The 257,529-nt window shown below is 34.8% G+C and overlaps 30 protein-coding genes, 2 long non-coding RNA genes and 2 other non-coding genes across 47 annotated transcripts; 19 read left to right on the forward strand and 15 right to left on the reverse strand.

Annotated features, from left to right (window-relative positions):
- Positions 1–2,681: 2,681 nt before the first annotated feature.
- LOC104881404 (uncharacterized) lies at positions 2,682–3,120 on the forward strand. The gene is made up of 2 exons (XR_787447.1): positions 2,682–2,767; positions 2,865–3,120. It is a non-coding gene; the product is annotated as an uncharacterized LOC104881404 (long non-coding RNA).
- Positions 3,121–23,963: 20,843 nt separating this feature from the next.
- On the forward strand, positions 23,964–30,387 carry LOC100247886 (transcription factor LHW). Its single transcript, XM_010661556.3, has 10 exons — positions 23,964–24,521; positions 25,636–25,725; positions 25,887–25,995; positions 26,242–26,286; positions 26,419–26,478; positions 26,904–28,589; positions 28,936–29,037; positions 29,148–29,309; positions 29,401–29,526; positions 29,648–30,387. The coding sequence occupies exons 1-10, from the start codon at positions 24,409–24,411 to the stop codon at positions 29,834–29,836; spliced, it is 2,682 nt and encodes an 893-aa protein (XP_010659858.1). The 5' UTR covers positions 23,964–24,408; the 3' UTR covers positions 29,837–30,387.
- A 2,395-nt stretch (positions 30,388–32,782) lies between these two features.
- Positions 32,783–35,240, forward strand: LOC100253009 (aluminum-activated malate transporter 10). Its single transcript, XM_059741762.1, has 6 exons — positions 32,783–33,122; positions 33,372–33,512; positions 33,590–33,862; positions 33,948–34,033; positions 34,115–34,258; positions 34,869–35,240. The coding sequence occupies exons 1-6, from the start codon at positions 32,783–32,785 to the stop codon at positions 35,238–35,240; spliced, it is 1,356 nt and encodes a 451-aa protein (XP_059597745.1).
- Positions 35,241–35,781: 541 nt separating this feature from the next.
- Positions 35,782–39,046, forward strand: LOC100258139 (uncharacterized). Of its 2 annotated transcripts, XM_002273059.4 has the most exons (5): positions 35,782–36,067; positions 36,269–36,341; positions 37,548–37,701; positions 37,857–37,898; positions 38,037–39,046. In XM_002273059.4, the coding sequence occupies exons 1-5, from the start codon at positions 35,988–35,990 to the stop codon at positions 38,915–38,917; spliced, it is 1,230 nt and encodes a 409-aa protein (XP_002273095.1). In that variant the 5' UTR covers positions 35,782–35,987; the 3' UTR covers positions 38,918–39,046. The 2 variants fall into 2 exon arrangements, with proteins under 2 accessions (XP_002273095.1, XP_010659870.1); XM_010661568.3 differs by lacking the exon at positions 35,782–36,067 and having other exon boundaries at positions 37,570–37,701.
- A 166-nt stretch (positions 39,047–39,212) lies between these two features.
- Positions 39,213–50,718, forward strand: LOC100263375 (plant UBX domain-containing protein 10). The gene is made up of 4 exons (XM_002281073.4): positions 39,213–40,307; positions 49,393–49,563; positions 49,676–49,879; positions 50,189–50,718. The coding sequence occupies exons 1-4, from the start codon at positions 39,498–39,500 to the stop codon at positions 50,414–50,416; spliced, it is 1,413 nt and encodes a 470-aa protein (XP_002281109.1). The 5' UTR covers positions 39,213–39,497; the 3' UTR covers positions 50,417–50,718.
- A 574-nt stretch (positions 50,719–51,292) lies between these two features.
- On the reverse strand, positions 51,293–51,366 carry TRNAV-AAC (transfer RNA valine (anticodon AAC)). The gene has a single exon. It is a non-coding gene; the product is annotated as a tRNA-Val (tRNA).
- Positions 51,367–53,041: 1,675 nt separating this feature from the next.
- LOC100263274 (MADS-box transcription factor 31) lies at positions 53,042–54,461 on the forward strand. The gene is made up of 5 exons (XM_010661579.3): positions 53,042–53,288; positions 53,393–53,453; positions 53,556–53,729; positions 53,931–53,975; positions 54,069–54,461. The coding sequence occupies exons 1-5, from the start codon at positions 53,101–53,103 to the stop codon at positions 54,264–54,266; spliced, it is 666 nt and encodes a 221-aa protein (XP_010659881.1). The 5' UTR covers positions 53,042–53,100; the 3' UTR covers positions 54,267–54,461.
- A 1,137-nt stretch (positions 54,462–55,598) lies between these two features.
- On the forward strand, positions 55,599–59,427 carry LOC100246117 (probable serine/threonine-protein kinase WNK10). Of its 2 annotated transcripts, XM_010661586.3 has the most exons (7): positions 55,601–56,323; positions 56,757–56,794; positions 56,938–57,165; positions 57,255–57,475; positions 57,561–57,718; positions 57,810–58,338; positions 58,409–59,427. In XM_010661586.3, exons 1-7 carry the CDS (start codon positions 56,252–56,254, stop codon positions 59,206–59,208), a joined length of 2,046 nt encoding a protein of 681 aa, XP_010659888.1. In that variant the 5' UTR covers positions 55,601–56,251; the 3' UTR covers positions 59,209–59,427. The 2 variants fall into 2 exon arrangements, with proteins under 2 accessions (XP_010659893.1, XP_010659888.1); XM_010661591.3 differs by lacking the exon at positions 56,757–56,794 and having other exon boundaries at positions 55,599–56,323.
- Positions 59,428–60,539: 1,112 nt separating this feature from the next.
- On the reverse strand, positions 60,540–62,638 carry LOC100241103 (protein yippee-like At4g27745). 2 transcript variants are annotated; one of them, XM_002280960.5, is made up of 4 exons: positions 62,445–62,637; positions 62,039–62,096; positions 61,819–61,941; positions 60,540–60,968 (listed from the first exon to the last, which is right to left on the reverse strand). In XM_002280960.5, exons 3-4 carry the CDS (start codon positions 61,909–61,911, stop codon positions 60,741–60,743), a joined length of 321 nt encoding a protein of 106 aa, XP_002280996.1. In that variant the 5' UTR covers positions 61,912–61,941; positions 62,039–62,096; positions 62,445–62,637; the 3' UTR covers positions 60,540–60,740. The 2 variants fall into 2 exon arrangements, with proteins under 2 accessions (XP_002280996.1, XP_002280984.1); XM_002280948.5 differs by lacking the exon at positions 62,039–62,096 and having other exon boundaries at positions 62,445–62,638.
- Positions 62,639–64,549: 1,911 nt separating this feature from the next.
- On the forward strand, positions 64,550–68,992 carry LOC100251260 (oligopeptide transporter 7). Its single transcript, XM_002272936.5, has 7 exons — positions 64,550–64,748; positions 64,830–65,323; positions 65,419–65,516; positions 66,731–67,300; positions 67,389–67,644; positions 67,757–67,939; positions 68,031–68,992. Exons 1-7 carry the CDS (start codon positions 64,712–64,714, stop codon positions 68,640–68,642), a joined length of 2,250 nt encoding a protein of 749 aa, XP_002272972.2. The 5' UTR covers positions 64,550–64,711; the 3' UTR covers positions 68,643–68,992.
- A 2,363-nt stretch (positions 68,993–71,355) lies between these two features.
- Positions 71,356–81,620, forward strand: LOC100256414 (N6-adenosine-methyltransferase MT-A70-like). Its single transcript, XM_002272901.5, has 7 exons — positions 71,356–72,776; positions 73,176–73,274; positions 74,066–74,149; positions 74,258–74,613; positions 76,149–76,365; positions 78,998–79,077; positions 80,931–81,620. The coding sequence occupies exons 1-7, from the start codon at positions 71,598–71,600 to the stop codon at positions 81,208–81,210; spliced, it is 2,295 nt and encodes a 764-aa protein (XP_002272937.2). The 5' UTR covers positions 71,356–71,597; the 3' UTR covers positions 81,211–81,620.
- A 325-nt stretch (positions 81,621–81,945) lies between these two features.
- Positions 81,946–83,753, reverse strand: LOC100246223 (early nodulin-like protein 1). The gene is made up of 2 exons (XM_002280849.4): positions 82,643–83,753; positions 81,946–82,482 (listed from the first exon to the last, which is right to left on the reverse strand). The coding sequence occupies exons 1-2, from the start codon at positions 82,833–82,835 to the stop codon at positions 82,097–82,099; spliced, it is 579 nt and encodes a 192-aa protein (XP_002280885.1). The 5' UTR covers positions 82,836–83,753; the 3' UTR covers positions 81,946–82,096.
- Positions 83,754–83,862: 109 nt separating this feature from the next.
- Positions 83,863–88,715, reverse strand: LOC100251359 (uncharacterized). 2 transcript variants are annotated; one of them, XM_002280824.5, is made up of 8 exons: positions 87,992–88,715; positions 86,993–87,137; positions 86,740–86,908; positions 86,108–86,378; positions 85,108–85,373; positions 84,780–84,995; positions 84,430–84,538; positions 83,863–84,190 (listed from the first exon to the last, which is right to left on the reverse strand). In XM_002280824.5, the coding sequence occupies exons 1-8, from the start codon at positions 88,140–88,142 to the stop codon at positions 84,138–84,140; spliced, it is 1,380 nt and encodes a 459-aa protein (XP_002280860.1). In that variant the 5' UTR covers positions 88,143–88,715; the 3' UTR covers positions 83,863–84,137. The 2 variants fall into 2 exon arrangements, with proteins under 2 accessions (XP_002280860.1, XP_059598709.1); XM_059742726.1 differs by having other exon boundaries at positions 83,863–84,538; positions 87,992–88,480.
- Positions 87,412–87,996, reverse strand: LOC132255081 (uncharacterized). The gene is made up of 2 exons (XR_009467669.1): positions 87,687–87,996; positions 87,412–87,535 (listed from the first exon to the last, which is right to left on the reverse strand). It is a non-coding gene; the product is annotated as an uncharacterized LOC132255081 (long non-coding RNA).
- Positions 88,716–91,608: 2,893 nt separating the features above from the next.
- LOC100256504 (uncharacterized) lies at positions 91,609–93,415 on the reverse strand. Its single transcript, XM_002280800.4, has one exon. It carries the CDS (start codon positions 92,897–92,899, stop codon positions 91,820–91,822), a length of 1,080 nt encoding a protein of 359 aa, XP_002280836.1. The 5' UTR covers positions 92,900–93,415; the 3' UTR covers positions 91,609–91,819.
- A 43-nt stretch (positions 93,416–93,458) lies between these two features.
- On the reverse strand, positions 93,459–97,681 carry LOC100261603 (uncharacterized). Its single transcript, XM_002280791.4, has 7 exons — positions 97,322–97,681; positions 96,936–97,082; positions 96,694–96,792; positions 95,942–96,133; positions 95,606–95,725; positions 94,579–94,650; positions 93,459–93,899 (listed from the first exon to the last, which is right to left on the reverse strand). The coding sequence occupies exons 1-7, from the start codon at positions 97,550–97,552 to the stop codon at positions 93,675–93,677; spliced, it is 1,086 nt and encodes a 361-aa protein (XP_002280827.1). The 5' UTR covers positions 97,553–97,681; the 3' UTR covers positions 93,459–93,674.
- An 836-nt stretch (positions 97,682–98,517) lies between these two features.
- On the forward strand, positions 98,518–104,349 carry LOC100244479 (uncharacterized). Of its 3 annotated transcripts, XM_059742710.1 has the most exons (5): positions 98,518–98,998; positions 99,595–99,967; positions 100,110–100,188; positions 102,246–102,446; positions 102,675–102,773. In XM_059742710.1, exons 1-4 carry the CDS (start codon positions 98,621–98,623, stop codon positions 102,430–102,432), a joined length of 1,017 nt encoding a protein of 338 aa, XP_059598693.1. In that variant the 5' UTR covers positions 98,518–98,620; the 3' UTR covers positions 102,433–102,446; positions 102,675–102,773. The 3 variants fall into 3 exon arrangements, with proteins under 3 accessions (XP_059598693.1, XP_010659962.1, XP_059598689.1); XM_010661660.3 differs by lacking the exon at positions 102,246–102,446 and having other exon boundaries at positions 102,675–104,349; XM_059742706.1 differs by lacking the exon at positions 102,675–102,773 and having other exon boundaries at positions 102,246–102,640.
- Positions 104,350–105,136: 787 nt separating this feature from the next.
- Positions 105,137–109,532, reverse strand: LOC100266795 (uncharacterized). Its single transcript, XM_002280715.4, has 6 exons — positions 108,772–109,532; positions 108,365–108,568; positions 108,203–108,282; positions 106,055–106,130; positions 105,662–105,787; positions 105,137–105,565 (listed from the first exon to the last, which is right to left on the reverse strand). Exons 1-6 carry the CDS (start codon positions 108,895–108,897, stop codon positions 105,419–105,421), a joined length of 759 nt encoding a protein of 252 aa, XP_002280751.1. The 5' UTR covers positions 108,898–109,532; the 3' UTR covers positions 105,137–105,418.
- A 284-nt stretch (positions 109,533–109,816) lies between these two features.
- Positions 109,817–120,050, reverse strand: LOC100249628 (serine/threonine-protein kinase BLUS1). 4 transcript variants are annotated; one of them, XM_010661674.3, is made up of 23 exons: positions 119,673–119,990; positions 118,135–118,389; positions 117,896–118,020; positions 117,746–117,790; positions 117,014–117,095; positions 116,810–116,878; positions 116,425–116,595; positions 116,284–116,349; positions 115,823–115,891; positions 115,627–115,698; positions 115,398–115,459; positions 114,558–114,836; positions 113,633–113,769; positions 113,438–113,532; positions 113,213–113,251; positions 113,063–113,122; positions 112,031–112,126; positions 111,888–111,939; positions 111,725–111,780; positions 111,221–111,285; positions 111,048–111,099; positions 110,593–110,710; positions 109,817–110,502 (listed from the first exon to the last, which is right to left on the reverse strand). In XM_010661674.3, the coding sequence occupies exons 1-22, from the start codon at positions 119,853–119,855 to the stop codon at positions 110,642–110,644; spliced, it is 2,199 nt and encodes a 732-aa protein (XP_010659976.1). In that variant the 5' UTR covers positions 119,856–119,990; the 3' UTR covers positions 109,817–110,502; positions 110,593–110,641. The 4 variants fall into 4 exon arrangements, with proteins under 4 accessions (XP_010659976.1, XP_002280701.2, XP_059598699.1 ...); XM_002280665.5 differs by having other exon boundaries at positions 109,817–110,505; XM_059742716.1 differs by lacking the exon at positions 113,213–113,251 and having other exon boundaries at positions 119,673–120,050.
- A 4,944-nt stretch (positions 120,051–124,994) lies between these two features.
- On the reverse strand, positions 124,995–126,711 carry LOC100266707 (uncharacterized). The gene has a single exon (XM_002280551.4). It carries the CDS (start codon positions 125,843–125,845, stop codon positions 125,093–125,095), a length of 753 nt encoding a protein of 250 aa, XP_002280587.1. The 5' UTR covers positions 125,846–126,711; the 3' UTR covers positions 124,995–125,092.
- Positions 126,712–131,516: 4,805 nt separating this feature from the next.
- VVYS1 (YS1-like protein-like) lies at positions 131,517–135,249 on the forward strand. 3 transcript variants are annotated; one of them, XM_019223959.2, is made up of 8 exons: positions 131,517–132,345; positions 132,446–132,799; positions 132,898–133,070; positions 133,288–133,382; positions 133,501–133,635; positions 133,731–133,920; positions 134,016–134,136; positions 134,215–135,249. In XM_019223959.2, the coding sequence occupies exons 2-8, from the start codon at positions 132,454–132,456 to the stop codon at positions 135,138–135,140; spliced, it is 1,986 nt and encodes a 661-aa protein (XP_019079504.1). In that variant the 5' UTR covers positions 131,517–132,345; positions 132,446–132,453; the 3' UTR covers positions 135,141–135,249.
- Positions 135,250–137,705: 2,456 nt separating this feature from the next.
- Positions 137,706–141,410, forward strand: LOC100259860 (metal-nicotianamine transporter YSL1). The gene is given in 9 exon segments (XM_059742730.1): positions 137,706–138,504; positions 138,584–138,943; positions 139,036–139,208; positions 139,445–139,539; positions 139,618–139,752; positions 139,843–140,032; positions 140,131–140,263; positions 140,341–141,192; positions 141,195–141,410. Coding segments are annotated over 8 exon segments (1,992 nt in total). The 5' UTR covers positions 137,706–138,504; positions 138,584–138,597; the 3' UTR covers positions 141,263–141,410.
- Positions 141,411–142,734: 1,324 nt separating this feature from the next.
- On the reverse strand, positions 142,735–154,690 carry LOC100232876 (protein HLB1). The gene is made up of 14 exons (XM_010661719.3): positions 154,163–154,690; positions 152,883–153,011; positions 151,485–151,554; positions 150,377–150,490; positions 149,428–149,511; positions 148,298–148,348; positions 147,959–147,988; positions 147,715–147,777; positions 147,527–147,592; positions 147,226–147,351; positions 146,957–146,992; positions 145,263–145,382; positions 144,000–144,188; positions 142,735–143,028 (listed from the first exon to the last, which is right to left on the reverse strand). The coding sequence occupies exons 1-14, from the start codon at positions 154,474–154,476 to the stop codon at positions 142,918–142,920; spliced, it is 1,503 nt and encodes a 500-aa protein (XP_010660021.1). The 5' UTR covers positions 154,477–154,690; the 3' UTR covers positions 142,735–142,917.
- Positions 154,691–155,870: 1,180 nt separating this feature from the next.
- On the reverse strand, positions 155,871–160,989 carry LOC100265048 (rab GTPase-activating protein 22). Of its 3 annotated transcripts, XM_059742740.1 has the most exons (6): positions 160,427–160,539; positions 160,177–160,352; positions 158,955–159,090; positions 158,797–158,846; positions 157,604–157,657; positions 155,871–157,440 (listed from the first exon to the last, which is right to left on the reverse strand). In XM_059742740.1, exons 2-6 carry the CDS (start codon positions 160,344–160,346, stop codon positions 156,186–156,188), a joined length of 1,665 nt encoding a protein of 554 aa, XP_059598723.1. In that variant the 5' UTR covers positions 160,347–160,352; positions 160,427–160,539; the 3' UTR covers positions 155,871–156,185. The 3 variants fall into 3 exon arrangements, with proteins under 3 accessions (XP_059598723.1, XP_002280252.2, XP_059598721.1); XM_002280216.5 differs by lacking the exon at positions 160,177–160,352 and having other exon boundaries at positions 160,427–160,989; XM_059742738.1 differs by having other exon boundaries at positions 160,177–160,989.
- Positions 160,990–164,989: 4,000 nt separating this feature from the next.
- LOC100242761 (uncharacterized) lies at positions 164,990–165,974 on the forward strand. The gene has a single exon (XM_002280173.5). It carries the CDS (start codon positions 165,337–165,339, stop codon positions 165,874–165,876), a length of 540 nt encoding a protein of 179 aa, XP_002280209.2. The 5' UTR covers positions 164,990–165,336; the 3' UTR covers positions 165,877–165,974.
- Positions 165,820–172,052, forward strand: LOC100249542 (embryogenesis-associated protein EMB8). Its single transcript, XM_002280146.5, has 8 exons — positions 165,820–166,592; positions 167,163–167,291; positions 167,435–167,566; positions 169,691–169,833; positions 169,940–170,037; positions 170,123–170,217; positions 171,340–171,393; positions 171,643–172,052. The coding sequence occupies exons 1-8, from the start codon at positions 166,188–166,190 to the stop codon at positions 171,859–171,861; spliced, it is 1,275 nt and encodes a 424-aa protein (XP_002280182.1). The 5' UTR covers positions 165,820–166,187; the 3' UTR covers positions 171,862–172,052.
- Positions 172,053–182,828: 10,776 nt separating this feature from the next.
- LOC100253026 (methionine gamma-lyase) lies at positions 182,829–184,935 on the forward strand. The gene is made up of 2 exons (XM_002280126.5): positions 182,829–183,758; positions 184,195–184,935. The coding sequence occupies exons 1-2, from the start codon at positions 182,999–183,001 to the stop codon at positions 184,749–184,751; spliced, it is 1,317 nt and encodes a 438-aa protein (XP_002280162.1). The 5' UTR covers positions 182,829–182,998; the 3' UTR covers positions 184,752–184,935.
- Positions 184,936–191,506: 6,571 nt separating this feature from the next.
- Positions 191,507–193,444, reverse strand: LOC100258159 (cytochrome P450 78A3). Its single transcript, XM_002280093.4, has 2 exons — positions 192,427–193,444; positions 191,507–192,345 (listed from the first exon to the last, which is right to left on the reverse strand). The coding sequence occupies exons 1-2, from the start codon at positions 193,387–193,389 to the stop codon at positions 191,728–191,730; spliced, it is 1,581 nt and encodes a 526-aa protein (XP_002280129.1). The 5' UTR covers positions 193,390–193,444; the 3' UTR covers positions 191,507–191,727.
- Positions 193,445–199,712: 6,268 nt separating this feature from the next.
- On the forward strand, positions 199,713–208,235 carry LOC100263293 (mediator of RNA polymerase II transcription subunit 10b). Its single transcript, XM_002280045.3, has 6 exons — positions 199,713–199,885; positions 199,971–200,249; positions 200,350–200,430; positions 200,525–200,627; positions 206,791–206,880; positions 207,950–208,235. Exons 2-6 carry the CDS (start codon positions 200,011–200,013, stop codon positions 208,019–208,021), a joined length of 585 nt encoding a protein of 194 aa, XP_002280081.1. The 5' UTR covers positions 199,713–199,885; positions 199,971–200,010; the 3' UTR covers positions 208,022–208,235.
- A 646-nt stretch (positions 208,236–208,881) lies between these two features.
- LOC100241028 (homeobox-leucine zipper protein ATHB-12) lies at positions 208,882–209,906 on the reverse strand. Its single transcript, XM_002280012.4, has 2 exons — positions 209,498–209,906; positions 208,882–209,409 (listed from the first exon to the last, which is right to left on the reverse strand). Exons 1-2 carry the CDS (start codon positions 209,804–209,806, stop codon positions 209,140–209,142), a joined length of 579 nt encoding a protein of 192 aa, XP_002280048.1. The 5' UTR covers positions 209,807–209,906; the 3' UTR covers positions 208,882–209,139.
- A 5,615-nt stretch (positions 209,907–215,521) lies between these two features.
- MIR166E (microRNA MIR166e) lies at positions 215,522–215,687 on the forward strand. Its single transcript, NR_127757.1, has one exon. It is a non-coding gene; the product is annotated as a microRNA MIR166e (primary transcript).
- A 9,446-nt stretch (positions 215,688–225,133) lies between these two features.
- LOC100259927 (aldehyde oxidase GLOX) lies at positions 225,134–226,992 on the forward strand. Its single transcript, XM_002272687.5, has one exon. The coding sequence runs from the start codon at positions 225,208–225,210 to the stop codon at positions 226,855–226,857; it is 1,650 nt and encodes a 549-aa protein (XP_002272723.2). The 5' UTR covers positions 225,134–225,207; the 3' UTR covers positions 226,858–226,992.
- Positions 226,993–245,431: 18,439 nt separating this feature from the next.
- Positions 245,432–247,218, forward strand: LOC100246135 (transcription factor MYC1). Its single transcript, XM_002279937.4, has one exon. The coding sequence runs from the start codon at positions 245,636–245,638 to the stop codon at positions 247,040–247,042; it is 1,407 nt and encodes a 468-aa protein (XP_002279973.1). The 5' UTR covers positions 245,432–245,635; the 3' UTR covers positions 247,043–247,218.
- A 6,089-nt stretch (positions 247,219–253,307) lies between these two features.
- LOC100251279 (probable lysophospholipase BODYGUARD 3) lies at positions 253,308–256,606 on the reverse strand. The gene is made up of 4 exons (XM_002279862.5): positions 255,511–256,606; positions 255,090–255,418; positions 254,769–254,968; positions 253,308–253,887 (listed from the first exon to the last, which is right to left on the reverse strand). The coding sequence occupies exons 1-4, from the start codon at positions 256,085–256,087 to the stop codon at positions 253,563–253,565; spliced, it is 1,431 nt and encodes a 476-aa protein (XP_002279898.1). The 5' UTR covers positions 256,088–256,606; the 3' UTR covers positions 253,308–253,562.
- Positions 256,607–257,529: the final 923 nt, after the last annotated feature.

The following is a 257,529-nucleotide window of genomic DNA, read 5'->3' on the forward strand; positions in this document are numbered from 1 at the left end:
TTATAAGATCAACTTGGTTCCCCAGGTAAACGATGATGTATTAATTTTTTGTAAAGTGCAGAAGAGTCAATTCCAAAAGAACGACATGCAATTATTTGGAATGCATTAACTTTGATTAATCTTAATTCTCATACTAATCAATATGAACTAAAAGTTCAAAACATTATTCATTTGTAAGAACTTGCAAATCAACTACCAGATGTTTTCATTGATGCAAAAAAAGTAATAAAATCATTTTTTGTAAAGTCGTATGAACGTACATTATAAAATCAAAAGTTTTTATTTAATGACTAATCTACCTATACACTTGAAAAGTACATAACATGTTGTGTAAATTATCATTTTAATAAGACAATTTTTCCGTTGTTAAGAGAAGAAGAACCAATTCCAGAAGAACGACGTGAAATTATTTGGAATGCATTAACTTTGATTAATCTTGATCCTCATACTAATCAATATGAACTAAAAGTTCAAAACATTATTCATTTGTAAGAACTTGCAAATCAACTACCAGATGTTTTCATTGATGTATTTGATTTCAAGTAATAGAAACCTAATTAAATATTCCAAAAAAACTTATACTATGTCACTAATGGTATTTGATTTCATTTGAATGACACTTTATACTATACTAGATCCAAAATAATCTTATAAGACCAACTTGGTCCCCTGAGGTAAACGATGATGTATTAATTTTTTGTAAAGTGAAGAAGAGTCAATTCCAAAAGAACGACATGCAATTATTTGGAATGCATTAACTTTGATTAATCTTGATTCTCATACTAATCAATATGAACCGGAAGTTCAAATTATTATTCATTTGCAAGAACTTACAAATCAACTACCAGATGTTTTCATTGATGCAAAAAAAGTAATAAAATCATTTTTACCGACAGAGAATATTCCAATACAGATTGATGTCCCTAAAAGACAATTAAATAATGAGTCTAAGGCACGCATGAAGCATAGTAAACCTTGAAAAGGTAAACTCATTCCTTAGAAGAGGAAAACACAAGGAAAGATATATAAAAATGTGGCACTTTCAAAGAAGTTGCATCTAAAATGAGTTATTAAAATGATTAATCAATCTCAAACAACTCCTAAAGAGGTACAATTTAAACAAGTAGCCCTAAAAAAGACATATATTATACAATTAGTTTATGAAAATGTACAAGTACCTGATAATGATGAGATCTCAATTATCTACTTACGTATGAAGAAAAATGGGGTTGAAATACTTTTGTCATTGACAATATATTTTCTTTCCAAATGGCTATTAACGTTATAAGAAATGATAAGAATTCCAAATCAGAAACTATGGATAAATGCCAACATAGAAAATATTTGTCAAAATGAGAAGTATTTGGATAAGTAGTCCAAACGCCTAAAGATGTCAAGCTTGTCCGATATAAATGGGTATTTATAAGAAAGTGTAATAAAAAAAAATGAAATCACGAGATATAAAGGGCGACTCATAATTTAAGGTTTCTCACAAAGACTTGGTATTGAATACGAGAAAACATATTCTCCTATGATGGACGCAACCATATTTAGATATTTCATTTGTTTAGCAGTCTTAGAAGGACTGGATATACATGTCATGGATGTCGTTACTACATATTAATACGAATCTTTAGATAATAACATATATATGAAAATCTCTAAGGGGCTTTAAATACTTGAAGCAACTAATTCAAAACATTGTAATATATACTCAATTATGCTACAAAGATCCTTGTATTAATTAAGGAATCCAAAGACATGTGGTACAATCACCTCAATGAATATTTGAAATGGGAAGCATATGTTTATTATCTCATTTGCTTATATGTATTCATTATGTTAAATATTTTCAATTGTTATAGTATATGTTATAACAATTAAAATGAGAAGTCTATTTATTTATTTTGAGTGAGAGGAGAGGTGAATGAAAATAAGAAATGATAAGGAAAGGATAAGGATAATAATAAGAGAGGTATCGCATGAAATTTCAAATCCATAGAAACTAGATGTGTTTAGGTAAAACCTTAGGGAAGGTGAATGAAATTAATCTTTTATTTTGTTACTTTTTCCTCAAAATCTCCACTTAACAAATTATTTATATTCATTTTTTACCAAAAAAAGTCACATTGCCTTAAAGTTTTAAAAAAATGAATAAAATCTACAAATTTTCCAAAAAAAAAAAAAAAATCAAAGCCAAAAATATTTTGAAAATTATTTAGGGATTTATTTCCTTACACAAAAAAATCTATGTATATATATATATATATATATTGCATAGATTTTTTGTGTAAGATAATAAATGCATAGATTTTTTTGTGTAAGGAAATAAATCCCTAAATAATTTTCAAAATATTTTTGGCTTTGATTTTTTTTGTTTTGGAAAACTTGTAGATTTTTATGATTTAAGACTAGTTAAGATAGATAACGAATATAAGGTACATATTTAGCATAATTGATGTTAAAGACATGAAATATATATATATATATATATATATATATATATAAATGAATAAAAATCTACAAGTTTTCCAAAAAAAAAAATCAAAGCCAAAAATATTTTGAAAATTATTTAGGGATTTATTACCTTACACAAAAAAATCTATGCATTTATTATTTTACACAAAAAAAATCTATGCAAAATATATATATATATATATATGTCTCATCATGGTCATTCAGGCAAAGACAAGAAATATGGGATCATCCAAGCTTCAATTCACTTCTCTCCTCATCTTTTCCCTTATTCTCCTCTCTCATTCTCTTGGTATTTTTTTTTCTTTTTTCCTTTAAATTTGTAATCTTTTTTCTTTTTATCCAATTTTTATTTAATATAAAAATATTATTTATTTATTGGGATGTAGGGGCCATGGCGCAAGATCCAGGGAGTGATTGCGACTTTGTAGGGTCATGCAAGAATAAGGCAGACTGTGCAAAACCTTGCGGAGCAAAAGGCCATTCTCCTACTGCTGTCTTGTGTGTTCCAAATCCTAACGGTGGAAAGCGTTGTTGTTGTATTATTGCTTGATAACTACGATTTCCGAGTTGTTTCTTAATAACTCTACCATCAAATAAGTATTTTTAATAAAATAATATAAATAAAATAAATTTATTTTTCCATCATTGTTTATCGAACTTATATGCAAATCTCGATATTTTTTACATGTTAAAATTTAAGGATAATTATGATTTAAGACTAGTTAAGATAGATAACGAATCTAAGGTACATATTTAGCATAATTGATGTTAAAGACATGAAATATGAAAGACAAAATATCCTTAAGGCTATGTTTGGTTTTTGGAAAATGCGAGAGAAAGAAAATTGTGACGAAAAATGGAAGGAAAGAAAAAACTAAGGAAAGTAATATAAATTTTTTTCACTTGTTTGGTTATCCATGAAAAATCAAGGGAAAAAAATATTCATTTTCTTTTGTTTGGTTAACCACAAAAAAAAAAAAAGTCAATGAAAAATGGAAAGAAAACAAAATCAACAATTTGTCTTAGACGATTATCAATTTGTTGAATAATAAAATAAATTGTGTGCTCTTATTTTCTAAATATCAGTTTTGCAAAATTGTTGCAGAAACACATAACCAACCCACATTCTAACTCAAAACATTGCTCCCTACTCACGGGAATTTATGTGAAAATCAATGCTTAGATCAACCAAATTCAATAATCCTAGAAATCACATGCAATCAACCAAATTTCCTGCAAATTAACACTATATTTATGCTTTTATTCTTTTATTGAAATTGTACCGGAAACGGAGCTGCATTTTTTCTAAATTCTCATAGTCTGAGTTTACATGCTTCACGACTGAGCTTTGTGCTCAACCATGACATATTCACTATGACATTACTAAATTGCATAAACAATTGGACTAAGAAAGAAGAGAATACAAGTCCATACAAGCATCTTGCCAAATAACCCACATGAATTCATTGGAATTGGTCCAAATTTTTTTCACATGAGTGAATCTTGTGAGAATCAAATTGTTGTACGCCCCTCAAATCTTATTACTGTGGCTTGTTAATCATCATCTACAGAAAATCAAGATATTCCATCTCACTTGTTCCCAAACCAGTACATGGTTTTAAACTAAGAAAAACAAAAACCAATGCACTTCATATGGATCTTTTTATAATTTTTATCATACATTGTAGCTACTTCTTTAGAAAATAAGCATTTCTGTGTTGAGGCTTTCTTGCAAGCAATAGCAGTCAAATTATGATTTTTTTTCCCCCCATTTGTTTTGCATCATTTGAACCACATTACAAAGTCAAAGGAACTGGGAGTCAAATAATGGCAATGATTTAGACTAATAAAGCCAAATAGAGAAAGAACAAGAGAAAGTCCAACTTTTCAATGAACCTTGAATCCTCCATGAAAAATAAAGCCAAACAGAGCCCACAAACCCGAACATACCAAAGTTTCGACAATAAAGAGAAAAACTTTGTAATTTGCTATAGTCTTCCCTTAGACTGTCTCTACATTTTCCATAGGACCTCTACAAACCTTGCTAAAGGAATATACATCTACTATGCCCTTACTGCTGCATTAATCCATAATATGCCATTAATCCAATCACAAACTAAACTAATCCAATGGCAAAATGGACTAGAAAAATCAACACCACTCACCCATTCCTCATGCTGAAAAGCTGAAAAGATAATTGAATAACATGCTGAAAAGATAGGTGAATAAAAAGAAGTTTTCATAACAAAGGAATAAAAAGAAGTCTCCATAACAAATAAATAAAAAGTAGCCCTTATAGCAAATGAATAAAAGAAGTCTTCATAAGTCTAAAAATATAATAAATCAATTTCTAATAGTCAACTATCATCCATGAGTTTTGATATCAAAACTTCAAGTATAGCCCCAAAATAAAACTAAAACTAAAAATAAAAATAATCTCTATCTCAAATTAGGCATAAAAAAAAGTAAGTCCAAATTTAACTGACAACCAAAGCTTATGCCTATCAATTGGACAAGCAAGGAAGGCTCGAGCTGCATTCACATCACTGGTAAGAGCTTGATATGCTTTCATATGAGGTACATCACTCATGTCTCCAACCTTAGCAATCTCTTCAAACAATTGCTCTTTTGTATAATTTTGAAGGTTGCTTCTATCAAGAGCCGCAACAACTGCATCTATTCCAACTCTAATTGACCTTAATTATTCACTTACAATGTCAACATATTTTTATTTTCACTTTTTTGTTTCTTTGTTTGACTTTGGTGCAAAAACAAATGCATCTGTAGATGAGAAAGATGTCTCAATTGTTGTTTCATTTTCAACATAAGCAAATGTTTCATCTCTGATCCCATGTTGTGATGATCCTAATGGAATTGTGTCATCCAAATTTTATTCCTGGGCCCAACAAAGTTGTCTTTCTTTTGCACTTGCAGCAAGACTTCCTATTGCTCAATCTTTTCCAAGAAGAATGGACAACTTATCATAATTTCTAATAGGTTTGTATTTGAGTTAAAATGCTCCTTAGTGTGCCTTTTAACATCATAAAAAACAAATATTAACAAAACTCAAATTCAATTGTGATAATGTCTATTAGAAATTTATAACTCTACATTATATGAAAAAAAATTATTTCTAATAACTCAAAAATTATAATTAACTCATCTTAGAGTAAGTAGTCCATACTTCCATGGTAGCTTCAATCATTTGAGTTGATTCATTGAAACCAAATCCGCTACCATTTTGTAAAACTTATTGAGCAACATAAAAGCTTTTTTTTTTTTTTAAAGTTTTCATTCTATTTTTTATGTGCTTAGAGTTACAACTCAATTCAAAATTTTCCTCAATTTCTCGAGCAACTATTGCATAAGCTATCTTGGTGAAGACTCCTCCTATATTTCGCTCTTTTATGCATTTGCTCCATTAATCGATCGACTAAAAAGTTGTCCATTTCATCAATCCAAGTCAAGTTTCTTTTTTCACTTACACTTCTGTGTAATTCAAAGCCTTCACTATTTTTACCTTAAGGTTTATCATTCCTTGCATTTTTCAGCTAAACTCAAGACCATTGATTCAAACTCTAATTCTTTACTAAAAAACTCTTTGTCGACCTCTGTTATTAATCTTTCATCTGGATCAACACCCATGAGATAGTTATGAAGGATACAACATGCTAGTATAATATCAGATTATGTGTCAACAGGGTAATGTAGCTCCATCCCACTAGCTATTATTGGAAACCTTTTCTTCAAAACACCAAATATTCTTTCAATTGCATTTCTCAAGGACGACTGTCGAATGTTGAAAACTACTCGAGCATTTTCTGGTTGATGAACACTATACTCTTTTAAATGGTAACGAGTGCTTCTATATAGGGTAAGAAATCCGGTTTTTAGCTTAAAACTCGCATCAGCCAAATAATATTTATCTAAGAAGCATAGACAAAGGATCTTTGTTATTAGTAATGGTCACTTGAACTAATAAATTATGTTATTATCTAATCACCGTGTGGAACAATCAATCTATCAAAATCTTTCATTAATGCATTATCTAAGATTCTCGAGTCTGACGCAGATCCTTCCCAACCAAGTAAAACATATGTGAACTTCAAGTCAAAGGAACATGCTGCTAAAACATTTTGTGTTGTATCGTACTTTTGCCCTCAATACCTTTGTACAACATCATTTGACACTTTTACAGGGAAATGTGATCCGTCAATCGCCCCAATGCAATCCTATAAAGAAACAAAATTATTAGTTTATTTTGAAATATAAATAATATTCTAATGATGTTTATTAGATAAGTAAGTTTATCTTAAAGTAGGGCCAAAATTTGGTATTGTCCTTGATTTCTTAAGGACACTTTAATCTATTGGGCTATTTTAAGAAGACACCATCTAAAGATATTATAGCTCAAAAAACTTGATGAAAATGACGACTAACAATTTCACTAGAACACTTGAAATAAAATTTCATAGTCCTATTCCTTAAATTATGACCAACAATGTGAAGGAATTTGACAACTTGTTCTTTTACATTACTGTGTGCATTATTTTTAAGATGACTTGTTCCCCGAAGAATGTTTACTAGTCTTACGAATGCATCATTTCCCATACGTAGTTGATTATGACAATCTTCATTATCTATTAGTGTAAGTCTTTCCATCAAAGCATGTCATTCATAATCTCCTTCATCAAAGATTGATATTTCCAAATAGTTTGAGCAATGATAAACTGAAACAATAATTGCCGCATATGCAACATACATAACTACACAAGTTGCAACCCATCTTCTAAGTCTTTGTCACTCTTCATTATAAGTCTACATGATAGCAAAGTAAGAGGAATGATTCAGTAAAGTCATTAGGAAAAGTAAGAGGAACTGAAGTATTATGATTAGGAAGAAAGCTTATGGGAACCAACACATTTTTCTGTGAAAATTTAGGAGAGTAAATTTGTGAAATAGGTACTAAAACTTGAAAAATGTGTGACTGTGACAATGGTTGTGCTAGAACTTCATGTGTATGAAGACTGGAATTCTTATATACAATGCCATGAGACTCTAGTATTATTGCAACCAAAATAATTTGGATTCAGTCTTTTTTACAATAACTTGGTCTTTACCTATTGTTGTTGCCATGTGTATAGGAGCTAATCCAAATTTTCTAATTCCTGAATAGAATCTGGCAATCATGTTTACAATAATATAAATGTTTGCAATGGGTCTTTTGTTGATCATGTGCTCAGCTTGACATACTCACAAATAACCTTATTTTGTTCGATTACATCTCAGATTGCAAATTTCAGGACAAATACAACCCACTCAACCACATTTACTCTAAACTTCAACTTAGAATCAAGGAGAAACAAACATGGAAAATGTGGAATAAAGGACTCCCACCACCACCTTAGAAATGATCTTGCAAATTGCCTCAACCATGAAGCAAATTTAGAAAGGCATTCGATCAACAAAACAAAAAGTGAAAGTGTAGATCTCTCTATTCAATTTATCTGCATTTGGCTCCAAGAAAGTTATTCTTAGCATAGAGTAGATAGATTGTAAAATTTTCAATCTCTAATAGAGTAGATAAACAACAACAAAACAGGAAAAAGTTTCTATTGGGTTAATAACTAGTGAAAGACCTTTAGTCAATTCCTTGTCAGCATTACCCTAATAGTACCCATGTATGGCATACATATGGGGCCTAAACAAAGCAAAATATTGAAACAAAGCTAGTTTAACCTCGAACAACTAGTTTAAGCAACATTTCAAGCAAAATTATAGGTAAACAACTCCTGATCAATTATAGAATCATCAAAAACCACTAATTGCATTGACATTAGAGCACTCCCAAAATACAATTAATTAAAGGCCAAAAATCACCTCAAACTATTGAATGTGCCAAAACAGTGATATCTCTTATAAGGAAAAATTTCAACATCTAATTTGATTAGACAAATCCCATAAGAAATTCTAGCACCAACAACTGGAACATAATGATGTATTTACTGCATAGTCAATAGAATCCTAGTTGAAATAGAATTACAGAAGAATGGTAAACATTTAAGTGATGGAACATACTTTTAATGCATTCTTTTGTGACTGTGACTGTGAATCCTGTGGAACCTGTCTACAACAAGTTATTTCCATGCCTCAAAGGTCCCTTTAAAATTTTCAAAGAATTTTTATGACACAACACTTCATTAGGTGTTTGTCGTTTTTTTTTTTCTTTCTTCATAGTAATACCATTTCACAAATCTCATCCCAAACAAATAAAGAATAGGGAAATGCCCAGCCTAAAAATCATGGACAACAAGCAAAATGACCCCACTTGGAAAGCCACAAGCCCAAATAATATTCCTAAGCTAGCTATGTCTAATTTGGCTTCAAAAAACAAATCACCTACTCCTATGATAAAAAAAAAAAAGAAAAAAAAAGGATTAAAACAAAACAGTGTGTTCTAGAATTAAAATGAAAGTACATTAATATCAGGTTTTAGAATTAAAATTCCTCAAACATGTGCAATAGCAAATGAAAAATTTAAATTATAGTTTTCAAAATCAAATGGAAGCATGGAGAATTAAAAAATGCAAACACAAGAGAAAAATCAAAATCAAATTACAAAGAGTAGCATCAAATTTTCTGTACTTGTAAAATCCGAGTGTCTAGATTTCCAAAAATAAGAAAAAAAAAATAGTGTTCAAATACCTAGATATACAAAACATAAGGAGTGAGGTTAAGAGAAAGGAGTTCAATTCATACCTGATCTAAAGACGTGGATCCGAACACATTCACTAGATTTGAAAAATGCATTTCATCCATGGGAACTTGATTTAAAGAACGCACTTCATCCATGGGAACTCAGGTGCCTGAAAAAGGTAGGTTTTCAGAGGCACTAGAAGGTGGTCGGAACGGTAGTGGTGGTCATTGAAAGGGTCGACAATAGTGAGAAGCCATAGCGATCGGTGAAAATGAAGTTAGGAGTAAACAAGAGACTCGGTGAAGACAATATCACGAGCTCAATAAAATTTCCCCCAACTTTTCCCTTAACTTTTTCTCTTATTTTCCTCATTATTTTTTAAGGAAAATAGTAGGGAAAATATTATGATATTTTCTTTAGTATTTTTCTTTATATATTTTTTTTCCATCATATTTTCCAGGTCACCCAAACTAAAGAAAATAATTTTGCACATGATTTTTTTTCCTTTCCTTAACATTTTTTGGGAATCAAACATAACCTAAAGGAAATCAAGAAAAATGAATGTGCTTGTAGGTCTTATCCTTCTGACTCTTTCATTTTTATATATTATTTCCATTTTTCTTAACTATCACTCTTTTACACTCTCTTAAGTTTATTTCATCCTTTTAATTTATTTTCTAAAAATATTTTAATGTTTTTCCATTTCTATTTTTATTAAAAAAAATTGAAAAGAAAAGCACAATATACATATTAATAGACCTTTAATAATATCTTTTTAATTTTTAATTTTTATATTTTATAATTGAATAAGTTAAATTTCAAATAAAAACAAATATTTTCTATAATTTAAATTTATTTTTAGATTTATGTTCCTATTTTATTTTATTATTAATAATATAACATTTTAGTAAGGTTGTTGAAAGTAATTAATAAAATTTTTATTAAAATTTAATATTAAAAATAAAATTTTTAAAATGTAATTTTCTTATATTTGAAATAGAGCAATAATTGTTTTTTTTTTTATAGATTTTTTGCATTTTTATGTCATATATATTGTTATTATATGAAATAAAAAAATCATATTAAAATCATTTAAAAAATAATTTTAATATTTTTATTTTAAATTGTATTTTGAAAAATAATTTCAAGCTATACATTGAAAAAATATTTTGAAATCAAGATTTTACTTTGCACAGTTTTATTTATTTATTTTTATCATTTTAAAAAATAAATCACTAGAGAATTAAGCTAAAGAAAAAGATTTTTTTTTTAAAAAAAAAAGTAGGGTGTATTGTAAATGCTACAACATAGTCACACAATATACAATTTCCATAGGTCTTGTTTGGTTTGATTGGATTAATTCGAGCATTTTTCCTTCAATGGAAAAAATTAAGGGATAACCGATTAAAAGGGACAAATATCCCTCAATATTGTAGAACTAACCCTCACTTATTTAAGTCTCAAAAATGACCTAATTCAAACAAAAATACTCCCTCAGCTATCTTTTCAGCCCATTTTCCCTCCAACTCCAATTTTCCCTTGTGTTGTGTCTCTTCCTTACCCTACAAACCCATTTGTTCCATCTGTTAATCTGCGAGAAACAAATCACGAAGGATTTTTCCGTTTATTGCAAGAGAACAAAAAGGCAACACAACACAAAGTAAAAACAGAAAGTAAGTTTCACTATTTCATTCTTTGATTTTAGTTTTTCGAACTGTACATATGAATCTTCATCCATGAAATGAGAAAAAACCCTAAGTGTCTTATTTTGGTTCTTTTTTTTTTTCAATCAAACCCTATTTTTCATCTTTCTGATATTGTGTGTTGATTCAGTTCATGAAAATGGAGGAAGAAAAAAATTCGGTGATGAAAAATACGAAACAGAAGAGGTATAAAATTTTGGGAAAAAAAGAGAAGTGAAAGAAAGCCAGGTTTTGAAACCTCGTCATCGTCATAAAAAAATGAGAAGAAATCAACTGATTCAGTAAGCATTAATTTTCTACTTGAAATTTTGATTTTTAATTTTTTTTTAATTTTTTTTTAATTTTATCATTTTTAATCGATTATCATTTTTTTATGAATTTATTTTTCATGAATTGATAATGTAATTGTTGAAAATTTTCTCAGTGAGGTTATAGTCCAAGGTTTAAAGCAATATTTGAATGATTAGAAAAAACTAAACTTAACTACTATCAAGTTTACCATCAAAAGGTTTTGAAATTTTGTGTAATGAAGTTATTTGTTATGAATTTATAACGTATTTGAATATAATTTTTATAAAATTATTTTATCTAAATATTTAGAATTTTGATTTAAATATATATGTTAAGAAAAAATTGAACTTAACTGCTATCAAGTTCATTGTCAACAAGTTGCAATTTCAAAATGGGTATTAGGAGTTGTCCACCTTCATCGAAGGATTATATATGTATATGACTTATTGATGGACATCAATAATAATGCAAGATTGCAAGTTGCCATTAAACCATTAGCCAAATTTTTGCCGTATATATTGAATGCAATAGCATATTATGGGTTTCATGGTGACACAAAAGTTAACTACCAGGAATGGGAAATTGAACGGCTGTAAGATATTCCTCAACAGGAAAATGAGTAAGTGATCTTAAATTTACTTTCATAACTTATACACTTAATCCTTAATAATATCCCTAACATTGATTATCTGTGTACCATGTAGTGGTGATTGTGGCATGTTTGTTATCAAATATGTTGAATACTTAATGCACAACCATCCATTGAAGTCATTAACAAGTGCTCGAATGGACTGGTTTCGGGAAAAGATTGCAGCAGAGTTATTTTATATGAAATACTTGCCTATGTAATGAATTCATGTTGATATTTCACATTTTGATAATGTAGTTGGATGGTTTGTTATATGTAATTGGATAGCTTCATATATGTAGTTAGACATTTTGATAAATGTAGTTGGACAGGTTGATATATCTACTTGGATATTTTGATGAATGTTGTTCGATAGTTATGTATACAATTGGCCTTTTAAACTAAACTTGAATGTTGTCAAGTTGTTATGTGTACAAACTTGAAGGTAGTTAAGTCCACAGTCTTAATAGAACACCTGAACTTAACTACTATCAAGTTAACTGTGAACAAACTTGACAGATATTAAGTCGAAATCTATTCCAGAATAACATATTTAATCTAGACTTAACAGGTATCAAGTTGATCTTCTATAGACTCATAGGAAGTTGTGTCTACAGTTGCCATTTTAACTTGAACTTAACTATTGTCAAGTTATTTTATGAACAAACTTGAAGGTAGTTAAGTCCACAGTCTTCAGACAAAACCTGAACTTAACTATTGTCAAGTTGTTTTATGAACAAACTTGAAAGTAGTTAAGTTCACAGTCTTCAGACAAAACCTAAACTGAACTATTGTCAAGTTGTTTTATGTACAAACTTGAAGGTAGTTAAGTTCACGGTCTTTAAACAAAACCTGAACTTAACTATTGTAAAGTTGTTTTATGTATAAACTTGAAGGTAGTTAAGTCCACAGTCTTTAGACAAAACCTGAACTTAACTATTGTCAAGTTGTTTTATGTACCAACTTGAAGGCAGTTAAGTCAACGGTCTTTAGACAAAACCTGAACTTAACCATTGTCAAGTTGTTTTATGTACAAACTTGAAGGTAGTTAAGTCTATAGTCTTCAGACAAAACCTAAACTTAACTATTGTCAAGTTCCTTATCAATAAACGTGAGAATAGTTGAGTCCATAGTTTGAGAATAAAAATGTAATTTTCATTCATACTTTATACATAACTCATCATAACATATATGTATAAAAGTAACAAATATCTCCATTTCTATGGGTATGCGAAAAAAGGGGATCATTATTACAATATTCATCTATGTGCTTATCCTATCACCTTATACAAAAAAAGTAACTTACATTTTCGTTCACATGGGTACCAAAAAAACAAAAAAGCTCACTATTACAATTTTCATTCCATGTAAGTTCATAGAGTGCCAAAGCTATCATGATATCAAGGGATTGGTCGTTTGCATGTTTTCCGATTATGCCCATATTGACCACATCGACTACAACGAGATGTGTGCTTGCCCTCTCCACCAGAAGAAATTCTTACTTTCCTTGGTCTTCCTGTTGGACGTCTCGTTTTAGGTGGTAACACAACTTTGTCACTAATATGATTAGGTACTACCCAATCTATTTCATTTCCAGTTGGATAAATACACTCTGAATATGAAGATAACAATGCTTTAGTAGTAAAATACTTGGAGCACAAAGTGTAACATGAAATGTTGTAAAATCTACAAGCAGCAATAGCATGTGCACATGGAATATGATCAAGATCAAATTGTCGATATGTGCATGAACGAGTGTCTAAAGTCACTTGAGCACTAATGCCAGCATAGTTAACATTACACTCCTTGGAGTTGATAGGTTCCACTAGATATGTTGCTGACATATTATACCTCAAATGAAGTTATCCATCAGCCCACATGGTAAGTTCAGTTGACATTGACATTGCTTGTTGTTGACGAGTCACAAACCATTTTTGAAGTAAGTTTCTCAATTCTTCAACCAATTGCAAAACTGGAAGATCTCTAACATTTTTCAACACAGCATTAAGGCTTTCAACGATCCCTGTCGTCATGATATTATATCTTTTTCCGGTAGAATATGAACGTGCCCATCGATCAACACCTATATCCATCAAATATCTTGTTGTTCTTGGGTCAATCATCTCTAGTTTCCCAAATATAAAATTAAACTCTGAAACATGATAAGCATGGGCAGCATCATGGAACAACTTATGAATTGCAAGATTCTTGAACTTTGTCTTCAAATTTTGTCCAACGTGATAAGTGCAGACACCATGCCTCGCATGGGGAAATACTTTATGTACTGTTTTTTCAATGCTACCATGTCGATCTGATATCACAAACAAATCATCAATGTGTCCAAGTGCATCATGCAGTTTTTTGTAAAAACCACTCCCATGAGGCATCATTTTCTGAATCACCAATCCCAAAGGCTAAAGGGTATATCTGATTGTTGCCATCTTTACACGCTGCAATAAATAAAGTCCATAAGTACTTTGCTTTCAAAAATGTCCCATCAACTGCAATCACATGCCTTATTGATGTGTGAAACCCAACAAGAGATGCACCAATCGACATAAAAAAGTATTTGAATTGATTATCACAATCAGTAACTATATCAGTAATGGTACCAAGATTTTTTTGCTTTAAAACATAGCAATAGGATGATAAAGTGTTATAAGACTCCTCAGGTGATCCCCTAATAGAACCTAGAGCAAGTTATTTGGCTCTTCATGCCTTATCATAACTGATTTGAACACCATACTGCTTTCGAATGTCTGCTACAATGTCTTTTGGTCAAAATTCACAACCAACCCCTTGATATGTTTCTTTTATACTCTCACCAATCAACCAACTACTTGCATGTCGATTGTCACGAGACATCATACCTAACCGACAAGTGTGTGTTGAATAGAATTTCATTATTTGAAACATATTGGAAATCCCCAACTTGGTAGCACGAACTCGCCACTTGCATTCTTTATCAAAACATTCAACAAGCAATAACTTAGTAGTGGATTTAGTTGTTTTGAACTCAAACTTCCTTTTCAGAGCCATCATATACAACTTCCTTTATAATTCTTTCTTATTTGAGTATATTTGGTGCTCTTCTAGATGGTCATCACTAATTCCACTAACTATAGGTTGTTGCATCATGTTTTGTCTTTCATTTGTTACATCTTCGATTATAGTGGGATTGTCATGTATGAAACCATCATTTGTATCAATCATGGTCAAGATTTCTGCACTCTGAGTTGAACTAGTTCTGAATGAGCCAATTTGGGTCACTTGCTTATCACTAGTAGGGTTAGTATTCATCCTATAATCCTCCTCATTAGTTGTAGTCTCATTCATGTTCCAATCCTGAACTTTATACCCTTCAAGTGACTCATTTTGAAATCTTGGTCCATTTTCACCATCAACAATAAGAGTTTCAACTGAATCACAATGAATGTGTCTACTTTTTTGCATTAACATTGAGTCTCCATTCAATTCTTTATCAATCTCAGAAGGCATATGACATTCAAAATAAAAATTGCAAATTGATTTCTGATTGTGATTATCAATTCTCTTTTCAACTATGATGCACAATGGAACAGACAGCTTACCATTTGTACAATTTAAACCAATAAAGAATTTCACATCCCCATCATCAATTAGTTATATAAGACTTGTGGGTATGTTGGCATTGAATACATACTTCATTGAAAGAAAACAATTTGTTGGATCTAGCTTCAGAATATGATGGACAACCCCTAATAACTCTTTATATGATATAGTTTTCGGGATCTCAATGCCTTTACCTTTACTTCCTTCGAAATAGAAAACATTTCCATCTCGTACCCATTCTCCTTCATATAAAAGCATTATTCCTACTTCATCAACCACTAAAATAACAAAATAATTCAATTAGTGGCATCAACAAACAATATTAGAATATTTTTTAGTTACATCATAGCATTAGCACCAATAAGAAGGTATTAATTTTAAAAAACTCATTCATTATTAAATACATATTATTTCATTACACATATTTATTTTTTTAATAAACAACAAATAAATAACATTATTAATCATCGTTACTACCTCAAATAATATCAATAATGCTAAAGAAATACAATGTATATAGTTATTAAATAAATTCAAACATTGTAACTCTAAACTATTTTAAACAATAAAAATATATTTATTTACTAAAAGATTGGTTATGTTATAATTCATTTAATGTCAAGGGTAATTTGCAAATGATTCAACTCAAATTGAGTATAATTAAATAAAATAACAATAATATAATGTTACTATAAAATAACTATATACAATCTTAACTTGCGTCAAGTTTAACTTAACACACGTCAAGTTCGACTTAATATCCGTAAGGTTTTGATATATAACTAAAAAAGATAACTTTATATATTATATCAAAACCCTATTCACACACATTTACATCTATATAAAGAACAAATATGCAAACAATACCAAAACCATCATAAAATTCCACAAGTTTTATTACTTACCATCATTTGATTTTTTCATATAGACAATGTTTCTCCATACTACACTTTTTAAGCTGATGGTTTCTTTCTTTTAATCCCTTTTTTCATGGCTGTAAATGATATTAAAAAAATTATAACAATTTCAAACTTATTTAAATATTTACTACATCTCATTAAATGTTTGAAAATATTCAATAAATAAAACATGAAAGAAAAAAATATGGAAAAATAAAAATAAACGTACACTGTTTATCCAACCACAACTTAAAGCACTTTAAGTTGAAGAAATCCGAAGAGAAACTGTGTGAGATTTGAAGAAATGCACTGAAAAGAGAGAAACGGAATAACAGGAGAAAATGAAAAAAAGAAGAAAGTGGAAGAAATAATAAAAAAGAGGTGAATGGAGGGAAATAAAATTAGAATGGGAGGGAAAAAGGAGTTGATGTAGCTGAGGGGTATTTTTGTCCAGATCGGGTCATTTTGGAGGCTATTAAAAGTGGGGGGTTAGTTTTACAATATTAAGGGTTTTTTGTCCCTTTTGATCAGTTTTCCCAAAAATGAATACGGGCGAGTGGGCTTGTGTGTAGTTTATTTGGTTTTTATGATTAAAAATGTTGATAATCAAAGCCCAAGTGAAGCCCACAACAGGCCCAATATTTTTTATATCACGTGAGAAGCACGTGACGGTGTGGAAAATTTAAAAGATAAAATAAAATAAAAAAGCAGAGGACACTTTTAAAAGAGACCCATTGATTACGTCTCATCTCATCATCAATCTGACACGGTCATCATTCCACCACCAGCATGAGAATTGACGTGGCTGAAGAACACTGGTGGGGACCACATCACCACTGCGGACCCCTACCGCAGCGAGCCCCTTCCCTCACACCCAAAAAGCATCAGAACTGTCCGGCCACCTGTCTCCTCCACCGCCGACATCAGGCACATCAAAGTAACCGCCGGACGTCTCAGTCCCCCAAAAATCCCATCACAACCCTACACGTGTCAGATCATACCCGACCATTCAATCATTGTGTGCCACGTCATTAAACCAGCTGATCGGCCACAGGTGTTGTCGGAAGAGTGGGCCTGGGCCTGGAGCCTGGGCCGAGGGGCCCACGTGGGTGGTGTGGGACTGGGTACGATGGAGACCACAAACTTTGTTGTATACAGCAGATGTATGATTGGTTAATTAGTGGCGGTTGGATGCTTTAAACTCTTTTGCTTTTGCTAATAAATGCTCTGCACTCTTGGTATTTGTTTTCCTTTCACTTTTTTCCTTTCCGTTGAGAAAACTTTACAATTTAATTTTAATAATTTTTTTTTAAAGTAATTTAATTGTATTTTCTTGAATTTCATTCTAATTCATCTTGAATTTTAAAAATTCAAATAAAATAATTTTTTTTTATTATCGGGATATAATATTGTTACTTTTATCACTTTTAAAATATATTCACAAAGTGAGTGTGTAAATAACTAAATATCGATAATTAAAATCTAATATTAAAATTAGTATTAAAGTCAAAGATCATATGTTTAAGTCAACTCACAGGTAATAATATCGAAATTTGTTAAATTCATGAATGTCAAAGTCATGATAAAAGTTTAATTTTTTATTTAATAATAATTTTTAAAATTTAAATATAGACTGCATTAACATGGGAGCAAAATTGTTGGCTATTAAATATTTGCAATTTAATTAATTGTGGAGAGATTAGTTGCTGAATTGGCCTTAGTCGGTTTTCTCCCTCAAAAAGGTATTTTGTAGTGAAATCCAATTCATAGCTGTGAAACGACAAAACACAATTCCTTTTCATTGGAGGAAAAGAGAATAGAGTGGGGTTGATGAAATGTACTCTGCCGGATCATAAGGGGAAAGTGGCATACTTTGGAAAAAACATACTCCATCTCAACTTGAATGCTACCCTCCAAATTTTGGTTCGAATTTCCTTTATTCTCCATTTTGTGGGGTTCTTTTTGTCTTTTTCCTTTATTCTTTTTTTTTCTTTAAAAAAAGGAAATACATTTAAAAATATGTTTTTTTTTTTCAAAAGACTTGAGGAACAATGTGGTTAGAGATGTGATGGTACATGATCGACAATTCTTATATCAGACTAATCTTCTTTGATCAAACGATGAACACAATTGCAATAGAGAATGTTTAAATGATTTGTCCGAGTCTAAAGGAGGGATACCATACTAAATGACCATGTGTCATCGACAAGATGCATATTTTTTTATATTTGTGAAAATGTATTTAAATTTGATTTGAAATAAATTTTTAGTTTTACTTTTAATTTAAAAAACCCCTTTGGATTAGAGAGAGATTTAATTGTTTTCTTTTAAGAAAAAGTTTTAAATTCAACTTTTAATAAAATAATATGGCGTGTTATAAGGATTGTCTTAAAAGTATTGTAATCAAATAATAATAAATCTCTTAAAAAATTATATTTAATTGTAAGAAATTTTATAAGATTAAAAAAAAGTTTTGTAACTTTTCAAGATCCAATTCAAAGAAGACTTTGATCTAACAATTTCACATGACACGGAGAAATTTGTGGGCACTACGTTGATATGGAATTAAATTAAAGTCGTTGACCGTAAAACTACTAAAAACCCAAATATTATTGAATTATTATCATTATTATCATTATTATATTCCGAGACACAAAAAGGCTGGTAAAATTCCCTTTGCTACAAGTCAAAACATACAAAGACGAGAAACAAGATGAATCACATGTAGCAAGTAAACACCTCATAATAATGACCAATAATAGTTTCAAGAACATTATCATATTCTCCCCCCTTTTTCCAAGTCGGTCCCCTTCCCATAACCTAATATGTTTTACATCCATAACACCATAAGTAAATGTACATTTATTGCATAATTTACATGTACATCAAAGAGGGAAGAATTTAATGAAGGCAATGAAGAAGGTAGATCTTAGCTTTTGGATTTAATTGAGGGAAAAAAAAATTGATAGAAAGTGAAAACACAAAAGGGGGTTTGATCATGAAGTTGACTTGGGACCTCAACGGCCATGATGAGGCGTGTGGTGGCTTGAGGGGACAAAATCATAGAAATTGGTAGCTAAAAATGAAGGGTTGTGATGAAGAGAATAATGAAGGTATAACCTTTGCGTCTGCAATCACTTGTGTTGTGTGTGGCTTGTGGGTCTCTACATAGCTTTCTTGATATCCCTCTCATATACACACAACCACCCACTAAGCAAAAATGTGGGCTGCTAAGCCATATAAAGCCATTTCTTATTATTACAAATGTTTACTCACTAGCAAACAACACATTCAAATGTGTTAAAAGAGGCCTCTCAATCATTTATCACCCATAAATATGATTTTCTTGGACAATAATAATCATTAAAAAAAATGGAAAAGGGTAGGCTCCTAGAGTGTAGCTTTATGGTTTTTATTTTTATTTCATTACCTATAAGTACAAATTCGGGTTTGGATTTGGATTAGGCTAAAATTAGAGGATCGAGATCGGGTAAAAGTCATTTATCGCACATAAGTATAGTTTTGATTGAAAAAAATAATAATCATAAAATATAAACCTAAAAAGTTAAAAGAATGAAACACTAGGGTTTAGGGTTAGATTTAAATGAAAGTGTTACTTTTAAGTGAATTAATTTCTATTCATCGGTATGATTATGTTTAAAAATTTAAGACTTACTAAAAAACAGTCTTTAGGTCTTTTAAGTATGACCGCATACTTTTTTTAATTCGAATTAGGTTGATATCAAAGGGTGAGCATAATTTATCCCGTAAGTATGATTTGGTTTGAAAAACTAATAATCATTAAAGAAATTTAAAATTTTAACATATGGACCCTATCTTATAATTATCTGGCTTTTACAATTCGAGTTGGATTTGAATTAGGAATGGAAGGGTTGGATGGATAGAGAGGATAAGAGAATGGAGGTATGTGCAATGTAGAAAAAATGGAAAAGGAAGTGATAGTGAAGAGGAGATATGGGGCATGGTAAAGTCAAGATTCTCATACTAGAAGGGAGATTTAGCAATGGGGACCCATATTTATGAACTTGGCACAACATTCCTTTGCTTGTATAATGAAGAATAATGGATGTCCCCTAAACTTTTAGGGCCTGGACCTTGGATACCCTACATCTGAAAGAGAGATGGACAGTTGCATGAAGGGTTGCTTTCTTTTCAGTAGAAACAAATTGGTCCTAGATGGTAACATGCTATAGAGTACATTTATTTACCTATTTTCACCTAAATGTGAAGGCCATGAGGTGGGCATCCAAGCTACTTACAACTTACAAGTTACAAGTTAGGGAAATTGGAATGTTTGTAGAATATCTCGTTTAGTTGTCCTCTTTCCCATATTTTTTATCCACTAATTCTATCCCCTTAAAACATTTTTTAAATACAAAAACATTCGATATTTTCCCCCGAATTTGTGAATGAGTCAAAATTCTCTTATACAGAACAACAAATAACACGTAGTACATAAATTTCATCATAAATACGAAATATTTATCAAATAAAAATATAGAAGAAATTTCTGTAATATATATAAAGGGTTTCCTCAAGTCGGACGAAGATTGACCCTGAAGTGTAAAGTCACGATTATTTTAAGATTAATGATGATATTATAAAATTTTTATAAGTACTAATATAACAATAGAGTTCTATAATAATAGTTAATATAGACTTTAAAAGTAGATCTCAAAAATGGTTTCATGGAAAGTAGTTACAAAAATTTTCCCATATGGCATCCTATGCTCATTGAATTTTTGTACTTTGTTCACTTTACTATTGCAAACACTAAGGAAAAGGAATTCATAGGAGTGCCATGAATCTAAGCAATAAAAATAAAAAATAAAAAAGACCAATAATGAAAAATGAAATCCAAGTTTTCTTGGAATTATGATTCCAATCTTGAGTTTCCTCGGAAACAGGTTTCCCAGATAGGACAAAAGTCCCCCATTAGGCCATGTTCCCAACAGTGAAAAAAGACTTTGACTGCAAAACCAGATTTCACTTCCCTCACTCCTCACTTTTATCTTCCTCCATTTTTGTCTCCTTTCAACTCAAAATTCAACCTTTTTACATGGGAAAAAAAAAAAAGAAGAAAAAACACTTTTGATTGATTAAAGAAAACATGAGATTTGGAAAATCTTTGCAAATATTTTTTTGTTTTGCAATGTTGTCAAAGACTTTGGCAAGAATGATTGGGCTGAATTTGACTAGGGTTAGACTCATCAAATAAATCAAATCCCGACAAAGATATATGAATTAAGAGTGATTATCAAATGGGTCCACCCTTTTTTTCTTTCTCTCAAATGATGAACCATGTCTCACTTGCAAACCATATCTCCAATCTCCGATTTAGTCAAACACCAAGACCTCTGTCTTATTATTGCAAATTTTTAATTTTTTTTGTCCTTATATTAGTATCAAACTTGGTTATTTATTTATAAAAAATAATATTTTAACAAAACTTCGATGTGTAAAGATGCTTAAATAAATGTTATTTTAAAATGTACTAATTATGCATAAGACGTTTCTGAAAAGGAATCGATAGATATTTTCAAATATATTATTAAAAAAATAAATCGATTTAATAAGTTCAATCGATAAAAATTATGAAAATTTTGTTCATATTATTATAAATATACCATCCAAAGGAGATGAATAAATAGATCCAATCGAAGACGGTTTGATCTATATTTTTTTTTTATCTTTATGTGAATAATATGTTTATAATTTTTGAAGAAAATCCCTTTGAAACAATGGTTTAAAATTAAAAATCGTTTTAAATTATCCTTTAAAATGATTAAATAATTTTTAAAATTAAAAAGTTTACTATAAAAATTGGAAATAATTAATGAATTAATTGGGCATTGGGATGAGAAAATGAAAAATGGCATGATTTCCCACAAACATCGAGGAGGAGGAGGAGGCAGTGGCAGGAGGAGGTGGCAGAAAATGATCCCTACAAACCCCACAAGGGCCACAGGGAGGGGGGTGGGGGGACCACCGCCACCACCCACCACCACCCCACCACCCCATCACCCCCCACCCCCGCTGCCCTTCGTCTTACCCTTTTTTATATTTCAGTTCCCGAGGTGGGGTCACCAGACATCTCGTTCCCCCGGAATATTCTCCGGCCAAAAGATATCGACTTTTCCGGCGAGTCGTCCGCCGCCATACCACTATGATAGATGTGGTGGAAATGGCCAATCTCCTTTGTGGAGGTTGGGAAACACACATCATTTCCAATTAGCTTCTGTGTTTGTCCTCTTTGAGCAAAGACCTCATCCCCATATTTGTAAATATTAAAATTAAAAACTTTAAACCCAAAATTTAAATAAATTTACAAGAAGTAAATATTTTATTTTTCATAATAATATTTTAAATAAAATAAAATAAAATAAAAACTATTTTTTTAGTTTTTTTTTATATTATTTTTGCAAAATTTTAGAAAATAATATATATATATATATATATATATATATTTTATAATTATGGAGGGTGTTGTTAGAGTGGATGGTGGGTGGTGCGAGTTGGAAATTGGAATGCAGCTTTTAGCATTGAATGTATTTATGAGTATATATATGATATATCTTCAATATCAACAATCTTTTAAAGCAGATTTCGCATTATTAATAAAATCTTGGCTGTTAGAGACTTTAGACAGGGACATGAGATTTCGTTCTCTCTATCACTACATGCTCATTTTCTCACGAGATATTGCACTGTACATATCTCCCGATTATTTCCCTTACTGTCATGTTTTGTTCTCCAAAAATTTGAGAAAATAAAATATGGGCATAAAGTTGAATTTTGGACCAAAATAGCCTTTTTACGAAAAAATAAAAATAAAAATTTAATCTTCTTATAGAACTTATATTTAAAATGGGCTTTTTATTGCCTCGTAGAAATCATTTAATTAAAAATATATTTTAAAAAAATTTAAAAATATATTTTAAAAAAATTTAAGTTGAAACTTTAGTAACTAACTAAGACTTTAGCTTATTTTTTAACTAAAATCTTAATTAATAAATTGAGGTTTTGTTGTGGGAATGATGTGACACTCACGTGATGGAAAAAAGATTACATCATGTATGTTTTTGTGCTCAAACAAGGCATTTTTAGCTTTATATATTTATTAAAATTATTTAGACTTATATTTTTTAAAAATAAATAATTTTAAAATATAATTTTTTAATTAATTAATTATATTAAATTATATTTTTATTTTTATTTATTTTTTATAATGAATTAAATATGAGAAAATCAGTGTTTAATATTTCAAATCAAGGTAGTCTTAAAGGCTAATAAATAATTATTATTTCAATCTTGTTTTTATCTTTTAAAAAATCCACTATTTAATGTAATAATTACTAAAGTTATTACCAAAATTTGACTATTAAAAAATATTTTTCACAAAAATATTCTATTATTAATTAATATAAATCTAACTTTATTTTATGTAATTATTCAATTATTCTTAACCACAAAAAAATCCCAGATTATTCCAAAATCAAGTAATAATCAATGAGTAGAGAATGGATAATGACGAGAAATTCAATTTATCTCGATAGGATAAATAGAAAATGAAAGGAGTAAATTACATACATCGACCGGCTATAGCCGGTAAAAGACAAATATTTAATGGGACCAGTGGCCGGAAAATTCAGGAGGGGAAATATTTACAAGTAAATCGTGGAGATCTCACTAAACCCTTGAAGCTCGGAGTATCAGATTTCATTTTTCTGCTTTTTAAAAACACTTTTTCTCTGTTTCCTGTTGTGTTTTTTTTCCCTCTTCATTGTGTTTTTGTTTTATAAAAACAGCTTTCTCTGCTCCCGTTCTGTCTTCAAAGTCCACCTGTCAACCTTTACTGTTGGCTGTCCTCCTCTCTAAGCCACTTTGCTTGCCTTTCTCTCATTTGTTTCCACTGCTTTCTCTCGCTGTTCTCAAGCCTAAGCTGCTCTCTTGAAGTGGGTTTTCTGTGGGAAAAGGCAGTTGCTTTGTTTTGTGGTTTTGGGTGTCTCGGCATTTGGTCTGGGTCAGACCCAGATCGTGGTTTGCGGGTGTGGGGAGCGGTATGAGAAGAGACTGCTTTGTGGGGTTTTGATTTGTGATATGGGTGGAGCAGTGAAGATGGAGTCTGTGCTGAAGAAGACGCTCAAGAGTCTCTGCTGCAGTAACGGTTGGACTTATGGGGTTTTCTGGCGTTTTGATGAGCGAAATTCCATGTAAGTTATATTTTTGTTTTTGTGTCTCTGTTTTCTCACCCCTTGTCTGGTTGGTGAGAAAAGAAAAGAAAGATTGTGGGTCTTACTTTTTTCTTTGTTGCTATGGTTTCCGCTGAGGAAAACCTCAACTCAAAGGAAGCCGTGTAGTTCCATACTTCTATTAGTTTCAGTTGAACTGGAGGTTGTGGTTTTCTTTCGTTTCTTTTTATTTTCCTGTATTTTCTCAGAAACCAACCGAACCATTATGGTCTGTTCGTTTGCTACTTTGATAATCTCAATGTTTTTTTGGCCTGTTTTGGGTACAAATTTGTTTCAAGATATGATTTTTCTTCTAGTATTTGCAGATTTTACTTCGCTTGTTTTGTTTTCTTCTGTGTAGTTTCATCACATGGGTCTTCAAGTCAATGGGGGCTACTGAAGATTAATTATTTTTCTCTCATTTTAAAAATTTTTATTTATTAACTATTTTTTCTCATTTTTAAAACTTTAATGTCTTCTTCTGGTTTTCTCTATGGACTAATGTTTAATGCAAGTGGGGATCAACTGTCAGACTGAAATATGATTTATTGTTTAAATTTTTTATGTTATAGCTTTTGTTTTTTTCTTGCTGTGACCAGAGCATATGAGGAATTGAAAATCCCTTTACTTTTAATTTTTTTCCTCTTTGGATTTACATGCTGATGCTGATCTTACAGACAAATGGGTTTTAGGAGAAATCACCAGTTTTGTTGTCTTTAGTTTGGCTTTTCTTGAGGAGACAAAAGGGGGAAAACATGTCTGAAATGGTTAAATTTGGCTTCCTTTCTTAAAGATTTGTTTATTTTCTGTTTGTTTTTGTAGAACCAAATGCAGGATTAGTTTGTTTTGGAATCTAATTTAGCAAGTTTAATGTGGTTGGATTAAACTACTCCCTTTAAAATTTGTATTGATTTTGATGTTGACCGGCCTTAATCAAACTTAAAGGTTTCTATATATGATCAAATTGTTGTTGAATTTTAGAAATGTTCTTTCTTTTTTGTCGTTTTGCAGAAAATATTGTAAAATTCAACATTTCTATATGTGGGGTTTAGGTTTTGCTCATTCCTTTAATTCTATGATATGTTATCCACACTAGGTTGTTGACCTCGGAAGATGCCTATTATGATGAGCAAATGGGGGTTGTGATTGACAGCATGCTTTCTAAGGTCCATACGCTGCGTGAAGGGTATGCTCAACACCTTACTCTATTTTTCTGTTATTGAGTCTATAAATTTTGAATTCGTTCTGCGCTTACTACAATTTCCTCTAGAAGATGATTTGTTTTGAAAATTAGAAGCATTAGGCAGAACTCTGACCATGGTTGTCATTTTTTGTTGTCTCATTTAGAATAATTGGTCAAGTTGCTTTCACCGGGAAGCACTGTTGGGTATTCTCAGATGCTCAGAGTGGAGAGTGGAATTCTTTGTGCTCAATTGATGGTGAAGATATATCCCAGGTATATAAATATATATATATATATATTTGAAGATTGAATGCCTGTTTATTCTTTCATGTGAAAAGGAAACTCATATTTTTATATAAGGGTATTAGTAAAATTAAAATGTCTGCTTACAGCTCAATGGATTATTCTTCTTTCTTCTTCATCTTTAACTAGCTGTCTTTTGTTGTTTAAAAGGAAACAGTTAGTCAAACTGGATGTTCATTGTTCTCACTTATAAGACATTGTCCTTTGGTTCTGCAGGATGATTCTGAGATTCATCGTCAATTCTCCTCGGGAATAATAAAGGTACTCTTATTTTTCCGCTCACATATAATCTTACTTTGATCTAAGTATAATAAAGATTCATGATATGCCACTGGACTCTGTGGTCCATAGACCATGAGCCATATGTAATGATAGTGTGAATCTACTTTGCAGACAATTGCAGTAATTCCTGTGGAACCACGAGGAGTGGTACAGTTTGGATCCAACCAGAAGGTTAGTACCATGGAAACTTTTGAAATAATATAGAATCAAGGTTTTTAGATGATTGGAACCATGGGCTTGAGTCATATCTAAAGCTCAGAAGCTATAGAATTTGCGAAGTTATTATTCTGTTAATCCGCAAATTCAGAAGAAATTCAGAAGAAATTCGTGTTCTGACTCCTTAGATTGTGCATAAAATACAATGTTCTAGAATCTAGATGGATTGAATGGATTTTGGTGATATACATTTGGGTTTATTTCGTTATATGCCAATTTTCATCAATTACCTTTAGCAGTGTTTCCAAGATGCATGTTTTTGATGACATGATATTTGGTTTTTTCGATCGTGTTATTAACTAATCAATTTGAAAGCAAATATGATTGACTGCTTCATGGTTGAATACTTCCCATTGATTGTACTGTTTTTGATGCTGCAGATTGTGGAGAGGTTGGAATTTTTGGATCTAACAAAAAGATTGTTCCGAGAGATGGAAAACATTGATGGGCTTATGGTGTTGAGCAATGCACCTTCTGCTTTGAACAGTGAAATTTATGATCCAAGTGGATTCTTCTCTTCCTTAATTTCATCTGGAAGCTCCAATCTTGGGAATATCAAATCTGAGCATGGCAATGGCCATAAAGAGCTGATAGAAAAAGCTTCTGCTTCAACAAATCTTACTCAGTCTTCCTCTTTTACTCCTGAAATGCAACATGAAAGGATAACCTCCATGATTAGTAGCACATCCCATCTTAGAAACCAGTTGCAAACAGCTGGCTTAGAAGCTCAGTTCATGCTGTCTGATCAGCCTAATTCTCAGATACAGCAGATGTTTTTACAGTCAGCCTCTTCTGTCAACAACCCAGCTGCTAGAACCCCTTGCATCAGTACATGGAGTAGTGAGGGTTCTACTCTGACTTCACTTGAGCGACAACTGTCATCTGAAATGAGGGCTCAAGTTTCTCAAAATGCAGTTCCTGGAAAACCAAATACTGTTGCACTTTGGGGGAACCTGGTTCAGGATTCTCAAGTGGACTCAATGTTTACTTCACTAGAAAGCACAGAAAGATTGATTGATGAAGAGAAGGATTTTCAATGCAGGCTGGGAAAATCAGTGAACAACCAGTATGCTGCTCCATTTATCCATGCGACCGAAGGTGAACTTCTGGAACAATCAACTAGCATACTTACGCTCCCTGAGGAGTGTAAGCCAGTTGATTTTAAAACAGACCCATCCAAATCCTACTCTGTGGATAACCTTTCTCAGTGGTTTGGTCCCCCGCGAGAGCAGAGCATCAAAGGAATGGCTTCAATGTTGACTAATGACCAGTCACAATCAGTGGGGATTACTTCATTATCCTCTGGTTTGGACAGAAGTGATTTTCTCGTTGACTTTCCAGTCAAACATCCAGCAAGTTCTATGCAAAGTTCCGTCATTAATATGTTCAGCTCTGATGGAAAGGAGAGATCTTTGAATGTGCCCAGCACTGAAAATGATCTGTTTGATGGTCTGGGGCTGGATTTTGGGTTTGAACTGGCAGGGGAGTCTTGGGAAGATTTTATAATGCCTCTATTTAATGATGGTCAATCAACTCTTAGTACTGGTGTTTCAGAATGCATTTCAGAGTTGGATGTTGGTTCCATGGCTGTCCCCAGGAAAGGGTTATTCTCTGAATTAGGACTTGACCAGCTTCTAGATGATATCGTTGGCAATTCTAGTTCTGTTACTAAATCTAATTCTGAGGATCAATTCTCCTCTACTAAAAGAAGAAGACTTGGAAGTTCCTCGGTTAACAGTAACCAAGTTCAGTCTGCGGGTCTTTCTTCTTGCTTCAGTGGGAGCATGAATGTAATGCAACCTGTGTACAACCTGGATAAGACCAACAGTCTTGTACCCAAAAAAGAGGTCATCCCAAAATCGCAGGTAGGCTTATGGATTGATGACAGCTATAGCATCAATGCTGGAGGTTCTGTTGCAGCACAACCTAAGAGGCCGGTGGAGCCTGCCAAGGCCACCAAGAAAAGGGCTAAACCTGGGGAAAGTACTCGACCAAGGCCCAAAGACCGGCAGCAAATCAAAGACCGTCTTGAAGAGTTGAGAGGGATCATTCCTAATGGTAGCAAGGTACATATTTTTTGGATCTGTTTGTTTGTGCAGAGATATAGAGAAAAGAGTTTGTCCTTATTAATGGAAAAAAAATTTCATTGAAAAGAAAGCAAATTCCACAAGTATTATACAACTTGTTCTTTTATCATGCATGTTTTTTCCCCTTCTTTCTTTTTATGGCAAAACGAGTATCAATATTTTTGGAAGCTAATCATGCAAGTAGTGGGACTTCTGGAAGGATATGCTGGATAGGTTTTTGTGCCCATACAGTTATTCTAAACACTGCATTTCATGTTGATGATTGATATTGGCTTTCTACCGCCGCATAAAAATATTGATGCATTTAAATTGGTTTATGTAACAGTGTAGCATAGATGTTTTGCTGGATCGCTCCATCAAACACATGCTTTTCTTGCAAAGCGTGACAAAATATGCTGACAAACTTAAACAAGTAGATGAGCCAAAGGTAATCAATCAGCTGGTTGCTTATTTCTGTTATTCAAATTTGTTATTGCATGTTTTAGTTGGGGGGTGGTTTGGTTTAGTTTACTGATGGGTATGACAAATGATTTATAGCTGATTGGCCACGAGAATGGAGTGGTTCTGAAAGACAACTCTAGTGGAGGCAGTGGCAACAGCGGCGGTGGTGCTACATGGGCATTTGAAGTCAGTGGTCAAACAATGGTTTGCCCAATTAGAGTTGAGGATCTTAATCCACCTGGCCAAATGCTTATAGAGGTATATAGAATAAGCCAAAGAAATTTTTATGTGAATTGCCTATTTCTTGAAGGAGAATATCCCTTTGAATGTATTTCTGTTTCTGTTGCAGATGCTTTGTGAAGAACAGGGGTTCTTTCTTGAAATAGCAGACATAATTCGCAGTTTTGGCTTGAATATCTTGAAGGGAGTGATGGAAGTTCGAGAGAACAAGATATGGGCACGCTTCATTGTTGAGGTAAACATTAAAATAATACATAGAAGGAAATTGAATAACCAATTTTCATCTTTGCCTCGATTTCTTCTGTTCATTTTTCGTTTTCTCAGCTAGGGACCTGATCTTTAGTGCTATTTTACAGGCAAACAGGCATGTAACAAGAATGGATATATTCCTTTCCCTTGTTCAGCTTCTACAAGAGACAGCAACTACTGGGGTCAGTCCAACTAATCAACCTAGTAATGTCATCGATAGTGGGGTTCCTCCATTCAACAATTACCAGCAACCTTCAGGGCCACTTCCCATCAGCTTGGCTGAGACTCTTCGGTGATCAAATGCATAAATAGGGTTTCAGAAATACCTTGAGCATTCATCTACTGACTGACCGCCTGCTATGATTGGTGTTCTGAAAATTAACAGCCACAGTCAGAGAGAAAAAGAAAACAAAAGAGAAGTAAAGAAAAGGGTTTTCCATCCCATTTCCACTACCCTGGAAATGGCAATGAAATGTGCATATGGTTGATATAGACAGGGAAATACTACAAAGGAATATCGGATGATTTTTCTCCTTTCCAAACAGTTTGCGATTAGAGTGTATGCCCGGTGAGGGAGGTGAAACCATGAATCTAAACTTCTCCTATAATCCATGGGGTTTGATGGGATTTGTGTTGGGTTACAGATGTGGGAACAGAAATGGGAATGAGAACCATTTTTTGCTCTCTGTTTTTTCTTTTGTTTTTTTATCTTTTTCCTCCACCTCCTGCCATAACCTGTTTATATCTAGAAGCTGATAAACCATTTAGTTATAGGCTAACCTGTGATTTGTTCTTGGACTCTGTTGTTGTTTCTTTAATAGAATAATATCAAAATTTCTCCTCTCTACGATGTTGTCTCTACCTCAACTTGAGTCCTAGTTGGATCATTATATTCTTGAATGTTTTGCAGAAGTTCACACCATTCTGGAAATTGCTTGTTGAAAGTAACATCAACGGTGAATTACTTTCAATTAAACCTATAAAATTTCCTAGAGTTTGAGATAAAATTCACTTTTTGATCAAAATTCATGACTTAAAGCTAAGTTCACTGCTGAAGTGTTTCTGAAAAATGTCCACCCACCTGCTACATTGGACTAAATCAAAAGGGCAGCGTTTCTTCTCAAGCTTTAGCTGGATTAGATCCTCCATTTTTTAGCTGAAAACAGCAGTTAGAACCGGGAAACTTAAAACCTGGCAGGCAGTGTGAGCTAAGCCCAGGCAGGATTGTGGATTTGGGTGGCTCCAACAGAGGAATTACAATCTAACACAAACCCATAACTGGGTAGTGTTTCCTCCATGTTCAGGTTGTGGTGGATCCTAGGTCATTTGCTGAATCATCCACCACCAAGAGAACATATCTATTGACTGCTACATCAGAAGAAAAAGAAAGCATAACTGCCTATACCATTTCAAACCCTGAATTGAAACCTAAGCAAGAGTTTAAAAAGTCTAAACCGGCTTTCTGTAAAGTGTAATGGCAGTATACTAAGCATATGATAAGGACATTGTGGCAAAAAACAATTGAGAATGTGTGGAGTAGAAGAGCACCTTGTGATAGTTGAATTTGCCTTTCAAATCAGTGCTGCAACTGTGGAAAGGCTCCCAAAAATGGAGATAAGTGGTCCTATTCTAATGAAAGCAGCACTAACCAATCACTTTTTATAAAGATAGCAGGCTGGTGGGTTCATTTCATTACCTAATTCGCCTTGAAAATAAAGGGACAGCCTGAACTGATGGGGTTTTATAAAGAATGAAACCAAGTCAGGTGCATGGAGGCCAATGCGCTTGTTCTTCTTAACATTAACAAATGATATACCAAGAATTCCAAGTCTCATACTCGGTTTCCCACTATACAAAAGATTATTAATGTTCCTAAGAAGATTCTAAGATGGTTTGACACTAGATTACTAATTGGTAGTTTGGTCATGTGGAACAAATACACTTTACCTTTTGTGTTATGCATCAATTTCCAGCCAAAACCTAATCAACTTTATAGCTACACATTTTTTTAATTCAACATGGTTTTCTTTCCATAAAATATTTCAAGGAACACAAAGTATAGTGGCTTTTATTGATAACAATTCTAGCTAGGCTTGTTTAAGATGATGGAAAGTTGGTCCATTTGCAGTTTCACCTCTGCAATTTCCCAGAAAAGGACTGCATATTGGCCATGTTAAAGGTTTGCTCGTAAGTATATCACCATCAAATGAGTTGTAAGAACCTGAATGTCGGCTTGGAACTTTTCATGACAGGGCACAACGAGGATATGATGAGCAAAAATATCTTAGTGTTAGAATGCTTGTGTTGAGATAAGCTCTTTCGCTTAATTTTCTTATCCATGGAAACAGTGAGAGGAATCTGATCAAAGATCCACTTACCATAATGGACTAGCACAGCACATGAGCAGAATGGTAATGTTATTTTAGTGATGTTTTGTCTTCTATTTTCAGCCTACTTTAATGTCAACTCCCCATTCAAAGGTGGACTCTAGGTCACCAAGGAAGCCAGTGTGTGGCTGACAACTATTTTCGCCGAATTTTCATGACATTAAGGCCTAAAGAGAACATATAATTCCTAAACAGGAATTACCCAGTTCTCTGATTACATGGTGGACATCTTTCCAATCCCAGTTTGTAACAGAACTTATGAAAAAAGTCACTGCTTGAACTTGATTTGTTTGCTATCCCTGGACTTGTTTTCTTGAAGTAGTTCCCTTGATATTCATAGTTACATGCTTTACAGACGTCTCAATATGTTTGATGGTTAATGTAACCATACTGCTCTGTTAGGAAAAGAATGAGGACACATATACTGAACTTCAACTAGATCATTCTATTCGGGTTTGGGAAGATATGGGCAGGGTTAGATAGCCCATTATTTTCCCCAGGGACAAGGTTCTTTGAGTCTGTTCGAAAGCTAAACTCCATTTTGATTTCGCCTTCTAACACTTTATATGATTTGTCACATGTACACATTACTCAGAAAGTTGAAGATCATCTCAGTCACCTCTGTCCGACAGTTGGTTCCAACTATGAAAATAAACAATCACCCTTTTAGGATTTGCATGCTTGGCCGACGTCATTAGATTTTTGTAAATATTTTTTTATATTTCTGAAAGCAACACGAGACAGCACATGCCTCCTCTATATACATAGGAGCTTCAAATACTTGGCACTATCATCCTAGCATAGCCCTTTCTTTCAACCAATTCTAGTAATCAGTACTTGCGAATGACACGAAAAATGGCTCATCAAAAGGAAGCCACCAACAGGGTAGAGTGGAAGATACGGGTGGCTGATGGTTCATCAAAAGATTTGGTACCTGAGTCAGGGCCTGCAGGCAGAGCCTGGCTTGGCATACAAGGACTGATTGCAGGGTTGGTTTTGAAAGTGGGGAGATGCTTCAAGAAAGCTTGGGATTTAGCTGTAGATGACCCCAGGAAAGTGATCCATTGTCTGAAGGTAGGGACAGCTCTCACAGTTGTATCACTCTTTTACTATACGAGGCCTTTGTATGAAGGACTTGGAAGAAATGCTATGTGGGGAGTCATGACTGCGGTGGTCGTCTTTGAAAATACTGTTGGTAAGTACTCAAAATTACATGTTTTTCATATGAGACTAAGAATCCGTTTGATAGTCATTCTAGGAAGTTTTTCTAACACTTGAAAATTTTTATCAAAAAAACTTGTTTTCAAGTGCTAGAAGAGCTAAAAACGCTTTCTAAAATTACAGCCAAACAAGCTCTTAGAACCCAGCTTCTCTAATGAAAATATAAACTTAAAGTTGCCTCGAAACCAAGGGAAATTCACCATTTCACCTTGTCAAATTGCAGGTGCAACACTATCTAAAAGCCTCAACAGAGCATGTGGGACTCTTCTTGCTGGATCTCTTGCTGTTGGTGTTCACTGGATTGCTAGTCAATCAGGAGAAAAACTTGAGCCCTTCGTGAATGGAGCCTCAGTTTTCCTACTAGGTCTGTACAGACTTCTGCCTCAAAAGGCCTTTTTCCTATAAATGACTTAAAAACTCACAAGCCATTTCTTTCTTCAGCTTCTGCAGCAACCTTCTCCAGGTTCATTCCAACAGTGAGAACCCGGTTTGATTATGGTGCTCTGGTCTTCATTCTCACCTTCAGCTTGATCTCCATTTCCGGGTATCGTGTCGAGAAACTGTTGAAGATGGCCCATCAAAGATTGTCCACCATCGCCATTGGGGGTTTCATGTGCATTCTCATAAGCATACTGGTTTGCCCTATTTGGGCAGGCAAGGAGCTCCATCTTCTCATCACTAGAAACATGGACAAACTTGCCTACTCCTTGGATGGTAAGTTTCTCATAAAACACTCTGCTACAAGAAATTTAAAGAAAGTCATATATCTTCAAAATCGCCATTGCAGGTTGTGTAGCAGAGTACTTCAACAATAGTGGGATCCCTGTGGAGAAATCACAAGGCTACAAGTGTGTGCTAAACTCAAAGGCAGCAGAGGAAACCATGGTATGAAACAGGACTAGTTGAAACAGTTTGTCATTTCTTTAAGTTATTACCTTAACTGAAACTTATTGCATACCAATATAGGCCAATTTTGCTAGATGGGAGCCTGCCCATGGCCATTTCAAGTTCAAGCATCCATGGAGACAGTATCTCAAGGTTGGGGCATCAATGAGAAGATGTGCATACTGCATAGAGGCTCTCAATGGCTGCATCAATTCAGAAAATCAGGTAAATTCTATTGTGACTCTGTGAGATTTCACATCTTACACGTGTTCTAAAGCTGTGAGGACCATATACTCATAATAGACAATATTTGAATTGGAAGAAACCAATTTCTTACAAATAATATCATAGACCACATAAGAAGGATTTTTAATAAAAGATACATGAAAGGTAGTAGAACGTTGTTGGGTCATTGCAAATAATATCAAGCGACATATAGGAGGGAGTAGGCCATCGAGAGTGCTCTTAATACTATTTGTAATTGCTATTAGTTACAAATAACATTGAATGCTACAAATGGTATTAGATTTTATTCCCGACCTGGTATGGACAAATGGTTTAAGGGTCATTCCCTAAACCAATATGAGAGGAAATTCACCCCATAAATATAATCTCATAATGACATGATAAGGACATCCCCTTGCATGGGGGTGAGGACGCCCCCATGGGAATATATATAGTAGACTTCCCTTTAACTTTGTCCTCACAAGGATGTCCCTCTTTGTCTGCATGAAGGGTATATATTTCGTGGACAATATCTATACGGGAAGAAGATACTGTCACATCTACAACTCTTGATACAAAACTTTTCATTTCTTTCTCAACTGAACTGCAGGTTCCCGAGTCCATAAAGCAGCATCTCAGTGGTAACTGCTTGAGATTAGGCTCAGTCTCTTCAAGTGTAATAAGAGAGCTGGCAATCACCATGAGAACAATGAAGAAATCACCAAGGACACAGAACTTATTGAAAGAGATGAAGAATTCAGTCCAAGAGCTCCACAATGAATTGGGATCTCTACCTAATTTACTACTTCCACCACCTTCAATAGAGGCAACACTTCCTCTAGAGGAGGTGATTCCAATTGCAACTGTAGCCTCTCTACTGATTGAAGTTGCTGCAAGAATTGAAGGCATTGTAAGTGCCACTGAAGAACTAGCAAGTCTGGCAAAATTCAAGCCTGCAGTTGAAAGGATTGCACCCCATTAACAGAAAGATGAAACCATGCTTGGAGATTAAAAATTCCGATGTGGGAAGTTGGCCAACTTGTATGTCAATAACTGTATGATGTGATTGTTGTCTTTGTTGGAGAGGAGTGAATTACTAACTTATTTCCTTTTCTATCATTGAAATTCCATCATTTGTATATGTTGGGAGTATTTCAGCTTATACCAGAGACACAAATTCATTCCATGGTCTAAAATCTCGACTTAATTGTATATCTGATATTATATTAAATTATTAATTTTTTTTAAAATTTAAATAATAAAGAAAGCTAAAAATTAATAATAAAAAATAATTCTAATATTAATATGAAATTTAGAAGTTCTTGGATGATGTTTTTAAAATATATAATACTTACACATAATGATGAATTGGAGTTACATCAATATGGTGGTGTTTGGATCTTGGAGTTTAGTATCCTAAACAGGGGAAGAATTGAGGGTATTAAGAAATGTGTTTGGAACTAGGGTTAAAAGGAGAGAGCAAGATTCTAGAAACGACGTCGTTTAAGAAAGCGGAGCAACACAAAGGACATATTTCCTTATGCAAAACGGCGTCGTTCCGTTGCGTTATAAAATTTCTCTGGATCCAAACACTACCCCCGCGGTTCTAGGGCTTTCGGGAAGTTATCAAGCACGAGCACACTAAATTCCCAGACAAATTGATGATAACTCCACCCTGAAACCCTAAATCTCAGCTCTTCAATTCAATTCTGTGCAAGGAAGGTCTGTTATGGCAGACACAATCATTACCTCTGAGAATCCATCCCTTTCGTCGCCATTGAATCCCTCAAACCGCATAATCTGCCGAGTGTATGCTCTAATCCCTATTATTCTTTCATTATCAAAACCAATTTCAGCTTTGAATTATCAAAAGCATATGTATTTCTTTCTTTCTTCATACTTCTGAGCTTGTTTTACAGGGTTGATTGAGAAAGAGAGACCAACTTATAGGTTTAATATGCTCGAAAACATGAACTTTACTCTTAAGATTGTTCAATTTTTTTTCTGCAGGTGTCAAAAGCAGTTTTCACAGTACACTTGCCCTAGATGCAATTCCCGGTATTGTTCACTTCAGTGTTACAAGGTGGGCAGATACTCCGGTGGATAGTGATCTGAATATTGTTGAAAATTTGTTTTTTCATGTATGGATAATTTAGTTTTCTATAAGTTGAATCAATATTTTGTGAATATATGGATGCTTTAGTTTAGATAAGTGCCTTGATTGATACCTAGTGTTAGGGTTTGCAACAATATTGCTCCCCTAGAAATGATGGCTGAAGAAATAATACCGGGATGGGTGTGTTAGGAGGGAAATGGTTAGGCTTTACTATAAGCTTTGGGATAAGAAAGACGCTGTATTGGGTTGTTGTGTGATGGTCAAGGCTTACTATAAGTCTCGGGATTACATTGAGAAGCCAAAAGCTCTTTTTTAAGCTCAATAAGAGCTTGTATGCCTGTTTACTAATTTTGTTTGAAGAGCTTATGACTTAAAAATGGATTTAATATGGAAGCCATGAAAATGTTGTTTCTCGTAGAAGTTTTATTTTGGCTTGTATAAGAAGTTTTTTTATCTTTAATAAAACTTTTACAATTAGCAATACTGTGCCTTAAAAATTATGACTTTGGCTTCAGCTTCAAGCTAAAGCCAAAAACACGAGTTGTCCCAGACAAGGCCAAGAGAATTCGCTTGAGCTGATTGACGCCAAGCAGTTCCAGTGATGTGAGACTTTCATTTTTCAAACCTGCCCTTCATTTTTTCCTGTAGTCCTCTGAAGTAGTTGATGGATAGCACATTAATGCTTACTATTGAAACTATGTGCCTATTTTTCCCTAATCATCTATGTGCATCACTTTTAAGTTAAATTTTGAAGCAAAATGGGAAAAATCAAGAGAAGGCGTTGTTATGATTGTATTCCAGGCTGGGAATCATGAATTTTTTCTTCATATAATGATAATCATCGTGCATAATTTATGCACGCAGGAAATGGTTTCATTTCAATTTTGAATGTTTCATTTTTAATTTGTTTTGTCTTGGTTTTTTATTTATTTTTTTCCATTTTTGTTCCTTCCTGTGATTGTATTTTTTTGAATAAACATTTTCGTACTTGCCTAGGAAAAATACCAAATGAAATGTGGTTATATATACTCCCATGTATTGCCTATTGACGACTTCTGAATATGGTGGATACATCATATGCATTTATCATACCTGGTTTTCTTTACCAGAAGGTATCAGTGTTGCTGGTCTAACTTCATGCATGATTACTTATGTTTGATATTCTTTTCTCAGTCTCATAGTCTTCGATGCACAGAATCCTTCATGCGAGAAAATGTAGTGGAGGAGCTGGGGCAGATGCAACCAGATGATGAAACCAAACATAAAATGTTGGACATACTCAAACGGTTCCATTCAGAAGAGGACATGGATAGCATGGATGAGGATGGTATGGTTTATCTGTTGCCTAGATGCCATTTTGCCTGCTTTTTTTTTTTTCTTAGGGATCTTTTCTCTGTTTGCAAAAACAATTTTGCACTGGGCTACTGCAGCTAACTTCATCGCATCATCCTTGCTAAGTTCGGTTTTCCTTTTCCTTGCCAGATTCAGGTCTGTCTGAGGAGACGATTCAGAAAATTTTATCAGGTATATTTCTGCGTATTATTTCGTTTCTTTGTTGAATCTTCATAAACAATTTTCCACACTTCTTGGATTGTAGTTGGACTGTGCGGATTAACTCATGCTAAGCTGATCTGTTTTGGTCTCTTCCATTCCACTTGACAGGATGTCAAGTCAGCTTTGACGATTTATCTCCCAATGAAAAGAGACTATTCCAAAGAGCTGTGGCATCTGGAGAACTGAGCAAGATGATTGAACCCTGGGTTCCATGGTGGTTGAAGCCTGCTGCTAGAACGCTATCTCTCAGCCAGGAAGGAACTCAACTTGTCCAACCACTCATCAAGCAAGAAACATCAGTATCATCGGAAGATGACCCAGAAAGTAATCAAGCAAATGAGATCCCTCCTGGCCCTGAAACCCCATTTCCCCCTGTTAGCAAGCTTATTGCCACAGAGCCATCCCCGCTTTTAACTGTTCACCTGGTTGACATTCTATACAGCTACTGTTTCACCCTCCGCATCTACAATGGAGATTGGCGATCAGATGCATTAGGATCAGCCATGGTGTTATTGAGCATATCATCTGTCTTGGGTCAAGCTGGGCTGCCTGAAACCATATTGGAAGCTGTGTCTCATTGCTTGGAGCAGACATGCTCTCCTGCTTACAGACACCTTGGTGGCCTGCAATTTGGACTGGGACTCCTCGATGATGTGATAACTCTACTCTCCCTTGGGAGCCCTGCTCTAGTCTGCTCCCTTTGTGATCTGCAGAGGCTGATCCAGGCTGGGGAAAGGGAGCTGAAGCTAGGAAAGCCGAGAAAGTCGAAAAGGCCAGATATAAGAAGTAAGCTGAAGCTTGCAGAGAGGAAGATATACTTCATTATGTGCTGGGTCCATGAGCAGCCAGATGAAGCCTGGTCTTCCTTGGCAGCCATTGTAAAGACCGAGAAGGGTTCAACAATGGACTTTGCAGCCAGTCAAAGGTCTGTCAAAATGGAAGATAAATCAAAATCCAGAGGCAAGATTCTCATCGAGGAGGTTCAATGAGTCATCATTTATCTATAATTTCCCCCTTTTGGGTTTAAGATTTTGTTATGATGGTACAATGTATAATTCTAAATCTGTTGTATATATTAAGGATTAGTTTTGATAATGATGCTGAGATTCAAGTCGTTACTCTCTTTTCCCAAATTTTCTGAGCATCCAAACACTCTGAACTTTCTTATTTTAGTTGGGTGGGTGCGACCCTATGGAAAACGTGTTCCGTTTTTATTGATCCACATGCACTGAGGGGGGGCAAAACTGGTATTTTAATAAAAAGGCGTATGAAAAACGACGTCGTTTGAGTACGTGCCAACTCTGCAGATTGTCATTTTTATCCCTTACGGAAGATCGCGAGAGGCGAGACAATGACAATCATTTCTAATCAACGAACTCTATTCTATCATGGAATGGTAGTTTCGTCATTTGAAAGATCATCCTAGGCATTTCCGTCTACAAAGGAGAACATTCGAGCTTCTTTGTAGAGAAACAGAGAGGGAGAGTTGCAGTTCTTGATCCTCTTAAGAAGGCGGAACCCTAATTTTCTTGAATCGGAGCTCTGCAACTTTCTCGAGAAAACATAGATATGGTTGATGTAGCCGACAAATTAGCTTATTTTCAAGCTATCACAGGCCTTGAAGATCCCGATTTGTGTTCTGAGATCCTTGCTGCCCATGGCTGGGACCTAGAACTCGCTATCTCCTCTTTCACTGTCACCAATTCCGACCGTCCGGAGAGTTCCGCGACGGTCGCTGCCGATGTTGCAGAGGTAGGAAGAAGCGAACAGTCTAGTGAAGAATTGCGCTTGCTTCAGATATCGGAGACAATGGGCGGGGTTGTTGCTCCGCCTGGTTTGGCGTGGAAACTCATCACGTTACCGATTTCTGTGATTTCCGGTAGTTTAGGGTTAATTTCTGGTGCGATTGGGCTGGGAATGTGGGCGGCGGGAGGTGTGTTATCGTATTCGTTGAGTATGATCGGGTTGGGCTCTGGTTCGGGGAGGAATGGTGACTCGTCGTCGCCGTTGGTTTCTGTGTCAGCAGCGGGCGCGGAGGCGATGGATTTTGTGGCGAGTTTCGAGAAGGATTATGGTGCGACTCGGCCGAATTTTGTGACCGAGGGGTTTATGGATGGGCTGCAACTCTCTCGGAACGCTTTTAAGCTGTTGTTTGTATACTTGCACTCGCCGGATCATCCTGATACGCCTTTGTTTTGTGAGAGGACTCTTTGTTCTGAGCCCTTGGCGGCTTTTATTAATGAAAATTTTGTGTCGTGGGGAGGGAATATCCGGGCCAGCGAGGGGTTCAAGATGAGTAACAGCTTGAAGGCTTCTCGGTTTCCATTTTGTGCGGTGGTAATGGCTGCCACGAATCAGAGGATTGCTCTGCTTCAGCAGGTACCATTTTTAACTGATACGTTGGTCTTATTTGGAACTCTTTTTCAAACTGATATGTTGAGTACTTGAATTTTGAGTTTGTGAGAATGAAGCTTCATAGTTTACAAACTATAAAGGGGTAGGTAGTATCATGGTTTAGTGCTTCAACAATATCACTAAAATCCCACTTCTAGAGTTCACTTAGTTCAACTTGATCTTTTGGTTTGAAACCTTTAACTGATGCTCCTACTTTAAAAAATCCAGGAACTTCTGAGAGTTTTATTCAGATTTTTGGTGACTAGACTTTATCCTAAAATTGAACTTTAAGATCTTGCCAAGCATCAGCTTGAAATATCTTAATGCATCAATGCACTACTAGTTGATTTTTTTTCAGGGAAAACCATCTCAACTTTACTTTGGTTAAGCAATGAAGTGTATGTAAATAAAGAAGATATCATCCATTCTCATTTCCTACCAAAAATAAAGAATAAGCATAAATAAGAAATGACGTGTTTATACATTGTGAAGAGAAGCTTCTCAACGCAAAATCTAGTGGAAAAGCTTTACATGCGTTCTTTGCAACCGTTTCCATATCATTTGGATATCTTCTTCCACAAGGTGTATTGTTCTTGTGGTTGGACTGCGATTGGTTGCGATTCTATTGATGACCTAATGCCATTTGATGTCAATTTTACTATGACCGCAGTTTAATTGAAGCAAAGTTCAATTCTTCTTTTTGTAACTTAATGTTTTTGGTTTGAGCTTGTATAAAATCTTATGGAGGGTTCGACGGCCTAACTCAAGTGGTAAAGGGATGGGAGGGACATAAAATTTACCTATCAAAAAAAAAAAGAAAAAAAGAAAAATCTTAGGGAGGGTTTGATGTGATATAGAAATTTTTTTTTTTTTGATAAGTGATGTGATATAGAAAAATTTGAAACACTATAGGGTTTCTGCCATACACCATGGATGCCACCATGCCACAGTGTTGACAGTTGAGCCATGCTACAGTGTTGACAGTTGATAGTTTCCCTTGGGTCCAACCTTATTTCTCCTCAACACTGATAACCATTTAATGGGGTACAGTCAATTTCTTTTTTCTGAACTAGGAACATAGCATAGTCCCCATTCTAGTTTGTTGAATATCTCAAGGGTCAGCTAGTGTTTTCATTTTCCATTTGAGGAATTTGCCTTCTTCCACTAAGCCATGGAGGAACCTTTTGGCCTCAACCAAAATAAAGGCTTGAAAACTCTTTTAATTTGGTGCATCAAATCTTATCCATGACAAGAAGAGTCTGATCGCCCAATTCTAGAAGTTGATTTAGATGGAAATTGAAATTTTGGAAGCTCAACTCCCTGCTATGAGGGCCTTTTTCTCTTGACAACTGAGTTACAGGGTTTTAAGATTATTTTGTCAGGCACGCTGATTCTATGTTGATTTGTTGATTATAAAATCAATTTATTAGGAACAGACTCGGGTTTAATACCAACGCCTTATAATAAAGAAAAAAATGATGGACAAATACCTATCAAAAAATAAATAAAGAAAAAAATGGTGGACAAATAAAATTTTTGACAAGGAGCTTTGTCTTTTGATGAGAAGAAGTTAATTATTCAATAGGGTTTGCTAACCTTTCTTGGATGATTGCTTGTTAATTCTGTAAAAGTTTTTAGAGGTTCTAATTTGCCGACTTCTCTTTTTATTAGAAGCATAAAAATTGGTTGCATATATAAGGCTTTTGAAGCTTTGATGGTGTGCAAACCTTTTGAATGCTGGACTTCCTCTTTATTTTGATACAGGTTGGTTGTAGTGGTTCAATCATTCCCTGCTAAGTACCTAAACTTATTTTGATGTCTGTTAATTTCTTTCTTCTAACCATCACTCTATTCACATACACATTTTCTTTTCCTCAGTTTGGAATAGGGAAAAATGAAAAAACCTTGAACAAAATTTTACCTCATAGGCAAAAATTTGGAGTGATCTTAAACATCAAAGTTAGGTGCAATGCTTTAGCTCAAGATTTAAAGGGCCTTAATGGGGCCCATACCCAAGCTTCCACCTTTTTTTTTCTTGGTTTCCTTAATTTTATCCTTTTCATTTCCTATCTCTTCTTTCTTTAGGTGATGAACCCAATGGAGAATTAAACTTTATATCTCTTCTTTCTTTGAATACTCTTGTACTCCTCAAATATGTTTTTGGTGCATTGGTATCCCATATCTGGAACAAATGTAATTGTTGGAAAGTTTTGTAGTTAAGTAATCAAGAGACCTGGAATAAGTTTAAAGTTCTAAGACATTAGTACTGGTATTATTAAATTTAGTGTATTATCTGAACTTTAGGGAATTCTATGTAGTAGAACTGTAGAAGAAATGATTCTTGGTTCCCTCATGAAAAATTGTGTTTTTTTCTATTAAAAAATTTTGAGACTGAAAGAATTGAGACCTAAGTTGAATTGAGACTTAAAGAAGCTTTTAAAGTTCCCTTGTAGAGTGGTTGGGGAGGAAGAGTTCAAATATCATCTTAAGTGGGTGGGAAGAGGAAAAAAATGCATTGGGAAGGTCTGAGAGCATCGTAACTTCTGTACTTCCCTCTGTTGTGTACAAGGCTTTGTTAGGAAGTGTTTATGCAGATTTGAGCAGGATTAAGAAGGTTTGTGGAAGAGAATGTGGTACAAGGAACCAATAGTCTTATTTCACGAAAAGGAATTTTAAGATGGGATGGAAGTTTGTGTGGGGTTATCAGGTTTAGGGTGGCAATGGCGGATAGGCTGCATGATTGGGACAAGGCTTGGTGTTGGTAGGCTGCAGGCTCATAACTGGTTATTGAGGCAAGATGGCCGTGGTTGAAAGTTCTTATTGCAAATTAGAAGACACTGTTCAAGAACTAACTTATGACAGATAAAATATATTAACTTTGCTTGTAGGCCAACTTCATGATTCCTACCTGCTACTTGGAGCAAGAACCTGAGAAATGGAAATTGGCTTGGATTATGCAAAGGTTTCTCTCAATTAGGTTGTTTATTGTGCATTGGCAGGGATATCTTAAGTAGTTTCTAGAAAAATCCATTGCAAGGTCTTCGATTACATCAACATTTGTGCTATTACTTGGATTGCTGCCTCTGATTTAATTCCTAAAGATGATCTTCTTCTATTCAGAAAGTGGACAATATCCTGTTGGTGTCATCAGCAGGTTGGGTCTAAGGAATAAATTATTTATGACTTCATTGATTTCCTATCTTGTTAGTAAAGTGTTCTTTTGAGGTCCAAATCATTTGTTTGGTAAGGTTTGTTATAAGGGTTCAATGTTTTTTTCTAATAGGGAAAAAGAGGGTGTGTATTAAAAGTGCCTAAAAGAAGATAAAGCAAGTACACATGAAGTATACAATTAAGGCCCAGTAATGACGAAGAGGTAAGGAGCCAAAAAAAACCTTCTCCTTACCCAAAATTCAACTAATCTAGACAATGTCTGGTCCTTTGTATAGGCCCTATCCCAATTCTCAAAACTATACGTTTTTTTTTTTATAAGTAAAGAGGAGTATATATTAATCTTTGTATCTTGGTATACCCTGTGTATACCCTCTCTCTAGCCTCTTGGCTCTTAATGAATTATCTTTACCTATCAAAAAAAGAAAAAGGAGTATATATTAAAAAGAGGCGCCTAATAAGTGACTCAAGGTATACAAGATAAAAACATCTACCCCCACACAAATAAAATAAAAAAAAGCTGCCAAAATGGGGGTATAAAAACATCCCTGCCCTCATCAAGAGCCCAACCAATCAACATCGAATGACCGTCCTTTATAAACAACTTAGTCTTTGATTAAAGAAAACAAACAAAAGAACTTTTTAGTCTTTGGATGAAGAATACGTCATCTTTAAAAACAATTCTATTTCTTACCTTCCAAACTATTTAGAAGATGCATAAGGGGCCTGCTCTCCAAACTTCCTTTCTCTTCTTACCCACAAAAGGACCCATCCCAACTCAAAAGTGTCGACCTAATTGAAGATGGAAGCACCCAAGCCACCCTAAAAATAGGAAAAAAAACATCTTCCATAAAGCCTTTATCTTAACACAAAGGAGAATGATGTTATTTATAGATTCCTCATGCATTTGGCATAGATAACATCTATTCGCTAAAGGTCATCCTCTTTTTTGAATTTGGTCCAAGGTTAGAGCTTTTCCCCACATTGCTTCCTAAGCAAAGAAGCTGACTTTGGGTCACACCTAAGACTTCCAAATGATTTTCATTGGGAAAGAATTTGGAGATCTCAGCTCTAAGAGCCCGTTTGACAGTGATTTTAGGAAGTGTTTTTAAATTTTTTAACACTTAAAATTTTTTATCATTCAAGTGTTAGAAAGGTTAAAATTGTTTTCTAGAATCACTACTAAATGCGCTCTAAGGCTTTGTAGAGAGATTTAACAGAGAACTTGCCACTGTTTGTCTCTGTCCAAAATACTCTATCCTCCTCATCCCTTTGCACTTACTTCCCATTCAGACACAACAAGAAACTCTCCACCTCTGAATCATTGAATGGTCTAGAGAAGAGAGGGCTCTAACTCCCTCTTTCATTAGAGAAACTTCAAACATCCCTCACCCAAGCATCCTTGGATACAACTATAGCATATAAAGTGGGAAATGAATCACAAATGTATGACCACACACTACTTATCCTTCCAAAATTTCACCATTTGTCCATTACCCACCACAAAGAAAAGTCTACTACTGACAATGTGTCACTCCTTTCTAATTGTTTTCCATAACCCAACACTATACCCGCCCCTTACTTCCCGAGAACACCCCCCTCGTTCCTTCCATACTTACCTTTGATCACTTGATTCCAAAAGGCCCTACTCTTATTCACAAACCGCCAACTCCATTTACAAAGAAAGGCCTTGTTTAGAATAGATAGACACTTAATCCTCAAACCCCTTTTTCTTTTGTCTAAGCAAATTGTCACCCACCTTACAAGATGAGGTTTTTGCTCAAGAGCCCCACCTCCCTACCAAAAATCACTCTAAATTTGCTTTAACCTCAATCTGACCATCCTGAGTATGGAAAGCAAAGACATGAAATAAATGGGCAAGCCAGCCAAGTGATTCATATCAAGGTGATCCTCTTTCCTTTAAAGATGTATTGTTTTTTCCACATAGTTAATCTATTCTGAAACCTTTCCTCCACTCCATCCCAAGCAGCCACAGATTTAAAAGAAACACCCCATGGCAACCCAAGTAAGAGAATGAGAGGCTCCCAACCTTACAACCAAGCTCTACAGTCAAATCCTCCACATTATTCACACATCCCATTGGAATTTGCTCACTTTTATCCAAATTAATTCTCAACCTCGAAATGGCCTCAAGGAACATAAGAAGTCAACATAAATATGTCATATGATCCTAAAAAGCCTCACAAAATATAAGTGTATCATCCGTGAACAATAGGTGGGAACCTAAACCCCTTCACCCCTCACGTAACATATCGATAAAAAACCCTCATTCACTGCTCTCCTTAGGAGGAAACTAAGTGCCTCCATTGCAATCACAAATAGATAAGGTGAGGAGGGATCTCTCTCCCTTAGACCCCAAGAGCTTTGGAAAAAGCCTGAGGAGGCCCCATTAACCAAAAATAGAGAAACTAGTTGTGGATGTACACCACTAAATCCACCCTATTTACTTCTCCCCAACACCCATCATAGCCAATGACCGAGAGCAAGAAGGACCAGTCCACATGATCATGCGCCTTCTCTATATCAAGCTTGCACATAACCATGCTATCATTACTCTTCCAAATCGAACCTATGGCTTCATTGGCAACAAGGATTGCATCCAATATTTGTCTACCCTCCACAAAGGCATTTTAGGCCTTGGAAATCACCTTGCCTACTACCAATTTTAACCTATTGGCTGGCACTTTGGCCAACCACTTATACAACCCTCCCACCAAATTGGTTGGCCTGAAATCCCTCAAGTCTACCACTCCCCCTTTTCTGGGGATCAAAACTAGGAAGGTTGCACTCAAGCTTCTGAAAAAACAATTGTGTTCATGAAACTCCTTGAAGAATCTCATAACCTCCTCCTTCACAAACTCCCAAGAAAATTGCCAGAAGGCCATAGAAAACCCATCCAACCCTAGCGCTTCATCCCCATTAAAGCCCTTAAGGGTATCAAAAACCTCCTCAAAAAAAGGCTCCTTGAGCCTAGCCACCTCTTGAGCCTCTAACCTCTTGAAAGAGAGGCCGCTTACATCGAGTCTCCAATCACCTGTAGTAGACAATAGATTCTTAAAGGCTCTGACCATTCCTCTAATTTCGTTCTCCTCAATTAACCAAGTGCCATTAATTTTAACTTTAGCCATCATATTCCTCTTTCTGTGAGCATTAGCCATCTTATGGATAAAACTAGTATTTCTATCCTCTTCTTTCAGTCACACTTCCTTTGATTGTTGTCTCCAAGAAATTTCTTCTAAGAGTACCCAATTTTTGTATTCCTTCCTTGCTTTTCTCCTAGCTTCCAACTTTTGCACAAAAAGTGGACGAGCCATCTCTTCTTTATCCCAAAAGTCTACTTGGTTCAAAGCGAAAGCCTTTTTAATTTCATTTTTACTAGAGACATCCCTATTCCAATCTCTCTGTAGGGGCTTCAAGGCCTTCAACTTTGCACCAAAACAAAACTAGTGGACCCACTAAAATTGAATCCCTCCCACTAAGTTTGTAGCATATCCTTAAAGGCCTCCTTCTTCGACCACATATTTTCAAATCTAAAAGGCATTGGACCTCTCCTCAGTCCTCCCCCATCAAGTAGGATAGGACAGTGTTTAGAGACTGGTCTGGGAAGAACACAATTGTACAATCCCAATAAAGTGACATTCCTAATCCTTAGAGACTAAGAAATGATCAAGTCTCGATTTAGACTAATTATTCAAGTCACCACTCCAAGTGAAAGGGCCTCCCTGCAGGGTTAAGTCTCTTAACTCTAAATCCTTGATGACCTCAGAGAACCTCCTCATTACATAGGTCAATTTACCTCCTCTATTGCACTTTGTAGGGAATCTAATCACATTAAAATCACTTACCACACACCAAAGGCCACTGCACAACCCTCTAATAGCCCCTAGTTCACCCTAAAAACCTTCCATTTCCTCCTTCAACGTAGGACCATGAACCTCTGTAAAACTCCAACAAAAATCATCCTTATAGTTCTTAAATTGGCATGATATTGAAAAATTACCCACTTCCACTTTTATCAACTGTAACACTTTGTTATCCCAAAACACCAAGACCCCACTAGCAGCTCCCTTAAAGTTAACGGCCTCCAATTCTAAGCATCTTCCCACTCCAAGGCTTCGAACCATCCTATTGGACATCTCTTGGATCTTAGTCTCTGCAAACAAACCAAATCCACCTTTTAAGGCTTAATCAAAGCCTTGATCACCTTGCTCTTGTCACTATCATTAGGTCCTCTTACATTCCATGACAAGCACAAGGGAGCAGCTCTCCATGCTTTCTTCCTTTTTTTACCCGTGAAAGAGTCATACCAACCTAACAGATTCCCTCTAACAGGAGGAATGCAAAACCTACTACACTCCAAAAAAGGGTGTAAATCAAGTTCCACAACACTCTTGCTTTGGAGCAAAACAGAAGTAAGTGATTTGTAGTCTCCTCTCTTTTGCACAAACAACACCTATTCGGGATATTCCAACCCCTCCTTTTGAGTTGGTCAAGAGTAAGAAGTCTGCACCAAGATACTTCCCTGGCAAAAAAACTGACCTTCACTGGAGCCCAAGTCCTCCACTCTATACTAAACAGAAAAGCATCTCTAGGTCAAGGGTTCAATGTTATGCAGTCTATTTTTTGGATGATGGCAAAATTTCTTGTTGAAAAGGTATAAGATGGGAAGGATCGGTTGTTAAAGAAGATTCTCTCTCATGTGCTTTTATGAGGTGTTGGAAAACAGATTCCCTCAAGCTCTTCAGAGTGTCCTTCTGTCATTTTTAATTGAAGAGGCATTGTGATGTTAGAAAAAAATATGGCATTTTTTGTTTTGGCTCAAACCCACCAACCTACTCCAGCCCATCCTAGACAAGCATAACCTTATAAACAGAATGACTTAATGTTATTGAAGTCTAATAGATATAAAAGCTAAGCTAATCCTATCTTCATTCCTGGTATGCAAGGTTGGAGGGTTGGGGTGGGGGTTGTTTTGTAAATGAAGTATGATTGTTCCATCATGATATCTTCTGTTCAAATAATCAGAGCCTTAAAGATAAAGTCACTAAAATTGAAAAAAATTATCCCTATCTGTCATTTCACAGTTATCCTGCTTATAGATTGGTGAGGGTAACCTTGATTGTTAACTTATTTTGTTTGGTGACTTTGGTCACATGCAACTCATTTAGATATTTCCTCTTTAAGGACATCATTTGGAGATTTATGTTGAGCTAACTTAAGTGTAATTCTGCATGTTATGCATAGGAAAATTTACATGTCTCCTTATCTATTTCCTGTCATTGATTCCAAATTCTTTTGGTTGAGTTTGTCATTCTAGTTTTTATTGGAGGATGATTGTCCATTGTAAATGACTCAAATGAAATAAGGGATCTATAGATCGATGGTGTTTTGTTAAGGGGCCAGATTTGAGAGTTGAAACCGCTGTTCACCAAGTGTTCTTTCTTGGAGTTTATTTTTGACTTCTTCCCAGCACCATATGCATACTGGTGAAAATAAGGCAGTTTGTGTTGGATAAGATTTGGGTTCCATGATGGAAGGGTGACAGCACCCTTCCATCAATAATGGACATCATTTTCTGTTCAACCTTTTTGTTGGGAAGCGGATTTGCAGTTGTGTGACCATTCATTTAAGACTGATGGCTCAACCTCTCAAAGTGAGGTGAAGGAAGAAATTATTGCATTTTGTATCTGTTTGTCATGCAAGCACTAAGCATTCCTTTAAAATAGATTGTTCCTTCTACTTTCTAAACTGTGCAGTAGTTGTGTAATAATTAGTGCCCGTTTTCTACTTGTTTGGTTATTTGATGGGCTCCAAGTTTGAAAGCATGCTTTCATTTATTGTACGGTTATGGTTGCTGTATTAATTTCCACATTTTATGCAGGTTGAGGGACCAAAATCTCCTGAAGAAATGCTCACAATTCTGCAGAAAGTGCTTGAAGAAAGTGCCCCTGTTCTTGTTGCAGCAAGGCTTGATGCGGAAGAAAGAAGAAACAGCACAAGATTGAGGGAGGAACAAGATGCTGCTTATCGTGAAGCACTTGAAGCTGACCAAGTAAGCTGCTTTTGAGCTATGTTCTTTGCTTCTATCATGCTGGCTAACTTGAGACCAGTTGGCATGCCTCCCTGGTGTATATAATTAATCTTTGTTGTCTCTATCACATCAGGCTAGGGAACGCCAGAGGAAAGAAGAACAAGAACGGCTGGAAAGAGAAGCTGCTGAAGCTGAGAGGAAGCGCAAGGAGGAAGAAGAGGCTCGTGAAAGAGCAGCACGTGAAGCCGCTGAGAAAGAAGCCGCACTAGCTAGAATGCGGCAGGAGAAAGCTCTGTCACTTGGCAGTGAACCTGAAAAAGGACCTAATGTCACTCAGGTGATCCACTTTTAATATTCCTTAATCCAGTTCTTAATTTGGATTGTCAGCTAGGACCTATTTACCTTAGCATGGTCTCTTTTGATATAAAGTCATTTATACACTTTTAATTTGCAATCTTACGTTTTACCATCAAGGAAACCGTACTCATGACTGATCAAAATTTCACAACCTATTTCAAATACCAACCCACCCATTAGGACCATTACCTCCAAAAGCCCTTTTTTTTTTCTCCTCTCTTTCCTCGCTCTATTTTTAGTAATATACACCTAACTTATTTGAACCTAATTTCTCCATTGGATCAATTAGGTATTGGTACGATTTCCCACCGGAGAACGCAAGGACAGAAGGTTCCATAGTACAGCAACAATCCAATCTCTATACGACTATGTTGATTCGTTGGGTTGCTTGGATGCCGAAAGCTACAGCCTTGTCTCTAACTTCCCCAGAGTGGTATATGGCCCAGAGAAGCTCTCACTGTCGTTGAAAGAAGCTGGATTGCATCCACAGGCCAGCCTTTTTGTGGAGCCGAACTGATGAGAACAACTACAAAATGTGAAGCTAATATGGTCAAATAGTAGTCCCGGATGGGATCTCCAAGTAGAATATCTTGTTATGCTTCTCTTTTGTCAAGTAACTTTAGGAATGATACGACTACGATGAGATAATATAACAGCTAGCCTCCTATGCCTCTCTATGTGGATGTTAATTTCCCTTGCACTGCAGATTCAATCAAACAAATGGCTGTAGAGTGGAAAATGGGTTTGAACTGAGGATGATGATGATTCCCCACAGATATTTACCAACTTGAGAATGAAATAAGCTTTTACCATTTGTCATACAACAATGTAAAAAAGTGGGACTAAGTTTTTCAATTCACGTTGTTTCCCTTTGTGTGTGTGTGTATATATATATATATATTTTAAAGCTTTTTATTTTTTTCATTACAACTTCATCAGTTAATGTAAAATAAATTATGTGCTTTTACCCATTTGAATGCCTCGCCTGGGTTACCATAATTCAGAAACACCACCCTTCAGGGTCTAATCATATTCTCAATTCTTAGCTCTTGAATCGATATGTTTTCCTTCTGTTGCAAAATAACGTTTCTGAGAGTAATATGCAGGGTTGACTCATTGTGCATGGTTGGAGTCAGTGGAGCGTCATGTTAGGGCTAGGATTCAAATCGCAATGATGCCCATCTGTTTGTGAGTGTGATGGTTTCATGGTAGGTAGAGGGTACAAAAAATGCCATGGGGATCTGTGAGTACATCGTTTTCAAGTTAGGGTAGAGGGTACAAAAATGCTCTCTGATAATGGATTAGGGTCATGTTAAGCTACAAAAATGTGCTTTAAGCAGCCTGAATGTTATGACTTTTTAATGTTTGTTTTCAAAAATAATTGAATAATTATTGGCGTCGCCCGGGTTCGAACCGGAGACCTTCAGTGTGTTAGACTGACGTGATAACCAACTACACCACGACACCAACGATATGAGATTTGAACTCATTAATTAAAATATCAAACTACTTTTGAGAAAGCATAAAAAAAGATGAATAGTGGTGAAGAAGTGAGAACAACATAAACACTGACCCGCCAATGCAGAAACAAAGGATGGTCCATTGAGGCGACACCCAATTGAAGACCCACCGTACCAAAAACAAACATCCCACATGAACTGGTCAACTCAAAACAACACAACAGACTCCCACATGGCATTATTAGCCAAAGGTTCAGAGAATCAGCATTCCATGGAACAGTCACTCCGAAAGAGAAAGGACATTAAGCTGAATCTATAGCTTACTCTTCTGCATGGACCATATCGATATTCAAGCTTGCGGCTTGAATTTAAAATTGACCTCAAACTGCCTCGGAGTTTCCATTTCAGTCATGCACCAAACTTCTTATAATATATCTTGATCTTCTTTCTTTTTCCTTCTGTTTCATCACTCGTAGGTTAATCCAACTGTATATATGGTCATGTTTTCCAGTAGAAAAATCTCAATATTAATATAGTCTCTTACCTAGGCTTGTTCATTTTTTTTCCCCTTTTTCCATGATATCAAGGAGGACCCACCTAAAAAATTTGATGGAAAATTCAACATATTCTCCTTTAAGATTGGGGTTTCAATCCACTGTGAGAGATAGAGAATAGGTTCAATGAACAAGGTTGGGAAACTACACTGCAGGCACTGAGTGGGATTCTTTGTTGCTAATAAATATAACCCTGGGGTCCATCCTTAAATGTTCTTATAACATGTGATGTCTGTCAAGCTAGGGTTTGCCCATTGCAAGAGACAAATTAGCCAATACTCATTTCACAGTAATCCTAATCATCTCAGCAAAAAAAAAGTATCGAAAGCGCCACACACAGTGTTCCCTACATATAATATGTCACATGCATCAACACATAAATACTGAGTTTACTTGTTTAATATAATATATTCTTTTTTCAGGTTTATACCATTGACTTCAATTTTTTTCCGCTCATTTGCATATTAGAGAGTATGAAATATGAATGACTCTGTTTTCATGCATGCCGTGAAGAACACAACCCAATCCTTTCATTTGATACAATGAAATATATATATCCACTAGTTGAAATTTATCTTCCCAATATCAACAAACCCAATTTGGTAAAGCTAGGAAGCTTGCTTGGCAAAGGGGATGAAGCAAGATAATAACAGTCACACCAACCTTTTGGCCATGATGATGGAATAACATTCGTCTCATAAGATGGCAAACATCATTAATTTCCTTTTGGCCATGATGATGGAATAACATTCCTCTCATAGTATGGCAATTGGCAAACATCATTTATGATGATGGATCAATATTATTATGTATTCTCCATGTATAGTTCTTATTTTATGTGCCATTGCCACAAGGCCATCCTCACCATCCATTTTATCTACGTGCATGATTCATGCATAACCGGAAAGCTAACACAATACACACATGTGAAATTACAAGATGTTTTTGCAGACAATGATGAATTAGGTAGACGTTCCAATTTATCTATATATATATTTCTATATATATATGTCTATAATGTAGCTCATCACACATTCTAATTTCTACTAGATTATAAACTGGTGTAATTGCTCCATCCAAAGGTAGGTGGCCCTAGCTCCATGCTTAATTCTTTATGGTTTTTATATGGAATTGTCGCTCAGGCTTGTGTCATTTGGCAGCCAGAGTAGGCAGGCTGTAGGGTAGTTATGGGGCGCGGGAAGATAACGATCAAGAAGATTGAGGACAAAACTGTGAGGCAAATCACCTTCTCAAAGCGAAGAGCAGGGCTGCTGAAGAAGACCCATGAACTTTCTGTGCTCTGCGATGCTCAGATTGGGCTCATCATCTTCTCAAACACAGGGAAGATGTTCGAGTACTGCAGCAACTCATCAAGGTTTTGTTTCGCCATTTCTGATATATATCTTTTCTTGAGCATGTGGGCTTTGATATATCTTATTTTATTTCCTTAATTCTTGATGGTGTCTGCTCTTTCTTCAGAATGGAGCAAATAGTAGAAAGATATCAGAAAGCTAAGGGGACATTTAAACATGATAACAAGGTAGGTCCCTTCTTGTATTAGTATACTACCATTTACAATCCAGAATGTTGGATAGATGACCCCTGGATACTGATTTTTGTGAATTTTTCCCGGAAATTATAGCTGAAAATACACCATATTGATGAGCTGAAAAGGATAAGAGATGAAACTCATCATCTTCAATTGACCTTACAACACCACTCCACCACTCATGACTTGAGCTCCATAAGATATGAGGATTTGGAGGAGCTTGAACAACAGCTAGAGCACTCAATGAACAAGGTCCGCGTCCTCAAGGTATGAAAACCGAAACCTTCAACCAATATTTTGATCATGCAAAACATCGAATTATTGCCGGTAAAATCTTCTACATATGTTTCTTCTGCATTTGGAGGATAATCAAAGGTTGTTGACATCTGGGTTTTGAACTGTTTCACATAAAATCACAACCTCTTTCACATATGATATAACTAGAAGCTCTCTTCTGCATTTCTTCAGGAACAAATGGTGGAGGAAAACAGTACTACTCATATGTGTCACTGGGTGAGTATGCTTTTGGCTCTAAGTTGTCTCAACAAATAAAAAGAAAATGATATAACCATATTAGGTTTTTTTCGTGTTTTTTTCAATAACCAGGCTCAAGAGGGACAAACTGCATTAGTCCATCAGGCAACCACAACCAAATCAAACCAGGTGGAACACCAACAACAACATCAAGTAGTGCTGGATCAGTATCTGCCATTGTTTAGAGAGCAACCCAGCAATGCCGTCCTTCAGCTTGTGCCCATCCCTCCTCAGTTTCACCCATATCATTATCTCCCAGGAAGCTATTGAAATATATATGTATTCATATAAATATGCAGTTTGTTTTATGCTTAGAACACCTAAATATGTTTTTTCATTTTCTTTATGGCATATGTGCTTGTGAACTATGTAAATGCTATTTGGGTTCGTTTGCTGTTTCTAGCATGACTATAATAAATTCTACGCATAAATGCACAGACAGAACTCTGGAGATTTCCAGAATTAATACACATGAACCCCATTGAAAAGGAAGGGAAAGGAAGGGAAGGGAAGGGAAGGGAAGGGAAGGAAGGGGAAGGAAGGAGGGAAAGACATTTATTTTGTTGAGGAAAGTTGCTTGGAATCTTGGAGAAAAAGTTGCAGAAACGTGGAGAAAAGTGTTTTGAAACAGTTGGACGGAAAATTTTACCCTGCTATCTGTTCATTAGATTTTAATCTATCATCTCACCTCACCTCATGGTAATAAAGATTTTTATTTTCTTTATTTTAATAATCAATTTTATTCTTGGCCCATATAAATTTGCTTTGCATGGCACAATTTCATGGAATGTCGGAAATAGTTATGATTGATTCTATGAAAAACAAGAAATGTCACGTGATTTTTGTTGGGAATATTTTTTAAAAGAATCCTAAATTTCTCTCAATTATTTTTTTAATCGATCAAAATAGCATATTATACCCGCTCCACTTTGCCCCTAATGAGAAGGGCTTGGAATGAAGATAAACGGGTTGAATCTAGTTATGAAAAGTTTTTAAAAACCCAATAGTCGGACATGATTTGTCTTATAACTTTTTATTTATAATTCAAATTTATTTTTAATAAAATTTAAATTTTAAAAACAAAAAAAATTAAAAATTTGAATAAAAATTAAATGGAGCGGGACATCCTATCCCATATATATATATTCTAATACCATTTTAAATCATAAAATTTTTTATGGCAAAATGATTGTGGAATTTTTAAAGATATTAGCCTTCCTTAATATGCATTATTAAAATGGCCCACTTGGCAACTCTTTTGTGGAAAAAAGTTGCATTTTGTTTAGTATTACACCATCCAATTATTAAATTTATAACAATTATTATTAAATTAAATAATATGGCCTAATTTTCCAATTTCACACAGATTTTTTTATTTTATTTTATTGCAATATCTTTGTTTAATATGCATATGATGAGTGAAAATATCACCAAAATTCGAGTATCTATAATTATTTTTCTTAAATTCACTCAAAGTTTTAAAATTTTAAAATTCAAATCATTAAAACAAATTATTTACTGGTTTTTCCTGTCATTCAAATTCCCTCTATCCAAACAAGGTCCAAACTCCAAAGAAACAGAATCCAACCCCATCTTTAGTTTCCACTTCCCACGAAAGGAGTGTGTGAAGGTAAAGACTTCCCCAAAGCTGGATTCCTAAGCCAACCCCTCATCCCCACACGCTCGTGCCTTCACGCGGGGAAACCACCGTTACCTGCTGCCCATTCGGGCCATTCCCCTCTCCTTGTCCCGCACGCCGCCACATGCGCGTGGTATACGCCAGTGGTTGATGAGGTGGTGAGTTGGTCTTCCATATCCGTCTCCGATCCGGATTTGTGCTGAAACGCTGCGTTTTGCATTTGGAAATTCTCTCTTTCCCTCTTCCTCCCTCTCTCTCCATCTCTCTCCTAGGGTTTCTTTTTCAAAGCCCCAATCTTTCGATTCCAAAATCGCTGCTGAAACGAGATAAGGAATATGTGGATTGAGGTATGGGCGAATCTGGGGTTGGTGTGAGTATTGCGAGATCGATTGCACAACAAAGCTGGGATCTGAATTCAAATTCGTCGGAGAAGATGGCTTCCGTTGAATGCCGGTTACGATTCTCGGCGCTTGATTCATATTCGATTGCTTGTGAGGCGTTCTCTGAACAGGTTCCCCTTTTGAAGTCAATCGCACTCAGAATCACACTCCTTTAGTAGTTTTTGTTCTGGATTTCTTCGCTTTCTTTGGTTGTTCGTTTCTTCGTCGCCGCCACAATGAATTCGGACAAGTTCGAGACTGATGATAGTGATTTTGAGGAGAAAGATCCCACAGGTCGATACGTTAGGGTATGAATTCCAACGCTTCTCCTCGGCTTCAATTCACAATTGATGCTAGAACTTCATGATCGTAAAAATATTAAATTCGTGGGATTCTGCATTATGATATTTCTATTCTTTTAGTACTTTTTCTAGTTCTTGTCAATTTTGAATAGGAAGTGAGTTTTACACGAAATTTTATTATTCTTTATTGGGGAAGTACGTACTTTTAATCTGGTAAGCATCAATAGAATTGATAATTGCATTGGTTTTTCCATTTAATTCATTCTTTATTGTTGGAGAGCTTTCATTCTGTTTTGTCGTTATCGATTCTTGCGGTTTCTGTGAATTCAGAATCATGTAGTGAGTATTGATTGGAAACTAGATAGTTATTATTTTCTCCTGTTGCTTTAGTGGATTAGTGATACTGGTTATGTTTCTTTTGTGTTTTTTCTTCCCTCAGTATAATGAATTCTTGGGGAAAGGAGCATTCAAGACTGTGTATGGTTCTTGACCCATCTTTTCTTTCTCTGTTTATGGATTGGGTTGTTAGTTTCTGAAGCCGGTAATTGTTTCGGATTAAATGACTGGGTATTTATTTCAAGATTTGTTCTGCTTTGGTTCTTGTGTATTCCAATGTACAGATACAAGGCATTTGATGAAGTAGATGGAATAGAAGTCGCATGGGGTCAAGTGGAAATTGAGGATTTGTTACAGTCCCCTCAACAGCTGGAAAGATTATATTCAGAGGTTCATCTGCTGAAGTCATTGAAACACGATAACATCATCAAGTTCTATAACTCTTGGGTTGATGATACGAACAAGACTATTAACTTGATTACAGAGTTATTCACTTCTGGGAGTTTGAGACAGTGAGTTTCTTCCAATGCTTCTCTTTCGCTCTATGTTTCTTGATTGGGTTGATATTAGGTCATATCATTTATGAGATGTTGTTATTCAGATATCGGAAGAAGCATAAGAATGTTGACCTCAAGGCCATCAAGAACTGGGCGAAGCAGATCCTTCGAGGTTTACACTATCTCCACAGTCACAATCCGCCCATTATTCATAGGGATTTAAAATGTGATAACATTTTTGTTAATGGTAATAATGGAGAAGTTAAAATTGGAGATCTGGGTTTGGCAATTGTCATGCAGCAACCTACTGCACGAAGTGTTATTGGTAATCACTTAATTTCTTTGTAAGAATCTTACAACTTTACACTGTCATCTGGTTCAACTTTTAATCCCTTTGTTTGTTCACACAGGTACTCCAGAGTTCATGGCACCAGAGCTTTATGAAGAGGAATATAATGAACTCGTTGACATATATTCTTTTGGCATGTGCATATTAGAGTTGGTTACATGTGAATACCCATATAATGAATGCAAAAATCCTGCACAAATATATAAGAAGGTTTCTTCGGTGAGTTAACTGACTTTTGGTATAACCACCCATCTTTTTATAATTTCTTCAAAGACCATCTCAATGTCCCTGTTGATTTTCTGTGTTGTAGGGTATAAAGCCTGCTTCCCTTGGTAAAGTGAGTGACCCCCAAGTCAAGCAGTTCATAGAGAAGTGTTTGGTTCCAGCATCCTTGAGATTGTCTGCACAAGAGCTCTTAAAGGACGCATTCTTCGCCACAGAAAATTCAAAGGAGCCTGTTTACAATCACATGCAGTTATTCAATTCTGCGCACAACTCATTTAACTTGCCAGAGTCTCAATCCCATGGCATGGACCTAGACCCTAAGGCTGATAAGCTTTCAGTGAGCACTCATAAGAGTAGTGTGGATGATTCTCTGCAGTCATCCAATTTTATGCCCAATCTGATGAACTTGCCTAAGCCTGAATTGCAGCCCATGGACATGGATCCTAACTACAAGAAGCTTTCAGTGAGCACTCACATGAAAAGCATCAGTGGAACTCCTCATTTTCGTGCTCTACAATTTGAGAGGTTCAACAAAAATAATCTCTTCAAGTTAAGAGGGGAGAAAATTGATGATAATTCAATCTCAATGACCTTGCACATAGCTGATCCATGTGGTGAGTAAATGTAAATCTGGTTTCATACTTTTTAAGTTGTGCCTAATTACTTATTTTCTTTTTTTAACAGGTCGAGCAAAGAATATCCATTTTGCATTTTATCTTGATTCTGATACTGCACTTTCAATAGCTGGTGAGATGGTTGAACAACTGGATTTGTATAATGAAGATGTGGCAGTCATAGCTGAGTTAATTGATGTTATGATATCCGAGCTTGTACCCACATGGAAACCTGCATTTGAGAGCATGTTATGTGGAGCAAATAGTTCATGTGAGGATTCTCTTGTACTTCACAATGGTGGAACCTCATTGAGGCATCCTAGTGATTCAGGTTCAGCTAAGGGTACATCAGATGCAGTTACTGAACATCTTATCTCACTGTCGGCCAATGGGGAAGAACAGAGCACTGTGGAGTCTGCTCTTTCAGGAATGTCAACTAAAGATGATGCCACAGTTGCTTCGGATGCAAATGACATCAAATCTTTGGAATGCCCTGATGATGAATGCTATGAAGCTTCGGACAGATGTTGTTTCAATGGAGATCGTCAGGTACTTGATCATGAAAGGCATAAAGAAGGAAGATACAACGGTAATATTGGTGAACCTGTTGCTATGAATGGATTCACTAAGGACTGGGAGATATCCTGCATTGAATCATGCTCTGGGATGTCTAACAGTTTGAGCCTGTCAAGCATCTGTTCTCTATCCCTAGCAGACAAAGATCCAAGTGATGAACTAAAGCTGGAGGTTGACACAATCGATACACAGTATCACCAGTGCTTTCAGGAACTCTTGAGGATGAGGGAGGAAGCAATAGAGAAAGCCAAGAATAGGTGGATCACAAAAAGTAGATACCAACCTCTTCTTTGATGTTATTAGATTTTACTTTTTTGGGTTGAAATTCTTTTAGTCCTTTGATTTGAAGTTGTCCATTCATACCAACTTCATTTCTTTCAATTCAAGAAGTCAATTTCAGAGCCAAGCTCTGATAGTTTTCATATGTTGGCATCAAAACTTGGCGCATTTATCTGTTTGTATAGAAGTGGTTACTCAGGCTGATTGGCTTAATTATAATTTCTGATTTGCTAATTCTGATCAATGACCCTTTAAAATGAAACTCAGAAATCAACTTCATCGAATCAAAATTTCATTTGAATTATTCAGGTTCAGGTACAAGGAAACTGGGTGAGTACACCTCTCCATAGACTCTAAAGAGAATGATAATTCAGTATATGTTTTACAGACCCTCTGAAAATATTCTAAATAGTCTTCAATGATATATGTCATAAAACCCATGGGCTAAGGAAGGCTATAGAGCTGAAAGTGCAAGCTTTCATGAAGTGATCATCTTCAAAACCACGCAATTGTCCTTATTGTAACATTGCTACAAACTCTCAACTCAGGAAACACTTTTGAAAACTGTTTTCAAAAGTCAGTTTTTAAGAACAGTTTTAAAAAACAGTTGTATAATATTTTCTAGAGCAAAGGACATTTTCAAAACTTGGAATGTTTTTAACTTTTTTTTCCATATTTTCAAACATTTTTTTAAAAATAAATTTGATATATAATGCTTTATTTTTAATTATTCTTCATATATTCTTGTAAAAAACCCTTTGTTTAATGATTATCAAACATATTTTCCTATTATTTTTGTTCTCAAAAACCAAATATTGTTTTTGAGAGTGTTTCTCCTGATTTCAATTATTCTCAAACAAAATCAACTTAACACAGTTGCTAAACCTATCTTCCATTGTACAAAAAAGACCCAACCTTCTTGCTGGCTTTTCTTCATTCTTTAACCAGTTGAAATCTTTTCAGCTGAAGTTAGGCTCTTTATCCCCTAAAACTTTGATCAGTAATCAAGAATAGTTTTATTCATCTAATATGTCACCAATCATTTGAATCTTCTGCAGCACTCTCTCCTCTTTAGATACAGCTCTGGTTCAATAACAACATCCTCACAATAATTCACAGCATAGACATCAGTTACTTGAGATATATCCATAACAGTGAAGGATGAAGGCAGCATCTTAACACTAGCATGTAGTAGTTGCCACCGCAATCAAATCAGATATTCAAGGGAGGGAGGGAGAGAGAGAGAGAGAGAGAGTTCTAAGTAATCAGCATTAATCCATCATATGGAATAATTGGCATATCAAGCTCATAAGGGTCTACAGAATACACAGAAGGAAACAAAAGCGTGAAGGAAATATCCACAAATTTATTCACAAAATCAATCATCTCCAATACAATCTTCACATGACAAATACAATGAGAATGCACAGGAAGGAACAATGAGTGAATATTTTCAATTGAGGAGAATTTTCTGGACAACACAAACATGTGGAAGCATCCTGACGCTTACAACGTGATTTGGACAATGACACAAAACCACCCAAAGATTACCAGTTTTCCTTGACAATTTTGGACTTCTCAAGTATGAACTTCCCTTCCTTGTATTTCTGTGATTCTTCATAAGCACGTTCATACTTCCAACCCAGCACCTGACAGCAGTCACAACAGAAAACATCCGCAACAGTGTGGAGACCAGTCATGAGGTGCCTGTCCTCTTTGGGCCCAACATTAACATTCATCGCATGAGAGAACAGGAAGGCCCGGCCATGTCTTCCCTAAGTTCATTTTTTTAGAAAATAGTCAGGATATGTATATGGCCAAAGCTTCTAGCAGGGTTACAAACAAAATAAGATGATAGCCAATGCATCAAAAGAACAGACCAAATAGCCCATTCATTTAGAAAGAAAAAAGGACAGATTCACAGGTAATCCATTTTTCATTCCTTTTCACTTCTGCAAACTGGACAAGCTCAGTATCAATCATTTCCCCAATGAAATTAAAAAACAATAATAGATCATGAGTTTTTCAGATGAGAAAACTAAAATTTCCATGCCATCAAGCAATACAACTATTTGACTTAGCTGCATTGAATTAAGGTTCTCTCACGCATTTTTAATTCTTCTGTTGGAAGATCAAAAGAAGAGATTTGAGCTTACTTTTCATTTCCTCCTTTTTTTTCAGAAGCCAAACACAAGGCAAAAATAAATGGTTTTCATTTTCAAGATCCCCTACTTTGATTATTTAATCTTTAGGTCTCTAACCAGCTATCAGAGAGAACAAATGATCACACAACAAAGCACAGCTACAAGAAAATTTCATTAAGTTCAAAAGTTTTTCAGATGAGAAAACTAAAATTTCCATCCCTACGAACAATACAACTATATTACTTAGCTGCATTGAATTAAGGTTTCTCCCATTTATAATTCTTCTGTTGGAAGATCAAGAAGAGGTTTGAGTTTGCCTTTTTCTCAGAAGCCAACCGCAGGAGGGTAAATATTACTCATTTTCATTTTCAAGATCCCCTCCTTTGATTATTTAATCTTTAGGCCTCTAACCAGCTATCAGAGAGAACAAATGACCACACAACAGAGCATAGCTACAAGAAAATTTCATGAAGTTCTTCACCTGAAATGCTTTAGAAATAACATCATCATGAAGAGCAACATGGTTTCGGCAATTACAGCAACTATACAATCTTGGCCCAACAACCTCCCCCATTGATGATCAAAACAAACACCAATCCACTGGCTGCAAAATCAAGATCAGTTCAAGGAAATTTTCGATAAATTAAAATCAAAATTAAACTAGTAATACTACAAAAGAGCAAATTGATCAAGAGACTTACATTATCCACCAACAAACTATATGATACAATGCTAATTAACCATTCTTCAACTATACATCTGCTTTCAGAGCAACCCATAATCAAATTACAGAAAAAAAAAATTTAAAAATAAACATAAAGATAACAGATTGAGCAATGAACTCAAACAAAACTTCATCGAAATGACAAAAGCAGGGATTGGAGTGAAGACCAAACAACAAAAACACCCAAATTGAAAAATGAAACAAGATCAGGAACAAAGAAAACCAAAACCCCAGAAACCAAAACTACTTTTCAAGCCAAGAACACGAGGATCCAGGATCAAAAATGCACAAGTCCACCCCAGAACCATAACAATTCCATCATGATTCAATCCCAAAAATGAAAATGAGAAAGATACTCAGAAAGATTGAGAGAAGAACCAGACCTGGGCAGTGTGGCATGGTTTGTGGTGGTGGGGTTAGGGTTTTCAGAGTGATTTGTGACTGTGAGTTGGGGTTTGGGAGCCTTTGGTGGGTTGTGATTAGAAGTTGACAAGTTGCATTGTAAGTGTCAGGGGAATAATTGGCACCAATTTTCACATGTAATTACGAAAATGACATTTTCCATATGTATTTTTTGGAGAAAGGGAAGGGAGAAATGAGAATGGTCCAAACCTGCCAAACCCTTCACCTCAAGCGAATCCTAGTTTCTTCTTCCTTTGTCCTTCAAGGATATTCTTACCAATTTTCCTTCATAGAAAATATTATTCTAATATAATAAAACAATGCTACCTTATCCAAACTTCAACAATATGAGTCATGGGTGAATCATCAAATTCAAATGATTGAATAAAGGTATAAAAATATAGAAGCTTGAGATCTAAATAAAATCTAAAGGGATTTAGGTATAAGTATATGGAATATTGTACCAAGAAATATGATCACTATTGTCATATGATCATTTTTATTTTCTATACTAAATATTATTAAATTTGAAAAATCTTCTGAATTGCCTCACTTAATTTTGAGATTTCTATTAGAGGTTTTATTTCACACCAAAATTACTCCCAAATTTTGTTACAAATTGTGTAGAAAAGACTTGCATCACTTAGGAAAAATTGAAAATTCATTTTTTGGTAAATTGATTATTGATCAAATAGAACAAGTTGTTAATTTAAAATTTATTACTTATTTTAAATTATTAAATTAACATACTTATTTCATTAGTTGTAATTAATGTTTATCATTAAAAAATTTAATTAATATTTATTTTTATTAATCTTAAGTAATAAATTTGTTTATCAAATATTCATATTTTAACTATTATAGATTTGTAAGATAACCTTAAAATATTTGCTCTAAAAAATGAGTCATGAATTTGGAGTGATGGTTGGTAATATATTCTCATTAGATATGGACAAAGAAGACCAAAATAAATAAATAATTAAGATTAAAAATAAGTTAATTAGTTTACTAAACATATTTAATCAACCCAATATCTTAAATTAAGTTATCAATTAAGCCATTTTAAGTCATTAAATTGGTTTACCAAACACCTTCAAAGTCATCTCCTAAATAAAATCGCTTTTAAAAAAACTACTAAAATAAATCCAAATTCAATAAAATTTATTATAAAATTAAACTCCAAACTATTTTAAAGTAGATTTTGAATATTAGAATAGGAAATAATAATGGAAAATTTAGTCCATTTTCCACTCATTAGTTCTTGTTTGGATGAATCATGAGCAATGAGAATAATACTAAAGGTTTCCTTCCAATGGGAACTAGATTTATTTATGCCAGGATTTGGATTCCTCCTTGTTCCTTTCCATGTGGTCATCCCATCCATTGTCACTCTCTTTTTCATTTTCTTTCAATCTTAATTTGGATGTGTTCAGGCCCAATGGGCTTGAATACGTCAGACCCAAATTCTGTTCAGTTTAATGGGCCACGCCCACATTAGAGACAAAAGTGGGGCCCAATTTCATGTTGTCGTTACTACATTATTATGCGCCATTATGTTACTGGACAAAAGCAGACTGATCCACTGGGCCACTTGGAAAAAATCCAGCCCAGTCTCAATCCACTTAAAAGAGTCCATCACATGGCTCTCCTTGGGCCACGAAGCACATCTCATTGGTAAGAAGCAAACTTGCGTACGGCAGATATGAATGCCACGTGTCATGCCACGTGGCGTGACATTTCGCCCCGCAAAAATCCCCGGAATCTTTGAAAATGGGACGTCAACCGCAGCCTTATGACTTGTAGGTGGCAACTACCTATGTCGTTGGCTTTCAAGGCGTTTGGTTAGTGAGAAAATTGAAATTGCTCTGTTAAATAAATTGGATAAATTACAGTTTTTATGAAAATTCATTGTGATTGATGAAATTTTTTCGTTTTAGTATTTAATAAAATTTTAAAATATTTAAAAATCTTATTATTTAATTAAAAAATAGGATGAATATATGAAAAATGTGATTAGATATGTTACTAAAATATGAAAAATTCATGATGACTAATAAGGAGGTTGACATGCTTCGATGCTTACACAATCACGTGGCTCAGCTACACCACCACCAACTCATCTAATTTATTTTCTACCAACATAAAAATCAAAGAGCAAATTATTTTCCAAATGAGTTCTCCTTTCCCTCTAAAAATGTCCATTTGATCTTTAACCTTTTCCTCGGTTCTGTTTGGACAGCCAGAAACAATGGAGGAATCCTCCCACGAAATCACCTCCCCTCTTAGTAAGTCCTCTGCTCTTCTTCTTCTTTCTTCACATCTTTGCAAAAGATAGTTAACATTCTCAATCTCTCTGTTTTCTGCAGTATCGAAGGGCGGTGATTCGAGCTTGGAGCCATCGTCTTCTTCACTGAAACCTGACCCAGATGAAGAGAACTCACCGATCAAACAGGTGGCTCTGACCGTGCCCACCACAGACGACCCTTCTCTGCCGGTGCTCACCTTCCGAATGTGGGTTCTCGGGACGGTCTCGTGCGTGCTCCTCTCGTTTCTGAACCAGTTCTTCTGGTACAGAACAGAGCCGCTCACCATCACTGCAATCTCAGCTCAGATCGCCGTGGTGCCTCTCGGCCGACTCATGGCTGCCAAAATCACCGACCGGGTCTTCTTCAAGGGAACCCCCTGGGAATTCACCCTAAATCCCGGGCCTTTCAACGTCAAAGAGCACGTTCTCATCACCATCTTCGCCAACTCCGGCGCCGGAACTGTCTACGCCATTCATGTGGTCACAGTAGTTAAGGTCTTCTATAAAAAGCACATCAGCTTCTTCGTTTCGTTGATCGTTGTTATAACAACCCAGGTGGGTTTCATTCTTAGTTTGCATAACGGAGATTTCTTCATTTTGAAGGTTGGGTTTGAATTTTTGTTGATGGGGTCTGAAGCTTTGAATGGTAGGTTCTGGGGTTCGGATGGGCGGGGATATTCCGGCGGTACCTGGTAGAACCGGCAGCCATGTGGTGGCCGGCGAATCTTGTCCAAGTTTCCTTATTCAGGTACGCTTCATTCCCACATTCGTTTCCGATGAACCTTTGCGGCCATTAGAAATATAGTTGTCAGCTTTCGCCCTGCTTTCTCGGACCGTTTAGGTTAAATATCGGCGGTTCAGCCGGAGCATGAAATCATGCTCGAACGATATGCCGGACGCCGGTGGCGGCCACGGCCTCTAGAGCGCGTGAGAAGTTGAGTTTAGAAGTTTAGAAGATTCCTTGAAGAGATTCAATTTGTCCATCTAAGATGGAGTGGGGCAACGGAAAAATAAGTCAATGAAATTCTTTCACATGATCTGTTTAATATTAAACTCATGCAACTTTCACCTTTTTTGTTTTTTTTTTTTTTTTCATATTTAATTATAGTAAATAAATGTAAAATAAAAAATAAAAAATCAACTATTGATTAATCAAGCATATATGTATATATTTATTTATAGCAAGCTTGCCAGGCCTTATGATATTTTCACTTTCACTCTTTAATAAAATGGAGCATGATTTTATTTATGGACGGCCCATTTAAAAAAAAAAGTAACAAAACTTGAATGGCATCCAAAGTCTGCTTGTAAATCAATTTTGTACTATTACTAGAGAATGATAGCATTGCAATTGGCCCACCTCCTTGCCAATCCAAATTATCATATCGTCTTTTTATTTTTTCCTTTTTTCTTTCTTGTTTCCCTTTTTTGTATCGCTCATCATTATAATTTTTTGTTCACATAGAAATTATTAATATTTACAAAATTACATGATTTTGTTTATTATGTATATATTTACAAAGGTACATGATTTTATTTATCATATGTAATTAGATGTCGAAGTGGTAAAATAAAAGATGATTAATAGTTAGATTCAAATTATTTGAATTTTGACTCAAATCTAATCCAAATGACTTAAATATTAAGAATGATAATCTAAACTCGCCCCAAGTTGAATTTGAATTGGATCAAACCAACCCGAGAGTTAAATCTCTGATTGAAGATTTTGGAAATTGGAAAAGTTCTTTTCAACATACACCAAACCAATGGTGTACCATTAATATGATTTGTCTATTATCTGCATTGCCAAATAAAGGCACAGAAGAACCAAAATTTTCAAAATTTCCATTTGTGCTTGGTCACCAATTTGGAATTGTGCATAGCCGTAGATGATGATTGTATGCTCCACCCACCATTCTTTCAGTTCTTTGGGCTTTCATGCTGAGACAGTTGCTGTCACAGGGCTCTGCATGAGAAAGAAGAAAGGCCAAAGGGTGGTGTGACTCGAACTCAGTTTTTCCTAATCGCCTTCATCTGCAGCTTTGCCTATTATGTTTTCCCTGGCTACATGTTTGAAATGCTAACTTCACTCTCATGGATATGCTGGATTTTCCCCACTTCAGTTCTTGCCCAACAGCTTGGCTCAGGCCTTTACGGGCTTGGAATTGCTGCAGTGGGGCTTGACTGGTCCACCATTTCCGCCTACCTTGGAAGCCCCCTTGCAAGCCCTTGGTTCGCCACAGCCAATGTGGCTGTTGGCTTCGTCTTTGTCATGTATGTTCTGACTCCCATCTGCTATTGGCTCAATGTCTACAAAGCCAAAACCTTCCCCATCTTCTCCGATGATCTCTTCACATCCACAGGCCAAGAGTACAATATCTCCTCCATAATCACCAGCAACTTTCACCTTAATATCACAGCTTATGAGGAAGAGGGGCCTCTTTACCTCAGCACATTTTTCGCTATGACATATGGTGTAGGCTTTGCTGCACTTTCTGCCACTGCTGTCCATGTGCTGCTTTTCCATGGAAGGTATATGGTGCTTTCCCTTTATCATTTTCTCTTAGATTTGAATTTGTTTTGGCTACAAATTGGAGCTCATTTTGAACTGCATATGCAGAGAAATATGGGAGCAAAGCAAATCGAGTTTTAAGGACAAGGGAATGGACATACACACGAGGCTCATGACCAGGTATAAACAAGTCCCGGAGTGGTGGTTTTGGAGCATCCTCATTGCAAACATTGCGTTCACCATCTTTGCCTGCCAGTATTACAATGACCAGCTTCAATTGCCATGGTGGGGTGTCTTACTAGCTTGTGCCATAGCCATTGTATTCACTCTTCCCATTGGAATCATTACCGCTATCACAAATCAGGTAAGCTTACTGACTTGGGTTGCATAAAACTCAACATGGGGCTACCCCAAAATGCTTATAGCTTTGTTCCATCTTCAATTATATAGACTGATACATCTGCTGCTGATAACAGACTCCAGGCTTGAACATCATCACTGAGTATATAATTGGGTATATCTACCCAGGATATCCTGTTGCCAACATGTGCTTCAAAGTGTACGGATACATTAGTATGACACAGGCAGTCACCTTCCTGCAAGACTTCAAGCTTGGCCACTACATGAAGATTCCTCCAAGAACAATGTTCATGGCACAGGTCAGTGTTCCAGACACCCTAATTAATTAAATTAAATTCTTCTGAATATTCTCCTTTGGATCTTCATTGATGATTCTTGACCTCTGCCCAGGTGGTGGGAACCCTCATAGCTGGTTTTGTGTACTTAGGCACCGCCTGGTGGATGATGGAGACCATCCCTGACATCTGTGAGACGACAGCCTCCAGCAGCCCCTGGACTTGCCCAAGCGATCGGGTATTCTACGATGCTTCTGTCATCTGGGGTCTGATCGGCCCTCGCAGAATTTTTGGAGACGAGGGTGTTTATGAGGCGGTCAACTGGTTCTTCCTAGCTGGAGCTGTCGCCCCTGTCCTTGTCTGGTTAGCCCATAAGGCCTTCCCCAAACAAGAATGGATTGGACTCATCAATATGCCGGTCCTGATAAGCTCCACAGGAATGATGCCACCAGCTACTGCAGTTAACTACACTACTTGGGTCATTGCAGGCTTCCTCTCCGGCTTTGTTGTGTATAGGTACCGCCCAGACTGGTGGCAGCGCCACAACTATGTCCTCTCTGGGGCGCTTGATGCTGGCCTCGCCTTCATGGGGGTGCTTCTGTATCTGTGCTTGGGCTTGGAAGACATCAGCGTTGACTGGTGGGGAAATGACCTTGATGGATGTCCCTATGCTACCTGCCCAACAGCCAAAGGAGTTTTCGTCGAAGGCTGCCCAGTTTTTGACTAATGCTGAAGAAACAAAACCCTCAATCGCCTCTGCAAGTTTCTCAATCGATTTGCTTGAATGGATTGTCTTAAAATCTGTATGTATATAGCTCATTCTTTACCTTCTAGGTAGCAAAGTTAATTTACACAGAAAAGAGATAGCCACAGCTGCTACATATATGATGAATTCAAGTCACAATTCTCCCTGAAAATCTTTTTGGGGAGCCTTCATTCTTCATTTTGTATCACATGGTTGCTTGCAGTTGACAGACTTGTTCTCATGTCAACTGGGTTTGCCATGCATAATACTCAAATGGTGAAATTGTTACTCTTTGTTATGACGAATAAAATTGAAATGGATGTTTTTGGCAAGATTTTCTGTAAAGAAGTCTCCAAACTTATCATTTGATAGGCCAATTCAGTAGGTTTTAAAGTTCATTTGATAACGTTTTTACTCGAAGTATTTTTAACGAAAGTGTTTTAATTGAAAATATGTTTAGAAAAATCATCTATCAAAAGTGTTTCTCCATAAAATATTATAAGTGATTTTTAAATTTTTAAAAGTGTTTCCTTAATTTTACCAAACACTTAATCTCAAATATAATGTATCGATTCAATGCAATAATGAAATAAAATTTTGAATCTAAAAATACATCAACACACCTTATACTATACGAAGTGTTTTCACTCGAAAACAATACAAAATATTCTAAAGAAAGAAAATATAAATATTGGTATAAAACAATTACATCAATGTGTTTTAACAACTTTGCTTGAAGGGTGATCTTACTACTTAGATTGATACTTTAAGGTTTTTTTTTTTCTTTTTCTAAATAGAAAGAGACTACAAAGTAGAGTATCTATAAATTCTATTAAAAGATAAGTCACTATAATCATCAAATAAAAACTTTGTAACATTTTTAGAAAACTTTAATCTCCAAGTGATAAACTCTATATCACAAATATCTTTCTTAATTAAATAATCTATCATTCTATTTCCTTCCCTATAAATATAATGATAATCGTAAATACTTAAGTCTCAAGTTAACTTCCAAATATCCTTTATTTAATAACATAATTGAATTAGGAATGATACTCATCTTATTTATATGTTGTGCCATAGAAATATAATCGGTTGAAGTTGATAAAATATAAAATAAAGAACCCAAAGGGCTTTCATTTATATTTCTATCTATTTTTGTCGTGCTGCATTTATAAATGGAATAAAATACATCGAAAAGTTTTAGAACCCAACCTTGACCCAATTAAAAACTTTAATCGTAGGTTGCACAAAAAAAATCGTTTTTGCATAACAATCTATCACTATTTTGGAGTCATTTTTATCTTTAGGTTTAAGAGCTTTTTGTTCCAACTAATGCATCATCTCTTAAAGTTATAGATTCTATAATAATTATTTATGCATTACTTACATGTCTATTTGTAATCATTTTTATAATTTTATTAGAGTTTCTAATAATTGATCTTAATACACTTTTATTCTCTATCTGGGAACTATCAAAATTTAATTTGAATATTTCATTAATTGAAATAATATAACAAATTCATTTTTTAACCACTCAAGGGATTTTGTGTCCATTTTGAAGATACAAGTCAATCACATATTCTTAAAGATTTTAGAAGTTTAAAATAGTTTTCTCAAAATAAAAAAAGGGTTAAGTTTGATCTTTCTAAACACTATTTGATTTCTATGAATTCATACATTTCCTATAATAATGACAACATTTTTTATAATACGATTAAAAAAATTTCAATTAATTTTATAGTTTTTATACACCATTTCAAGTTAAGTTAAAAAATTACCTTCATATAAAAGAGGAGTAGGACAATTAAACTTAATGTGATACCAAATTCCTCGAGCAAAATGATCATTTTTAAAAATATGGATACTCACAAGGGAGGACATTTGTGATAACCAATCATAGAAAAAAAAAATTATTTTTGGTATAAGATTTAATTTCTAAATCCAATTCATAATTTTGGATCTAGGAGGGCGAAAACTTTCTCATTACCCAAATTGCTGACTTCAGGGGTAATTAAAACATGTGGAGAAGAATTGAGGAAATGGAATAGAAATTCCACTTTTTGGAATTCTTATCTATAAATTTATATATTTTAACATAAATAATTTTAATAAAAAGAAAAAAATAAAACAAGAAGTGACATATGAAACTAGAATTATGTCTTTTTGTACCATTTCATATACTTCATTTTAATCCAATTCCAAGTATTTATTTTTAGAGTAAATGAATAGGGATGACAACAGGACGGGTTCAGGATGAGTTACCTTATCTCAACCTTACTTTGTTTATTAAAAATAATTTTCATCTCATCCCATTAAAAAGATTAAACTGAAGGGATGGTATACAAAATTTTTATACCCGTCCTATTAACTTTCTTTTTGAAATATTTTATTATTTTTTAAAATTCTTTAATTATATTAAAATAAATAAAATTTATGAATAATTAAAATATTATAATTTTTTATAACTTATTTTATTAAAAATATATTTTTTATTATTTTTATTATATAAATATATATATTAAAAATAAAAAGATAAAATTTAAATTAAATTAATTTTATAATTGATTGGAATGTACAAGACAATACCTGAATATGTCCTATGATAGGCGGGGCGGGTATTAATTTTGAGGGTAAATGCACCGATGGCTAAAGTTAAAACTCAAGAGTAAATGAGTAATTTTGAGATGTTCAAGGAGGTGCAATGTTTTTATTTATCAGTTTTAATATTTTTTTAAAAGAGCCAACCTTTTCTCTTCTGAGCCGCCAAACAGGCCCTTCCCCTAGAAATCAAATCCTCTCCTTTTCCTCCCTCGCAATCTTTCATTTACAAAGAAATCACACTCGGCCACTGATTTTGTAACCCTAATTTAAATTGGACATTGCAGTTTCAGTTGCTGGTAGTTTTAGGTTTTACTCCTCTGCTTCAGAGGGAAGATGGAGACTCAATCGGATGGCAAAGAAGACACGGTCGTCTCCATCAAAGACAAGCGTCAGCGCCTGGAGACTCGTATCGGTGCACAGCACAACACCCAATTGGACCTTCTCGCTTCTCTCCAAACCCTAGTTCCAGATATTGTCTCTTCTCTTGATCTTTCTCTCAAGGTCGTTTGCTCCTTCAATGGCCGCCCTTTTTTCTCCACTCCTCTCGCTCCTCCTAGCACGAACCCTAACTCTAAGGTTTCTGTACAATCCACCCGCATTTCTTCGCCGGAGACGGCGCGCCGTGGCGGCTCCGTTGAGCCCAAGCCGGCTGTTTCCAACGACGTTTCTGGGGATGGAGCGGAGAAGTTTACCATTGATGAGAGCGGGAGTCCGTTGTCGGTGGTGAGGTCGATGGTGGCAGTTTGTTTGTTGGAGAGGGTGCCGTTCACGGCGATTGATTCGTCGGCAGTATTGCGGAAGCTGGAGAATGACACGTCGGCGACGGCGGCAGAGAAGGCGGCGTTGCGGGAGATGGGAGGGGAGTCAGGGGCGATTCTGGCGGTGGAGATGGCGTTGAGGTCGATGGCGGAGGATAATGGAGGTGTTGAATTGGAGGAGTTTGTGATGAGTGGGAAGTCTAGGGTTATGGTTTTGGGGATTGACCGGACTAGGCTTGTAAAGGAGTTGCCGGAGAGTGCGCAGTATCAGCAGCAGCAAGAATCGAGTTCGGATGGGAATCAGAATCAAAGTCTGCAACGTGGAGGTGGTGGTGATGTTAACAGTGGGGGTTTCGGAATGGGAGGGCCTATTCCTAGGCCAATGCCAGACATGTGGATGGGACCCGGGGATGCCCATTTATCAGGCTTGCCTCCGATGTTTCCAGGCGCCGGAGGGCCAGGTCCGATGCTGGGACCGAGAGGTGGACCTAGAGTTATGGGTTCATCAATGATGGGGATGCCGAGAGGGATGGGAGTGCCTCCTCTTCACAGGCCCCCATTGGGGCCGAATATGGGGATGAGTGGCCCCAATGCAACACCAATGAAGCCGAGAACTGAAGAGGATGATTTGAAGGATCTTGAGGCATTGTTGAATAAGAAATCTTTCAGGGAGATGCAGAAGTCGAAAACAGGTGAGGAGCTTTTGGATCTCATTCATCGACCCACTGCAAGGGAAACTGCTGTGGCTGCCAAGGTATTTGAAATTTTGAAAACTGCTCTTACCGTCCAGCTTGCTTTATTTTATAAGGCTATAAACTAATTTCCATTGTACTGATTTCCGCATTTAAATTATGCCTTGCTTTTGTAGCTTTATCTTCTAGTCGAACTACTGAAAGTTAGAAACATGTTATGTTTTTTACCTTGATCAAGAGTGCAGAAAAAAATTCTACATGACCGTGTGAAAAAACTCTTATTTTTAATATATTGGTTTCCTCTTAACCATTTTCTGAATTATTTTTGGGGCATCATTATGAAGCTCGGTTGCTTTGTTGGGAATTTGAAGTGTCTAATGTTCAAACGCGATATATATATGTTTTAGCCTTTTTTTTATCATATTCATTAATACTCTTGTTGATGTTGAATTTTGTTTTAGTTCAAAACCAAAGGTGGCTCCCAACTCAAGGAGTACTGTTCAGCCTTAACAAAAGAGGATTGTAGACGCCAGTCTGGTTCCTATATTGCATGTGAAAAGGTCAGCAAGTGGTACAGTATGCTTGTGTGGTTTATTGGCACAAAATGACCTGTTTAAGATTTCTAGTGCTCATTTGCTCAACTTTGATTTGATTTCTATTAGCATTTTTCTGTTTATATCAGTAGTCATAAATACAGTGCTTTAAATTAATTGTATAAAAAGGTATTGCAAGATAAGATCTATATGCAATAATGACCCAAGCTCTTTTTTATTTTTTTTTTATAGGCAAAGTGCCATTTTATTAACAGACACTTAACAACACTTTTCTTTACAAGCTATGTCTTATACATCCATATGGCTTATGAAAAATCAGTTATCATTGTTATGTCCATGTTCTCTTTGTACTTCAATTCTCTGCTACCCGGACTGGATTCATCTTCATTATCCTCCTTGATCTGTTTTCAATATACATTTCATACTTTCATGGTTCTTTCTCTTCTTAGAATTGTTACTTTGTTAGCACCAAAGCCCTTAGTCAGTGTTAAATTTCAGCGTATTGCCCTTATGAGCTATTCCTCCCATTGGTCATATACCTTTAGTAATCAACTTTAGAATTCAAATTATGAGATCTATTTATTTGTGATTAAGTGCACATGGATAGTTTTTCCTGCTTCTACTACGTTTTGAGCTGATTCATTTCCTGCCATGGTATTAATAATTCAGTGTCCTGTTTTTTCTTTTCTTAGTTGTTTATAAGCTGTGTGTCCTCATGTTCTAAGCCTATATAGCCTTTGTTTCACTTTTACTCTAATTAGATATTTTGTCTTACTGAAGCATATCACTAATTTCAGGTCCATTTTCGGCGTATAATTGCTCCGCATACTGACATCAACTTAGGGGACTGTTCTTTTCTAGATACTTGCCGTCATATGAAGGTAATATTATCTTCTTTGTCACAGTTATTTTGACTAGGGAGTGCTATTAATTGTTTGTTATCATTATTTTAGCTAGGAGGTATATTAATTCTTGTTTTCCATTGTTAGACTTGCAAGTATGTTCATTACGAGCTTGACCCGACACCAGATGTGCCACCCATGATTATGGGGGCTGCATCTCTTGCTCCCCCCAAACAAATGAAGCCCCAGCGTGCTGAATATTGTTCAGAAGTAGAGCTTGGTGAACCACAATGGATTAATTGTGATATTCGTACATTTAGAATGGATATTCTAGGGCAATTTGGGGTTATAATGGCTGATCCACCATGGGACATTCATATGGAATTACCTTATGGGACGATGGCTGATGATGAAATGCGCAGTCTTAATGTTCCTGCATTGCAGACTGATGGTCTGATTTTTCTTTGGGTCACTGGACGCGCTATGGAGCTTGGACGAGAATGGTATATGGCTATCTTTATTTATATTGCAATCATAAAACAATCTTTTCTGGATGGGTTTAACATTTCTTACAAAAAAGTTTAGAATGTTCTGCAAGTTCAATGACATATAATTCTATAATTTACCATACCAATCCAAAGATACAAATTCTATAATTATCCACTGTGCTATAATAGTTTTGGCATTGGTTCTATATGCAATTTGCTTATCTTCAGCCCATAAAATTCCTTAGGCATATTGATCTTGCTTTCTGATGCTGGTTTATAATAAGATTGTGCCCAGTGAGTTACTATCCATTCTACAATGTTACTCTTTGTTGGTTCTATAGGTTCTCTTTAGGGCCTCTAATATGTTGGACAACCAGTTTTTGTTAAATCTTAAGTTTGTAGGATTTGGGCTCACAATATATATTATCCAATCCAATACCCTCTTTCATGGGTAGCCTCTTTTTAGGTTTACATGTGGGCTTAATAAATTAGGGAAATAAAGTGGCCTTTTTTTTGGGTTTTAATATATTGAAGAAATGAATATGCAGTGAAATATAAACACTTGACCTCCCTCCAAATGAGACTCTGATATCATGTTGGATAATCAATTTTCCTAAAAGTTTAAGCTCGTAAGATTTGGGCACATAATGCATATATATAATTCCTTAAAACAAAGGTTACTATGGAAGGGGGAACCTTTGTTTCTCATCAATTTCATTGAGAATGATGTGAGTTATTACTAAATGACTTGTTGATTTATTTATTTGTTTTGGATAAGTTACTAAATGACTTGATGTTAAAAATGACTAACCTAGGATATGCCTTAAGGTTATCCTATTGGTGGATGGGATAGGTGTAAACTTGACCTTTAAGTGAACTTCTCCAATAACTAAGCCCTTTTGATTCGGCTTTTGGAAGCCAAATGTTCTTTTGATGGCTTATGTGGAAAGCTGTTTCGTGCCTAATAAAACTTTCATAATGCTAAGATTGCCTCTTTGAGATGAGCTTAAGCTTATAAGATTTGGGCCCAAATCCTTAAAATGAAGATTGCTATGGAAGGGGGAACCTCTATTTCTCATCAATTTCATTGATGATGATGTGAGTTATTACTAAATGACTTGTTTATGTTAAAAATGACTAACCTAGGATATGCATTGAGGTTATTTCATTGGTGGATGGGATAAATGTAAACTTGGCCTTTACAAAGTGAACTTCTCCAATAACTAAACCTTTTGATTCAGCTTTTGGAAGCCAAATGTTCTTTAGATGGCTATGTGGAAAGTTGTTTCATGTCTAATAAAACTTTCATGATGCTAAGATTGCCACTTTGAGATCATGACTTTGGTTTCTCGCTAAAGCTTAAAGCAAGTTATCCCAAATGTGGTCTTATTCTATGCAGTTTAAGCCACTACTATATGATTAACATGAACTTGCATCCTGGTGGCCAAGTCTAATTCCATATTCACCTACTTGCCTACATGCCTGCTTGCTTGTGCTCACAAACTTTGCCAAAATTGGTCTCACATGCATTTTCTGTGTGCTGCTTGTAGTCTAGAATTGTGGGGATACAAGCGTGTTGAAGAAATCATCTGGGTCAAGACTAATCAACTTCAACGAATAATTAGAACAGGGCGTACTGGCCATTGGCTTAACCACAGTAAAGAGCATTGCCTTGTTGGAATAAAGGGAAATCCAGAAGTAAACAGGAACATTGATACTGATGTCATTGTTGCTGAGGTTCGGGAAACAAGTCGCAAGCCAGATGAGGTTAGTATGACTATGCCATTATCCTTGAGTACCTATCACAAAAAACTATGCCGTTTATCCTTGAGAGTTAACCTGTTTATTCCTTTGCTGGTTAGTTATTCCTGTAATGTAGCTTATATTGTACTGGTTGTTGCACTTTTTTTCCCGTGTTTTTAGATGAGAGTTCATAGGACTGTATTTATTGACTTTGGCAAGGTGGTTATACTAATTTTTGATTGGCAAAGATCAATTATATTAACAGAGCCTAACCTATCAAAATATATATATATATATATATATATATATATATATATATATATATATATATATATATATTAACAGAGCCTAGCAAAAGAGCATATCAAAGCATAAACAATGTATATAAGGGTCCCCAAAGGGCACAACAAGGCGGCGGGATACACAAAAACCACCTCCCATGCCTTACTTAAGAGGTTAACTATTCAACAAAGTCCATGAACTATCACTTGTGTATACTCTTACCATCCCAAAAAGTTATAGATAAAAGATTGTTTAATTGCTTAGTTTACTTTTTCATTGTCATCAAATGCTCTCCTATTCTCTCTCTTTATATGGTCTAGAATAAGTACAAAGGAGCAACTTTCCAAACCTTTTTCCTTTTCTTCTTGACAAAAGATCCATGCTTGCTCAAAAGTGCATATCTCACTGAGGAATGCATCACCTACACTATTCCAAATAGAGCATAAATTAGCTGCTACAAAATGACTGCTTTAGAGCAGTGAAGGAGGATGTGATCAATTAGTGTTTCTTCTCCTTTGCACAAATAATATCTGTTTGATATCCTCCGACCGTTCCTTTTGAGCTGATCTGATGTTAGTATTCTGCCCATGTAGCTTTCCATGTGAAAAAATCGATCTTTGATGGTACCCAAGGATTCCAAATGATGCTATAAGGGAATGTCTCCATTCTTCCTTATGATAAAAAGGAATAAAGAGATTTAACTTAGAAAAGGTCACTCTACGAGTTTAGCCAAACCGTCTTATGATTCTTAAGAATGATATATTAATATGAACAGGGCGTCCAACGGCCAACCCAAAGCATACAGGAGGTATACAACAGGTGCCTATAGGCAAACCGTCTTATGCTTCTTATCCTTTGTATCCTTACTAATGGTCTACAATTGCAACCTCCTAAAAGAAGTCTCCACCCTTGCTAGCTCCCACTCATGAATCTACCTTGTGAACTTAGGGTGCCAACAATCCCCCCTATTCTGCTCCCACACCTTAGCCACCCACGCATCTTTGACAGTGGCTATTGTAAATACTCTAGAAAAGCCTCCCTCTCAAGGGTATATCTCTGCACCAACCATCCTTCCAAAATTTCACCCTCCTTTTATTGTCCATCTTGAAACAAGTTCTATTGTTAAAAGTTCTTTCTTGCTCTTGATTGCCTTCGACATGCCCACCTCATACCCTTCTCTCACTCCTCTAGAGCACCATCTTCCTTCTTCCTCCCCAATAGTTTCCTGAAATCACCCATTTTCAAAGGGGTTCCCTCTTAGTCATGAATTTCTAATACCATATTCCAAGAAGAGCCTTATTAAGAGTAGATAAACTTCCAATTCCTAAACCCCCACTCCTCTTACCCATGCAAGTTGTTGACCAATTAACCTGATGTGACCTCTCAAGAGCTCCTCCCTTTGAAAGAAAATCCCTTTGGATTTTTTCCAGCCTTGAGCTTGCCTTTTTTAGGATGACAAATAACGGCTTAAAGTTTCTTTTTATTATTATTCTCTGAAAGGATTTTTCCCAGAGTTGAGCTTACCTTTCTCAGGATGACAAATAATAATAAGAATAATAATAATAATAATAATAATAATAACAACATGAAGTAAATTGACAAACTAAGCAAAATGACAAACTGGATGGACTGTTCTTATCATAAATTGAAAAACTGGATAGAGTGATCTTTATCATAGTCATCCTTCCTCCTTGAATTGTCCCTTCCACATATTGAGTCATTTCTAAAATCTTTACTCTATTGCATCCCACACTTGAGGTCATCTGAAAGGTGCTCCTAACAAAATATCCAGATAGCTGGTGAGGGTCCCTACCCTGCTCCTAGTACCACACCTAGATCCTCCAGATTGGCAACTCCCTTGACTAGGATCAACTTATTTTTTTCCAGATTGATCTTTGAGCCTGAGATTGCCTCAAAACTACATGAACTCCCAGTTGAGGTGCTCTTTATGCTCCTTTCTGTCATCACATAAAATAAGAGTGGCATCTGCAAATAATAGATGGGACACCTCCAAACCCATACCTCCTCTTACCCTAACTAAGAACCCTGCTATAAAGCCTCCTTCCTTAGCCCTGATCAAGATGTGAGAGTGTCTCCATGGCCATGATAAGGAGATAAAGGAATGGTGGATCATCCTGCCTCAATCCCCTAGAACTATGAAAAAGCTTGTGGGAGTCCCATTTCACCAAAACGAGAATCGGCTGGATTGATGCACCACTTAAGCTTGGCAAGTTGGTTATACTATATTTTTTTTTATAGGAAGTTGGTTATACTATGTTATTGTCTTAAAATTTTTATTATTTTAGTGTTGTTCAAACAATTCAAGTCCAGCCTTGGTTTTGAATGCTTGAGTTATTATGCATGCTATCTGCAGATGTACCCAATGCTGGAAAGGATAAGCCCACGAACCAGAAAGCTGGAATTGTTTGCTCGGATGCATAACACTCATGCAGGGTATGCTTTCTTAACCGACAGTAGTGCTTTTTATTTTTTTATTCTTTCCCTTCTGAAAACCTTGTTTCTCTTCATCTGTTTTATTATTTTATTTATAAATTGTTAACTGGAACTGTTACGGAACTAAACCAAATAAGATGAAGTACTATGGGGATATTTTGTGAGGATGAAAAACTGAGGGGACAATTGGAATCTAGTGTAACCTTTCAGATCCCCAAGGTTGTAAACAAATCTGTTGGTGTAAAAATTATTGAAGTTTGTAATGGTAATGTTCAGGATTTTCTCAGCCCAATAGACATATGACCTGGTACCCACTGCAAAAGCCTCCCCTTTTCTGCTACTCTGTTGTCCATGTGGTTTCTGGGATGGATTCCATGTTTTCCTTTCCTTTTTTCCAAATAAGATGCTGGTGTTGCACCTACAGAAAGAACATAGTTGATATTCCATAGCTGCAAAGAAATTAAGAATGGGTTAATTTGTATGTAAAGAAATTGAATAATGCCTTGTTGGAATTTGTCTGATTTCCACCATCTTGGTAGTCTGTTGGTTTTACCAGGCATCCACAATGTTATTGGTTGGTATGGCTTTTATCTATTTTTGTTTTTGTAACTCAGCCTTTACAATATCACTTCCATGTTCATTTTCTGCGACCATCCAATCAGATTATTTTAACAAGTAGGGTATCGCTAAAATACGGGCAAGAGGATTATGGGTGGAGGGCTAAGAAGGTTAGTGGGGCGGCTGGAGTTGGGGTCTGGAAGGAGATTATGAAAGAATTTGATTGGTGCTGGGAAAATTTGTCTTTTCTGGTTGGGAAGGGCTCCAAAATCAAATTTTGGAAAGACAGATGGTGCACTGATACTCCATTGTCCCAATGTTTCAACCATCTCTTTGTCCTTGCCGTGCATAGAGATGCCTCGATTGAGGAGATGTGGGACCATCATTCGGGTCAAGGAGATTGGAATCTGATTTTTGAGAGGGATTTCAATGATTGGGAGCTGGATATGGTTGGTGATTTGCTCCGTACTTTGAGGGGCCATAGGCCTTCCCTGGAGGATGACTCAATCAAATGGAGGCAAGGAAGGAATGTTTCTTTCAGGGTCAAAGAAGCCTACAGGTTGTTGGATAAATCTAATGCCTCCTTGTTTCCCGCAAGGGGAATATGGGTGGATAGGGTTCCAACGAAAGTCAGTTTTTTTGCTTGGGAGGCTACTTGGGGGAAGGTGCTCACTCTGGATAAGCTTCAGATAAGAGGGGTGCAACTTCCAAACTGTTGTTTTTTGTGTGGTTGTGCAGAAGAGAATGTAAATCATATTCTTTTACATTGTATAGTGGCTAGAGCCCTCTGGGATATTATTTTTGGGTTGTTAGATATTAAGTGGGTTTTCCCAGAAACGGTTAAGGAGGCTTTAACCTCCTGGAGGGGCTCTTTTGTTGGGAAGAAAAGGAAACAGATATGGAAATCCATTCCGTTGTGTATTTTTTGGACGGTTTGGAAGGAGAGAAATAGGTTAGCTTTTAGGGGGGGTGTGGTGAATGTTCAGAGGTTAAAGAATTCTTTTGTTTGTAATTTATGGAATTGGGCCAAAGTGTATTTAGGTGAGGAGGCTTTCTCCCTTATAGGCTTTTTGGAGTGGATAGCTTCCACTTGAGGGGAGGTAGTTCTTTCTGGTCCTTTTCTTTTTTGAGGCTGTATCCATCTTGTATACTCCCTGTATGCTTTGTGGCGTCTAGCCTTTTTTAATGCAATCTTGTTTACTTATCAAAAAAAAAAAAACAAGTAGGGTATCGCTACTTCCTATCTTAAACCTTGGAAGGTTGCTTATTCTCCTTATTCTGTGGTGATTTATCAGGTGGATGTCGCTTGGTAATCAATTGAATGGCGTCCGCTTAGTGGATGAAGGGCTGCGAGCAAGATTCAAGGCTGCTTATCCAGAAGTGGAGGTGCAGCCCACATCTCCTCCCAGGACTTCAGCCATGGAATTAGACTCCAATACTGCCCAAATAAGGAGTCCATTTCCTGGAATGGAATCAAAGTCCACAGCAGCACAGTTTGCAGAGCCCACAGCTCCAGAGGCAGCCTATCCATCTGAAGAGAAGTCAATAACCCTAGATGTTGAGATGATGAGCTAAGTTAACAATTACATCCATCATAATCTCTTTAACCATTACCCGATAATTCTTGTTAGAGTTTGTCTGTAGTAAGTTAAAAGAGTGATTCCACCCCTGGGCAATTTTCAACATGCGAGTCTTTCTTTCTTTATTTCCTTTGTTTTTATTCCATGTTTTTTTTTTCTTTTTCTTTTTTTTTTTTTGATAAGAAAGCCAAGAAGACTCGGAACCGATATTTATGAGGCGCATGAAGTTGAGGCTACCTTACACCGATCTTTTGGCATTGATTTCTTTGTGATAACACTCCCTCTTTTTTCGTTTTGTCATCTACTACGTAATCGTTAAACTGGCTACTATAAAAACAATCAGGAGTGAGTTAAGGTATGTCTCACAGATTGTTTTAATCCAGGTGGAGGTTGTAATGGTGGCTACCTTTGGCATGTTCTAAATTTCTTGCAATAACACGTTTACTACCCATGACCCCCGGAGATGAGGTGTAGAGCGGGGCCACGAAACCATTCAACAACCAGCTAGCAAATGTGTGTAAAGACCCAAAAAAAAGGGAAGCTGGAGACCGTGTCGGCACCACAATATGCGCTTGGTGTTGTCCTATACAAACGGACTTTGTTCTTTTACATGGAAACTGACGTTATCATTTATATAGGAAACGGCAAAAGGGCATGTTGGAGCTCAAAATTTGAATGCAAATGTTGATACAAAGGATAAAACTTCATGGAAGAAGCTGCCCTTCCTCGATAATGCCAAAAGGAATTAATTTATCTCTTAGATTGACCATAAAGAATTACAGAACAATATTCTTATCAGTCCGATTTGCTAAGATGAAAGACGAAGGTAAGAATGAAAGTAACTTGTATCTTTAGAACTTGCAATTTGTTGGTATGATGCTTCACATTCTGCCTCTGATCAGATCCCATGACACAAATCCCATTACAGCTGCTAAAAACACAGGCGCCCTCTGTGATGGTGAAGATGAATTTGCGGCAGGGATGGAGCCAAAGACGGTGGGGTAAGAAGAATCAGGCAAAGCACTAGGACCATAAGAGGGTGAGAATGCTGATGAGCCATTTCCAGAAAGCACTGAAATTTGCAGCTTCTGTTTCTTTTCACAGTGACCTGGAACTGCACTGGTGAAGTAGAATTCGCCAAGGGAGGTTATGTTGAAGAGGGAATTACCATTGTTCATGTACAAGATTGGATCTGTAAGGTTGCAGGCATTGAAAGACTGCCCTGTGACTTGAATCACTGAATCTTGACTTGGTGGGTATAAGAACACTGCACGGAGATAGCACACTATCAAAAAATGGACAATGAAGGCAATAACAAAAAAAATGGGAGTATTTAAGATCAATACATGATCTACATACCCATCCTTGTAGGTTTTTGGGAATGAGAAATAAACCAAAGTCCAGATCAACCAAGAAGAGGAACTTACGGAGAGAATCTCCAATCTTGAAAATGTGGTTCTTGGACCAGTTGGTGTAGACATGTGCATTTGCAGAGGAGGGTATTCCCCAAGCATCCAAATCTCCAACCTTGTATTGGTAGCAACTCACTCTGGTTTGCACCAGCATAAGAAACTGAAAGGCACACAAGAACTGAAATCTTGAACTTCTAAGATTGCCCATCTTCACCTTCTCACCCACTCACCTTTTCTCAAATCTAGGAAAGTCTCAATGGGAAGATCTTATTGGCCTGAGTGTCGGAAGACAGATTGGAGGAGCATAAAGGACAAGTTGAAGGAGAATTTACCTGAATGACCCTCTCCCTTGTGATAATGACTTGTCATGGTCCAGTTGTCTAAGTTAATAGCTACAAGATCTGTTCTTTTAGGTGGTGTGGCCGCAATAACAGTAAATATCTAATGAACTTGATAGTGGAGATCATCTTATATGATAATGAGTTGCAAATTAGACCTACTGATGATGCATTCACCAAAAAAAGAGTCTAGGATCTAGGATGGAAGGGGTTTCATCGATTTTTCAGGGGTAGATTTGGGAAGAGATCAATCATATACAAAATAATAGCACATGGGACAGTTGGATATACACTATAGGTACTAAAAGAAGCAGAAGGGAGAGGGGGATTTTAGCATTATATTATCATCATGTGGATCAGAGAGACCTGTCTCCTTTTTCACATGGAGTGTCATCTGATACGAAGCCATCTCTGGAAACTTTAGAGGCCAGTTGGTCAAAAGAAAGTGGGTTCAGTGACTGACCTTTTAGGCTTTCATGTTCATCAGCAGTATCAGAACTAATATCTTTCTTTTCAGGGTTGGGTTAAGAAGCCGGATTGAATGGAAAAGCGAGTGTTTCAGCATCTCCCTAAACTATTAATCTACAACCCATCAAACACCAGAACCTGTCTACTGTCCAAGAATAACCATTTTTTCAAGTCATTAAAACGTTTCCTAAGCTATATCTCTTAGGTCAATTCCAAAATGAAATTGTGATTGTAGTGTATACATTATTGATGTCATGATAAAATGCAACTGGTATATATTCAGTATGTCCATGAAAATAAAACCATGGAGTGCTGCAGAAAACAAAAAAAACAACAAATAGCTGAGCCCAAGAATCTTAATAATTTCCTTTGTATTTCCCTTAATCCGATTTAATGATTAGAAAAAAAAAAACCATCAAATCACCAAGATGACAAAAAACTTTGAACTTCCTAACATTAACATCTTAGGGATATATAACCAGTATTTATACAGCAACCATTTCAGAAAACACTATTTAAAAAGAGGTACAGAATTCGTCTCCTCCCCAAAAATCATTTCTGTTATGTCAAGCCCAACAGTCAGTGCCCCGTTGTGATACTTGATAGGCTCAACAATTAGGAATAATTCCATACTATGATGGCCAACAGCAAAGCTAAATGCAGCTTCAACAGTAAATAACAAGAAAAAGGTAGTCCCACTTCAATCAGATATTTAATGATTCTGCCTCTGTGTCCCTCTCCTTCCAATCTTGTGGCCCTGTAATAAAATGTATATGCATGACATATGAGTACAAAAACTTTTTATCTAGGATTTGGGATGGTCTGCTACACTCGAACTTTTCCAAGTTCTTATGAGTTTTGATCAAGGATTTAAAGCAACAAATATCAGTCTAGGAATTCATAAGTGATACACATGTCATATCATCCTAAATCAAACCAATTCCAAGCATTTCCAAATTTCAGAATGATTATCCTCAAGGTAATTACAGAACTTACTCGATCTTTGGCTCTCTGAAATCATCATGAGCCTCCTTTGCAACAGTGTTGCCACAAAGAGGAAAATCGAGCACATGCCAAACATGACAGTGATTGGAAATGCATTAACCTTCAAAAAGGGAAGAACAAACCAATATTTAGTGTTAGAGAGGAGCAGAGAGAGATAAATTATCCCTATGGTTAAGAGAAGAAACCATTAAAACAGTACATCAAATAAGATCACCAGAAAGGTTAACTCAACCACCTTACGAAACTGATCTTGTTTTACTCATGAATGAGAGTATGATCTCAATCAGGTCGTCTGGCAAAGAACTAAAGGGAAAAAAGGGAATATGAAGAAACCTACTCACATTGTACAGCACAATGCACACAAAGATATTGAGAGGAATGCGGAAGAAGTTCATGATAGTGCTCCGTGCCTCCTCTGGAATGTATTGGGATCTCATCTTCATGATGGAAGGCCAGAATATCCCTACACATGCTTCAAATGTGCAGAAGCCAAGAAGCTGGATACACCCTTTGAATGAAATGCTTCCACCTTTCACATCAGAAGGTGCTACCAGGAACTTTTCAGATTTGCAGTCAAATTTAGAAATAACTGTCAGTATCTCCATGATGAAATAAGATACTCAAATTGATGTGTTTGAAGAAATTAAGGAATCAGAATCCGGGCCATACATTTATTACAGTGGGAAGCAGGAGAGAGGCAGATGAGATTGTAAACACAATTTGCATGTAGCTTTCAACTCTTGTTGATGAGCGGGCCATCAGTCGAGATGCAATTGAGCTTCCCAACATTGAAGCCAACATGAAAGTTGCAAATATGAAACCATGTGGAATTTCCTCTTCATTCGGACTCAAAGCAGGAGTCCAAAGGAACACAAATGTGTACATTGAACCTTCAAATAGAGACTGTATTGCACCCAGCAATGCTATTTTCTCATCTGATCCACATGAAACATAACAATATTAAAATAAAAAGAAAATAAAAAAGAAACTTCCAAGCATATAAAATAAATCAAAGAAGAAAGAAAGAAAATATATAAATGATCCATAAACCACAATGGAAGATTTTGTTATTTTCAAACTTTTTGTACAAGGGCAAGGACTGATATAAAACTTGACCATGGGTATTGTAAGAAACCATTATAGTGATTGTATCAGCTAATTACAAGAAACAAGTACAGGATTATCTGCCAATTGATAGGTGCCACCTAAAATGACCTCCTAGGGAAAGGATAGCACACAGAGTATGCCATCCAGTCATACAATCAACTTAATCGAGTTAATATGAACAATCAAAAAGTTCAGTATAGGTTCTAGGGCCTTTTTTTATCTTTTCCATTTTTTGATAGGCAAACAGAGAGGATATGATAAGTGCCCATCGGAAAAGGAGGCATACCACAAGGTCTATAGCCTTCACCCAAGCAGGGTATATTTATCATTTTTAAGTATCCTGGGTTCACAACTTCAAGGCTACAATCCACCAAACATTTTACTCACATACACATTCCTGGTAGTATTTATTCCTATACAGGTGCAATGTAGGTTGAAATTTAATAGCAAGGAGAATTAAGTTGAGCTACCAAATCCATGTTCACTAGACGTAATTTCCAGCAATGAAGAAAATTAATATAAATTTATAATAGTTGAAAGTAAAGCAAAGTTAGAAATGCACCAGATGCAATAGCTACAGCAGCACCCTTAAATTGCATAAGCAAGTCCTTGCTTTCTGAAGGATCTCCATAATTTTCAGTCCATGATGATAATATGATTGCCATACCGATTGCAAGAAAGCATGCAGCAGCATCAAATGGAGCAACAGGGCCAAGGCCTAGAGTATCAACTAGTACATTTCCAAACAATCCAGACAGAATGGCAATTAGACCATTGCCAAGAAATATTGCCTTAGAGAATGTAAGTGACAGCCACTGTTGTTCAAAACCCCTCTGCACAAGCAAGGAACACAATAAGAACCAACATAATATAACAAAACAACACAACATTATATCCCAACTACTTGAAGTTAACCACACGAAGGCTTTTTTTCCATAGGCAATAGGAACACAAAATCAATGTCAAGTAGCTGTTAAGGAGTCCTAAAAGAGGCTCCTAAAAGAGGCTATTGCCAAGGCCAAGTAAATGTGGGCCATTTCCCCTGGAATGGCTAATTGTGATGCAATTTCTCCGGCGAAAAGCAATTCAATTGGAACACATTACCTTCTGTTAAAATAATCAAATGGTAACAATCAGCTGATCACAAGTTGGGACTGACTTACTGGAATGCTAAGAATGTGGAATAGTTCTCACCTTGTTGTGTTCTGCAACTAGCCATGATTCAAAGGCTGAAAAAAGCAGAGAAGTAGCAATTCCTCCCAATATACGTCCCAACATTAAAATTTTGTACTGAGGAGAATGCTTGGTGATGCAGCTCAGTATATAAGTTATGCAGTAAGTAACGCATGCCCTCTTCCGACCCCTAAATTTGGTGTAGAAAATATCATGAATCAATGGATCAATTAATATAGACTGGCAAACAAACAAAATCAAAAGGAAATCTTACTGTTTATCAGCCAGAGACCCAACAATTGTCCCAAACAACATAGAGGACCCAAAACCAGCAATAAACAATTGCCCAATGTCCCCCTTCCCATAACCATATTGACTGTAGAGGTAGTACACATAAGGACCCTGCAACCAGTCCCCAGCTATTGCCACAATCAAATAAATCAGTACAACCTTAAAAAAATGGAATCAAGAAAGAAGCTAACCCCACAATTATATTCAACTCAACCAGTTCTTAATGATTATCATGATGATAGATACTACTTTCAGCATGTTGCAATTTATAGCACCCATTAAATTAAGTTCTGAGCAACTAGATAAAAATCCATGTGTAGCATAACGTAAAGGCCAAAGAGGGATCAACAAGCAAAAAACACAATGAAGCCTTTCTTGAAAGGATTTATCTGGAAAGAAATGGGTTACTAAAATAATATTATTATGAAAAAGGAAAAAGAAACCAACCAGATCAAGCATACATTTGAACAAACCGCACATTCATTTGATAGTAAACATCAAAAGACACCCAAGAACACCGATTCCTCTGCGAAATTGTCAGAAAAATAATATAAAATTTGAATTTAAAAGGCTGCCAAACTTTTCCGCACCCCGAAAAACCAAGAAAACCCAGACTAAAGCCAACTTAATACACCTACTTGGCTTAGTTGAGTAGAGTCAGAAAACTCAGAACTCACCCTCAAATTCTCAACAAGGGGATGAGAGGATCGCAGAGAATTATCCTATTCTTGCATTTCATCAGAAAAGAAAGAAAGAAAGAACGAAAGGAAGGAAGAAAAGGAGCGTTTGCGACCCAATTCAAGCCCTAGATCCGAGGAGACAAACGGCATTGATCAGATCCACTAACATTAGCAAAAAATATGGATAACCTAGATCTAACCCGTATCAAACAAACAACACGAGCGTAGGGTCAGTGTGATTCCACCATGAATAACCAAACCCCAGATGAAAAATGAAGAAAAAACTTGAGGTCTAAGCTTACCCATCATAAGAGAGTAGACGAGAAGGTAATTGTTCTTAAAGGAAGTGAAGGCAGTAGACGTATTGATCCGATCCTTGCTTGTTTTGCTGAGCTCCAACGCTGCCACCACCGCAGCGAGCCCCCCGAACACCAGAAAGTAGAACACCTCCATTGCCGAACCAGATTCAAGAAACTGATTTTCAGACAAAAAGATAGCTCGAAAGGAAGTTACAACTTACAACAGAGCTTTGTCTCATGAACCCGAATTTGTAGTTGAGAAAGCGATTTTCTTAAACTCTTGTTGATTTCCCGGGAACTCGATTCCCACTCCCTCACCAATAGCCTTTTAATTCGTAAATTATAATTATTTTCTTTACAATTTAGCTTCTTTTTTTTTTTTTTTTTCTCTCTCTCTCTCTAAATAGAAACTATGCCAGAAAATCCACACAAGAGAAAATAAGAGAAGAAAATTTACAGATTATTTGAAAAAATAAAAAAAAAGAAATGTCATTCTTAATTTTTGTTTTTTTAGTGATTTCATTTTTAAGACTAAATTTAAAATATTTTATGGACAAAATTTAAGTGATTATTACATCATGCCACCACTTGATAGAATCAGCCACCAACTTGCATGTGACCAACAGAAAAAAGGTTGAAAAGAATGTCCTACACAATGGTTTTCTTCAAACAAAAGTCTCATATTTTAAAGAAAATTTAAATGATCATTGCTCCAAGCACTAAAAATATTATAGACTTGGAGTGATGGAGTGGTATGTTCTTATTTCTTAAAGTATATATAGCGTGAATCATAAATTTTATTACATTTTTTAGCAAAAAAAAATGGATTATTTAGAGAGGGTAGGTAAACTGCACTTACTGAGACTCAATCACAAGGGTATTATGGGCATTGAAAAATGTAGGTCTAAATCATTGAAAATTGTGGGAGAGTTGTATGGGAATGTCACATACCATGTTGGAATATTTTCAAAATAAATGGAAACATGCCTTTTTAAAGGTATGGGTCTTCATAAATGGGCATGTAGGCAAGTAATGCACCTCAAATTAAATGGACGCATCATCCAAATCCTCTAAATTGAATGGTGTCTTGGGGTCCAAGGATGGTCATTTTATCCTTTCATTAAAGGGATAACATATTAAAAGGGATGAAATATTTCTTGAAAAACTAGTGTTTGTTTTTTTGGCTTTTTACTTAAAATAATTTGTTTTTAGAATTTAGGTTGTTTGTTTTTTTTACTTTTTTATGACTTATTATAAACTTTTTACTATATAGAAAAAGCCAAAATATATAGCTTTTTCTAAATAGAAAATATAACATATTGGTTTTTCTTTACTTTTTAATACTTAATAGAAATAGAATATTACAAAAACAAACAACCTAATATTTAACACTATTAAGCAATAAGGTTCTATTTAGAATTAAGTAAAAAAACAAACACCACCACTCTTCGCCTTTTTTCAACTTAAAAAATATCTATTTTGACAAAAATACCCTTATATTTTTCTTGCAAAAGTAACCATTTCCTTTAAAAGACACATGTAAATAATGAAAATACTAAAGGGTATTTATGTCAAAAATTGATTACTCTTCAAGTTCAAAAATAAGGAAGATTAGTTTTACAAATTTGGGATGTTTTCATCCTTTTTAATCAATTGATCCTTCGTTAAACCCATTAAATTCTTTGTTTATCTCCACATCTTCTAGAATTCTATTTTATTTCATATATCATATACTGCTATTCTATATGAAATTCATAGATTTTTGGACAAGCTTACTATATTTTGAGGGTATTTGGAATTTACTTTCATCAAGTACACAAGAGACAAACATAAGTTCATTTTATCCCTAAAGCCTTGTTCATCATAGAATTGTTGAAGACAAATAAAGTCTTAAAAAGAAAGCATTATTGTACCCATTATTTTACCTCCACTTGTCTTAAAATATTGTTCTATTGAAATGGCATCATTGTTTTTCTTTGCATTATTTATTTATTTATATTTTGTGAAGTTGAAGCAATTTGGTGTTGATGACTTGAGGCTAAGGTAGAAAAAGTTACCAAAATCAAAATTATTGGAGAATGTTAACTTTCAAGAATAATGAGTTCTTAAACTTAAAGATGGAAGGTGATTCAAGAATAGTAATAGATTTGAATATTTATAATTATGGTCGTATGTATAGGAAAGCAAATAAAATAGCAAACTATTTGACTAAAAAAGATATATAGCTTTTATAAAGTTTGATTTCGAAAATTATTATGGTTCATCTTTCAATCGAATTTGTAGGTACTCCTACTTCATAGTCTCTTTTCATTGAAAAAAAGTTGCATTTCCCACTAGAAAATCTTAATTTGGTTTGAATGTTTATTACACTAAAACCGATAACGAAAAGATAGAAATAAAGCAATTGCAATACTAATGGACACATTTGCAATACCATGACAAACTCTTTATTTGATCATTATCATAATATAATTTTTAATAGTTTATCACAAAAAATACCCACTAAACATTTATATATTAGAAAAAAAAACATATATAATCTCATATTCCTCCATAATCAGAAAACCTAAATAAATTTGACATAATATAAATAAATTAATATCTTAAAAAAAAGAATAAATTAAATATCTTAAATTAATAAATTATACAATTTTATATCTTATTTATATATTATATAAATTTATTATTTAAAGATTATTAATTTATTAATAAATAAAATATTCATTTATAATATCTTATATTTATCAATTTATGTTTGTTAAAATAATATTAGATTCTTAAGCTTAAATATAAATAATTTATTATTAAAATATATATTTTTAATTTAAAAAATAAATTATAATTTAATAATTTTTAATTAAATTTTAAAAGTTTCAGTTGGCAATTGAGACTTTAGTTCAAAAATGAAATCTCGATCGTCAATTGAGACTTCAGTTAAAAAATGAAGCCTACTTCAGTTCAAACAATTGAAGCTTAAATTAAAAAATAAAGTAAAAAATAAAGCATCGATTGCCAATTGAGGCTTTAACTAAAATTTTGAAAAAAAAATATATATTTCTATGGCATGACTCTTACATGACACTAAAGAGACCAATTTGAACATAAATTTGATAAAGTGGTTAGATCTAATTTTTTTTTTTTTGGTATAAATGGGCATTTTGACCCAAAACTCTTGAGAAGCCTTGTCAGTCTTAGGACAGCCAAGAGAGAAACTTCAATTAAAGATCAGAACTCTAAGAAGAAGAATGGTGCATATATGTCATCACCGCGAAGTTTGGTCTTCATAGGAAAGCATGTCGTCTTTTAAAGAAACAAAAGAGATGGTCTATATCAAATTTCATGACCATGATATTTGAGTTTAATGTTCTCAAAGATGAGGAACCTTGATAGATACATTTTGATGCAAAATCAAAGTTATTTCATTTCATATGAAGTGATGAATGATATGAAATGTCAAACTGGATTCCCCTCACTAGATTTGAAATGTCAAAACCATCACAGCATCATTGCTAAAAAAATTTGTAAGTTTGTCTTGGGAATGGCAGAATGAGGAACCCATAGCAATGAATTCCAATTCTCCAGCCTCAGCCTCCTCTAACCCCACCCTACAGGGTAATGCATTTGGTGAAAGCAGATTCAATTTCGCAAAAACATTACATCACACAAAGATTTGGTAGTTTGTCCAGGTTTTGGGAAACAAAGCAACCTACACCTGCATCTACATACTGAAAAAACTTGACCGATCAGAATTCCTATTTCCCCATTTCCAGAGCTTTTATCATAGCAAGAACTTACAGAGAATTACTTATTTTTCGATTTCTGTATCTCCCATTACTCGCTCCAGTACTTCTCATCTTCTTTAGCATTCTCTTTCTCATCGTCAGAGGCCTCCTTCAACCCCATCTTGAACTTCTTCACATCCTCGACCGCAGCACTCCTGAACAACCCCACATCGACTGCACCAGAAACCATGTGATAGCCTCGCGACCTTAGATCATCTGGGGAATCATGCGGCATAGCGAAGCCAGCCAAGTAGGCGCCTTCCCTGGGTTTTTTCTTCGTCCCCAACACGCCCTTCTCTGCAACCTTCATCATCTCTCTCACCTTCTTGTTCCCTGGATCCCACAAATATCCCATACTCGCGCTCAGATCCATGGGCCCCATTTGGATGCAGTCGACCCCATCGACGGCGGCGATGTCTTCGATCTTCTTCACAGCCTCTTCAGACTCGACCTGGCACATGATCAACAACTCCTCCTCGTAATTGCTCAGATACCCAGCGTCGATGCCGTAGCTCGACGCCCTCACGACAGTGTGCGCCGACCCACGAACCCCCGCCGGTGGAAACCGGCAGTACGAGACGGCTTTCCTCGCCAATTTAGGGCTGTCGATCATCGGAAACATGATCCCTTGTGGACCCAGATCGAGGGCCTTTTTCGCCCACGTTGGACAACTCTCTGGGAGCCGAATGATTGCCGGAGTCCGAGTAGCGGCGAGGGCGTGGAGGCAGGGTAGGGCGTCGGAGACGCCTCCGTGGCCGTGCTCCATATCAACGACGACGAAGTCGTAGCCAGCGAGGCCGGCGATCTCAGCGAGAGTGGGAGAGAAGCTGAGGAGGAAGAGGCCATAAAGGGTTTCGCCATCGTGGAGACGAGACTTCAGGGATCGAGAAGGCACCGGCACCGGCACCGGCACCGAATTGTCGTAGGCGATGAGATCAGAAGTCGTGTTGGAAAGCCGGAGTGGAGCTGGGGATTGCGAGAGAATGGGGTTTAGGGTTTTGAGGTTGAATGCTGGCTTTGAGAAAGAAAACTTCGGAGAAGGAAGGTGAATTAGGGTTTTGGAGGGTTTAGGAAAGTGGGGTTTCGGTGGGGTTGAGAGAGACGAAGGGGGGAAGGTCACCGTAGCCATGGCGCATTAGCCTTGAAGGATATCTTTTCAACTGAGGGTATTTATCAATAAATAATACTGTAATAACACTGATCACATTGGGATTGGGATTTGGTTAAGGCCGTTTATCATTTGGGTTACGGTCGTTTGTCATTTTCTCAAATGAATTTGGCTGTGAATTAAGAGCCTGAAAATGAAGGGTTTTTCAACCAATGCCAAATTTTATGAAAATGGTGGATGATCATCTTGATGGGTTTCGGAGGGCTTATATTAAAATGATGGTGGTGGATGATGAGAGGTGGCCTGTGGGCATGGCTACAATGGAGGTAAATGTTGTAATCAGATCAGAAAATAAAGAGAACAAGGGTAAGGAAAGAGAGAATACTGGCTTTAGTTTGAGTGGCTCCATTTCAGTCTCCAAATCAAGGTAGCAATTACAAACCTAACTTTGAGCCTGTGGCCTCGTAGAGAAGATAATCCGTGCGACATGGGAATTTACTTCCATCTCAACTGCATGGGAAGGTTGTAATAGAACATGATATGAAACAAACTGTTCTAATACTGAATGCAACTTGAAGAATAACAAATAGAAGTATCATCTGTCATAAAATCCAATATAAGTTAAAATGTACTTCATATGGGACAACACTATAAAAGAAACTAGGGAACACTGTAACAAGAATTAGACCAAGATACTGAAAATTGGGAAAGAGCGGTATCAAGAAACCCAGATCCCTTCCCTACTCAAATGCCATGAGTACAATGAAAATAACAATTTGATTTGCTCTATCAATGCTTAGAGTTTCAAAGCATCCTTAGCCATAGCCAGAGCACCCTCGTAGTTTTGATTTCCACCTATAAACCCGCTCATGTGGACAAAAACACAACCAGGAATGCCTGCTTCTCTTGAGAGCTCATCATCTCTCAAACCTCGCCATTGAGATGGGAGAGGCTTTCGGCTCTCAAATTTATCAGGGGCTACTGCCACTGCCTGCACTCGCCAATGTTTGCTCCTGTCATCCTACAATGCACACAATATATCAAACAAAACTTGCAATTAGAAACTCTAGTGGCAACATCAACGAGATAACCTCAGGGAAAGGTTCAAAAGAAGAGAAATCACATGAATATTTTCTCTTTATTTTGTGTTTTCCTTGGGTTTCTTTTAAGGACCAGAAGCCCCTCAAACAGAAGGCCACTTTGAAGGACCTGAAACCCCTCAAACAGAAGGCCAAAGACCAAAAGAAAATTAAAAACAAGTGTCATTACACTACCTCACCCTCCTGACTACTCAGAGCAGGGAGCAACTGACTCCCAATTTAACACAGCATGCTTAAGATTATTAGTCAAATTGAAATATGCAACCTGCTACAGAATCATAGCATATCTTTCCTCCCAGAGACCGATGAAGATACATGAAGTAAAAGCTACTACAAAAATTTTCCCTTTAGCCTAAAAACACTAGAATGGAAATTAACAAAGAGGCTCCTTAGAGCCACAGCTTCCTTCAAATGAATATGTGGGATTGTATTTCTAATGAAGGATAAATTCTTTATTTTTCTTTATGGTTGCATGAGAAGAAACAACCCCCCAAAAAATCTGCAGTGCTAACTGCTACATAACCAATTATGCATAAAATGGATGAATCTTATGAAAATTCCAAAAAAGGTTAAGAAGTGGTGGATGATAGATATGAATACCTGGTAAAGAACATATTTAATGGGAGGATCAATCTTCATTTCCTCTTCAAGCTCAAACAAGTGAAGCTTCCACTGCAGAACATAAAAATTCTTTATCAGAAACTTCTCGACTTCAGATTACATGGTTGATGTGGCCATGTAGGAAGCCAAGAGATAAATCAGGTATGTCTACATGGCACTAAATTATGTAAGAGGATATCCTATTAGCACTGGCATGCTTCAGTCAAGAAGAATCAACACCACGTTAAGGCAAAGGAAGTATCTTGTCAGCATTAGAAATGATAGGCAACATTCTAGTTATAATTTCCTACTTGAGTGAACATTTTCTGGAGTAGCTGTGAATGGCTAAAAAATCAGCCAGATCGAAGTGTTAATGTGTTCTCCCCTTTGTCTCCTTTCATTTCTTTTTAACTTCCCAGAACTGGAGACCAGATAAATTGAGGTTTCCTGATTTATGAGAATCCTAGGTTAAGCTAATTCTTATGCGATAATCAAGCAACTCAAATGTCGTGATGAAAATTGCTCTATCATTGAATTTGTTCTTTCTTGAATTATTGCCACATGAGACAACCTCTGATAGCCTTAATAGACAAGAATATTTACTTTCACGGCCTCCCTATTAAAGCCCTATCCATTAAGCACCACCTTATGGTTCAAAGTATTCAGTTGCTTCAGTACAAAAACTAAGACAAAGTAAAGCTTGATTGAGTTAATGTTAAGAACCTGTTTAACTTACTCTTTATCTTAGAAACTCTTAGAAGTTTTCCCAACCTATAAAGCATCTGACTTGTAAATGAACATACCTAACAACTTTATAAATGCTATATAAAGATATAATACTGGGTCAAGCAAAAATATGAGAAACTCAAGTGCTGAACAGAAGAACATGTCAAAACAAAAATGTAAAAATCAAAGAACCAAACATCAAACTGGTAGCTTCAAAGATAGGATAAAGCAGATAAGGACTTGAGCTGGCCGAAGAACAAAATCACATAAGCCAATGGGAAAATAGATATCGCATACTTACAGGGCAAAATCTATTTAAGACCATGATTTCCCCACTAGGATCAATATCCATTCTTGCTGCCAGACATTCCATAACAATTGACCGAGCTGGTAACCATGACTTTGCATGAAAACGAACATTCTGAGAATAGAAGAAGACTTTTATGAGTTAAAGATTTAAAAATAAAAACTATAAAGCACACAATTTACCATTTCTAACCATGACACAGGTTTTCATGCAAGATTTTAAAGCGCCTTCATAGACAGGTGTTTCGAGCCCCATGCCCCACCCCCAACCAAAGAAAATGGCATAAAGAAACAAACTCATGCATAGTCAGTAATTCTGAGAAAATCTCACATCTAAAAACTCACTGCCACTGAGATTCATTGCTCTTTCAAAGGCCTCATTTTCCTTCTCAGATGACTGATCAGGATCCATCCAGTCCAAATTCAATTTTCCAACTCTTGAAGACAAGTGTGTGTTATTCACATATCTCAGAGGCTGGTCTGTATCATACTGATTGATCCCATTGTCAACCGCATCAACTGCCTGATATAAGTAAATAATAATGTTAATAAACAATAACATTACAAATAATTTGAGTTCTACAAATAATGATCTACAATGAATGAGATCTTTCTGAATAAAAACATACACCCATACCAGTTGTAGACCGATCCACATAAGGAATATCGTTTCGTATGAAGAATAATAGATGCATCAAGAAACCACAACAAATGATCCATAGCTTTGTGTGTGTGTGTGTCCATGTACATACCCATCAAGAATATGCCTATATATATGTGTGTGTGTGTGTGTGTGTGTCCATGTACATACCCATCAAGAATATGCATATACAGATCACGGGCAAATAACCATACAAAAATGCATTTATGCACACAAGCACTTAACTATGCTTAAACATATAAGAAGCTTGATGTATATATACTAAAACCACATACATTTTAGACTTGCTAGCAGGCAAAACTAGAACCACAGCCCTAATATTTACCAGGCAACTGACTGAAACTATGAATTTAGAGTAATCCACTTCATTGTCAATGGAAAGTAAATAAAAACAATGCGTTTTGGATTGCTAAATTTAGTACCTCCATGAAGCTTTTATAGACCGCCAAAAATAACCGTAGCACATCTGGATGTCCTTGATCAAGCTGAAGTTCCTTAGCTATTATCTCCATTCCAAAGTGCTTTAGAGTCAATCCGGTTAGATCATGTTTCAAGGACCAACAGATAATGTAAGTAAAAGGCTATTTTAAATGGAATGGCATAATCCACTGAAAAGAATCAAAGATTCAGAATGGCAAAGTCAATCCCAATTCCAATCACCCACCTTGTACACAAGGCCGGCACTGCTGAGCTTGGTAGAGAACCCGTGCCCAAAAACCTCACCAAACCCTTTCTGGTGATGATCATAGCGATCACGACTTGGATCATAAACGCCCCCAACGTCAAGCACAGCATCAAGGCCGTCCAACACCTGCAAACCCAAAACAAATCAGAAACAGGACGAAGCTTTACGTGGAATACAATGAACCAGAAACTCATCCTCTGTAATGGAGACAGGTAAACCAAAAAAGAAACAAACAAAGGAAAACTCCCAAGCAAAAAGGCTTCACATTTCTAAGCACCCAAAACCAGTAAAATAAAAATAAAAACAAAAAACTCACAATCCCTTCACCACCCCACCCCCCTCTAAATGGGTTTCGGATTCCAAACCTTTTGGTCTCGGGTTCGAACGATTTGGGCGTCGCGGAACTTGTCAGTGAGGCGAATCATGAAGCAGCCAAGAGCTTCATCGCAGTGGAAGCTGCCATTGTGCGTGCCCACTCGCTTGAGGCCTGGAGCAGTGGAGAAAGCAGAAACCCTAGAGTGAGCCATGAGAGGAAGCGTCAGGTATCTGGGGAAGAAGAAGAGTTTCTCTGTAAACCCTCTGGCTCCGCTCAACATGCCTCAGCCCCGTGCCTTTGATTTATAGAACCTAAAGCCCAAGACTTCAACTATCTACTGCTTTTTCTTTTGTCTTAGGTGAATTGGGGGTGCTCCTCACAATGGGGTACGATTTTATTAGGAAGTGTTCACATAGTGGAAATTATATGTAGGTTTTAGGGATAAAGAAAGTCTTTAAGGACTGTTTGGATCACTTGGGTTTTATTTATGGATATGGTCTTTCATAATAATTGGAAAAAAAATTGTTTCAAAAATAAAATTTTATTTTGTTAAATTGGGTGTGCAATTGTGATTAATATTATGTAAGATTTTAGGGAATCGGTTAAATATGTAATATCGGGATTGTATAAGAATAAAAATTTATGAAATTACGATATAAATAAAAAATAATAAGATACAAATAAATAAAATTAAAATATAAAAATTAAAAATAATTTATAAAATAATGGAACATGGTTATGTTCAACTTTTATAAAAATTTGAAAGAAGAAAAAGTCAAAAAAAAAAAAACATAGGAAAATAAAATAATAAATTTAAAGTTAATAAATTATTCTTAAATTACTTTAAATTTATTTCACTTTTTTTTAATTATTCAATATAAGGGTTAAATTATATAAAATTTAAATTATATTTAATTTTTCATATTTGATGATTTTTTTATATATTTTTCATTCCACAGTTAAATATAAAAAACTTATTTTTTATTTTTTTTTTTTATCCTTTTGAGAAACCAAACATAACCTTGATTTTCCTATTTTTAAAGATCTAAGAAAATATTTGGTTTTTAGAAAATAATGAAAAAAAATTAACATATTTTTTTCATATTTAATTTTATCATAAAAATGTAAAAAATTAAATATAAAATTTAAATTAATTAAAAACGATATATCTTTATATAAAAAAATTAAAATAAATATAATAATTTATTAACTTTAATCCACTTTTTCTTTTCGCCTTATTATTCTCTGTTTTTTCAATATTTCATTAGTGATAATATGCCTCCCTGAAATTCAAACGCGTGGAAGAGGATAAGCCAAAATCCTCGCAAGGTCGGGAGACTCTACGCCCATGGCAGCGACAATCAATTCCTCCGTATTGTCTTGTCGAAGCCCCAGAAGCATACCCACAAACATCTTTTGCGTTGCATATCCAACTTGCACCAAGGCATTCAACAGAGCTTCTGCAGTGTCTCGAGCTGTATTTGTGAAATGCAGCTCAGAAGAGAGTGAAAATGGTGGTTTCAAGGAGGCGTTGTCTGGTATGGTGGGCAAGCAAGTGGAGGAACTTTTGAACCGGGAAGAGAACAGGGTTTTGTTGGAGGGGTTGGAGAAGGCGTCGCAGAGAGTGGAGAAGGCGAGGAGGGAGCTGGCTGAGATTGAAAAGCAAGAGATTGAAGCTAAGCAGTTGAGGAATTACATCGAGCAGCTTGAAGGCAGAAGCTCCGAGGTCTGTTGCTTTCACAAGTTGTTCCTCTGTTGGGTGTGATTGAAAAATGCTGTTTTGAGTCTTCTGACTTTGTTGATATGAGGATTTTGGAATTTTGGTGGGTTTTATTTTCTGGGTAATTGGGATTTCTCCCTTTTGTTGTGTGTTTGATTTTGCATTGGAAAATTTTCGGAGGCTAAGCTTTACAATATGGTTTCTCAGTTGGGAATGATAGAAAACTTGTTATTCTGCTCTTTTGAAATGAGAATTATGGAATCTTGGAAGGTTTTAATTTTGCGGGTTGCAAGAATTTGAGCCGTTTATTGAATGTTTGATGTTGTACTGAAAAAAATTCCACCCTGTGAGAATTCATCGATGCAGGTTTAATCCAATTGATGCACAAGCTTAAACCTGCGCATTGAATAAGATATGAAATACGAATCATGAAATTAAAGGGGCATTCCCAAACTATGAGAAAGCATGGGCATTGTAGATGAACTGAGTTTATTTTGTCGTTCTACCTTTTTCCATTGAGCTCTGTGTTTTTATGGCTTCATTGATTTAAGTGATTGAAATATCCAATGTTGGCAATAATATCGAATGTCATGCAATTCAAGATTGCAGAATGCCAGAGGGAAATATTAGAAGCGAGAGCAAAGGTTGAAGAGGCAGAGCGCTCTCTGTCAATAAACATGGGTGAAGATGGAGATAGAGCTAGTTTCTTGGAAACAGAAAGCAAGGAAATTAACAAAGAAGAGGAGAGATTAGAGTCAGTAAAAGCAGCACTTGTTTCTGCCATAGTTGGTACCTTTGCAGGGCTTCCCATATTCTTAACTCAGGTGACCAGCAGTTCTCAGCTGTTACTCCCTTTGGCAATCAACTTTGTCAGCTGTGCATTGTTTGGGATTACCTTCCGATATACAATAAGAAGAGACTTGGACAACATTCAGCTAAAGACAGGGACATCTGCAGCTTTTGGCTTTGTTAAAGGTACTATTTATACCTATTTGCTAAAAAACAAAGATTTCAAGTATGTCAAAACTATAAGGGAAATGTTACATTTTTCCAACAACTTCATGACCAAGGACACTGCAGTTCAAGATTGATAGGAAGAATGGATTTTGCAATGCAGGTCTTGCTACACTTGGGGGAGGATCACCTTTGGAATTGGACGCTGGAAGCTTCTTGTCACATGCTTTTGATGGTGTCCTGTATGTATCTGAGAATCTTTTTATCTTTGTTTTTGCTGCTGTTGGTCTGGATTTCTGCTTTAAGATGAGGTTTTTAAGTCCTTTTCCCATCAAAAGTTCAGTTTCGAGGACCAAATAATGGCAAAAGCCACTCCACTAGATACCATGTTTCTCTGTTGAGGTTGATACTTATGAATATGCTATTTATGGCTACAATTCGTAATATGTTCTGTGGCATTTTTTCAAAATGAAAAACTAACATTCAGTTATCAACTTTTTTGTGTGATGACCAAGATAACTTGATCTTCTTAAATCCTAGGTTGTCAGGCATTGAGAAGTTTATGGTTCATGTATGCCAGCACCTACTCTGTGCTAACAACCTGGTTCAACTTAAGCCAAGCCTCAACCCCAATATTTGCTACTGGAGCAAACTGTATGGTTGTTAACCTTACCTTGACCCTGGTTGATGCCATGGGTTGAGCTAGAAGGATTAACTTGAACATTATCAGATAACATTTATCTTTTTTCCAGTACTCATTTGAAAGGATAAGCAACTTTGGTATCTCAAATATTACTATCTAGAAGTGCAATGTGTCCAATAAATCAAGATAACTGGCTTTTATTGTCATGATCTTTTTTTTTTTTGGATAGGTAAAAATGTGGCTTTTATTGTCATGATCAAATGCTAAAGAAATTAGCATTATAAATAGAGCCCAAATCATTATTATTATTATTATTTTATGAGACCCCAAATCATTAATAGGTTCATCATCAAATTGTCCTTTTGTCTTTTGCTCCTATGTATCTTGGTATACTCCATGTATACTCTTTCTTTAGCCTCTTTGGCTTTTAATGAATTTTCCTTTACCTATCAAAAAAAATCATCAAAACAATTATGTGAAAATTAATTTGTTGATCATCAATACAATTATATGAAAATGATTAATATTCATAAGATAAAAACAAAAATGCCACATGCATACCTTGCTCTACAATATTAATGTCATGCTATTCAAGAAACTAGTGTAAAACACATTCTCATCAAAATTTTCAACACATGTGAATCCTGGATCTTAGAAGTCCAGCCCACATTTGTCCATAGGAGTTCAAATTGGACATAGTGCAACCTGCTCAAGTTACAAATTTCCACATTATTGATGTAATGTTAGTGCAGATTGATGCTGAGCATGTGCTCATAAAGTACTATCTACTTTTGTGAAAAGATTTCTGAGTCATTGTCTGAAGCGTCCTCTCTGGAACAAGAGAAGGAGAACTTATTAATCATCCATGTGAAGGCAACCATCTGCATCAATACCAAATTCCCTTATCCTAGAGTTCCAAGGAACATCTGAATGAACTTTTGTCTTTGGTTTACTGGACTTGAAGGAGTCTGGTGGCTTAGCAGATACTTTAGATTCCATTAAACCCCATTCATAGCGTCCTAGGAAGTGTTTTTCTTGGTGAATATATTCCATGATCTTTTACTAGAAAGTCTGGAAGATACCTCAGGGAAAAGAAATGCATACAAAGAACAAACCACACATGAATGTAAATCCTGAAAGGTACTCCATTATAAAAATAATGGCTTTAATCAACAGGTCTACGTACCAAACATTGGTCTAAACTCATGCCATTTTCACAACTGGACAATTCTGAATCCTTCTCTTCTTCATCTGAAAAGTCATCTCTCTCAAACCTCTGATGCAAAGACACAAATAGTACCTTCTGAGCTCTTTCAATGGTTTCATTGGACTGCCTCTTTGAAGAGACCAGACTTAAAAATGATTGGTTCCAGTTGAGTTTGGTTGCGGTTGCTTGGAGAAAAACCAACCTTGCTGCTACTCGTCTCAACACCTTGAATTCACTGAGATAAGTCTCCCATATTAGTCTATTGCCTCGTGGATTCACTACTCTCATCTTTCCACTGATTGGGTCTCTCTCCTTTGCCTGAACTGCTCGAGCATAAACAGGATCTAGTCCTTCAGTCCTCCATTTCATCAGCTCCATCAATGCAATGTGTGCCTCTTCATCTCGTGTCAATCTCGTTATTGTTTTCACCACATCTTTCTCTTGCTCAGGAGTAAGGAACTTAAAGGGTGGAAGATACCTCCCACAGCTATCTTCAACAAGAAACAGGGGGTCCAGAACATAACTTGCTGCCCAAGCTGCATGGTAGTTTTTTGCAAACCTTCTGTTCACCAGCTCCATAACTGGTTTTTCATCCATCTCGAACCTGCTGCACCAGCCTGTGATTCTGCTCTTTAGTTCTTTCCATAGGGGTAGGCACTGGCCTAAACACAGCCTGTCTTCTTTGATCTCCTGCAGTAAATCTCTGATTATGCTGATTAGATTAGCAAAACAATCTAAATCTTTCCAGAACTTCGATTCTTGAACCACATCAGAAAGTGCCCTGTCTGATGGGTCAATGGGGATCACTTTTTCTGTAAAGCTGTGCCCAAATTTGTGAAATAATCGAGCAACATTCTCAACAGCTGAAATTTTTGCAGATGCCTGATCAAGGGAACTATATGGCCGCCGGGTCAGGCAGATGTTGAGACCATTATAGTGGTGAGATTCAAACTTCTGAATGATTTTGAGACAAATGGAGGCAGTGGTGGTGAAGAGAGGTAGATCTTTGGAGAAATCTCGGAGAAGCTTGTGGAGTGCCGTTGACTGACACGTGATGATCACCATCCAGTGGTGGCGTGTCTCTAGTTCCTGAAGAACTATGTTGTTGATGTTACCAACATCAGCGACAATTCCCGCACACCTGAAAACATCATATCCAGAAGTTTCAATGATTGTTGACCATAGTATGTCTTTGATGTAGTCTGAACTTGGGCTGTTTGTATTGAGGAATAAAACCTTGTGAAAGAGAGTGCTGCCATTGGGAAGGTTCAAACTGATGCTGGCAAAATCATCTGGGAAATCAGAATTGTTCCTCTTCTTTCCCTTTCCCCAGCCGTCGGTTGATAACTGGAAAAACATGGCATCTTGGAGTTTGCTCTTAGTCTGAACCATAATTTCTTCATACTTTGCGTCAAGTTTTGCACCAGTGATGTAACTTCTGTTGATACAAGGGAGGCCAAGGTGATTGAGGAAAGCTTTGAACTTTGGGTGATCTAGGGTAGAGAATGACACATGGCCACAGGACTCATAGAACCACTCTGAGAGCAAATCAAAAGCGGTATCTATTTGGGACTGGGTTAGTTGTGGTTTATCAGGCTGGCTAGGGAAGACTGGCTCAGAGGAACAGAAAGCAGGGACCATGGCCAGGGGAGCAAGCGGTGGAGGTAAGGCAAGCAGGTTGTGTTTTGTGGACTTGGGTCCGATGCCATTGTAGTTGACTTCAGGGTGTCGGAAGTTTGGGCAGCTCCCTCGTCTGAGATGCTCCGTTGCGGTTCTAGAAGGATTAGAAGCAGAGAAAAGGGCACTGCAGAGACCACACCGGAGTTTGACAGCTTTAGCAGTGCCTGTATCTTGGTTCTGGAAGAGAATAGGCTCCAAATGATACCAGTACCAAGCTCCCTTCCCTCTGATGGCCCTTTTCCTAACCATCACAAGTCCATTATACCTTTTCTGCAGATTTCTTGAGAACAAGTCATCTTCTTGAGCAGGAAACGTAGCTGCCATGTCGCCGGATCACAGAGATCTATTCCATTCCTTGCTCAGCCACTGCCAGTAACGACCAGAAGTGTGGAGGTGAAAACTTCAGAAGAAAGAGCATACACCCTCTCAACCTGGGAGGCCTTAATAAAGGATGGAATGGTGTATGGGACAAAAAGTGGTGGTTATAATGGTAGAAGCGCATTCCATTGCATTTCAATGCAAAGCAGTAAAAGTGGTTAAGCAGCTTTTGATTAGAGAAAGACTTGATAAAAAGCATGATGGTTATCATGGTGGGGTTGTTAATCAAGTGTAGTGAGTGGTGTAAATCCCAAAAGGAGGTTCATTGAAAACAAACAAAAAATAGACCATTATCAAAGGGATGGTTGGTCACTGGTAACTCTTGGTATGAGCTCATTGTGATGCATTTTCCTTGTCCCTTGGACCTGAAACAAAGCTATATGCCATATTTGTTGGTGGGTGGTCATAATAGCTTCTATCTGGCATCTTCCACTTTTTTCCATTTCAATACAAAATTAAAAAAAGGAAATGGGTGATGGTAGTAGACTTATTCAATCCTTAGATTTAAAATTTTTGGTTCGTCTACCACCAATGGGTGCTTGATGGAGATAATTCTCGGTAGCAGTTTGCACATGGTGTTTCTCCAGTTATTCTTATTAGCCCTTGGAGGGTGAATTTTTGAGGGGGTCCCATGAGGATCATTATGGTATGATAGTTGTTTAGAGGTATAATATTTTGTCTAGATTTTCGGTTAATCAGCACACATGGGTGTATTGATTATGCTGCCATTAAGGGTTTGAACTTGGGAAAGAGATGTATTTATTGCTTAAACTCTCTTTCTCTCAGGTGATGATTAAAGTGTTAGTACTCAATGGTTTTACGGCATCAAAATTCCAAAAGATGAATTGGGACACAGTAAGAGCATATTTGGACAAAGTTCAGGCTGAAAAATAGGTGGGTACAACTGTAAAGTTCACTCAGCAAACAGTGTGATTTTGGGTTTTAGATGCTGGTAGAACATTAAAATCAGATTTGAATTCGGTTGGTTAGAACTTAGAAGTTGGGATTTTAAAAAATGTACAACAATTTTGAAAAAATATTTTTTAAAATATGACAGTGTAAAACATATTTTCAAATCTATGATAAGTGAAAAAAAATCAAATTAAAAATTATCTTATGAAGATTTAAAAATAGTTTTTGAACTATCACATTTTAAAATTTATTTTTTCAAAATTCCCAGGATCTGTAAAGAGCAATTCCACCACTATTTTTGCCAACAAATGAGATGAGCCACCAGGATCAGGTTGTGTCATGTTCATTCTAAAGACGACAAATCAGCATATGGGTATCCAAAGATTTAGCCATTTCAACACAGGAGGCAGTAATAAGTAATAACACATTAATCCCACCCCTTACGGGCTTTCCAGTAAAAATGAGCTGCCTGAACTGACCGGCAGTAACATTATAATGACTTCCTTTGCTCTCAGGTAAGCTTGCTTTTCCGGTATTGTTGCTGCTGTTGTGTGCCTGAGAGTTCTTGTCAATGGCGTTTATGTTTTGGAAAGAGAGAACGGGCTAATTGCCAAATATTACAATACAGTCCCCTAATGCGATTCTTGACTTTCTACCATTGCCTTCTGTCATCTTCACCCTCATCTTCATTCAAGTGTTCAGGCTCTTGTGAGGGTTTTCTAGGAACACCCCACTGCCGAATCTCATTTCTCGATTGTTCTTCAGCCGAAGGCAGGCCTGTGTGCTCTTTCCTTTTCCCCTTGACATAGAAAAGTTGAGAGTGCTGATCAGACATGGATAACAAGTTTATACAGCATATGATAAGTTCAACGTGGGTTTTTTAGGTGGTTAGTACCTCCTTAGTGGTTCCTTGATGATCCTTCAAAGTATTCTTCTTTCCAGTTATCGATGAAAGATGTTTCTCAACCCCACTAAATAGTTGAAAGCCCTGAATATCTCCATTTCTGATGCTTGCTTCCAGCTGCCAACAGAAAATTGTTTGTTAAAAAAAATATGCCATGTACATACCACACTCATCAAGTGATCATTCATTGAACTAAATATTTTCTTCCTTTGCTTAACACTGGTATTATATATCCTTTAAATTTTAGGTTCACGGTTCAAACTTCATGCATTGAATAATTTAGAGAAGAGAACTTAGGAGGAGACCTGAGCCCTGAACTGTGATACATCCTAACATATTTTACAAGCAGAGGTTGGTGGTAAGGAAGACTGGGAAAACTTGTACCTGAATGTGAATGATGCAGAAAACAATGCTTGCAATGGGCAGCCAGCTGTCCTCAGGCAGTAGTGACAAATTTGACCTATTAAATCACAGGAAAATTTTGAATTTAACATCATACACTATGATCCTGGTGACACATTCACCTGAAATGCTACTAAAACATGCACTAAATATCAATAATCAGAACTCTGAAAAGTTCCCAAACAAAAAAAATAATAAAACTTCACACTGATAATTTGAGAAAGAATAAACTACTTGGATAGCTTTGATTTGGACAAGCAACAAAGGGGGGAAGTTTCCTATATCTGCCACAGAATCATCATGAGGTGCATAACTGTTTCCCTATTCCCAAGACCGGTCCAGTGCCTTACCCCATATGTTTAAGTTCCAAAATTAAAGGGGAGAAGAGTAAATGATTTTTACAGGCTATGACAGCTTCACTAGGATGTTAAATGTTTTACATAAATTTGCTTCATTTGCTTCAACATAATCCAAGAACGTGAATTTGAACTGTTTGAAAATCTTCTTGATCATAAAATGCCAAAAGAAGACTAGCTAATAGCTGGAATGGAATTTAAAATTTTATGACCCTGATGGCATTCCTCCACCACAGAGAAGAAACAAAGGTGGTCAGGAACAAAGATGATAGTTTGACCATGACACTGAAAACCTGTAAGATGTTAAATACATTTCAGCATCTTGGTTAGCAGGCAAGCCTGTTAATTGTTTGATCCTTCAGGCGGTGATACCATGCAGAGGCCATAATATCAACAACACCAAAAAAACCTCCTAATGAATCAATGACAAGAAAAATGTGTATCCAAGGTCCCTGTGACGTTCCTATGCAGCATCCAAGGAACCCAAACCATTGACACAGAGAAAAAGATATGAGTTTGAGGCTAAATTAGCCCTCATGGAAAAACAAATATCATCTTTAAGCAGTCTCTCAAACTTATATCCAAAATAGCCCTTTTGTTGCCTCGGAGTCATGTGATTTTATTTTATTTTTTTTCAATTATGTTGAAACGACATGTTCAAAATGCGGTTTCAGTGCAAATTATGAAACTACATTTTCAAAATGTGGTTTCTTTTGAAATAATAATAATAATAATAAACATCATGTTATCCACATGGACATAAAGGGACTAGAATGAATATAAGTTTAAAAGAATACTCACACTTGATATTATTTGGCCCAAAAAAAGGCAATTTTGGCTCCAAATCAAAAGATCTAGATGGAACACAGAAGGATGATGGAAGTTGACATAGAGAGCTAGCCCATCAATCACCCAACCCTCTTAGGCTGCAGCATCAGACAAAAGACAAAACTAGGAGCTCAAAAATACCTGATCCTATAGCAGCAAATAGAAAGGGAAAAAAGACAATAACTAGAAGCTCAAGAGTACCTCATCCTATAGCAGCAATAGAAAGGGAAAAAACAAAATAAGTTCAAAAATAGACTCAAATAACCAGCTAGGCAGAGTACCACATGGCCTTTAAGCAAGTCCTGCAAAGCATCTAATCACATTTTCATCTCCAAAGAAGAGCCAAGCACTGGCACTTGAAAGTGGATCATTGAGCAGATTGTGAGAATACATCCCAATATTGAATGTCAAAGACAAGCCAACCACATATCATTAAAGTCCACTCACCCAATTTTGACAGCCAATGCCTCCAGCCTTCAGGAGGCAAATATAGAAACCCAATGATTTGTATCATATAAGACCAAATATGACAATATGAGATCAGACCCAAAAAGAACTGATTCAGAGGGCATAAGCCTTTCCCAAGGAGGAGACAACCAAAATAAGTGTCTCAAGTACCATATATTCTAAAGGCTCATTTTGAAACCTAGTTTTTTCTTATAGTATCAACAGCTCATTCCAGCATTGTGAAGTCACACTACTTACTTGCTAGCGCGAAAATGAGCAAAATAATAAAGCAAATGCATTTCTACTTAACCTCCCAATATAGTGCAGATCAAAGGTGAGCACAAGTTTCTATTCATTCAAAGTTTAAACTCTAAACTTGACTTCACCATGAACCAATGCTCCGTATTTGATTCCAGATACTTAAAAAATGCTTTTGAATCTAAGTGAGATAACCGTCTTCAAGAGTTCAAAATCAAAGTTATGAGAAGTTGAACTAAACCTGAGATAGGGAGCCAAGTACACGATCGAATAAATAATGTAGCGCCTTTTCCCAGTATCCATCCAGGCGAACACCCAACTCTATCAAGAAAAAAAGAACACATCAGAGACCAGAACTCGAAAAAGCAGTCTCAATTATCAAACAAATACTTAAACAGCTCACCAGCCAATTGAAGTAAGGTATGAAACTTATGATCCCCATCACCGCGAACCGCGCATCAGTAGAATCAATTACAGTGTCGCCATCATCATCCGCACCAGAAGTGATTGGAAACACTAGAGAATTGAGCATACAAGCGCCGATCGCAATCGCGAAAGGTGCGTCCTGCGACAACTCCGCCCTGCACGCCCCCTTTCTAATCCTTCTCTGTAACAAAACGAGAACACAAGGGTTTCAGTACTGCTCCAATTGGTTGCTAATAATTCCGGGAAAAATAAAAAGAAAAAGGAAAAAAAGAAAGCTTAAGCTTTTTTTTTTCCCTTAAAACTGCCATCGGATCAACTGAGCCAAACAGTTGTAGAAATTTCCCGATGCTTTTTCGGGAACCAAACAGAGTTTAGGGATTTTACCTGGTGGAAACTTTTTCGAAGATTCGGGAATGAAGAAGCGAAGCCAGGAGGTCGTAAAAGATGAGGCTTCAACGAGAGGAAAGGAGGACAAGAGAACGCCGACGATAGAAGAAGAGAAAACGCCATGGCTCGAAGGAAGGGTTGAGGACTAACATGTGCTGGGTGTGAATCGTGTGATCGAGTGGAGGTTCGGCTACAGTGAGTCTCGAGTTTCTCGCATTTTGGGAATGGTGTCGTGCCCAGGCAGGGGGTCTCTGGATGCTCCAAGTCCACCACGTCAGCTTCCGGGCCCACTTTATTTGTGCCCCTCGTGGAAGAGGCTCCACCCAATTACCCAAACTGTGTACTTTTAATTACTTGGTCAATGAAATTTTGACACGTTGTCAATTTAAGAAATAATGAAATTTTGACACGTTGTCAATTATTTAAGAAATAAAAATGAGCCAGGGTATATTATGAAACTCAGAAAATTAAATCTCCCTTCCTCCCTTTTTGTTGTCTTTGTTCTGATAAAAATGTTTTTATTTTTTTTATAAAAATAATCTTCTTTTATTTAAAAATATATTATAAATACTTAAAATTTATATTAAAAATAAATTACTCTTCAAACAAAAAATATGAAAATAAAAATAAATTAAAAAATATAAGAATTTTATTCCTCCTAGCCAATTAATTCTTTAATTATTTTTCCTACAATACTCACCAATAAAAAAAACGTCAGGCTGAAGTTGCATCTAATCAGAAAATGTAACAGAAATAAAAAAAACCGTTTATTTGTATATCCATTGTGAAAACCGTTTTATAACGTTCGGTATAACAAAAATTTATTTAAAAATCTAAAATATTTTAAAATTTATTTCTCATAATTCTCAGTATTTATATAATTATTTTTTAAAACAATTTTTAAAAATATTTAAAAGCACTTAATTTTTTTTAAAAACACCAATTTTTTTTTGTTTCTATTTTCCAAATATCAGTGCTAACATATTTTTTTTCTTTTTTTCTTTTTTTTTTAGAAAGAAAAATATAATATTACTCTCTAATGTAAACATTAAAAGAAAAATATCAAATTTCATATTGCATTGTTGATCCAAACTCAAATTTTGTTTGATGTCAAACATGTGGAAGAAAAGGTTACAAGGACAAAAGCAACATCACCAAATTATCAACTACACCAACAGCCATCATAACGAGTAGCCTATTGTAATCAAATAAATTTCAACACACTACAGAAGAGGCTGGCCTCGGATTTTATTGGATTTGGCTTATTGAATTTTGGGTTTAAATCCCCTAGAGCTCTCTCTCATTGCTGTGACTCTTGGTCCAAGAAGATGATGGGGTTGTAGAGAGTTTCTGAATAGAGAGATAAGTTACCAAGTCCTAACCCAACGCTAACAAAATAATTGTTTTAACGTTATGTGCAGAGTTTAACATTACAAATATGCGATTTATAGGATACAAACCAATACCCCTGTGACTTTCTTCTGCGTCAAGACTCGAGAGCCACACTGGTTGAAGAAATTCAACTATTAAAACTGGGGTATAACTTGACACTGCACAGGGAGGTTGTCAACTTGTCATTTCTCTTTGTGCGAATAAATGATAAGGAATGACATCCCAACAAGCTGATTATTTTACGAATTTGGCAACTGGGAGCTAGAATCTTCCATAAAAAGACTTATTCAAGCAGTTGACATGCGTGATTATGGATTGCTAGCCTCGGCTTCTTTTCTACTGTCACCACCCAGATATAGATGGATAAGAGTGATTCGGGGAGTGGTGAAAAGGAAAAAGAAATCTGCAGAGTTAACAATTCTTTACCTGAATGTACACGGTGGTGAAATTTACAGATACTGAGAATTTAGTGTTTTCAAGCATCTCCTTCTCGTTTGTCCCCATCTTCTTCCTGACCTGACACAGCATTTAGCTGCTGCTGCAGCTGAGGAAGAAGTAATCAGATCATCAGTGTGAGGATTTAACAAAGCAATGTCTTGATACTGACATTGGGAAAACTCTCATCTGGTAAACAGTCCCTTCTATCCCAATTGGAGGATGAAGGGATAGGTATCTGCAGCATGTCCAGGGAGCAAGGTTGCACCGTTTTCTGTCTACCAGAAATCCTAGGTGAGTGGTCAATCCATTAACAGTTTGTTCTACCGCCCACTAGTCAAATTATCTCATCTCTGAATATTTCTCCTTTTGAAAATCATCACATTGGACTCATCAAAGAAATAAAAAGTGAGCAAATTAAGCAATAAACCATCTACTGAACTTACTTGCATGTATTTAAACTTCTCTGCTGTTAGTTCGTCAGTTAAATTAATCATCCTGCAAATTGAAGCAAATAAGAGAGAGATAAGGGATTGGCAGAAGTATCTGATAAATTTCAAATGCACAAAAATGAAGAACATTTAACATGGCTATTCGATATAAGGTTAAGATGACCAACCTAGCCTGAAGCTCAGAGACTTTCAAGAGAAGCAAACGCTCCCTTTCAGAAGCCCCTGGATCTACCTGTCAAGTTAGCAGATTAGGGCAAAGATGGAAAGAGTTTCCGGTTGATAGTTAATCATGGTGCCTTCAGTCCAATCGAATAGAGAGAGAAACAAGCATAGAAATGGTCAAAGAATTATTAAGAGTTCTAATTTAAAGACAACAGACCATATCAACAAAGAAGTCATAAACCATCAAGTTACTATTTTAAAGACAGATGCATAATCAATTTAGAGATGACTTTTATCTGGTGTTTTTTCCCCTCTTTATGAAAAAGACAAAAAAATGGAAAACACTGGAAGTCCACACCCCACCATAACACACCACACACTTTAAAATGATTAATAATTGCATACCAAATATACACAGATGCACCTCATGACAAAGACTCATTTTCAACAGGAACAAATTGCCAATAAAGAAAACCAGTTAAAAGCCAGATTACGTAAAACATACTTACATTTCCATTGTTTTCTGAACCACGAGGTAACGGGGGCAATTTGCCATTTTGAGAAGCTGAAACAACAATGGATTACTTCAGTCGAACTTTTTCAACATCACTTTCACTAATAGTTCAACACAATTAGACTAGATATCCTAGAAGTGATGGATGGTCCACTCACCATCTACTATCTCAGATGATTGCAAGCTATTCAACAAATTCGTAATGAGATCCTGGTATCAGAAAATCTATTTCCAGTAAGAGCAAGTTTAAAAACCTGAGCTTATGGAAGCAAACATAGTGTGGAAATCAATTATGCCTTACCTGTTGAAGTGAGGTCTGCTGAAAAAGATTCTGAAGGTGAGGCATGAGAAGTGATGCGGGTACATTACTGTTGCTAAAGTCCTTTGGTGTAGTGAGCTGAAAAACCAGTGTTTAGCATCAATAAGATTCTATAATACTATGGTGATTAGAGAAATGATAAATAAGGGATAGAAAATCTTCTATTTACAACTGTGACATGGCCAATATACATATTTTGCCGCAAGTAAGATATTCACATAGAAACATTCAGGATGTGAAACAATCATAAAATTGTTCTGGAGTATTACTTATCCAATTTTATCAATTATAAGCAATTAGAAGCTACAGCCACTACATTGAAAAGTCTCAAGCAAGTGACTTTGTGCATGCAAATATATGCACTCATAAGCATGTGTGCACACAACATGCAAGACCCACAAGCATCATGCATTTTCTTTGCTTCTTCTCCAAAATATTTTTGCTTACTTCAGCTTCTTTTTTGTGCATCCTTGAGAGCTCATAAATACTAAGAAGATGAATGTGGTGATGACAAAATTTGTATTCTAATTAGATTAAATTATAAAGATATTCAAAAGGCTAGTTTATGGAGTAAAACATATTAGACAACCAATTTTCCTAAAAGCTTAAGTTTGTAGGATTTGGTCATATATCATGCTCTTTAACACCCTCTCCACAGGCCTAGAGAACCCACAGGCCCATAGGCAACCACAATCAGCCTCTTTTAGGCTTATGATAAAAAAATTGAGGAAATAAATATTATGTGGTGAGACTTGAACACATAACCTCCCACCAAATGAGACCAATTTTCCCAAAAGTTTTATAAGATTTATGTCCATAATGTTCTTACAAACAAAATAGGAGAATCTTTGATGGCCTAGGGCAGACAGAATTGCAACTGAACATTATTTTATATGAATTATTTCTTTCAGTTGTCAGATACCTGGGTTATGCCCCCTTTAGGCACTTTTTAATTTTTATTTACCTACAAAAAAAAAAAAAACGCAAGGAAATTCAAAAGGCCAGTTGACAAACCATTGGTTTAGAATCAAACATCCAATCACCAACACTAGCAGACTTCCTGAGTGGTGATCCCTGAAAATCACATGAATAGAACATTGTGCAATAAGTGGAAAGCAAAATGCAGATATTTCAAGGAAATTCTTGCAAATGTTGCCCACTTACCTGAGAGGATCGGCGTGCAACTGCACATAATGGAATATCCTAAGATACATATTTTTAAGTTAGTGGCAGTCATTTAATTGGATTTAACAGAGTATATGGTTTTAAATAGAGTGGAATGGTGATGAAGGATCCATGTACCCAACCCAAGAGGTTAGATTAAGGATGAGTTGACTTGGGTTGTCTAGAAGTTAATATGATAAAAGCATCACAAGAATAGAAATGTACCTTTACAAGATCTACGTTCTCAGATGTTACTGAGAACCGTCCTTTTATTTGCACCAGATTGGCCTTTGACTTCTCCTCCAAAGAATCTCTGTATCCTATTAGAGGAGAAATATTCAATGTAATAAGATTTACCAACCAATGACAGTACTAATTTAGTTGTTGCTATACTAAATGCAAATTTAAAGAATTGGTTACCCGCTGAAGATTTTATTGGAGCAGATAAACTGTTTGCTGAAGCTCGATTCGGAAGCATCAATGGACCACTAAAGCTTGGTGCTCGCCGTACTTCACGGTTAGCTTTCTCAGTAATAGGTTGAATTTCATTCTCGGACCTGATAATTAATAAGGCACCAACTTTAACTTGAATTCTGAAGCATAAAGTGATAAAAATCCCTTGCAATATCTATATATCTATCTATATATATATACATATATGTGTGTGTGTCGCACAAAAGTAGGCGGTAATTCTCACATCATGTACCACGAAGGATTATTAAGGGGGAGAAAGCAAAAAATAAAACCTATCAACATTGTCTCACCCTAACAGAGAGGTAAAGAAGAGACTGGACCTCCACTCTGACTTGTATGCTTAAGAAAAGATGGCAAATTCAAACGCCTAAAAAATATCTAAACTGTCACTCTGGTTTCATCTCTACCACCTGTCTTCGCCATAGGTTACTTAATGCACCAAATGTGGTAGAAAGTCATATTAGCTTGAAGCTAATAGGTTGGGAGCCAAAAGCAAATGTGAAATACATGAACTTTTTTAAACTGCCACAATGGATCATGAAACTAGAAAACAAGCCCTTTCAAATAAGAGAAAAGGATCTTTTTCTATTTTTAGAATGAGGGACCAAGGGATTGTTTCAGGAAGAAATAATCCTTTTCCCACAACTCCTTGTACTGTATTACCGTATCATGTTTAGATTGTTATATAAAAACAATTATCCAACACATACTGCCAAGATTTGATATTGGAGCAATCTAGCACAAGACAAAATTGAAAAAAGTGCAAATATAACCACCACTTTATTTTTATTGACTTGCTAGAAGATTTTGTCATAATTGTAACCTATGGCATAATATAGGCAAATTAAGGAAATGATGAACCATTATGAACCTTTCAAAGGAGCGCCCCCTGTCTGACAATGAATGACTAAGCACAACACCAGGCATCAGGGGTCCACTCTGTGTCTGGCGACCTTTCACCATCTGAGTTTTAGTCTTGGCATTGACCATGTCCTTCTCTGAGGTTGATGGCATCATCTCAGCACTTGATATATCCTTTTCCTGACCAATTTTCTCTTGATTGCTAGACTCGAGTGAATCACTTCTCAAACTCTTTCCCTTTTTGCTCAAGCACTCTGCCTGTGCTAATTCATCACCAGTTATTCGTCCTCTGCAATAACATTACGTTAACTAAAAAGATCTACTCAGAATAGAATTGAAAAGGTTCAAATACTCACATTAACAGACTAGAAATAAGATTTTTCCCTACTCATCATTCCTACAACAAGCACATTTATTCCAATATTTCACACATTACCACAATTCCAAGTTATTAACTTAGAAGGACCTCACTAACAGAGAAATATAGCAATATTTTGAAAGAAATTAAGCAACACTGCATCCTTGGCTCAGACCAAGGGATTACTTAGCTCTGATGCAAACCAGATCATGCCTGTCATTCATCAAAAGATTTTTATACTGAAACTGCAAATAAAAAGATGCAGTTACCACCATTGAAGAGTTTAACTGTGAATTATGGGTATCAAATTTCAAATGATTGTGCCTGATAACAAGATAACAAAATGAAACTCTCTGATTTATTGGTAATATAGTCTTCACTATGCACTTCAAACAAACAAATTCTGATCTCAAAGACTGAACATATTCAAATGGAGCACAGACGATAGGATTATCCAGGAAATCGTATAACCACAGATTCTAGAGGATTTACCTGAAAAAATTGTCATTAGTGGAGATTGATTTTCCCAAACTAGATCTGGAATCAGATGAATCCTGGCATGGCAAACAAGTAGTCTATGAGCTGATGCACTTTAGCATGCAAAATTTCAAATGAAGAACAAGAGATGGCAAAATCTCAAGAAAACATCATTTAATCTGGCATATTGAACTGAGCTTAAAAACCGCATAAATGCTCATAGAGGTTTCAGAATTTTGATCACCTTATCAATAACAAATGATTTCATGCTTTCATCTTCTTCCCTCATTTCTTGTATTTCATCATCATCTTGTACCTTCAAGAAGGTAAAAGACATCATTTCAGATTCACTGATTAATAGAAGTCAACAAGAAAAATACTCAAAAGGATCACTATCTTAATATGAATTGACAGATGATAAGTAACAAAACTTAACATACCAATGATGCTTGTACTTTTAAATCCTCGATATCAAAATTCCAGGCACTGACACCTCTCTTGTACTCACTCTGACAAGAAGAAGATAAACATAACCACCAAAAAAAGTGAGCCTCGGTACCTCTGAATATAACAAATTTCCTGTTATTTATTTAGCTAATTTTTGTTTATTGCAAAATACACAAAAGAGCAGCACTAATTGACCATTCAGATGACAAGACTCCAAAAAAAACTCCAGAAAGAAAAGTGGAGAACCCACTGCTCATATGAATCTTTATGACTACAAGGAACACATCCATCATCATGTCTAAATTGACATGGTTGTATATCTACTATAAAGGCACTGGGCGTTTAGCAAAGCAAACTCTTAAAAAAAAAAAAAATCATTTATAAGCAGCCCTTCTTTGTATTAAGAGGGGCGAATGGGCAAGAACAACTAGTTCATTTATATGCAGTCTCGAACCTGTGATATGGCCTCTTGTTCTGCTGAAGGCATTTTTTTCAGAGCCAGTTGTGCAGCATCTTTAAGCTGCAAGATTTAATTGAGTTTATTAAGCACCAGGAGAAGCAAAAGCAAAACTCAGCTGAATGCAGGGCAGCTAACCTGAAGGGCTTTCACACGCTGCCAAAGTGGTGGCAACTCAGCAAATAATTTCTTTACAGAAAGTTCTGGAGGCTTAGCTTGCTTGAAAAAGGAATGTTTTAGTAACTTCTCAGCAGTTGGCCTTTTTGTTTGATCTTTCACCAAGCACATTGCAACCATTTCTTTAAAAGACTGATCACAACTGGAAATCCTCTAATTAGAACATTGCTCTGTAAGAAAACACAACATAGCAACTACACTCGAACCATTGTGACTGACTTAAACCAGGTAGCAGTGCAAATGTGTGATTCCATGTTCCAATTTAAGTTACACTCAGTTTAGAAAATAAGAGAAAATCACACCCAGTTGTCTCCAAACCAATTCCTATCCAGAAAGAACACAATACCTTAGAGAACTTCTTATCACGGTCATAGTCAAGTCCAGGAGGAGCATTCTGTATGGTCATCAGAAGGACCTATTGGCAGGAAAGAGTGCATAATATGTTAAGAAATTTTACTACAGCAGTTTCCATCAAATCATTCCTGAGCAAATTCTATATTATATCTGTAAGAATATTCGTTTTTAAGTTTCTTTAGGAGGAAATAAATACCTTCATTGGGGGATATTTTGAAAAGGGTGCATGACCATGAGCCAGCTCCAGAGCTGTTATGCCAAATGACCAAATATCAGCCCTGTAAAAGAACAATGCATTAAGCAACCAAATTATAATCCAATGATACACAAAAGCAATCAGCAAGCAAGTCTATGTAGGTAATACACCCCCACCCCAAGACTGTTTGTTCAACTGATGAAAATCATCACCCAAAGAAATAAGAATTATAATTAAATGATCTACAGCCTTAAATGCAACTTGAATTTACCTAATTGACAAGAGATTTCTTCTTAGAACACCTAAACAAGGGTAGGAACTGTGACAGAGATGATTCCAAAGACAAAAATGTCCAGTGAAATACTAGTGCATAAACTTTCAAAGATAACCATATTGACACAAGCAAATCTAAAAAACTATTGCCATTTGAAGAGAGAGAATCCTGACTATTTTATAGTCCCACCCTTACCAAATTTGAACTATTAGATTGGATTCATATCAACATCCAATCTGTTGGCAGGCATACAAAGATGGCAGGACAACCTCTTTCAAAAGGGAAACCCAGAAGTTCAAACCCAGAAGTTCAAACCCCATATCCTACTCCTAGGAGAGGATGAACATATGAAAGCAGGAAGGAATCTTATCACTAAGATTTCATATTGATAAAATGAAATTTGCTGGGAAATTCTTAGTTCTTGATCAAAGGTTTAGAATTTTCATATGGATACTCACTTGAAATCATATCCACTTCCTGGTTGCAAAACCTCGGGTGCCATCCTGTAAAACAAAGATAAGTTGAAATCCCAGACATGTGAAAAGGAGTAGCAAAACATCCACCCTCACACAAGAAAAGGAATAAGGCAAGATTTGACAAAATCTCACCAGCATGGAGTTCCTACAAAAGTATTTCTTGAACGTTGTCTATCACCTTTGTCAAACATGCATGCTGAAACACCAAAATCGGCAAGTTTTACCACTCCATTACTGTCAAGTAGTATATTTCCAGCCTGCAATGACAAAAGTTAAAACAAACTAAACATGTCAACCTCCCCACCTAGGTGATTAAAGAAAATTAAAGATTTTATTTAACTACTGGAATAATGTCCAATTGTTCAAATTACCTTAACATCCCGATGGATATGTCCATGTCGATGGAGGTACTCCAAGGCTTTAAGAGTCTCTTTCAGGATAGAACCAATGGCTGACTCTTCAAATCCATCCGTATATGCTATCTTCATGAGGTGTAAGCAAGAGCCTTCTGCCATGAACGGCATGACCACCCAAAGATTTCTTTCAACAACAAATGAACAGTATGCCTTTATTACATTTGGATGGTCAATCAAACTCATTGTTTGAGCCTCCCTACGTATGTCATCCTACAAGAGAGATGCATCCATCAAGTAAATCACTTAAGATCATTCTTTCTTTTATAACAGGTTGTCACCACTGCAAATAAATTGACACATCTGCCAACTGAACTGATTACAAAATTTCTAACTCAACACAGCTTAAATTGCAAAATCTAGTACTCAGAAACTCAAATGGGCTTGCTATAAACCTAAAAATGAAGGAGGGTAACCAACTAGAAACTATAAATAACTGAAAGCACTGCAAGATGTGAAACGACATGGGCACTGAAACAAGTGTGGAGCAACCATGTTGACAATACATAAAATGACTGCAACATATGTGTTGGACAAGCCTGCTGTCAAGGATTCCCATAATAGGCTTGTTCACCAAAAAGAAGATATGAGCCCATCCTAATTCAATAGAATTTTCTAAGCACACTGCCCCGGTCAACTTTTTACATGAATATTTCAAAATAAGCAAAGTTTCGCGGCAGAACATACTATATTATAAAGCTCCAGTTTAAGACCCCTTTTTTTTTGGATAGGTAGAGCTCCAGGTTTAGACTTGCTATATTACAAACATTCCAGGTAGGCTATGCTATGTTACATAGACCCCTCATTCCACCTGACAATACAAAATAAGGGAATTGAACAGCATCCTATGTATTTGGAGATTATACAGATCTAACACCTAGACATTTCCATGTAATGCTTGCAGGAAGTAGACTGCAGTACAGAGATGATAAGAAATAAGCAGCTGTGATGTTTGAAACAAACAAATTGAGAATTCCACAGTTCAAAAGGCTATTCCACATCCTACTCCCCAAAATCAATTATCCATAGTTTCTCGGACGGGAACTTCCTTTGCAATCTACGCATCAAAATCGAACCCTTAGTACTCCTGTCAATAATCATAGCAGCCCACACAAACTTAATTAACAAATCAGCTCTTTGTTTAGGAACTCAAGGACTCCACAGCGGTTCGTTGCCAAGAATAAATGAAATTAAGCAATTCAAACGCACGCTTTCACCAACCACTCGAAACAGAGAACTCTGAGATCTCAATTCTCACTATTCCAACTCCAAAAATGAAACAAAATCAACTGTACAGTCATATCCAAATCATAAAATCGATCAAAAGTCAAAACAGATCCCAACCACACCACAACACTACAAATCACACAACAAGATCTCATGTCAAATCACACTGATTCAGCTGAAAACACAGTCAACTAAACAAACACGAATCCCCAAAATACACCAAAATCACAGGAAGCAACAAAAAAAAAAAAAAAAACAAACAGACCCACCAGATTGCTATTGCAGCGATCGAGATCCAAACACTTAACGGCCACCACTTCATTGAAAGGAAGATAGATCGCTCTGTACACCGTCGCGCTCGCGCCGTAACCGACCTCTTCGAGGAGCTTGTAATCGCTAGGATTCGCACTGTAGGTTTTGTGAGAAGTCCCCGTCCGGGCCATTCTGCCCATACCACGGCCGTAAACCACCAAAACGCGATCGGAAAACCGCCGGCGAGTTCAGATACACCTTCAGAGTCGTTCAGAGAAGCAGCGGTTGAGCGATCCGTTGACTGCCATTCGAAGCGATAAAGAGGATGGAAGGACCGGGGTTGGGTACTTGAGCCTCGGAGGTGTGATTGCTGACGTGTCAGAATGTTGCTCTGGTGATTGAGATACTGACACGTGGCTATGTTATTGTAAGCAACGGCTGGGACCTCTCTTTTCCACGCTTTAGTAAACTTGAGGACTTTTCCTTGATTTTTTTTGGCATCGAATCCTCAATTTATTTCATATATTTTTAATCTCATAAATATTATCAATAATATCAAATTATGGGTTAAATTATAATTTAAATATTTTTTAGGACTCATTCAACAAATAAGGCTTTTCTGTTTTTTAATTTTTGTGAAATATTTGTATGCATCATAGTAGTATTTTGTTAATCAAGAACCATAATAATTTTATTTGGCTAAAAGCTTACAGTATTTGAATATTAAATTATTTTGGTTATACTTTTAATTGTTACATGATTAAGAAAGTGATTTAAAAATCTATAAAACATTAATAAAAATTTATTATAAATAATTTTTTAAACTTTTACAATTATTTTGTAGAACTTTTTTGAATATCAAGTGTCTTATGGTTACAAGTTTATTGAATAAAAGAAAATTTATATAGACAAAGAAATGTAAAATTAATAATAAATAATAAATAAAATAAAATAAATTTTGATTATTTACATAATTCTAAACAATGTTTTAAGATTTGAATTAAAGCCATCAAAATCTTAATCGGTAGTCTTTTTTGTGATATTTTACATCGGATAGAAGATAAAAGTCTTGACACTATATTAATACAAGTCTTTCTTAATCCTATAGATGCGTTTTAAAGTTGAGAATATTCATTTAATCTCAAGCGGACAATATTTATATGATTAAATATATGATTGAGTGCGGATCATTATAAATGGTATTAAAGTTCATCCTCCACCGTGTGTGGGGGTTTGTTTTATCTCATGAGAAGTCTGCTAACCACCCCGTATAATACGGATGTTATATATTTGTGATATTTCACATCAGATATAAAGAAAATTTTCTGATCTTATATAAAATTTTTAAAGTCATGAGAGTCTCTTTGTCTTTTGGACCTAAATCAAACAATATTTTTACGATTATGTACAGATCATTACACTTTTCATTCGAATTACACATTTTTAATCCAATATTGGATTAAAATGATATCAAATAGTTAATTGACCGATTGGACCGTTTCACAATTGATCCAATGGAATTTCCTCTAAAAAAACATGGAATAACTTTAATTTTTATATCAATAATATTTTTAATTTATAAATCATATATTTATAATTTAGTACTTACCTTAAGTGATTAAGTGAATAATTAACTCTTTTGGGTCGGGGTCTGAAAATATTGGTTGTACGGAATGAGCAAAGCAAGTGGAGCCACGACAATTATTGTTGTTAATATGTTAGCTATTAGGGCAAAGTGACAAATTGTAATGCTGTATGAACTTGTCATGTGTTTGTTTCATGTGTCACGGACCGACCATGCGAGTGGTTGGTTGTCCTCCACTTTGACTCTCAAATTGTAAGGATTTTGTACTTCTTATAGGATTTAATCTTTTATTATTTAATTAAATTTATTTACAATTAATTAAAAGTTATTCATATAAATTTTTTTAATGTATGAGACAAGACAAGTTCTCTTCACTCATATGTTATGATAATTAAAATATAATTATGAAAATATATAAAATAGTAAATTTGATAATTAAAAAAAAGTAATTATTAAGTTTTATTAAGAAATAAATGGAATGAGGTTAATTTTTTAAATTTTATTAAATATTATTTTTAATTAAAGAATAGTGTTTTAAAGGGGAAAGATTATCAAATATAGTATTCTAAAAATGTTTAAATATGTATTTTAATTAAAGAATAGTATTTTTAACATATGTTAAAAACTGTCCAAATTTATTGTTTCCAAATTGCTAATTTTAAAGCTTTTTATGGATGAGTCGGTATATGATTCAAAACATAAGAATTAGAGGAGAGCCTTCGAATGAGACCCAAAACTTCTTCAAAGTTTTAAATGATACTTCATTGAATCTTCAACTTTTTCAAAATGTTTTTGAATTGTCATAATCTTTGAAGCAATGAGTTTCAAGTTTTAAAATTGAAATCTATAAAAGGTCTTTTTGATAAAAAGCCAAGTTGCTCAAACTCTCCATCGATATTGTTTGAGTCAGGCCAAAGCTTAAATCATACTAAGATTTAAAGATCCAAATCACACTAAGTTCAAAGTCATATTAAAGGGTTAAGGTCTAAATCATATTAAGATAAGGTTCAAGTTAAGTTAAAACTCACAATTAAACCATGTTAAGAACCAAAATAGGGTCAAGTCATTTGAGATCAAGTTTTTTTAAGCTCTCGATCAACAATTATGAAATAAAAAAGAACCAGAGAATCATATCTAGATCTTTATTCAAATCAATATAAATTTTAATTTAATTATATTAGTTTTTCTTATAGAAAAACTTCCATGTATATTTTTTTTTGCGTGCTTTGTGGGCCCATTTTACCTTTATCAAATCAAAGGTGTAAACCATCTAGAGTTTAAGAAAAAATCATTTAATAAGTAAAAAGTTAAATCTATCTAACTTATTTCTATTAAAGTTGTTAAGTTTGAGATAAGCATCGATCTCATAGCCCCAAGAAAAGTAAAATTTACTTTTCAAACATTGAAAATTTATTTAAAATAACTTTACTTAAAAGATTTATTATTTCTTTAACCTCATAAGGGCAAAGTGTTGACCCGATCCAACACTTTCCTCAAAGAACATCTTCAACTCATATATATTTATCTAATAAAAAAGAAAACAAGCATAACATCAAATCTATGTATGTATCTTCACATGAATCTTCACAAGGAAGTTTTGAATAATATTGACTGATCAATCATTGTAGTTAAATCATATTCTCTTAAAGAGCAAGGTTCAGAATTGGTTAAGATGATTAAAGAACTTCCAGCCATAATTAAAAGAAGAATGTCAATGCCAATATCCTTTTCCACAAGCTTGGGCTATTGTAGGACTAACAAATTATACTATGTCGATGTCAATAGGTTGTTAGCAGCTAACATTTTAATATTTTGATAGGATGAGGAATTTAAAACAACATGAAACATGCAATGATGTTGGAATAAAATGATACTTTTTAGTCAAATAATTTGTTTGCTCACTAAAAGAATATGCATTTGATTGGCACAAAAATCTTGAATCCAATTCTACAAATGGATGGGAACAAATGAAAAGAGAGCTCCTTAATCACTTCTATAGAATTCAACAATAGTAGAGAACAAAAATGTGAATCAATGATTGATTACATAAAAAAAATGGAGAAATTTAAGTATTGATTGTAAAGAAAAATTGTGAAAGTTCTATGATTGAAATTTGCACATAAGAAATGTGTTGGGAACTTCATTACAACTCAGTATAAAGTTAAAAACTATTGAAGATTCAATTATACGAGCACATAAAATGGAACTTAGTATAAATACAAATGCAAATGAAAACATATCCATTTAAGAACTTGAAAATGACATTAGTGGGGGGCAAAAACATCACTAACGAAGATGAAGTGCAAATATCAAATTTAACTATAATTATTTTTTAACATTTTATAATCTATTTTGTCCTACAAATAGGGAAGAAAATATATTTCAAATAAATAAGAATGGACACTGACTACTTAAAAGTTGAATTTTATGGTAAATGTTTAACTAGTTGACAATGCAAAACATATGAATATGTGTAAACTATCTAATATAATAAAAAGTGAAAAAAGTTGTGATACTCCTTAAAGTATGAGCTTAGACTACATACTGCTCATAGTCTATGAGAGCTTAGACGATAGTGACAACAAAGAAAAATAAATAAATAAAACTTATGACAAAGAAAATGGTCTTCATAAACAAATTTTAAAATTAAGAAGATAAATTCCTTATATATATATATATATATATATATATATATTAAAGGTCAATTTATTAAATCAAGTAAACGAATTTCTTGAATTGGAGAAATTAAATTTAGAGATTTTGGATTAAATTCTTTAACTTGTTATCTAAATGCAAGTGTCTTTCTTCAACACAAGGACTTCAAAGAAATGAAAAAATTATTACTCAAAAGTTTAATAAAAAAAAAGAAGTTTTAAAAGTCAAGATCAGACTCCAAATATTCTTTAACAAAGTCATGAAAAAAAAAATTTTAAATGATTTTAAAAAATATCATCCATTCAGCTTTCGGACAAAAGATTGATACAAAATCAAATAATTTTCTTTAGACAACTAAAACACTAATGAAAGTTCTTCACAAGTTTGATAGGGAAGAAACCATATTTTGCCTTTGATTAAACTCTATTACAAGAAAATGTGTTCATCACTCTCGCATCAAAATTAACACAAGTGATGCTATGATTAGAAAAAGAAAAAAATGTCCTCTACATTGAAAACTTGAAAGTATGACTTACTCAAGGTTTAAGACATGCTTGTGGGATTAAAAAAAAGTAATATTGACATAAGTCTTTAAACTGATTATTTTTTTGCACATTGATAACTTGGAAAATATTTCAAATTCAGACAACATTTAAATAATATATATATATACATATATATGTTGTGACAATTAAAATTTAATTATAAAAAATAAATAAAATAGTAAATTTGATATTTTAAAATTTTAATTAATAAATAAATTAAAAAGTATCAAACATAGTCTTTTAAATATATCTAAATATTATTTTAATTAAAAATAGTATTTCTAAGGATTAAGATTACCAAATATAGTAATTTAAATCTCCCTAAATATTCATTTTAATTAGAGAATAATAATTTTGAAAGATTAGACTGTTCAAATTTGATATTTTTACTCTCTACCAATAAGATAATGTTGTAAAGTTTTCCGTAAACAAGTTAAGGTCAAACCTTTTACAAACTTTCAAAAGAAACTTCAAAGAATCTCAAATATCTTAAAAGCGTTTGCAAATTGTCAAAATTTTCAAAGTCTTAATTTTCAAGCTTTGAGATTGAAATCTATAATGAAGGGGGAAAATTGATTTCGAGTGGTAATACTCGTAACAAAAGATTAAGCATCAAAACTTTAGTGTTAGTGCTTAGAAAGAAAAAAAAACATCACAATATTCTTCTTCGTCGTAGGCTTTTAGAAGAAGCCCTGGAAAGCAAGTAGCCAGCTCCTAAACACATCACCCAAATTCCCAAATCCACGGCCCATCCAAATCCTTCGATATCCATTTCCATTTCTTTGCTATTCACTTCGCAATCTCCACCGTCTGATTCGTAATCCTTTTCTTCATCCTCTTCACAAAAGCAATTGCAGCCGTCCGATTCAGTCTCCACTTCTCTCTCCTCTGGAATTTCCTCCAACGGCTGAATGGCTCTCGCCTTCGCCTTCCTCTTCACCGCCATCTCCACCATCTCGCTCATAGCCACGTGGCCCTCTACCGCCACGCACACCTCCACCTCCGACACAGAAACTCTGGCGGAGCCGTTCTCGAGAGCGCATCTGCACTCCATTTTCCATTCATCCTTCTCGTCTTTCCTGAAGATTCCTTTTAGAACCTTCTCCTCATTCATGTATACCTCGAATCGGACGCCTTCGCTGGTTCTCACTCGTTCTCTGCTCGCGAAAACTGCATCGGCGGAGACGATCCGGTGGAGAGTCACAAACGAGGCGGAATCCGGCCGGATCTTCGAATCGGCGACCTCGAGAGGGCTTCCGTTGATACGAGGGAGGTAGACGAGAGTGAGCGAGTCGGGAACGGATTTGTTCCAGTCCGAAACCGATAATCGAAGATAGAAGCCTCTGATTTTCAAGCGATCACGCTCATCTCGGTGGAATCCGTGAATATCGGCTGATTTACACATTTCGAATATTTCGGTCGCTGCGGTTCTTCGTTTCGGAATTCGGAGATGTGGCTTCGGATGTTTATGTAAAGAGGTGGTGAGGCTGAATCGACGGCCCTGGTTCAAATTCGGGGGGTGGCGAGCACACGGTTTTGGTGATGACGTGAACAAAAAGACACCGTCCCAGCGGCTTTTCGCCAACAGTATTTAGATTTGCCGGGTGCCAGGAGACTTCCTTGTGGTCGTTTGACTCGTATGTTTGGGTCCAACACCATTGATATTACGCATGATCAGGGGAACGGACGGACAAGATGAAATCTGGCGCCACTGGTCCAGGTATGTACTATGTGAGTGACATCTACACGGTCCGATCATCTTTTTCTAGATATATTTTTTAAAATTATTTTACGTCGCTTTGCAAAAAGGCGCGTTTGGATTCGTCCACGCGTGAAAGTCTTCGTAGCAACTTGGGTACTGATCTGGAACTTGTGCTAGGTGAAATGGATCATCTGATCTGGCACCTTAAGAAAAACTGTGGGCTATGGAACCAAGGTCAGGCAGTTGGGGGTTGGGTTTTGAATCCTAGAAAATTGGTCTTGGGCTCTGTAGTTGTCTTCATCTCCAATGGCCCAGGGGAATTGGACTTTGGGCCCAAGAAGCTATCTTGTTGGGCCTACTAATTAGTCCAATTTGGTCTGTGTTTGCCGGTCTAGTGGGTAACCAATAAGTGCGTCAACCTGGAAAATTTGTGAAAAATGTCGACTCCTCCATACGTAGGGCTGTAAATTTAGCCATAAAAAAAGGGTCAAGAACAAAAGGTTTTGTTGTCATTAATAATCATTAATACACGGAAAGTACTTGGTTATTCAATGAGTATTGTACTCAAATCCAAATCCAAATCCAAGTCTTTGACGGTTATAGCACATTTGGATCATTTAATAAAAGATACAAAGGGATAATTTAGATGGTGCGAAATAACATCAAGATATAAAGAATTAATTTGAGATACCAAGAAATGAGGTCATTATATAAAAGCACTTGTTTGGAGTAGCTTTCATTTTTTGGTTTTATCCGAAAGTCAAAATTAAAGTTAAAAACGACTCTCTTCAAGGTACAAGTGAAATGAAGCCTTTCTCTTTAAGGTACATATGAAATGAAACCTTTCTCTTTCTTGGAATGGTCATTCACTGTCACTTTTTAAACTTTTGAAAAAAGTGAGTTTTCATGCTATACAACCTCCAGAAATAACTCATCGATAAGATATTATCTATCATGATAAAAGGTAATACCCATATCATTAAAATGTAATGTCTGAATGATCAAATATATCCTCTTGATCAAAAAATGCATGAAATGTTAATTATTTTTAGATAAATATTTAAAATTTATATTTCGTAAACTTGAGTTTTTATTTTATAGTATTTTTTATATGATTGTATGGAAACCCACTTTTCCCTAAATTTTTTATAGTTAAAAAGTTCTTTTGTGTGTGATGAAAAGACTAATAATATATTTGTTAAGTTATTAGCATTAGGTGGTATTTGTTTTTTTGTTTTTTTGTTTTACTTAATTTTAAATAGAATTTAAAGCTAAATAGTGTTTATCCATATTAAGTACTAAATTATTTTTTATTTTAATATTTTATGTCTATGAAATATTAAAAAAAGAAAAAATTAATACGTTACTTTCAGCATTAAGAAAAAAATCAAATATTTTGATTTTTTTTATTTAGTAAAAAAATAAAAAAATATAATAAGTCAACAAAAAGTGAAAAATAAATAATTTAAAATTGGAAAGCAAATTATTTTTAACAAAAAAAATTAAAAAACAAATGCCACCTTAGTTCTCAACATTTAACTTTCTAAACTTAGCATAGACCATATCAAAAGGGTCAAACCTACCCAACACAGCCCATTATATCACTATTTTATGCAAATGGGAAAATCTTATGCTAATTTGTTTCCACCATGAGGGATTTTCTTTCTAAGCATACTACAAAATATATAGTTTGTTTGAGAATGTCTTTTAAATCAGATTTTAGAACAAAATAAAGATAAACTTGAAATATTTTTAATATATTTTCATGTTTCCAAATATTTTTTAAAAGTTATTTATATCTATTATGTTTTATTATCAATTCTTCTCTATATTTTTACAATTAATTTTTAAAATAGTTCTTAAAAATTAGGTGAAAATAACTTTAAATAATTAAAATATATTACTAAAAAATACTTTATTTCCAAAAGAAAATTCAAAAACCCTTTTTTTTAAATAATTAAAATAAAATCATATTTTTAAATTTAAAAAAAAAAAAAAAAACTGATCTTCCTACACTTGGCCATAAATTTTGAATGATCCAGTGTGTCCCATCACTCCCATGACTCTATGAGATGATAGGATAAAATATGAGGATAACCTACTCTAATAATTGGCTCATAATTGTCACCTCAATTGAAGAGAATGCTCAATCCATTGCGCAAATGAAGGCACATATGATAGGAGTTTGAAGAATGGAGTCAACAAACTTGAAGAGTGAGAAAGAAAATTACTAGTGTCGGCTCAATAAAGGCAAAAGAATTGGCGTGAAATCATAGGATAAAACTGAGACACAAGGATGACACAAGGATGATGGTGGTTGAAAAGAAATATAAATCATAGTGTATCTCGAGTATACTAATTTTTAATTATCATTTTCTTGAGAATACTTTGAAATTTATATTTATTAAGTAGTCACGTGTTATTTCTTGATCGACACGAATAATAATTTTTTCTTAACAGACTAAATGATTTTTGGATTTGTGTCGTGTTCTTGAGAACATGGTATTTGGCTCGTGTTCTTGGGAACATAACTAGTAGATATGACCTCTTATATCGTATTATGAGATCATAACAAACCCTTTTGTTAGGGGTTATCTCTAAAGGTACTAGAAATTTTAACGGTATAGATCTAACTTCAATTTATTCATATTTTGGAAAACTAAGAAAATTCATAATTTTCTTAAAAATAATAACATGGGATGTTATTTAATTAGGAGTTTTAAAAGTGTCATTATTATCTTTGTCAATCACAGAAATTATTTCTAATTTTGCTTTTATTTCATGAAAGCACCGACTTAAAAGACTATATTATAAACATGATTAATATCTATAAGGAAATGGAAATCAGTGAAAAAAATAATAATAATACTGATTCCTTAATTTTTAGAATGGGGTAAGCTGAAATCAGTTATCATTCCAATAGAGTATGAATCAACTTTTAAATCAAAGGAGGAGAAGACTAATGAACAGATTAGGTGAAGACGGGGGGGCATTTCAAATCAAGGTAGTGGTGCCTTCTGTACTCTAGCTAACAAGTGCATGTTACAAAACCATTGACTGGGCTAGGTGAGCCGGCCACACAAGCAATTATTCAAGGGGGACACGCATCTCTTGATAGCCCTTCATATATCTCTCTCGATAATTTCCTTTTGACAATTAGCAAGCACAACTTAAATTATATGCTGGATTGATTTTCCCTTATGGGTTTTTGGGGAAGAAGACATTTTTGACTTGTGTTCTTCTATTGGGGTAGCTTGGCTAACTGGGTCAAAAATGGGTGGTTATCTTTTGATATTCTTCTTTCCATGATGATAGGCATGGGCATGATCTCCGAATCCCACTTGAACCTGTGACAAGGTAATATTCCTGATCGTGAGACATTGTTTCCTTCTAATTGTCTGGTAGTAGGTCATTTCAAATCGGGCATCAACAATTTTTGTAAAATGTTTTTAATGCTGCCTATAAAAATAAAAAAAAAGTGTTAAATCAGGCATTGGGCCAATTTTTTCTTAATCATGTAGCAAGGGGTACCTTTTTTAATTGGCTTTCACCTAGATTGTTGATCCCTTAAGTAACTTCAAAGTTCGAATCGTTTCCATCTTCAGTTTAAGTAGTGCATAGCCTTAAATTGTTTTCATTTCTACTTCTACTTCAAGTTGATTGTAATATAAGTTTTTTCATATTATTCAAAGTTAAAAGTATAGTCATTAAAGTCCGACCATTCCCGAGTTATAGTGTCTTATTTGTTAAGACGTGTATCTTGTTTAGAAGATTTTATTGTTAATTTTACATAATATTTTATTAAAGTCCAACCATTCCCGAGTTATAGTGTCTTATTTGTTAAGATATGTATTTGTATCTTGGGATTAGAGACAGCCCTCGAGCTCGGGATTAGACAGATGGAGGAATGTTGTTCGTGACAGGATGTCGATCCGAGAATGCCAAACGAACAATATCTTATTTAGAATATTTCATTGTCAATTTTATATAATATTTTATAAATTGATATATGTCTTTGAGTTTAGTTTCATTTCACTTGCATTTACACATTTGAAAATGACTTTGAGCTAAAACTTTGAAGATGATCCAAGACCACACAACATGTGGTCCTTATTTTTAGGGGCAATTCCTTGATTTGAATAGCATTGATGGGCTACCACCATATGCAATGCATTATCATAAATGATCACGAAAAGAATAAACAAATAATATACAAATAAATCCAAGAAAACTTTCATTGAAAAGAAACGTAACATACTTTTCCCACTGATTGAGTAAAGCCAATCCTGATTTGATTAGGAAAATCCAAAAATAAATACATTTGAATTCCAAGCTTTATCAGTTGGAGGGGAAGCACTAGAGTCATAGTGTGTGAACCCATGTAAAGTTTCCACCTCGTGGGTATCTACGCCTGGGAAAACTCCAAGCAACAAGTACCCAATGGTTCCTATTTCTCGAAAACGATTTTGCATATCTAGATCAATATGAGGAAAAACTTACAAACTTCCAAAAAGGGTTTTAATCATCTAAGATGTGTACGTTGGTTTGATTGATTACTTCTGCTAAGATAAAACGTATGAAATTAGTCATGTCCACATAATTCAAAATCTATTTGAGAGAGCTTTTTAATGATAAAGGTTAAGCACAAATTTTAAACACATTTGAAGAAGGGTCTTCGAATATATTTTTATTTAATTATTTATAAAGAGAAAATTGTCAAAAAAATAAATATAAAATTAATCAGATATAATATTATTTGAATAATATAAAATCATTGTCTATATATCTTGTCTCCCTTTTTAAATTTAAGAGTTTGCTTAGCTATGATTGTGAAATGGGTTGATACCGTCTAAAAGTGTATTTGAAAATTTTTTAAATTAACTTTTAAAAATTTGAAGGACTAATAGTCATGCTTATTTTTAAATTATTTTTTTATATAATAAATTACTAAAAATGCTATCAAGGTCAGAAAAATAAAATTACATTATGGGTTTGAAGTGTTTTTATTTGAAATGTTTTTCTAAAATCGGTTTTAAAAGAATTTACTATTAAGTACTTTTTTACTAAATATTTACTATTAAGTACTTTTTTTTATGAAACATGATAAGTAATTTTTAAATTTTTTAATATTTTTATATTAGAATGTTTGGTAAAAGTTCTACCAACCAAATTTAAGAAATTATCATTAAAATAAAGGATGATTTCTATCTAAATTTAACATATATATATATTCTCTGATGTAGACAAACTTGTACAAAATATGATAAATTAGATTGGATGGGGTTGGGATAGAAGACCCCCAATTTGCAGTCGGTAGCAAGTTAAAATGGATCAAACAAGCATTAATGATGACATTTTGTTTTGAATACAACACACCTCAAAAATTTTCCTAGCGTTGACGTTTCCATGGAGAAAAATGGGTGGACAAGTGAGTGGAGAGTGGACCATCCCTATCCCATGATGTGGAAAAGTCCCAACCTATTCCATGAAAGACGTCTAGAATGCAGAGTAACCATCTAGAAATGTTTTTTATTTTCCTTTTTTCCTTATCCTTCATTTTCATTTATGTGGACTGATGTCTCTGTAGCATTTCACCACCAAAGTCTTTGCTCAGTGACGGCCCAGATATCAAATCTATACCCCACACTCCCCACTTTTTACATAGAGAATCTTCTGGTCTACAGAAGCATTATCATAACCAATACAAGATTCTGAAAAAGAAAAAAGTAAGGGAAAAAAAAAAGAGTGGCCAATATTTAGGTCAGCTTGCCCATCCAAGATAATATCTAACCTACGCAGTTCAGTACATAGTCTCTCTCTCTCTCTCTCTCTCTCTCTATATATATTTATATATATATATATTTCATGCATTAAGTGATGAGTAGTTTCTTACTTTATGACTTGGGATTATGTTAAAATCGTAAACAGCTAATGACAGACAAGTCTGTACATTTTGGTTGTGAGGTATTGATTGTAGAGAGGTACACACCAGATGGTTTTTTGGAAGGACTTTGTAGTTGTTTTGGTACACAGGTTGAATAAGACGACAAAGACCCAGTTCATCAAGGGATGAGTTTTTGCCCGCAAATTTGAAGAACTGGTCACAGAATTCTAAGGAGGGTTTGTTCATGACTTTTAATGTGGTTCTGTAGATACCTGCCCCTCCTCCATTGAAGCAAGCAAGCAAAAAGAAGAATAGTAAGGTGAAGTTTCCTTTAATTTCAATTTCATGTGGTTATTGTTTACTATTGTTCTCGTAGTTTCAAATTCTAAATGGGGTTCTTTGATGAATGAATAAGATAGGCAAAAACATGGAAACTGAACTGAAAGAGATAGAGAAGGAGGACAAGGAGGTACAGTCGGAAAAAGCTGAGGAGACGAAGAGGTTACCTCCATGGACAAAGCAGATAACTGTAAGGGGAGTCATTGCCAGCATTGTGATAGGGAGCATGTACAGTGTGATAGCCATGAAGCTGAACCTCACAGTTGGGCTTACTCCTAATCTCAACATCTCTGCCGCCCTTCTCGCCTTTGTGTTCATCCGGACATGGACAAAGCTGCTCCACAAGACCGGTTTCGTGACAACCCCATTCACCCGCCAGGAGAATACCATGATCCAGACATGTTCAGTTGCATGCTATAGCATTGCTGTTGGAGGTTTGCTTGAGCTATACATCTTCAAACTCATACCACTTGTTGCTTGAGTTAATCGAGTGTTTCTTATGGTTTTGTTGAAATAAATTATTGGGCTGCAGGTGGTTTTGGGTCTTATCTTGTGGGGTTGAATAGGAAGACGTATGAGCTGGCGGGGATCAACACAGAAGGAAACTCTCCAACTAGTATCAAGGAGCCGGGGCTTGGCTGGATGATTGGCTTCCTCTTTCTAGTTTGTTTTGTTGGCCTTTTTGTCCTGATTCCTCTCAGAAAGGTATATGCATGTAGTTCCATTTTGTGTTCTTTTTTCAATGATTTGCTGCCCACACAAATCAAATTAGGAGAGTTACTGTAATCAAGAATGAAATATTTAACTTTATGAAGCGTGCTCCATGATTCCCTCACCAACTCAAACAAGACCCTAAACCCTTGAGTAATTTCTATTCATAGCTTAAAAATGGATTTAACATCGGCTTCTCTCTGGTCTGCAGGTCATGATAATCGACTACAGATTAACATATCCAAGTGGGACAGCAACTGCAGTTCTCATCAATGGTTTCCATAGCCAGGGCGATAAGTTGGCGAAGTACTAAACCTTTTCCGAGCTCTTCTTTTGCAGTTCTCCTCTCTTTAGTTGTTGTGATTCATTAATTCTTATGTTCATCACAATCAGTATAGTGATCAGTCCTGAATCTTCTTTGCAGGAAGCAGGTTCGTGGGTTTATGAAGTTCTTCTCAATGAGTTTTCTTTGGGGGTTTTTCCAATGGTTTTACACAGGGAAAGAGGAATGTGGATTTGCTCAGTTCCCTACTTTCGGATTGCAAGCTTGGAAGCAAACGTATATCTCCATATCACTCTGCATCTTTCTGCCCTGCCTACTTCTTGAAGCCTGGTCTTTGAATGATCATTTTTGATATTTGGATTTTTTTGCAGGTTCTACTTCAATTTCAGCATGACTTATGTGGGAACTGGGATGATCTGTTCCCACCTTGTGAACTTGTCTTTGCTTCTTGGAGCTGTGCTCTCTTGGGGGCTAATGTGGCCACTCATCGGTAGTCTCAAGGGCGAGTGGTTTCCAAGGAATTTGCCAGACAGCAGTATGAAGAGTCTAAATGGTTATAAGGTCTCTTATACTAGCTTGCTCAATACTTCAAAATTTCCCCACCTTTTCCAACAGAACCATAGTCATCTTATTTGCTCACGCAACCTTTCTGGCAGGTTTTTATCTCGGTTTCTCTCATCCTAGGTGATGGACTCTACAATTTCGTCAAAGTACTGTATTTTTCGATCACAAGTATCTACGGTAGACTGAAGCGCCAGCGCCAGAACCTCAAAATAGGTATAGTGAACAAACTCAGAGGACCTTCAGAAGAACACTAATCCAAAGAGGTCTAACATATTTTCCTGACTTCTGCAGATGGAGATGAGCAGACTAAGACACTGGATGATCTAAAACAAGACGAAGTTTTCATTAGAGAATCCATTCCCCTGTGGATGGCAGTCACTGGATACATTATCTTCGCCGTTCTTTCAATAATTGTGATTCCACTCATGTTCCCTCAGATCAAATGGTACTTTGTTCTCGTAGCCTACGTCATTGCTCCATCTCTAGCCTTCTGCAACGCTTATGGAGCTGGTCTAACTGACATCAACATGGCATATAATTACGGGAAGGTGGCGCTGTTTATGCTGGCTGCATTGTCTGGGAAAGAGAATGGAGTGGTAGCGGCGTTGGCAGGGTGCGGTATCATCAAATCTGTTGTTTCTGTTGCTTGCATCCTGATGCAAGATTTCAAAACAAGCTATTTCACCATGGCATCTCCACGAGCAATGTTCTTGAGCCAGGCCATTGGCACAGCGATAGGCTGCATCACGGCTCCTCTGAGTTTCTTCCTGTTCTATAGGGCGTTTGATGTGGGAAACCCGAACGGAGAATACAAGGTTCCTTATGCTCTAATCTATAGAAACATGGCGATCCTGGGGGTTGAAGGGGTGGCTGCTTTGCCACAGCATTGCTTGCAGCTCTGCTATGGCTTCTTCGCCTTTGCAGTAGTAGTTAACATGGCTAAAGATCTTTGCCCGCCTAAGATCGGGAAATGGATGCCACTTCCGATGTGCATGGCTGTGCCGTTTCTAGTTGGGGCATACTTTGCGATTGATATGTGTTTAGGGACTTTGATTGTGTTTCTGTGGCACAAGCTTGACACCAAGAAGGCTGAGTTGATGGTCCCGGCGGTCGCTTCTGGTTTGATTTGTGGAGAAGGGATGTGGACTCTTCCGGCATCAGTGCTGGCTCTGGCCAAGATCAGCCCTCCAATCTGCATGAAGTTCTTGGCTTCATAGAGGAAGCTCCATAAAGAATGCTGGAGCATTAGGAAATGGTTTGCCCAACATGGGACCCCATATTGTAATACGGTATCAACTATATATCAAGTCGATATTTTATATCTAATTTCCTCCCATTCTCTGCCCATATTTTTTCTTTTCTTTTCCTTTAAAAAAAAGATTCTACACAGATAGACTGATTAGAGCGGGGAGGTTGGTTTTCCCGGCCCCCATATGATGATAAAGTCATACATTGAGTAATTAGGGAAGAGGGTAACAAATAAAGTCAAGTTAATTGGGCAGCGTTGATTCTTTTGTCGGGCATCTTTGAGGTTTGGTGGATTAGTCATATTGGTTGTTGGACAATACTTCATAATTTTAGGTTTAGGACTTTAGGTTCTCCAACATGACGTTTACTTCCTTTCTTTTGAGAATAGCCCTTCTATATGGGGGGCAACTTGGAGAGCGACCTAAAGAGGTCCAAATGCTCCTCTTAGAAGGCCATCATTATTGTTTGTGTGATGCATCCCTACACTTGGGACAGTTTGATGCTAAAGTTCTATAGATGTGCTCATTTCAACTCCTCCACGACCTTCTACACTTGGAAAAGAATCTTAATCCCATCAGTTGCCAGATAGAATGGCTGTATCGCATGGCGAACAATGCTTCCAGGTCCTCAAAGATTGACATTTACTGAATTAGTCAAATCAGTGTTGTTCCCAACAAGCTAAAGGGGAAGACTTTGCAAAGTAGGTGGTTGTTATCTTGCAAAGTAGGAAGACTTTGCTAAGGGGCATTACCATGTTGTTATCATTTACCAAATGCATATATACAAGATATTTGAGGAGATCACCAATCCCATTAAACATGTTGAACTTAGGAACTATAAGCCATTTAAGGGCCTCTTCCTTAAGCATCCGTGAATGGTATTGAGATTGTTAAGGAAGTATGTTATGTATATTAAACCTAAATCTTATTTAAGTAATTAGAAAAATTAGTAGTTCAACATAGTATCAAAGCTTAGTTTGATAGAAGGCCCGGGTTCGACCCTCATCTCTGTAATTTGCATTTTTCTCATTTGTTTGTTTGATATAATTTCAAATTTTGTCTGTCTTTTCACGTACAGGTATGAGATCGCACGTAAAGGAGGGTGTTAAGGAAACATAATATGCATATTGAACCCAAAGTTATGAGCACTTAGACTAAGCAGAATTCCTCTCAAATCTTTTCCTTTTTCTCACCATTTGTTTTCCCATTGGTGGCTTCTTCTTAATAGTTGGAACATAAGCTATTGATTGACGTCATCTCATCATCCTCTGAGCATTTTGTTTTCTTGAATTAACATCTCATTTTTATTTGCAAGCTTTTCCAACCTTGCATTATAAGGTCTCCTCCCTCTCCTCATTGATTCTCCTTTTGATTGTAGTTATTTATTCTTAAAGCTTTACTGAAGGTGAAAGATCTTCTAATCGCCACCTATTACTCGTATGAGTTTGCATCACAACTTCTGTTTCGTTTCCCATAAACAACACTAATTCGTTGCACCATCCCCTCTCATATTGCCGAGTAGTTGGCTTGCCTGCTTGCCTAAGTCTCACCCCCCTACAACAAAGAAAGAGACTGATTAGAACAAGGAGGTTGCTTTAGTCAATCTTTTTTGGAGGTTAAGTTAGTCATGGGGTTATTAGAGATGAGGGTAATAAATAAAGTAAGAGATAATCAGGTAGTGTCAGCTCTTTTCTCATGTAATTTCATTGCTCAACCTTTGGGCTTTTACAGGAATTTTTAGGATTTGTTTGGTTTGACGGATTAGCCATATCACTTCAATTCCCTTGCTTATCTCATACCTCATTACTACACCATTAGGAAATGATTATAGACTCATGATTTAGGGGTAACATCCTTGGCATCCCATAATTATGAGGGTGGAGTTGAATCATATTTCATGTGTCCCATCACATGGAATGTAATTTCCACCAACAGGGTCATCTGCTTGCCTGAGTGCATTAATTTAATATGCATCCCATCATGTTAAATATCTGCTATTTTCGCCCTCTAGCATCATTTGGAAGGTGAATGGCCATTTCCTTCTTTCTGATCATGGGGTTATTTGTTAACCATCCAAGAAATATATTGTAGAAAAGACATTGTAGTAGGTAGTCTTCTCTCTCCAAAAGGAATAACTAATGTGTTCTGTTGGAGGGTAAACTTAAGCACATATGATTAGACACATCCAAATCAAAATTTAGTAGTGAAGTACGTACTTCTTTCTTTTTTGTAATGTTTCGTGTTAACAAGATTCAAAGTAGTTACAAGGTTTGGACAACTTAAACAAGGATAGAGAGATCAAACAGATTAAGTAAAGCAACTTCCATCATCTCCAAGACTTTTGGCTTTTAAACTTATATATATGCTAAATTTTATTTTGACCGGATTGCATTGGATTGAAGCCGCCCAACTTGCAGAAAGAATCAACTTGCAGAAAGATGAAAGATATCAATGATTCAATATGATATTTTGTTTTATTCACATTTGCTTCACATGGAGAAAAGTGGGTGTAGAACGGAGCAAGTAGACACTGGACCGACCCTACCCCTTTCAGTAGAAAAAACTAAAAAGCCCCCACCAATTCCATGAACAAGAAATTAAGATCAAGAATGCAAACAACCTAAGAATTTTTTTCACTTCTCAGAAGTAGACATGCAACTAGAAACCTTTTTTTTTTTTGCTCAGAGACCGCCCAGAGATCAAATCTATATCCCACGATCCCCATTTTTTACAGAGAGAATCTTCTGGTCTGTAGAAACATTATCATAGCCATCTCAAGAAGTTGAAAAAGAAAAAAGCAGGAAAAAACAAAAAACCAAGTGGCTGGCTAATTTGGATCAGCTTGTCTACACAGGATAATATCTGAAGTATAGAGTTCGGTACAGCTCAGATTACTTATCCAGGATAATTAATATCTAAGCTATGCAGTTCAGTACAGTGGCTTTTATATATATATATATATACTACAGAATATACAAACACATCTTTTTTTTTCTTTTGATATTTCCGGCATGCATTAATGAATTGCAGGTGAGTATGTCAAATTCATATACAGCTAACGACAAGCAAGGGTGTAGAGTTTGGTTGTGAGGTATTAATTGAAGAGTGGCCGGCAGGCCCCAGATGATCTTAACTTCGGAAGGAATTTGTAATTGTTTCGATACACAGGTTGAAGAAGACGACCGAGCCCCAATTCAATGGATGAGTTTTTGCCCACAAACTTGAAGAAGTGGTCACAGAAATATATGGAAGGTTTGTTCATGACTTCCATGTGATTCTGTGGATAGCTAGACCTCCTCCATTGAAGCAATCAAGGAAGAAGAAGAATAGCAAGGTGAGGATTGTTTTATTTTTCCTTTTCTTCATTGTTGTAGTGGTTTCGAAATCTAAATGGGTTTTTTTGTTGAATGAAGATCTAGGCAAGAACATGGAAACTGAACAGAAAGAGATAGAGAAGGAGGGCATGGAGAAACAGTGGGAAAAGGCCGAGGAGGTGAAGAGGTTACCTCCATGGACAAAGCAGATAACAGTAAGGGGAGTCATTGCCAGCATTGTGATAGGGAGCATGTACAGTGTGATAGCTACGAAGCTGAACCTCACCGCTGGGCTCACTCCTCATCTCAACATCTCCGCTGCCCTTCTCGGCTTTGTGTTCATCCGGACATGGACAAAGCTACTCCAGAGGACTGGTTTCTCGACAACTCCGTTCACCTGCCAAGAGAACACTATGATCCAGACATGTTCAGTCGCATGTTATAGCATTGCTGTTGGAGGTTTGCATGAGCTATACACCTTCAATCGTATACAATTGCGTTTGAATGTTTCGGGTCTTCAGGATTTTTTGAAAGAAATTCTTGGACTGTAGGGGGGTTCGGGTCTTATCTTCTGGGGTTGAACAGGAAGACGTATGAGCAGGCGGGGATCGACACAGAAGGGAACTCACCAACTAGTATCAAGGATCCTGGGTTTGGCTGGATGACTGGCTTCCTTTTTCTAGTTTGTTTTGTTGGCCTTTTTGTCTTAATTCCTCTCAGAAAGGTATATACATTTAGTTCCCTTCTGTTTTCCTTTTGCAATGATTCGCTGCCCACATAAATCAAATTAATTAGGAGAGTTATTAACCTATTGCAATCAAGAATGAAATACTCAACTTCATTCATATAGTGTGCTGTACTGATTCCCTCTTCTATAACCCAACAAAACCCTAAACCCTAGCGTAATTTCTATTCATACCCTTAAAATAGATTTTTCATGGGCTTCTCGCTGCTCTGCAGGTCATGATAATTGACTACAGATTGACGTATCCAAGTGGTACAGCAACTGCAGTTCTCATCAATGGTTTGCATAGCCAAGATGATAAGCTGGCAAAGTACTAATACTTTTTTGGCCCCTTTTGCTCATGTTTATCACAAATCGTATAGTGATCAATCCTGAATTTTCTTTGCAGGAAGCAGGTTCGGGGGTTCATGAAGTACTTCTCCATGAGTTTATTTTGGGGGTTTTTCCAGTGGTTTTACTCAGGGAAAGATGAATGTGGATTTTCGCAGTTCCCTAGTTTTGGATTGCAAGCTTGGAAGCAAACGTATATCTCCATACCACTGTTCATCTCTCTGCCTTGTCTGCTTCTTTGATCCCGGCCTTTGAATGATAATTTTTTATGTGGCTTTTGCAGGTTCTACTTCAATTTCAGCATGACTTATGTGGGAGCAGGGATGATCTGTTCCCACCTTGTGAACTTGTCTTTGCTTCTTGGTGCTGTGCTGTCTTGGGGGCTAATGTGGCCTCTCATCGGTAATCTTAAAGGCGAGTGGTTCCCCAAGAATTTGCCAGACAGCAGTATGAAGAGTCTAAATGGTTATAAGGTCTCTTAATATGCTTAGCTTAGAACTACTGAATTTCCCTGTGTTATCCAACAGAACTCTAGTCTTCTCATTTGATCAATTGGGATGTTTCCTGGCAGGTTTTTATCTCAGTTTCTCTCATCTTAGGTGATGGACTCTACAATTTCGTCAAGGTTGTGTTTTTTTCGATCACAAGTATCTACGGTAGACTGAAGCACCAACACCAACGCCAGCGCCAGAACCTCAAAATAGGTACAACCACCAAGCTCAGACCAACTTTGAGAAAAACACCACTCCTAAGGTCTAACAGATGTTTTTGCCTTCTACAGATGTAGATGGGCAGAGCAAGGTAATTGATGATCTAAAACAAGATGAAGTTTTCATCAGAGAAAACATTCCCCTCTGGATAGGGGTCACTGGATACATCGTCTTTGCCATTGTTTCTGTAACCGTGCTTCCAATCATGTTTCCGCAGCTAAAATGGTACTTTGTTCTTGTAGCCTACATCATGGCTCCATCTCTAGCATTCTGTAACGCGTATGGAACAGGTCTAACAGACATCAACATGGCATATAATTACGGGAAGGTGGCACTGTTTATGCTGGCTGCATTGTCCGGCAAAGAGAATGGAGTGGTGGCAGCGCTGGCAGGGTGTGGTATCATCAAATCCGTCGCTTCAGTTTCTTGCAATCTGATGCAAGATTTCAAAACGAGCTATTTCACTATGGCATCTCCTCGTGCAATGTTCTTGAGCCAGGCCATCGGCACAGCGATAGGCTGCATCACGGCTCCTCTCAGTTTCTTCCTGTTCTACAGGGCGTTTGATGTGGGAAACCCAAAAGGAGAATACAAAGCTCCTTATGCGCTAATATATAGAAACATGGCGATCCTAGGGGTTGAGGGTGTGGCAGCTTTGCCACAGCATTGCTTGCAGCTCTGCTACAGCTTCTTTGCCTTTGCGGTAGTAGTTAATATGGTTAAAGATCTTTGCCCGCCTAAGATCGGGAGATGGATGCCCCTTCCGATGTGCATGGCAGTGCCATTTCTAGTCGGGGCATACTTCGCTATAGACATGTGCTTAGGGACTTTGGTTGTGTTTCTGTGGCACAAGCTCGACACCAATAAGGCTGAGTCAATGGTTCCCGCCGTGGCTTCTGGTTTGATTTGTGGAGAAGGGCTGTGGATCCGGCATCAATACTTGCTTTAGCCAAAATCAGTCCTCCAATCTGCATGAAGTTCTTGGCTTCATAGAGGAAACTCCCATAAAGAAAGGTTGTTGCAGGTGACGGCAAATTCAATTTATTCTGCAAATGAATGTTTCAGTATTAAGAAATGGTTTACCCAAACCATGGGACCCAATATTGTATCAAGTTTCCTTTTCCTCCTTTTCTCTCGTCCATATTTGTCCTCCTTCCCTTTTTCTTGCGATTCCAGATGGAACAACAGCAATATGAAAGCTTTAGGAAAGGCACTGCAGTCGATGGTCTTCACTCTCCAAATGGAATAACCGGTGTGTCATATTAGAGGATCAACCCGACTCCATATAGTTGGGCAATGGCTTATCTTCTTTTTGTCATAAAGCTTTAGGAAAGGCACTACAGTCGATGGTCTTCACTCTCCAAATGGAATAACCGGTGTGTCATATTAGAGGATCAACCCGACTCCATATAGTTGGGCAATGGCTTATCTTCTTTTTGTCATATCTCTCTATGAGAGAGAATGATATTCAAGCAGCTAGGGTTTCACTACTTAAATAAGGGTACAGAGATAAAACGGATCAAGTAGAGTAATTTCCACCATTTTCAAGTCTTTGGACTTCCAAAATGATAATGATTCTCTAAAGGGTTAAGGTGAATGTTGAGATGCTTCCTTGTCAATAACCAGATTTTTATGGGGAAATAACTAAAACCCGATTGACTTTTTTTTATTTTGTTTAGTTGATGTTAAAGCTAAATCCCAAATAAACTTAATATAGATTATTTTCTAATAAATTTAAACTTTTAGAAAAATTTGTAACTTAACATAATATCAGAAATAAATTAATAGGAAATCTTGAGTTTTTAAAAAGGGATCCTTGTTGAGAGAACTATAGGAAAATGTATAAACTCTATTTTAACTAGTATAAAAATTATTTGTGTTTCATAAAAAATTTTAACAAACCAATATCGATTTTTTCAACTTATACACAGAAATCCAATGACAGAGCTAATAAGGGGAGAGTATAGACTCCATAGAGACCCATCAAGATCCAACTTTCTTGGTCCAAATAAGGCGCTGAAGAGATGGTCCAGACACAAAGGAATCAATGAAGTATATTTCTTTTCAGATGGGGTGGTAGGCAGTCAAATGAAACCGAAATGCGGGTACAGGGTCCCTTAAACCCGACTACTCACAGCTGACTTGACAACTTTCTAATGAAGTGTAGGTGAGTCTTTGTAGATGGTTTCATAGACCCAAGTACAATGAATTGCTTTAACAAAATATATGGCAACTAGGTATCAGAAGGAAATATTTGCTCACACTGAAAAATGTTCAATGGATATGTCGGTTTGTGGTGGCATAGATGTGGAAGCCTGCATCAAAGTCGTAGAAAATAAAGAGAATAACAATAAAATATAAGAGGATCAGCATCCAGTTCAACATTTCAGGTCTCCATGTTGTAAGATAAACTAGGAAAATTCTGATAATAGAACCAAAAAAAAAAAAACTAGGAAAATGCAATATGATGGGAAATGGTCTAAATACCACCATACCGACTGAAGCACATTTCAAATTACATGACGTTATAAAACCAAAATTCATAATATACACTAATTTTATTTGAACAACCAAATCTGAATTCATAAACCCGAAATCTATCTCCACAAAACTATTGCCATTGGCAATACACATGAGAAGAGAAAATGTCAGCCAGTTATAATACCTGCCAACACATCGCTTTTACCTCGAGCAAAAATTGTGTAAACTAAACGAATTGCATCAAACCATCCATCCAAGGATTCCCATGAATCAGCAACCTGAGGAATCATTATGCGGAAATCACTCATTAATAAAATTATTTATATAAGGAAACTGTGTTTCTTTCTTGTCCAGAAAATAACAACTAATATGATTCATCGAGGAAAGATAGAACTATTAAAATGATAATTGTTCACACCAACCTATACATTTGCATATTGGTAAGGGAAATAGCAGTTCCTCCAGCCATCTTTTTAACTTTTAAGAATGCAATGGGATAACATATTGGCTTTATTAAGAATAGCAAGAAGCAGATATCTTAGTTGCCTAAATATATGCAAGTACATTTATGGAAGGTGTAAGGACTTAACATGGCCTAATTCCCTTCTATTGAATATCTATAACTTCATCCTCATATTATAAGTGTCCATGTTTTGTTCATTCATATAGGATAAAGAACCCGTTACTTCTTGGTCAGGAAGATCCAGTCCTAATCCAAAACTTTTCATGTCAGGTTGACCAGAAATGAAAATTGAACAGAAAGGCAAGATACATCCTGATCCTGACATCATGGTCAGCAGTCATTTAATTGGTGCCTGCTCCATTAAAATCCCCAGCAGCACAACAAAAAATATCCAGCTGCAATTAATTGCATTAGAGATTGAAGATTCCATGCCCATATTAAGATTCCAAAAGAATGGTTTGCTTTTCGTATTTTTGTTCTAACCATTTAATAATTCTAATGGGGGTTCAGCATTCACAGGTACATAATTAGGAGATAGTGTTTTATAAAGCAAAAAGGTGAAGAGATCCAAGTGCACAAGCCTCAACCATCAGTAGAATTGGATTGACTTATCCCTTTTCATGCTTAGGGTCAAAAGCCGTGCTGCAGTCAACCAGATAGATGTACCATAGTACCAATAATCAGAATGAGCAAGCACTGGGCAAGACCCTTCTTCATCTAACAATAAAATTTGAACTTAGATGTTCATAGAATAATTCTGGAGTGAACAATGACTAATATGCTTACCAAGAAAACTGGTCCATGAATTGTATCAATGCAGAGGCCTGCACCTGCTGGTAAAGTCAGATCAGCACATGCTGATACAGAAACAATATCTGGAACATCGACTTTGATGGCTGCTTTATCAATATGAACTGCATCTCCTGACCTGCCAGAAAGAGTTTGCGGTGTCTGTTTTTGCTCAACCTTGTTGAGCTGCACAGAAGAATAAGTGTTCAGAAGAAGGAAGGAAGGTTCAGCCACTCTTACACCTAACTGTGTGGTTGTGTAGGTATTGATGTTCCTCCAAACATGAAAACACACTGAATAATGTAGAGAAGAAATCTCGTTAGAAATCTACTCTACTGAAGATCGCAAACAACCTCACTGCCTTATCAAAAGGTATTTTATTTGCCTCCTGAAGCACATGACCAGCATTTAGGCCGAGGGATTCACTCAATATATTTGAGATTTATGAAGCTTGTCAATCAAAGTTCATTCCTTGTAATGAAACCTATAGAGGGTTGATTTACATTTTGCTGATTTTAATTTTACATTTGACTGAAGATGTTTCCTAAAGGCAATCTATTAGAGAAGTTAACATGTGCGGGTCCCTACAAGACAACACTATTGATTTTAATGCTTGTCTTGGAGCTATTGAGAGGGAAGGACATCATCCTATCCTCATTTTCAATCTTACTGATTATCAGGGACCAAAAGAATGGTTCTTTTGATCAACCAAGAACTCTAGATTTGCAATTACTTCTAAAGGTGTTAAAGTTACTTAAGTTTTGTTAGACAACTTAATTGTTTAAGCTTGTGGAGGGACGAGGGAAATTCTCTGATTCTTGTCCAATGGAAAGGTCATCTAAAATCAGATATACAGCCAAAAGAAACATCACTAAAACCCTTGTTTTTCCTTTTTTTTTTCTTTTTTTTTTATAATGTATCCAACAATTTTAGCTACTAGTAAAATTAAAATTATAAAAAAATACTAAGTTAATGCTATCAACAGGGATGGCCTAGGAAAAAAAAATACAAAATAAAGATGCAACAAAATCATTATGGATGTAAATTGTGTAAGTTAGTAGGGGCACATATCTGATAAAGTAATAATCTCCAAGATCCATCCTAAGGCTATGTTAATGTAATTTTATGACCTAAAATACTGGAAATTATTTCTAGAGGAAAGAATTCCCAATTTTTTTTAGTATCAATTCTTACAATGGAAGGGCAAACTCAGGTCTATTTGCTATTAGTTTATGATACCAGTTAAAGGGTAGCAAATACCTGTTGAAGCCCTTCATGGTTCAAAACAAACTGTGTACGTTTCCAGTCACCATGAGGTGCAACTGGATTCCCCGCAGGTGGTGCAGCGAGATATCCAACCTTGAGATAGGGCAATGGGAGCTGTCAACAGGTAAGTTCAGTCAGAGTAATAATATGAACAATGATTAACCAACCTGCCACATTAAGGATGCATACAACCATGACAGCGACTGCTACCTTGTGGACCGTGTAATTTGTCCATACTTTTAGGTAGGTTACGTCTACCCATTATGAATTGAAACTAATAAATAAGGAATGAGGGAGGGGTAGAAAATGTCGGATGGACCTGAGGATCAGTGCAGGGTTGGGTATGGTTTTTCTATATCAAGCATAACTTTGGGTATGTTTCTTCTCTATTAAGCATAAGTTTTCTTGTAGCACAAGGTGCTTAGAGAATCAATTGATAGTGATATCAATACAAAGTTAATCATGCTGAATTCCAAACCCCAAAAACTGGCAGCTACTACATAAACAGACACTAACATTAAAATCATTAATACAAGATTACAGAATGTCAGGTTGTCAGAAAGCATAGTATGGTAGGTTATCAAGCTGAGCTCAGTTCAGTTTCATTTTATTTTATATAATGAAACATAGGGGAAATCACATAGGCATATGGTAGGGACTGAAAACAACAACATCCCCTAAGCTTTCTGAAAAGAAATTTAGCTCCCTTGAGGATTCTGCAATAACATTAACCTCCCTCCATGCTTTTAATAATATTCCTCTCTCAGCTTTTCATGCTGGGTGAATAATCTGATGACTATGGGGTCCAAATAAAATGTGAAAGTCCAGAAAAGATGGTCATAGTTAATGCCACATCAGAACGTCAGAAAAAGGTAAGATGGTTTGCACAAAGCCATTATTATAGGTGATCAAATACTTTTTCTCCACATGCAATCTGACATGGTATGAAGTTATAGACTAATGGAGGTTTCATAAATCTCAAACTGGATGCAGATTCGATGATTATCATACCCCTTTAACATCCACTTGCAAGAAGATCAAAGCCCAAAAATTAAGGAATCCTACCAAAAGAAGTTTATGACAACCAAAAATAAAGATCAATAAATGGTTCATAACTGTTTGTTTTTGAGATTGTTATTGGTACATTAATTTTTAGGAAAAAATGCTAAGAAGTTTCCAAATTGGATCGTTGAGTATCCTATCATCCTGGCAATATTTAGTGTTGAGAACTTACTATATGGGGGACCAATGTAGTGATGATCTGTCCTGATAAACATTTGTTTTGCGTCCAATTGTTCCCATTGCCCATTGCTATGAAAAATTATGTGATTACATTACATGAAACATCAACTACCAGTGAGTGACCCATCATCAAGTGCTTTCACCACATGAAAACACAGAGGGGATAGGGTATTAATTCAAAACCTTAGGAGAGGCCAATTTTATATCAGAAATCTCAAGGGAGGTAGCCAGAGTTTTCTCTTAAATATAATTGATGGGGCATTGAATAAATTTAGAAGATCAATTTATCATAGTGTTTAATGAGTCACAAAAATTATTTGAGCGTAATATTTGAAGAAAGTTTGAGAAGAAAAATGTCTGCCATGACTGAGTAAACAAGGTTTATGGGAAAATATGGATAATGAAGAAAAACACTTTCATAATGATTTAACAAGATAAGAACTGACCATGGATCGCACAAGTCTTAAGGCACTACGATAAACCTGTAAAGAACAAACATCAAATGAGAATTTTAAAACTCAAATATGAAATCAAATTCCGCATCAGAATATTAAAAGTTATGGGTTAAGTGTTTGAAGTCATTCATAAGCTTTAATATATCTAATTCATTCTTGATAAGCACATGGAAAACTAAAGACTATTAATTCTTTCCCGTTCATTTTCACATCCTTAGTTTGATCTTTCAACACACACACACAGAGAAGAGGTTTCTTACTGAGTAATTTGGTTTCAATGCATGAGCAGCTGCAATGTAGATAGCAGATTGGCTATACAACTCATTAGGGGAAACTTCTTTATCTACTATCGCCCCAGCCCTTAATGTATCCTCTGCTAATCCGTACTGTAAATAATAAGATGAAATCAATTTATTTCATTCAATTGACATGTGATGATAAGGTAAGATCATATGGTATTTCACGTGACCCAACCAAGTAGATACTGCAAAGAATTCTGTATTCAAAAGGATATATCATGCCATAAAAATAATGCAAGGACAAGATTACTAGCAAACCCACCAGAACAGTACCAAGGTTGTAAATTGCTCTATGGAAATCAAATTGCAACTGTATTGCTGCTCGGAACTGCAATATGACAAGGTGAAAGGTATCAAAAGAATAGAACATTCAACTAAAATTATAATTATTTTAATGCTTGTTCCTGTATATTCATCCAAGCACTGTATGTCTCTGAGTTAAATTTGTACCTTGCTAATTGCTGTTCTTACAATCGTCTGCTTTTCTCGCACAGGAACAATAGCACTGAGTTCCTAAATTGCATATTTAAAGCATCAAATTGAATCAAGCTTCCCATCATCACCTCAGGCAATACAAAATTTCAAGAATTACAAAATAAAAATTCATGAAGAGAACTCCCAGACTGGAAATTAATTATAAAAGAAAAAAAAAAAAAAAAGTGGGCTTTGCAAGCAACCATGCTACTAAAAGTACCTGGAGAGCAAGTCCCCAATTGTTTAGTGCCTGCAATATATTTCAATTTATATTAGTAGTTGAAAATAAAAATACAAATCAACTTATTTTGTTCTCAATCAAAATCATCTTCCTTGAGGGATTCTATATATTTCGTGTGCTCAGGGTTTGTGCCATTTCTTGCAGTTTCAATAGTTTCTCTAACTTATAAAGAAAATGTCCTCAAACAAAGCATCATGCAAGGATTCCTATGTAAGAAGTCAAGGAAAAAGGAAAGAGATTGAAAAGGAAGAAGAAAGGAAAAGAATGCTGTAAGTAAAATTCAAAGTTCAGAGGAAATGACAAGATTCTAAACCATACCTGGGGACTGTTCCAATTGAGTTGAACAGCTTTTTCATAGTTTCTAGTTGCCTGCAGGGTGAAAAGAATAAGATGTGAATTAGTGTTTCCAAAATTGTCTTTTCTCAGCAAAAGATTATTGGGCAATTATAATTTAAAGAGCTTGCAGAAAAACAATCACTGCATCATACACTACATCAGTGAAAAAGATGGGAACTTGTTCCCATCAAGAGCCATTATGTAAAAGGAAGGTTGGAAATCACCAAAAAAGAAAAGAAGGGAGCTTTATAATCAATTCACATGTAATTAATGATTAAAGCAAGCCAAACAATTCTGAAATATAAGCAGGAGCACTAAGCAAGTCAAACCATCTATTACCATATAAGAGATATCAGAATTCAACACACTCTAGTTCACCACTACAGAATCTTTTTGCATGTAACAATATCTTGTTTTAATTTTCCAAATGTTTCTTACCACTTCTAGCTTTTTATAATTCCATGCCATTGTATTCTGAAACACTTTTACATCACTAACATTTCTAGAGTTTAAAAATAAAATAAAATAAAAGAACCTCTAAATCATAGTTTTAAAAGGAGCAAGGCACACCTAAGGCACAAAAGTCTCCTACAACATAGGCGCAAGGCACAACTCAAAGCACAAGCCTGAGTTAAGTGAAATGAAATGCATATCAATTTTATAAAATATGATTCAAAATATAATCCAATTTTTATTTGAAGATTCCAAACATTTAAAAGAGAATGAAATAAAGTAATGAAATTATATAAATTTCAAAATACAATTAGAAATTCTAAGAATAAAAGTGTTTAAGAAGGAAGACTAAAGTTGATAAGGCGTGCCTCTTCAATAAGGCACATATCATGGCAAGCAAGGCCCTATGACTAAGGAGTGGTTGTGCCTTGAGTCTAGCCGTGCATAAAGCATGCCTTTTAAAATATGCTCTAAATTAAACTTTTCTTTGATAGGAAAAGAAAAAATTCAAATGTACAGCAACTGAAACTTTGGATCATGTTTAGAAGCATTTACAACAGCATTTGAGCATATAGCCACATGACAACCAAAGACATTTAAAATCTAAGGACATAAAGAATCCAGTATTACTAGAGAAAGAAAAGTAATTTGGGTCAAACCTGCTTCCATAATTCTTCAGCCTCCTTAGTACGACCCCGCATTTTTGCCCGATCAGATATTGCTATAGCCCAATTATAAAAAGCCTGCCATAAGGTAAAAATACCACTTGATCGTGAGAAGAGCTTATATTATGAAACATTTACAATTCATTTATAATCTGCTTGATGTGAAAATTGCAAGGTTCCCTTCTTAAACTCCTTCCTTTTTTCATTTTCTTTTCCCCCCTTTCAAATGATGATGGGCCAACCAGAGTCAGCCTATAAGGCATTTGAAACGCCCAGGTAACACCAGTTCATTGACTTTCCCTGCCAAGAGCATGAGGTTTTTGTTGCACTGTGAAGCAGCCAGCATTTGAAGCACTTCCTAGCTCTGTATCTTTCCACCAGCCAGAGCATGAAGGGTTTGCTGCTCTCTGAAGCCAGACAACATTTGAAGGGCTGGGGTACCACTAGTCTGACACCTTTTCAACATTTGAAGAGCATGAGTTTATACTGCTCTGTGACCCTCATACAGCAACCTATCATGAAGGAACAACAAGACCTCCCCTTCTGTAGGGCCCACATGGCCCAGCTCTTGGCTTGGAACCAATGTCCCGGCACTTTAAAGTCTCCCCTCAGGTTACAAACTCACACTGATTTTATTTTATTTTATGTTTTGTTATTTTCTGGTACATGGAACTTCAGAGTAAGTGCATGCACCTATGAATACCCTTTAGCTCTCCCTTCCCTTAACATACTTGATGCCTTGACTTTTGCCCAAACTACCTATGTATATACATTCACAGACTGTGGCCTAATCACTCAGAAAACTCTTAGGATCCTTATTTTTTAGTTTGATCTCCAGCATGGATGTTCCATGATGATCATGCTTGGTATAGCCATTCCTTTAGATATCCTCAATTGCCCAAACATTCAACAAAATAATCTAAGAATGGAAATGCACACATACATCATGAAGTGTGGGGCAAAGACGGGTGGCCTCATCATATTTTTTACAAGCCTCCTCAAGCAATGCATCTTTAGAAGGTGAACTAGAATCAGGACCCACATTATCTGCACTTTCCTGCATAAAAAAAATTGATCACCATGAGTAAATCCAACATCTTTGTAGACATAGCCAATCATTAGTTCTCAACCATGGGTCCAGTGGAATCCAATACATAAATCAGTTAATAAAGAAGAGAAAAGCTTTTATTCTATCGCTTAAGTTATATATAATTGTTGAACCCAAGAGTTAAGAAATAAGTTCTTCATTACCCAAAATAGGATAACCACTTAGAATAATCCATCAAAAAAAAAAGAATAACCGCTAAGAATAACGTAACAGATTATATTTGTCAAGAAGTGTATGAATAGGATCCTCACTGTACATCTTGATTGGATCGTTTCTAATCAAGATCATATGGACAGAACAAATGCACTTTGACGCATGTCACAATTTTTCAACATGCTCAGGATTGCAGTTTCATACTGAATGTTTCTATTGTGAGATACAGACAGTTTTTTGTTTCACTTGTAAGGGGTTGAGTATTTCCCTTTCTATTTCTATACATTTTGAGTCGCTATTTTAGCGCATCTCCGTAATACATTACTTTTCTTACTTATATATATATTTAAACATTTTCAATGCACATGATTATTGGCGGACAACCAAATTTAGAATAAAAAATTAAATTGAAAATTTTAATTGCCTAAAAGGGTATGTATCTGACGTGGTGTCTGGAGACGACTGTAATAGACTTTGTAACCCTTTTTGGGGCCAAAATGTGGTTTTGATTGTCTCCAGCACCCTATCAGGCTTGTCTTCCAGAGAAATGCTGTTTTGTGTTATGCACCCAATTTTCTCATCCACAATCAAGTGAATCACATTTTACAAGAATACATTTTCAGGGCTGAAGCCAAAATGCAATCATGGTAATAAATCTACTGCAGATAATTGATTAAATTGTAGAACATCAAAACAATAAGGTTGAAATTTTATATAAAAGGATGCCAAAAGATATCAATATTATGAGAATCGACAGAACCAGTCAGTATATGAGAAAATGAAATTGCACCTGGAGAACCAACGCCCAATTGTAAAGTGCATCATAGTCTTCCGAATTTCTCTCTATTGCACTAGCATACCTGTAGAATGCCGCCAAGGAATGGTCATGGAAACATTAAGCCTAAGATACCAATCCAATATTTCCATCCATGTTGGTCAGAATAAACTTTTAAAAGGTTGCAAATTCTATTGTATTAATTAAAAGATAAGAACAAAGACAAATAAGTTTAAACAAGAGACCATGAAGGAAAAATACATGCACAAGGCTTCTTTTTTTGCAAACTCTAATAATTTGAATGCTTGAGCAGGAAGGAGGAGATATATTTCAATACCACGCTGGAATTCAAAATACATAGACAAATAAAAGCCTTGAATATAAATATAGAAGGCATGCTCAAATGTAAACACATCCACAAACCGTAAAATGTGATCACTACAAATATCTAAAGTCAATATAAGAAGCAATAATCACTATAATATTGAAAGCTGACACAAGAAGCAACTTGTCTGTTGCTAGAAAAAATAGTGAATATTTTTATTTTTATTTCAAATGAAGAGAGGATTTGCTAGAGTTCATATTATCAAATTTTAAAATGTGTTAACATTGATGCATCTTCTGAACAATACCACAGGCCAATAATGCCATTCTTAAAAAATCTAATTGCTTATGCTACTAAGGAGACTCTCAAAAGCTATAATTAAATGAGTGCCAAATAAGCATACAATTTGTTTATGCTCCTTCCCCCTACCCTCAAAAAATAAATAAAGAAATAAATAAAAGAAAAAATGAGGGGAAAAGAAAAGACCAAAACTACCTTTACGGCAAGTGCTAGTATTCATATAGATGTGAGAGATCAACTTCTTTAATTTTCAATGCATGCAGTCTAAAACAACAAGGTATAATGAAAAGGACATAGATGTAGTGCGGAAAAAATCTGAGACCTATTGATGAAGGGTATATCTCTATAGGCCAGGATCCATGTAATCATGCACTACACCCCCAATGAACTGGGATATAGTTTAAGAAGATTAATAAAGTTGGAAAAGTAAGAATGTTAAAACGGTAAATAGTTAAGAGGTATTCCCTCTAACTGCAATAAGATGGAAGCAATCAAAGTGAATCAAACACTAGATACAACATCTATCATTGTACAGCAATGGCAATAGAATGGCTGAAAGTAAGGTGGAAAATCACAACTTATTGAAGAGTGGCTGATAGCTTTGCTTATTGAAGGATCTCAAATCTTAAATAAAATCTAGTGGTTACAAAAACAATGCGAAGAATGTTGTGTAACACTGATCATGCAGATAACTATGAAACTTTTGGCAATGGAACTTGAAAAGAAAAGAATTACTTAGAACACCAGCCAAGTTGATAATTGAGAAATACGGAATAAGATAGCCATACCTTCTGGCAGCAAATGCAAGAATTCGTTGGCGAGACCTGCCCTCCTCATCAACACCTGTGACACTATTGATCAAGTCCATGGCAGGATCATTATGGTCGATATGATGTTGCTGTTGTGTGCTTTCTGAACTGAAACATTCAAAAGCAATAAGTGGAAAAAACTAAGATCCTCTAGAAGTAAAACACACAATCATAAAAGAAGGGACATCATAACACTTTAAAAGGAATTATGACAATGAGTGTATATCTCTCCTAAGCTAATCAAGATTATCAAATTATCAAATTTATTTCTGTATAAATAAATATACACAGAAATATGAGAGAACTATAATGCAATAGTTTACAAATAAAAAATATAATGACCTAAGGCTGAAGAACAAATCCACCTAACAGAGATGATGGTGGTGGTACAATTAACAATAGACACAAGCATAAGGAACCAGAATGAATAGCATATGGTTTGATCTACAAGGCAGGTTGAGATAGGACTGAGAAGCATAGAACGGAACAAATCCACCTAACAGAGATGATGATGGTGGTGCAATTAACAATAGACACAAGCAAAAGGAACCAGACCGAATAGCATACAGTTCAATCTACAAGGCAGGTTAAGATAGGACTGAGAAGCATAGACCGGAGTGTCATAGATCCAATGCAGACACTGGTTCTTTCATCATCATAAATAGGCTGGAATGTAATAAAGGAAGGTTCTTGAACTAGTTCTGTAATGTATAGCATAAGGATTCAAAGACAGGTTATTGTCCTACAGTAGGTTACAAGGTTCAGACATATTGCTGCAAGACTAAGAGATGGTTGTATTCAATTTTGTGAGCATAAAATGCCAAATCCCCTTCTCACTTAAATAGATTATCGAGTTCAAGGCAAAGAGAGCAGGAAAATGCATAGAATCCCTTACAATGCTTTGAACTTCACAGCATCAAAAGGAGGTCATCGGGTATTTTGAGGAAAATCGTCAAACTCCAAATCTCAAGCGTAATCCAAATACTCAAACACCGAGTAGTGTTTTCGAGCTTACCAAAAAATAAAACAAAAACAAAAATAAAGAAAGAAAACAAAACACGATTTGAAGGCGAGTTGGCATTGATAAAAAACGATGTAAATAATTCAATCTCCTTCTCTCAAAGATCTACCATCACTACGCAAAACAAAGCAGTTTCGGTAGGTTTCCAAGCATCAGTTCATTTTACGAGCTAAATTCGGCTACAAAAGCCGAAATCAAGAGTTCTTCAGAGATAATTGAGAAAAATCCGAAAGCTTACCTGTAATGATGACTCGCATCATGCGTCTCGCCCTCTCGGGCAGCAGAGTTTCCTTCACCATCCTTCAATTCACTCAACAGTTCTCTCATCGTGAATGTTTGGCTTCCTTCGTCTTTTTGCAGCTCCGGTTTTGCAGATTGTTCGGCGGACGGTGTATTGTCGGCGTCATTCGATTGGATCACGGTCTGCTCGGGATCTCCATCGACCTTGGCTTCTGCCTCGGTATTTACCCCCACTTTTGGTTCTGGCACTGATTCAGGTGCTGCTTCGCCTCCTCCGTTCTGCAATTCCGATTCGTCGGAGGGTGAAGCCATTGCCAGAGGCTAGGGTTTGACCCCAGAGATGAAGGAGACGACGAGGATCGAGAGAGAGCTGAAATTTCTAAGACCAAAACAGGAGAGATCTGTAAATGTAGTGAGGTGCACTCAGAAAATGGGAGAACCAAAATTACTATTGCCCAGACAATCTTTATGGTCCCAATTTGTAAAATAGCCTTTGGCCCTGAGAAGCGTCTTTAATTTATTTATTTATTTTGTTCATTTTCCCTTTTCCATTTCCAAATTTAGATTACTATAAAAAAAATAAATACAATAAAAATTATTAAAAATCTATCATTTTAAATTAAAAGTTGTTCGTATTAAAAATATATATAAAATAAATGAATTTGAAAGGTTTCTTTCTTTGGAAACCTGATTATTAGAATAAAAAAATGGTTTTTAAACTTTGAAAAAATATTAAGCAAATTTGTTCTTCAAAATAAATAAATAAATAAATTTTTTAACTTTAAAACATATTTATCAATTTTGTGATTAAAAAATGGTTTTTTTAAAAATCCATTCTCAAAATAGGTATTTTTTTAAGAACAAATATATATGTATAATTAGATTTTTTTTATTTTTTTTATGAAATATTATGAGGAACAATTTAATACTTCACCAAATTTTATATTGCAGTAGTTCGTCCAAAAAAAATTATTTTTCGCCTCTCAAATTAGAACATAATTTTATTTTTTAAAATAATTAAAAACTATTTCTAAAATTATTCTCAAAAACTATTTTTTAAAAACCAAATTTTTAAATGCTTTCAACATGAACATACCCTTATTAATTCCAATAGGGTTTATTTTTTGCCGGTTTTCTTCCACCCTTGATAATTCCAATGGCTTTTTTATTTTTCGATTTTCTCCCATTTCTTCTTTTTTGTTTTTTATTTTTCTTATTTTTTCTTTAGCTCCTAACTTTTCAAGATTGAAATGGGCAATCTAGTTATAGTATGTGATCAATGAATGTTCTCAACATCTACGTTTAGGTAGATGAAACAAATGAAAACCAAGTTAAATCCAAGCTTAAATTTTGATGAGGGAAGCAAATATTAGAATGAAAAAGGGGGGAAATTCTGGGTAACTGGCAGCGCTTGTCATAGGTATGCTAATTGTGATTTGTGAGTTGATTGATTCATAATCCCATGAGTAGAGAATTCATAAGAATATAACTGGTATTAACACTATTAGAAATTGACACCAGATTTCATTGTAGGACATAGCACCAGAGCTTTGCTCCTCCTGTTGGGAGAAATGTCTATCTGTTAAATGGATTCGGCATAATCGTTGAGAAAGTGAAATGTAATATGTCAACAGCAAGATGAGCTCCTGCCCTCCATATTATGTATGCAAAATGGGCCATATTATCTGTATCTTGATCCATGAATATTGAGAAAAACAGGAGACAAGTTATATATCATTGTAAATAGCTAGTGTTGCAGGGTTGCCACCATCACTCAAATGAGCAGTGAGTGCAGGTTGATACATCATGATCGCTCAAATGAGCCCAGAGTGTGGGCAAATTACATCATGCATCCCATAATTTACTCGACACAGGAATTGCCTATGAAGGGGTGCAGTAAAATTATGATTCCCTAAGAATTGAAGGGCTCCCAGGAAATGGAGCAAGAACAACTGAAAAGGAAAAAGGGATGGGTAACAGAGAAAGAACCTGAGAGCGAAACCCTTGGTTGAAGGGGCTTTCTAAACTTTGTCATGGAGGGTCACCACCAAATCATGGGCATCATCTAGAAGCTTCCAAACATCGAGATGTCCTGCCATGCTGTTGCACTCCCTTATGATCTCATCCATACTGCTGTACTTCTCTATGATCAGCTTCCTTCTTTGCAGCACACAGGCGGCTATTGCATAAAGGAGCAGGTCGTCAGTGGGCGGGGCTCTTAGCCTTATTCTTCCCCAAGTAGACTTGGCAATCCCGGCCCTGACTGCAGCCTGATCTGCCCACATCACCTCCCAGAGGCAAAGCGTCTGCTCAAAGCTTAACTCCCTCCTAAAGAGAACAACCACCATTCTGTATACGAAAAAGCAATCCTCTGCCTGAAGCTTCTCCAGGTGCCTATAGAGATGAGAATCCTTGCACTTAATAATCTTGGACACGATGCTCAGTTGTCTTCGAATCCCCACCTCATCAAGCCGGAAGTTATGCCGAGCTTTCTTCATATAACCTACAAAGCACCAGAAGGCATCATGGTCCTCCTCCATCACCGAAATTATCGGGGAGAGTAAATCACTCATCCCTTGGCAGTAACCAATTTCTGAATCATAGAGTGCATAGGCTTCTAGAATGGCAACTAAGCGAGCAGCATGGAAAATCCTGCATGGCTCCAGGTGATCATAATCCTTCAATCCAACACTCTCTGCAAATCTCCGTGCCTTGATCTCTGACACAGCAGCCTGAGATGGTGAATAAATGATCCATTCAGCATTCGCTCGCACAGCATCAAGGCGGATGATCCTCTGCCATGTTGCAAAATCTTCATTCATGCGGAGTTTGGAGCCACTTTCTGTCTCAGACGGAGAGGAATTCTCCTTAGCATGATCACCAAGATCATTTTCTTCAGTTCCTTCAGCAGCAAAGAGAGGTATGCTGTCAATTTCTCCAGAGGAGTCAGAATCAGATGAGTCCGAGTAACTAGCAGAGGCATCTTCACAGGTAAGTCCACTCTTTTCACCATCCCCTTCCAATAATGAGTCTGAAGTTTGAGGGCCTACATTGCAGACTGGGTGGACTGAATCCTCTTCCTCTGGAGTCCCTCCCTCGGTGGAATGAGACAACCTGGCACTAACCACATCTTCTGAGCCAGAAGAATCTAAAACTTGACTGAATTCCTCACTATCCTGGTTGCTACAGCTTCCAGTAGTTTCCCTCAACTTAATGCTAGTGTCACTCTGTTTTAGGATTCGTCGGCACTGTTTCCGCAGGTTCTCATATTCCTTTCTGCATCACAAATAATGCAAGTCAAAACTCTTGAGCATGAGGGAATATGGGGAGCTAGAGTGTAGCAATAAAACAGAATGCATTTGCTCAACCAAGTGAAAGATTATAATCACTGATTAATCTGGCATAAAAGGAGGTGAATAGGTGAATGCAGTAGCCATACCTCTTCTGAGCCCTAATAGAATCTCTCTCTTCCCTGGAACTCTTCACATCATAGCTGTTGTTGGGAGAGGGAAAAAAAAAACAACTTTATGTTAAAACATCAATATTTTTTAATGCCATCTGTCAATAAAGAAATACCCAGCAACAACAGAGGATAAAAACTTTCTATCAATACTCAGGCACAAGAAATCTTTTGTTTTTTCATATAGAAAGATTATGGCTGCAATGTTATTGCCATGAAATAGCTTTATGAGAAAACAAAAGGTCCAATTAAAATCATCAAACAATCCACCGGATGAGCGAAGGTGGAGATAACCTCACACGGAAACAGGAATACAGAAATATTGCTAATTGCTATTACTTCCTTATATATGTAATTAAAAAGTTAATACTTATGATTGAGGAACACTATTTCCATTGCTAATCCTAACAGTGTGGACAAGGCACAGACGACGACTGTACAAATTTAAAGTGCAATTCCAGCAACACGGGGTTCACATTAATGCCAAGGTGAATCACTTTTTTCCTAGGGATGCAAGTTGCTGACCCCAATAGTCTATGATGCACCAACAATAAATTTGATGTACTGCACAAACTTTTTTTTTTCAAAAGAAGGCCATGATCACGTCCTTGAATATTGGTAGTAATATACGACTCCTTTTACATTCTCCATATTCCTCTTTTACAACAGTAGATTTGTAATCAAATGATTAGCAGCCTGTTACAAAAGCTAACGGACCTACATACTGTACAATTCAAGGATAATTGAAATTAAAATAGGTGTACTAATAAGCATTTCTAAGCACCCAAATTAGAGAAGGAAAAAAACAACAGAATGCGTGTAAGGACATCATAAGTACATGGATAATGGCAACAGAAGACAGCCAGAGGAACCAGGCTGATTCTATGGTTTATGAACAGAAAATTAAATTAAAAGATTTAATTGGTGTAGCCACTGGGCTGTAGCTAAGAGATAATGTACTATGGCAATGAACTAGATGTTCTGAGATTTAGCATCCCAGGTGTTTAAGTACCATATGGTAAAGGGTGGGCTCATATCACCTGGCGTTTGCTTTGAAGGCATTTGGAAGTTGTTAGGGCAGATTCCCATTGAAAAAAAAAAAAAAAAGAATAGCGAGCTTGCAAATCAGTTTATTCACACACATGGACATATATAAGGATGAAAATGCTTACACTCCAAGGAGGAATGGCCAAACCTCCACTCTAATACTTGGATCAACACCCTGCATCAGGTATATCAGAAATAAGAACTCCAATGGAAGTAATAAGATTATGGGGCATTAAAATTCATAGGATAGTAAACATATAGTTCAACGGGAATGAAAACATACTCCGCTTCTAACTTTCTTCAGAAACTTAACTCCACCATCAGTGAATTTTCCATCTGGCGTAAAAAGACTCTTCCATTGTTTGGCCAGGAGGGCATGTTTTCTTCTCCGGCGAGACCATGGTGATTTAAGAGTGCCTCTGAAATGCAGAAACAAAATATATAATTTACAAACAAAAGTGCCAGTAACAATTCAAACTGAATCACTGATGCACAAACAAAAGACAGTGACTTTGATGTTAGCAAATCCAAATTTTCCATTATGTGTGAATTATAAAGACCAAAATGGTTGATGTGAAAAATTCAACCAAACTAAATAAGACGTGTCCCAGGGCGAAGGGGGATGAAGAAAGAACAAAGGATGAATAATCAGTTTCCATTAGCTTCCTAAATGCTCCAACTTTAGCTAAAATAATGAGGATAGCATGTATCCTGTGTAACAACAGAAAAAAATGTTGGTGCGGAACAATGAAATTCCAAGCTTTATCAGCAAAGGGAAAGTTGCCATGGCTTAGCAGGAAACCTAGGTTGAGGTGCTAATACTATGCATTGGAGTCATTCTTCAGTAAAGAACCTGGGATTCAGGAATGGATAAGGGTTTCTAGAAGCCGGATCATGCAGAGATAAACCTCTGTCAAACAATTTGTCTTCTAGGTACACATTCTCAACCCAAAAATTTCAAAAAAACAAAAGGAGCACACCGTTAGAGATCAGTTCCAATTCATCAACTATTTTGTTCTTAAATAACGGAGGCAGCCTCCCTCCAAGCCCAGCGGATTCAGACTCACAAAGAACTAAGGCAAGCAGCAAACAGAGTCAAAATTTGGAGGAGAATCAATTATTTTTATCTTAAATAATGAAAACACCCTCCAAGCCCACCAAATTCACGCTCACAAAGAACTGACGCAAGCAACAAGCAAAGTCAAAATCTGGAGGAAGCTCCGTAGAGGGCATCCCTACGTTGAGAAGGCAACTGACAGAAGGCGAAATCAATTGGAAACTTCCAGATCCGGATCTGAAGAGCAAATAAAGAATCTAAAGTACCAAAAATAATTCAGTGGAAAAAAAAATTCTCCGAGACAAAGATAAATCTCAGATTCGAGGACTTTTTTTCTTTTTCTGGCAATTAACTGCACAGAAATTTTCTCTTCTATTCTTTTTTTTCTGTGGAAGCAACCGGAGCCTAAATGTAAAAGCAGAGGAACGAAGAGGACAGAGGGACTCACCTATCAGTGGAGACTGGTGAGGAGGAAGCAACGACTAAGAGAACCGTTCGCAAATGAATCCACGATGACGATGACGAGGATGACGGTGAAGAAGAATTTGACGATGATGACGGTGAAGAAGTGATACTTCGCCGGAGGGCTCTCATAAAGGGTTTCTGTTGTGTGAGCATATCTACCTACAAATTTCTAGGGTTTCGTTTGGTTTCGTTGGTGTAGATGATGATGAAGAAGAAATTTAGGGTTGCTTTACCTACGAGTGTAGACGACAGTGGCGGCCAAGGCGAGACCGGCCATGGCCGTCACGGCGATGGCTATTCCAACATTGGAAGGCGCCGTAGACGCCCAGAACCCGCCCCCTCCGCCGATGAGGCCGACGCTCCTCCCGCCACTACCTCCACCGCCGCCGCTGCTACCTTGGGCGAAGACGATCCAGCTCCTCCTACCATCACCACCCGAGAAGAAGATCATCAACAACAAACAAAATGGAATTACCTCTATGCCCTTGGCATCACCAAGTGCCCACAACACCATCACCAAACTGAACCCCCTCTCACCTGCTCTTTACACCCTCTCACCCTCTTCCTTTCTCCCTACATCAAAGCCAGTAATAATAGCGAACCCCAAAAAACACAACTATTGTTTTTTCCTTCTTATTATTATTATTATTAAATATTAAGATATATCTCCTCCTCTCTTTTGCCCTCTGCGCATCCCTCAGAAGTTTTAGTGAGAAAAGTAGACGGAAGACTCTGTGCCTTAAGAGAAAGCGTGCGTGACTCGGGATTGGGCCACGGCCCAACTTCCCTTGTCAGACTCAGTCTCCTTCCCCCTTAAATAAATAAATATCATCACTTCCGTACACAATAATTTATAAATATTTTTTTATTTTATAAATATTACCGCATTTGACATTTTTATGTTAAATTTCTTTGATTTAATTTATTTTAATAATTGCTGATCTCACGCAATTTATTAATTGATTTGACCTGAATAATAAACAATCTAAGATTGAAGCCGTCTTACTCAGGATGGTTCATGGAAAGGACAAAGCATTGTGGCTTAATTTTCTTTTGGAAAATGTTGATTTAATTAATCATGGTACACTCCCATCGCAATACTGTTTGTCATCTGACTTAATACTAAAAGAGATATATAATTAAAAAGAAAAAAAATAATAAAAATGAAAACAATATTTAAAAATAATTTTATGCTTTTAAAAAACAAAAAACATTACCAAATATTCACCACTTACCCTCTCCTTCAAGAATTTGACTGAAATTTAAAATTTTGACTAAGGTGTAGAGAAATTTCTAGTAAGGATAAATTTTTTTTATTTGAATGTTTTTCCTATTTCAAATTTAAAAATTTTTTAAAGTAATTTTTAAAAACATAAAATAAATATATGATTTTTGAATGAGAAGACCAATTTTTTTATATAAAACTTATTACTATTATCTTATTTGAAAATAAAAATAAAAAATATTTTTAATAGGTATTCAATTTATATATTAATAATTTTTTATATTAAAAAATATTTTAAATGCATTAGTAAGTGGAAAAAAAATATTTTTTTTATTTTATTTTTTAGTCTAATATTTCAAACTTGACGTAAATTGATTGAGAACTTTTTCCAAACACAATATATATTATCAAAAATTCAAAATTCTCATTTTATAAAATATAAAATAAAATAAATAATTTAAAAAAAAATTGCCCATTGGGGTTGAATTGAGTCAACCAATTTGTTCACTTATTGCGGAGGACACGTGCCCAGGGAAGAAATGAATCTCTCCAGACGTTTATCGGAATCCATTGACCAGTTCTTCGAATTTAATTTTTCCTGCTTGACTTTCCCGGGAAACAAACAAGCAAAAACCAATAGACAAGGCAAAACACAAGTTGATCATATTGGAGTTGGAGGTGAAAGCGAGTTTTATTACGTCACTCCGCATGTGGAAGCCATGAAAGAAAAGTATAAGCAGAGACCGTGGGGGAGACAAGACATCCCATTTATGCCGCACCACATGGGTTTGCCCTCAGCCTGCGCACAATTCTAAAGAAGTCACGTGAAGCGTGTGGATGCCATTCATTTTCTTTAGCCTTTTTTTCCATCTTTTTTCTTTTACTTAATTTTTACTTCGTTAAATTCTGTGGCCTTCCTTTCATTTCGTGTCTACCAAATCCCTTCCAAACATCTACCAAATCCCCGGTCAGTTTGGATTGATTAGGTACATATTTGTGAAAAATGGGTCAATTTCCATTGACCCAAATGTAGTAGCAATTTGGAAATAGTTTGCACTTTTTTCTTTTTCTTTTTCAAGGAAAAAAAAAGGAGAAAAATAAAATAAAAAAGGATCCAATCTCAAAAGATTCCAAGTAATGTATATGCCCCATAAAGAGAGTGGCCATGGATCCCACTATTGTCCGAGCCACCTGTGTGGCTCATTGAGGATGATGATGATGCATTATATGGGGTGGTCTCGGATGAGGAGGCCCTCAGCACCCAAGGGGTCCCTTTAGTAAGCATGGATTTGGCATACACTTTGTGTGAGAATTAAGATACTCCCAATATCAAATCGGAAGGTACATCACCAACTTGTCCAAATCCATATTCCAAATGCTCCATTGCTGACCATTTCTTCAATCAACAGTGGTTATGAAAAGATGGGTATTGCTTTAAAACCATGGGTTTATAGCCAAGATAGTGGGGCATTGGTTTTGTTGGCAAAATGGTGGGCTAATGAAAGGAACGAGTGATGAAATATTCTTCGTACAAGGTATTAGTATGTTAATGGGAGTCATAAAAGATATGTCATAAATACGGTAACAAACTAATAATCATTTTATTCATAAGCTTAAAGTTGTCTTTGATTAGTATGAAGTTTAAGAGGAAGTAAAAAAAAAATTTAATTTTTCTTTCCTATTTAGATGTCCATAGAAAATTTGAAAAATAAAATAAAGTAAATTATTTAAAAATACTTTTTTTGTCTCGAGCTTTCTAAATATCCAAAATTTCATTACCATAAATTTTGGCAATTATAAAAGTTTAAAATGTGAATGCATAAATTTATAAATAAGAAATAAAATATTCTTTTACCTTACTTTGGTTTCATAAGTTCAACAAGCTCACATTTTCTACTCTTATGCTAAAAGATCAAAATTATTGAGAGACAAAGAGAAAGTATATGAAGGCTATATTCCAAACCACCCAAAAAAGTATTAAAACCATGATGTATTTTCATCCATTTACGGGCATAATAATAAATTATGGTATTTCATCAACTTTTGTAACTTTACAAAATTATTGGTGAATTTCATCAATTATAGTATCACAATTTATTTTTGAATTTACAACTTTGTAATTTCACAATTCATTGATGGCTTTACAATTTTTGTTTATAACCTTACTATTATTCGTTAGTTTGTGACTTTTTTAATTTCACAATTTATTATAATATTTTATTTTTTAGAGTAAATGTTTATGATTAATTAATTTATTAGTACGTCATGAACTTTTCATATTTCAATAAGTTAATCATCTTTTTCTCAATAATTTAAGGTGAGAATATGTGGTAGGAGACCTTATTCATAAAAAAATTATAAATTATACCTCATTATTCATAAGCTCTATCATCAAAATGATTTTGATACAGTATAATTTAAGGATAAATATCATCAATTATGACATATATAATTTGTAACTATGAAATGCATGAGAAATTTATTGCCTATTAGCTTTAAATAGTATGCAATTATCTCATAATAATCCCATGGAACTCCTAATGACTAGTTAATGTCAATCCCTTGATCGATCGATTGAACTGAAATTATTTCTAATGACTAGTTCCCGCTTCAAATTATTACGAAGTTCTTGAAAAATTCATTTATGAGGCTAGCTATTTCTACAAATTTTTTATACTTTACATGAAAGAGTTTTTATTAAAAAAAATTAGTGCATCTACCCTTAAATTTGCATATTTTGTTAGTGCATCATTGAACCTAGTACGTCTATTGCATTTGAGGTTCATTTTGAAGCAGGAGAGGTAAAATATAAGGGACTTACTCTTTGTATCTTGTAGGGGGATTTGTTTAAACCTTTAGAGATCACTTAAGGTATTGTAAAGGTCCATTAATTCAATCCAAGTCATAAGAATCTAAAGACTTTTGTGGAAAAAAATATTGGACGGGTGAAATAAGCCTAAAGCTTGAAAAAAAAAAAAAAACTTAAAAGTAATAGTGATAGGCAATTATCAAATTTCAATAAAAATTTTATTTGCATTCATTTCATTTCTTCTCTATTTATTTTTATGCATTAATTTTATCAAGACCCCTTAAGATTGTCACCGTAGCTTTCAAATTTCATCTATTAATATCCATATAAATATATCTTATATATAAATTTTATTTTATTTTTAAAATTATTAATTAATTGATGAAATTTAAAATGAATGTATTTACACACAACCTTTACTTATTATATCACACATATATATATATAAAACTCAAGCTTCTATGAGCTGGAAAAAAAGAAAAAAAAAATGGTATCATCCACAAATCATGAATTTATTGGCACGATGGTGGGATTTTGAAAGGAACAAGTGATGAAATATTCTTGATAGATCTTGTGGGGCAAGAAGAGTTGAAAAAAAGATGAACAGCAACCATTTTAGATCCTCATAATATGATCCAAAGACACTGATCCAGAACCCTTTCCCTTTTACATGATGGCTTCTACTTTTCTTGAGAAACTTTTGTTTTTCTCATTATTCCCTCCACTGCAGTTGCCAAAAAAGGAGGATTTGGAAATAGGAGGAAATGATTGCATTCAAGAAATCCCATCAAAGTATCACCAAACCAGTGGAATATATAAAAGATAAATCACCCATTTAGTCAAAGTAAGTGGACTACTCTGTGATGGAAATATTTTCATGAACTGGGACTTTTTCCCGAGAAAAAGAGGAGAGAAAAAAATTCAAAGTGGTTTTCGGTCTTCCCTTTGTTGCCTCATCAAAGACTTCCATCTTAAAGAAAACAATGTAGGTTAGCTCTCCACCCACGAGATGGCAGTTATGGCAGTAGGTAAACAACCCTTTCACCCCAGCCATTTTCAGCTCAACCTCCATCGAACTACCTTCCTTCGATCGTTTTCCCCTCAGGTATATGAACCCGACACCATCATTGGCAGTCATCAACACTTCCAGCATCATAATTCATTTTGTCTCCTACCCCAAGATGGCCAGCACTATCAGATCGCAGGAGGACCAGCGCGCAGGAGCAGAGATTGTGTACGGCTCTGAAGCGTGCTTCAACCACTCCATATCACTCCTGGAGGAGCTGGGATTCCCCAAGGGCGTTCTCCCCCTGCAAGACCTCGTAGAGTGTGGCCGAGTGCGAGAAACTGGGTTCGTGTGGATGAAACAGAAGGCGCCGTACGAGCACTTCTTCACTGGGACCAACACCCGGGTGAGCTACTCCATGGAAGTGACTGCGTACGTGGAGAAGTTCAAAATGAAGAAGATGACAGGCATCAAGAGCAAGCAGGTTTTCTTGTGGGTCCCGATAACGGAGATGAGCATTGACGATCCTGCGTCTCAGAAAATTCACTTCAAGACTCCGGTGGGAATCGGGAAGGCCTTTCCCCTCGTGGCATTCATGACGGAAGAAGAGAAACAGAAATATCTGGAGGAAGCTCGGAAATAATTAAAACTTCATGTCAATTATTGCCATGGTTTCATCGTGTGTCTGTTGATTGTCTCTGTACTGAGTTTGCTTCTATAAAATTATCAATTTGGGAATAATATTCTTTATTGAAGATTTTAATGCAAAATTGGGAGGATATTCAATGAAATTATGAAAAATGAATTCGGTGGAAGTGTCGAGCAATTTCATGCGATCTCCAGCGCTATAAATAATTTTCACGTGTCAAATTCAGGGCCACGTAGACGGATTCTTTTTGCTTACCTTATCGCCCACCCATTGGATCGGATGATCCGTGGGCCACAAAAATATCAATGGCGAGACCCGCCTGGGGCTGTGTAACGCCACCGCTAAGCATCTTCAGCCCCCGCTCAGGTCTGTACACTGAGCGCGTACGAACGCAGAAAATCCACTTCAGCGTCGCCGCGATGCTTGATGGTGGTCAACGGCGGTACGATCCGTCGCTGGAGGTGCTTGGAGGAGGTCTGGATTCATACCTCCCGGCATTCAAAACCCTGAACCGTCCGTATGACGCGTTTCCTGTGGTTGGATGGAATCGGCACGTGGAGACGATCTTCGCATCGTTTTTCCGGTCTGTTCCTGACGTCAGATTGCGGCGGGAGTGTCTGAGGACGAAGGACGACGGCGCTGTCGCTCTCGATTGGGTTTCCGGTGACGACCGTCGGCTTGGAGCCGACTCCCCGGTTCTCATTCTACTGGTAATTTCTTGTTTTTCAGTAATGTACTTCATGCTGCTTCATGTATGAGTATTTGTGCTCTGTTTGGTTGTCGAGAAACTGTAGAAAGGACACTTGGAATCTTACCCTTGCCACTTCAATTCAAACCTATTTTAAGATTCTAAGCTTTGCCCTTTCTTTTTCATATTCCTTATCAAGCATTAAACTTTGCCTTGCCTGTAATGTTTGTTTAGAAGGAAAAGGTTTCAGACTTAGGGCTTATACTTGTTAAATTCTTGATGATCTGTTTGTTTGTTTAGAAGGAAAAGGTTTCAGACTTAGGGCTTATAATTGTTAAATTCTTGGTGATCTGCTTGGTTGCTGACAAAATGGCAAAAGGCAGCAGAAGAAAAGAAATTAGAACTTTGAATCGATATTTTCCCCATTTTTAACGCTACTGTTTGGCTTAGATGTGTTAGGGAAAGAATATGATTCAAAATTTTCTTAGCAATCAAATTAAGGGGACTGCATGGGGTTTATGTGGGAGAATTTTGATTTTTTTAATTCCTTATTATCATTAGTGAAAGTGGTGCTTATAGTGGATGGTTGCAGCCAGGTCTAACAGGAGGGAGTGAAGATAGTTATGTGAGGCATTTGCTGGTCAGAGCAAGAAGCAATGGAATGCGAGTAGTTGTGTTCAATAGCCGTGGCTGTGCAGATAGCCCCGTGACCACGGCTCAGGTAGCATCATAACATGAACTTTATATAGATCATAGATGTGATTTTTGGTGGAATAATGAAATACATTTTAAAGTTCTGTAATACATTAAAATACTGCATTCTTATGTGTACTAATTTATTTGATAACTCTTGCTGGAATGCAGTTCTATTCAGCTTCATTTACAGAAGATTTGCGTCAAGTAGTGGCACATGTTTCAAATCGCTACCCAAATGCAAATTTATATGCTGTTGGTTGGTCTCTTGGGGCTAATATTCTTGTTCGGTATTTGGGCCAGGTAGGATGATGAATTGCTTTGCTGTCATTTTTTCTGTCTTCTGGTTGGTTTATTGGTGTTTATATCATTTTTCCTTGAGCAGTTGTTTGCATTGCTTTTAACCTTCTAACCTCACTCCTTTGGGTATCTTTGACTGCATCAGGAATGTTAACTTCTTCTGAATTGCTTCTTAAATTTGCATAAGAATAGTGGACCTAGTAGCAATACTGAGCTTGGTCAGGGCCTGTAACTTCTTGTACTGGCACAGGCATTTAGATTGTTACTATATTCATGGTTTTCATTTTTTCATTTTTTAATTTTGAATTACTTTTTTTCTTATTGGTGATATCTAATAAAGTTTGACTAGGTTTTGCAATCTCAAATTTCTTGAGGGATTAATAACTTGGAAAAATTCAAGGCAGACCGAACTTTTGTATCATACTGAATTATATGCGACTGGGTCAACCTATTTTGTTCATACCAGTCTAAGTCAAAGCTTTTCTATCATGAAATATATGTGACAGGGTCAAACTGTTTTTTTTCTACCAGTCTAAGTCAATCCATTAGATATGTCATTATGTACATATTTTGTTCACATCACCCCTAAGCCAACCCATCAGTTACGCCTGATATCAGGGTCACCTTTTTTATTCACACCAGCCTAATCCAATCCATTAAATACGTCTTCTTCTTTTTTTTCTCTTCTTTAATTATTTACTTATTAGATTTGTATACATTTAACATGATAGTCAAGTTGGTCTGGATTCAGTTGAGGTTTGCTTGATCCAATCAATATTGGGTTGGGTGGTAATGAGTAGTTCAGTCATGAATGCTCTGACAGTTGCCTCCTTCATGCATAATGTAAAATTAGAAGGGGACATAACTAGAAGTTCAGAATGTTTTAGGGGAGCTCAAAGCGCAACGAAACCGAGGATGTTGAGATGGATAAGTGATAACATTAGAAAGGTTAAAGATGAAATAAATGCATTTGGGATAAGCTGAAGGGAGTTTCAACCGAGATAGAATGATGGAGAAAAGTGGTTTGGACATCTTCAACATAAGGTTGCGGACTGTAACAAAGAGTGATTTATTTAAGTTAAAAGATTTTCCAGGCAGAAGAAAAAGGCCCAAAGATATGCGGGTTGAGTTGGTGAGGACATGATGGCACATAATTTAGACACAGCATGTAGCTCCAGATAGAGCTAAATAGTGCCTATATATATATATATATATATATATGTATGTATATACATGGTTGATCCCAGGTGTTGGGATTTAAGGTCCATCAACTCTAGTTTTAGAAAAAGTTTCCATTTTGTTTTTCTTCATACAAATCCTTGATGTAATCTAATCAGAAGCATATTATTTTAGAAGGTTCTAGCATCTTTGATCCGGAGAGAAACTTTGGAAGTTGTAGTTGCATTCCTATTTGAGCTTGTTTATTCCTTGGCCTGCTCATTCTGCATGATTCTAACTCTTCTACATTTGTCTTCTAACTATCTTCATACTAATGCGACTCTTTAAGGCAAGTGACACCCTGATGCTATTGTGCTAAGTGAGGTTCAGCTGTTTTTTGGTTTTCCAGTTCCAAGTGTAATTTAATTTTATTTGAACCCATTACAGTCCTGGAATCTGGCAATATCTTCTCTTGAATACTACCAATCTATCATTTTTCAAGACAGGCTCTTTCTAACCTTATTCCTTTCATAAATCACATTCCATTATAGCTCTATATTCTCCAATAAAAAAAAATTATAGCTCTATATTCATTTTAAGTTTAAATCAATATATCCTGTATTATTCAAGTTAAAGGCTCTGCTATGATGAGGGGAAAGCCAAAAATGAACAAGATGACCCCAGAAGAGTTAAATTTGAAATGGTTGGAGTGAAGCGAAGGTGGCTTTAAATGGTCGCATTAATGAGATGAGTTGAGTTCAGAACACTTAGGCGATCTGTGGATTGCAGACTGCTTCTGCAACCTTCATTGTCCTACCAAATTGAACTATTTAAGAGCATTTATCATATTTTCATGCTTCAGTTTTAAATAGCCAATTTTGTGGGATGAGTTCTGTGTGTGTGTGTGTCTTCTCTCTTTATTACACTACTGTTTCTAATAATTCATATTTCCATTGTGTGCTCTTGCAGGAATCCCATGCTTGTCCTCTGTCTGGTGCTGTGTCTTTGTGTAATCCTTTCAATTTGGTTATAGCAGATGAGGACTTCCGTAAAGGTTTTAACATTGTTTATGACAAAACTCTTGCAAATGCTCTCCGCAAAATTTTCAAGAAGTAATTCTGTGATTATTTCATTCTTCCTCTGCCTTTTTCTTTCTTTCCAACTTGGGTTTGATATCGTATTTGTGGATTAATTCACATGAACCTCTTGGCTTTGCAGGCATATACTCATTTTTGAAGATATAGGAGGTGAATTTAATATTCCATTGGCTGCCAATGCCAAATCTGTTAGGGAGTTTGATGATGGATTAACTCGAGGTATATATCGCTTTTCTACTTAGAATTGAGACTTTTTCTGTATAACATCATGGCCCACTGCTTACTGCTTCTTAACACCTTGCAGTTTCATTTGGATTCAAGTCAGTGGATGACTACTACTCTAATTCAAGCAGTTCAGATTCCATAAAACATGTGTGCACACCTTTGCTTTGCATCCAGGTAATATTTCTGTACCATTTATCATATGACATGAACAACTTAAATATTTAAACCCTAACATCATTGTTGAACTGCAATGGCATTTGTTGCATCCTAAGTCTGTGAGCATGTTTTGAGATTCACTTGAATTCTATCAGTACAATTGAGTTATAATAGTAATGCCATAGTGGATGGGAGTGCCTCCAGGCTGGTGCTTCCCAAATCTTTTGAAGAAATAAACTGTTCTGTTAAATACAAAAGTGTAGGTTACTAGGGTATAGATAGTATGCCATTTTTGTTTCTAGTTGTTACTCAATCCTGTAAATATTCCATATAAGAAGTGTGAAATAATAAGGTGTCCTTGTTTTAACGGCTGAAGTCTGGCACTTAGAGATATGTTTGTTGGTGAAACACATCAAAATCAAACAAATAAAAACACATATACCTGATTAACCATGCCAATACAGCTGTTAATGGTAGTACTTTTGGTTCTAATTACATGTGGCATTTGGTTTCGCATTCCCCATTAAATATTGAAGGCCTGAGATTGAATTCTGTTAATTTCATTTTAGCATGCCAAGAGTCATTTCTTCAGTTATAGTAAAGCATGCTCAAAATATCAATCATCTTTCCTCTTCTATCATTCCCTTTTTTAACTGCCTTTGAGTTGAGAATATCTGACCTTGTCTCACATGTAAAATCGTTAGCTTGCTCTGCACATATTTGGAGCATCTTACTAAGCTTTTCCACTGACTAACAAGGAGGCACTGTCTATTGAAATTACGGATATTACACACGAGTGCAACAGCATGTACCACAAACCTTGTGTTGTGGCATCTTCTATTTAGAAAGTCGAATGGGATGTAATGAAGTTTGCCCACATGTGGCGGTACAACCTGAGTGGTCTCATTTATTCATGTCCCACTTCACAAAGTCTAAGTTTTTCTAGCTAGCTAATGGTTATGTGCAGCAACTGTTGATAATCGAGCAGGACCCACGTGCATCTCTTTCCCATTTATACCTTCAAATACCTGGAATTTCATGTAAAGAAAAGTTTGGCTAGTGACTGGGTTACTTATTTCTTTGGGTTTCAAAGCACAACTTAACTGTTTCTCTTAGAATTATGTTCTCCATGCCTTGCAGGCTGCAAATGATCCAATTGCTCCATCCAGGGGAATTCCTCGTGAAGACATCAAGGTATAGAAAGTTCCTTCTAGTTTCTTAATTCTGTATGATCATGGTGAGCTTTTACACAATTTTTTGTTTCTTCTCGTCTCTTTTGTTGGGTAGCTGCTTTTTGCATGCTTTTTGTGTCTTTGCTAATTACATTAAACTCAAAATACTTTTAGCCTTGATCTTCCTATTGGAAAATGTCTTTTGAACTCAGAATCTCTCATTGATCTCGGTGCTAGAAAGAATGTGCTTAAATCTTTTGTGTCATCTCAGGAAAACCCAAACTGTTTGTTGATAGTTACACCTAAAGGCGGCCACCTAGGGTGGGTTTCAGGGCCTGAAGCTCCCCGTGGAGCTCCTTGGACTGATCCTGTAGTGATGGACTTCCTCGAGCATCTGGAGAGAGGAAGACCCAAAGTTATTGCATCTTCTAGTGAATCAGATACAGTCCAGCTCTGTACAGAAGGCTTGCGCCACCTGAAGTGTGGGTAACAAATCCATTGCTACATTCCATATTGTTGCATTCATATATATTTGTTTCTTGGAAGATCAATTTTTTTAAGGCATCAAAGTTGGATATAACAAGATGACGTCAAACGATCCTTGTTTACCCTGAATCTGCCATTGTTATGTAGCTGTGAACTTCATTATATCATAAGGAAACCTTCAAACTGTTAACGAGAGTTTAGCTGTGAGCTTCATGATCAGGTGCTAATTGTGTTTGATACTAATTTTATTTATAGTGCTTTTAATAAAAATATTTTTTAAAGATGGTTTTAGGAAAATTACTTATCAAGTATCTCTTTCAGAAGCATTACAAGTATTTTTTTTATATTTAAAAAATAAATAAAAAGTATTTTTAAATTTTTTTTTCAAATGTTTTAAAGCATGTACAATGATTTTAAAAAGTGTTTATAATATTTTTAATACTTAAAATTTTTTATTTTTTAAATATTAAATATGTTATAAACACTTTCTATAATCACTGTTAAATATATTTTTATTCTTTTTAAAAATGTTTTTTATGTTAGAAGTGCTGGTAGAAGTACTTTTAAACATATTATAAAATTAGAAATTATAATTTTCAAAAGATAATATTAATATTATAAATTTTTATTTAAAAAAAATCATTAAATATGAAATGCTTTCCTATGGAAGTTAAGATGAAACTTATAGAAGTGACATTTTTTCATATTAATCTAAAATTTTAAAATTATAAAATCTTTTCAAAAAATAAGTATAAATTTTTTTATTCAACTTCAAAAATAATTTTTAGATTTTTGAAAGCTATTCAAGCACTTCTAAAAAGCGAAGGGAAATTTAACTAAAAACATCATCTACTAATACCCGTCATATGTTTGACGATATGGACTTATTCCGGTAAGCATTCCAAAAACACTATCCAATGGTGTAGGTGACGTGGGGTGGATTGTACTGACACGTCACGAGTAGTGACTTGGGTGGTGGATGAGATCAAGACAAAAGGTCTACGTCAATGGGTGCATCTGGAACATATTTTTCCCCGTTAATGCCACGTGTTGCAATTGTTTTTAATGGACTAGGGAGGGATCAGAAGGTGGAGGGCCCAATATGTCTTAAAATACTACCAAATAAGGCCTGTAGATAGACCCGTGGGACCTATTCATCACTTGAGCTGTCAGTGACACCACCCTTTCTCCCAATCTTGCCAGGGAGCACTGTCATAATGCACGTGGACCTTTTTGGGAGATGATAAGAACGAGAGGCTAGCCGCACACATCGTAAGGTACACTAATGCGTTATTCTAGTTTGAAAAGGGACATCGATTATATTAATATTGTTTGTTTATAATACGCGGATTAATCTTTAAATTGCATATGGGGCCAATGATAATGGGGAATTCAAAATTGAATTTGTACACGTCAGATAAGTTTGTCTAATTTGTGTCAAAAAATCAAAATTTTGTGATTTTGTCATGGTACAGAACCAGAACCCGCCAAAGTATATTCTAGAAGTCATGGAATATTTTGACGTGGAAAGCACTTTTATAAAAAAATAAGTTAGTATTTTAATATAACAAAAGAATATATATATATATATATATAATATAATATAATTTATTATATAAATTAAAATAAAATTGATTATAAATGTATAAAAGTTGTTATTAAGCTTTTTAGCAAATAATATTTTTGATAATAAGGTAAATATAACATAAAATTTTTTTTTGAAATAAATATTAATTCAAAAATCAATTTAAAGAATCCTATATTTTTGTGGAACTTTGTAAACGTCTTAGAGCCCGTTTGGTAGTGATTCTAGTGGAAGTGTTTTTATTTGAAGTGTTTTCTGCTATAGTGTTTCTGTGAAAAATACTTTTATGATAATCAGAAAAAATGATTCTAAAGTGTTTTTGATAATATATTGTATAAATATAAAAACACTTTTAATATTAATAAATTACCAAAAAGGACATATAAATTTAATTAAAAAAAATGGTATGATAAACAAAAAAAACTTTTTATTAATGAAAAAACATCTAAATCACTAAAAAAATAACATTGAATAAAAGATAATTTTAAAATTAAAACAATATATGATTACCTATTCATTTCTAAAAAAAAAAAGACTTTTCTAATTAAAAATAATAATTTTTTTATCACTATACTAAAATTTTAAAAAATATTTACAAAAAACATCTAAATCAATAAATAAATAAAAACATTGAATAAAAGATAATTTTAAAAGTAAAACAATATATGACCACTTATTCATTTCTAAAAAAAAAAAGATTTTTCTAATTGATTTATGGGCATTTTTAGAATATTTCAAAAAAATTGAAGTGTTTTTTTAAAAAAAACATCTGTCAAGTGATTCTCTAAAAATCACTTCAAGTGTTTTTCCAGATTTTTAAAACTGTTTTTTAAAATTTGTCAAACACTTTATTTTCATCCTAAAAACACTTAAAAGTGTTTTTAAAGGTAGAAACACTTTTAAAAATCACTGCCAAACGTATTTCCAAATCCACTAAAATGACTTATGAACCCAAGTCTTAAATTCGAATCCCCGTCACTTTAAATTCGTTGCCTCGACTAAATGGACAGAACCTTAACATAAAGTTCATCCAACAAAGGTGATATGTGTGCTTCAAAGAAAAGATGTGCTTAAAGATAAGAAGTAAACAAGCCACATGGTCCTCCTCCCTATCATCAATACAAACCAAAAAAAATAAGCTCGATATTTTGCCTTGATAAAATTGATATCACCAAGGACCCACGAGGATCCGCTTTAGACAGGATTAGGTGGGTATAGAAAGATGAGGATGGGAGTGGCAGATAATCAGAGATTTGTGATTTTCATGGTGGTGGGCTCCACCTTATCCTTGGAAAAGAAATAAAGAAGAAAGCAAGATATGAATGTGCCCTGAATCCCTGATTCTATGGCCAAGCTCTGTGCTTCGCAGCCTCTCCACTGTAGCTTGTCTTTTTCTCTTTGGTTCTAATTTCCAACTTCCAAGGGAGCAGTCAGAAGACTTCCCTCTCATTTGGAGACGGACACTTCCGATTCCCTCCTCCATACATACTCCCCAATTTGGATTTTGCTACTTGGAGAAATGAAACGGATAATTCACGAGGATGTACATTGCCCGATATTTGAGCCAAGTTCTTTGGAAACCGGAAATGGGTTAGTTGACAATTGGCATGGGTATTAATTAGAGGGCACGTTTCTAGTTTGTAGTGTTTGTATATCACAAGAAAACGTTTTTATAGCGAATTTATTAGTTTTTGAATGTAAAAAAAAAAAAAAAAAAAATTATGATTTATCATATGAAGCTCGACAGTGACAAAATGTAGAATTATTCACAATAATAATCCAAAATCCTAAGATGTATCACAAAATTAATTGATCGATCTTGTTGAAAATTTAACATTAAATTTTGGATCCCTCGAAAAGAGGATGATAGGAAAAGGTTTTTCCAAATAGTTGATGGGATGTAATGATTCGTGTGTGGAGGTGAGAAAGGAAAGTTAGGAACATGTAAAGTCAAGATGGAATTAGATTGCATAAAATTTTGGAAACCAATTTCAAATTTACATATCGGGTTGTCAATCGGGAAGCTTGTAAGTATGATTGAATGATAAATTTTTGTTTTAAAGGAAGTTATATTGGTTTTCCTTTGATAGTGATTTTTAAAAATGTTTTTAATATTTTAAATTTTTTTATTTTTTAAATATTAAAAAAATTAAACTTTTCATCAAATTAGTTATCAAAAAGCATTGTAAATGGAATAAGATGGCTTTATAAAAAAAACTATTTTTTTAAATTTTGTTTATTGTTTCCAAAACCCAACGCCAAGATCAATTTATGGGAAAACATTATATTTTGGGAACTATTTCCAAAAATAAATTTGCAAACAAGGCCTTATTGCTTATCCCTTTTTCTAGTAAACCATTTCAATTCTTATCTCTTATTTTGGTCCTTTATATATATATATATATATATATATATATATATATATATATATATATATATATATGTGTGTGTGTGTAAATATTATGAAAAAAATATGATAGGAATAAATATTGTTTAGTAATTTTTTTTAAAAATAGTTTTTTATCATTTAAAATAGAAAATATTTTTTCAACTTAGAAAACATGTTTGGTAAACTTAGTAGAGAAAACAACTTTATGATAATTGATTCTCCTAACAAGCTGTTTTTTATAATAAATTTTAAGTGTTTTGAGTTGTTTTTTATATAGTGTTTTTAGCAATAATTGAAAATATGAAAAATCAGAAAACATTTTTAAAACTTTTGTATTGTATATAAATGCATAGTATTTTTATAAAAAATATGTAAAAATTTTATTTTTCAAATTTAAATTTTCAAATAGAATTTTGTCCTTGAAGATAAGTTTAAAGTGTTTTCAAGGACTACTCTCAAATACCATTTCTAAAGAACTATTTTTGAAAACATTTCAAACAAGTCCTTAAAAATGTTCACTCCATATTTTCCCTAAAAATTAATATAAACAAATTTTGGAATGAAAAACTAAATAAGTAAAATTTTGTCATTTTTTCTTACCTTTTGTCTCTCCTTAGTTGCTCGTACACATTTCATTTTTTTATTTTTTAAAAGTAGAAAATAATAAATACATTTTATTTAAGAAGTATGAATTTTGTTTATGTCTTTATTTTTTTTTCAAGTTCATTTCACTTATTTTAACTTTTTAATATAAATATTAAATAACTTAAAAATATATAAATCTATAATTAATTTTAATTATATTTTACTTTATTTTTTCATAACCAAATATGAAAAAATATTTTTTTCTTAACAATTTTATTATTTTTCCTTAATATTTTTCGGAAATCAAACACAACCTTAATGTTTTATTTTAAACTTGCAAATCTAAAAAGTAAAAACACATTTCAATTACAAACCGATACTTACAAACGAACATTATATAAAAATAATAAGTGAAACTTAACTTATAAAATTTTCAATATTTTCTTAGCAACCAAATGCAAGAACCTATTTACCATCTTATTATCAAATTTATAAGTAATTAATTATTATTAGTAATAATAAATATGAAAGACGATTATAAAATATTAAAAAAATTAAAGACAATTGTAAAATGATGCATTGAATGTGTATAGAAAACGAAACATTATTATTTGTGGACTTGCTATATAAAAAATTAGCATCTTACCATATTTGTGGATTGATTATTGTGGAAGTATTATACAATATGTCAATTTTTTATTAGAAATTTATTAGAATATTTATAATTTCATAATATATTGCCCGTGGATTTTTTTATCTCCTACCAAAATGTACCATCAGTAAGAAAGTAGCTAGTATTACCTAATTTTGAAATAAATACCATTTGAAAAAATTAAAAGATAACGATTTCAAAACTAATTCTAAATCGACTACATTCTTTAAGGTGTTTAGTAATTGTATTTTTTAAATATTGAATGTCTTTTCGATAGATAAAGTGAAGTTATCTTTTAAAAAAATAAATTCATTTTTTTTTAAATAAATCATATTTGTATTTCCTTTTTATCTAACTATTACTTCGGAATCATTATGGTTCAAAATTATCTTAATTCTAATTGCTATATTCCTTAAAATAAATCATAATTATATTTTTTTTAGTCAAACAATTACTTTCGAATTATTATGATAGGAAATTATTTATTTTTATAAAGAATATTATATAAAATATTTACACAATGAAATAAATTATCGTACAGTATTATATTTATTAAAAATATTAAATACAAATTTACTAAAATTATCAATATAAATATTTATAGTAGATGGGGATGTGAAGAAAAGTGAGAGATACAAATAAGTAAATAAAATAAAATAAAAAAGATTTTTGTGACTTAATAGTTGTATATAGTTTTTATTCTATAATATAGTGAAATAATTTTTCTTATCGATATAGTTAATAAAATACTACTGTGGTATGCAAATAAAATTTATTGATAGAGAGATTTAGTCCAATTTAAGTCAACATTTATTTTAATCTAATAAAATCAACTAAAAATATATTGTATTTCAATATTTTATATTATAAAAAAAAATCGAAAATAATATTGTTAGTTTGGTGTCTTAATCTAATAAGGTATGTGAAAAGAGTAATATTATGTGTAGCTCAAAAATAATAATAAGAAAAATATATTTAAAAAATGATATGTTTTTTTTTAATATTTGAATATTGTGATAAATATAAGAGAAATAAATATCAAAGAAAAGCGAAAAAAAAAAAAAAAAAGTGGAGGTGTTGTTTGATAATTGTAAATAGTTTTTTTTTTTCTTTAAAAAAAAAATTAACTTAGAAAACAAATTTGGTAAACTTCTTACAATAAACAATTTTGCAAGAATTTGTTTTAGGAACAAGTTTTTTCTAACAAATTTTAAGCGTTTTTAGGTTTTTTTTTCATAGTTTTCTAATCAATAATTCAAAATATGAAAAATATTTTTAAAAATTTTGTATTATACACAAGGGCATGGTATTTGCATGCTAAGAAAACTACTTTTTCAAGTTTGGAAATAAAGTTTTGTTTTGATAATAATTTAGAACTAGTTTTAAAAATTATGTCAAATATTGTTTTTTAAAAACATTTCCTAACTCACCCTAAAAGTTCGTCCATATTTTTCTTAAAAATATAATATATGAAAAAAAATGGAATTAACAATTAAATAAGTAAAAAAATTATATAATTTTTAAAATCTTTTTAAAATTTATAGAATTTAAGATTTTTTGAAACAATTTTTAAGATGTTGTCTTTTTAAGATAAGTGTCAAAAAGGCTTACATTTTTTTATATAGAAATTATTATTATTTTCAATATTTATCTCTTTAATTTTATACTATTCATAATTTATTTTATAAAGCTAAAATATAATTATATTTTAATGATTTTTAACTTCTTTGACAAAATTCTTTGTTAACATGTGCTTGAATTCTATAACTTTAATTTTTTTTTGGAAATAAATAATATTATTATCATACAATAATTGTTATAAAAATAAGGAATATAAAAAATAAGTCCTTTGAACTTAATGACTTTTATTCTTATGCTTTAAGCACGTTTAAGAATATAAAATTGAAATAATTATTTATTTCTATTTTAATGTATGATATAAATGGAAATTTAAAAATATAATTTAAAATATTTTCTATTTTCATTTTAAAATAACATATTTTAAACGTTTTTAAAAGTAGCATATGCCTAACGGAAATTAAGGGATAAAATAGTAAATTTAATATATTTTGTATCATTTTTTAATATATATATTTTTTTTTGAAATTAATTTTCATTGATTTCCACTCCGTTCCCACCTACCAAAGATTTCCTTGTGATTGGCATCGTGTTCATTGCGTATACTTAATCTATCAAAAAAAAAAAAAAAAAAAAGAAAGATGCTTAAGGTAGTTGTATAATTGTATTTCAAGTCTTAAAACTGCTGACTTGCATAATCAAGTCTACCACAAAGTCGGTCAACGATAATATCAAAAGACTTATACAAAAAAATTATATATTTTTCATTTATGAATTTATTATATAAAAAAATAATATTTTATTATTTGTGGACTTATTATTGGAGAGGTATTTTATTATTATATAAAAAATAAAAAAAATTATTCTCTAATTTCTAAGATTTCGATATCAAAGTTGGTAAAGTATTTACAACGATGATTTTTTTTCTTCGAATTTATGAGTTTGTTTTTATTTTTTTGAAAAAAGGAAGAAAATAGTGAAGATGTTTTAGTTGAAATGGGTCAAAACACGATCGATGATTAAATTTTCAAAATTGGGTTTTGGATGCTTTTAATCAAATAATAATATTCCTTACTAACATTTTATAATCAAAATTCCATTAACTGAGTTTTAAAAATAAAAATTTTAGGATTATAATATTTGAAAAAATAAAATTTTTACCCTTATCCAATTTTTGTTAAGGATAATCGATTAAAAATTAACAAAATAAATATAAAATTGCAAATCTAATCTTTCAATTTGCATTTTTTTTACCCAAAAATACCCATTTTGAACAAGAATATCGTCACTTTTTTCTTAAACAAAAAAACATTTTATCGGTACATTTAAATCTCAATGCATGTGAATCTAATTTCTATATCATACCAAAATTAGAAGTTGATCGGAATCTAATGTCTCCTTAGTAAACCAAAAATTACAAATCCTAAATTATAAAAAATGAATTAATCATATTTTAATTATTAAGAATTAATACATCTATTACGAAATAATATTCTATCTAACATTGTAGGGCGGCGAATTTAGCCTATGCATGATGTCTAATTTAAAAGTGACCATTGTCTAATCCCTGTCTAATCATCGAGAAAAGTTACATTAATTAGTCTATTTCAAAGTCATTAACAAATGATTTCTACAGACTTAGTAGTAGACTTAAGATGCTAATTGCAAATGGCCACATGGAGTTTTCCAAAGAGCAAAACTTCTAGTTAGATCGTGTTGTATACAGAAATTAGCGTCTTTCAATTTGTGGATTTATTATCGGCCAAGTATTATCCTATAATTATTAAAAATTTTCATATAGAAAATTTAACTAATTAATTAAAATATTTCCTAATATATATTTTGGATTTATTATGGGGTGTACAGTATAAAATTTATAGAGATTTTCTAATATTTCCTAATACATGAATTTATGGTATGAGATTTATTTTTTGCTATATAAATTTATTATTGGATTCAGGATTTATCCTATTCTCATATTTGATACTAAAAATACAAACGTAAATATACTATAATATTACATAGTTTTATTTTCCTTTCGATTCGATTTTGTGGCTAAAATCCATCGGACCCGTCACTATTTATAAAACCTATCATAATTTAATTTTTAAAACTCCAATTTTTAAATAATTTTCAAAACTTTAATTTTTAAATAATTTTCAAATAATTCTTCAAAATTCAAAATTTCAAAACTCGCATTTTCAAATAATTTTTTCAAAATTCCAATTTTCAAAACTCCCATTTTCAATTTTTTCTAATTTTTAAAATTTCAATTTTCAAAACTCTAGATTTTTTTCAAATGATTATAATTATAATTCAGTTTTCAAATATTTTTAATTCTACGACTTTTTATTTTTTATTAGGTTTTTAGGTCAAAAAAATCTCATTTTTAATAAACTTGCTATTTTTCCCTTTTTATGTAAGCACTTTCACATTTTTTTTCTTCAAATAATCTATTATTTCTCTTGATTTTAAATAAGTCTGAATATGATTTTCATAATTCCAAAACAATGGAATTTGTGAAATTAATTCATGCAAAATTAATTGGAGTTTCCTTTTTTGATTTGTCAACTGTTATACTTAATGAATATTGTATAATCTTTGTCTTGCTATTTATATGCATGTGATAATTTTGTATTTTAGTTAATCTTATTTCCATGATAGCGCACTATTACTTACCGTTAAAGTACACTCTCACTCCCACTTTATTTATTTATTCATTTTCATGCTTGATTTGTTTTTATTCAATTATTTTATTGGTATCAATTGATTTCCTTATCACTTGTCACTCTTATTTCACATTATTTAGTAGAAACTAATTTTTAGGGACTTAGAGGGGTGCTACGATCTTTTACCGTACCTTCCTAATAAGTAACTTGACCTGAACTCGACTTTGGTTTTTTTATAAACTGTTTTTTAAAGTAATACTTATAGTTTTATTTCTTATTTTGTTTTCTTTTAAAAATAAAATAAAAATAAATGGGGACTCAAAGTATTTTTTAAAAATCATATTTTTCACTAAAAAAAAAAAAAAACAAGTCTCATCATTCAAGTGTAAACGCAGGTGCAAAAACGCGGGTCCACAAATATTTATTCTTTAATTTCAAATTTATGATTTTTTTTTTTTTTGAAAAAGGGAAGAAAATAGTGGAGACCTTTTTGTTGAAATGGGGTCAAAACACAATTTAGGGTTAAATTTTCAAAATTGGGTTTTGGATGACCCTTTTAACCAAATAATAATATTCCCCACTAACATTTTACAATCAAAATTCCATTAATTGAGTTTTAAAAATAAAAATTTTAGGATTATAACACTTGAAAAAATAATTTTTTTACCCTTATTCTAATTTTTGTTAGGGATAATCGATTAAAATTAACAAAATAAATATGAAATTACAAATCTAATCTTTTTTTTTTTTTTACCCAAAAAATACGATAAGAATGCCCTATTTTTTTTTCTTTTTTTTTAAAAAACATTTTATTGGCATATTTAAATCTCAATGCATGTGAATCTAATTCCTATATCATACCAAAATTAGAAATTGTTCGGAATCTAATGTCTCCTTAGCCAAACCAAAAATTACAAATCCTAAATTATGAAAAATGAATTAATCATATTTTAATTATTAAGAATTAATACATCTATTACGAAATAATATTCTATCTAACATTGTATGGCGGCGAATTTAGCCTTTGCATGGTGTCTAATTTAAAAGTGACCATTGTCTAATCGTTGTCTAATCATCGGGAAAAGTTACATTAATTAGTCTATTTCAAAGCCATTAACAAATGATTTCTACTGACTTAGTAGTAAACTTAACATGCTAATTGCAAATGGCCACATGGAGTTTTCCAAAGAGCAAAACTTGTAGTTAGATTGTGTTGTATACAGAAATTAGCGTCTTTCAATTAGTGGATTTATTATCGGCCAAGTATTATCCTATAATTATTAAATTTTTTCATATGGAAAATTTAATAAATTAATTATAATATTTCCTAATATATATTTTGGATTTATTATGGAGTGTCCAGTATAAAATTTATTGAGATTTTATAATATTTCCTAATACATAAATTTATGGTATCAGATTTATTTTTTGCTATATAAATTTATTATTGAGGATTGAGGATTTATCGTATTCTCAGATTTTTAATACTAAAAATACAAACGTAAATATACTATAATATTACGTAGTTTTATTTTCCTTCCGGTTCCGGTTTTGTCGCTAAAATCTATCGGACCCGCCACTATTTATAGAACCCATCCCATCAAGAATTCACAAACCCATCGTCCTCTTCTACTCTTCTTCTTCATCTCCGTATTTCTCTGTGAATTTTTTCTGTCCCTGAAAATGGCTACGAGCGTTGTTCACGCGGGAAAGAAGAGAAAGGGGGCGGACGATGAAGATCATTTAGTGGCCAAGAAATCAGCATCGTTGCCAGCGGTGGCGAAGGGGGAAGATCCGATGGCAGCATTGGCGATGGCGCGGCACGAGTTCGGCGAACACGGGGGCGTGAATATGTCGATCGAAGCGTCGGCGACGTTCACGGTGATGGAACCGGACACCATGCGGCGGATGTTCTCCGGTGAGCTGGGTCCGGACCGCGATTTCTTCATCTACAGCCGTCACTTCAACCCCACCGTGCTAAACCTCAGCCGCCAGATGGCGGCGCTGGAGGGCACCGAGGCGGCGTACTGCACTTCCAGCGGGATGTCGGCGATCTCGGCGGCGCTGTTGCAGCTCTGCAGCAGCGGCGACCACATCGTGGCGTCGCGGACTCTGTACGGCGGCACCCACGCCCTCCTCACCCACTTCTTCCCAAGAACCTGCAACATTACGACGTCTTTTGTGGACATCAAAGATCTCGATATGGTGGACGGGGCCATAATCGAAGGAAGAACCAAGGTTTTGTACTTCGAGGCCATTGCCAATCCCGTTCTTTCCGTCGCTAACGTGCCTGAACTCTGCCGTGTGGCACACGATAAGGGCCTAACAGTGGTCGTCGACAACACCTTCGCTCCGATGGTTATGTCGCCGGCGAAACTCGGAGCCGATGTTGTCGTTCATAGTATTTCCAAATTTATCAGCGGCGGAGCCGACATCATCGCAGGTAAATATATCGTACGGAAGTTTCCACACGTCCTCAGTTTTTGGAACTCTTTTTCTCTGTCTAATTTTAATTGTATTTTATTTTCTATAAATGATTTTTTAAAGCAATCTGAACCGTTCTTTTTATTCTAAAGAAAAAAATGTGTAACGCCCTTGGGATTTTTTGACACGTGACTGGTGCCATTTTAAGAAGCTCTCTCACATGCCATCTATTAGGTGAGTTTTGGTCTGATTGTAACTGTAATTTGGCCCAATGGGCCAAAAACAGTTCCATGGGGCTCAACGTCCTACAGCCCAATTCTGTAAAGTATGGGTTCCTCTTTTTCAGAATCTAATTTTGGGTTGTGCCAAACTAAATCCATCCTAAGACTAAAAATTAAATTATACATTTTTCAAACTTCATTGTATGTGGGCCTGAACCTGAACCCAAATCCCAGGTGCTGTGTGTGGGCCTGCAAAGCTGGTGAACTCCATGATGGACCTCCATCAAGGTGCCCTAATGCTGTTGGGCCCAACTATGAACCCCAAGGTGGCATTCGAACTATCAGAGAGAATCCCCCACCTGGGCCTCCGCATGAAAGAGCACTGCCGCAGGGCCCTGGAGTACGCCACGAGGATGAAGAAACTAGGCCTCAAAGTCATCTACCCAGGCCTGGAAGGCCACCCAGACCACACCGTCCTCAAATCTATTGCCAACCTCGACTACGGCTTTGGTGGGCTCCTCTGCTTGGACATGGGCACGGAAGAGAAGGCGAACCGCTTGATGAACCTCTTGCAGAACTCCACCCAGTTCGGGTTCATGGCTGTGAGCTTGGGCTACTACGAGACCCTCATGTCTTGCTCCGGGAGTAGCACCAGCAGTGAGATGAACGCTGAGGAGAAGGCTCTGGCTGGGATTTCACCTGGGTTGGTGAGGATGTCAGTTGGGTATAGCGGGACTTTGGAGCAGAGATGGAGCCAGTTCGAGAAGGCACTGTCGAGAATGCAGGGATGAGATGACAAGGCGTTACATGTAATGGAATAATGTGGTAGACCAGCTTGCAGAGTGAAGTTTGTTTATGGGTAGTTCCGTAGTTGGGCGAATCAGTATGTGATGCCTATTATGTGTCATGTTTTCAGCTCAGTGAACTTGTGTTGTACATCTTCTCTGGATTTGAATAATCAAATTTCAATTTCAATTTACAAATAATTAGACCAAGACATAAAAAAATCAGACTATCAACCAACAATGGGATAAAAGTATTAAAGTATTAATCAAAATATATTTGGGATAATGGGTGTTAAAGAATTGATATTGCAACCAAACCTCCCTTAGAATGATGACATTTTTCGATATATATTGAGTTGGAATTGCAACCATACCTCCCTTAGAAACTCTTAATTCAAATATATTACAACCTCTCTTAATTCTTGTATCAAGCCCGACTCAATAAACCTTGATGGTCCAAGAATTTTCAGATTTTCATTTGTCAAGAAATTTAATTGGGCTTTTTAAAACATGCTCTCAAAGATGTTTGAGTAAAAATTTCAATCACTAAATTCTCAACAAGTTAAAAAAATATTTAGATGAAACTAAAAATTGGGATTTTTTTTTTGAGCTATATGAGATTTTGCCAAGAAATTTCATTTTCTTCTAGTAAATTCAATGTCATGGAAGAGAATTGGAGGGTGGGTTTAATAATTATTTTTTAAAATAATTTTTTATTCTCTAAAATGAAAAAAAGAAAAGAAAATATATTTGATAATTAGAAAATAAAAAACAAAGTGTTTTTTAAGAATTTTTTTTTTATTTTAAGATATTTTTACTTGTTTTTTTAAAACTACTTTAAAAAATAATTGTTCAAATATGGATGCAAGACACATAAAAAAAAAAAAAAAAATTCGTTAAAAACATTTCAGATTTATTCATTTATTTTATAAAACATCACAAAATAAATTTATTTAAAAAATATTTTTCAAAATTATTTTTGAAAACAGGGGTTTATTGTCTAGAGGAAGAAAAGACTTCCTCAATTGCTTGAATCTGCCCAAATTTCATTGCGCTTGTATGCCAGGCTAAGAGATACCAATCCTGCCAAGATTGTTTTTATGTGGAGGAGGCCCATTGGAGCTTCAAAAAACAAACAGGGTTGCAATCATTTAAGCTCTGACTAGGCCCATATGGTTAAATTTCAGAGCAGTCCTTTTACTTTTTAAGTTCCAGAACTGGGTCCAGTTCTGGGTACATGCTGAGTTGCAAACTAGTCCTTTCTCTTCAAAAAAGGGTCCTTTACATTCAGACCTTTTTCTGTTCCATACAACACATGGGACTTTGAGGAGTCATGGGAGACAATAAAATCTGTGAAATCATGTTTATTTTTTTTTAGAAAATTGCCAACATCTTAGTTTTAGTTATATGGGGTAAAAGTCACCTCTAGAACATGATTCTTTTCAAAGTGTGGCTGTCTATGAAGGATCTTGGAATGAAATCTTTCCTCCTAGACCTTGTCTCAATTAGAACTTATCTTACGTGTTTCTTTCATTAAAGTTTTTAAGCTTTAAAGTAGATGAACCGTTTAACATGGTATAAGAGATTTGATTGTTCGAAGTTTTGGGAGGTTACAGGTTTGAACCTCACCACAAAACGAAAGATAAGATTATCTGAGTCAAAATAACGGGTTTATAGTTTTAGTGTTAATTTACATAAAATGCATAGTTGATCATTAGAATTTTATGATTTACGATGTTCTGTTCATTTTCTCTTTATTTAATAGGTGTTTGATAAATCAACTTAATAATTTAACGTAACTTAATGACCTAAATTTAAGTCATTAAGAAAATTAAAGATGTTTGATAAAATAACATATTGGTATGATATAAAGTCAAAAATAATTTTAAGTAATAAGTAAAAAAAATTAACTTATTATTAAGTTCACATCTTCATTTTATATTTTTACCCTATTTACTATATTTATTTTCACAATCTCTTTTACTACCTTCATTATTACTCAACCTCCTTTGCACTACTTATAATTTATAAGAATAAATATGTTAATGTGGTGATTTAGAATAAATTTTAAGTTAATTTTTTAATAATTAAGTAATAAGTTTTAAGTTAATAACTTAAATATAATTTAACTTAGAATCAACTTAATTTATTAAATAATAAGTATTAAGTTTTACCTAACACCCCGTTGATAGACATTTTTTTTTTTTTTTTAATATCAGAAACTTCTATACAAAAAAAAATAATATTTTGTACAAAAAAAATATGGATTTACTTCATATTTTAAAAAATTACTATTATGTTTTAATTTTAAAAATAAAAAATAGAAAATATATACACATATTAAGCAAATTGTAAATCCAAAAAGTATTAGGACTTAAATTTAAGATATCCACAATATGCTATGAGGCCTTAATTTGACATATTCCATTAACAACAAATCTTGGGACGTATGGGTCAAAACATTATAACAATCTCAAAATTAATTTCCATCATCCCATTATTAGTCCTAATCTAGATCAAAAGCAAAAATTGAGAATCATTAGAATATATAGACCATAGAGGCATCATCACCTAGATTTTGTACATTCCATTTAAATTCAAAGGGTAATTAAAGAGAATCATTACTTGTAATCCTCCATTAAAAGTCCTTCCCAGTTCACCACATTCTCAAGTCAAGTGGGGGCATGGTCACCCAACAATGAAGCAAAATTTCTCAATGTGCTTGCAAGCTAAGCTAATAACAATAGCCAATTCCATTTGTTCAAACCTATAATCTATTGCATTAACAATATAATAATATAACTTTTATGGATAATCCTTTTGAAATGACTCCTCTAAAATATGTACCAATCCTAAGTGCCAGATTTCTAGGGTTTATCTATGCCCGTTGCTTTCATGTTTTAAATTCAAAGTCTTGTTGAAATAGTTAATATTCGAATTGGGAAAGGCCATGTCAATGAAAACAACATAGCATGCATATGTCTTATTTGATCAAATTTGTCAAAAAAATTAACAAATAATTTGTGTTGAGAAAATGTCGTAGACCATTTTAATAATATATATTGAATACCATAGAAAAAGTTTCTTCTTCTTTTTCGGGTTTGGTAAATTTGTTACACGAAAGGAAGGTTACAATTAGGTTGGGGAGAGCTACTATGACATGTGCTTATTCTCAAGTAAGCTTGTTTTAGATAGTTATGTTTTAGGTGGTGATCATATTTTAGGCGGTTCCATGCATCATCTTATTTTGAAAAAATTATAAGATACTAAAGTAGTATCGATAATTAGTGAACTTTCAGTATGAATAATTTATTTGTATGCTTATATTTAAATCATTAAATAAAGATATAAAAAGAATGAAACTTAGAATAAACAAAATGGAATATAAATCAATCAATCAATAGATAAAATCATTTTTATCACGTGACCATTTCTATACTATACAAAAACGTTTTGTTTGATGTTTTTTCTTAGGGGTTATTTGATAAAAATGGATGAAATAATCTCAAATTTATAAGTCTAACCTTACACGTGTTCTAGTCTAAAAAATGACCAATTAAAAAAAAATGCCCTTTTAACTTTCTACAAAATTTCAATATAAACTCATTTATCATTTTTCACAACTAAGTTCCAAGTAAAATAGGTGCATTAGCAATCTAATTGTTTCATCCCTTCATTTTAAAAAGGGTTATTCTTTAGAATATCATCAATGATTCGATTGTTGTAGAAGTGAAGGTGCATTGGTGAAATGGGGTCCGCAATCGATGTCGGGTTTATGTCGGTAACACGATTGGTGGAGTCACAACTAATGTTGTACTAGTTGAAGCAACCATCGTTGTCAGACTAGATTTTGAAGATACCCGAATAGGGCATGTTGAAATTTTGTAAAGACGTCGAACATGTTACATTAAAATAGGTCATTTTTTAAACATAAAGGATTAGACTTACAAATTAGAAATTATTTCATCAATTTCAATCATCAAATAATTAACAATCACTTGAACATTGCAATGGGAGTACTCTGAAGTCTTAAGTAGGAAGGAACCAACCCCTTTACATAGGCTTGATTTGAGAATGAGGACAAGTAAAATCATTTTTAACCAAGCATCAAACGGTGAAAGAAGCGGGCAGTGGTGGGGACTGAGGAGGATGGAGGATGTGCTAAAGGGACTGGCTCTCAAGCACTAGAATCCGGATTTGTACGCATTATTTGATGGTTACTGTAATGTTACTTGAACAAGAATACAATCAGGTGGGCAACTTTCATGTGCACACCTACAATTATATGTACTACCACTCAATTACCAACCACAGCTTGTAGTATTATCGGGACAGGCAAAAAAGAATCTATGGAGATATGGTGTAGGGCTGGGGCAGAGACAGTGGCATGTGTGGGAATCGAATTTCCGGTTGATTCTAACTGATTCTCATTCTCATTACCGCATACTTACATATAGAAAACCCATAATTATTTTTGGACGGTTTGCTTAGGACGTTTGAGAGCTACATTTCATGCCAAGCCAGAAACAGCTATCTCGAACTAGAGTTGGAGTTTTCTATTAATGGATCCAACAAAGCTTTGGGCATTGATTTCGACTTGACATTATGCCTCCTCACACTACAAACACAGCAAGATCCCACTGAATGGGACTTATCAGGGGGTGTCTCTATTCAATAGAGAACCCCCAGCCCCGTCTGTTTGGGTACTCGACAAAACTACTCTAGTTGCACCATCACGTGCATCCCACGTGCACTTTTTTATTTTATTTTATTTTATTTTTATATCCTCCGTGTTCGTGCAACATGAATGTCAGAATGTGCAATGCGAATGTGACATTCAAGAACTAAGAGTCTCATTTTTGGGAAAATGACTACCAAGTTCCTCATAATAGAAGCGTATTGAAACGCTTTTGATAGATTCATTCATTGTATATGTCCTAAACCTTTGTTCTTGTTCATAAATCCGTCTAAAATTTTTTCTTTCAAATCGATTGAGATATTTCTGTTAACCTTCTTTCATTCCGATGGTCTAAAAAAATGTTAAAATTTTAATATAAAGCTTGAAAGGTCAAGATTATTCCACGTGTTCGTCTAAATGATAAAGATTAAAAATCTTTTTAGCCATGTGTCCATATTAATACCACATGTTAAAAATCTTTTGGGCCACGTGTCTATATTAATACCACATGTCATTTCTGTGTATTTAATATTTTTAAATAATTTTTCGATAAGTTAAGAACTTATTAAGAGTCTATTTAATAATAATTTTAGGAAGTGTTTATATTATTTTTTATATTTGAAAATTTACATACTCTAAAAGTATCTTTAATAGTAATTATAAAAAGTGTTTCTGAATTTTATAATACTTGAATGATGAAAATTTTCAAATGTTATAAAAACCAAAAATATTTTTTAAAATTACTATCAAACGTATTTTAAGATAAAGATGATCTGGTTTATAATTCTTTCGTTAATAAAGGGAATTAACTCTGTTTCCAAAAGTTTTATAATATTTTTATTTTTAAAATCAAATTAAATAAAATGGTAAATAATTTACATGGTGGGAGATAAACATCGCCCCATATTATTGTTACAAAACTAAAAGAAAGGGAAAAGGGAGGGAGGGAGGGGGGGAGGGGAGGAATGATTGTAGACATGGAAGAAAGCACAAGGACACTGGTCCGTGCTTTTATGTACTTGGGATGTCTAACAATTTATATGGTGATAAATTTATGGGCCTTGTCGGCAGCGTCCAAGGACACTCCCAGCCACCCATCTACCATTTTCAAGTTGCTTGAGCTTTATAGCCTTTATTACATGTGTTTCACGTCATCCTCATCACAGACAGGTTGGAGCATCGGCATGCTTCACTGTCCTCCCCCCTCCCTCGCCAACACCCTGCCCCAGTTGCCTTCGCTTTTAACGTGGCCTCTCCTTATTCTATCAGCCAATTTAATCACCACCCTCAGAATTCTACCTCAAAATTGGCTTCTACACCCATGCCTTCTAACATTAATTTCTTCGTATCAACTATAACACAATCCCATAATAAATCAAACCAAAGATTTATTACTTTATAGATTCTTCTACCACTTCAAGGCTAAAAACATCCAAATTCCGACTTTCAAGAACATGTTATTAATGACCAAATATCTCTATTTTACATTTTTACATATATATATATATATATATATATATATATATATATATAAAATGATCGAGTGGAAAAAAAAAAAGTATAGGAGATAGCAATTAATAAAAGAGGTTACAAAATGCAAAAGCTTGTAGAAGTGTGTAAAAATAATGCCTTTTCATGTAAGTTTTTTTTCTATTATTTAGATAGTGCATTTAGAAGTGGTTTTAGAAAGTAATTTTAATATTTTTTATATTTGAATAATGAAAATTTTCGAGTATTAAAAACGTTTCCTAAAATCACTATCAAATGAGTTCTAAATGTTATAACATAATAAAATCATCAACTTGCAAAAATAAGATACATATTATGTAAATTATAGAATGACATGTGGATCTTAGTTCTTTTATTATATTCGAAATATGCAGAGTCATAATTACTATTACAAGTATATTTTTCTAATATTTGAATATTACTCACGTTGTTTGCTTTCTGTCTTGTCAATCTCTTTTTGTCTCACGATGTTTACTTATATCAATAAACATGTGATTTATACCAATCTTAGTTTAATCTATGGATGATTTTGAATCTCCCGGGGTCTTTTTACTTAAATTAAAATGCGTCAACATGATTCCAAGAAGAAGGATGCGATTTAAGGAGTTGAACTTAGGATACACTGCCACATATATGGTGTACATGAAAGAAAAGAAAAAGTACACTTTATGCTAGCTAGCATGGCAAAACATTCGACTCACAAAAAAGGAAAAGAGGAGGAGGAGGTGGAGTGGACGGTTGAGATCTAAAGCCACTTGCATGTATTTACATCATGTTGGAATCTAATCTGAGCTATCATATTCGCCTGGGCCGCACCCTCACAGTCAGAGGGTGTGCCATTTCGCAGGATAGCCTCAGCACTTCGGATAGATCCACCGGGTTTGGGTCGGATGGAACCCACTCGAACTCATGTAACAGCGACGCCACCCAAAAGGTGGCTGTGGTCAAGCCAAGGGTCTTTCCGGGGCAGGTTCTTCTGCCCGACCCGAATGGAGCGAGCCTGAGATCGGATCCAAACAAGGAGAATTCCACGTCAGCAGGGGTGGTCACGAATCTGTCGGGCGTGAAGTCGAGTGGATCTGACCACACTCGTGGATCCCGTGTGATGGCCCACATGTTAACCATCGCTGTGGACCCGGCAGGCACGTGATAGCCATCCACCGTGGTATCTGTGATTGATAAACGGGCCCACGAGAGCAGTGGGCCCGGTGGGTGCAGCCTCAGAACCTCCTTCACGACCGCCGCCAGGTATACCATCGCCGGAATGTCGGATTCCTTCACCGGCCGTGACTTTCCGACCACCCTATCCAGCTCATCGTGGACCCTTGATTGGCACTCAGGGTGGAGTACCATCCTTGCGAGTATCCACTCTATCAAAACTGCCACCGTATCCGTTCCCCGAAATATCATCTCCTATTAAAAAACAAATTAAATAATTTCAGAAATGATGAACAAAAAAAAAACTTAATATATTTTAATTGTTATTGTTATTACCCATAAGACGGCGATTATATCGGAATCCAACAACTTATCGGGTTGTTGAAGGGAGAGTAGGACATCGACGAAATCTCGGGTTGTTGGGCCGGGTTGAGCTCTATGTTCAGTGATGATCCGGTTCACGAACCGATTCACTCTGGGGACGAGTTTGGAGCATCTGAATCGGATTTTCTGAGGGTCGAGCCCTGCAAGCCAAGGGAGGTGGTCGGACCAGTTGAGCTTGCCAAGGAGATCGTAGCCTTCTTCGACGAGTCTACTAAGTTCATCCGTTTCGGAATTTGAGGAACCCAGTCGGTATTTGCTTCCGAATACGGAGGACATCATGTGGTGAAGTGAAGCTCGCTTCAGAATATCGCGGACGCGGATGTCTCCAATACAGCTGCCAACGAGTGACACCATCTGGGCAGCGATTTCGGACCTCTGAGTCTCCGAGGCAGTGATTTGTTTGGGAGAGAAGAGATGGGTGGCGGCAATTCTCCGCAGGGTTCGCCAGTAAACTCCATAGGGAGCGAATCCAATTGCGCGGTTGAACATCAGACTGTACGCACACTCCTTCACTGGCCGATCCGCAAACGCCGAGCTGTTCAAAATCTCTTTCGCCACGTCTGGGTTGCTCGTAACGATGGCTCGAGTCTCGCCAAGGCTGAACGCCATGAGCCTCATCGCTCCTAGCCGCTCGGCAGCAGCCGCGAGGTTGTGATGAGCGAGGTTCACCATGAGACTCATGCTCCCCACCACTGGAAGCCCTCGCGGCCCTGGGATGATGGCCTCAGCTTTACTTCCTCTCTTGCTCCAGTACCTCCCCCAAGCTTGGCCTCCCGGGTAAGCCCAGTGGGACAAAACCACAGCAAACCAAACCAAACACAGCGCAAACCCAAAAACGAGGACAGTTTCAGAAGAGAAAGCTCTGCATTTGGCAGCAAGAGCCAAAACCCACAAGCTCTCAACCTGTGTTCCCATGGCGGAACTCAACCAAACCCAGTTGTATTTCTATTTCCTTTTTTGGGTACTACTATGAAGAAGAGCCCCTTTATATAGACCCATATATAGAGTGAATAAGGGCTTTAATGGAATTAAAAAAAGTAACCGTTAAACAGGGGCGGCACGACCGTATAACGGAAAAAAAGAGTGGAAGTTATAGAAATATCAGTGTGCGCCGCCAATAAAACATAACGGAAATCCAGATATTCCCACGCGCTCCCTCAAAGCGCGTGACCAGGTTTCCAACATCAGCAGAGCTGTTGAGCAATAACTCACGTACCCAAGAGTCAAGACTAATTTTTGGCCGATAAAAATAGTATGGCCCACGATTCAGTGCCCTTTATCATTTTTTAATCATTATCATATTGCTAATCACCTGTGATATACTGTCTGACGATGACATGAGGTAAAATTAATGATATTTATCAATAAAAAAACTTACCACTTCATACTTTTTATCCACATTTCAATCCTCTCACCATTTCCCATCTTAAAAAATTTCAATTTGCATTAAATCTTACACCACATTGGCCACAAACAAACCCATATTCGGCATGTCTAAAAATTGACTTCGAGGTGAGATTCTATGATTCATATTTGGTTTTTTCTTTTATTATCCTTACAATAGTTTATATAAAAATTTGTAATATGATTCGATTCGATTTTATATACATTTACAATGTTTGGATTGTCTAAATGATATGTTAGTTATGTCCGAAATAAAAATATAAATTGTGGGGAAGTGACTCGAAGTCACGTTGAATTTAATCAAATATTTATTTGTTTATTAAAAAAATAAAATTTATTTAAAATTCTTATATATATATTTTTTAGTTTAATTGGAATTTTATATTTATTAAACTAATTTTAATGAAATAGTTATTGAAAAGTGGATTCTTCTTGTTTAAAACAAAAAAACAAAACAGGTAGCGTGGTGGAAACCTTTATCAATGAGAGGGCCCATAATAAAACGCCATGTTACAAACTTGCGGTCATGAGAAAAGGGTGACGTTCGTGTGTCCTTCACGCGGCGGAGGTGAGAGTGGGAGGAGAGGAGACAGAGGGAATAGATATCAGGGTGTGATGGTGACAAGTGGCTGATGAAGGAGGGTGATGGGGAGGGTATCGTGTCCTGCATGAAGGCCCCGCATGGAGTAATGGACCTTCGACGTATAGACACTAAGCCCTTTGGGCTGAGTGGTCATTGCCTCCGTGGACCCTCCCTGCCTGCTTGACGCGTGTCAAATCCAAGGGTATTATGCTCGCCCACTCAGGGTCTTGCTGGAATCGTGGCACTCCCGCGTTACTTTTTTTTATTTCCCAAAATGTCCTCTTTTCTTCTTCACGATTGCAAAACCCCATGAACATTATGATCATTCTAAAGTGGGGTCATGTTGAAAATCCCAACAAGCCCATTGACCTGCGAAGTCAACAATCTGAAATTAATTTGATAGAAAGAAAGAATAGAAACATTCCGAATCATAGCAAATTGAACATATCAAGAAAAATTAAATATAATAAATAATTTAAAATATATATATATATATATTTTTTGCTTTTTTTCCCACTTAAATCTGTTTAGATATCCCAAAAAACTGGAAATAAAAAAGAAAAATCCTATAAAAAGGAATAAAAAAATCTCTTATATTGTATTCATTATGGGAGAATATAAATGTGAAATGTAGGTTTTGTTTGGTTTCCAAAAATTTGAAAAAAAAAAACTATAAGAAAAAGAAAATAGAAAAAAAAAATTGAAGGACAAAAAGAATGAAAAAAAAATTTTAATTTTAAATTATTTTTATATAATATTTTAAATTTATTTAACTTATTTTAACTCTTAATATAAAGATTAAATAATTTAAAAATATATAAAAATTTTACTAATTTTAATTGTATTTTATTTTTCTAATATTTTCTATTGTTTGAATAAATATGAAAAACACTATATATAAAAGTTATTTTTAAAACATATAAAAATCAAATTATTTTTGTAAATATTTTCTACATAGAATCAAAATTACCATATAATTGAAGCTTTTCATGTGGGATATCACATTCGTATAGTCATACATAAATATATATATAAATCTTTAAAGAAGAAACACAATGCCTAAATCTATGCATATGCCTTTGAAGACGACATAAATTCAAAAGAAGCATATAATCGTGGAAGGCAACGTAATCAACTAACCTCGTTTCACATTATTTTAAAACCTTAGATATCCTTAAAGCAAATCCAATCTCACTAATCTTTCATAAAGTTTTCGACACATTTTATTATTACTAAATGCAAGTGCCCCATTAGAATATTCTTCTTCTCCATATCCTTTCTTTCGATTCTTGTGTTGAGTTAATGAAATACTATGGGTTTAATGGATAATATTGAGTCCATCATCATCAACTTGTGAAAGTTAAAAAAAGGAAAAATGCAATGATTCGATTCCACTCCATTTGTATTCAAGCGTACTTAGTGGCTTAATATGGGATTTTTTAAGGTCCAAATTTAAATCAACTTGTCCCAAATCTGAATCTTTGAATGTTTTTCATTTTTTTTTTTTTTTTTTGCTTTATATTAACACTAAATTATGTTTCATGGACTCCATTCTTGTTTGGGAAGCTTTTTTTACAAGATGCTTATGTTTGTCTTTCCATAGCATTGATTCCATAACTTGACTGGACCACAATCTTATGTTGGTTTTTACTTTATATATTTAGTGTGGTTTTAGGCTTGTGGTGGTAACTGTTTTTTAAAATAATTTTTTAAAAATAGTTTTTATAGAAAAACTTCAGATTGCCTTTTTGAATTGCCCAAATCTAAAAAAAGTTGTTTCATCCTTTAATTTTTCACTTTAAATTGTGAATGGAACCACACTAAAATTGAGAATCATTTCATAACATAAAACCCTTTCACTTTTTTTTTTTAAAGGATTTTTCTTCCGAAATTCTTATAGTCTGTTTTTTTTTTCTTAGAGAAAAGTAAAAGTGAAAAAGAGAATTCTCCTTTTATTGAGGTGGTGTCCAGAACGTTTTTGGTAGTTCCCAAAAACTGCCTCCCTTATTTCTTATTTGGTTGGATTGGATTGGATTAACCCAACTTGGATACTCAGGTAACTACTTTTAATAACTGTTATTTAATATTTTGTAAAACAAATATTTGTTTCGAAATGTAAAGTTTTTCTAATACATTTTTCTATATTTTTAAATATGTTTTAAAAATATTTTTACTTATAATGCTTTATTTTTAGTCATTCTCCATATTTGTGTAATTAAAACAATGAAAAACAATTAAAATATGTTATGTGAAAACACCATTTTTTTTTGTTTCCAATAATGGAAAACTGTTTTTTATTTTTGATTGTCAAATATGTTTTCTTATTTTTTTTATTGAATAGAAAACTATGTTCATATGATTACCAAATAGCCCTTTAATTTCTAATTTGTGTTTTTATTAAAAATAAATTTAATTTTGATGTATTTATTTTAAAATTTTAACCAAAGAAAAATATCCTAAAAACCAAAAGTGGGAGTTTTCCACCCCAATTAATTAGATGCTAGAGAGGAAACACAAGCTTTAATCATAATTTTAAAATATAATATTGGTAAAAGGAAATTTAATTTAATATGAAACCTTCTTGTATAAGCTAAAGAGTAACTTACTTAGGAAGCAACCCCATTTTGCTTTTCATGTTAAAGTTATATTTGTAAGGGTTAAAAGTTAAATATAACTTTCAAATATGGTCCCACACTTTAGAAAAGTATGGAGATTCATGGTTTTTCTCGAAGTTGAATATGAGAAGCAAATTTTGGATGATTTTTCTGAGCATACCCCTCCGAAACTTAAGTTAATATTTGAAAGAGGCGAACAATAACCTTTTAGGTGGCTTATTCCATACTCGAATTTGATGTCTAATGACTTTTTATTCTGATAGAGTTGTAATGTTTTGTACGCATTTTTAATGCTTAAAATGTTAACAATTAGTCATGCAAATCACGACTTTTATGCTTAAAGTTAGGTGTTTATGTTCATGATTGCTCATGTCGGAACGGTTTGAAATATTTATTACTTACGTAATGAATATGAATATTGCCCGGATGACCCTTTTTTCCATCTGATATCTAGATGAGAAATGAATTTATACTTGGACAGATGCAAGGTTTTACACTTCCTAAAATCATTATCAAACAGACTTTTAATTCTATCTCATCTCATCATTTATAAGTTAATCATTTAAAAATATTCACATTTTCAGCTCGAAAACAAAACAAGGTTTTTTTTAGCTTCTTAAAAATGAATCCAAACAAGACCTTAAGAAAAAAGATATGAAAATCACTTTAGAAGTCAAGCAAGATCGTGTATATTTAACAAAATTCTCCAAATATCATATTGTTTTGTCTTCCATGTTTATATTCTTTGAAGAATAAAATAGGGTGTAACATTTGAAAGGGACATTGAATTAGGTAGCATGTAAGAAAAGAGACTTGAAGAAGGGAGCACTAAGTTTGTGGGAAAGAAATCTAATGAAATAAAACAAAAGGGAAAGAGGCTTTATTCTTCCCACGAGGCTTTAATTGATTCGATCAAAAGAGTTGTTGAATGAGTGACTTAATTATATTGGACTTGAATCCTTAAAGTTCGCCACCACTCCCTCCCTTCATTGATTGTATGTCTCAATATCCACTTCCATTCTCATCATTAAATCCCATATATTTTAAATGGTTGGTGTGAAACAACCATGGCGAGAATCACTCGATTGGAGGCCCATTACAGATGCTTCCCCCATCACTTCAATTCATCACCATTATAATTTCTTTGTTGATTCATTCCCAAGATTTCATCCAGATCAAATCTTGGTTTTCATCCTTTCATTACCCTATTTGAAATTCTTCATCAACTTGACCCACTTTGACTATCACACTTGCACCAAAGGACAGGGCAACACACAAATTACCCAATTTTTTAATTCAAAGTCATTATTTTTTATCGATAATATCGGTATTATAAAAATTTTACCAAATATTTCTTAAACTTACATATGAAAAAAATATATAAAAAATGTATTGATTTTTATTTACAGTTAAAATTAAAGTCATTATTTTTAAAAAATAATATCAATATAATTATGGAGCAATTATACTTCAGGAGCAAATAAAGCTAATAATGGGTGTAAGTCCATAAAAAATGTAAAAATTAATTCAAGGGTTAACAAATATTTATAATTGAGTTTAAGGATATAATTTTCTTGTAATACAAAAAAAAAAAAAAAAAAAAAACCCAAAGACTTCAAATCCTATAAAATGAATTTATATTTTGTGACTATGTTGTATCATATCATCTACCTTACTTATGTTGTTTTTTTTTTTAGGCTTTTAATCCTCCAATGATTTTTTTATTTTTATTTTTTAAATGATGAAAATAAATAAATTAAACCCAAGTAAAGTAAAATATGGATTTGGAAAGTTAATATCATCATATAATTTTAAAATTATTTTCTAAAATATAATTTAAAATGAAAATATTAAATTTATTTTTAAATGATTTCAACATGATTTTTATTTCATATAATAACAATATATCATATTAAAATTCTAAAGTATATGCAAAAAATAAAAAAAAAATAGTTATTACTCTCTTTCAATATGTGAAAATTACTTTTTAAAAATACTATTACTGATATCAAATTTTAATGAAAGTTTTGTTAATTACTTTCAACAATGTTACTAAAATGTTATATTATTAATAATAAAATAAAAAATAAAACTAAAAATAAATTAAAATTATAGAGAATATTTTTTTTACTTAAATTTTAACTTATTCAATTATAAAATATAAAAGTTAAATTAAATTAGAAAAATAAAAAATTAAAAAGATATAACTAAAAGTTTATTAATAAGTTTTTTTTTTCTTTTCCCTTTTTTTTTAACAAAAAGAGAAATGGAAAATTATTAAAATACTTTTAAAAAAGAAATGAAAGAGGTGAAATAAATGTGACATTTGGAGATCGAAAGGGGAGAGCAAAGAAGTGAGAGTATAAGATGGACCAATAAACATATTCACATTTCCTAATTTACTTCGACGATAGTTTTGTCTTTACATTTCATGTCCATATATTTGGGCCTTTAGACTTCCATTGTTAATATGGGGCCGCTGTGTGTAAGGGCCTCCAGATAGAGAGATCTGGCTCAGGTTTTTGGGCCAAACAGCCTGAGTGAAATCTGGTGCTAAGATTCATTTGGGCCTCCAACCCACTGGGGGTGAAGCTCTCAGCATAAATATAGGGCTAAAGGGACAACTGGCCCGAACAGTCCATTGGGCTATCCTCCGGTTCGCTGCCCAATTGAAACGACGTGGCTTTAGCCTCTCAGCTTTTCAGTTTTCTTCGGTTTTTCCCCAAAGCGTGGTAGATTCATACTTTCATCGTCTCTTTCGCTCTGTCTTTCGTTCTAGGGTTCCAGCGACCACAATAAGTCTGAAAAGGTGCTTCTCTGTACAATTACACTCGCACGGAAACCCAATTTTTGGATTCTAATTCTTGAAATTCGCAACAATTGAGGTTTTCTAGACTTCAGCTCAGCGATTCGGCGAATCTGAGAACTAAGGAGATGGAATCGTCGCAAAACGCAGCTTCAGGAACTGGCGTGAGTGGTGGAAATGGTATTACAATTCCGCAAATCAACGCCGCAGCAGCGGCGGCAACTGCAGGGGCAGGTTCGGAAGATCCGAAGCAAAACCTGAATCAGGTCATCAACTCGATCCAGAAGACGCTGGGACTTCTCCATCAGCTCTACCTGACAGTCTCCTCCTTCAACGTGGCCTCTCAGCTTCCTCTCCTCCAACGCCTGTAAAGCCTGGCCGAACCCTAGTTTTTTCTTGTAACTTGGAGGTTGGTTTATGATTCTGAGCTGTTGTTGTTATTTTTTGGTTGTGGTTGGATTTTTCAGGAATGCGCTTGTCTCGGAGCTTGATAACATGACTAAGTTGTCTGAGAAGTGCAACATCCAGGTTCCCATGGAAGTGCTCAAGTGAGTCGTTGCCTTTTGCTTTTCATGATTATTCGTATTGTAATTTTTTTTAAGGTTTTCATATCTTTCTGTTAACGAATTGATTTACGCACAGCTTAATTGATGAGGGGAAGAATCCTGATGAATTCACGAGGGATGTTTTGAATAGCTGCATTGCAAAGAATCAGATCACCAAAGGCAAAACGGACTCCTTCAAGGTAGTTTCTAACTCTATTTCCAGTTGATGTCATGAGAATTCTGAGCTTCCAGATTTCATCAATGAGGATAATTCTATTTACCTTTCCCCTTTATATTTTATTTATGAGTGACAATTTGGTAATCTGCAAGGCAGAATTAAAAATTTTCTGAATACCTAATTTCCATTGAAAAGTGTAGGAAGCACTTCTAGTCCTCTCACAATCATTCCCAAATGGACAATCTTATGGAAAAAATGTCTATGTGCATTTACCTAGAAAATGCTGCTAGAACTCAAATAATAATTAGCTTGACTTTAGGATTTTCTTCCACAGATGACGGTTTTCTCGTATATTAGGTGTTGAAGGGTTCTGGCGGCTATCTGAATTTATGGAAGAGGCAAATATATTTTGAAGGGAACGAGACTTACCCTAATATGAAGTTCATTGTCTAGTTTGCCCATATATTTCATGTCTTTATTTAAGGTGCCCAGAAAGGTCGGATCAAGGCTTAAGAAAATTCAGATAGACTTTCTTTAGGAAGGATGGGCTTTGGAAAAAAAAGATTCATTTGGTTAAATGACTGATTGTTTATAGGGAGAAAACTAAGGGTGGCCTAGGAGTCCTTCACTTAATAGGGTTATCTTGGGAAAATGATGTTGGAGATATGCATCAAAGGGGGAAGCTTTTTTTAAAAATGTCATTGAAGGAAAGTACAGGAAGGATGAGGGGTTGGTGTTTGTGCAAATAACGGAAGTATATGGGGTTGGGGTTTGGAAAACCATTAGGAAGGGATGAGACTTGGTTGGCAGTACAGTATCCTTTATGGTGAGAGATGGGAAGAGGCTGAAGTTTTGGAAGTACAAAAGGTGTCGGAAAGAACCCTTATCTATGGTTTTTCCTTCCTTGTATGTCTTAAATGCGTTACAAGGGGCTTAGGTGGCAGATGTGTGGGTGAGCATGACCATTGCAATCCTTGCTTCATTACACATTTGAATGATTGGGAGCTAAAAGATATAGAGGTTTTTTTCTCAAGGCTTCAAGGAAATTTCGTGAAAAGGGAAGTGAAGGATAGAGTGGTATGGCTAGGTTCTATGAAAGGGGTTTTCCCTAACAACATTTTTTATTCCATTCTGAAGTTGGAGCCTGCAACTTCCTTCCTAGTAGTCATCATTTGGAATTGTTGGGCCCCTCCAATAGCATGTTTTTGAACGAGAAACTAGTTGAGGCAAAGTGTTGACCATGGACTGGATTTAGAAGAGAGGGTGGGCGTTGGCGAATAGATGTGTTCTTTGCAAATATGAAGAGGAAACGATATATCACATTCTCATTCATTGTGCTGTAGTAAGGGCGCTATTCCAACTTTTGTTTTCTATGCTCAACATTACTTGGGTTCTTTCTTCTATTTGGAGACACTTTTTTAGGTTAGCATGGTCTCTTTGTTGGGAGAAATCATAAGAAGGTTTGGAGAACAACTTTCCTTTGCATTTTTTTGGACAATTTGGAAGGAAAGAAACCAAAGAATGTTTAAAAACAAAGAGTACTCAACTCAAACATTGAAACACTCATTTCTTAGTAATTTTGTTTCATGTTAGCTTACACATTGAAAAAGATTCAATGTCTCTTTTTGATTTTGTAGATTGGGTGGGTTCTAGTTGAAGGAGGGAGAGGTTGTTTTTTTTTTGTTCTCTCTCTATTTGGCCGTGCCTTTTGGTTCCCTTTTTTTTTTAATATATATTTTGCGCTCATTTATCAAAAAAAAAAAAATATTTGCCTTCTTGCTTATCAGAAAAAAAAAAAAAAAAAAAGCAAAAAGAAAATGTGGGCAATTCAGCCTTGTGGGATGTAAATGTGGAAGTTAAGTTTGAGAATACAACATAACATAGAGGACTTCAAAATGAAAGCAATGCTTATTATGTATCTAAGAGTTGTCATTTTTATTTTGATAACTTGGTAGGGAGTTGCTTAATTGTGTTCTTGTGGTACAACATCTTTAATTCTGTATAATTTTAATTTATGATATTGATTGTATTTGTGTGTGGGTAGCTGGGGCCTTAGGTTTGTTAGACAGTTGCATGATTGGGAGCTAGAGGAGGTTGATGTATTTTTTGGGAGATTGTATGACCAGTCCATTAGGTCGGGTTTTGAGGATACTATGGTGTGATTAGGGTCAAAGAATGGTAACTTCTCAATTAAGTCTTTCTACTCCTCTTTGGCTAGTAGGAGTGTGAAGCCTTTCTCCCATGATATAGTTTGAAATTCTTGAGTCTTAGTAATAGTTAGCTTCTTTGCTTGGAAAGCTACATGGTAAGATTTTGACTTTGGATCAGCTCAGAAAAAGGGGTGGAGGATCCCTAATAGATGTTATATGTGCAAAGAAGATGAAGAAATGGATGATCATATTCTCCTTCATTACATGAAAGCGCACAACTTGTGGCAATTGGTTTTTGCTTTGTTTGCTGTACAGTGAATGATGCATTCTTTAGTTGGGGAATTTCTCTTAAGATGGTGTGGTTATTTTGTTGGGAGAAAAAGAAAAAAAGGCTTACCAGGTTGTCATGTTATGCATATTTTTGGACCATCTTGAGGGAGAGAAATAGGAGAGCCTTCAATAATTGTGAAAGCTTAGACCAAACAATTAAAACCTCTGATAGGAATTTGAGGCTAATCCAAACTATGGTAATCACCCTAGAGGGGGGGTAAATAGGATGATGGTCTCTTTTCCACAAATTTAAACTATGCAAAAATAAGAGACAATTATATGCAAATATATAATAAACAAAATAAACACAATTGCATATAATTTAAAAGAGTTAGGGAAGAGAGAGTGCAAACACGAGAGTTTATAGTGGTTCGGCACTTCCTTGCCTACGTCCACTCTCCTCAACCTCCTAACCGAGTGAGGGTTCCACTATCTTGAAACTTCAACCAAGCTTCCAATCTCTTTACAATTGGATTATGGTTTCAATTCACCCTCTTGGACTTTTGACTCCAAACACCCTTTACACTTCTCAAGAGTTATCCCACTCTTGAACATCCTCTTAAGTGATACCCCTCACTTGAGAAAATTCCTCTCAAAGATATACAAAGATTGATCTCACAAAAAATCCTAGTAATACAACTTTAGGTTCAAAGATACAAGAAAAACTAGGATTGAATGGTGCACTAAAGATATGCAAGTTATGAAACAATGATGCACTCAAAAACACTCTTTCAAGGCTCAAATATAATTAATAATGATTTGGGAAGGTTTAGCTCATGAAACAATGAAGATTGGAGCCTTTTTATAGAAGAAAAAAGCCAAACTAGCCGTTGGGGGTTCGACCGATCGAGTTAGGGGTCGACCGGTTGACTAGCCGTTAGGAAAAGTGACTGTTGGGCCTCAACCGGACCTTGACTGGGAAGAGAAGGCCATTGGGAGAGAGAGAAACTTTTTGGCCTCCCTCAACCGGTCCTCGACCGGACAAGCACAACCGGTCGACCGGTTGAGCCATTTTTTTGGCTCAACACTCAACCTTTTTCAACTTAAAACCTTTTAACACAAGTTTGAAAATCATTTAATACAAGGTTTTAGTTGAAAACATGAAATCATTCAATTCTTAAGATATTTAAAACAATATTACTCTTGGATGATTTTGGTGCATAAATAAAGAATGAAATGCATGAAAGTCCTAGTGCACCAACAACCGTACAAAGAGATTTTAAGAAGCTTTGGTCTTGAAAAATTCTTCTCTTTGAGGTGGTCTTCTTCTTCATGATTTCTCCTTGGCTTGATTTGCCTTTGGATTGCCACTTTGGAAGTCGTCTTGCCTAATCATACTTGAAATATGATCATTAGTTCTAAACCTTGTTTTGTTATCATCAAAATCAAGATTAACCAAACCTTGGTTTCACAACTTCTTTTTTGAACCTTTTTGGGGATTGGATTAAATTGTATATTGGTGACGGTTCTTTGTTGGTGTTAGAATTTATGGATTGGTTAGGCTTTTTGTAGGGGGTGTTTGATGGTTTTTGTGTCTTTATCTATTAAAAAAAAGTTGTACTTTTGTGTCGGTAGGTAGGACACCAAAATTTGATTGCTCTATGTAGCTGTGTTTTTCATGTACTTCATACAGAATGATTTGCTACTAAAAACTCTTCTGAAGCCTGGAACTTGTAACCTCACATATTTGGTTAAGTTTTTCCTGTTAGGCAAAATGAAATCAGAGTATGTTGTTGTTTTCTTTAATGTTTTAAACTAAATTCTTTTTGGGGAAAGCATATTGTAAGGTTTCATCAATGCTTGCATTTGTTTAATATATAATACCTCAAATAAATTGTTAAGACAACAATTGAGTTATATGGAGGACTAGAAATAGAGTTTCTTTATAAATGATCAGAATTTTCTGCCACATGTAAAAATTGATAATATTATAGTAAGAGCTAGTGCATTATGTATAATTCACATACTTTAGTTCCATCTCTTGCCTTAATATTCATTTGTTGTTTTACCCATCTTTTTGATAACCTATATTCTCTTTGTTCATGGTATCATCTGGGTATAGGAGGAATGGTTTTGATCTACTGCCTATACATGTATTATACCATTAGAGGATGGGATTCTGGTTTTGAAGGATAACTTAATTTTCCCTCTTTTGCTAAAGTAGCTTTATTTGAGGGAATAGTGAACCGTGTGGATTGTCAATCTGGAAGTTGTTGAGTTTGAGGATACCACGTACCATAAAGGACTTGAAAAATGAAAATGGTGTCTGTTATGCATCTGGGAAGTGCCATTTTTACTTTGATGACTTGGCAGAGAATTTCTCCTTTTGTTTTATTACAGTACCTTTTTTTTATAAGTAAAAGTAATTGTATTAAGAAAGCCTGATGTACACCTGAAATTATACACGATGTATACAAGGCAACAAGGTCAAAAAGAAAAGGAATAGCAAAAAATCACCCCCTTACTTACATCCTAACCAATTAATGAAATCGAAAATGGACCATGATGTACAATCTACATGCACCCTAACCAAATCCGAAAACATGTAAAACAAAAAAAAAAACAAAAAAACCATAAAATAGCTTCATCCGCTAATTTGGTATCTTCAAAGACTTTTCTATCTCTCTCCTTCCATAAGGTCCAAAATAAACATCAAGGGGCTGCATTGCACACCTTTTGTCTTTTTTTTTCCACCAAAGGAGCTGTTCCAACTAAGAATGGTTTCCTTGATAGAATTGGGCATAACCCATTGAACACCAAAAAGAGCAAAAATAAGGTGCCAAATCATGGCTGCCTTGGGACAGTGAATAAGCACATGATTTGTTGATTCTTCATCCGCTTTACACAAAAAGCTTCAACTTGGTAAAATCCAATCCCACCTTTTTAGTTGATCCATAGTTATAATTCTTCCCCAAATAGCCTCTCAAGCAAAGAAGCCGACTCTCTTCGGAACCCAATAATTCCAAACTAAGCTTGAAGGAAACTCTCTACCAATGCATGGAACTAGGGATGAGTAGAAAAATTTAACTGTAAAGAAGCCTTTCTTTGAAACTCGCCAAGACATGACATCCTCATTGTTTTATTATAGTACCTCCTCCTTTTATTCTGTATGATGCTGTTTTATGATGTTAATTTCATTTGTCTGTCCTTGGTAGGATACATTTGATTGCTTTATGCAATAATGCTTTTCATGTACTTCATACAGAATGATTTGCTGCTGAAAAACTCTTCTGACTTAAGAAACTTGTAACCTTACATATTTGGCTATCTTATGATTGATATTATTATTGTTGTTGTTATTGATATTATTATTGTTATTATTTTCTTTCTGGGATGAACTAAATTATTTATGGGAAACACATTATAAATTTATAAGGTTTCACCAGTGCTTGTATTTGTGTAATGATAGTACCTCAAATAAATTGGAAAGGTGAAGATGACCTGTATGATGGATTGGGAACAGACTTTCTCCTTAAATAGTTAGAATATTCTCGCACATGTGGAGTTGATTATATGCTAGTAAGAATAATGTCCAAGACACATACTTTGGTTCCATCCCTTTTCTTCATTATTGATTTGTTTTTTGACTAGCTCTTTTAGAACCTGGAGTCTATTTGTTCATGGATGTCATAGATATGATTTTGGTCTGCTGGCTGTACATGTATATCTTTATGCTGAACACTTTCCTGCTTGTGTTCTGTGCAGGGTTTACGCAGACATCTCTTGGAGGAACTTGAGCAAGCATTTCCTGATGAAGTGGAATCATACAGGGAGATACGTGCGGCTTCTGCTGCTGTAAGTTATATTTAGCTCACCTAAATTTTATCATGTGGGATAAGTTTCTCAGTCAGTTTCATTCCTTTGTAAGTTTTACTTGCAATTATAATTTGTGCTGCTGCTGTTTGTGCCAAACTTACCTGAAGAAGCTTTTCCACTTCCATCTTGCTTTAGATCAGATGAGAGTGTCTCTGGTCAATATCATCGTCCTTTGTCATGTTTCATTGTGCTATTTTTCCAAGTGTTTTATGATATGGAAGATGGTCTTCGTTAGAAGAGTTTTCTGAAAATAAACTGGCCGGTTATGGAATTGTGGTGGAAAATATGCTGGAAATATATTGCAGGATGTAGGAGGAAGGATGAATGGTTATAATGGAATAATGTGATATTACCCAATGAATTATATGATGCTAAAGAAAACCATGAAAAATTTTCATTTCTCTGAAACAAGTGAAATGCTAGAAGCCTGTTGCTTAGCAGCATTCTAGTGCTTATTTTTCTGTCATTTTGGCTTTAAACTTGTAGTTAGCATAGTTTTCTTGTATGTTAGTGCCTAGATATGGTAATCCTGGAGGGTTTATAATGTAAACTCTTCAAGTTTCATGGAAAGTTTGGAGGTATTATTTCTGTAGTTTATTGCTTATAAGCCAATATATAGGAAACTTATGTTGAGTAAAATAGATTGTATTTTTACCTAACTAGTTACATATATTCAAGTAGGTTTGGAAAGAAAGAGCATTTAAAATTTCTTCTATGGTTAGAAATATCTAATACTTTCTTTTCTCCAAATTATAGTGTTTATTGTTAGTATTATTTTCCATATTACATTCAAAGATATTAACAAAGACTAATTATCCTTATATTCGATATGCAAGTATTATTTGCATGAAAGCTTTTATCTATATGCTTTGCTTGGAACTTGGTTGATATTAATAGCCCTGTAAGCATGGTGACATTCTCAACAATTTGGATGTTTTTTTTAATAGCTCAGCAATATGGATGTAATCAATTTAAGTCATCAGTTTCAATGCATGTATTTTCATTCTCACTGGTTTGTGATAATAGCCATTAGCTTCAATTAATGCAGGAGTCAAAACGACTTGCACAAGCACAAAGCGTATTGCCAAATGGAGATTTGAAGGTGAAAACTGAGCTGTAGCTGACCATGTTGTTGATGGATCAGGTTTATATAGTCTGCTTATTGTTGACAATGTCTATAGTCATGTTTTGTATACAATGCAAAATGGTTTACTTTATACACTGTAGCAGCATTTGTAGATGAATTTCCTTCAACCCTGCTAATGAGGAATTGAGATGTACCCACTTGTGAATTCTTCACAATAGTTAATTTGGAAATTCTTTTTGATGGTTCATTTTTCATAGTTGCAACTTGGGATGTGCTGTTTGTCGAATTTCTTGAACATGGTATATACTTATTGTTCTGTTCCAAAACTCTAAAAAGCACCATGATGCCATCCTTTGTTTGATTTTAATTCTCTTTAAAACTAAAAAAGAATCAATATGTAATCACCCTCTGATCCGAAGAGAAGGATTTCAAACATCAAAATAGTATAGGATCATAACCACATCAACTTTACAGGCAGTTTTGAGTTTCTTCTAGAGTATTTGGTCAGGAGTGATTTGAAATTGTAGAAGATTCCCTTTTTGGATCTGGTTGTCTTTTGTCTTTCTGCATGTCCTGTGTGCACGTGAAACTGAGTTGTCTTTTTGGCCTCTATTTAATGAGATAAATTATGCTTAGGAACCATGGATTACAGAAGGATGAAATACTATAGGAAGATGCAAGTGTGGTAGTTACCTATTAAAAAAAAAAAGAAAAAAGGAAAAAAGTCAGTGTTACAGTTCTAGGCAAGACCAGAGCAGCCGAAGCTCTAAAATTGCTGTGCAGTAGTTTTAGGTAGAAATCCTGCTTCATTTTAACGCTCTAGCTTCATCATTTGTCAGTTGAATCTACGAAGTTGTATTGATTTGTAAGATTATATGCAGATATTCCAAAAGTTGCCAATCCAGAATGAAGCCTGGCTTCGTTAAGCTTGTTCTTGACAGTCACATGAAGCAGTAAAAGAACATGAATAAATCTAGGGTTCAGTCCCTAGGAGTCTGAAAAATCATCCTCGTAGGCTAAACGTAGAGACATCGAGAATTATTGGTCTGTTTGTGTTCCGGGACCCTATTTTATCATTATGCCTACCAGCAGGGGAAAGTTCATTTTCATACATTTCTAGCAATCTCATTAGAGGAGTTGGTGCCCATTGATCAAGACCACAACTCCCACCACTGTGAACTACAATTCGATTGATCTTGAAAGCAACTAGACTTAAAAATTCCTAAATCTGCAGAAGATGTCAGGGAACTATTCGTCTGTTCTTCCATCTTAGGAGTGTGTGTATCTTCAGCAAAGTACTCAATTCTTCCTTGAAGCACAGGGTTGTATCTTTCCTTCGTTTCCGAATTAGTGTACCCGATCTCCGATTCCTCATCTTCCTTCCCACGAGGTTTCTCCAGCCCATCTCTCAGTCTCTGCAACTGTTAGAAAAATCCCCAAAACATTCATAAGCCTTTGCACTGGAGCCAACCCAGTTGTCTTAGACAGATAGAGAGGGAGGTGCATTACCTGTATGGCCAAGTTCTGATTCTCTTTCTCCAGCGACTCAAACTGTAAAGCCAGATTATCATAACTAGCCTTCAGCACAGCATAGTCTTGCTCAATCTGCTTGGACTTGGATCGAGCCCGCTTGTTCTGAAACCATATGGCAACCTGACGAGGGTGAAGCCCCAACTCAGAGGCCACCTTCTGCTTTAACTGTGCCTCAGGCCTTGCCTCCGACTCGAATAGGAACTCCAGTGACCTGATTTGCTCCTCACTGAACTTCCTCTTTCTAATCTTCCTGATACTTGTCGCTATATTTTCCGATGTCTCCATTGCTGGGAAATACTCCTCAAACTCTCAACAACCCAAGCCTTTTATTTGCAGATAAGAGTGTGGAGACTAGCTTTTGCCGCCTAATAGCGACAGAAACTCGTTTTCAATTGTCATCTCAGCTATGGAAAATACTTATCCTGTTCAACTTGTACATTGCCACGTGGTTTGACTAGGGACAAAAACAATGGTACCCTGGGTCTGGAATCCAATTATTCTGTGCCACCTCTCGCCGTACAAATAATTGGGGTTTTCGCTTTTCAGCAAAACGTGGCTTCAGATTTGTGGTCGAGGGAAGAAGGCCGCGTGGGGGTTAATGCGTGCACGTGAAACTCAACAGTAGTATGCGGGTTTAAACTTAAAGGCCCGCGTGGGGGGGTGGCGCCTCTCCGAGTACGGATTTTGTCTGGAGGGTAAGCGGATTTTAGGCGGAAGTTTCCGGCTTTCACACCCAGTGGGTCACATACTGCTCTTTACTTGGCCTGTCTACTTTCTTTGCTGACCGTAATACCCTAGTTTGTTTGCTCCTTTTTCTTTTTGGAAAAAAAAAAAAATTCTTATTTAAGAATCTGAGTGCATTGGAGGTAAAAAACCCTTTGGAGTTTAATTTCAAAGAAAGTGATATGACAACACAGGGGGTTACTTGCATTAAGTAGGAAATTGGAGTCACGTGGAGGAGCGACTTGATGATTGGTCATTTTGTGGTGTCGAAAAAAAGTTTTTTGATTTTATACCCAAAAACAAATCATGGACCGTCATGTAGTTAAATGATTTCATTTATTATTTTGGTCTATGGTCTGCTTCGACGTACGTCTAATAGTGATTTGATTTTAATTAAAAATGCTTTTTCCCAGCGCTTATAAAATCCTTTTATAGACAAGGACACGGTGCATGCGTATATATATAAACTACTTTATAGATTGTTTTTTTGGTGATACTATGTATAGATATATAAAATCATTTAGATAACACGAGTCTTCCTATCGAAATTTTAAAAATGATTTCTACAAACTTAGGTCAATTTAGATGTTGAAATGTTTTTTTTTTTTCTCTTTTTAAAAGCTTAACAACAATTTTTACACTGATTGAACCTATATTTGCTCAATGGATACAATTTACTCACGATGAAACTTCATATAGGTTTAATGTTACCTTTATCTTCAATAACTGGCTCGATATTTAATATGGGGTGAAGCATATGATTGCCTGGATGGTTAAGTGGTATTAATGAGAATAGTAATTCATTATTCTTAATAAGAGGTTCGGGAGACTTCTTGGTTCATCATGCTATTGCTCTAGGTTTACGAGCAACTGCATTGATCTTAGGTTTGAGCTAAAACCAAAAATGGAAATTATCCCAAGGCTTAGCACTAGTGGGTTTTATTGCACAGTAAAAAGAAAAAGAAAAAAAACAGGAAAATTAGAGAGACAAAAAATACTTGCTGCTGAAACATGCATTGACAGTATTTTGTGTCTTAAATCGTAGAAGCAACCTTTCACACTAAAAAGTAATTGTGTTCCTCATTCTGGATTGGGCCTCCAGTTGTAATCAAATTTTCTTGGGAGAAATGATCGTAATAAGCCCAAAACGAGGCCGAGTTGTGCTTGGGCCTAAGCCCAAAATCCAAAGTAGATTCTTACAACTGGGCTTAAATGGTCCAAATTCTGAGTAGTTGGTAACTTGGTAGCAATAATAAATACCCATAATTAAAGCACCAGTAAACCAGCCACCAACTCAAGCCCACCCCTATTCTATTAAAAAAAAGAAAAGAAAAAAGAGAATGAAGTTCGAGGTGTGAAGGCATGGATGTTTGTGTTTAAAAATGATAAACAGAACGTAAGCTTTTCTCATTCCATTTTCTCCCTTGTTTTGTTTGCAGAGAATCTTCTTTTTTCTGAATCAAAAGCCACACTTGGGGTGGCAAAAAAGCTTGCACAAAAGGCTCTTCACCTTTTCCACTTTTCAACTGCCCTCTCCCATTTTCTTAACCTTTTATTTCTACTAGTGGTTTCTGTTTTTATTTTTTATTTTTTTTTCCACCCTTTGAATTCTATTCTGTTTATTCCATTTTGTTCATGGATATTATACCACACAAAAGCCTAGCTGCCTAGGTGAAGCCGTCTTATTTTTAGGGCCTGTTTGCCATATGGCTCTATACATATGTATATTTTTCTCACCCTTTAATTTGAAGCTTAAGTCAAGCTAAAATTATGACTTACCAGCAATTCCAAATAAGAGCTTTATTAAATATGAAGGTCTTGTTTGGGATGATTTTTTTTTTTTGTTTTTGGTTTAATTACAAGCTAAACTTTTTTTTTTTTTTTTTTTTTTAAGCTACAAGCCCTTTGAACGAAATTAACAAAATAAGCAAAAACAAGATTTTAGCTTCGATTCAAATAAATCGAAATAACTTCTTAGATAAGTTAAAATAAATATTTTCTAAGAAATAATATTTTTCTAGCTTTCTTATTTTTTATTTTTTAAATTATGAGCTCTTTTAATAAAATTAGTTAAACAGGTATAAAATCTTATGTCTAATACTTCCTTTGATTTACACTTTTCTCTTAAATACAATTATCCAAAATAAACATCATAGTAAAAGATTTTAGAAAATGAGCAATTTTTCCTTTTAAATTAAATATTTCTCTAAATTTACATTTATTTTATGTAAAATAAAGGAATATTGGATTGAAAATGGCAAGGTCGTCCCTTAATCAGAAAAATTAATATAATCTATTTAGAATACATTTAACATTGATTTTAGGAAATGCTTCAAGTCTTTAATATTTCTAATACTTAAAAAAATAAAAAATTTTAATTGATACAAATATTAAAAATGCTTCATAAAATCACTATCAGACATGCCTTTAATGTGATAAAAACAACCTTTATCAATTTCTCATACACCCACTTTATATAAAAGGAGAAAAAAAAGGATATAAATGACTCATATATTGATTGATGTTGTATTATACATTTTGATATAAAACGAGAAATAAGTAGAAAAATAGAAATAGAAGAAATAAAAGCAAAAGAAAAAACATTTAAGAACAAAATTATGTGCAAATGAATCATATTTAAAATTTAAATTTTTTTTTTGAAGTTATCTATTTTATTTTTAGTTAAATATTTGTAAAATTTAAAAATTTAAAAAATTTAGTTTATTATTATTTTGGAGAATTATATAATATTGTCTGAAATTGGAGGATTCATGAAAGGTTGAGGGCCACACAGCTCGTGGCATACACATCATGCTGATTCATCAAAATTAGACCATTCACTTGATTTCAACCGACATGGATGGGCCATTGCCCCAGTGCTTTGTTAATCAAACTTTTTTATCAAACCCCAATCCTGTGGGAGACCTTCCACTCCCATTCACATTTATTTATTTATTTATTTTATTATTATTATTATTATTATGTAACGTATTCATATTGAAAGTTTATGAGGAACAATGTGAAGTAGAAAATGTTAATTTTGAAATTGGAAGGATGAAAACATGTGAAGACTCTTCAAAAGCCAGTCACCCATTGCTTGTTGGAATTCTTTTGATTGCTTTATTATTGTTGTGGTTTTAAAATTCAACTTCAAACAACAATTGCATGTTTTCAATGGAAATTTATTGTCTCCTTTTCACAAATAAAATTATGAAAGAAGATTCTTGGTTTGACTTGGAATAAAAGGGTGGTTTTGGAAATAGAATAGATTTTCCACTTTGAAAAGTAAATTTTTGCTAGAAAAGTTTTTTTTTTTGAGAATTTGTTTTGAAATTATAGTAATTTTTACAACAAATTTGATATGTTTTTAGGTATTTTTTCAATGTATTCTTGGAAATTATTAGAAACAAACACAAATACAAAAAAATAAAAATAAAAATAAATGTGCATAGTGTGTTTAGCAAAGAATAGGTTGAGAATATTTGAATTTTTGAATAAAGTTTTATTTTAAAAAATAAATTTAAATTTATTTTTTTAAGTTATTCCCAGAAACTATTTTTCGAGAATTATTTTCAATAATATTATCAAATAGATTCCAAATTAAAAAAAAAAGGGATATGAAAAATGTGGTAAAATATGAAAAATGAAAATAGACTATTACCAAAAAAAAGATTAAGGATACAAATTAATAACATGAACGGGTGTTTAAACCTCCGTATCATACATTTTCAAAATTCATACAAATTAATTTATGAATAATTTGTTCAAATTGAATGAAATAGTGAAACTAATTTAACAAAATGCTAATTCCTAATCCCACTTTGATCATGTGAAAGCCCTATTGAACCATGCTGAGCAATGGCTTACCATCAACTTTTGCCAAAGAATTCAAAGCTTATGTATAGGTCTTGGTCCTTTTGGATGACAACTGAACCCTTTTGATAAAAGAAGGGAAAACAAAAGTCTATAACATTATTGACCCCCACCATTATTATTATTGACTTGGATTTGAAAGTGAAAGCATATAAGTTAATTGCTAAAAAACAAGAGGGTACAATAAATCCATGGTCACATGATTTAGTTAACCTACTGCCTTTGAAGTGGAAGCTAAAATCATACACATGATTTTGAAGAGTTAATTTGGTACTGTAAAAGTTGATTTATTGATACATAAGCTTTTCATTATCCTATCATGGGGGATCGTTTGTGTTACATAAAATATAAAAATTTAAAAGTATAGACTTGAGACTTTCATACCTGGTTGTTCCCAGCTTTCCACCATAATTTCCACAATGCAAACAAAACAGAAATCAACCTCAATTGATTTATTTTTTTCAATCAAAAGCAGAAACATCAAATCAAAAAGGCAAGTCTGCAACACAATTCCAAAAAAAAAAAAAAAAATCATTTGGATTACAGAATTGAGAATTGAGGTGGTTGGGAGCTGACCAGCAGCTAGCTAGCTAGGGCTTTTTTGTGTAGCAGAAGGGGAGGACCATGTGGCCAAGGGTGGTCCAGAGGGCACCTGATTTTAAGCGGGAAGCTGACTCCCCTACTCTATCTCTGTCTGTCTCTATCTGTCGTCATCTCGAATCCCCCGCGAGCGTAGAAAAAGTAGTGATGCACTGAACGAGGGTGCCCTTTTTCATGTTAATTATTTATTGTTTCTATACGAAATTACTCCTACCCAAAACTGCAAAAGTTAAAATTTCCCAAAAATCAAATCAATTATTATCCACTGATTACTGTTGTTTGTGGGTTAGTTGAGATTTAAGATTGCAGGAGACTGAGAAAATTTGTTTGATTGGGTCATGATGAGCTCCCGGTGGATGTGGGATTTGGTATGTGTGGGGGGAGGGGGGGAGTGGGTTGAATTTTTATATATATTGCATGGTGGGAGGGACTAAGGAGCAGATGGTGGTGGATTTTGAGGTGTGAATGAGGGGGAGAGAAGAGGGAGAGAGAGAGTGGGGGGTCGTGGTCATTTCTGAACCCAGTTGTAGGGTCAGGGGTCTGCTGCCTTTATCACTTTCTTTGTCCTTTTTACCTCTCTCTTTCCTTCCCCACCCTTTTTAATTATCTCTATCCCTTCATCTTCACTGACCCAATTCCAAACCAACTCCCACTCATTCACCATCTATCTCAAACCGTGTCCCTCATCTCTCTCTCTCTCTCTCTCTCTCTACCTTTGAACCAGCTTATGGCTTTTGGGTCGGTGAGTTGTGTGTGAAACAGAAGGGGGGTAGAGAGAAGAGAGAAGAAAGAAGAGGAAGCTTTGTGTTTTGAGGGGAATGTTGTCTGGCTCGAGGACACCAACTAGATCTATGATCTGCGTGTAATTGTGAATGGGTGATCGTCTCTCAGTTTTGAAGGAGAGATTTTGAGTGATCTTTGATCATGGGTTGGTGTCGTCGGACCAGGCTTCATTCCCCCCAATTTATTGCTTCCATTGCTGCTGATCTTCACGGTCTTTGATTTTATGCCTGGATCTGCAGGTGGGTTTTGAGTTTCTACTATTTTTGTCTATTTTTTCTTTTATTTTGTATATTTTTGCAGTGATTTTGGCATGCTTTTGTTATGGGATTTGTTATTATTAGGGAAATTAAGGTGGTTGGGCATGAGCAGATTGGTGCAATGATAAGGATCTTGACCACTTTTTTCCTTTTTCTGACTGCAAGAGTATGAGCAGATATTGTAATGATGAAACTTTCATCATTGCTATCTCATATTTTCTTCGCTTCCTCTAAATTTTATCAAAAGGGTTGTGTTTTTTGTCAGTCTTAACTCTTTTGGGTTCATCATTGGGTGGATTTTTCTCATGATGGCTTCACGAATCTCCTCTGTCCGTTTCTGCTCTCACCTGATCTGCTTCCTATACTTGATTGGCTCCTTCTTCTCCCACTTGTTTTTCTTAGGGTTTCATCCTGGATACATGGTCTCTCACGCTTGATGAATTCTCTCGAAAAGAAGCTCTGCCTTCTTCCCCAAACTCCCTTTCTTCCCTTATCACTGAAAATACATAACAGTCATATATATCATGGAAGGCCATCAAGTTTCTTCCTAGTCTATCTACAAATATTCTCTATGTCTTCAACTTTTTCATTTTCTGAGACTGGATCTATGATATCCGGTTAGCTGCTACCCTCTTCATAGATGAAGAGATGGGGCTAGCTCAAAGTTATGGATCGCTGTGGTGCATAATATCTTTGAGAAATGGGTGTCTAATATTCTGATCTGGTTTCTCTTTGCAATGGTCTCTCTTTGTTTCATTTCCTTTATGATACAGATTCAACATATCTGCTAGATTTGATACAAAGGCACTAGCTTTTGAAATGCGTATGCTTCACACTACTTCTATTGCTTAAAGAAAGAGGAGAATAATCTTACAAGACCCAATGATACATGACCAAGTTGTGTTTGAGAAGCAACCCACTTACAATGGCAACGTTTAAAAACCCTAAAAGTATAATAATCTGTGATTTCTCTATTGTTTTCCATAGTCTGTTCTGAATGATGAGATGGATTGGACCTTTGATATTCCTCCAACAGTATAGTCTTGTTCATCAACAAAGTTGCATTTCAGAACTGAAACCCATGTCGTTTGCTCTCATACATGTATATAGTTTGTTCTTGTGGAAACCTTCATTTTGCAGAATGTGAGGTGGTACTTGGTCGTCAACATCTTGAGAGGTTGAACAGAAGCATGTGAGTTCTGGGTGACCATGCATGAAAAATTTCCAGGGAAAATGAAAATAAATGTTGGTAAGCTAACAAGTGAGATCAGTCATTGGAGCTCAAATATGTGAGCTTTCTCTTGAACGATTACAAAGTTTGCCTAGAAAAAAACTTAGAACTCCCTGATCACTTTGAAGTCAAAGATAAAAGATGTCTGGGTGTCTGAAAACAGAACTGAGGAGAAATGGGCAAGTGGGTTTTGGTTTGTTTTTGTGGAATTCCTCAGGGCACAGGGGGCTGTACTGAAAGAAGTAGAAAGAAAGAAAGAAAGCTGGTGATTGGATGGCAAGAAAGAAATAAGAGAAGGGTCATCTGGGGGACAACCGTGGTGGTTTGGTGTGGTGTGCCTCAATGCTGTCATCAATTCCTGAAGCTGAGGCATATGGAACACTGAAATGCTTTTAATGGTCTGACTCTCTCTTTCTCTCTCCCTTGATCGTACCCCTTACCTTAATACAGTTGAGTCAACATCAGCAGTTACGCCATGGATTTCTCTCTTTAACCGTGAGTCTGATTAAATGGCCTATTTTTTTTAGTTGTTCAAAAACTAGTTAGGAATCTAGTACAGAGATGTCAGCTTGAGTCATGCAGGCCAACACCATCACCCCACCCTCCTAATAACCCCCATCATGGCTCAATCTAGCAAGGGTTTTTGTTTATTTTAGTGCACTCTCAATTGACTCCTTGATGGTAAAAGTATGGTTTTCATTACTGCTATTGGTACTTGCGTCATGGTTAAATCAGTATCTTCTTCTCTTGCTTAATGGGAAACTGGATTCCATTGACCTCCAATGTCCAAGGCTGAAGACACTTTTTTTTATTTTTATTTTTTATGCTTACAACTTTACTTGAATTATTGAAGTGGACATGACTATGGAAAGTCATATATAGGTAGCTTTTTAAGCTCCTTGGACTAATGGACTCAAGGTGTCCCAAAAGTCAGACATGGAATGGGCTGCAACAAAGGTGTTTCCGCTGATTAAATCTCCTTTTTGAGTTTCACCAACCTGTTTCAACCTTAGAACAGGTTCACATATGAAGATAGATTTGTTATTTTCTTCAGCTTATTACACATGTAGCTGCTTCTACTTTAGCCACAGCTTGCAAGTAATATATATATTTTTTGTTGGGTATTGCCAGTAATGACCTGAAATCAACATTGTCCATCTTCCGATGAGTCTCATGAGTACTGATCATCAAAGATTTTTCTTCTTTCATTCATGGGTCCTTAATAAACATGCTAGAACATCTTGGCCAGTTGGGCTAGTTGAACTGTAAATATGTCTACAAAAATCAAACGAAATGAAGAATCATTTCCATTAAATGCGGAATTCTGTAATATATTCATGTTCTGATATTAGACTATAAACTTCTGGCCGTGCTAAGGCAAACGGTATGAATGGAAATGCAGGACTCAACCTATCTGGTGTAAGTATGAAAATAATGTAAATGGGCATTTACAAAACTAGCTTCTGTAAGAAGTGCTCTCAATCCTTTCCTAGCTTTACTTTATCCAGTCAAACAGCTACAACTTCTATACTTAACATTCTCTAAGCAATTACCAACAACATAGTACCCAGCTACAAAAGGAAAATGAGGTTTGCTTTAACAGGTTTAGTAATACTATTCTTCCAAATTCAGCAAAAAAAAATTAGTTTTTAGTATCTGATTGAGCAAACAGTAGCTGTTGGATAATGTTTTCAGCTTGGTCTTAAGTAGCTAAGATATGAATTAAGGGCTATTTGAGGGGACAACAGAGCACATGCATGGTAGTCTCAAAAGAGGTCGATGTTGTTTAGTAATAGATTGTTCTCGGATGCCATTCCATCCCTGCCCCACACCATAAAATTTTTGTAGCAGGGGTTGTGATCTGAACAATCCAGCCCCACATCTGTCCAAAACGGCCAACTGGAACATTTATTTAAGTAAACATTCAGAGATGATTTTAATGACAGTGACAGTGATGTTTCTCATTCAAGTCATCTTGTTGCTCTACTCTAGAATCCAGTCCACAGTGGTGGCATCTTCTTTCAATATTTTCTGAGTGCCACTGCTACCATGCTTCCTTGTTACTGATTCTGCATTGAATAGCTATCCATCTAAAATTGTAGACCAATAATATCTATAACCATTCAGGATTCACTATTAGAAATGGGTATATGTTTTCACATTTATGATACTAACCCCTTAATTCAATCTTCAATGAATTGAATGTGCGCTGGAGATCATGGCCTCATCATCCTGCCACCTTGCTTTTCCTACTCCAGAAATGATGTTCTGGACTTGGAAGAGAGCATGGCTTATCTTCACACTAAAGGGCACTTCAATAATTGAACTGTTTCGCCATTTTCAGCCTTTATTTTTCATTTCATTATTTTGGTTTATCAGATTACAGAAATTACCCTTGAGCAAACTGCATCCCATCCCACCTTACTCTTCCATGGGGCCGAAGAGAGAGTTTTTACTGCTATTACTCATCCTGCAACACTTCATTAGTTTTTTACTGCTAGATGTCCTATGGAGAAGATGGAATGGACCCATGCCTAATTTTCAGTGACCCACATCCCATTATTGATTAACCAGTCTCACTGGTCTAGGAGAGAAACATAGAATGTTATAAATGATGAAAATGAGCTGGATTCGAACTCTTCTTTCTCTCCCAACATGATGACAATATTGTGGCAATCAGAGTGACATTATATTATTGTAGAACCCAAAGGGCACATCATCCTTACAGAAATTTCTTAGATTCATTAACCAGTACTATTTATGAGTGGAGCCTGGATGAAGCAAGTCCAACATCTTTCCGTGTACGTTCTTATTAATTGATGTTTAGGGGATATCCCTAGCTGGAAAGGACATGTAAAGGGACAAGCAAATCGCCAACAAAAGAAGACTTCTACAAATGTCTTTCTTTTCTGGCAGAAATGATTTAGATCCCGATTAATGGAACTATCTAACAAGATGAATAGGTAATCCAAATAATTTATCTCAAATTTTAATTTATTGGTCAATGATTTATTTGGTAAATTTTAATTTACTGGAGAGAATATTAATTATACAATAGAACATTAACAATATATTTGATAGTGATTTTAAAGAACGCTTTTAACTTTTTTAATATTTGAATTTTTTTTTTTTGAAATATTGAGAAGATTAAAAACTTTTCTTATAATCATCATCAAACACAATCTAAACGTAAGTTGAAAAATCACCTATTGAATCCAAAAGCAACAAGTTAACCAACCATAATAAAATCCAATCAAAAGACACTCTCTCATGATCTCTAAATCCATATCCTATAGTGGAATGGACAAGAATTGGGTTTAGGCCTAAGGATGAAAATGTGATAAGTTCGTGAAGGTAACCCCATTCCAACCTCATTCCGTCCAAAAAAAAAATTTAAACGAGATTAGATGGGTATAGGAAATTCCTATTCCTACCTCACCCTACCTTGTTTAATTTTTTTCTTTCCATTTTTAATTTTTTTTCAATTTTTTTTGAAAATTTAAATTTTATTAAAAATAAATATGATTTATAATTAAAAAATATTAGAAATTGGGTGGGGGTGTGGTGGGATGGGATGTTCAAATTTATCTTGGATTTTCAATGACTTCCCAAATCTGGCTTGAACTCGGTTATTTTTATTCCAAACCCTTACTATTAAGGGTGGGACCGGACCGGTACTGTTTCCATCCCCATTTAAGCCAAGATGCAACCCATGACTCCACCATTGTAAGACACTCATCAATGCTTTAGAGTTGAGTTTCCATGGAGCCTAATTGTGAATCCATAATGACAGTAAAAGTAGCCACTCACTCATTTACCCAACAAGGACAAGATCCAACCATTAGCAACAGGTGTTGGAGCATGCAGACACATAAAGAGCAACTTCATGTCCACGCCCCCTAGCTCGACAATGAGAAGCATGAATATGACTCCTAGATGGTCTAACCTACTCAGCATCTCTGATCTCGTCCATCTCATCCGCCTTGACCTCAGGTTGAGCAACATGGTTCACGCGCTTGGACTCAGAGGTCCCGTCCACAGGAGCAGGTTGGCAAAGCACGGGGAGCTTGTGCTGAAACTCAAGTCCGTCCTCGAGAAGGACATGAGAGATAATAATAGGAAAGGGAAAACCTTCAACACGAATTTTTGATGCATAGGAACCCATAACAACTAGAATAAATCAAGCCATGTTCATATCCCTTGTTTATGTTTTTATTGTTTGAGTTTTTCTTGCAATTCTGTTACTCCATTAAATTGGTATCAGAGTCATACTAAAAAGATTACAAATGAGACATATCCATTTCAAGCCCTCTAATTCCATACCAAGAGAGATGTATCTATTTCAAGTCCCCCAATTCAATAAACATTTTTAGAGTATCAAGATGAAAAATTCACTTGATTCACAAGATGCATGAGAGATCGTAGTAGAGAAATGCGACAAAGAATCCCAAGTTGAACTACTCTATCTGTGAATCAATGGATATTTTTTGAAAGATCGATAAAAAAGCTCTTATCATCATTTATCAAGTAATGGATGAAGGGGCATTGGAGAAGATTTCAAACAACTATGGCCAAGGAAGCATGAAAGCTATTACAAAATATATACAAAATGAGTTGATAAGATATGAAAAGTTTGTTTTCAAACTTTCAGAGGAGAATTTGAAAGTTTGAATATGAAATAATCAAAATCGATCTTCGATTATTGTTTTAGAATTGTGAATTTATTAAAAATAAACAACGAAAGTTTATGATATTTATGTGATTAAAAAAACACTTCATCTTTAGATTTGAAGTATGATTATTGAAGAATTTACAGATTTAGATTTTATGACCAGTGATAAACTCATATGATCATTGCGAAATTAAAAATGAAGAATTAAGAAATATTTGAACAAATTCTTCAAATAAAACTTATACTAAAGGAGGATGAAGAAAATTTTGCTCATAAAAGAAGTCAAAATAATCATGATCAAGGCAATAGAGAAAATTTTGAGGAAAATATATTCCTCATTAATTTAATTTTCTTTCCTTTAAAATTTTCTACGGACAGTCAAATAAGAGAAAAAATTTATTAATTTTTTAAATAATTTTATATATTTACATTTTTTTTCTTCTTATTTATCTTCTAGTGAAATTTTCAGGAACTACATTGGGCTAATTTGGGCTCTGTCTTGCCCAAATTCAGCTCAATATTGGGCTAATTTGGTTTGGTTTGCATAGTATTGAAAACCACTTTTCTTTTTGGGCTCATTGGGCCTGACTTTGGATCGTCGCCTCAGCCCAACTCAAAGTGGTCCATGACGCTTATCAGATTGACAAAAAGGGGCCCTGAGAGGGTGGTTTGGCAAAAATTTTCTTCACGATCGAATGCTTAAGCCCAATTTGGGACAAATTCTAATTTCTATTTTTTAATATTAGAGGTGGAAAAAGAGATCAAGAAGATTTGGTATTGTTTTAATTTTTAGGAAATTTACTTTTAAATATAGGAAAAGAAAAATCAGATAAAAAAATATTTAAACATTTTCAAAAGTGATATTTAAATATTTAGTAAATGAGATTATTAAACATTTGACCAAAAATAAGGATGTTAAAAAAATTAAATAATTTCCTTTGATTGGATTATAAAAAATAAGTTTTTAATATTTTTATTTTTTATCTTGAAAATAAATTATTAATATTTATTACTTAATAATTTAAGTTGACTTTAACTTAACTATGTGGGTAAATAAAAAAAAAAATTGAATTAATAATAAGTTAACGATTTTAACTTAATACTTAAAGTTATTTTTAACATTAAGTTATGATATTAAATTATTTTATCAAATATGTTTAATCCGCTTAATAATTTAAATTATGTTATTAAGTTACTTTAAGTTATTAAATGGTTTTACCAAACACCTTTCAAACAAATTGATTTATATCAAGTCAAGAACCCTCTCCCATGCCCCACCATCGAAAAAGAAGCCTACTTTATTATAAGCCTTTTTGCATGGTATAACAAATTTTAAAAATATTTTTTAAGACACCATTTTATCAAAAAACATTTATTTTTGTACGAAGAAAAAGGCTAAGGTATTGACCTACAAATAGAAAAAAGAGACGTTAAAACAAAGAAATAAGACTTGATACAAAGAAAAAGAAATAAGACTTGGATTATGATACAAATGAGTAAGGCCAATTTTTTATGTAGCAAAGTTTTATTAAGATCGTCTACCACTTTTTACTACACATATGATATCGACAAGTTATTTTTCCTTATCGAGGAACGATGCCTTTAGAGGGCACCGACTTTCTTCTTTACCGTTTAGGGATGAATTTTCCTGTCTTACCATTTAAGGATTTCCTACAAGGATTGGCACCCTCCACCTTCCTACCAAATCAACTTTAATGCTATGACTCATTAATGCCCCCACAGCATTATGTTTTTCCATTGCATGGATGGTGGTAATAGCAGAAGCCTGAAGGGACCCGTCCGTAGTTATTTCTTCATCAAATCACCTCCCCTTTGGGGGACCATCGACATGTGCCAATGTGAAGAAATATAGTAACATGTACAGAAAGTAAATAATGGTGATTTCTGAGCACAGCAACCACCTCTACATTGGTGTTTGTGTATGGTCCCTCAATACTTACAAATTTATTTATTTATTTTTGAAAAATAAAGTTGGATCAATGAGACCCTTTAAGCCAAAGTTTAATTCTCACCTATCTAATCTACTAGTAATGGAGGATTCCTAGTCGCAGAAGTGATCATATAATGGATATGGAGTTGGCATTGATTCCTTATGGTTGAGGGGAACTGCCCAAGCATTGAATTGGGTGTATACAACTCCATGTGGGATTCAAATTTGGGGAAAATTCCAAGGCATTCGACCCCTTTATGTCATGTGAGTAAGTAAATTTGGAAAATTGAAAAAAAAACAAAGAAAAAAAAAGATTTACATATGTTTCCAAAAATTTCTCTGGTTTAAGTAATCCATTTATTAAAGGTGACCCACGTGAAACCAACTTCCTATTTCAACCCTTTTATATATAGAAAATAAATATCTTAACATTTTGGGAGGTACATAAAGAAAACTTCCTATTTCAACTCTTTTATATATAGATATAATAAATATTTTTACATTATGTTGGTTATGTCAATGTGGTGTGGTGCATTATCCACTGATGTTTAACTCCAAAGTAGATAGATTTCAGTGAATTTCATTAATATGCATATGGGATCTGATCAAATTTTTTAGGAGGATATTTTTCTCAATTACAACCCAAAAAAAAAATCATTTTTTTTTTGGAGATAATATTGGGGTGATTCTTTCATTCAATCAATCTTTAGTGGAGATTTTTGGAAAAATTCTTGTTAAATGGAGGCCTAGAAGTCAGAAGAGAGATTTGCCTTTAATGATGGCCCAATTTATCAAATCAAATTTGAGTTGAAGGGAAAGAAAAGAGGGAACTAATACCATGTTTGGAAGGTATTTTCTAAAAGAATTTTGAAAAATAATTATTTAATGTTTTGTAAAGCAAAATTCTATTTAAAAATCTATCATGTTTTTAATTTATTTCTTATATTTTAAAAATAATTTTTATATTTAGATTTTTATTTTTAATCATTTTTTATATTTATATAATTAATTTTTAAAATAGTCTATATTATATTTTTTATTTTTAAAAATAGAAAATGATTTCCTATTTTTTATTCTCAAACAAATTTTCTTATTTTTTATTTTTAAAAAATAAAAAATTATTTTCGAAAACCCTTACCAAACATGCATTGTGAGGAGTACTTCATGGAGAATTGATCTAAATTCAAAATAAAATGTAGGGCTCCTCCGAGAACAATCGTTTTAACTAGGTCGTCAAGTGGCATCTGCATCAACCCCCCATATTAATCAAAAAGTAGTGAATGCATGCATTCAAATTATTCATGTATTTACAATCTCCATTTACAGCTAATTTGTATGGGCCATTGTACGCCCACCAAAGCCACCAAATAGAGCGGCTAAACATAGATACATTTCTTGAAATCCTAGCAATTGGGCCTCTCTTTGATCATAAATGTCTTCCTAGTTTTAGAACATGCACCTTGTTAATTAAGTAAAGACGTGTTGGTTCACTCAATTCAATTGCCTTTTGAGTGAGAACCCCATCAATGAATTCTTGTTGATTCTTCTTCCCCCACATGTATAAATCCATGGGTGTAGTTGGGTCTTTAACAAAATATGGACAGTGTAATCATGGAGGCTAAAATCTTAGTGTTCATCATACTCCAGCTGGAGCTTTTTTTATTCTCCAATTTGGTGTTGGGTGCCCATTCCAATGGTGGAAGCTGGGAGTTGCTGAAGAAAAGTATTGGGATTTCATCAATGCACATACAATTGTTACAGAATGAGCGAATAATTACTTTTGATAGAACCGATGCCGGTCCTTCCAACCTTACCTTACCAAAGGGAAGGAAATGTCCTAAAATTTCAGGAAGAAGGGATTGCTACGTGCATGCAGTGGAACTGGATATGATGAACAACCTCAATGTTAGACCACTCACTGTGCTGTCTGATACATGGTGTTCTTCCGGCTCATTGTTGCCGGACGGCAAGTTAGTGCAGAGTGGAGGCTATGGGAATGGTGAGAAGGTTGTTCGAACCCTCGAGCCATGCCCAACCTGCGACTGGAAGGAAGATTATAAGGGTCTGATTTCTCCGAGATGGTATGCTTCAAATCAAGTTTTGCCTGGTGGGAATATCATTGTGGTGGGGGGGAGGTTTCAATTCTCATATGAGTTCATCCCTAAAAGCTCTAAACCTGAAGATCATAGACTTTACACCCTTCCATTTCTCAAAGAAACCAGGTATTCATCCCAGATACCCAACAATCTCTACCCATTCACTCACCTCTCAACTGATGGAAATCTCTTTATTTTTGCAAACAACCGGGGGATTCTACTTGACTATGTGAAAAACAAAGTGGTCAAGACTTATCCCACCATGCCTGGAGAAGTTGCTCGGAATTATCCAAGCACTGGTTCCTCAGTTCTTCTTCCCCTCGACCTCTCCACCAAAACCACCCCGGAAGCCGAGGTTTTCATCTGCGGTGGAACGCATCCTGAGTCGTTTAATAAGGCCAAGGCTGGAATATTTCTTGAAGCAACCAAAACTTGCGGCAGACTGAGAATCACAGCCGCGAACCCCAAGTGGGAAATGGAGGAAATGCCCATCAGTCGAGTATTGGGAGACATGATCATGTTGCCAACAGGAGATGTCTTGATCATAAATGGTGCGGCAAATGGAAGCGCTGGTTGGTGGTATGCGAGAGTACCTGTTTACAACCCAGTAATTTATAGGCCAGCAGAAGCAGCTACAGCCAACAGGTTTGAGGTTTTGAAGGCTGCTACGATACCCCGTCTCTATCATTCAACTGCTCATTTGCTTTCAGATGGACGTGTCCTGGTCGCCGGCAGCAACCCCAACCATAATTACAACTTCACAGTACCTTTTCCAACTGAACTGAGTGTTGAAGCCTTTTCTCCACCGTACCTCACTTCAGGGAAGCCCCGGCCCTCCATTTCTTCAGTAAAGCCCGGGATGAACCTTGCTTATAAACAGAAGTTTTCAGTGGAATTTCAAGTGAAGGTGAGACAACTAGGAAAGTTTTACCTAACAATGGTGGCTCCATCTTTTACCACACATTCCTTCTCCATGAACCAGAGACTGTTGCTTTTAGCAGTAAATCGAGTTCGTAGGATGTCTTCTGGAAGCTATGCAGTTGAGGGTGACGCTCCAGCCTCAGCGGCAGTTGCTCCTCCAGGCTACTACCAATTATTTGTAGTCTATGAAGGCGTTCCTAGCGTAGGAAAGTGGGTACATATCAAATAATGGTCGTGGGGTTTAACCCATTAGTCTTAATGCTTAGCTTATGATTTGGGTTTGCTTGGGTGATTATGTTATGTGTGCACATACAATTAAAACTGATTTCTTATGGAAAATGAAATAATATGATATATTGCAAAATTTTGAAGCTTGCTCTTCTGGGTGTTGGTTTGAAAGAAGCAATCGAGATTCCAGACTTCTCCCCATATGCCTCCATGATTGAACTTGATATGAATGGTTGTGATAATTAATAGCCAACTTAATTGGTTTGTACTGAGAATAATGGAAGAGAAAGAGATCTGAATAGGCTACAATACAAAATTGTACTTATTAGTGAGGTGTTCTACAAATTAAATTAACCTCACATGACTACAGTGCTGATCACTCTTTCCGATCCTGAGGTCATGGGATTGGGATCACTGTCAAGCTACATTATATTAAAAATAAAATTTAACCAAGGAAAAGACTTGGCACAGACACTGAAGAGCACTGAAATCTTAGAGATGAAAAGATTGATATGGGGGCTTCTGCTATGTGAGTTTTGAATGCTGAACCTAATGAAATCAAATCCACCGATTGCATGAGGGTTGGACCACTCTAAGTTGCAGACTTTCCACATTAAAGCTACCCTTAATTGCTCAACTGTTTTGGAATTAACTTAATGGGCCACAGCGGCGCCGGTCGATTCCACTTTTTCATTTATGCAATTCCTCTCTTCAAATTTATTTTCAGTCAATTACCATTTAAGAGTTTTTGCTAGAAAATATCAGAGGGGCGGTGGCATGGACAAAAGGCTAATAAGCTTGAGCCTATGTTTTCAGTAATATCTTAAATCAGAGAGAGAGAGAGAGAGAGAGTTGAACGTCAATTTCATTTCCATAAGCATTAATGGAGTGGAGATGGTAGGTTGCATCTATCTGGAATCAACAAAACCTGAACCCATAATAAGAAAGCAACACACACACTGAGTCACAATGATTTTAGGAAGGGATTTTAGAAAAAAAGTATGTTTTAAAAAATTTTAAATATTTAATAAAATTTTGAAAATATTTTTAAAATTTTGAAAAATAACTTATAATATTAAAAAATCATTTGTAAGGTGTTCCCGAGAAACATGTGATAAATGATTATCTTAAAAACACTTGTAAGAAAACATTTTCATAAAAAACATTTCAAATAAAAATATTATCAAATGTACAAACAACAAACCGAAAGTATATTTAACATCTTATATAAAAACCTTGTGTCTTTATAAATCACTTTTAAAATTTGATGTAATAATTTTTTATTAATACTTCAATCTTTTTAGCAAATTTTAAAATTATGACTTTTTCGATGAAAGTTTTTTATTTGTAAGAGTTCTTATATCTTATATAAAAGTTAATATTATTTCATGATTTTAAAATGGAAACAAAAAATGTATCCTAATGAACATTAAATAATCATATTTTATACACTTTTTATTTATAAAAATCAGGATATTTATACATTAAATCTACTTTCTCACAAATTTAACATGCATAAAATAAATAAATTCCAAATCAATCACCAAAAAGGGACTCAAGTAGCATATCTTTAATTTCCTCACCCACTTCAGAATCTTGGGGTAAAAAATTGAAACACCAACATGCTTCCATTTGATCTTGGTAATGTGTTTGGTCTGGTGAATTGGGTTTGGATCCATGGAATCCATGTCCCAAACTATTGGGTGGTAGATGGAGACGAATACGAGGGTTATGGGCTTGAATCATGGTGAATGGATATCATCCTTCATGATGAGTTCTTCTGGCCCATTATAGGAAACTAACCAGACCAAACCCAAGGTGGCCCAAGGTCGCAAGACCCAAAAAAATGTGGAACTTGGAGGAGATTTTTTATTTTCCTCTTTTAATGACTTTTTGGCTACATAGATTACTCTATTTTAAATCATGAATAAACCTCAAAATGATGGAAATAAAAAAGACTTCAAATCATATGAATTATTTTCATTTCCTTCTCCTCATCATCTTTGTGTACTGCACATGCCTAAAGTGATCTCCAAGTGACGTTACTAAATTTGGCTAACTCAATGATTTATAGTATAATCATCATCACTTACACACATTCCAAAATTTTGGTGTAAGTCCTAATCCAACATCATGATTTTAACCCTAACCATGTATTTGATGGTGCATCGTGTCTCCTGTCATGAAATGGGTCATGTAAAGTGATTGAGGGGAGGATCTTATCCCTTCAAGAATGCCAACTTTTTCTATTTTATTTTATGATCAAAAGACACACAACTATATCGGATATACGCGAAAAAAAATTACCGATAAAATCTTCTAGAAACTCTACAAATATACAAAAAATCATAAGTTAAATGATTGTAAATTAATCCACCAAATAAGAAAAAATGTACGTAGTTTTACATGATCCTTATAAAACTACTTCCAAGGGTTCTTAGACGGGTTAATGTTTATCCTTCTTCATATCCTAAATGCAACATCTCATGTTTTTTAGTAGATCATTATGTTGAAAGTAATGGGTTATTGCATCTTGTCTTTGCATGAACTTTAAAGAAAGTTCTTTAAGACATTTAATGTTAGAATGTTTGGATAGAATAATCATCATCAATTAAAGATAATAATAGAGTCGTTTAAACAGGTTTAAGGGAGGGTTTGAATTTTTTTATTTATTATTATTATAAAAATCAAAGTTAATTTTGAGACGGGTTCAAGTATGACTTTCTTGTCATACCTCGATTATATATATAATTAAATGGAAAATAATTTAATTTCTTTTTATTTTTTATTTTTTTATTTTTTAACACATATAATATAAAAAATATTTCTCATAAAAATAAATTATAAAATTTATTTATTTATAATATAAATAAAATAAAGAATTTGAAAATAATAATAATAATAGGGAGAGTTGGGCTGGGTACGGGACCGTCATGACCCACCCAATTTAAGAGGTTTTTTGTTTTCTTTGGGTGGTGGGGGCCGGGGGAAAATGGATCTACTGCAAGTCCTCCCAGTTGTCATTTTTACTATTAATTAATTTGCATAATTTTTAGTTCAAAAAAATTAGGTTTATATAATGATGGATACTTGGAGTAAGTTTTTATCATATTGTTTTACTAAAATTCAACACAATATATATAAAATTTTTTTTTTTGTTTTTAAAAAAAAGAAGAATTATATTCACGTGTCTTGAATAAGATGTTTAAAAATTGTGTGAACGTTTGGATGTCTATCAAAAATATGTTTGAGCACTTTTTTTCAAATATTTGAACACCTATTTATATTTGACGTGTTTTCGCTTTCAATTTTTAATAGTTGTCTGGATTCTTAATTTATTCACATTAAAAAGTCATTTTTTATCCTACCCAACAAAATATATATGTAAAAAGTTTTTTTGTTTTTTTAAAAAGAAGAATTATATTCACGTGTCTTAAATGAGATGTTTAAAAGTTGTGTGAACGTTTGAATGTCTATCAAAAATATGTTTGAACACTTCTTGTTCAAATATTTGAACACCTATTTATATTTGACGTGTTTTCACTTTCAATTTTTAATAGTTGTCTGGATTCTTAATTTATTCACATTAAAAAGTCATTTTTTATCCTACCCAACAAAATATATATATAAAAAGTTTTTTTGTTTTTTTAAAAAGAAGAATTATATTCACGTGTCTTAAATGAGATGTTTAAAAGTTGTGTGAACGTTTGAATGTCTATCAAAAATATGTTTGAACACTTCTTGTTCAAATATTTGAACACCTATTTATATTTTAACACATTCGTACCTCAATTTTAAATTTACTCTAAAGAAATTTAAAATCGATTATAATTCATATGACCTTGGGAGCATATGATGCATTGAATAGAGTACAAGATTCTTTAAATTTCTAATTTCTTCACATTCAATAGTCATTTTTATATCCTATCCAACACACGATTAAATCAACTATAGATCAATTCAAAACCAATTATAACTAGTAAGACCCAAGGAATATTTGATGGGTCGGATTCAAATTAACCATAATTCAAATTTTGACTTTTTTCTTTTTCCTTCTTCTTTTCGTGCTTGTAAGGTGTTAGAGAAAAAAAAGGTCTAATTACCCATGATATATTTATTAAATGGAGCACGTTCATTGACTTGAAACCCATAGAAAGTATTGGAATTATTCAATTCTTCAATAAGCATTGTGCGAAAAAGGTTGTACCAAGAGGGCCTATCAAATCAATAAATTTTCAACCTCTTGAGGCAAATAAAAGAAAATTATATGGTACCCCTGAATATTCCGTATTTTCAATAGGGATGCAACTTAGGTTTACTCAATCAAACCCGATATTTGGACAAACTTAGGTAAACATTTTCAATATTGGATTGAGTTTGAATTGAGTTTTTTCAATTCAAGCTCAATTTAGATTGGGTTTGGATCAAGGTTCAAATAACTCAAGTTTAACCCGAACTCAATTTAATATTTTTATAGTATTTATAATATTTATTAAATTGTATAATAATATTCATTTTCATTTTAGATTTTAAAGGAAAAATCAAATTATAATACACTTTTTCAATTTCTTTTGAAATATATATAAGTTTATTTTACTTATTTTATTTTATTTATCATTATCTTGAAGTTTTGTCTTATTTACTATTTAAATGTTGGTTTAAATATATAAAGTTTTTAAAAACCACTATGAATTTTAAATCATACAACTTAATCAATTCAACCAACGCAAGTCTCAAGCGATGAATTTGAGTTTAACTTGACCAACTTAAATTTAGAAAAATGAGGTTGGATTTGACTTTGGTTGAATATCTCGAGTTAAAAATCAGGTTGAGTTAAAATTGGGTTGATTGTTTCTTAATTTAGATTGGACTCAGGTTACTATCAACTTGATTATTTTCTTTCTTAATTTACAAAACCATTTTCATTTGTTTCCTTGATCTTGTAATCATATGTGCTTCTCTCTAAATTTTTTTAATTAGAAGTATTCTAGAAGTCATATTTATTAAAATTAACTAATTCAACTTAAATGTACTAAAAGGTACAAAATGGACTATATAATATCTTGTCATTATTCAAAGGGAGAATTATGTTTTGGAGGTAGATGGACCCCCAAATTAACAAAAAGTCCATGTAACTCTTCAAATTGAGCCCAATACCCAATGAAAGTATGGAAATTGAGTTGAAGGATATCATCTTTCAGTATTTCCAAAAATGCCCTTTATTGATTTTGAGAAAAAAATTAATATTTTTGAAAAATACTTTTATTTAATTTAATATTTTTTATTTAATTTAATATTTTTTAAAAATACTTTTATGTAATTTAATATTTTTTAAAAATAAATTTATTTAATTTAATATTTTAAAAAAATATTTAATTTAATATTTTAAAAAAATATTTAATTTAATATTTTAAAAAAATATTTAATTTAATATTTTTTTTAAATACTTTAACTTAATTTAATATTTTTGAAAAAAAAAATTAATTTAATATTTTTGAAAAAAAATAATTAATTTAATATTTTTGAAAAAAAATTATTTAATTTAATATTTTTGAAAACTACTTTTATATAATTTAGTATTTTTGAAAAAAAATTATTGAAAAAAAATTATTTAACTTAATTTTATAAAATATTTTATATGTGTTCTTAAAGGGTATATTTGTCCGTTACTATTTCATATCCTTCAACTCAATTTGAAGAGTTATATGGACCTTTTGTTAATTTGGGGGCCCATCTACCCCCAAAACATAATTCTCCCTTATTCAAATACTTATCAATTATTAGACTAAAAAAATGAACTAAATGTACATACCAAATAAATAAGAAAAAAGGAATATTTATAAAAAGTATTTTTTGTTTTTCCCTTTTTCTTGTACTTTTACTTGGTTGTATGTATGATTCCTAAAAAGTCATTCCTAATAAGTCTAATGAAAATTATTGTGATACCCTTAAATATCATACTTGCAAAATTTGGAGTGTTGTCATTATACAAATATTTATTGATTGTTACATAAAAAAAGTATGGTGAATTAATAGACATCTAAAAGTCTAATTAACGGTATTTTCAAAGTCATATCTCCTACCGAATTAGGTGTTTTAGGTATTTGTGGAAGTCTTCAAGGTATATTTTAGTAAAAGAAAATTATGTTATATCCTTAACTATCATATTTTCAAAGTGTAAAATGTGAGGATTATTTAAGTATTTATTCATAGTTACATCAACGAAGGTAGTGAATTAAACGGTATTCGAAGATCCTTAAAGTAACCTCATGAAAAAAACTATATGATTTAGTGGGTGTTCTATAAATTAACTTATTAACTTTAAGTGATTTAATAATTTAATTTAATTTATTAAGTAAATTAAATATATTTGGTAAAATAACTTAATGATATAACTTAAAGTAAAAAACAACTTTAAGTAACTTAATAATTTAATTTAATTTATTAAGTAAATTAAGTATATTTGGTCAAATAACTTAATGATATGACTTAAAATAAAAAACAACTTTAATAATAAGTAAAAATAATTAATTTATTCCTAAATTTACATATTTATTTTACTTTTTTATTCTCATTTGTGATAGTTATCTCTACAATCTCCTTTATTACTCCACTACCTCCACTGTTCCTCATTCTCTTTTATCTTAATTATAATTTATGAAGACAAATATGTACAATTTGGAATAAATTTTAAGTTAACAGCTTAAATATAATTTAACTTAAAATCAACTTAAGTTATTAAGTAATAAGTGTAGGACCTCACGCACTATCAACTCTCCTAAAAACAATTGTTGTTAGGAAATGCGCATATTCTAACCACTCTCCTAAAAGCAATTGTTATTAGGAAATGTGCATATCCTAACCTTATAGTGCATTCACCCAAGTACCCACATCGAACACAAGGGGAATTGATGGATGTGGTCAACCCTCCGATCTGTCAACAATCTCCCCTCTAATGACACCCCTGGGGTTTGAACCAGTGACCTCGGTTCTGATACCACTTGTAGGACCTCAGGCGCTACCAACTCTTAAAAAAGCAATTACTGTTAGGAAATGCGCATACCCTACTTTTATAATGCATTCACCCAAGCGCTCACGACGAACACAAGGGGAGTTGATGGACACGACCAACCCTCCGATCTACCAACAATAAGTACTAAGTTTTAAAGAACATTCTCTTAGTATTCTTTATTAGTACTTGAAATATAGTCTAATCCTTTAAAAGTGGTAGTATTAAATAAGTATAGCAACATTACTTTTGGACTAAATTGACTCGATTTAGAAGAGTTGTGTATGCAAAATTCAATCATGCTTCACTAATCTTTTTATCATTCCTTGTATTTCCTTATCTTTTAACATACATTAAAAAATTTAAATTTCAAAAGAAAAGTGTCATATGCTAAAATCCTTCACCAAGATGCTACGTCCACAAACATAATGATCATGATGTGATTTTGCATGATATAATGCGAGGGATAGTGGTGTCAAGCCTTTTCATGCTTTAAATAATTTAAATTTCAAAGGAAAATCTATCTAACATGTACAAATCCCTGATTTGGGGAGGAGAAAATGGCAAATGCTCTCATACATACACTCTTTTCAAAATTTCAGAGTAGTTGCAAAACCCACACCATGATTCAAACCCCATATAAGTATTTGGTGGGCCATTATGTGCGAGTGGTTGTGGAATTTGGCTGAGGATTTTGACAATTAAGAGCTAAAACATTGGTCAACACCATCCTATACGAATGATCAATTACCTCAAGGGCCATTGCAAACAAATTAAATAGGGTAAGGGTCTCGAGATATATAAGTTGGCAAAGGCAAGCTCGCCTAAGTGTGGTTCAAGAATTTGCTTAATGGGACCATAGTCTCCTTTATTAGTTGTTTACTATATTTGTGTCTCGATACATGCGTTATTCTAAGCAAACGAAGGATATGAACGCTTTATTCATTATATACACGACAAAAAAAAAAGAAAATGAAAATAAATCTGATAGTGATTTTGAAAAATCTTTTTAGTTTTTAAAAAATATTATAAACACTCGTTAATATCACTACTAAGCATAATATAAGAGATTATTAGCAATGTTATAGAGTGTTTTGTGTTCACAGTGAAGCTTCATGATGATGTAACTACTCGGATAGCTTTAAAAAAAAAAAAGGGGTTGTCTATCAACTTTGATACGTGCAAGCCTTTTAACCAGAAGAAGCTCACCACTATATGGAGTCCTTCACATGGGCCTATATAAGTGTGTAGGTGTAGAGGTAGTGTATGGTAGCAATAAATCCATAGGTAGTGGCTAAGTCCATAGGTGGTGGCAGCTACCAACTCGTAGAGTAAGAAATAATTTGATGGATAGGATGTTTATTAGCAAACCAAGTAAACTCGAATCAACAAGTTGGACAGGACAATAAAGGGTAGGGTACTGATATCTTCGTTTATTAATATCTACTTGCAAGTAAAAAAAAAAATATACTAAAAAAAAAATTATTTAGATGATTTTTAAAATGATTATTTTTAAAGGTTAATTGAAAAAATTATTCTGATACCGAATCATAAGATCTTATGAATTTTAGTCAAGCATTTGACATTTCATGTGACAACTTTATAAGTACTTAGCTTTGGTGGTATATTGAAAAGAAAATTGGGAATGGAAAAGAATTTTCTGCTAATGTTACTATTTTTTTCTCCTTTCTTTTTGTTCAATTTTGCATATGGACGGTGCTTACAAAAGTCTAATTGAAGAAGTATCAAACCCACATTTTTATCAAGTACGACCAACATTTTAATAAAGTACAACTAATTCAACCATTTCAAATTCTTCTTCCCGAGATGAATTTTATTGACCATTGCACCAAAGGGCATGAGAGAATAGTGGTAAAATAATGAGAATCTTCAACTTTAACCAAAAAAAAAATGATAAATATGAAAATAAAATTTTAAACTAATTAAGTTTATGCACAAAGATGCAATTCAAACATCGAAGAACAAATGGGAAAATGTAAATTATGAAAAAGCAGATTGAACACGAAACCTCTTGTCGAACCGAATTTTTAATCGTATTAAACAACCAATTTTCTTAAAAGCTTAACTTTACAAGATTTAGATTTAATATGCTTATAATATTTCTTGACAATTATAAACGATATTTTCAATCTAGCAATAAAAGAAAAAACTTTCAAATCAAGTTTATTACTTTTATTTCATTTTTTTTTGTCATTTTCCACTCAAGCCTAACAAAAAAGACGAATTCGCAGTGATAATATATTTATACTTACTAAATTCAACTCATTCAATGTTTAAATATACTATTATTATTTAAATATTTATTGATGACATAAAAAGGCTAGCAAATTGACACACGTATTAAAAGGATCTATAAAGAAAAGCTTGATAATATACCATTTTTTTTTATATTCTCTTGTTGACTCTTAACAATGATACCAAAGCCATATTTATTAAATCCAACTAATTTAATGAATTACAATTCAATTTTTTTTATAAGCAAACCAAAACATATACTAAAAAGCGTTAATAAAATAAAGTGGCATATCTATGTTCACAAAAAGTATATAATAAAAAAAAATGATTAAACACATTTTACACTATCAAAAGAAGTACATTTCTCCTTAGCAATGAGACGAATTTTTTAAGTACTCATCCATATGGAACAAATTTGGTCAAAATGCAAATGAAGTTAGACAGTTGTGAGGATTTTTTATTTTTAAATTTGTTTGAATATGATCTTATCTCAATCTAAAAATTTTAATTGATTTTTTTAATATATATGAAATATTACTTTTCTTAAAGATAAATTATATATATTTATAACATTTATTAATTTATAAATTCTCATACCCCGAGCCACCTTGTTTACCTTTATTTTACTAGAATTAAAATAGATATAAATAAACATAAAAAAAATGAGATGAAGTGGACTTATTTCAAACCTATTATATTGTCATCCATACTCCCCCAATAAAATTTTATACCATTTCATAAGTGACATGATAATGATTACTTTTACTTAAGTATTCTCATATTTTCTTCTTATGATATACATTAAAATTACAATTTCATCATAAGTCACGTGATAATGATTTCCTTCACTTAAGTATCCTCGTATTTTCTTCTTATGACACACATTAAAATAATCCTTTCATTAGTGACATGATGATGATTCCTTTTACCCAGGGATCCTTATATTTTCTTCTCGTGACACATGTTAAAGTATTTTAGTTATAAAATTAAAATTTGAAAACATATGCTAAATTCCAAGATTTCTAACATATCTTGAATGAGTTTACAAGATTTTAATATATATGAAATATTACTTTTCTTAAAGATAAATTATATATATTTATAACATTTATTAATTTATAAATTCTCATACCCCTAGCCACCTCGTTTACCTTTATTTTATTGGAATTAAAGTAGATATAAATAAACATAAAAAAAAAAAAAAGATGAAGTGGACTTATTTCAAACCTATTATATTGTCATCCCTACTCTCCTGATAAAATTTTATACCATTTCATAAGTGATATGATAATGATTTCTTTTACTTTTAAGTATTCTCATATTTTCTTCTTATGATATACATTAGAATTACCATTTCATCATAAGTCACATGATAATGATTTCCTTGACTTAAGTATCCTCGTATTTTCTCTTCTTATGACACACATTAAAATAATCATTTCATAAGTGATATGATGATGATTTCTTTTGCCCAAAGATCCTTATTTTTTCTTCTCGTGACACACGTTAAATATATATATTTTTACATAAGTATCCTTAGTTATAAAATTAAAATTTGAAAACATATGCTAAATTCCAAGATTTCTAACATATCTCGAATGAGTTTACAAAATGTATATTTATGGGTCATTGATCATCTTCTTCTCATAAAATATTATTATTATTTAGATATTCTTTAATAATTATATTAAGGTTATGTTTGATTCTCGAAAAATTTGAGTAAAAATGTGAAGGAAAAAAAATAGGGAGGAAAAGCAGAAGAAAAGAAAAAAAAAAGGTTTAAATTTAATAAATTATTTTTATATGTTTCTTCAAACTAATTTTATTTATTTATTTAATATTAAATAATTTAAAAATATATAAAATTTTAAATTAATTGTAATAATATTTGATTTCTTTTCTATTTTTTATAATGAAAACCAAACATGAAAAAACTAATTTTCTTAACAATTTTTTTTTTCTTTTCCAATTGAAAATAAAATAGACATCTTATTACTAAAAAAAGATATCATATTTTTGGAAAATGATAGATGGGCATCACTACAAAATATAGAAATCAAAAGCTATCTTGATAATTATATATGTGGAAAAATGTAACGTGTTCATTGAACTCCTATACCAAAAAGTACAATGTGCGAGTCTCCTTCCCACCTCTCCCCTTGTAGGGTATGCACAAAATTACCCAATTCCAAACTGAGGCTTCAAAATTTGGGGTCACCCACAAATCCAAACCCTAGGGTTCCAATCCTTGCTAGTGATCTCATTGGGGGACTATTGATGAGAAAATGTGAACCTCGTGTGCAATATTTTGATGGCTTTTTAGGAATGTCAACATCTCAACTTCTTCCTTCACATGACAAACCACCCTTGATAGTGAAATGATTTGAATATAAGGCACAGTTTGGTTGAAGAAATTTATAACTCCCATAGAATTATTTTCAAGTTTAGGGTTGTTTGGTGGGTTTTATTTTTTATTTTTTTTTATTTTTATGTCTTCCCAACATTTCATAAGGTCAAAAAATTAAAATTACTTCAAAAACCTCGTATGACTTCCTAACAAATTTATAGTCATAATCATTTGAAAGGTATTAAGGAAAAAAATGTTAAGAAAATAGTTTTATGATTTGACTATAAAAAATATGAAAAAAAAATTGAATATAATTAAAATTAAAATTTTATATATTTTAAAATTACTTAATTTTTTATATAATGAATGCAAATAAGTAAAATAAGTTTAAAGAAATATAAAAAAATAATTTATTGAAAATTTCCTAACCCTTTATAAAATAGAACAATGGACAGTGAAAAAAAGAAGAGAACTTTGTAATAATGTTGAACCATTTTTCTATCATTTGGCATCTTTTTTTTTTGGTACATGAATCTGTGTCCAAAAGTTTAATTGACAATGATTTTAATAAGGCATACTTTTGAAATTTAGCTGCTTTAACCACTTAGAATACCATTCTTTTTCATATATTTATTAACCATTAATTAATGTACATATAAAAAAAAATGTTATAGTACCTTTGTAAAAGTGAAATAAGAAAGAAAATTTTTGAAAATTTCTTTCTTTGGCTTTTCTTTTCCGTGCATGTATGATGGTTAAAAGATCTAATAAATGTTGCTTTCAAAGCCATATTTATTAAATTCATCAAATGAAATGACTCAAAGTCATATCCATCATCAATGTTTAAATATTTAAAAACCAATGTGCCAAAGAGTTGTATACAATTGAAACAGGTCTTCACGTGACAATGTTCTATTAAGTGTGGGAATACTTTGAACATATTAATCATAAAATGTTTGAAAATCAATCTCGATGTTGAATTTTAACGATTCAATATAATATATTTTGAATATGTTAATTATATAATATTTTAAAATTAATTTCCATGTTAGAATAATTAATTAATTGAAACCAACATTTATGAGTGAGGCAACCCAATCCCTCTATCATTGATATGGTCAATTGTAACAAGGCATGCAAAATGATTAGAATCAAATAATTCTTATAAAGTTATTAGAAATTGAGGGCTTTAATGTCTTGAATTTTTTTATAAAAAATTTTAACTAATATTTATCCACATTGATTTTAATTCTTGTTTATTTTCATTAATTTTAAATGATAAATTTATTTAAAAAATATTCATAATTAAATTTTTTTTATATATATACAAAATAATAATAAAATATTTATTATAAAAAATGAATCATAATTCTAAAATATATTTTTACTAGTGTGTAGATAGATTTGAGATTAAGAATAATAAGTAAATTATTTCGACTTAATATTTTCACAAACATGTTTTTCTATTTAATAACTTAAATTGAGTTATTAAATTATATTAAATGGGTATTTGGTACGTCAAATTAATAACTTAAAATGATTTAATTAACTTATTCTTAAATTTATATTTTCATTTTATCTTTTTAATCCCATTTACCTTACCTACCTTCGATCTCCTTTGCTACTCCTTGACCTTCAATAATACTCGACCTCCTTTATCCTAATTATAATTTATGAAGATAAATATATTAATTTGATAATTTAGAATAAGTTTTAAGTTAATTTTATCAAACAACTTTAATAATTAAAATAAAAATCAAATAATAAATTTTAAATTAACAACTCAAGTACAATTAAACTTAAAGTCAACTTAAATTATTAAATAATAAGTATTAAGTTTTATTAAACACATCATAAGTTATTAAATTAATTTAACAAGCACAGTGTAAAAAGATATTTACCTAATGCGTATTATATAAGATTATGCCTAACTTTGTGACTTTAATTAAGTTCTTGTCATCATTAGTTTAGAATGTGAAATAAACTCGCCAATCATGTTTGTTCTTCAAAGGGTTAGTGGTCAAATTACATCATTTAAGGGTGCAAATTTAAGCGGCTTTCCATTTTCGATCCCCATCTTAGTGCTTTCCCACCTATGATTAAAAATGTATTCATCATATTTTTTTTATGTGTGTTCTAACTTTATTCATGTTAAAAATATATAAATTTTTTTTTTATTTTATGAAATTACCTTTTAACAATTTTTTAAATATAATATTTTTATAGGACAAAATTACCCATCAACAATTTTTTAATTCATATTTCATAGATATATTTTTCTAAATAAAAAATTTAAAGATAAAAACGTCAAAATAAGATTATATCTAGAGATGACAAAGTTTGGTGTGATTCTTCTATACAACTTTAACCTAACATGTTTTTCATGGACTTGAATCGGGTATAATTAGGTGTGGATCAAATTCGTCTCGGTGTATATAACCTGTCTAATAAGTTAATAGTTTTTGTGGCTTTTAATATTATAAGTCTACTACAAATATGCATGTTGGAGAACCAAATTAGTTGATTTCAGCAACAGAAGTCTACGGCCCACGTGTGGAGCAAGGAGTATGTGGAGAGTTGAGCATCGCCGGTTCCATAGAAAACAGTCGAAAGATTTTAATAAAACAAACCGAATTCAAATCATGGAGGGCAAGAGTTTGAAAACAAGCTTTCACGGGTGGGAGAGTGATAACGCCATGATTAAAACTGCTTCAAATGCACGCTTAGCATGAGGTCTAATCACGAGGCTGGTTCAGTGCATAATCCCAAGTGATAATTTCCGCACCCACATAAATGAACAACGTGCAATATGTGTGGCTTAAAATATTATTACATGCAAATGCAATACAACTGAAGACGCACACAAGGAATTTGCGGTGTCCCCTCGGGCATCGCCTAGAAGCCGCCCACATTTCTCATGGTTTTTTCCCTTTTCTCATGTGGGAAAATCTTTGATTGACCGAACTATTGGGGCACCGTTTGCCTTCTGCTTGTCATCGTACAAGGCAGTTGGGCGGTGCGTCCAGGTCCTTTGAAGTGGACGTAATATTTAAAATTTGGGCTCGTATAGACATACGGAGGGCCCAGTTTTGACACTACCACCCAACACATGTATCTTGAAAATGACGTATAGTTAATTACTTTGAATTTGGTTACTTTAATTTTGTTTTTATTCTACTTGAGCGAATCCTTTTAATAAATGTATCGAGTTTAAATTTGTCTAACCAGGTTCGACAATAGTATAACATATACTTTTATATATATATATATATATATATATATATATATATATATATATATATATATATATAAATATATTTTGAAAGTACACCACCGATTATGAGATGTAACGTATATAAAATGATAGAACTAAGATTTTTTAACTAAGATTTTTTACATATTTACGAGAAATTGTTGAAATTCTTTATGTTAATTTCTAAGACATGTATTTAGTTCTATTCTCCACTATTTGAATCTCATTATCATGTTGAATTGTTTGAATTTATAGGACATCCTAATATGATTATGACTCAATTATTTAAATTTGAGTTAATTATACTTTTCCGTGATCCTAACCAAATTATAAGTGTATTGAAAATTGAAATAAAAATAAAAATTAAGACACTGTTGATCAACGATCAATGGTTGGAATTGTCAAGTAATTTGATATTCACATTGTACGTTTTGCTAATTCAAGAATAAAAATATTATAATATATATTATTTTTTATATTGAAAACATAATATAAAAATTTTTATTTATAAAATTTAAATATTTTAATTATGAATATTATTAAATATAAGAAAAAATTTATTTTTTAAATAAAAAATATTATAATATAATATTTTATACATAAACAAATAATATATATTCCATGTTATTTTTTTTAAAAAACAAAATATAATATAAGATATCACATTGAATATGGTACTTTAGGATATATATATATATATATATATATATATTTATTGTAAAATTTTAAGTGCTATAAACTCTTTTAAAAATAATTGCTATTATGAAAGACGCATATCTTAATCTTATAGTACATTCACTTAAGTGTCCACGATATTTGAACACACATGAAGTTGATGGATATGATCAACCCTTCTAACCCTCTGATTTACCAACACTTGAGATATACATGTCACATCTTGTTATATCTTATCAATCAAACATAACTTAAATATAATGACAATCAAAATTAGTTTTGTTTCACCTATGTTATAACTCTTATAATTAGTTTTGTTGTTTGTTATATGTTGGAATGTAAAAAAAAAAAAAATACTATTTTTGACATATCAAATAACATTATTTTTTATATAAATAGATAGGAAAAATGAATTGGTTGGTATCAAATTTTTAATTCAAATATTTAAAATGTGTGATGATTAGACATATAAAATATAAGAAAAATGAAGTCCGAGATAGAATATTAATATGTGATGTAGGAAATATAAAACATCTAGATTTGGGACATGAACCCGAACGAATGAGAATTTGATTAGGACATGAACCTGAACTAATGAGAATTTGATTAAATGCATGATATCATTTGATTGATGGATGACCTTTTTGATATAGATTCGGAAAAATAACTTCGAGCCGTAGTATTATTAGAGCCAAGTAGATTATATGACTTATAATAATATATAGAAGTGGTAACGCATGGAGGCGTGATTGAAAAGCGAGACTGAATGTAATTGTCAAGACAACATGGGGAGGTAATGCTCAGCCATGACATGTCGTTAGGGTTTATTGACTTGTATGCTATTGCTCTCTTCAAAAATCTTTCCGAAAATTTTAACGTATGACTTCGGCGGTCCACTTCATGTGTGTCTCCTCCCTTTCTCTTTTCCTTTTCCTTTTCTCCCTCTTTTTAATTTTTTAATCTTTATTTATTCTTTTGATTTTATTTATAGTTGGGAGAATGGCCCACGTTGGAATCTTGCTCGATAAACAGCGCTAAGATTTGACTAGGACAGGGATAATCATGACACTTCGATTTTTGATGTCCCTACTGGAAAACAAAGTGTGATTGTCAACTACAATCTCAAGCATATGATCCCACATCGGATGCCGTGATCCACTTGGAATCTCTCCCATTCTCTCCCATCCCCAAGTCACCCGTGGTGGGTGCCGTACCGGTGTTGGTGGTGGTACGGTCCCGGTGCTCGGTTGGTGGTGGTTTGAGTCTAGATAAAATTCTGATATACAAATTTTATCAAAGTCTTGAGATTCTTTTTATGATTAGGAAAATTTGAAGTTGAAATAGCGCATAATTGGAAATTCTATGATATCAAAATGGTTACCTTTCTTATAATATGGTCACATTTATATTTTATAAAAATACGGGACAATGGAAGTCAAAGGCCAAAAATAGAAAGGACAATTTCAAGATGAAAATGTCCGAACCATAATCAGTGACGAAGAAGGGACAGAGTGGGTCTTGGCTTGTTAACAAGGGAATGGTGATAGTTCTGGCAAGAACAAATAAGTCACTTTCTTCTCATAGTGAATTGGCATGGTTCATTGGACCTGGTTCTGGTTCACTGAACCTGGTTCAATGTAACATGGAACAACATATAAAACAGGCGTTATTCATGGCCTTAGGAGAAGGACAACATCAGTTGTCCTTGATATTAGCCTTTGGTACTATTAAACAAAAGTCTATCCTTTTGGTGTCTCAAGCCTGGCTCGAAGGGGCGAGTTTCACATGTATTCGTTCAGGGGGCCTATACCCCACCGAATACGGAAAGATCCATTTTATGAACGCACGGTCTGGGCTAGATTTGTGGACGATTGGTCGCGTTCAGAGTTGAATTGATAACTAGAAGTTGGGGAAAAACCAGCTATTTTCGCATCATTTTTTTCCATTTCGAGTCATCAAGTTAAGAAAAATGCGGTGGACGGTGTACGAGGGACTGTGGGAGTGAGTCATGAGCTTTGAATAATGACCAAAGTTGTGGCCAATGAAAATATCTGCCTTCCTACATGTCTTCTGATTTTCTGCCGTGTACCTTGTGGTGGCCAGTGGTAAGTGGTAACCCACTAGCCACCCTTTAATCATCTTTTCTTTCTTTGTGCCTATGCCTCTGGATTGTACGACCCCCTTAACTTCAGCAACAGAAAAATCTGTCCTTCCTTTTTTGTATGATGAGTAATTCCATGAAATTAGAACAGTTCTTTAGCATACCTGATACCTCACACCGCGTTTGGATGAACAGAATCAGATTCAAATATTTCTTATTGAATCCTTTGAAAGAGAAATAATTTGTCAAAAAGAAACAACTTAGGGAGAAGGTCCGTATCTTTTTTTAATGTTATGAATTTCAATCCGTACATTCCTTTTTGGCAGGATCCTTTTCCCACGAGAGGTACTCAAAGGAATTCTAGAATGGATGGCTTCCCGTGCGCGAAGATCATGGATAAGAAAGTTGTTCTTCAGATTCCAGTCTTGAAACCTAATTTTAATAATTGTTCTCAAATATTTTACTCAGCATGCTCTTCACTTGTCTGAGATTTCTGATTTGAAGGACAATGAACTAAAATTAATGGCTCGAACATATTCAATCAAGACCCTTTGAGAGATGACTCATAGCCACGTGCTGTTGCCTTTTCGCCTCAAATACGAAATCGAATTGGAACATATGTTAGGTGTTGTGGTATAAGCCCATGTTCCAGAACAAAGAAGGCAGCTTTCTTCAAAAATGTGTAAACATGCCCTGAATCGTATATGGTTATTGTTCATGACCTTAAAAATAAGTAGATTAAGATTAAAGAGACATTGAATTGAGATGAAAGGTGTATTGTAGGCGGAAGTCAATAAAAATTCAAGGAAACAGAGCAAACCTATGATAGAAAAAGTGGTGATATGACAAGGATGAGGCCCACTATGTGATCATCCACTCCTTCTTTCCAGGGGTCTATCAAATAAGGGACAATCCTCACGTGAAAATGGTGGGAGAATAGTGTTTGAGAAAAGTACTAAAAACAGTAAGCAAACAGTTACCAAAGACGATGTCCTATAATGGTCCGAACATTGTTATCTCAGAACCCATCGTCAGTTTCATCCATTCTCTCTTTTTCTTTCCTTTTGTATCATTCAAAGGCAAAGCAAGGCAGGAGCGTTGAGCTGAGTGCCGCAGTCGATCGAGAAGCTAATCGGTTATGGAAGATATAATCTCTTCGTCTTCTTCATCTTCTTTCCTGCATGCTTGTCAGGAGAACACGCCCTCGCTTCAGCAACGCCTCCATTTCATCATTCAGAACCGCCCGGAGTGGTGGGCTTATGCGATCTTCTGGCAGCCGGCGAAGGATCCCAATGGAAACCATGTGTTGTCATGGGCTGATGGCTACTGCAACAAGGACCTTGGGTCGAAGGACTGCAACAAGCTCAGCCAGCCGCTGTTCGGGTTCGATTTGGAGAGGAAGAAAGTGAACAGAGGGATTCATGCTCTTTTCCACGATAGCTCGGAGATTGATGGATCCATGGATGGCGATGTGGCGACCTGGGAGTGGTACTACATGGTGTCTGTCACCAAGTCATTTGTGGTCGGAGATGGGGTTCTGGGCAGGGTGTTTAGCTCCGGCGCCTTTGTGTGGCTGACTGATCGTGAGCTACAATGCTATGATTGTGAAAGAGTGACTGAAGCTCGAATGAATGGGATTCGGACTCTGTTGTGTGTTTCAACCTCATGTGGCGTACTGGAATTGGGTTCTTTAGATATGATCAAGGAAGACTGGGGTCTGGTCTTGTTAGCCAAATCCCTATTCGGCTCAAAGCCATCCACCCAGGTGAGCCAAATCCAAATACCGGATCGCAACCTCTCCATCTTCGACATTGGAGCAGCCTCAGGAGTTCAAAGAGAGAGCCACGAAGGTAAGCAACAGAAAGACCATGATAAGAAAGACGCCGGCACCACCGTAGGCAGGTCATCTTCTGATTCCGGGCATTCTGATTCCGACGAACCATTCGCCTCGGCATTGACGGAGAACATCCGGCCCAAGAAGAGAGGAAGAAAGCCTGCAACCGGGCGAGAGATGCCTCTAAACCACGTGGAGGCGGAGAGGCAGCGGCGGGAGAAGCTTAACCACCGCTTCTATGCGCTCCGGGCAGTCGTCCCCAATGTGTCGAGGATGGACAAAGCATCTCTCCTTGCAGATGCAGTTTCATACATCCATGAGCTCAAAACCAAAATTGACGACTTGGAAACAAAACTCCGAGAAGAAGTGCGAAAACCAAAGGCGTGTCTAGCCGAGATGTATGATAATCAAAGCACAACCACAACCAGCATTGTTGATCATGGAAGATCATCTTCAAGCTATGGTGCAATTAGGATGGAAGTAGACGTGAAGATTATAGGGTCTGAAGCCATGATAAGGGTTCAGTGTCCCGATCTAAATTACCCTTCTGCAATCTTAATGGATGCACTTCGAGACCTGGATCTTCGAGTTCTTCACGCAAGCGTATCCAGCGTCAAGGAGCTGATGCTTCAAGATGTTGTGGTCAGAATCCCCGAAGGGTTGACGAGTGAAGAGTCCATGAGGACTGCAATACTCAAAAGAATGCAGTAAGTTTGTATTGATCATCTTCAGAAAGCTTATTTTCAATCACCACAACTTTCTGTCTTGACTACTTTAGATATATATGTATGTATATGCATCTGTCGAAGTGTAGAACTGGAGGAAGTTGACTAAGCTTTCTAATCTTCCATTAATATATGAATGGAACTCCAAATTAACCTTGTTGAGATGTCTGTCTTGTTGAATGTGGATCTGCAATTGACGTTTGATAATCAACTCTAAGCTCTCTCACAAACAATTGGGGCAATGGAACACTCGGTAATGATGAAATTTTTTTGTGGAAATTCTCATTTAGAGCAATGAGAATCGTTTTTTTTTTACGTAATCCTCAGACAACCTTTTATTAAACAACCAATTTTCTTAAAAATTTGAACTATTAAAATTTAATTCTATAAGGTATACTCCTTGCTTATTTGGGTATCACCCTCCCTAACGTAGGTCTCATAGTCATATGTGCTTTAGATGAAATGACATTTTTTGGTAAACAAATTGTGGATCATCCCCATTGGACTCAAACATGACTCAATCAACCAAGGAAATAAGCAAATTGTGGATTATCCCCTTTGGAGTCGAACACGACTCAATCAATTAAGGAAATAAATATGCTAAACAAGACTCTGATACCATGTTAAAAAACTAATTTTCTTAATAATTTAAATTATTACTATCACACTTTGAATAGACATTTTTTGGCAAATAAATCGAGGGTTATCCCCTCTAAGCTTACACATGACTTAATAAATTGGGATAATAAACATGTTAAATGAAACTCAGACACGATGTTAGAAAGTTAATTTTCTTAAAATTTTAAATTGTTATGATCATACTCTTGAACAATTTTCTTTCCATAATTTGTTGAGACTTCCGCATTTAAGCATGAATTATACACTAACAACTTCTTAGAGCTTTGTGATTAAGCTTTTTGATTCATCTAGAACATTCAACCTTGAGATTGATCCATTTTCAGATCAGTAGGAGAATGAGTTTAATTCCATGTATCTTGCAAATATATGTCTACAAAGATATGTTTGTCTGGCAAATATATGTCTACAAAGAACATTCAACCTTAAGATTGATCCATTTTCAGATCAGTAGGAGCATGAGTTTAATTCCATGTATCTTGCAAATATATGTCTACAAAGATATGTTTGTCTGGCAAATATATGTCTACAAAGAACATTCAACCTTAAGATTGATCCATTTTCAGATCAGTAGGAGCATGAGTTTAATTCCATGTATCTTGCAAATATATGTCTACAAAGATATGTTTGTCTGGCTGGTTTTCTGGCATTTGAGGGATTAGCATGAAGAAGAAGCTCATTTAACACATTCTAAATACTACTCGCATTACGTTTAGAAGGATTTTCACCACTCAATATTGATGGAATTTGATTAAAAAAAAAGTAGCTATTTTTTTGGGGTTCTTGGACCCTTGATTTTCATTCATTGCAGTACTACATGTCTTTTATTGATGGTACTACATTTCATGGACTTTAATCTCCTAACTTCGTTTCATTCAAGCATGAGACTTGTAGAAATTAGTCACTGATTAGGTTTTAATGATTTGATAGAGTACCAGGACATTGATTCCATGAGCATATCATTGAGACAACATGTGACTAAAACAAAGCTATATTTTGTCATATATCAGCATCAACTCACTGAATAAAACAGCCTACAAATGTCCATGGAAGACAGCAAAGGAAAGATATAAAAGGAAGAACTCATAAACAAAACCTGTCATGTCTAGGAGCTAGTTTGCATGTAAATGAAGTAATTTTTCGGATTGGTGTATGATTTCAACCCTTCCTTTATGTGGTTTGTATTTTACTAATTTTTTTTTTTGAAACATAGATAAATCTAGTTAGTTGGTGTCGGGTCCATGTTTGAGAGTTTTATCTTGACACTTGCTTTGATATTAGAAAGGCTTCTCTTTTAATGTAACATGGGAGTTCGAGATTGTATTGTCTTGAACCTAAGCCTGCTAGTTCAAGAAGAAATTGTCTTTTCTTCTGAGTGAGTCTGGGCCACTTTGTTCATTGCCTAGCTCCATATTCTTTGCTCTGTTTTTCATATTCAGGGCCTTTTCAAAAACCATGTTGCAAATTCATTAGACTAATTCCATTTCCATATGGACATGTGATGGGGAATTGGTCAAATTGGGGAACTTAATTAACCTTCAATGGAGCTGAAGGGTTATGGAACAACAACCATGGTTTGACTTTGATTTGGTCCTCTTATAGAAGGTCCAAGCCCTCTCTTCACACATGCAGTAGACTTCATGTGGCATGTAAACTCACCCTTCTGACCAATTGGAAAGGTGCAATTTTGGAAATCTTAGTTGAAAGGCAGTCAATTTTCACACCACTTACAGAATGGCTTTCACCGACCATAAGAATCCAACTTGAATTGCTCTTGTTGTCTACAGGAAGATTGAGACCCCAAGTGATGCCCAGGCAATTTGGACGGTATTCCATAACTAAGCAGTGAATTGAGTGTTAAAAGTCTTTTTATAAGAACCTTGTACGGTTTTCTATATTCTATTCAACCTCAGCTGTCCATCCTTTGGGCCTTGTCATGTAGTACATTGCGTAGTAGCCCGGAACCTTTTGGGTTGGGCTCAGGTCCTAAACCAGGTTCATTTTCTGACTGGCTTGGGTCTTTAAATGTAAGACCAACCCAATCCCTTATATATGATTAGTGGACGGTGGCTAAAAGACATACAATGTTAATTAAAGACTATAGACATGATTAAAAGTGATTGTGATTAAACATGAAATAATGACTATCGACTGTAAGCATGGTTAAAAAGTGATATATTGCGATAAAATATGATCAAAAGTACGACAAGCGGCCGTGATTAAAAGTGATCGCGACAAATTATGACTAGAACTAATGTACGCAAAATACTATAGATATGCATATCTTTTCGTTTTTACTTCAATTAGTAAACGGGTTGAAATCATCTTTCCCCAAAACTGATTTAATAATTAACTACATTTTTTATTTCTTCCCATATTCAATTTGATGGGATTTTCATGATTTTTTTTGGCAAAGGAGAGGAATCCCATGAAGTGTGTGGGTGAATGGAATAAAGTGCTGAACAACCTCAAGGTTACAGCTAGCAATGGTTTGGTTGTTTCTTTCACCAACCTGCAACAAGGTGAAACGTGTGGACAAAAGACAGATAAAAACATTACTTGGTGATGTTATTTCCCTAAGTTAGCCAACAGCTCACTTGTTTAAGCAAATATGCTTTGCATAGAGGAATTGTATCCCTCTTCATAGATGGAAATACACCGCAGTCAAAGTTGGGTGACAGCCCAAAAACCCTTCAAGAGATGTACATCTCCAATTAAATTGTTCCCTCAATTCCATTGTTGTCGTGTTTTTTTTTTTCTTGAGAGATGGAGATTTGACAACACAAACATCACACTAGCTATCTACCCAAGGCGTGAAAAACGGGGCTGAATTTTGCGGCTATAAGGAGAGGGTTTAGACTCAAAATTTTTCTGTCTTTATGTTTCTTTTTCTTTTTTTCTTTCATTTTTCAAGCATATGCATGCATGCTTTCACATAATTGCGTGTATCACGGGAATATACATAGTCGTATCAATGTCACTGTCATGTGGGGGGAAATGTTAAGCGTGCTTTGCTTTCATTAATGAATTGATAAAACTGGGATAGACTCTCATGCAAAGGCCCTTTGTCTATTTGTTCTTTTGGACGAGAATCCAACTTGGTTTCCTCTAATCCACATTGTCATTAATTTAGAGGTGGAAAGTTGATCTTGGTCAAAGGAAGAAGAAAAACAGGAGGGAAGAAAGTGGTTTTGCAAGTTAGTTCTATAATTTAATGGAAATTAATTTTAAAATATTGTAATTTAAAAAATATGAAATGATGAGATGGTGAGTGATTTAGTGTGTTATCGAATGTATGATTAGCACCCTTTTGGCATAATTAGTTATTGTTTAATCTTTAAGCCAAAGAACTTTTTAAAAATGGATTTGTGAATGGTGGTTGTCATATTCTTAGATAGATTTTGATTAACTAAATGAATAATATTTCTATCCCTCGTAAAATATTATACAATGATGATTATTTTTTATGTTAAATTTGTTGGCATACAAATAACAATGTCTTTTTTGATTAGTTTCTTTTAAATGATTGATGAGTGTATTTATAATAAGGTATGTTTGAATGGTTTTTTTAGTTACATTTTCTCGAAGTTTAAATTAGAGTTTGGAAGAGACATACAATAAAATGTTGATCGAATAATATTTCAACTGTCTGCAGCTTGGACGAACGGATGGGAGATCCCACAAAATTTGGATAAGTATGAATTTTTCTGAAATTTGATTAAGAAATCATACAAAAACTCCTTCAGACTTTAATGATTAAAAAATAATCAGCGCCTGCTTTCATCTTTGCATTATAAACTTTAAAAAGAAAAGAAAAGAAAAGAAAAGAAAAAAACAGCATGAACATGAACCATATGGGTCACCTGTGATTGGGTGAAAGTGTGGAGCTGCAATGAGTGCATTTAGGATGGAATGGTCGTCTGTAAGTTTTGCCAGCTGTCCAACAGGCAATAGAAGGAAATTGGCATACCAACCAGCAAGATCTGATCAAAGCCAGTTTTAATCACAGTGGGTCCTCATTGATTTTGAAGGTTTGAAGAGCAGGCATGTGCATTTATTAGATGAATATGGTTGAGACTCTCTGAGGTTTTCTTCTGAAGAACACAAAACACGCTGCAGTGACTATAAACACCTGATTTTCAACAGGTCTTATAATTTCCACTTCAAAACCATGCATTCATTTGTTAATTTTGCTCAGACCCTTTCCATACTCACACCCATTTTACTGCATAAACAAGGCAACCACCCACCTAACCAGGACAGTAATAGATTATGCAGTTGAGCTTAGAAATGTTTTGATTTGAGCATTAAGGAAACTTGCATTGTTTGTTATATTATTGGGCATGGCCACCTACAAAGGCAAACAAATCGCATCAATCTGTCGACAATTTTGTTTAATTGCACTAAAGAATAGTCTTCTCATGCCTGATCGTATTCTAAGAAGCTTAGTAATTTATGAACATTACAGTAGGTACGTACGAACTGATTAAGAGGTGATGCATTGATCTAAATATCCAGAGGGTAACCCACCTACATAGAGGAAAGAAAGATATAAAATGTAAAAGGAAAAATGATGAAAAAACAAAGAGAAGGTCTTTGTCTGGGATAATAACAAGGGTCTGAGGTAGTCAAGCATATGAATGCACAAATTCAAATTGTACATTATTATGAGCAAGGTGGGGAAGTGTCAATTCTTATAGATTCCTTTCTGTGTAAAAATTTTTCAACTTCCCAGTGGACTTTCGATACTGTCACAAAAAAGAAGAAGGAAAGATGTACTGTAGATGATAGTTTACCAAATTAAGCACTTCTTGATATATAGGCTTATTCACTGAAAATGGTTCCTAAAACCTGAAGGGTTTATGATTTTCAGAAGTCAACAAGAGAGGACAATATGGATTTTGTAACACTGCAAAAGGTTGGGGAGGCAACTATGGGTGGGTTTATCAATTCAGAAATTTATATGCTGAGGAATCCTGCAAATGCTGATACAATCTCAGAATCTTTGTTATGCATTGGATGGAAAGAAGCCGCATGAAACTGTACTTTATACTTGTTAGACCAAGGTGTTTGGAGCTTAGAGAAGGAAAAATTTTTGTCAGCTAACAATCTTAGAAAGAGTTGAGGAAAACCCAGCTATGATAAGTACATTCCCAATCCCAGAAATTGATTTCCACAATAAGAATTGCTTATCATGCTTTGGTAGTGTTTTTCCATTGGACTACTTGCAAACATTTGCTTGAAGATTAATGGCGACTTCATATCAGTACTGGGAAAGGAAAAATAATGGAGTTTAATGGAGGAGGAGCGGGAATAGTTAATGCCATTTATAGAAGGAGAAGGGACCTGGAAGGGACCTTGTTGATGGAAGAGTTCAAAGTGGTGGCAAGAAGTGCAGGTTATTCCTACATTTATGACAGCACCGTTGTGCATCTGACATGAAACACAGTGCATTAACGTGAAGGATTTATTGCTTTTCTACCATTACAGATTGGCAATACATATCAAGGAACAAAGGGAAAGAACAAGATGAAAAAGAAAACCCAAATCAAGGAAAGGGACTATATGAGAAGATGGAAGCATGCATAAACAATAATAAAAAAAAAAAAAGCAGATGATGTTTGAATTCACGTTCATTTCTTTCCCTTATCAAATTGACATGATATTAATTAATTAAGCATTTCACACCCCAATAATAATGGGTAATAATTTCACACGGCCTAAGTGAGAGAGAACTTCACACTCGAAGAAGGAGAGAACCTTGCCAATCTCAAGACTATCTTTATCCACATTTTTTTTTCTCAGATAGATAGAAATTATGGTGATTTGGGGGCTTCGCATCTTCTGTCTAGTAGCAAATGAGGAGGGTCTTAGCCACTTGACCTCCTCCAAATCTCCTCCAGATCCCTAGCAAAGGCTTTCTGCCTCCCAACAACAATTGTGATGTGATCCTTATTTTCTATAACCTTAATGCGGGCACGAGGAATCATCGATTGCACATTGTAGCTGCATTCAACTGGAATTAGTTCATCGTCCCTTCCATGGAACACATTGACGTCGCATTTTAGGTGGTCGCGGACAGTTTCCATGTATCCATCAATCTTTCCAGCCGCCCCACAAATAATATTGTGTAAGGTATGCCATGCAGCGTTATGAGTATGGCAAAAAAATCCTTCAAGCAAGAATGTCCTGATCCTGCACAAGTTGTTCCAAAGTTTATATAAAAAATCAATACAGATATGGCAGGTACAAATCTTGGTCAGCAAACATATGGCGAAATTAAATTTATGGCCAGCAAACCCAACAGCCCAAGAATAGGAAAACCAATTTATTTATCCAACATATATAAAGATATGCCTCCATCGTTTTCAATTTAAGTCTCACCAACATTTGACCCCAGCTCCCACTCCACCAAGGAACTTCTGAATTGACTGAGATACCCCTCAATTAATCTCAATCATGAGGATAATTTAATTTAATTTCGAATTGGAGGAACTGTCCTCATAATTCTGATGTGCCGTGCCTGATCAGTCACCACTAAAAGTAACCAGGCCTGTTCAAATCCGCAGACCCCCTAATAGATTTCAATCCTAATTGAGATGAGTTCTAAGATAGAAAGCATGACTATATCATTGTGAGAAACTTGTTTCTATACAGAATTAGGACACATTAATTATCATTTTAATTTTAGGCAAGAGGATAGGTGAAAGACTGCTCCGTGCCATGGATGTAGAAAAGAAGTGGCCCCAAGGCACCTATTGGGCCATGACCAAGTGTAAAGTACACCTTTGAAATGGACCATGTGGAGGGTAGGGTCCAGCCAATCAACCAAGTCTAAAGCTTCTTCCATTTTCCTATTTTTAATAAATTTATCAATATGAGTTATATTAATTTTTATCCATGTGTTTTTTTTTTTTTTTTTTCTGTGAAAATGTTTGCAAAAATACTTTTGACAATATATGGGCTGTCTTGTGGGCACCACACACAAAAAGAAGAAAAGAAAGCCCAAAGGGGGCAGTAAGGGTAAATGGGGTTGTAGGTAAGAGGAGTTAGAAGATGGTAGGTTGGGGTTGAACCTGTTTCTGGTGACCAGCTTGGCGAGAAATTCCCACAAGCGGTGGTTCTTGCATATGAGAAGGCAAATTGTCCGGCTGATGTGCTCGTACCAGCAAGCTAGAGACGCACCAAAGGATATCACCGGCCACACGTGCCGTGGAGCTACCATTCTCAGCACATGTTGTGCAGCTTGTTCGCCCTTGGGTACTGGAAAATATGGCTGCCAATGTTTTCATAAACCAGTTCATACGCCAACAAATTAAATGCGCAAAATTCCATGCTAGATGATAAACATTTTTTAAAGAGAGAAAAAAAAAAAAAAAAACTTTGTATGGACTTACTGGTGCAAGTAGGGTTAGGGATTTCACGGACCCGGGATGTTTTACGGCTAGGGCTAGAGCCAATATGCAGCCTAAAGAGTGAGCCACTATGTGGAAGGACTTAACTTTGTATGGCTCTAGTACTGACCGCTCAATCATGTCCAGATGCTCTCTGAGAGTGTAGAGAGAGTCAGTTGGCTTGGGGCTCCTCCCAAACCCTAGCAGATCCACTGCAAATAACCGGTAGGTTGATTTCACAGAGTTTGAGAAGTTTGGGAAAAGTGTTTCGGTCCAGAATGCGGAAGAGGAGATGAATCCATGAATGAAGAGCACATCTTCTCGTGCCTTATCTGACATTTGATATCATATATAAGTAAGTTTTTTGGAGGAAAATGATTTGAAAAGTGTATGATTTAGTTATAGGTAAAATAATTATTGTTACCTTTGGCTCCGTCAGCTCGAACAAAGAGGGTTTCTTTGGTAGAAGAGGTCCAAGAAGTGCAAGTTTTACAGTCACAATCAGACCATCTTGGGATGGGATGAGATTGTTGCCCTCCAATCCTTCCTTGGAGCATTTCAACAATGGTGGAGTTGACGGTAAATGTGGATCGAACAGTTCCTTTCTTGATCTTCTCGCAAGATTGTATCATGGTACCCTCCATCTTGAGCTTCTTAAGCTCTTTAACAGTGGATTTGGAGACCTCAGAGACGAGGGAAGGACGGGCGTAGAGGGTGTCGGAGATCTCCTCAAGCTGAAGCTTACTAGAACTGAGGCAAACAATCTTAGATTCTCCTTGTTCTGAGACCAAGATCTTGCCACTGCTGGTGATGGCTTCTTTGGCTGAGGAGCAGTAACAAGGCTTCCACTCAGCCTCAATGAAGAAATCAGCCACTTTGTAAACAAAACAAAGAAGGAAATCAAGAAGGTCTAAAATAGAAAAGATAATGAAGCTCACAGCTTCGTTAATGACTCTGCCGGTTAACGTTAAAACCGATCTGGTCTTGCCCATCACAGCCATTTCACTGAATCAACACCACTAACCCAGGAGACAGAGATGGGGGGAGAAGGAAAAAAGAGAAAGAGAGAGAGGTTTACAAAGACGAGGCTAAGTAACTCATTAGCTTAATGAAAAGCCCACAAAATGAAGAGCTGATGCCTCTATGGTAGGTTCCTCTTCTTTGCTATTCCCTCTCTCAATGTGCAGGTCCTAAACATCATAAAAAGAAAGCCGAAGAGAAGCAAGTGGGTGTTGGTTCTTTAGGTTTTCTGTAAATGGGTGGTGGAAACAACCCACCATGCGCAACCTTCTTGACCCTCCAAAACGTTGTCACATTTGAGGAAAGCGTGTGAGAGTGCTTCTCTTAAAATATCAGTTGGGGAGAGCGTAGGGAATGAGAGAGAGGAGCGATGGACCTTGACACGTATTAGCAGATAGCAGATAAATGAATTCATTGTTCATTAAAATCGTTTGTTGGCCAGGGAAAAAGGTAGGTAGTGGTTGAACCTCCAACTCCAGGTGAAGAAACTATTCCTCCCCCCCCCCCTCATAGCTCTACGACCTCTATACCGACTATTTAATCATCTCATATTAAAAATATAAGTCTTTCTTCTTGTCTTCTCGAAACCAAATTATTCGCTTTCTTGTCTGTCAAAAATAAAAATATACTTTTTCCTTTTCTTCGGTTTACATCTAAGTCCATAACTTTGCGTTTCTTCTGAGAAGTAGCATGACTAATTAATGTATGAAAAATATTTCAAAGTGAATAGGTCCGCAAACCTCTTGCATTTATTGCAAGCTGTCTTGGCCACATGACTCCCATCCCCTTGGGAGCCAACCCTTCACCACCGTCCTTAACCCTTATAAATGTAGAAATTTCCTCTTTATGATTTAAGAGAAAACACAAAAATTAACCCTACCTGTTTACCATGTGGAAATTAACTTTGCTTGATGAAGATCATTGGCATCAGCACATGCAGTATTTTAATTTCAGATTCATAAAAAAAAAATTAATCCAATAGCTGTGACTAAAAGATGGTATATATTATATGTCTAAAACTCTGAACAATTTCCTTGTGGAACCGGTGCTGGTGTGGTGCTTATGGGTGCCCATCAAGGTCTACAGCACTTAAGCTTTGAATTCAACTATTCCAGGCATTTATTAACCAGCTAAGCATCCTGCTTCTGTGACATCCGGTGGTATGGAATATCTTCCACCGTGACATTCATGCATGGGATTGACTCAGGTGGCTAGGGGTACTAATGGTTGGAATGTAAAATTAGAATAAGTGGCACAAAAGTATTGATTAAGACAACATAGTGATACATAAATGTTAGAATACGACGCAAATTATTCACCGAAATCTTGTTTTATTTCACACTTTGATTGGATGTCGCGGGAGGCGGCAATGTGCAACATATTTAAGAGCCTCTATTAGTAGGTGATGTAGAAGAGTCTTACG

This window comes from Vitis vinifera, chromosome 2, assembly GCF_030704535.1.
Source record: "Vitis vinifera cultivar Pinot Noir 40024 chromosome 2, ASM3070453v1".
NCBI lineage: Eukaryota > Viridiplantae > Streptophyta > Magnoliopsida > Vitales > Vitaceae > Vitis > Vitis vinifera.

Bases quoted from the DNA above. Each gene is read 5' to 3' on its own strand.
- LOC100251359 (XM_059742726.1), bottom strand. From the start codon at position 88,142: ATGGAGGTGTTCTACTTTCTGGTGTTCGGGGGGCTCGCTGCGGTGGTG. The intron at 86,379-86,739 runs GTGAGAACTATT...TTGCTTGTGCAG, and splicing joins TAGTTGCAGAACACAACAAG to AGGGGTTTTGAACAACAGTG. The intron at 84,539-84,779 runs GTGAGTAGGTTT...CCCTTTTTGAAG, and splicing joins TGTGCATTGTGCTGTACAAT to GTTAATGCATTTCCAATCAC.
- LOC100241028 (XM_002280012.4), bottom strand. From the start codon at position 209,806: ATGGAGACATCGGAAAATATAGCGACAAGTATCAGGAAGATTAGAAAG. The intron at 209,410-209,497 runs GTAATGCACCTC...TTTTTCTAACAG, and splicing joins ATCAGAACTTGGCCATACAG to TTGCAGAGACTGAGAGATGG.
- LOC100241103 (XM_002280948.5), bottom strand. From the start codon at position 61,911: ATGGGGGAGGTTGTTGGGCCAAGATTGTATAGTTGCTGTAATTGCCGA. The intron at 60,969-61,818 runs GTGAAGAACTTC...AAATGAACTTAG, and splicing joins TTATTTCTAAAGCATTTCAG to GGAAGACATGGCCGGGCCTT.
- LOC100266707 (XM_002280551.4), bottom strand. From the start codon at position 125,845: ATGTGTAAATCAGCCGATATTCACGGATTCCACCGAGATGAGCGTGAT.
- LOC100266795 (XM_002280715.4), bottom strand. From the start codon at position 108,897: ATGGCGTTTTCTCTTCTTCTATCGTCGGCGTTCTCTTGTCCTCCTTTC. The intron at 108,283-108,364 runs GTGAGCTGTTTA...TTTTCTTGATAG, and splicing joins TACCTTACTTCAATTGGCTG to AGTTGGGTGTTCGCCTGGAT. The intron at 105,788-106,054 runs GTACAAGTTTTC...TTCTGTTGGCAG, and splicing joins TCTGCATCATTCACATTCAG to CTGGAAGCAAGCATCAGAAA.
- LOC100249542 (XM_002280146.5), top strand. From the start codon at position 166,188: ATGGCGAGACCCGCCTGGGGCTGTGTAACGCCACCGCTAAGCATCTTC. The intron at 169,834-169,939 runs GTAATTCTGTGA...TTGGCTTTGCAG, and splicing joins CTCCGCAAAATTTTCAAGAA to GCATATACTCATTTTTGAAG. The intron at 171,394-171,642 runs GTATAGAAAGTT...GTGTCATCTCAG, and splicing joins TTCCTCGTGAAGACATCAAG to GAAAACCCAAACTGTTTGTT.
- LOC100263274 (XM_010661579.3), top strand. From the start codon at position 53,101: ATGGGGCGCGGGAAGATAACGATCAAGAAGATTGAGGACAAAACTGTG. The intron at 53,730-53,930 runs GTATGAAAACCG...GCATTTCTTCAG, and splicing joins ACAAGGTCCGCGTCCTCAAG to GAACAAATGGTGGAGGAAAA. The intron at 53,976-54,068 runs GTGAGTATGCTT...TTCAATAACCAG, and splicing joins CTACTCATATGTGTCACTGG to GCTCAAGAGGGACAAACTGC.
- LOC100259927 (XM_002272687.5), top strand. From the start codon at position 225,208: ATGGACAGTGTAATCATGGAGGCTAAAATCTTAGTGTTCATCATACTC.
- VVYS1 (XM_019223959.2), top strand. From the start codon at position 132,454: ATGGAAACTGAACTGAAAGAGATAGAGAAGGAGGACAAGGAGGTACAG. The intron at 133,071-133,287 runs GTATATGCATGT...TCTGGTCTGCAG, and splicing joins TCCTGATTCCTCTCAGAAAG to GTCATGATAATCGACTACAG. The intron at 133,636-133,730 runs GTATATCTCCAT...ATTTTTTTGCAG, and splicing joins TTGCAAGCTTGGAAGCAAAC to GTTCTACTTCAATTTCAGCA.
- LOC100256504 (XM_002280800.4), bottom strand. From the start codon at position 92,899: ATGGCTACGGTGACCTTCCCCCCTTCGTCTCTCTCAACCCCACCGAAA.
- LOC100249628 (XM_010661674.3), bottom strand. From the start codon at position 119,855: ATGGGCAGAATGGCCCGGACGGGGACTTCTCACAAAACCTACAGTGCG. The intron at 116,596-116,809 runs GTATTGTGTTCT...AGTTGTGATCAG, and splicing joins GTGATAAGAAGTTCTCTAAG to TCTTTTAAAGAAATGGTTGC. The intron at 112,127-113,062 runs GTTTGTCAACTG...CTGGTTTTTCAG, and splicing joins TGTTTGATTCTAAACCAATG to CTCACTACACCAAAGGACTT.
- LOC100244479 (XM_059742710.1), top strand. From the start codon at position 98,621: ATGGCAGCGACAATCAATTCCTCCGTATTGTCTTGTCGAAGCCCCAGA. The intron at 99,968-100,109 runs GTACTATTTATA...TTTGCAATGCAG, and splicing joins AGCTTTTGGCTTTGTTAAAG to GTCTTGCTACACTTGGGGGA. The intron at 100,189-102,245 runs GTATGTATCTGA...TCTCTTGCTCAG, and splicing joins CATGCTTTTGATGGTGTCCT to GAGTAAGGAACTTAAAGGGT.
- LOC100261603 (XM_002280791.4), bottom strand. From the start codon at position 97,552: ATGTTGAGCGGAGCCAGAGGGTTTACAGAGAAACTCTTCTTCTTCCCC. The intron at 97,083-97,321 runs GTTTGGAATCCG...TTGGGTTTGCAG, and splicing joins TTCGAACCCGAGACCAAAAG to GTGTTGGACGGCCTTGATGC. The intron at 95,726-95,941 runs GTGAGATTTTCT...TTCTATTCTCAG, and splicing joins GTGGCAGTGAGTTTTTAGAT to AATGTTCGTTTTCATGCAAA.
- LOC100253009 (XM_059741762.1), top strand. From the start codon at position 32,783: ATGGCTCATCAAAAGGAAGCCACCAACAGGGTAGAGTGGAAGATACGG. The intron at 33,513-33,589 runs GTCTGTACAGAC...TTCTTTCTTCAG, and splicing joins AGCCTCAGTTTTCCTACTAG to CTTCTGCAGCAACCTTCTCC. The intron at 34,034-34,114 runs GTATGAAACAGG...ATACCAATATAG, and splicing joins AGGCAGCAGAGGAAACCATG to GCCAATTTTGCTAGATGGGA.
- LOC100247886 (XM_010661556.3), top strand. From the start codon at position 24,409: ATGGGTGGAGCAGTGAAGATGGAGTCTGTGCTGAAGAAGACGCTCAAG. The intron at 26,287-26,418 runs GTACTCTTATTT...TCTACTTTGCAG, and splicing joins TCTCCTCGGGAATAATAAAG to ACAATTGCAGTAATTCCTGT. The intron at 29,310-29,400 runs GTATATAGAATA...TTTCTGTTGCAG, and splicing joins CTGGCCAAATGCTTATAGAG to ATGCTTTGTGAAGAACAGGG.
- LOC100246135 (XM_002279937.4), top strand. From the start codon at position 245,636: ATGGAAGATATAATCTCTTCGTCTTCTTCATCTTCTTTCCTGCATGCT.
- LOC100251279 (XM_002279862.5), bottom strand. From the start codon at position 256,087: ATGGCTGTGATGGGCAAGACCAGATCGGTTTTAACGTTAACCGGCAGA. The intron at 255,419-255,510 runs GTAACAATAATT...ATCAAATGTCAG, and splicing joins TCGAGCTGACGGAGCCAAAG to ATAAGGCACGAGAAGATGTG. The intron at 254,969-255,089 runs GTAAGTCCATAC...AAACATTGGCAG, and splicing joins CCCTAACCCTACTTGCACCA to CCATATTTTCCAGTACCCAA.
- LOC100263293 (XM_002280045.3), top strand. From the start codon at position 200,011: ATGGAATCGTCGCAAAACGCAGCTTCAGGAACTGGCGTGAGTGGTGGA. The intron at 200,250-200,349 runs GTAAAGCCTGGC...TGGATTTTTCAG, and splicing joins CTTCCTCTCCTCCAACGCCT to GAATGCGCTTGTCTCGGAGC. The intron at 200,628-206,790 runs GTAGTTTCTAAC...TGTTCTGTGCAG, and splicing joins GCAAAACGGACTCCTTCAAG to GGTTTACGCAGACATCTCTT.
- LOC100232876 (XM_010661719.3), bottom strand. From the start codon at position 154,476: ATGGCTTCACCCTCCGACGAATCGGAATTGCAGAACGGAGGAGGCGAA. The intron at 147,593-147,714 runs GTACAAATTTAA...GTCATATTGCAG, and splicing joins TAAGAACAGCAATTAGCAAG to TTCCGAGCAGCAATACAGTT. The intron at 147,352-147,526 runs GTGGGTTTGCTA...TATTATTTACAG, and splicing joins ACAACCTTGGTACTGTTCTG to TACGGATTAGCAGAGGATAC.
- LOC100256414 (XM_002272901.5), top strand. From the start codon at position 71,598: ATGGAGACTCAATCGGATGGCAAAGAAGACACGGTCGTCTCCATCAAA. The intron at 73,275-74,065 runs GTCAGCAAGTGG...CACTAATTTCAG, and splicing joins CCTATATTGCATGTGAAAAG to GTCCATTTTCGGCGTATAAT. The intron at 74,614-76,148 runs GTATATGGCTAT...TGCTGCTTGTAG, and splicing joins ATGGAGCTTGGACGAGAATG to TCTAGAATTGTGGGGATACA.
- LOC100242761 (XM_002280173.5), top strand. From the start codon at position 165,337: ATGAACCCGACACCATCATTGGCAGTCATCAACACTTCCAGCATCATA.
- LOC100263375 (XM_002281073.4), top strand. From the start codon at position 39,498: ATGGTTGATGTAGCCGACAAATTAGCTTATTTTCAAGCTATCACAGGC. The intron at 40,308-49,392 runs GTACCATTTTTA...CATTTTATGCAG, and splicing joins GGATTGCTCTGCTTCAGCAG to GTTGAGGGACCAAAATCTCC. The intron at 49,564-49,675 runs GTAAGCTGCTTT...CTATCACATCAG, and splicing joins AAGCACTTGAAGCTGACCAA to GCTAGGGAACGCCAGAGGAA.
- LOC100258159 (XM_002280093.4), bottom strand. From the start codon at position 193,389: ATGGGAACACAGGTTGAGAGCTTGTGGGTTTTGGCTCTTGCTGCCAAA. The intron at 192,346-192,426 runs GTAATAACAATA...GTTTTTTAATAG, and splicing joins ATATAATCGCCGTCTTATGG to GAGATGATATTTCGGGGAAC.
- LOC100253026 (XM_002280126.5), top strand. From the start codon at position 182,999: ATGGCTACGAGCGTTGTTCACGCGGGAAAGAAGAGAAAGGGGGCGGAC. The intron at 183,759-184,194 runs GTAAATATATCG...CCCAAATCCCAG, and splicing joins CGGAGCCGACATCATCGCAG to GTGCTGTGTGTGGGCCTGCA.
- LOC100258139 (XM_002273059.4), top strand. From the start codon at position 35,988: ATGGCAGACACAATCATTACCTCTGAGAATCCATCCCTTTCGTCGCCA. The intron at 37,702-37,856 runs GTATGGTTTATC...TTTCCTTGCCAG, and splicing joins GGATAGCATGGATGAGGATG to ATTCAGGTCTGTCTGAGGAG. The intron at 37,899-38,036 runs GTATATTTCTGC...TCCACTTGACAG, and splicing joins GATTCAGAAAATTTTATCAG to GATGTCAAGTCAGCTTTGAC.
- LOC100246223 (XM_002280849.4), bottom strand. From the start codon at position 82,835: ATGGGCAATCTTAGAAGTTCAAGATTTCAGTTCTTGTGTGCCTTTCAG. The intron at 82,483-82,642 runs GTAAGTTCCTCT...ATCTCCGTGCAG, and splicing joins CAAGATTGGAGATTCTCTCC to TGTTCTTATACCCACCAAGT.
- LOC100246117 (XM_010661586.3), top strand. From the start codon at position 56,252: ATGAATTCGGACAAGTTCGAGACTGATGATAGTGATTTTGAGGAGAAA. The intron at 57,166-57,254 runs GTGAGTTTCTTC...GTTGTTATTCAG, and splicing joins ACTTCTGGGAGTTTGAGACA to ATATCGGAAGAAGCATAAGA. The intron at 58,339-58,408 runs GTGAGTAAATGT...TTTTTTTAACAG, and splicing joins GCACATAGCTGATCCATGTG to GTCGAGCAAAGAATATCCAT.
- LOC100265048 (XM_002280216.5), bottom strand. From the start codon at position 160,707: ATGGTGTTGTGGGCACTTGGTGATGCCAAGGGCATAGAGGTAATTCCA. The intron at 159,091-160,426 runs GTAAAGCAACCC...TCTGCATTTCAG, and splicing joins ACTGTCGTCTACACTCGTAG to AGGCACTCTTAAATCACCAT. The intron at 158,847-158,954 runs GTATGTTTTCAT...TACCTGATGCAG, and splicing joins TGAAGAAAGTTAGAAGCGGA to GGTGTTGATCCAAGTATTAG.
- LOC100251260 (XM_002272936.5), top strand. From the start codon at position 64,712: ATGGAGGAATCCTCCCACGAAATCACCTCCCCTCTTA. The intron at 64,749-64,829 runs GTAAGTCCTCTG...TGTTTTCTGCAG, and splicing joins CGAAATCACCTCCCCTCTTA to TATCGAAGGGCGGTGATTCG. The intron at 65,517-66,730 runs GTACGCTTCATT...TTGCTGTCACAG, and splicing joins GTCCAAGTTTCCTTATTCAG to GGCTCTGCATGAGAAAGAAG.